Raw genomic sequence first — 212339 nt, 5'->3', positions numbered from 1 at the left:
GATTTCAGCTGACTCAACAAAATCCCCAATTAAAATTACAGGGTAGAGTTATTTCATACCAGGAAGAAGAGATATTTCTTAATTTACTTTTCAAAAAGTGTTGACACAGTAGTTGCATGTCTGTCAGAACTCATGAAAGAGCACATTAAACACAATCAAATGTGAACAAAAATTCCAGCTCATTTCTCAATCAAATTGAGTAATGTTATTACAATTTCAGCTTGTTAGGTGCATAACAAAATAAATATAAGTATTATAATATTACTAAATCTGTCAAACCTGATTTTACTTGATTTTTTTTTTTTTTTAGCAATTCAAAACTGAGTTTATAATTGACCATTTAATATAGTCGATAATAAAAGACAAATGTAAATAATTACCAAATGAATACAATGTATGAAAAAATTTCTTTTATTTAAAACAGAATCCTAATGTAAATAAATAATGCAAGTATTGGAGCCTGTATATATATATATATATATATATATATATATATATATTATGTTGGCTCAAGGACATGCAAGTATACTAGCTACAATGAAAGACAGAAAGCAGATATGTAAAGTTGTATGGAGTAACACTTAAAATCAAGGTCTTAAACTTGATGCACCACTTTAATATAGTAATGTGCATATTTAAAGGGAACTAGCACCCAACAGTATTTTACTTCAGGATTCAACTTACAATAAATGGAATATTCTTTTATTTTAATAACATTACACACTTACTTAATAGTTATGCATAATTGCATAATGTTGTTATTACTATTAATATGTCATACTTACTATGGTAATCAAAGATTGTAATAATTATAATGATTTTATTATTAATGTGTAAATACAAAACATAAGGAATATAGGAATGTGTAGGAATCATACAAAATTTGTATGGTATTTTTGTTATAATGTATTCTAATAAACAAATACATAAATAAATATGATAAGTGGTAAGTTTACCATCTATGGCGAGTGATATATACATCACTTGCATTTGAATTTACATATAAATGTATACTAGGCCCAGCCAATGTACGAGCTTGTGATGTCACGAGCAGACTGCGTATTACTACTCGGCCTGAAACATTAACTCCGCTTATCAAATCGAAGTATTACTTATTATCATATTGTACGTGGTAATAACTAACATCTTTACATTTACTAATTATAAACAATACATAATTAATTCTTTTATAACCTTGTACTAAATTATTAATTTTTAATAATAAACAAAAGCTTACTTGAATTTTCTTCATGCATCTAATTCAAACTTCTAGCAAGTTCATCATCCTCGCTAAATGAATCACTGTCACTGTCATTTTCACTTTTACTATCAGAGTCTACACATATAATATAATGTTCTGTAATTTCATCTATCAGTGCTTCCAATTTTTGATAATTTTTTTTACTTTTTCACAATAGGGTTTCCAGTCATCTTAATTCATGGAATTAATTTTCTCTGTAGTTAATTTTTCAACATTTGTGAAAGAAAATGTTGTCTTATGACTCACCACATATCTTTTTATGGCTGACCATACCATCTCAATCAGATTCAAATCAGGATGGTATGGTGAGACTCTAAGAACACAATGCCCATGTGTTTTTTCAAAAGATCATCCAAGTGATATTTTTGTACTTTAGTTTTATGTAACTTTACTAATTCATATAACTGTGGTTTCAGCATTTTTGAATTATACGGATTATGGGTTTTCTTCAGCCAATCGGTCAAATCTTTTCTTCTGGAGTTAGAATTTGGCATTTTATCAATACCTGTATTGTGATAAGGAGCATTATCAACAATTACTACTGACATTGGTGGAAGATTTGGAATCAATTTTTCACACGCCTATTTCATGAAATTGTCTGTATTCATGTTGTCATGGTAGTCACCACTTTTCAAACTGGCTTTCCAAATTAATAATGCATTCAGAATAAAAAAACCAATTTCTCCTGCAGCATGAATTACTATTAAAGTCACTTTTATTAATCGTTACATGAAGTCCCTCAACAACACCATCAGACCATGACTTTGTCAAACAATGGGAACGGAACTTAAAACATACGTTTCATCCAAATAAACAATTGTAGTATTATTTTTGTCTGTCAAATATTCAATTCTCTTCCACCTGATATCGGATTTCTGAATTAAAAGTTTTCTGTTATTTTAAGTTTTACACCACTTGAAACCTAACTCTTTCAAAATAATATCTAAAGTTGATTCACTGCCTTAAAAATCAATAGATGACTGAAGTTTCTTGCCTTATTTTTTTTTTAATATATAACTCATTCTTCTTTGAATGAAATTCATTAACTGTTCTTTTAACTACACTTAAATCAAAACTGTCCAGTCCACTGACAGGTTTAGAACATTGTTTATTCTTTTTCAGCATGCTGAAAGAACACGATTGCAATGTTGATTGAAGAATTATGTCTTTTTCACTTCTGAGATTTTGAACCTGTGTTCTTGATATCCCACAAGCAGCAGCAGCAGTTCTTTCTTCACATTTTTGAATGCCAATTGTATGTTTGTCGTCAGTTAATTTACCTAATTTTAGAGCTTCGTTTTTTATAAAAATCATAAACATTATTGATAATTTCACATGCTTAACTCCTAAGTTTTTTTTTAACTACGGATTTAAATTCTACTATAACAAACCGCACTAACAGACAAACAAAATAAAATAAGAATAATATAGTACAAAAAATTTGGAAAAACAATGAGTAATTATAAAATAATGAGACTGCACAAAAATGCTATGCGAATACCTTCACTAAACACGACACAAACTGGACTAAAGTTTATTTCTTTATACAACATTGTGTACTACGAATGACAGATCTAAATATAATCGTGACGAAAGACATCATTTCTGACTGCATGTATAAATTTTTATAGGCCTCTACATAATTTGAATACTAGATCGTTGGTACCGGTGTTCTTTGGGGGTGGGGTTTCATTTAACGACCCATCTCAGGAATGGTCGAACTTAGACTGTACAAGACTACACTTCATTTACACTCATACATATTACCCTCATTCTTCCTCTGAAGTAATACCTGAACGGTAATTCCCAGAGGCTAAACAGGAAAAATAAAAAAATGGCCTGTCCATAACACCAATCAAAGCATTAGTCATTAGTTAAGGAATAGTTATTGTTTAAAATATTGAGTCATTAAGCACTTTTATACATGTAATCAACTCAAGTGGAAAGAATTAAACAACAACATTGTGTGTTATGGCACCCGTATTGTTTGTAAGTCGAAAAATTAAATAAATACAACATTTACGCACAAAAATAATGTTTTGGAAAATAATAATATAATGAGATATCAACACGTAATATAAGAGACATCAGCACGTCACAAGCTCATAGATTTGCTGGACAACTATAAATCCATTCACGTATTCAACCTGAGAAATACTGGATAAAGAAGTAGATAAGGAAAAATTGTAAAAATTAACAATAAAAATCAACCTCTTACTAACTAAACTTAGTATGCTTCATTTAATATTTTATTCAATCTTCAAGTTATTCTGTTAAATATTCTGCTGTATATTCTTATGCATATCAAAATAATTATGATAAATGAATATTCTGATGAGTATTTTGTCAAAAACGATAAAACGTTTGATATCAATATAGTTTTTTTAATGAAACTTTTTATATGTATATGATTGTTATTTGAAAACGAATTCATCTCCATTATATTTTTAGTTTTATTATTAAGAGTACAATTTTTAGTGGTACTGTAAAAAATATTTATATTCTACCAACTGATTATGGCTACATTTGATAAAATAATTTTTAGATCAATTTAGTTAAGCATAAATTATTAAAATTAAATAATAAAACTTTTTTTATATATTATATTTATAGTTATTATTTAACTAAAAAATAATTTTCTCATTAGTTTCTTTAATAAAAATGTTTTGAGTGTAGAGGAATAACTCTTTATTTATTACATTGCATAAAGACAAATAGAGCAAACAATAATGCAGCCATTCAAGTTTCCATGCTGACTGAAAAAGTTGTAAAGAACAAGTATTTAAATCTTATATATATATATATATATATATATAAATGAATGTTTGTTGTTTGTTTGTCCTGTATGAGTTCCTATACCACTCATCCAATTGCGTTGAAACTTTGGTGAGTTGTGCACGCACCTGCGAAGGTTTCTGAATTAGTTTGGACCCGCTAGGTGGCACTGGCATCAAGATATTTTGAAAAATTGTATTTATGGTCTGACTGGGCTCATATTCAGAATATGTGTTACATGGAAAGAAATACCTCGGCTAAAAATGGACCCTCTAGATGGTGATGGGGTTAAGATATTTGGAAAAATTGCATGTATGGTCTGATTTAGCTCATATTCAGAATATATATTAGTTATGTGAAAAGAAATATTTTTTTGAAAAAGGAAAATAGGGAGAAAGGGAAAAAAGAAAGATAGGTAAAAGGAAAAGGTTAAATTTTGTGAAGTTCCGTAATGTTCAGTTTGTGTATATATATATATATACACAAATCTAGCAATGGTGAAGCAATGCCGGATCAGCTAGTATCTAACAATTAAAAGTTACTTCAATAGACTGTTACATATAAAGACTAAAGTTACATAAAACTTCCCAATAATATAAAACTGAAAGTATGTCCGAGACATCATTGAAGAAATTTTTACCTGAAAAAGTGTTCTATTCCATGGATGAATTCCTTTCCTAACATAACTTGGATAATACCATCTGAAATATAAAATCTCAGTGATATGGTGTAATATTTGCATTACTGCATATTAATTTTAAGTTTTTCAAATGTTTCTTTGAAGTCTTTAGAATTTTCTTTACAAAAATAGTCAATTGATCACTAAAATATTCTTGTTAACTTATTATGTTACAAGCAGTTATGCATATATTTGTATCAGTATATTTAAAATCATGTACATGTGTACATGTTAAAATTATAAAAAATTGTAAAATAATAAGCAATAGGTGTGGATGCACGTGTTTTTTTTTTTACAATTAAGTTGCACCAAGGATGTTTAATGCTGCGGTGGAGTTCCTGAATCACACAAATTGTGTAGACCTTCATGTTTATGATCGGGAAACTTAATCATATCAACCCAGTGTCTCAACCGGTCTCCTTTTGATTTACAGCTAATTTCCAAGCATCCTGTAAATGGAAGACAAATATAAACTTATAGTTAAAAACAAATCACTTTTAAGTACAGTTAAGGTTGCTGGCATTCACTTGTAAACACAAATGCAGAGAGTATAACTTTATCTAGTTCATCATCCAATCAGTTTATTAATATTTCTATAGATTTCAAAGGTCCATAGTGTTTTCTAACACAAGTTTTCAGCAACAGTACACATAACAGCAATGGTGGAGGGTTAGATCTCTGAGAAAATTTGTTTTATATAAGCAAAAAGATTCTTTTGTAATATTTTGACTATCTTCTGCAATACAATCTATTATGCATTGATTTCTCTGTTTCTATAGTTGTAACAAATAAACAATAGTTAGAAAACACTACAGAATTAGTATTTTTACCAGTGTTTATAGAATAAAAACAACTTTTGACTACAAAAAGGTAAAAAATATTATTTTAGGTAATCCCAATTGGAAACATAGGAGTCCATAGCAGTCTTTCATCTTTCACATCAATGAATATTATTCTTCAATGTTCTTTAAAAGGAATCTTGTGAGTTTCCCTAGTAACAAAGAACACCTCCAGTGAACAGTAGAAGCTACAGGTACAGTTTAATATCATTTCCAAGACATTCAAGATACATCACCTAAATTTATGCTTTATTAAAGATGATAACAATGAATTGTGTAATGTCAAATATTTTGAAAATATTAGCTGCAAGTGGAAACAATGAATTTTTTCAGATTTCTAGACCTGACAATATACAAAACATTTTTTATAACAAAGTGGACATGGGAAACAATATTTTTATCATACCTTTGGGTTTGGAAATAGATGTTCTACATAACTACAGTGTGTACAATGAAAATAAAAGCTTGTGTTAGAGAAGGTTAGGACTGCATTACTACCAAACCCAAAAAAATTTATACTCATGTAATAGGAAAACAATAATAATCGTTATACTTTTATTTATGAACGTCTAATTTACCGTTTACATGTTTTATTAGTTATAATTCATTATTATATAATTAATATTAATAATTCAATAAATAAAGATTGCAAAAACAAGAAATTTAATTTAGGTGTATTTTTAAACTAAAAAATAACTAGTGCTTGATTGTATGTTATATCCTTAATTACACTAAATCAGATGTAAAATTATTATTATTGTACAATGTTTATAACTTTATTATTTACAATTTTCAATTTTTTTTTTTTTAATTATTATTTTCATTGTTCATTTTACTACTATTATTATTAACACTTACTTGAAATTTGCATTATATGTCCAATTCCTGTGCAAGTTCACCTCTGTCTTCATAGGAATAGTCACTTTCACTACCACTGTCTAGATGTATGATAAATTTATCCGTCATTTCATTGATTAGCAGTTTCATCTTCTTATACTCAGTTTCAGCTTTTTTTACCTGTTTGCAATATGGTTTTAACATTGCTTTATTAAATGGAACATTGTTCTTTTCTAACCAATTAATCTTGCCACGTTTCCTATTATTTGAATTTGGAGGCTTCTCTAGAAGTGAGTAGTATACATTATCGATAACAACCACTGACTAGGGGGAGAAGACAGGATTAATTTTTCAGATGCCCACTTCATGATATTGTTGTTAATGTTGTGATAGTCACCTCTTTTTGAACTCATTTTACATTAACAGCATTCGAAATGAACCCCATTTCTCCTCCAGCGTGGATTATGATTAACCAATCACCTTTATTAATTGGTACTTTTACTCCTCCTCTACAAATTTGTCAGTAAATGAAACATTAAAATATACAATTTGCCCGAATTAAAAAAAATCAAAGAATTTTCTTTTCTGAAATTGGTAGTTTTTCTTAAATATTCTATCCTCTTCCACCAGTTATCTTCTATCTCAATCAAAAGTTTCATATTATTATCAGTTCTACACTACTTAAAACCCTAACTCTTTCAAGATAGCTGCTAGTATAGTTCAACCTTTAAATTGAGTACTCTTTTGTGAGTACTCAATTTTGTGAAGTTCTCCACATAATTTATTTAATGTACACAGTTCATTTTGTTTTATATGAAAACTCGTTAACTGTTTGTCTTACAGTGCCTTGATCAAAATGGTCTAATCCATTAAAATGATTTAATTGGATTTAATGATTTAATGGATTTAATCTAATCCATTTAAATGTCATAAAATGATTTAAATTCTGCTGTTGCCAAACAAAATTCACAACCCAAATGAGCAGAGGGACAAAAATTAAAATAAAAAACAGAGCTCAAAATAAGAAAAATCAAAATGAGTTGTTTTATTTTGAATTTTTTAATGTTATTTATTATGGTTAATTTTGTAGTTTTTGAATTTGTTGTTTCTTTCACCATACAAAAATCTTGAATAATATACACATTCATTAATAAACGCAAAAAATTTACTAATACGTCACATATTACAGAAGGAAACAATTATACCATTTGTGCTGGTTCACACCAACAACTGGACTAAATCAGTTTATAGAAAATGAAAAGAAAACATTAGTACTGACTATTAGTCAACAATGTGATACAAAAATTACATAACTATTCTATGAATACGAATAAAATGACTAAGGTATTAATAAATTATTATAATTTGTAGAGTATAGGCCAAAACTTTAATGATGATGTTTATAGTAATAAACATCATCAATAATAATAAGTGCATATAATTATAAATTAAATAAAATATTTTAATAACCTTTAATCATATAAAGTAGTTACTCATTTCACAACTCACGTGGTGGAGAGAGTATAATAATCTATTAATTCAAGCGTAAACTACTTGTTTTTGTATATATACAGTACATATTTATAAGCATGCTAAATATTTTTAAAGAAATTATTGTCTGAAATGAAATAAAATAATAACAACTTTAATTGTGTGAAGAATTTTTGCTATTTATGAAAGTTAAGCACGCTGTATTACAGAATACTCAGTTTCTGAATGAGCGTAATGTTATGAGAAAAAGTAATAATATAATGCCCAGCACAGATAATGTCTGCCTCGTGCAAGCAAGCTTTTATTTCCTTTGTACGAACAATACACACTCTATGCTGTATTTGTAGTTTGGTGTTTACATCTTTCTTTCAACAACATACTTGACAAAAGAATTTTTTAGAATTACAAATTTAACATATATTTTTTGAAAATACAAAAATTTCTGAAATCACGTTTACTTTATATATATGCTGTACAAATAATTGTACTAAACTTTTTATTTGTAAGTAGAGTTATCTGACTAAAAATTTCAGTTATACAGATATCTTGACATACATATTTTGTGTTAGCAAACCCTAGAATGAAACTTACTTAAAGTATAAAAAAATTAATTAAAAGTATAATATATTAAGATAAAATTTCAACAGCAGTCACTAATACAGTGTTCAAAAAGTAAACCATTCCCTGGTCTTGCATTAGTATAATACATAGCATCAACTTTATAATAATTATTAAAAATGATCCCCATGAACATCCAGACATACTGAACAAAGTATGTCTAGATTCACATTTGAGAATCCTCTCAAAGTCTCTCAAGTTGTTCATGTGGCATGTTTTTGGTGAAATCACAAATAGCAGTTTGAAGTTCCTGGAGGCTGTGGGGGTTTCCTCAATAAACATTACTTTTTGCATAACCCCAGAATTAAAAATCCGGTAGAATTAACTATAGAGAACAAGGTGGTCACAAGCCCTTGAATGATTTTTTCTCAAAAACCAAATTCAGTGACTTCTTGGCTGAATGCAGAGTTGCACCATCTTGTTGAATCCAAGCAATATTAATTTCATCCATAGTTAGCTTTCTCATGAAATGGTAGTGATTTCACAATAACAAGCTGAATTTATTGTTTCTATGAAGAATATTGACCCAACTGTTCTGAATGTTACAATCCACATCCCAATCTTCTGGTTCATGTACGACATGCAGGTTGTTGGCAGGCCACAAAACATGAATTCTGTACTATGTGCCCATACCCTACTAAATGGAACCTGCCTCATCAGTATAGAAAATATAGTCCAAAATACCATCAGAATTGCTAAACACTGTTGAAACCATTCACAGCATTGAATTCGCTTTCCACAGTCTGTGGCCAATAACTTTTGAACTGCACTTACTTTATTTGGTAAGAGACTAAGCTGCTTTATGCACATTTGTAACAACAATGTTTTTCTGTTGTGTCAACTTTCACATGGACTTGTTTGGACCACTTCATAAACAGCTGATATGCCTTAAAGATTTTTTTCATTAAGAATGATGATCTACTACTTCCCTCATAATCCTTTATTGCTCCCGTCTCCCTAAATTTCTTAATTAGCACTTTTACACTGTCAGTTACCTAGAAATCTAATAGAAAACTGGTCTTTCACTTCTGTGTTTACTCACCATGATCACAGAAGACATTTTCAACAAGAAATATTGAATATTTTAAAGTTAACATCCTTTAGACTGCATACAGAAAACACCACCTCAATTGTTCAAAGGTGATGAACACCCACTGAATAACACCTTCTCATCTCATGATCACCACCTGACTGACTTGCAGAAGCAAACTGCACACAATGCAGGCTTACCAACCTTTGCAGAAAACATTACTTACAGCACACGAAATAGAACCCTCAACATATAAAACTTTGTTTACATATGTGTATAGTTGTTTTACAAACACACTGCACAACAGTAAAGTAATGAGGATGTATTTTCAATTTATACACAATAATCTAAATCAAAACACTCACCAAGATAATCATTACTTTTCCCATAATCTTTGTCCCAGACTGTGAGTGTAAGTGTTTGGAGAGGCAAATCTGTCATTTTTGTTTCAAATGCAAACTCTTCATTAAATAATGGATTCAAATTTTTCCTCTTCACTGATGTCTTGAACTTTCGATTAAGTGGATCAGGTTTCAGGGATCTAAAAATCATTAAATAAACTAAATACACTTATAACTCACCATTAAATTTGTCTCACAAATGCACACATATCCATACATGTAAAAGTTCACATACATTCACACAAAGTAACTAATTACACTGAAACTTAACTAATTCATGCATACATATAATTCACACAAAAAATTCAATCTACTTTTTAACAGTAGAGTTTGAATTTTAGAATAAACACAACATATCATTATTTGTACATCACACATAAAATTTTTGTGACGGTTTTAAAATACTCTAAATAAAATTTATCTTTGTTTATTACGCTGTGATCCTTTTTATCATATCATACTATGACAGAATCCTGGGCCATAAAAATGGTTGACTGATTAACACAAATAAAATAAAGTGATCAAGATAAACGTTTATATAACAAATAATGTTTTCTTTATTATATAAAATTTTGCCATAAAGAATGATGCTTAGTTTTTCTTTCATCTTCTAAAGCAGTGTGTATATATATATATATATTCTTGTTATTATATATTCTTCATTTGGTAAAATTGCATTTCTGTTACTGCAACATTTGAATAAAAACAAAAAAAAAAAACAATAATTTTTTACAACCAGATATTATGTGCTGAGCCTTACAAAAGACTATCACATATACCGTAACAGATTTAATATAGTTACAGTTTTGGAGATGGTGACAGCCTCATTGCAGAGCAATCCTTGCATTGCACAAAAAAAGTTTTTGTATTTATAATGGTTTTCTGATAATATACAGTACAAGTGTCACATGAATTTGTCAATATTTTACAATATGCAGAAGTCATGCTCTACTAAATTCATGCAATTTTTTGTAGAAAAGACATTGTACTTTAATGTGGGGTTTTAGTGCTGATTTGAACTTGATGATTGTGGTTTGAAAATAACGTAGAATTAAACAAAATGGTTAATATTAATGAAAAACTGTAACAAACTAAATTATTTGGTCTTCTACACTTATATTGAAAATCCAAAAGATTTTTTTTTTTTTTAATTTTTAGGCTTTTTACAGTTGCAGTGTTTTGACATAAGTAAGAAGCTTTATTTAAATGTTAAATATGGTAGAGTTTTTCATTAAAATTGTTTTGAATAATTTTCACAATTGATAATCATGAACAAAAAACATTATCAAATAGCATTATCAATCAAACTAATATAGCTAATAGAATTTAAGATTATGTTTTAACTGTTAGATGTAAAATTATGAGAAATCACATTTATAAAGTGGTATTTCATTAAGAGGATGAATTATTTATTTATAATAACCATATCAAATTATTTTATTATCCATAACAGATTAGAATGGTAACTATATAAAATAATTATTAAATTAAAAACAAATAAAATCTTAGACATGTAGAAATTTGTATACTTGTCTACATTTTTTTCATTCATGCATACATAACTACTGTCAGTGATTATCATTGTTATACTTTGATTCTAATAGAAGTTACTGCTGCTTCTTCAAATTAAGAAGACATGGAATGCAGTAAAAAAAGTGCCAAAACACACAAGCCAAATCCAAAGCACTTTTGACCACATTTTAAACATGAGTTTCTTAATTAAAAACAGCAATGGAATACTCTCTAACAGAATCATGAATATTAGTCACAAACAAATGAAAACTATCTGTCTGTAGTTGAAAATGTTTAAATATGATTAAAAAATTTGTTATAGCTGAAAGTCTATTTCCCGTTTTTAAAAAATAATCATTTTGTTTAATAAACAATTAACTTAAAATAATTAAACATTCTCATTATTATAGCATTAAATTTATTCTCAATGAACAAACACATTTCACTTTGGTGTGCCAATATTTTCAATGATCTACTCTATGAGAAAAATTTGGTTTAATACAGCTATAAAATGGGAGTAACACAGACAACAGGGGGAAGGTCAAAGGTCAAAAAAGAAGGAGGAGCTTTCAAACCATATGCATAGAGTACATGAAATAAAAAATGATGTATGATTTCAATTGTATTTGGTCATTAAGGTCTTGTTGCGCTGTGGAAAGGTGTGTATGTGTATTTTAACATCTGTTTTAATACAGTAAGTTTTTTCCTTTTACATGCTATATGTAAAATTTTAATATGTAAAAATTATGTAAAATTAGTGTCTTTGTTTGGGGCTACAGTAGTACAGATGTGTTGCATAGTTTCCTTATGTTGAATTGCCTACTGAAATACTTTTGTGTGCTCTTTGAAACATATAAAATCACTTGCATACATATTTGCTATTTGCTCAGTATAAAAGCTGGGGTGATTATTGTAAATGATCTTACAAACTTTAGTAAAATTGTCTTTCTTTGAGTCAGGTATGTTTTAATATAGAACCTTTTTTAAGTTTATTGTTGATTTTAAGAGCAATTTGTAGTTCAGCTTTCTGAAGATCAAAACTGTATTGTAATTTCAGATTATAATGTAAAAATGTTACATAATATTTTAGGTTACTTCTCTGGGTATCTGGGTTTTTTTACAGGAGCTTGTCTTTGATCATGGGATAATAGCAGTTTAGCTGATGAAAACTTCCTTTTCTTTCTGTCTTAATTTAATAAACATATTATACCAACTGAATCCAGTTGAGAAGAAGTCCCGTATAACATACTATAATTAAATGATTTAATAACTGTATTTAACAAAACAAGAATAACAATAAATTCTTTTTTACAACCGAGGTAAAATTGTCTAATTATTAGATCAGAGTAAGAATTAAATAAGTGAGAGTAAATTAATATATATATATATATATATATATATTTCAACTGGAAATGAATCTGTTCTTATCGTAGCATTAACAGTGAAGTATAAACAGTTCTCACTCCACACATAGTGAATATACAAGGGTTATTTTTTTTTAAGGTCTGATCGATCGCGACATAAAAACCCGTGCAAAAATCGGATGAACCTTTCAAAACATTGTTTTGTGAACCATCACAAAACAATGAGAATGGACGCCTTCCTAAGGTTTCTCCAGCGCACCACAATGAAGGAGAAGATTTTTTGAAGAAAATTGTTACAGGAGACAAGACATGGGTCTATTTCGAAACTGAAGAAACAAAAGAACAATCCAAACAGTGGATGCATTCTCATTCTCCCAGTAAACCAAAGAAGTTCAAGCGAACCTTCTCCAACAGAAAGTGTATAGCTACTGTGTCCTGGGACCGGAATGGAGTTCTCTTGGTGGAATTCATGGAACGTGACACGACCATCACTGCAGCCTCATACTGTGTGACTCTTCAACGTCTACGAAGGGCAATTCAGAATAAGCGGAGAGGAATGTTGTCATCAGGCATTGTCTTTCTCCATGACAATGCTCGGCCGCACACTGCAGCTGTAACAAAGAAGCTCCTGCAGCGTTTTCATTGGGAAGTGTTTGATCACCCACCATACAGCCCGGATTTGGCTCCATCCAATTTTCATCTCTCTGCTCACATGAAACGCTGGCTTGGAGGGCCTGGGCACAGACATCGAGCTGCAGACCAGCGTAGAAACATGGCTGAAAACACAGGCAGCTCCGTTCTATGACGAGGTATGGGAAAGTTGGTACCACGCTACGACAAATGTCTAAATCGGGGTGGCGACTATGTAGAGAAATTAGCGTAACTATGTAAGTACTTATTACAAATAAAAAATTTTTTATTTTCACTGTGGTTTTAATTTCGTGACTGATCGAACCTTGAAAAAAAATAACCCTCGTATTACATATAAGGCAATAAAGATGCCACACAAAAATTATCAACTGAACTTCACAAGCACACCTCAGCAAATATATCATTTAACAATAATTGTTTTCCTCTTGAAAAACCTTAGAATTCAATTATTGAAGAAACCACCTGACTTTCTTGCTACCAATTAGCATCGAAGCACGAACAGAAAAGCATCAGTATGACAAAAAGCTGAAAATCAGTTACATTTTATATATTAGTACACTTATTTCAAAGTAAAACTGCTCACAATTTAACAAATGGATCTGAAAAGCCGTTATTATCCATCGGTGGGAGATTAGCACAGCGTATAATACCAACCAACAGAGCTTTTCTACGTGTTGAGTAGCAAAGAGTAATTAAAATTTGCCCATGAGACCAACCTTCCTCACCCCAAACTAGTTCTTCACTTTCAACCTGAAGTGACAAAATAAATATGTTATTACAGAGAAAATGTTTACCATAATATGATAGAGCATCAACTATCCAAAATAATCAGAACATAAAAGTTTTGAATATTTTTCATATTATATCCTGTTTTTAAAGATTGCAAAGATTAATGGTATGATACTTCATAATATTAAGAATAATAAATTTATAGAATTCTTTTAATCATAATAAACATGAAATAGATAAAAAATTAATCTGAAATAAAATAACTCACATAAATATAGTTTGAAAAAAGACACTTATTTCCCTGTTTTATATGTTTTTTTCTTTTTAAGGTAGCTAGAAGTAGTTTTAAGGTAGTTAAGAATTCCTAACTCACATGAGTCATATGATTCATAAAACCAACTTCAACTGGGATTCAAACCACACTAAAGTTGTCTTAAATGATTCAATGATACAGAAAAAAGTAAAACATGAATTAGACTTAAATTAGAGTTATTTACAGATTTATTTAAGTTCAAATCTAATGGGGAAAAAAAATATCTGATGACATGTTTTTAATATTATTAAGAATAAAATTATGTTCAGAATAATTTTCATTAAGTTTTATTTAACTTTGTAATATTTTATTAATCAACTCCCAACTATATATGAGTTTCAGTTTAGCTTATTTCTTCAAAAAGGAATATATAATTAAAAAATAATTAATTAAAACTAATTCTGTCATTAGGAAAATATTGTCTTTTAAGATTTCATCATACTTTTATTTTAGAAGTATATGAATTAGAAATATCTAGCTTTACACAATTGACTTTTTTGTACACTTAATCTCTCAGATAATACCTACAATTTTAAAATATTATTTTAAAATAATAAACCATGCAAAATGTAATAATTACAGAGTTTTTAAAAGTCACTTCATAATCTTTTAAGTGACTCTTTCACCATTAAGATGGCTGGATGGGCAACAGACCAGTAGTTTTAATGCCTTAAAAAAACTTATAATAGCAATAATTATCATTACCAACTTTTATACATAAAAACATAAGAGATGTCTTTTTATTAATGGTCAATATGTTAACTGAATTCCTCAAAATTTGAAGGTTCTGAATGCAATGAACACATCTTAGTGAAACGTACTGCATGACAAGGATAGAGTTATCGAAAATATAATAAAAGTTATATTAAAAAAAAAAACATTCTCATAGATCATCGAAGTTAGAAAATAAGTACAGTACACAGTATAGCCGTTAATGTTCTCAAAAAATGAAAGTACGCTTAACAGTTGTAATTTATATTGCTCACATTATATATTGTAATCCCTCATTATTCACAGATCTACAACTTGTAGTGTCAGTTATTTATATTTTAAATTGTTGCTGAAAAAAGATAAAACAACTGAAAATATGTTTTCCATAGTTTTTCTTTTCTGTAACATTACACCAATAAAAATAATAAAAAATGACTGCAGATAATAGTCATGTATTTATTTTGTTTATATTTTGTGTTGGTTGATATTTACAGAATTTCAAATCTCAGAATGGTGACCAAAAAAAGATTTGGATAAATTATTAACTAAATTCTTTTGCAAATGAAAAGGCTAACAAAATCGACAACAATGATGAATATAGCCTAATAATTAATGAAAGAAATTTCATTTTTAACAAAGAAGTTGTCTGATAAAGTTTTTTTTAGTTAATCTATCCACAAAATGAAGATTAAAATTATTAGAAAGAGCTTGAACTGATAATATATAAACTATGAAACAAAATTTAAAAATTGTTGATCAGCACACAATAGGTAAACTAGGTTAAAACTCATTCTTTGGTGTAGGCTTAAATAGTTTATTTTTCATGATATAACAGCTAAATCAAACATATATTTATTTGTTAAACACTGACATAAATATCTGAACATTAATGATACTGCTGCAGAAATAAAATTAACAAAAAAATTTCACTTACTATTTTAAGTATGTACGATAGTTTTTAGTGTTTATTAAAACACTGTTTAATAGTATAACAAAATAAGTTAGAGAATGTTACATGACTACTATAAGAGCTTTATGTTCGCAAATAAAATAATTTTGAATTATATCAAACAGATTTACATCTATTTTCCTTACAACTAAACATACAATATTTTTAAAGAATAATTCCCTTTTTTTCATAAAACTGACATGTTACTATTCGTGATATACTTCTAGAATGTATTTCAAAAAAATAAGGAATTGTGAGGATTACTGTGTAATAAGACAAGATTTTAAAAATAATTTAGGAAAAAATTTAGTATTATCTATATCACTGATGATTTAAGAAGTTGGATCCCTGCTTCATTAAATGGAAAAACTCTCTCTCTATCTCATTAGATACCATTTTACTAGTTCTCAATTGTTTTAACATGTAATTCATAATCTTGCTTATAGGGCCTTCTCTATAAAAATTAAAATTTTGATTAATTTTTTGATTTAGTCCCAACTGAAAAAAGTAAAATTAAAATTCTAAGAAAAAAGGTGTTTCATTCTATTTTTAACTGGAAAAAGGTGACCTAAACAAGATATTTTTAGGAATTCATAACTGAAATTTGATCAAAATCTGTCAAAGTATTGGAAGGGAAAGCTTAACAAGTTTAATCTGATAGATTTTCAGCTATTTGGTCAAGCAAATTCATATCACTTCTCCCACTGGACTGAAACCAGTTACTACTAGGTTACAATAATCCATACATGCAACCACACTACAACACACCACAAACGAACAATCAAAAATTTCATTTATTAAACCAATACATCTGAACTATGTAATTATGTAAAAACTATACATTCATTTTTCAATCAAATCTAAAGCAAGTTACAGAGGGTAAGTCTCTGTAATTAAACGGGTGCTAGATTCTTTTTGCGGATATTTACAGTCACTGGTTTCTAAGTTGTGAGAAGAGGATTGCTATCTGACTGTCTTGAATTAGCAAATTGTGTTAATCGGATACTATATGTGATTAACTCCTAAACCATGAACTTCAAGAAGCTGGAAAAAATTAAACATAATCATAAAACATTATGACTAAATTCAAGTATGTCGGCGTGATATGTTTCCCTCTTTCCATTAGGCCTATTGAAAAATGTAATTCCATGTGAAAAACCTCAATGACCTTGGGACAACCTCCAAAAGGAACCTCATCTTTCTTTTTCCTGTTTAGCTTCCGGTAATTACCTTTAGGATAATACTTCAGAGGATGAATGAGGATGACATGTATGAGTGTAAATGAAGTGTAGTCTTGTACAGTCTCAGTTCAACCATTCCTGAGATGTGTGGTTAATTGAAACCCAACCACTAAAGAACACTGGTATCCACGATCTAGTAAAAATAACTAGTAAAAAATAACATGGTCCGTGTAAAAATAACTGACTTTACTAGGACTTGAACGCTGGAACTCTCAACTTCCAAATCAGCTGTTTTGGGAAGACGCATTCACTAGTACACCAAGCCGGTGGGTTACCAAAAGGGACCTCAAGGTCACTGTTGGATATCCCCCTCCTATCCACATAACTTCTGTAAATTTTTTTGTTTGCTCTTTCCCATAGTTTGCGAGATAAATAAACTGGAATATAAATATTCCAAGAATATGGTATGACCTTCAGAAACGTATAACTTGTATAAGACTATTTCCGTATACACTATCACCTGTATAACACTATCTCTGATGGTTAGTCATATAACTTTCAAAAACGTTCCAAGGTCATATGTGTGACCACATATTCCAATGTAAAATTTACTGCTCTTTTCATTGGTGGGATCAAAAATAAGTCATTCCATCTGAAAAAATTATGTTAACCTTGAAATAAGGTCAAAGTCAAGGTGACCATGAGTTGTCCCCCTTCAATCTGAGTAACTTTTGTTTTGGTAATTTTTTTTTTTTTATTGTATGTAGTTCACAAGAAAATTGTTTGAAGCGATTAAAATGAAACACTGTATTTGACAGTAAACCACTAACTACTAAAAAATCACTTGCTTCAATACTATTGTAATAAAATGCAAGAAATGATTCAAATTAAATCCACTTGTCCCACAAATCTTAGGAGTGTATTGCCTTTGAACATTATAGACTTAAGGACTGGAATAAAAAAGGCCATTGAATACAGGAAAAAGCAAATATACCAGTGGATTATGAAGTGATAAACTGAATAGCATACTTCATATGTTTGGAAGCCATGAAGAATGTGAGAAATGTTTTTGTAATGGGCCTAAAGAAGAGAAAAAGAACTACATAGCCAACATAAAAATACAGCTTTCTTAATCACATTCTTTATTTTGTAAAGTTAACAAAATGTTAGTTTAGAAAAGCAAAAATTTAATTGAAAATGTTGGTTACAATGTGGACAAATCATGTAATGCTGCTACAGCAAAAGAAAGTGAAGGAAAGAGAATTAATTACACAATTAACAAGGACAGTATTACACATTTATCAGTTGTCCTTATAAAAATAATTTCAGTTTGTGCATTGCATAAATATGTTTGCAATACTAGTTCAAGTATCTACAGCAAAGCATCTTCTTTCGTTTTCTGTTTAGCCTCCGGAACCACCATAAGGTATTACTTTAGAGGATAATATGTAAATGAAGTATAGTCTTGTTCAGTCTCAGGTCGACCATTCCTGAGATGTTTGGTTAATTAAAACCCAACCACCAAAGAACATCAGTACCTACAATCTAGTATTCAAATTCATATAAAAGTAACTGCCTTTACTGGACTAGAACCTTACAACTCTTGACTTTGAAATCAGCTGATTTGCAATGACGAGTTCGCCATTAGACCAACCCAGTGCATTCAGCAAATCATCTGAAATAAAGCAAGTGATAAAGAGCACAAAGTGAAATCCCCAGAAAAAAATTTATGATTAGGGCAGAATAGATTAATAATCTCATTTTATTTATGTAATTTTACTGATATATCAGTTTACAATTTTGTAATTTTTGTTTTTTTTTATAATAACTACTTTGTGTCTTGCAAAATGAAAAAAAAATCTCCTATGATCTTTGTTTTATGAGTTATTATATAATTTTCATAAAACAATAAGTTGTGATTCTCAATAAACCAATTTTTTATGAGATTTTATAGATTTGGAATTGACATTGCATGTAATTTTTTAATTAAATATTAATTAATAATAATTCAAATATAATATTAATTAAATAATGCTCAGTTAATATTTTTCCTAATTTCTGTCAAGGTTTAATGAGGGGAGAGATGTCGAATCAGTTTATCCAGAAAGGAGATGCAAAATTGAAAAATGTTGAGAATCACTGCACAGGTTTATCACTGTTTTTAGATGTAAGGCTCTGACTAGATATTTATAAACAATTTTGGTATAAACAATTATTTTTAACTAATGCACACATCTGTCAACATTTCAGTGACAACATTCATGCATTAATATTCTGCTAACCCCTTTCAATAACTGAAACACAATGAATAATTTCATATAACCAGTATGAAAGCACACACAATTGTGGTTGATTTTAGTGAAATCCATTGCAACTAATTGTAACCATTTTTCATGTAGTTTGAAACTCAGCCATAAAAAAAGTTACTCATTGAGTAGTAATGCTAGAGTCAATAAAATACGAGTATTTTGGAGTTCAACATTCCTTTAACGATCATGAAATTAAAAATCAATCCATCAATCCACATAACACATACACTGGCAGAAAAAGCTTCAACTTTTGTACTCTTTTTTGCTGAGGACAACAAAAAGGTAAAAAGTATATGAAGTTTTTGGAATTACAGAACAAAAATGTTTTGCATTCCACTCAATCATTAATATGTAAAAAGATCTATTAACTGATTTGTCATGCAATTTTGTCTTCAACATATGGAGATAATGATAATGAAAGGAGATGTTACCTTCAGGCTCACCATCAGGTCCTTAGAGGTGAAAGCTTGACAGTACTGTCACATTTTAATAGAAATGTTAAGAGTATAACAACAAAAAATAATTCTGCAAATTAAATTCTGCAAAACATATATTAAGATGATGAATGTTGTAATTTAAATGAAATAACTAAAAAAAAAATAATTTATTTTTCTCACTGGATAATGTTTTTCTAAATAGAAGCAGAGATGTCTGGGAACATCAGGTTTCAATCTATCCAATGAAAAGCGAGTCTCTCCCATAAAGTCATGGCCATACTTATCATCATCTGAAATACCAATTATTAAATAATATAAAAATACCATTAATCACTTATGCATTTGGTATACAAATATCATAACAAGCAATGTGATAATCTCAACTAATAGAATTTTTAATCCTTACACAGTTCAAATGATCACATGGTTAATCAGATACAAGCAAACCTGTAAAAGAAAAATTTTAACAGGAAAAAAAGGATCAAATTTAACATTTCAACACTTATAAGATAATTATATTTACTAGTATTTTTAGTTAAAAATAATAACTTGTTTTGGTATTTTTACATTCAATAATGTTTTTTTTTTCAGATTGTTTTTATGCCTTCATAAGTGGTGTTCACCAATTTTGATTACTAGAAAACTGAACTGATTGTAATTTTAGATTGTTTTTGAATACCTATTCAGGTATTAGGTCACTGTCTACTACTACTCTACATTCAGGTGTTTAATACAAATTAGAATTCACATTTATACAAGAGGGAATTACCCTATTACATTAATGTAAAATTAATATTCCTAAGGAAGAAATTAATACTATCTTATATTATATTTTCTTAAATTTCAACAAGAATAAGTTCCAGCCACCGATAAAAAGCTGTTTGTAACAACAAATATTGCTTATGCAATAGCTTTACTTATTCATTAAGTATTTATAAGCCAGTTTTTCAATTGTCAGTTTTTTCTTATTGAAGACTGTAAGTAATGGCAGCTACACTGCTAAAATTCACAGTAAATTCTATGAAGTTTTTGAGCCTGCCGTATTAATGAAGAAATAGTGGGTGATGAATTTATTGAAGGTTGTATAAATTTTCATAATAGAAAGAGAAGTGGTAAGCCTAATATTTTAATGCATGATCTTTTTCAAAAATTAAATACAAAAGTTTAAGAAAACATCTGCTTCACAATTAATATTCTGGCCGTGGAATTTTCGAACATGTTACAGTATAGTGATTGAATTGTTGTAAACTGTGCACAACATGAAGTCTCAATCTTTATTAATGCACAAAAAATCAAAGGACATTAGATATTGTCCATTGAAGGATATATATGCTTAGAACCACTATGCAAAGAGGTGATGAATTTTTACACATATTATGACTGGTTATAAAATACGGATTTCACTTGAGGCAAGAAAACTGTAGTAATCACCAAGTTTTATATTTAGCAAATTCAAGCTAGTGCCATGACTCCAAAAACAAAAAGGTTATGTAGCTATTTTAACTTCTTATTAGCTATTTTTTTTATTTATTTTTTTTTTTCTGAAGAAAAGCTCCCTATATGAATCATGAGACCTTGCCATTGGTGAGGGGGCTTGGTGCTCAGTGATACACAATAGCTGGACTGAAGGTGCAACCATACTGGAGAGGTATCTGTTGAGCGCCAGACTAAGGAATAATTCCTGAAAGAGGGCAGCAGCTCTTTCAGTAGTTGTTAAGGGCATATCAGGACGACTTAAATGGCCATATCAATATCACTCAATCCTGTGAGTACTGCGCAGCTGAGAGCAATGGAAAACTACAGCTGCTTTTTTTCCAAGAAAATGTAGCTCTCTGCATTTTCATATAAAAATGATGGAGGTGCCTTCCTTGGTAAAATATTCCAGAGGTAAACTAGTCCCCTGTTCGGATCTCCGGGTGGGGACTACTAAGGAAGGGGTCACCAGAAAATTAAAAAATAACATTCTACAAGTCGGAGTGTGCAATGTTAGAAGTCTAAAAAACGTTGGTTGGTTAGAAAATTTAAAGAGGGAAATGGATAGGATAAATGTAGATGTAGTAGGAATTAGCGAGGTTCGGTGGGAAGAGGAAAACGACTTTTGGTCAGGTGATTTTAGAATAATTAACTCAAATTCAAATAATGGGCAGGCAGAAGTAGGTTTAGTAATGAATAAGAAGACAGGGAAGAGAGTAGAGTATTTCAAAATGCATAGCAATAGAATCATTATAGTAAGGATAAAGTCGAAACCTAAACCGACAACAATTGTTAACGTCTATATGCCTACAAGCACCCATGATGATAATGAGGTATAGTGTGTATACAAAGAAATTGAGGAAGCAATTAAACACATAAAAGGAGATGAAAATTTAATAATAGTTGGAGATTGGAATGCAAGCTTTGGAAAAGGCAAGGAAGGGAATATGGGCTGGGGAAAAGGAATGAAAGAGGGGACAGACTTATAGAGTTTTGCACGAAGTATAATTTAGTAATTGCCAACATCCAGTTTAAAAATCATAATAGAGGAATATACACATGGAAAAAGCCTAGTGATACTGCAAGGTATCAGATAGATTATATCATGGTTAAGCAAAGATTTAGAAATCAACTAGTTGGCTGCAAAACTTACCCTGGAACAGACATTGATAGCGACCATAATTTAGTGTTAATGAAATTTAGATTGGGGTTTAAAAACCTGAAGAAAAGGTATCAGATGAATTGGTGGAATTTAGAGAAGCTTGAGGAAAAGGAAGTAAAGAAGATTTTTGAGGAGGACATCGCAAGAGGTCTGAGTAAAAAAGATAAGGTAGAAAATGTAAAAGAATGGAAAAATGTTAAAAAGTAAATTCTTAAATCAGCTGAAGCGAACTTAGGTGGAACAAAGAGAACTGGTAGAAAACCTTGGATTTCAGATATACTGCAGCTGATGGATGAACGTAGAAAATATAAGAATGCTAGTGATGAAGAAAGTAAAAGGAAATATCAACAATTAAGAAATGCTATAAATAGGAAGTGCAAACTAGCAAAAGAAGAGTGGATTAAAGAAAAGTGTTCAGAAGTAGAAAGAGAAATGAACATTGGTAAAATAGATGGAGCATACATGAAAGTTAAGGAAAATTTTGGGGTACATAAATTAAAATCTAAGAATGTGTTAAACAAAGATGGTACACCGATATATAATACGAAAGGCAAAGTTGATAGGTGGGTGGAATATATTGAAGAATTATATGGAGGAAATGAATTACAAAATGGTTTTATAGAGGAAGAAGAGGAAGTCGAAGAGGATGAAAGGGGAAAAATCTGAGATCTGAATTTAAGAGAGCGTTAAAATATTTGAATGGCAGAAAGACTCATGGAATAAACAGAATACCTGTAGAATTACTGCGCAGTGCAGATGAGGAAGTGATTGATAGATTTACAAACTGGTGTGTAATATTTATGAAAAAGGGGAAGTTCCGTCAGACTTCAAAAAGAGTGTTATAGTTATGATACCAAAGAAAGCAGAAGCAGATAAATGTGAAGAATACAGAACAATTAGCTTAACTAGTCACGCATCAAAAATCTTAACTAGAATTCTGTACAGAAGAATTGCGGGCAGAGTGGAAGAAGTGTTAGGAGAAGACCAGTTTGGTTTCAGGAAAAGTATAGGGACAAGGGAAACAATTTTAGGCCTCAGATTAATAGTAGAAGGAAGAATAAAGAAAAATAAACTATTACACTTGGCATTTATACACCTAGAAAAGGCATTTGATAACGTAGACTGGAATAAAATGTTCAGCATTTTAAAAAAATTAGAGTTCAAATACAGAGATGGAAGAACAATTGCTAACATACATACAGGAACCAAACTGCAACAGTAATAATTGAAGAACATAAGAAATAAGCAGTAAAAAGAAAGGGAATCAGACAAGGATGTCCCTATCCCCGTTACTTTTTAATCTTTACATAGAACTAGCAGTTAATGATGTTAAAGAAGAATTTAGATCCAGAGTAACAGTACAAGGTGAAAAGATAAAGATGCTATGATTTGCTGGTGATATAGTAATTCTAGCTGAGAGTAAAATGGATTTAGAAGGAACAATGAACGGCATGGATGAAGTCCTACGCAAGAACTATCGCATGAAAATAAACAAATACAAAACAAAAGTAATGAAATGTAGTATAAATAATGAAGATGGATTCAATGATGAATGTAAATTAGGAAGAGAAAAGTTTATGGAGGTAGAAGAATTTTGTTATTTGGGAAGTAGAATTGCTAAAGATGGACAAAGCAGAAACGTTACAAAATGCCGAATAGCACAGGCAAAACGAGCCTTCAGTCAGAAATATAATTTGTTTATATCAAAAATTAATTTAGACGTCAGGAAAACACTTTTGAAAGTATGTGTTTAGAGCGTAGCTTTATATGGAAGTGAAACTTGGATGATTGGAGTACCTGAGAAGTAAAGATTAGAAGCTTTTGAAATGTGGTGCTATAGGAGAACGTTAAAAATCAGATGGGTGGATAGTGACAAATGAAGAGGTGTTGCGGCAAATAGATGAAGAAAGAAGCATTTGAAAAAATATAGTTAAAAGAAGAGACAGATTTATAGGCCATATATTAAGGCATCCTGGAATATTCGCTTTAATATTGGAAGGACAGGTAGAAGGAAAAAATTGTGTAGGCAGGCAATGCTTGGAGTATGTAAAACAAACTGTTAGGGATGTAGGATGTAGGGGGTATACTGAAATGAAACGACTAGCATTAGATGGGGAATCTTGCAGAGCTGCATCAAACCAGTCAAATGACTGAAGACTAAAAATAATGACGTAAAACCTTTACAATAAGCTTTGTTTTATGATTCTGTAGATTCCATCATTATATTTGCCCCATGAAGACATCCTACCTTAACCAAATACCATGTATGGTATAACTACATCACAAAAATAAATTTATTCTTTGTGTATTGGAGTGGTGCTGACAGCTGATACTAGCCACCCTGTGCTGGAGGTTGATAGTTTGGGTGTAGCTGAAGCAGTTATATCTTAACACTAATGGCTCATTAATATCACTCCCAACTAATATTCTGCTGTTCGGTTCTTAACAACACATCCTGGTCTGGTAATCCATGGATGTAAAAAGCTACAAGTACACTCACTCACCAGATAAGTAGGAGGTGAAGCTGCCTACATACTGCAAATCAGGAAAGCTGCGCTATATATCTGTAGACTTCCAGATATATCATCAGTCAATCAGACCAAGAACAGAGATAACAATGATTTGGTTATAGAATACATATAAAATTATAAGCATTCCTCATATCACTCTTTTCAAGAATGAATTATTCTTTTCAAGGTCACTTTTTTATTTTATTAGGTTTTTAAACTTTAAATTTAATCTTCTTCATGACCTTGTAAAGCCAAAAACAATAGTCAAAATGGAAGTCAAAAACAAAACTGTGGTGTAGCATTAGATTCATTACAATCATTGTCTCATTCACAACATTACTTCCTGCACTGTTGGAAGGTTCAGGAATTCCAGTGGGAACATTTTGATTTCTCTACATACACTCACTCTTAATATATTTTAACTAATTTTTAGACACCAAGCGCACAACAGTGGGTGTTTCTTAGTAACCAGTAGCATCCTAAAAATGCGGAAGCTAAAAACAAATTAAACCTGTTTATTTTAAAATGCATCGGATTTATTTCACATACAATCATCTATAACATGTGTTCAGATTGTATGACAGTTTGCATTTGTTCATAGCAACAGTAGAAGAATATTCATAACAGTGATTTTAAATATTTTAAGCAGGGGATACATACTTTATAATATAAAAACACCAACAGATGAACTTTGCAGTTATGTTTCAAAAATGAAATTTACAAACAGAACTATATTAAAATGTTTTACATAAACAACAAAGAAATATATACAATCTCTTATTTATTCATCTACTTAAACCCTGTACAACTGAAAAGAACACACAATCAACTGACCCAAAACAAGTATATGTATAGCACAGTTCCTCAGATCTGTTTCCGTCACACCATAGAATGTTAAAGTCTCATTGAATTCTGGATTTCTAGTCTTATGTACTGTTCGGGTCCTTAAACGATGAGACTAGAAAAAAAGAAATTAGAAAGGTAAGATAAACATCAAGGATTACTTTTCTCTAGGATAATTATTTTTATTATTTAAAATAATTACTTATTTATAGATAATTAGTGTAATGTCACAGAAGTATAAATAAATGCCACATAAATAATGAACTGATTCCTTAAGTTATTTTAACACTCTAGCATCACTTTCTAAGTCACGCTGACTCAGGTTCTTTGTTTCAATAACTACACTTGAATAAATATTTCAAACTGAATATTATATTAATTCAAAAAAAATTGACAGACTTCATTACTTGAGAGATTTATTCAAGTAATATTTCTGAGAGTTCTGTGTATTTCATTTTTACTGTTAGCCCACATCTCAACACAGTATTGGAGTGGCATAGATAAGTAGCACTAGCCTATTACAGAAGTTTGATATTTGGTAACTGGTCCAACCCAGTTATATTTTAATTCTTACAATTTCTTGATACTGTCCTTAAGCCACAGTTCTGTTATTCTTACTGACCAAATAAGAGATAGATAATATACAAGTGTCCCAAAGTTTGTTTTACCAAACAGAAATTATTTCAATTAAATTTAAATGAATAAAATATTATCTGCTTTCATGATTAGTGTCAGTATTGAACATTTTTTTCTTATTTTAAAAAGTATTTAACTCGCCACAGAACTGTTTATAAACAATTTTATCTATTACTCATAATTTAAAAGAATTCTACAGCAGTCCCACAAAGCATGAAATACCTGTAGAGAGTGAAATGTGCTAAAAATGAAATGTTGATGTAGTGATGAAAAGTACTTCAGGGGGGGGGGGCGATAGAAGGCCTACAGAAAATTGGTGGCATTCAGGCAGTCTAGGAAGCCAATGGCTGATTAAAAAAAAGGCAAAAATGATGTTTTCCTGATTTTTCAAACTAAGATGTAAAATAGAATGTAAGTTTCAACTTAGAAATAAAATATGCCACATTTAAAAACAATAATTGCAGTTGCTGTTTTTAAGAACGCATCTCAAAAACAGCAATTGCAATTATTATTTTTAACAGATGGTACGTTTAAAAATTTTCGGGGTGCTAGAAAATTTTTGATTTTTAATGTGGGTGGTGGGTGAAAAAGTTTGAAAATCAATAATTTTGTGAGTAACGAATGTCAGATCTAATAACATGATCAACATGTTTATATGATTATAAAATAATCTTACCTTTACTCCTACAGGAAGAATGTTCAATTTGCAAAAAGGATCAGCCAGTCCATTAATATCCATTGGTTTCAAATTCTAAATAAGAGAAATAAACAATTAATTATTTTGTTTTTTAGTTAGCAATACTAACAATGAATGAATTTAAAACCATAAGAAATTCTTACTGAAAAATTATAAAATTTCTACCAAAATATAACAAATTATTACATAAGTCTGTGTTTTAATAAATTCTAACATAAGTCTGTGTGGGTTTTTGACACTGCTTCTCTTTTGATTCAAAGAAAAGTTCTTTTTGACCCACCAGAACGTACAGTTTGGTGAGCACATCATAACCATGACATTTTACTGAACTTCTAACTAATTAAAAAATTCCTGCTTCTAATACTAACAAAATCTAATAGAAATTACCAAATTCCCAATTTTTCTTATTGCCCATGCTTTTCTACTTAAACCTCCTTAATATCAACAATGAATACTGCAGGAACTATAAGACTACATGCTATATTTTTTCAAATGATTTTTAAATTATTGCTTACCTTAGCACGATGTAATGACACATGAATAGAACTTGCGACTGTATCATACACTAAGGTAAGCTCGATGGTTCCAAGACTGCCTGCAAGTGAAATGTTATATAAGTTATAAACACATATAATTTGTTTCAATCCAGAACTGATTAGTTATTACCTTGATTATCTTTTTGAAAGCTGATTTTGTCTACCACAGAAACTCAAGCGGAAAACATTTTTGAAAGTATATGTTTGGAGCGTAGCTTTATATGAAAGTGAAACTTGGACGATCGGAGTACCTGAGAAGAAAAGATTAGAAGCTTTTGAAATGTGGTGCTACAGGAGAATATTAAAAATCATATGGGTGGATAAAGTGACAAATGAAGAGGTGTTGCAGCAAATTGATGAAGAAAGAAGCATTTGGAAAAATATAATTAAAAGAAGAAACAAACTTATAGGTCACATATTAAGGCATCCTGGAGTTAATATTGGAGGGACAGGTAGAAGGGAAAGATTGTGCAGACAGGCAACATTTGGAATATGTAAAACAGATTGTTAGGGATGTAGGATGTAGGATGTAGGGGGTATACCGAAATGAAACGACTAGCATTAGATGGGGAATCTTGGAGAGATGCATCAAGCCAGTCAAATGACTGAAGACAAAAAAGATTTTAAAAACAATTTCACAAAATTCAGGACTATGTATTAAGCCAAAAAAGTTTTATTAAAAAAAAATTTATCATATTAACCTTCTTAACCTTCTATCCCTTGCCTTTCCCACTATGTCCAGTCCATCATAAAGTTCCCTTATTTCTTGGTAGTGCTTAAAACCCCCACGTATCTCCCTCTCCAGTTGATCCAAATAAACTTCTCAGAATTTGGTTTTTGAATGTTATGAGCTTTTTCTCTACACCTTTATTTAAATTCCATGTTTTGGCTCCATATAATAAGATTAATCTGATAACTCTTCTGTATATTTTTTGTTTTGCTCTACATGAATGCAGTTTTGATGACATCGTTTTGTTTCTGTCATACAGGCTTCTATTTTCTGCATTTAACTGGTTCTGAATTTCATTTTCTTCCAAGTTCTGTAAGCTGATTACTGTTCCCAAATATCTGAATGTTCCTACTTGCTCAAATTTGTGGTCTAGGACTGAGATTCCAAGAATCATTAATCAAACTAAAATGTACCAATTTTTTCTTACCATTGATTTTCAGCCCAACAACCTGTATTTCTCTAATTAGTACTTTTGTTATTTCTTCTATTTTCTTTCTACTATCTGCAAGTATCACTACATCAACTGCAAAAGCAAGCACAACTATTTTGGAACTTATTTTTTTCCAAGATTAATCTTCTGGATTTCTTTAAGCGCAATATTGAAAACAGCGGTGAGGAGTCATCTCCCTCTCTTACTCCCATGTTTACTTCAAAGGTTGGTGAATATTCAATTCCACTTTTACTTTACACTTGGCATCACTCACTTAAAGCTGCTGGCTTGATTAGCTTTCTTGGTATTCCAAAGCCATCCACTTTTTTCCCATATTCTATCTCTCTAGTGGCTGTCATAAGCTTTATAGAAATTGACAAACATGCCATAGTATCCTTTCCCAATACTTGCCTATGGCTTCTTTCAGAATGAATATTTGGTCTGTTGTAGATCTTTCTTTTTGAAATCCAGCCTGATGATCTTCTATAATATTTTCTGTATGGATTTCAAGTCTTCCTTAAATTATTCTTGACAAAATTTTATATGTTGTGTTGAGAAGTGATAACCCCAATAGTTGTTAGAGTCCCGCTTGTCCCTTTTTTGAGCAGAGGTACAATTATGGCCTTTTTCCATTCTCTGGATGTCTCCTCCTTTTCCCAGGCTTGTAGTATCAGCATATGTATTGTGTTGATAACCCTTTCCCTCCAGCCTTCAAAGTTTCTGCACTAAAACCATCTTCTCCTGGAGCCTTGTTATTTTTCATTCTTTAACTGTTTCTTCTATTTCTTCCAAACTTGGTTCTTCTACTTTTTGTTGGACATGCTGGTACACCTGAGCCTGCTGTCCTGCTACAGCATCAGATTTTACATTCAACAGATGCTGAAAGTAATTTCTGCACACTTCCAGAACATGAGATTTCTGTATGACAATCTGCCCATTTTCTTAACACCACTACTTGTTAGGTATGAACCCCTTTCTAAAAAATCTTACATTTCTGTAGAACTTGTTTGGGTTTTCTGCATAATCTGCTTCTGCTCTTTCCAACAGACTATCTACATACTGCCTTTTTTTTTTCTCCCTGAGAATTTTGGTTACCTCAATGCTCAGCTGGTTATACTGTTCTCTACTTTCTTCAGAATTTTCTTTTGACAGTCTCCTTTCTTTTATCTAGTCAGGTTAGCAAATGAAGCGAGCATATGTTAAGTTTGGTTAGATTATATTTATAATTTTATTTATTTATTTTCTTATTTCAATAGAGCATTTCGTGCTGCCATCTAAGAACTAACTACAGCGGTAGATTACATTAATACCTATTACATTAGTACCGTTATTTTTTTACAAGGTGGGTTGTTGGCCCAACACTCAACCTCCACCTGTAGGACCGAGGTATCTCTCTTTGGCCTATCACACTTGACCTACCCAGCACGAGTGACTCTACCAGGAGTGTAAGCTCCAGCCAGTATAGCTCTCAGGATCCTGTAGGCACATATGACCCCTCATTGTGACAAGATGGAGATACCATTGAGGAGGTATGATCATTAAATACCAAAGCAAAATAATTTATATATATACATACAATAATATAAAAATTTACTAAAATTGTTTATTACACATGTAAACACACAATCACATTCATTATTTCTATTAACAAATCATAATACCATCAGCATTAGCTTGTGTATCAATAAGATCTTCAACACCATCTTCATTAACACTTGCTGCAGTGCGATGGCCACTTAATGAACTTCCAGATAAAGATCCTCTATCTGATTCAGAGTACCAATCACGAGATGCTGCCAAAGAAAACTGTGAATCCCGCCAGCTGTGTAAATGAAAAGAATGTCTTTGAAATAAAAATCAAATTATGAACACATACAATATAATTTACAAAGATTTGACGAAGTCTAATAGAAATGTAGTTCTAGATAAAGTTTTTAGTATTTTGGAGGTCATACATGATAAAAATTACAAATGAAATTTTAAGTAATAATGACTACTTTCAAAAGAAATATTGTATTACTAACAAAGCCCCAATAAATACATGAAATGTTCAAATTCATGCCTAACATAACACAATCTCCTACTAATTTTAATGTTTTAGCTTTATGCTAACTAATTTTCAAACATCATAAAGTTATCTTTTTCTTCTCATGTGATGAACAAAAGTAATCAGCAGCAGTAATGATATGGAAACTTGCAACAGATTACTTATAGCTTGAATACTCCATACAAACATGTAGTGGTCACAATCTTTTTTAAACTACTTCAATCAAATAAAAAAAGATTCCCAGTTTCATCATTATATGTCAACATTTTAATAATAATTAAATAATTTATTTCAATAATAATAATTTTAATGTTTTGAGATCGGCTAGATCAAACAAGCAAAAAATTTTATAAATATTTTTAAACTTATCTACAAGTTTTAGCCATAATATTTTTGCCAAGGTTCATCTAGATTATTAAGATTTCATGAAAAAATAAAAATTACTGACCCAATAATTCAACATATAACCACAAGTATCCTAAAAATGGCAAAACCAGTTTTAATGAGACTTTCTGTGAATTGCAGAATGGGAAAACTTAATGATTAAACAACTGAGATGTTCAATGACACGGTATATGACAGTGAACCTAAATATAACAGGAATTGCATTGTGGCAGGTAAGGTCGTTTTCATGCTTCTGCCACTGTAAATGTATTTTATGTAATGGGGAGTACATTGAAAGTGACTGAATTTTCAAAATGTAAAAATAAATATACAATTTTTAAAAAACAATTCCCATTATTTTTTGGCACCCCCTCATATACACTGGCATTTAGTAAGGATTTTTGAACAAAAGCCTACACTAAACATAGCTTAGGCACTAACGCTTTTCTCTGCTTACAAAATCTAACTGTAAACATAAACGCCACGTAAATTAAGTGTTAAGAGTTAGCAATGGTCTAAGTATAATTGTAAATTAAAATTTAAAAAGAAGGTTTAATAATGTTCTGTATTATGATCTCTGCATTATTGAAACAATCATAACTATCAAAATACTTTTCCTATTATTAAAAATAGTTTTTCTTATATATTTTCAGTATATCATATCATACCTATATAGGATGTTTGGGTACTGAAGCAAAAGATCATTATCTGTAGATTGCAGCTGCATATCACCATTGAAATTTCGAAGATGTTGATAGGAACTACCAGATTCTGAACTTTGTCTACGTAAACAAGAATTTAAACTTCCCATTTCTGAGCCTTCATTCATATCCCACTTGCTTATTCTACTACAGAGAGAAAGCTTTCCTGGAATAGACGAAATTATTAGCTTTAAATAAATATACAAGAATACTGGATAAAAAGATTAACAAAAAACAAAGCTTCTAAATATGATAAAAGAATAGCACAAACATATGGAACAGCTATGATCAGGACAAAACATACCTCAGTACAGAAATACAAAAGAATATATTGATATTAGTACATATATATATATATTTATTTATTATTGCAGACGGCAATTGCTGACGTTCACGGTGCATTCCGTCCTTTTATATGGGGCTGAAGTGTGGGCCCAGGCATCACCTGGAGTCGAAAGAAACCAGAAGCGGCTCGCGCAGGTGCAACGCACCCCAACCTTGCGAGTTGCTTCCGCTTATTGGACGGTTTCCGAGCCTATATTTACAGTACTTTGCAGTACTGGTGGTCGCCGGCGTCATACCCATTGCTCTTTTGGCAAGGGAGCACCAGGCGACCTACAGGTGGCGACGGGCAGGCGAAGACTGGGAGACCATCACCAACGAGGAACGAGCTCGCACGTTTCTCGCATGGCAAGAGACCTGGGACCATGAGAAAAGAGGACAATGGACCGCAAGGCTTATCCCTCTGGTCAGACCGGGGACGGCGCGGCAGCATGGAGAGGTGGAGTACTACATAACCTAGTTTTTAACGTATCACGGGTTCTTCCGCACTTACCTCCATGCCGTAGGGAAAGCGCCGTCCCTCGACTGCCTTTATTGCCCCGGTGTACGGGACGACGCCGAGTACACCTTTTTCAAAAGTGCTTGGTGGGCGGCAGGTCGAGGGACACTAGAGACAGATCTCGGAGCACTGAGCCCCCATGACGTGATTGTGATGATGCTCCATAACCTGAGCAGCTGGGATAGTATGGCCTGATTCTTCGGCAGCATTCTCAGGACCAAGAAGGGTGACCTGAATAGTCCTGAAAATTAGGTAGTGGCTTCTCAGGGTGGTATAGTTGGACTCAGCCGGAAGTAATGTGTTAAACAGTTCCGGGTTGAGTCCTGGTAGAAAGAGGGGTGGTTTTAGTCGGTAGCCTGCTGATGGTAATTGGATGATACCATTAGTGGGAGCCCAAAACTCCATGCATAAATGCATTTCTACCTCCCTCCACAAAAAAAAATTATTATTTTATTATTTAAACAAAATTTTTAAAGTTTTAATAACAAGCCAACTTTATTTATACCTAAAAAACTTTTTAATTTTTACCAATTGCTATAGTGGCCAAACTCAGTAAGATTACTTCTATTGTTCTGTACTGCAATTATTTTTTGTGGTTTTCTCATTTTATAGTAGCCCTAGTCTGCAGTAAAATTTAATTCTAGATATGAAATTTAATAGTGCTAATCTTGTACTGGTATTGTTTGTCTATAAACTTTTATAGTTACAAGCATATAATTATTCAGCATAAAAACTTAATCAATATGTAAAAAAAATCACACTATACTTGTATCTAAAAGATAGATCAAAATAAGGTATAAATTTGAAAAAAAATATATTACCAAATAGGGAAGGTCAAGTTTTTTTTATACATTTATAATATTGTATTTATAGAAAAATGTATAAAAGTACTCAATAAGATTTATTAAACACAATGTCAATGCCTTTGTACTGAGAATATTCTTTTACCTATCATCATTCTAGGAATTCCATTATTCAGGTAGGGGTGGACCCTGACTCATAAACAGGTATATAGAATTAAGTGTGTGATGGACAGTGTCCACTATGTACCCAGAAAATACATTAATTCAAATATAATTTTTTTCATTTACCAGCTTTATCATCATCACTATGAATCATCATGCTTGTCGAATCACTAACAGAAATCACATCTGATGAACCTGTGCCAACAATTTTCCTGTCACTACTGATAAGTCTTGAACTCCCACTAAAAATAACAAAACTTAACATAATATCAAGTAAAGTATATTATATTACAATATAATATAACAATGACATAATGCAAACTAAAAAATTTAATTTAAAACTGGAACCACTTATTGAATGACAAAAAGTTATATTTAACCTAGATGAAAATAAAGTTGTGTTATATTGTAAATTCTAGAAACAGTTCAGTACATTTTCAATAATTATATTCATATATAAACAGATTTATAAATGTAAATTAATTACAAAAATGACACTCATGTATTTTGATAACAAATTTATATAATTGTTCATTAATAAAATTAGAAGAAAATCATATTTAAGAGCTGAGATAAAGATGCCTTACTACAGTAAGACCCTAACCCCTCCATTTCTGACAAATATGTTTTCTTAAATGGGGGTTTCAAAACAAGCAAAATTTTAAATGAAAATTTTCAAGCAAGATTTGGAAATGTCCAGATATATGGCTAAACATGAGGTCTGGTAAATATAGAAAAAGGTTGAAGATAAAGAAAATTTTTCTGCTTTATAGAAAAATATAATTTACTTTTTTTTAAACAAACATTTACTTTCCAACAGATAAAAACACAAATTCATAATACAAAAATATAATTCTCAGCAGAGCTACACATAGGGATTAATATCCCTATGATATTAAAATGAGTAGTGTTTATTTGTTAAAAAAAGATTACTGAAAATAAATATTGAAGTCAACAGAATATACTGAAATAATTAATTAGCACAAATTTATTCATCTGACCATAGAATAATTCTATGTTTTACTGTAGCATCAATTTATCTGCATCATTATTATTATAACTACTTTTTAAATCTTCAGTGTTTTTTTTCAAAAAATGTCTGTATTCAAAATTAAGGTATTCATTTGGATTCCATTATGCTCATACACTCTTCAGGTTAGCATACTTTTCTTTCAGACATAGATCCTTGCTGTTGTAAATAATCTGGGGTTCAATAGTCTTATAACCATGAACAAGTTTCACAAAAACATTTGGAATTACTACCAAAATTTATGTGGGCGAGTAGTTACCAACACTGCACAAAAAATATTCTTCTTTGGTTACAGAACAAGAGCAGTCTTTTACGATTTTGAGGACATACCCATGTTCAGACTGAGACTAAAACCTACCAAAGCAGAAGTGTGCAATGAGCTCACCTTCACTTTGTATAAAGATAAACAAAATCTCATCTTGTCCCACTGAACAGCTGATTACCATTTATTAATAAAATAGCCTGCTACACATTTTTAACATAAATCAATAGCTATCAACTAGCTCACCAAAAACAATTTTAGTTTCTAATCATCAATTCTTCAGTGGACTGATTTATTAACTAGAAAATTCTTCAGATCAGTGGCTTCCTAAAATAATAACATTTATTTTAAATGTTTATTGAAATAATTTATTTCTCAAAGTTAAGAAAACTTGAGCTGGACAAATTTCACTACCAGTATTCTTAAATTGCATAGAGCATTTCTTTTTGTCTTTAGGATAGTTAATTAATGTTTTATTATTGAAAGTGTGTATAATAACGTTTGATTTAGTTTCAGAACTGTCTTGAATGCATTATTAACAGCAACATACTTTCCTAATCAGACACTTTACCTCATTGTACAAAATATTAATTATCGTCACTCATGGTTTATTTATAATCCAGTTTAGACACAACCACTCATAAATATTTTATTCATTATCTTATTGGCAACTTTCAAATTCTTTTAGAAAGTACAACCTTCATTTCAAAACAGGTTGCAGCTTTATGAATTTATGTATGAGTTTGCTGCTTTCTTCCTATGTTTATTATAGTCAATCTGATCCCTCAGTTAGAAGACAATGAATGATCACCATTACTGCAAGTATGTGTAATACACACACGCTCAATCAGTTAGAAAAGCTAGTAGAATAATTATATAAAAACCAATAAATATAATTCTACATTGACCAGGATTCACCGATAACCTTATATGAGTTCATATGATAATATTTTTGAATGCCAAGTGTGGTTTTTGCATTGTAACAACATACTGGATCATAAGCAGTTTTTAAAATTTTATGTTATCACTAGTACATCCAGGAAAATTTTTTTATTATATACTTAACTATCTTTGTATAAAAATCAGATTTAAGAAACTTTTATCTAAAATTCTGGCTCAATTTCATCAATTTGGAATTCCTAGATCAGTTATCATAAATAAAGAGGTCAACATCATTTGACCCCAATCCATATGGTTAAAAATCAGTCAAAATTTCACAACTAGATTAAATATGATGTACAGGATGGTGAAGGTGACAAGACTCAAATTAAGTATAAGATTTAAGCTGTGTGATTGATAGTTTTATTGTCTGACTTAAGAACAATACTGAGCAGTGAGATGGAGCAAACTGGGGTCAGGCAACTTAGCAGTAGAAAGTGGGATTTTTAAACCAAAGTTTTGCAGTATGACTGTCTTAAAAAGAAAGGTAGGATTTGTAATCATCAGACACAGAAAAATGCTGTTTTCAATAATCTGTGTTGAGTTATATTTTCATGCTGCAGAAGAACTTTGTGTTGCATTGGTATTGTTTGGCCTCCATCTAAGAGTGTTGGAACATCCCAGTACTGACCAACATAGTCTTAAACCCTCTGTCTGGTTATAGTATCATAAAAAAATGGACTTTGATCTATATATATGTAATTTTGTTCTGAAGAGACAGATCACAAAAAATCAGTAGGCTTGAGTAAAGTAATATTTTTATTAATTTATACTCAATGTGTATGTTGTTATTTATTTATTCACAATCACAACTATAGGTTAACATCCAATTATACCTACGTTTGAGATCCAATGTATTTTGGTTTTGGTTTTTTGAACTTCATAGCATTTGAAAAATAAGTTTGAATTTTTTTTTTTTGGATAAGTTATACTGGAGTTACTATATGTAAACTCATTCATTTTGTTTAATGATTATCTTTCTAAAAATAAATTTCTTTTAGGTGGTTTAATTTTGGTGAAAGAATGCACAAATGTAATGTTGCAAATAAAAATTATCAGGACATTATGGTTGAATAATAATCCTGGGAATAATTTTGTTAGCATGATCCGGTTTAATTAAACATACATGTTTTTCAAACTGAGATGCTGTATCGTTATTATGAGATCTTCTGAACATAGTTGCAATAAAATAATCTTTATTCAAAGTTACAGTAATTCATTAATGGACTCTAAAACAGAAGGAACAGTAGAAGGTTCATTATGATACCTTCTATTTGAACCTAATAACATAAAGGACAGAATTTTACTCCACTTTCAACCATAGAAATCAGCTTGAATTATTTCTGAGGTATAGATCATTTCTCTCTAAAGAAGGATTAAAATAATTTAAGTGAACTTAATTGAATTAACTCATCATGCTCAGTGATTAATGACAGAACTAACATGTGTAAAATTACAGGTAGCGTAAGCTTGTTTGATTGAAGCATTACAAACTTATTTATGTAGTAAGTACATTATTTCTGTTAGTGATATACATTTGTAATACAGTTTTTTAAGGTCAGTTTGTTTTTTACGTTCAGAAATATTGTTAAACTGTTTCTTTTATTTCAGATTTATTGTGTACGCAACTTTTATACAACGTATCATTTTTCAAAGTCATTTCTATAGATCATAAGTAAATAAATGGAGACAAGTTTAGAACACAATTTTTTTCCCAGCTTATCAAATCACACATTGAAAAATATAACAAGTTGTACATGGGTGATTCCTATAATAACATAATAATTTATAGTACTTCTAGTACAGGAAAACATATTTGAAAATCAAAATTTTGTAACATAACGCAATCGTACATGTATGAACAAGAATATGAAATCAAGGAAAAGCAGTCTGCTGTATTGCCTGCCATCTGCTCATTACAGCCCTTAAGAAAAGGTAAAGTTGAGTTTTCGCCTTTTTTTACAGACAAAAAAAATCCCAGAGAGCGCTGTTAAATATTAATGGAGAGAGAAAGTAGTCTCACAAATTTGCTGTTTCCCCTCATGTTTAAAATAACATGCTGAATTTATCACTTATTTATGATATATTTAGTTAAATTATAAAATAATATCTTTTGTAATTTGTTAATATAAATGAAAAAAACACATTAAAAGTACAAAAATAAACAGAAATAATTATCATTTTACCCGTCTTATTGATAATCAATTCAGACAAGTGGAAGCATATGTCTAGGTGTTTAAAAAGTGAGTCATGATCTTTACTCATGATATTTAGTCATTTTTTCTTGGATGTTTGTTATTCAAGAATCATAGCTCATTTTCTATGACAGACTGGTTTTCAAAAGTGAAAAAATTCATTGCTGACAAAACAACTTATCTTATGTGTATATATTCAAGCACTTCTATTATTTAACAGTATTTTTTTATAACTGTGCAGAGAGTTCAGTGCTTTTAGCTAAATCAGTACATTGTTTTATTTCCAGCAATTAAGTGACTCATCAAATCTTTACACATACAAATAAAAAAGTATTTTCTTAAGTAAAACAATAAAGCTGACAATCACACAGTTTAAATCTTATACTTAATTTGAATCTTGTCACTTTCACTATCCTGTACAATATATTTAATCTAGTTGTGAAATTTGGACTGATTTTTAACCATATGGTTGGATCAAATGATGTTGACCTGTTTATTCATGATAACTAATCTAGGAATTCCAAATTGATGAAATTAAGCAAGAATTTTGGATAAAAAGTTTAACTTTTAGAGTTAGTCCCACTAGAGTCAGTCAGTCTCTCTCCGACCATCGTCTCTCTCAGTCTCTCTCTGATCATCGTCTCTCTCTGACCATCATTCGAAGAATCATTAGTGCGTCTTACAATTGATTTTTATACAAAGATAGTTAAGTATATAATAAAGATTTTTTTCCTGAATGTACTGTTGATAACATAAATAAAATTTTGAAAGCTGCTTGATGATCCAGCATGTTACAATGCAAAAAGTACTTGGCATTCAAAAATATTATCATATGAACTCATATAAGGTTACTTATTGGTGAATCCCCTGGTCAATGTACAATTATATTTACTGGTTTTTATATAATTATTTCATTAGCTTTTATAACTGATTAAACATATGTATGTATTACACATACTTACAGTAATGGTGATCACTCTTCTAATTGAAGGATCACGTTAATTATAATCAATCTGTGAAACCACTTTGTAAAAGTGATTTTTGAGGAAGGAGTAAATTTTATAAAAAGCTGACTCCTCTCTTCAGCATCATCACACATAATTCTTTGACATCTGACATATTATTTTAAAATATGTACAAGGCACAAAGTAGATACATTTATTAGTGTTCATGAGTAAACAAATATTCTTAATTATAAGTGATTACAATGTAGACATTATTACAGTGAAGTTGTCTCACCTTGAGACAAAAAATAAAATTATATGAAATGTAATTTCACTAGTTTATTCAATTAGAATTTTTTTTACAATGTTTAAAGAAGCCCAATTTATAGTATGTGAGAATGTATGTTGTATTATTTTTGTATGCAATCTGTCTGTTGTGTCTGTGAATGCAGCATTGACTTTATATATTCATTAATAATTTCATCTTTCCCACTAAAATACGTCATGTAAATGGCTGAAGTTGTAATAAATAAATAAAAGAGTAACATACTGTGAACGATTTAAAAATCCATCTCCAACAAACAAAATTGAAGTACTGAATGAAATCTTTTTCACAAAAAGATGAGGCTTATTCTCATCTACGTGTATATACAGATTTAAAAAACTCTTTCAACGAATACTGAAAATCCACCCATTGTTTACCAACAATCCTGCTGCATTCCAAGAAAGATAGTATTTGAAAAGGGATTTCACGATGTTCAATCATGGGGCCCATATTTAGAGAAAATGTTATAAATGTATAAAATTACTCTGAAAATTCAATATTCATTTACTGGCAAACTCAAAATGAATGAAATAATGAATGGCTATCTTCAACAAAATAGTACTATCTGAAGATGTGTTTGGTGATCACAAAATCAGATTCTACTGTCCCCTGACTTTTCTTCTGAAGAGCAGCAAAAGGAACTGCATATAAAGACCAGTCAAAAAATATAAAACACCCATCAACTCCTCTCACATTGCCCCATTACACAGAAGACATTGATGTGTTCAACAGCAAGTCCAGAACTGAATTATGCCTCGAACATAAGAAGTAACACTTTCAGCACTCAATGTAAAAGTAAATTTTCCTTTAGTATTGTTTTATTTTAAAATAATATCACTAAAAAAAATGTAACGGTATATTCTTTCTGTATATGCTAATTTATTATATTATTTTAGATGACTTTTCAATATAATGTATGTATAATACAAAGTATGTTGTATATTTTGTGTTGTTCAATAAATTCATATCTGATTTTTTCATGCTTCCAATTGACAAATTGTGCTAAAATTTACAAATGTACTGTTCATAAGAAATTATAATTTCATTAAGTGATTTTTCTCAGAAGAAAGAGTCTGGTTTCAGAGTCTCATAACCATTTTTTAAAGATCTGGCAGTTTTCCAGTAAATTTGGTTGCTATCACTGGATTTAATTTTATATACTCATATATAAACACATGAGTAATTTATTTGTTTTATTTATTAGGTGTAGTAACAAGAAATTTATGACTGAATTATATTTATATACAAATAAGTAATTATTTTTATTATTTTGTACATATATGTATGTTTCTCGAGAAAAGCTTTTGAAACTATCTTGTCCACTTCTTTCTTCAGTGGTGTTGCAGGTAGTGTGCTGTTGTTAATGGACATTAACAATATTTTTAAATGTGTAGGAACTCATTAAGTATTTAGTGTGACAGTATATTTTATTTATGATGTATATATTTGTTTTACAACCTGTTTTTGACAAGTTTGGAGTGGTTTTTTTTTTATTTCATTCAATTCAAGCATTTAAATTCATGCCTTTTACATGCTACATGTGCAATATGCATACCATGTTAATATCTTTATATGTGTATCCAGATTTTATGAAATAAACTTGTACAGATTTATTCATTTGTGTCTAGTTCTAGTATATCTTCTTTGCATCTGTATGTGAATGTGTACTCAATTTGCCCAATTTAATATTTAATATGAAGCTTAATGTGTGTACTACTAGTTCATTACTTTGTAATGAGTTTTGTTAGTTATACAATTTTGAATATTTTTTTGTAGTTTTAAAAGTGACAAAGTATGCTTTTTTTCTAAAGAATGTTGATAATTTTATAAGAATATTGGTTGATTAGAGGTGAAATTACATATATTTTATGTATAGATGTGTTTCAGTTTTTTATTTACATTTTATATAACATGATATTTATAAATATGGTATATAGAAATTCATGTGTAAAAATGTTTTGTATTTCACTGAGTTCTTCATCATAGTTATCAGCTGACATGGATGTATATTATAGGTGATTATATATATATATATATATATACACATGTTAAAAAATATATAATGTTAATAAAGTTGCGTTCTTGTGTCATGCAGTATGATATTAGATGTGTTTTAGGTAAGCATATTACCTGTGGTAAGGTTTTCTATAAATTTTGAAATAGTGTATATCGTCTACTCGTACTCTGGATGTGGTAGCATGTGAAACTTAGTAACTATTGTATTCATATTCAGCAGAAAACTGTAATTTGGAGTGTATTTATTGATAAATGTGAGGAATCCATGACATTGCCTTATCTGCAACACCAATGATAAAGAAACTATACAGCAACACTGGAAAGATCTACCAGAACCATACTTCATGTATTTAGTTTTTATGTTTGCTGTATTTATTTATTTGATTTTGTGTTTATTTTATTTTAATGTTTACATGTAATTTATTTTTTATAGTATCTTGTTCATAATCTTTCCTTTAATCTGACAACAATCAGTAACAAATATTTTTGCTAAGTGGGATACCTAATGAAAATAAAGCCAACAATTTATTTAACAATCACTTTTATCAGCCATGTTTCATAATATTCATCATTAATAGATATAATGGAAAATACACAGCTGTATTTTATATACCATTACACTCGGATTAAAAACAACAAAATTATTCTGAAGTATAAAACCATCGCAAAGCTCAACTGGGTTATTCACAAAAAATAATATATAAATAAAATGCAAACTAAACATATTATTTTTCAAAATAATACAATCTCAAATCTCTTTCACATATACTCATTCATACACTACGCAAATCCAATACAATCAAACATACTCAAAGGCAAATAAGAAATTCCTTATTGTAAAAAAACAATCTAAAATTTACATTTCTTAATTCTATCACATATCAATTTACTTCATGACAGGGTAACACATAGAATTAGTAATTACCTTCCTGTGTGGAAGTATTGATAGGTCAATGTCAGACCAGACCAGTTAAATTTTAACACTATCAGCTTCTCTCAATATTTTCTCCTGTTCACTATTCCGTTTTCTGTTCTAATAAATTATACATCCTGGTCTGGCAAGCTAGCGATGTGAAAAGCTACAGACAACAACCAGGGATATAAAAAGCATATACACTCACTACACAAACAACAAAATCACTCTAAAACAACAGAACTTTATGGACTCCAATAGAACAAAGTAAACGAAATATTCAGACACTTCCAGGCTATTACTCAAATAAATTAGTCAGTTTACTGTAATATTTGGCTATTTCCATTTAAAGGTACCATCATCATGATAATGCATTCACCAGTAAACTAAATAATAAGTGTAAAGAAGTATAAATTCATGTAATAAATGAATTTATAACACTTCATATAATTTATCACTAATTATCAACTGCAATAGGCCTTTTCATTTTTTTTTCAAACAACATAACAATAAATGAACAAAACAATTTAAAGAAAAATGATTTATTTTATATTGCAATATTATACAACTCACCATCAAAATTAATATGACAATTCATGTTTCAAAAGATCCTTGTTTTAAACAATGAACAAACTGATTTAGTTTTACTGAAATATTAACAATCATTTTAAAATATAATTATTAGTTCTTTGCATAAACAAGATAACATATTACCATTCAAATTACTGGACAATTCAATCATTTAACAAAACAAAATTAAACTGTAAATAAAATAAAATTTTAATATCAATTAAAATGAACTATTTAGTGATAAAGCACAAAAAAAGGTAAAGTAGGATATACATCAATCAATACGACACAGTATCATCTGACATCTGATATCAGTATCATCTAAGATCTTATTGAAATTCAAATGCCAAATTTCAAACAATAATTTAAATGTATCCATTATGTGAAAGTATGAAATCAGTATGATCACGAGAATAAATAATGACTGCAATATGAAAGTAAGAATTTTGTGGTAACTTTAATAGACTATAAAACTCATATCTGATTTAACCCATGTGGGAATTTAAAGAAGGTTGAGGAGAACAACATAAAATGATTATTTTAAAGTCACATGCAGAAGAAATAGGAGATAGCATGGAATAATAGTGACACAATCTCAATGTTAAAATGGTACCTAGAAATGGCATGAACAATTTCTTAGTCAAGTTAATGTGTTAAGATAACTAAATCCAGTTTTCAAGTTATATTAAGATGTTATTTTTAGAATGAAAAGAGTACTTAATATAACTTTAATTAAGCAACCAACTGGACTGATTACATAGATAACTGAATCTAATTTTTGGATCAGCCACATCATTTTGAGACGTGAATGGGAGAGGGATTAAGTTGACCAGAAAAAAAGCTTCACTGAGAATTAGATTTCAACAGATTTTATTATAAAACTATTAAGAACAAAAACATTATGATTAATAAAAATTAAATTTTATTAAATTATTATGATTAATTAAATTTTTTAAAAATAACCTTCTAAGGACATGCCTCGATTTATTTGATTGGAAAATTCTCATTTATTTGAATTTATTATATAACCATTCATAATTTAAACATATAAAGTACCTAGAAAATTTAATATGACAAACGTATTGATGTACGTACAAGATTAATCCCTGCACTTTTTAGTTATCCTTACTTTTGTAACATTAATGTATGTTAACACATTCTTTTACAGTTTTGTTATATACATTCATAATAATAATTATGTTGTGCTTCAAATAAGTTTATAACTGGAATAGTATTACCTAACACCATTTAGGGATAAACATCGAAGAATTTTTTTGGTGTTTATGAGGTGAAAAATTGGTGATTAATATGGATGGGCATGAATAATCAAAACTACAGTAAAAACTTCATAGAGAATTAAGAGGGCCGGCCTCCATGTTACGAGTGGTAGCATCTCAGTCTTTCATCCAGAGGTCCCGGGTTCAAATCCCAGCCATGCATGGCATTTTTACACACTATAAATCATCCATCTCATCCTCTGAAGCAATACCTAACGGTGGACCCAGAGGTTAAAAAAAAGAGAATTAAGAGGAAAAGGAAAACTGATGTTGTGGATTCTGTCTATACTTAACATCATGCCTGCTTAACACATACAGCAAGACAATTTGATGAGATACTACACTGATAAAGAAGTAGAGAAAAAAGAGACAGAAAAATATTGTTTGATGAAGAGGAGGGTGAGGATGGCTTCCGAATGGAAAAATATAAATTCACGTTGTGGAGTTTCAGAACAATATATTTCTCTATCTAAGTCAACTACAGAGAGAAGAGTTACAGAAAAACATTTCAATAGCTGATGTACTATTTTTTATGTTTTTACTTTCAACGGAACCAATAATGTAACTTGGTTTTGAAAAATTTAAATACACAGTTTGCTGGGATAAGTCCAGTTATAGATAAGTGTAATCTGTTAGTCACAATCTGCGTGTTTTCTACAAAATGAGAAACTGTCAGAGTTTTGTAGAGGTGAAACTTGAAAAGCATACATACTGATAACTGATGGATAACAGAGGTTGGAGTGAATGCTTCCCTTATGACCTTAATGAATTAAAAATCTCATAGCAATCTCTCATTTTGGGAACCTTCTGCTATATTTATTAGATACAATCAGCTGTTCTACAAAATCATTGCCAACATTGGCTCACATTCTACTAATAATTTCATACATTCATGATAAAATACTGGATGTATGTCATATTATTTTTATCACCATAAACTATGTAATTTGCACTTAAAATATGTTTCTGTAATTATGCAATTAAATATTTTGACTTTACAACTGTACCCTGCAGTACATTAAAACTAATATAAATTACACCAATAAAAAACACTTAACACATTTAGAATTATGAAACAGAAATCAGTCCACTGATGTCTATTTAAAAAAAACCATAACTTTTGATTAATTTAATAGTTCTATAAGGTACATTTTTCTAGAACCTCTAAGTACAATCTTTTTGCAGGTATAAATCTGCCATGATACCAGAAGCTGATCATTTACATAAAATAATGCATTAATATATTTACTATCAACCTCATATATTATTGTGAATTACAATGTTCAATATAGTACTCAATAAATATGCTACTACACTACTGTGTTAAGGTATACAAGTATACAAATTTCTTAAAAATTAGCATTTATTTTCTTAATTGGACTAGGATTAAGATGTCAATGACATAATTTTATAGAAAAATAATATGTATCATAATTTATTATAATAAGCGTCATTTATCACATTACACACACGTTAATATTAGAATATCTGTGAGCTAAGCCAGAACACAGTCGGTTCAATCATTAAATTGAAATTTTCAAATTCTAAAAAAAATTTAAGTAGAAACAATATCTTCTTAGTTCAAACAATATCTACACCACCAGTTTGTATCATTAATCATTTTACAATTCTAGGAAATAACAAAAAATATAATTTCAGTTATTACCCTGATGTTGAACACAATCATATTATGATAGGAACAAGCTATTAAAAAATCTCACTCTGGGTCATTTCAAAAGGTATACATATACAATTTTTTAAATAAATGCCCAATATTGTAATTAGAACACACCACAGGCAGTAGAAAGAAATTTTATTTTAATTAATAAAACAAGATTGTAATTTACACACGAACCCTAATATTGATTTAGCAACCAATTTAGGCTCCCTCCAAGTTTTAGAACTAGTATTGTGGAAGTTATTAGAAAAATATGCTTTGCAAATATGCTACCAAGTTTAAAATAAGAATGGAAATGTTACAGTTTAAATACCGGAATCCCTTGGAATAAGTTAATTTAGTGTAGAACTGTAATAATTATAAATTTATAGAAACAGTTATCAGACAGGTAGATTAATATTATGAAGAGTTATGGTAAGCAGTATAACATAGAGTCTTCTGCAAAAGCTTATGGAGCATCTTATCCACAACTCATATGTGATCAAAAATTATGCTGATGGTTTATCAAAGGAGGAATTCTTGGGATCTGCCTGGAAAAAAGTTAGAGATGCAAAATGTGACAGTAAGAATGAAATTACATTCCAAATGTTATCTATCAAAACATAAGAAAAACAGTTCTAAAAAATAATAGAAATAATAGTGAGAACAAAAATATTTTATCTATATTAGTGATTCTATTGATCAAAGTCTAATAAAGCCCACTTCTCTGATAACAATTTAATCTATAGCATCGGATTAAAAATAATAAAACCAGAATCATCTAATTTTAGTATCTATGTCAAATTTTATTGCTACTTAATTTTAATCTAATTTATTTATTTACTACTGCACTAGTTCAGTTACAATAAACACACATTTTTAGTTGCACATAATATAATATAGTAAAATAATTAATTACTGCTTTCATCTTCCTTTTAGTTATTAGATTCACCACTGGTCCCAGTGGTTAACTGTATCTTGTATTCTACAGTAATTTAACAAAACTTATCAGACATTAATTATACTGTTAATAAACCAAATCACCAAACAGAAATCAGTAAATAATTACTATTGATAATATAGGTTACTTTATAATACATTCAATTCATAAATAATGTTTAATTACTGCGTTCCATCGGTTTTTAAAGAAATAATTTTTATTAATCTTATATGACTTTATTTATTCTGTATCTCATTTTATCTCAAATTATAGTAAAGCTTCATTTGTTCAATCTTCTCTCATTTTTGTTTGCATTGCTAAACACAAATATAAATATACAAATAATGAAATTTTTTTATAAAATTCACATAAATTTAATAAAAAAATATAATCTTTTATGAATTAAAAGAAAAAAAACCTGTTTTTTTTAGCAGAGAATTTTTCAGCTTAGAAATTACTAACAAAAGGACTATTTTTATATGTATATAATTAGTTACAGATAAAATATGTATACATAATAATGGAAGTCATAAACAAAATAGAATTTAAAGCCAATTAGAAATAAGATTTTTACACAAATAAAATAAAAATTTTATTAAATGAGTAAAGTAATAAGTACAATTCTGATCCTAAAATGGTATTAGTAGGTGTTGGAAACAACGGAAAAATCTCTTTTCTAAGCAGAATTGAACAGAACTCATTGGTACTACCATAAAATAATTTTTAATCAGACGTATTAATTGCAGTCACTATCAAATAGTGAACATTGGATACAATAAAAGTAAAATATATTGATTAAAACTGAAATTAATTATTACGATTTAACACAAACAGAATGGTTTATGAACAATAATATGTTTTATTTTTACATTTATAAATGTGATAAATTATCGAAACGATCACCTAATTGCAGATGATATTTAATAGAATGATAAATATTTATTTCTATCTTAAAAACTTTTTATTTTAAAATTAGAATAAATTGCAGTTTCCAATATGTAAAATAATTAAGTTTTTTCAATCAAGAGTAATTGTGACATTGTAATAGTTTTCACGCAAAATGGATATTAGTTCATTTGGTGTAGGAGAAGCTGGCAGTTTTTACTCATTTGAATTCACCTATACAAACAGCTAATGAGTACCTTTCTCCAGATCAGTATTAATCTATTTTACATTGAAACAAACGTATCTTGATGTGAAAATACCAAACAGTTTTAGGATCTATTCCCTGACCAATATGAGACTTTCTAGGAATATACTGATAGTAAGATATCAAGGGTTTTTTTTTAATAAGGTAATTGGTATACAATCACAAATAGATATATTGAAATGTACTACTAAGTATTTATTTTTATTATGTCTCGTTATTTAGAAGTATTAAAAATATTTTAGCAAAAAAAAAATTATTTGTACTGTATAAACTGGTGTAATAAAATCTACAAAAACTGTAACACCAAACAAAATTAAAAATAATTCTAAATGGTTATTTTCACAAAAAATATTTTTCTTACAACAAATAATATAAAGCCAAACAAACTTTTTTTGATATTTTTTCAGTGTGATATATTATACAAAGGTGAAATTAACACTTTTATTCATGTAAGGTAATCCAAAATAAACTTCATTGTACTCTAATGGTGATAAAATGGTTTGAGCTTCAGCAATCCAAATAGTATGACAATCAACAAAAAGTGAAGAATGTAAAATGAATAGCGTTAATTTAAATGACTTTCAACATAGACTAAAATGGGAATTGCATGGATTCTCAACCATGTTACAACAAAAAACCTAAAAACAGTTAATAACTGGCACTACATTACATATTTATCAACTTTGGGTAACCACTCACTGCAAACAATCTTATGCTTACTGAATTCTGAAGTTTTAAATCCCATCTGATAGCTGTGATTGTTTTAAAAACAACTTACTTTCTAAATACATTGAGACCTACTTCCAAAAAAAATGTTTGTTACTAATATGCAGCTCCTATGACACTGATGATAACAGCACCAGTCAAATAATGTTGAGTAACGTCTCTAACATTTAATCGTTTAATATACTTGATCTGCTTATTTGTTAAGTAGTTTTTTAATTCAAATCTATTTATTTTTTTTTTTTATTTTTTTATTTAATACTGTTTGAGTATGTTATATCGTGTTCATGAATTTTATGTGCTTTGTGAAAAATCTGCAGGTTTTGGTTAAAATACTTACTTAGAAAATGATTTTGCTGTGTGTAGGAAAAAAATCAAAGACATACACATACCATATAAACCTACCCTTGCATCCTCCAACATAACCAATCTTCATTCTAACATACTTGTAAAAGAAACAATCAACACATGATAAGAAAACACGCACAACAGTTACTTCAATAACCATTCAGCGTAACTCCATTTTTTGTAGAAAATCACACAATTAAAACACAAAACTGAAATTGTAATCTTAATAGCAGAACTATTTCACATAAAAATTATGAACACTACACTCAGCCGAGTCTATTAATGGGCTTATCATTTTCTGGAATCCTAGCTGAAACATTATATCAATAGTTTTTAAATTAAACACGTACTGCACAATGAAAAACAAACACATAAAATATTTTACTGACACATTATGTTCCTGATATGAAACTTCTGTACGAAGACAACAAAAAAGAAATGTAAGATTCCTCTTTTAATTAATCAATAAATAAACTGTAATCACCAAATTAATATAGATCTAATTAATCATGAAATTATATTCTGTGTTGTGTTCACAGTAAAATATGAATACAACAATCCATTCAACTTCCTTGAACTCCAAAATATACAACAAGCACTAATTTCTAATAGAAACTTCACTACAACTGAGACTAATCTATAACACATCAAATCACTCCAGAATATTAAAAACAAAACATGCACTTTTTTGTATATACATTGGATGGCCAAATATACTCACCATTATCAACAGATAACTGTGATAAAAAACTTAACACAAATATCTATAATATGTTAATGGTTACACATCCACACTTGTAAGCAAAATATTACATAAAATACAGAACATTAAAAACATGAGTTACAGAAAATGCTTGTAGACAATCTAATAAATACTAACAAATGAAATAATTCAGAAATATGCAAATTAGACTGCAATGACTGCATAAAATACTAGTATAGTATACTAAGTATACTTTACTTTATGGATACAAATTCACCCACAGATATAAAGAACACAACTATCCCTAAATATAACAGAATCAACCTTTACAAATCACCTTATGAAAGCAGAACACACACAAAAATTTATTAATATAAAATAAAATTTGTATTCATAGATTACAAAGACAATGAGATCATTCAAAATATTAAATTTGTATAAAGCAAAATATAAAAAGAAGTACAAAACAGATCAAGTATCCTATTTGACCGTACATTAAACGGGTTTCCAAACCACTCAAGATAGACATCATTAACAACACCTCAACCTGCAACACTACTGATTAAGGAGCTGCATAATAACTCTTAAAGTTCTGGAAGCATATTCTCAGGCATTAAAGCATGATTCTTTTAACTGCATTTTGCCATGTTACAAAAAAGCTTTTAGGTTGTAAGTATTGTCTTTAGTTATAGATAATTTTTTTAATTCCCTTCTTTTTAGAAACTAATCATTTCTTATCATAGTCTTTAAATTTGGTATATAACATGAGATTAATCATAATATTTTACTGATTTCTATCGTTTTTAAACTAATAAATAAAAAGAATTATTATTTATTGCAAGTAAATATAGAACATGAGACCATTAGAAAAAATTACATGTTAAAAATAATGCAAGTTTAAATTAAAAACACAAAGACACAGTGGTGAATCGTAGTAAAGCCCAACTCATTTATATTACCAAATTATCTGGATCAGTTTCCTGTTTCTGAATACAGGTTTTTCATTTTGTTTAAATTGATTGAAAAAATTAATAGCATTTTCTCTTTTCTTATAATGATAAAAACTGATGAAGTAATTTAAAGGGGAAGACGTATTTTTATTCAGCAACAACCACATTAAATTACTGAATGTTCATTATTGTATGTGTACATAAAGTTAACAATAATGATAGATAAATGGATTTTACAAATGAATCCTATAAGATGATGACAACAAAGATACTAACTTATTTAAAGAAATACCAGACAACATATTAACTGAATTAATGACTATTAAATATTTATTTATCTATACTTTACAATCCATAAATATATTTAACTAAAAAAGAAAAAAATTAGGAAATTTTAAAAATAATCAAATTCATACACAATAATTTTACTATACTTTTTTAGTTACTAGTTTTGTTTTACTTTTATTAATCTTAGAGAACAAATTATTTTAAATTAATATATTCATGTTTCACTTTTTCTGTTTGCTTTAATATATGCCATTCATGACAATTAATAACAACAAACAGATCAAAAGAACACATGTTTAACCTACAATTTAGAATAGTTCTTTTTAAGTCAACATTCATTAAACACAAAACAGTTGATAAAAGTACCTTTTACCAATCCATAAATACAAACAATAGTTGAATTATTGCTTAAAAATTTGAACAATGTTGGGTAACTAAACTATAATTAATGATATTTCTAAAATTTAATCTGATCACTTTCAGTTCCATATATGATGATAAATAGGTTAATACTGCACATATCTGCAGTGCATACATATACACACTACATCACTCACTAAAATTAATTATAAAATATAACATGAACAATAACAATATTTCAACGATAAACAGGTAGTAATTTCAGATAAATATTTGAGCAATAGGATACTGCCTTTTGAGTCGGCCACCAATGTTGCTGCTTACAAACTAGTCACCTCCTTTATAAGGATACTTAGCTACATTTTGCTTGAGCTTCTATCAAAAATCAATTAATTATTATCAGCCTGATCTCCTACCTACATAACATGACTCATTTACATTTCATTTTTTAAAAAAAAACTATTAAAATGGTTTTTATATTTACATCTTTGTTGTATTACAACAATTAATCTTTGTTGTATTTTTCATTGATGTGAATACTATCTGATCTTTACATAACTAAATGCAACTTGAAATCCATGTTGCTTGAAAGATAGTTACTAAAATCTCAGGAGAAAAGATATTCCCTGAGAAAGGAACTGTATAAAATAAAGCTAAGAATTCAACATAATAAATGTTTTATAAATATTATTTTATACATTAGTGTTCGTCAAAACCTACATTTTTATGTAAATTTAATTTTCCTTTTATAACATTACATTTATAGGAAAACTATTATATTATATTTCATGTGTGTATATATATATATATATATATATAAATAACTTAACTTTATTTTTAGTGGAACCAACTCTTATGGTCTTCAGCTACCAAATCTCAAAGCATACAATCAGCTAATCAAAAGGAAACCGTTTTCTACATTGTAAATTTAATGATTTGCAAATAAAAAAATACAATTTATTAAGCATGTTTCATTTTTGTTGGGAAATAGCTGTACTTCACCATTCCTTCAAGTTCTATAATGTTACATCCAGAAATGCTATCCCATCACGTTTTAAGGGAAACAGAAACATTTTTACAATCCTCTTTCATTAATTTTTGCATCATTTTATAAAATAAAATTTGTTATGAAAATAAAATTAATGGTTTTTTAAGAGGCATCAACCTCTATGATCATTAATCATGAGAGAAATTTCAACAGCATGGAGAGAATCTGCATATAGTATTCTTCAAGTTCAGTAACCTACAGGAACTGGTTTATTAAATCTGATCTCAACTATTGGCATATAATTCTCACTTCATAAGCTTCAATCTCCAGGATCACCATTGAGTGAGATGGAGCTTCAACCTCCTTTGAGATCTTTCAGGTGTTGTGGGACCATCAGTTTTTAAGGATATAGTTTACCATCTTAGTCAGCATCTAAGATAGTACTATTAACAATCTTCTTGGAACATTCACCTATTTAAGTTATAGTATATAATTAGATCATCCTTTTCACTATCCACCTGAACAACAACAGATTTAGAACTCAATTGCAGAATAACTGATTTATTATTGAATAATTTAATTAATTACAGTTTGAGACTACTTTCCTTAAATTGAATCAGCATTAGCCAGCCTTAATATTTCTTCTTTCCGATGGGGAGGCCATAACAAAAGAAATAATAGTCAAGTCCACCATACATTGTATAGCTACAATGGATTATTTTTTAAAGTATATAAACATTAAATATAAGGGCAACAGTTTTAATTAATTCCATAATACAGATATAATCAATATTTTAAAAATCATTTCTAAGTAGATTTTCAATGATATAAACACATAACAAGTCTATGAAAACGTACAGTTATGAACACATCCTGTTTAATATCTTATTTAACTCATACAAATAGATTAAAAACACATTCATTTATACTTAATTTCATATATGTATATTACTTCTTGAAACTACCATTTCTTCTTTCAGTTTTTATAAGTATATTAGCATTACTTTTATTACACATTTTTATACACTATATAAATATTTTTTTCTTATAAATATTTTAGAAATATTAAAATTTCACAATATCAAAATTATCTAAAGTTGAGAAAAATATTTGTTTAAAAAATCTTTGGGTAAAATACAAATGAGATAGCTCAATAATTATGCAAACATTTTATATTGAATTTAAAAACAACACAACAATAATGCGTTGAAGATGAAAAATAATGCATTATAATGTATGAGTACTCAATGCTAAAATGTATAAAAATACAATGCATTATTTATTAAAAGCTAACAATATTCACTTCTACTTAAAACCAAACAATACCTAGTAAAACGCCATTAATCCAGACCCAGTTAATCTGTATTTAGCTTAATCCAGAAATCCTACTACGAGAAAATAATATAAAAATACACACCCTTTTTTATCATAGGTTTTTTGAGAGTATAAGTAAGTGTTACTCTCAAAAAAAATACAACCACCCCAAATCAAGAAAAGTACTAGGAAACAATACATCTTCACCACTTACTCCAAAAGTACCTGGTCTATTCAAATTTCCTATTTACTATTTAACTTCGTTACATAAATGTAGAAGACTATAATGTTCAACTAAAAAAATATTTCATAGTTGAAAGCTATTTATACTTTGAAGTTAGCAATCCAAAACCAAAAATAACTCCTCCTTCTAAGAATCATGGATCTTTTTTTTTGTAAATAACTTTACAAAAAATATTAACTTTTAAAAATGCTTAGAACTTACTTGCTTTGATGTGTACATGGCTGAGATTGATAAAAAAATTATACCTGTACTTTCTAAGGATACTCATTCCTCTTCATGAATGAAGGTAGTTCATTCCTCTTCCCTCTTAATATAATGTAAAAAACTTGTATGGGGAAATACTGAAGAGATAGGATATTCTTACCCCTCAGAATGGAAACTACTCAGAAAGAAATCATCACAGAATACAAGAATCATAATATTCTTCTGGCCAGATCATATAACTTCTAAAGTATAAATAAGAATGATAAGCTAGATAAACTAAACTCAAAATGGAAAGGTCAATTATAATATAGGAATTATGGATGTAAAGTAGATAAAAAGGAAAATTTTTGGTCCAGAGTTTATAGAGTAACTGACATAAATCAAACAATAAAAATGAGAAGTAGAATAACAATGAATAAGAAACTAGAATTAGTATGCCCTTTTAGTCTAGAAATAAAATAGAACTGTCAGAAAAATATTTTAGTTAAATAAGATTTACAAGCCCAAAACAATAGTAATTTCGCAGGTTTGAAACCAATTTTATCAATCGGAAGGCAGTAAAAAAAACATCTGAAGAAACAGATAATTCAGTCAAGCATGTAAAAAATCTTTAAAATCTAATTATAGTGGGAATTGGAATGTTATAATAGGAAAAGCAAGGGAAGGGATAACAATCACTGCTTACAGTCTTCATTAAAGAAACAAAACTGGTACTACAATTTCAGTTTTTATATACAGAATATAAACTAAAAATTGTCTTCACTACATTTAAAAATCATAAAGAAACTAGTACTGAAAGACAATAAATAATGGAAAACATAAGATAGACCACATAATGGTTAGACAGATATTTGAAGATAAAATAGTAAATATTGATTATTAACATGTCCAGAAGTACATATGAAATCTCACCAAAATTCAGTAATGACAGAATGTATGTTGAATTTCAGAAAATAACTAAAAGATAAACTGGGAAGGGAACAAAGAGGTGAGGTACAAATATTAGAAGAGAATGATGTGAAACTAACATTTTAACAAATCATAGGGATACATCTACCAAAAAATAATTACAACAATAGATGCGGAAATAATGAATGAACACTTTTGATAAAATATTAGCAATTAAGACAGGAGAGGAGACATCAGATAGAAAGATAATGGTCGGTAGAATTCCATGGTAGTGAGAGTTATATCAGAACTGATGAGTAAACAAAAATATGAAAACACAATAGATGATGAACACAAAAAACTATATCTATTTATAAAATAAAATGAATAGGAAATGTAAAGCAGCAAAGGAAAATTGGTTAAAGAAGAGGGTTAATAAGAAAAAAAATATTATTACAAAAAAAAATAAGAAAAAAGTATTATTACAGAAAACATTGATATACCACTCCACAGACTGCCATGGCAAAAGTGATATTACCTTTGCCTTTCATCTGGAAGGTTCTGGGTTCTAATCTTAGTCAGGAGTGGCATTTTTCATATGCTACAAATATTTCATACCATATTCCCATACACAAGCCTTGAGCTTATGCAGTGAATCTGACAAAGAAAAGAAATAATAAAATAGCATTTTGGCAAAAAAGTCAAAATGAATAATTATCAGTGAATCAAATAGAAAACCACTGAGAGAAATATAAATAATACGCAGCAGGAGGAGTATATAAAATGGCAATACAGAGAAGAAGAATCCAATAAAGCTCTAGAAGAGGAAAACCTCATGATGATTTCAAAGGAAATTTCATTACAATCTGAATTTTACAAAGTTATAAAAAAAATTTAAACAAGACAGGTAAGGAACTGGTAATGTAACATCTTAATTACAGTGCTGTGTAAGTAAAGTAGTACTGAACAAGTAATAAGATGTCTTTTTGAGCACTAAAAGACTGCAGAGTTCTGTTATGTATTTGATATTTTATAATTTAATTTCTAGAAGTATAATGTATATTGTATAATGATTTTAACATACAAAATATTTTTTTTATGTTCTTTTATTTGATGAACATGGGGTAGTATCTATTTTCTTGGACAATTATTAGATAGTACTGAGTTTATCTTTGAATTGTTATTTAGTCACAGAGAACGGTGATGAAGCAGTACGTTAAAAGAATAAGAAGGTAAATCTGTATTATGATTTGATGAGCCGTGTATGATAGCAATTGTGGTTGAAGGTTTTTGTAAATTTATATCTATTTAATTTTTATTTTTAATTAGCTGATTAACATATATTACGATAATATGTACACTGAACATATTAGCATTATTCTAATATATATTGCATATTATATTACTGCCTTAAATAAACATTTACTTATATTTTCTTTTTATTTTATTCTAATAACTGCCAATTCAGAAAAACCAAACTCCATTAGATCAGTGTAAATGCTTCCCATTCTTTACCTTATTGTGTTCACAGATCTTAAAAAATAAAAAACTATTAATAATAGATCTAATCCATCTAAGTATAGTTTAGTTTTAGTATAAGCCACTAACTTTTATTTTAAAGTACAAATGTACCATCAGTTAGTGTACTGTTTGCATTGTAACATAGCCCAGACTACACCATTGCCAGCACGGAGTCATGGTTGAGAAGTAATGTTATGTAGAAAACGTTTACACATTTCTAGTACAATACCAAAGCTGTAAATACTTGTTTTTACAAGTGCTGAAGGTTCAATCACTTGCATGATGTAATCATGCCTATCATCCAGCATCATAATAACCTTTGTTCAGCACATAAGCATGATTACATCATGCTTATCATGTGCTGAACAATGTGCTGAAGGTTGCATTATATTAATGGCTTCTGTGTTCTACTTGAATAATTATCTGTAATGCATACTTTAAACCAAGCAATATTGCTTCTTATTATAAATAACTTTTTTTTAAATTTCATATGAAACTTTACTGTAGAATATTTTTATTTTTATAAATTTTCATTATTCTCATTTTTAGTCCAGATTAATGAGGTTCTACTGATTTATCTTAACTTTAGAAATACTTACATATACAAAATGCATTTAATGTAATATGTGCAGAGGAATTTACTCTGTGATTAATATTAGACCTACTATTAACAAAAAATAAATTTTACCAGAAAAATATAAACTATAAAATCAACATTTTGCAATAACTTTAAATCTATAAGTAAACAACTTGATTCTCTAAAATTTTATATTTTCATTCAATTACACAAATTTATTTAACTACTACTGAAAATAAACATGTTCTAATTGTTGACTTCATTATCATTCACATGCTAATCTCATGCACAATTCATTAAATAAAAACAAAATTTTTATGGTAGAATAAGAACATAAAAAAAGAAATCAGATACACACACAGGCTAAATTGATTAATATTGGTAACACCATGGCTGATTGGATCTGATGAACTGCAATATAAAATAACACAAATAATGGAAAGATGAGTAATAGTGAAGAATAGGCGTCATGCACACAAATAATGGGTGTATAAAAAAGATCATGTAATATTTTGGTGAGGAATCCTCATATAAATATAAGGAAGATAAGTTCATTTAAACAAAGGTCTGTAAATAGTTTGTTTTCTCTCAGTTTGTTTCTGTTTAATTAAATAAAAATATAAAATAAAATAAAAATATGGTTAAAAAATAAAAATATGGAAATTTTATGTTCATAAATTTTACAATTGTCATTGTGTTAATTCTTATGTTATAAATATAAAAAACAAAATTTGTTTTAAAAAACTTATATTTTCTTGTGAACTAACTGAATTTCTGAAATTCAAAATGGAAAATATAATTCAGTCATAAGGAATAAAATGTCCTCATTTATTAACTAGAAAAGAAGTTTGGATTCCTGAAAATAAATTAATGAAACCAGAAATTAATTTAAAAGTTAATATTACTTTAGCTTATACTGAACAATTGTTAGAAATGTAAAGTTACTTCTAATCGACACTAGAATGTAGGACAGATGAAGTAAAGGGGATATCAAAGGCAGACTGACACAGCAGTAGGAATTGTGTAATAAAATACACAGTTTAATAATAAATCAGAGATTTAAAATATTTTAAAAAATGATTAGATATAGTTTATTTCTTATGACAGCAAAACAGAGCAATAGAATGCTGCCAAAATCATGAACAGAGACTTCTTAAGTACGATTTGTAGGAGAATGTAGAAACCATAGACAAAGCTAGGAGGTGGGTGCAGCACATGCACTGGGCGCTGTGTGTAGGGGTGCCAAAGGCTCATCATTATTATGAATATAAAAAATAAATGAATATAATAAAAAAATTTTTAAAAAAACAGATTAAATTCAAATATATGAACAGAAAATAATCGTAATAATACGTAAAAATATCAGATTTTTTTATTTTATTACTCAACTCTCTTTCTAACTTCACTATGTTGTATATTCATGTTTGTGTAAAGTGTTTGTTATGCATACACATATAGAGTTTTGGTAGGAATCTCTGAGTCCTTTGCTCTGAGTGAAGCAGGGGAGATTGCTCTGAGTGAACTACTGTTTGTAAGACTAATTAGTTGATAAAGTATAGAGATTTTAAGATAAAAGTTCTGTCAGAATCTTGTAAAGAAGTATAAAGTTTAGTTGGCTATATATATATATATATATATATATATATATATATATATATATATATATTAAGGCATCCAGGCCAGTATTTAAGTTGTATGAAGAATTAAGAGAGTAAAGAAACAATAAATGAAGATAATGGTTAAAATATTTGAAAAGGTGATTAAAAGATATAGAATATCTTTTAATCTGTGACTAAAAGAGTGGCACAGACTAGAAACATATGGAGAAGCACATAATAAATCTAGTCAAGTGATACAACTAAAAATACAGTGTCTATTTGCAAGCCTATTCAGAAACCAGTATCTGCAATGGAAATGCATTATTTTTCTATGAAAAATCAATTTTAATACACTTTACATCTGATAAAATACAGCATTTTCCATATAACTTTATCTTGGAATGATACTGCATCACAAATGTTAAAACACAAGTTCTAAAGAAGTTTATACTATCACTAAAAGACAAAGATATATAATTTCACCTTTTTTTAGACAGAACAATAAATAATAAAAAACAATGTTTTTACATAAGAGTCTGTAAACATTTTCAATCATCCTGAATAATCAATCTTTAAATTTTTTGTACACTAAAAAATTATAACAGGAATTCTAAATGCATGTTACAACAAGTAATTTAACTTATTACAGAAATAAAAGAAAACAAAATGGTACATGAATAGGAAATAATTGTACCTGCAAATAAGAAACAGCTTGTTCTTAGCTATTATAGTTTTGTCTGGAATAATTACCATAATTAATAATACACCATTAATTCCTTAAATTGTTCAATTTATTGCAAATATCTGCAGTTTTCATTAATATGTCTGCTTTGACAAGCAGCTTTAACTGACAATTGCAGCTGTCTTGAGAACCTGATATTTTTTTCACAAACACTATGTTGCAAACTCAAGGATAAGTAATAAATAGTAAATACTATTAGTTTCATTTGTATACTTGATGGAAAAACAACCATAGTACTTTAAAATATATCATTATTACCTAGTCTGATTATATATGAGGGTGTTTCATCAGTACAGCCGCAACTAGCCACCGGTAAACATGAAAGTGAATTTTGCCTTCTGCCCACTTTTCTATCAGTCAGTTTTTCTCTTTCCTTCCTTCAATTCACATCACATAATGGCATATCTTATTTTGATGAAACTTACTGATTGAAGATCTACGTTAGTTGAAACTCTGCATGTTTCACTCAGAAGATTGTATAGACACATCCTTTCTTTTTGGTAACAAGGCATGACCCAGGTAAAGATGGGTACAGCTTTTTTTATATAAGCAGCGCTTTGTTAGTGTGTTCATAATAAAGAAAGTTCATTAAAATGTGCAAAAAAACATCAGTCTATACAAATAAAAATTGAGTTTGAATCAAGAAAAAGCAATGAAGGATTATACAAGAACTAAAGGTTTATACTTTCATAATTGCAAAAATTAGAAGAAATTAAAAGATAAAAAAACAATACTGTGAACATGCATGTGTGCAAGCACGTGCACATACACACACACACACACATACATTAATCAGTGACACAAAAACAATTCTGATTGATTTAGTAACAGAATGCAAATAAAATTATATGCAATTAGAAATTTAGAAGAATCACTTTTTAAAGTGATCTTAAAGACATGACATGTGACATCAAGACAATACAAAAAAGTGGTAGTTACTGTGAATCTCCAAATTCTCACTAACCACTAAAAACTGAGGTCAGTTATAGCCATATTATTTTTATTTTATTGTTTTAAATATTGTTTTTTGTTCTTAAACAACCAACTTTGTTTTTAAAAAAAATAAATAATAATAAAAAATGAAACTCACAATGTTTCAACCTTGGACCACACCTAAACCACTTTACACTAGAACATTAAATTTGTGCTAGTGAATAAAATTTTTCTGTGAAATGAGTTCACTTAGAAATGTTATGAATAACATAAGAATAGTAAAACAAACTCTCTGGAGAGCATTCAAAAAGTATTTGAAAGAGCAATTAATTAATTGGACATAAGTATTTTACTGGCATGCAAGATTCAAAACCAGTTGAAGATTAGTTAATGACAGCCACCACTGGAAACCCATTTGGAGATTCATTATAACTACAAAATTCAGTAATCCATCCATGTGAATTCACATTTGACCATTAAGAATACCTATACAGAGCTCTAAATCAAACACTGGATAAATAAAAGGATTCTATCTGAAGAATTAGATATATATCACAGAAAAGACTGAATCTCTTTCCACACTTCTGATCACTAACCAAATTTAATAATCCATTTGCCATAGATCTCACACTCCACACTCCTTACTTACCAGATTTGCCCACCAGCACCCTTTTTTTTTTTAAAAAATGAAGATTAAACTGAAAAGGTATCACTTCAACACCAATAAGACATTCACAAGAAATAACAAGTTTTTGTTATGGTATTTCATTATTAAATGCATTTCCAAAATATCCTCCAGCAATGGAAAAAGCAATTGGACTAGATATTGTTGCACAAAGCTATCAGGCTAATATATTCAACTTATTTCAAAGTCGAGAGTTTCAAAGTTCAAATCCTAGTAAAGGCAGTTACTTTTATACGGATATGAATACTAGAGCGTGAATACTGGTGTTCTTTGGTGGTTGAGTTTCAATTAACCACACATCTCAGAAATGGTCAAGCTGAGACTGTACAAGACTACACTTCACTTATACTCACACATATCATCCTCATTCATCCTCTGAAGTAATACCTGACAGTGATTCTCAAAAGCTAAACAGGAAAAAAAAGAAAAAAGTATATTCCTGCACAAAAAAACTGCTTCAAGGTTTTGGCTATATTGTGGTGTTTTTTATTCTTAAATATTTTGACAACAGTCCTGAATATTTTGGTTATAATTCAGATTAAACAATTCAAATCAAATTTGATTTAAAATATATATATATATATAACTAATTATGAATGTAAGTAAACTTTTTTTTGTTACATGCTTGTTTTTGGTTTTAGATCATAAACTATGTCAATAAAAATATTAGAGGTTTATTACTACTTAAGATATTTTTAGTACCACTTATATTAAAACAAGAATATGTGGATACCTTGCACATTAGTAATATCAAATAAAAGAGAACAAAATTTGAGATGTCTCATAACAATTTAAAGTGATTAAGTATTCTGAATAAACATAAATGAATCAGTGATTAGAAAAAAGACAAATAGTTTGAAAGTCTATTTTATAATGTAGAAGGATTCTGAAAACTAGACTATGGCAGCTGTTGCTGATACTACTACAGTAATACTATTACTGCTACTGCTACTAGTCATAATATTGTTCTTTAGTTTTCTGTACACTGTACTCAAGTCACTAACATGCAAATAAATTAAAAATACACTTTAATATTTAATTAAACTAAAGAAATCAACTTACATCAGTACAGCTAAAAAAAATTACAAAAAATCTGACTGATTAATTTCTTAATGACAAATCAAACCAAATTAAACTTAAAATATGTTTTTAATTATGTAAAAACATTTTTAGTTGTGGTATAATCATCTTCATCGACAATAATAAAATTCTGTCAGGTATAAATCTGATTCAGTTATCTTGTATAATATTCTCTGTTGACCATCATGAACAAGAAAATTGTAAAAAATTACAACCTAATCTTAAATAATACGTTGCACATATAAGGCCTATTATAACAAATAGATTAAATTTTATTAATCTACTTTGTAATGTTGACTACAATTTTATGTTTTTTATTGAAGCACTTTCATAATGCACACTCCTACTTCAGTAACCATATTAATTACGTGATTTTTTATTTTAAAAAACATTAAAAGTTATTACATTAAAAATAAAGAATAAACTGTGTTGTTTTTCAGGCAACTTTAATTTGAAATTAATTACTAGTTATCGGATTACCCTGCTACAAATGCAATAATTTATTTTCTCTATGTTATATATATTAAACAAACTTGAGCTGAAAACCAATTTCCAGCCATGTGGATTTTCTACTAGAAGGATGGTGCTGACTATTTTTTCCATATTCTGCTCAGAATAACTCAAATATATGTCATCAAGCATCATTGGATCTCAAACTTGAATCTCCTGGATCTCAAACTTGAATCTCCTCTGAGAATTTCTCAAAAAGATTCTCATTTATTGCTTGAGGAAATTTCCAAGGTTATTAGTTACAGGAAAATCACTTTGAAGGTCTGTCAATGCTTGATGACATATTCGCGAGTAAATTAAAAAAAAAATGGCCTGATCCTTCCAGTAGAACATCTGGATGGACTGGTAATAGATTTTGAACATGCATTTTACCTGCGATAGGAAAGGAAAGAGAAAAACAAGGGGATTGGTGATGAGACGTGTAAATGGAATAGGTTTTTAGCCATTTTTTTTTTAAATATATAACAATACTTTGTAATAATAATAATAATACTGTGGAGCAGAAAGAGGCCACTACTTAATTAATTATATGATTTCTTTGAGTAAATTACCGTATCAAAATTTAACTGTTCATTAATTATAATATTATTAGTATTTTTTATTAATGTATGAAATATGAATTTAGTGAACAAGATATGAATTTATTAATAATTTCTAAAACTGCTTTTTTTATTTTTGAAAAGATGTGTTTACTTCTTTTAATTTGATTTGCATAGATTGATTTTTGTCTACCTTTTCTGTAAGCCAGCATGAGTTTTTGAGATCATTTATTTAAAACTTCTGTCTGTCAATTATATAAAGTGGTTTTCTTCTTTTTTATTACATTTTATTTTATACATAATTTCATGTTACTGTGGTTAGTTTTATTTTATTAATCATTTTAAATACTTTTATACTACTTGTAATATATGCTAATTATCAAATAAAACATTAATAAAAAGTAATAAAAATTGTTTTTTGCATTATTTTAGAAGTGTCTTTATTATAATGTCTTTATTGTTTATAATTTATTTTATTTTTCTGTTTTTTTAATTTATATCTTTTATATTATAAACATTTATAGCTATTTACTTCATTATGTCAAATTCTTTATTCAGTTAATTGTAACCATTATATAACTCAAAGCTCTGTTTATCATGGCGCTGTAAATTGATCATTTTTGGCAACAAGGAGAACTGGTTTGAAGTTTATTGTTATATTTGAAACTATTGACTTCCCATAAACTCTCAGTTTTGCTTTTTTCATTTTCTTTTTTTTTTGACATTGACTTCCAAGAAATTTATTTTGTCACTACTTTTCAATTTTAACATACAACTATTATTACTTTTCATTGTATTTTTACCAGAAATTTGCATTCATATTTATCATGAAAATTTTATATATTATATTCACATTTCAAATTCTTAGCAAATAAAATAAAATAAGCGGTTACGAGTAAAAGAGTATGTATGAATTTTATAGTAAATATATTGCTTAATAAATTGTTTTAGTCAGTTTTGGTGTTTTATTAGATTTAGTTTACAGTGCATTTGCCATACAACCTCCAGTTTTTAGTGGTTGATAGTGATTTTTAATTGCAGATGTGTTACTATAGGGTTAAACTAATTTAAGTAATTGTTAAATTATATGACTGATAGTGAAATTATTTTTTTTTTTTTACAGGTGTAGTAGGGAACAATGAACAGAACGATTAGAGTAGAGAAAATGAGCGAACCAAACAGAAAAAAATTAATATAAAATTCAATGCGTGTTCTTCAGAGTGACCCTAGGACAGATCAACTTGACTTAAAATATAAATAACAGTAACACAGGTCAAACAAATTAAGGAATTTGAAAGTTGTTTGTAACCTGATAACTGATTTTTGTGTTATTTTGTGCGCTGATTTCAAATATGGCTACTGTTATTTTCTATCACGTAAGAATTTTTCACAATACTAATAAAAGAATATGGAAAAAAGACATACTGTATACATATTCCTCATGGAAAATTTTCATTTACAAAAAAGTAATAGGACTTAAAGAAAGGATTTTTGTATGTTTTCTTACCTCTATGAAGACTTGTATTGCCTTTTTCTTTTCCTTTCGACAATTTTCAGGCCATTTTTTCTTGTAGTTAGCTTGCGGATCGTCTCTATGGATGCGGCAGTAGTCTGTAATCATGTTCACATTCCACCTTCCCTGATATCTGCATTCCATTTTCTTTATATGATAAATTATACTTTATACTGTCCAGAAAGTAACTTACGTTTTGAAATAAAAAAATCAACCAAATAAAAAAAAGAAATTTTATTATATACATTTGAAAGGTACAATCTTAAACTATTTTTCTACATAGTCGCCTTTAAACTGAGGTACTTATAACGATGCACAAGCTTTTCAATTCTTTCTCTGTAGAAACCTGCCGCCTTAGATTTTTGGCACCCATCTTGCACAAAAATTGTGGTAACCAAGCTTCCCCGATACAATTTCATGCAATAGACTTTGTGAAATTTGGGGGAAATGAGACAAGAGTTCTGTAATTGTAATGCAGTGATTTTCAAGAATTTTATCATTGATTTTCATTGTCAATTCATCAGTCATAAGGCTTGACCGACCACTGTGGTCCTCACATGAACAATGGTGTGGCCATTTTTAAACTTAATGCACCACTGCCTCACTCCACCTTCACTCATTATTCCATCTGCATACACCTCATACAATTGCCAATGAATTTCAATTGGTTTGAGGTTTTTTGCCAGTAAAAACCTAATCACTGAACACACCTCACAACTCTGGGATTTTCTATTGAAGCACACATTTCAATAATTCACAGCGAACAAAGTAGAAAAATCACAGTCCACATGCTACAACAGCTTGATGCATACTGAGTGTAGAAATATTTTGATGCCAAGATGGTGGCTCTATCCCCACCCATCTCCACGCTAGGCACAAGTGTAAGTTACTTTCTGGACCACCCTCGTATCTTGGTAAAATCTTTCACCCTATCTTCACTTACAGCAGTAAGATTTTCGGGGAAATAATCAATATGAGAATGCAGAAAATGTACCTTCAAGCTCTTCAAACCACCCAAGTCTTGGAATTTCATTAGCATGTTTTTCACTATATACTTAAAATTTGGGTCCTTATTGTTCCCAAGAAATTTCTTTATTCCAGCTGTCCCATTCACACAAGAAACAGGAATATTTGGTGTATCCTCCCTGTTGCCTAAGAAGCATAGAAATTACTTTTAGGTCACCAGATATTACCCAATCATGATCGCAATATTTCAGTTTAGACAGAACTAATTCTAAATTCTCATAGCATTCTTTTAGATACACAGAGTATCCTACCAGCACTGAAGCATATTTGTTGCCATTATGAAGAATAACAGCTTTGAGGCTTCTTCTGGATGGGTCAATAAACAGCCTCCATTCATTCACAACATACCTTATGTTCAACTGCTCCATTACACTAGGAATACTGTTACAATAAATTAATCTTCCATCTTCATTAAAGTACAGAATAAAAATGTTTTCTCTGTTTCTCTACCATGAGAAAGAAGTGCAAGGGGCCAGTAAGTTTTTTTCTTTTAATCTAGATCCTAAAAGCTCTGCTGAAATTTTAGGAAGATCTTAAATCTCTGACAAAGTCATTCAGTTCATGCTGTGAAAGAAGTTGTGGTTTGAAAACTACCAGAAATAAAATCATTATCAGTGTCATCATCCTGTGACTCTGTTTCGAAGTTGTTCAGTATACCTTCTAGTTTTTCTGGAACTGAAGGTGCAGGTACACCAGGGCTGTGAGGTACAGGTAGTATTGCCAAATAACAACTTGGATACACAATTTCTTTCTTATTTTTTACATTGAACCCTTGTACATTATAAGAACAAAAGTAGTAATCATCACTGTGATTTTGTGGTTCTCTCTAGATTACTAGTACTCCAAACTGAAAAAAAACTTTTTCTTACCTTTTGTCCATTTGAGTAGCTCTTTCACACAAGTAGAGCAAACTGTATGAGGGACCCACATTTTATCTTAGTCACCAACTTTTACCCCAAAATAGTACAATTTTTTAACAAAGTCTGTAATATTTCTTTGCTCTTTCTTCAGCACAAACTCCCCACAAATGTAACAGAAGTTATTAAATAAATTAACACATTCCCTTGAAGCCATTTTGAAATATAAAAACACAAGGACAGCAGAAATAAAATAACTTCAAAAAATGAAAGAAAACTAAAACAGTACAGAAGGTTTAGAAAACTATTTAACACTAGCAAAGCCTTTCAGACAATGTTCTAATTGCAACTGATTTATTTTTATTTTAGTAGAGTGAAGGGAAGTAGGAATGAGTGAGTCATCACCTTAGCTAATAGCTTGATAAAAAATACTCATGAAGTCACTCTAATTGATCATATTACATCATCTTATTAGTCACTCATCTTACTGTACCAAACCAAAATTATGAATACTAACTTACTTGTATTCATTCCATATAAACAAAATAAAAATAAAGTATCAAAAAAATTAACATAGGCCTAATTTTTTATTTAACAAATTTTATAAATAAAATATATTGATTACCAATTTTGAGAATATTAAACAAAAAATGATTTAGTGATGGAATTTTTTTAACTATTTCTTCTGAAACCAGCTAAGAAAAATTTTTAAGAATCAGTTATTAGTTTTCAAACAACTTCTCCATTGTTGACCTGTGTAATCAATTACCCAGTTTTGCTGTATTTATAAGGAATATTGTCAACTGACCACATTCCTTTCTTTCTTTATTGAAATAATACTTTGCATATTCTGCATGTATTCAGAGTAGAACAAGAATGGAACATGAGCCTGCATTTTTGTATATTTCACAATAGGTTATATTTAATATTTTGATAAATTCAATTTTCAATCTTTCTAAACTATTTTTATTATTATAATAATTAAATTGTAATTCAACCATAATTAACAATATTTTCTGTATTTTCTTTTATTAAAACTTTTATTTAAAAAGATAGTAAACTAAGCAGAAAAATACTTCTAATTAAGTATAAAATTAGGTTAGGTTTTAATAGAATACTTTATCCAAAACCCTTATATGATACTATCACATATGCTACATACTGTAGTAGGAGAGCCTAGTTCTGAGAACGTTGTAGGGTGTAACATTGCTACAATCCTAGATACTTCAGAATTATTTGAGGTTAAATAAACATAATTAGAAAAACTTTTATATCTAACTCTCTTCATGTTTAACATGTCATCAAATTAATATCAGAGGGATCTAGTATCATTCATTTATAATTACAGTTGATTATAGATTATAAAGCAAAGCAAGAAGTCTATTGATCTTAATCAAAAAATGAATTAGGTAACTGCTGTAAAATATATATGACAGTAAAAGGCTTCAAAATAAGTTTAATATATCGTTTTACAGAAAAATGATGGCAAAGATATCAAAGATGCTACTGCCATGAAAATAAGTTACAACTTGAAGGCATCTTCTTGAGTAAAATAGTTCCCTTATTGAACAACCTGGCAGGGATTACTCACTGGAAAATATGTGATCTGTGAAAATATTTATAGAATAATAAAAGTTTCAAAAATTGGAGACATGTATGTGATAAATATGTATGTTGAAATTAGAATAATCATATAAACATAAAGTAATATGAAAGTGTTTCCTCCAAATGACAATATTTCTTATAACCTGATAATTCTGTAACACTTATAACATCTCAGGAAGTAACATTCTGGAAATTGAAGGATGTAAATTAAGAATAAAATGCCTCATTTAATAGACCTGTTCCCATTGGGAATTAAATTTAATGAACAGTGCAGTTTCACTTTATGATGTTGTTATTTATTAATGACCAATTACCATAAAAGTTTATTCCATTAAAAAAAAATAATAATAGTAATAGTAAATCAGTTTGAACATACAAATACATCCGTGATCAGTTCATTTGAATAAACATGTTTTATTTTATAAATGTGATCGAAAATCAAGAGAATAAAATTGTAATTACCCTATCAGTAGATATTAATTTTTTTTCTAATGATTTCATTACCTAAGCTGAAAAAGATGAAATAACTATTCATCTGCTTTGTCAAAATATAATGCATAAATTTTAAACAGTACTTTTAGTGAATGAACATAATCTACTAAAATTATAACCTGAAAAATAAAATTGAAAACAAATAAATAAAAACATCAAAACTAATATAGAGACTTAAAGGTAATAAAAACATTCCTACTTATTTTGCCTATTTATCATTTGCAACAACTGGAATGTCATTTTGAATGCTTCACATCAAGTAATGCACTAAAATGTTATACTCATTAGATGTAAAAAGTTAACAGTTGGAATTTCATAAATATAACTACTATAATCTTTAAGGAATCATGTGACCTACATTTATAATTCAAAAATAGTTTTTTATTTTATAAATATACTTTTAACATAAGAGTAAATGTATGAAGGGCATGGTAGGGAAGAAGGGTACTAAAGAAGCTGGTAAAGATAGAAAAGGTTTTTATAACTGAATTGCTGAATACTCGTAGAACATGAATACAAGAGGAAAGGAAAACAAAATACACTATTATCAGTGAGAAAAGAAACCACATGACACAGTATAACTTTAACTTTATATAGAAATAAATTTATGAGAGGGTTATCAACTTTAAATACCTGGGAGTCATAATTGATGAAAAACATAGAATAGAAAAAGAAATAAAATACAGAATCTCAAATGATAACAAAGGATTTTATTCATTAAATATCATTCTGAGTCAAAGATCATTCTAGACACTCCAAAATTAAAACAAAGAGAACTAGCATAAAACCAGTTCTAAAGTACAGATATGAAACATCAACAGTTTAAAAAGAAATAATCCAAAAAACGAAAGATTTGAAAACAGAGAGCTGAGGAAGATTTTCAGACAAGTCAGGTTGAAAAGGCTGGATGATGGAAAATAACAAAAACATAGACATAAGTGAGTAAAAAGGGACTTTCCAATATCCAAATGGTTGAATAAAGTTCTGCAATGGAAAGATCATCAAGTAAAAGCCAATGAGAATAATTATATTATAAAAGCCTATGAATTGGAAAATGAAGAAAGATAAGAGTAGACCAAAATGTGATTGGTGGGATACAAATGTATTTCTTGAAACTGACACTTGAGGTAGAGACTGAGATGTATCAGTTAGTGACAGAGAAGAATGGTAGAGGCTGATTAAAAAATCAAGGGTAGTCAAGGTCTATGACAACTACAGATTAAGTTAAGCACTATCAAAAAATAAATTTATCACTTGTGCAAAACTTCTCCTCTCATCTCAATTATTACCTTATAATAAGAAAAAAAAATTACATTAAAAAGTAAATAAATAATAAATTTTAAAAAACCCACACTAAGTAATTTCATTGCATAATCTTAATTAAACTTCACTTAGCATAAGAACAATGCTATATATCTGTAGCACTGAATAATAGTGAAGTCCATTGTCATTATTTATTCGAAACTCTCAACAAAAAACCAGAACACCTAAAATATTCAACAAAAGGAAAGTAACACAAGGTTCCTCAGAAACCATGTCGAGTACATTGTAAAAATAATAATAGCAAGCATGGAATTTATTGTCTTGTTTATGTTAAGGCTATATACATACAACCATGTTTGGATTATTACCATCAGTTGCTAGAGATTTTTCTTTGGTCTGAATAAAGTAATAATTGAAACAGATAATTTTTTCTCCTAAGTAAACAAATTTGTGAATGCAAATGTTTAATATTGTCTAACAAATTTGATGGTTTTAATGCTGAAATGAAAGTAAAAAAATGAATAATCAATGAAATTACTGCTTTCAGCTACAAGCTGAGTGGGATAACGACACACAAAACTAAAAAATGTACTAATAGATTATATCACTCAAATACTCATAGTAACTTATATTTCAAGTAGACTCAGTACTTTGAAAGAACTACAAATGATTTAGTGAAATCTAATCAAAATAAGATAAAAACAGCAATAAAATCACTCTCTACAGCAAACAGAACAACAAAACTTTATGACCTTTTCTATTTTTAATATAAACAAAATACATAAACATTCAATTGCTAATCTTTCTACTTAGCATGCAATCATGCAATCACACAGGTAGAGAGAAAGAAAAAAGATAAACAACAGATTTTCTTTCTATTCGTATCATCTATAATTAAACCAAGACTGTGAATATAACAAATTTTCACGTTTGAGAAAATGAAATAAAAATTTTAGAATAAGCAATTATCAGTTCAGGCTTGAGAAATATGGTCTTCTCTTTAAAACTTAATCTAGGTTGTACACATATTTTACATTCATATTTCATACCCATGCATTCATGCACATTAAACACGATATTTTTTATTTAACACCGATTAAAAAATATTTATGGAGTCGTATGTATTTTATAGGTGCATTTATATATAAATATTTTAGAATGCAGTTAATAATGAATAAATATATTTAATCTCAGTGACAATAACTTTTCTGCACTCCGATCACCTACAACAAAAATAATAAAAAGAAAGAAGAAACTTGCTCCAAGTAGTATTAGTGTCTTGAGGCTGGTCTTCTGATCCAAATTTTCTAAAAACAATAATAAAAAATGTTTAATGGAAAAAAGTTAACATAGTAATTCTTTAAAAGTTAACACATTAATTTAGAAAATAATATTAAGTTACAGGAACAGTATTAGAAACAGAAACAGAGGTGGTGGTAGAGATAAAAGAAGAAGAAGAAGAAATAACAATAGAAGTAACAAAAGTAACATTACTAAAACTAGAAGTGGAAGTTATTCAACATTATTTTCAAGCGTAAGACATTTTTTACTGATATCAAAATAAAATCTTAGTGTTTAACTGACTGTAACTGAGCTATCATCAACTTAATTTTAAAAAACAGAATCTCTCACAAAACTACAGAAATAATATATAGTAGAAATGCATCCAAACAATGAATGTAATTATTCAAACTTTTCATATGTGAGCTAATTCTATGCCAAAACTGATGTAAATACAAACTCAACAGAAAATGAGGATGAAGTGAAAGAACATTATAAAAGTATAAGAGATCTTAAAAATGCATATTTCTATTTCTGCTCAGTACGTAATTACTACAATAATTTTCCAAAAATACAGAAATTATTTTAATCACTCTATAATGTGTATAATAAAATGTCCAGCGTATATCAACTTCAGGATCACATTGAAAATGAATAATTTAAACTGCTGAAAAATTAGCCCTAAATTACAGACAAAATTAGAAATTTATCTGTAGTTCAATCTGAGAAATAAATTAGGATCTACTAACTTGATATCAAGTTGCAAAGTTACATGTCAACAATTTATAAAAAGTAAGTTGCAGTGGTAAAACAAATTATAGTGATACAGTTTAATTATAGTTAAAAAGATAGCTAATTCTTGTTATTTCAATAACTCCATTCTAACTCTTTTAGTTTTACCAACTTTAATCAAGTTAGCCATCAATTAAAAGCCATAATTTATTTAATAAATTGAACTGTGATAGAATTTTTACTCTTATGAACAGTTAATTTTCCAACAGCTTAACTTATATAAATAAACTTTTGAAGTAGTCCAACCAACATGACATATGGAAATTTTCAACTAGTTTCAATAAACAGATTGAATGAAAAATGGTTTAGCTACAAAAACCAAACAAAAAAAATCAAACTTTATTTTTAAAAAAAAGAATAAAAAACTGTCAATAGAAGCTATAATTTTGAAGTCACACAAGAATTAAGATATTAAAAAGGAATTGTGAGAAATAAAATGGATCACTCAAAATACATTTAAATTAATAAAAAGTTAACTCATATTCTAAAATAACACTTGCAGAAACATTAAAATCTCTTTCATTACTGTTAACACACAGCAATACTCAGGTTCAATGGATGGCTTGTCATATGGTATCAGGGATCAGGGTTCTTCCATACAATTTCAGCATCATTATAAAATCTGATTATTAATTCTTCATATTCAATTAGTTTATTTCAAAATCAAATGATCTTTAATCCAATCAGTAGGTCAACATGTTTAATTGTTCAAATAAATATCATTCAAGCAATTTCAATCTCACTGCTAAAAATCTGATCTGTCTCATCATTCTGAAAATCATCAGCCACGTCTATCTTCTTTGTAGAGAAACATCTTCTGAAGTAATAAGCCATATTTTACAAAAAAAATTACATACACATTTCCCAAGAGGTGTTCATAACAGATGAACGAATCTTATTGACAAACACAATACTAAACATTAACAGAAAATTTGCAATTAAAATTATTTTTAGCTATTCTAAAGAATTTTTAAAACACTACTGACAATAATTATTCTACGGTCTATGCATTCTACTTCTAGAAAATGTGCCTCATCAGTAAATACAATGGAATTTGACTTGTGATGATTTCCTTAAATCTAGTAACAGAAGTTTTAATTGCAGCATAAGATTTCTTGGTTGTAAATAATGAACCTTTTTGTAAGTGGAAGGAATATTGAATTTTTTAATGAAATTCTCATACTGCAGTGGGGTCAGACCAGTATTGCATGACAGTCCTGTAGTATTAAGCTTAAGGTTGAATGAGATTAAATTTTGTTTCTTCTTCAATGATTTGTTGTACTGATCATTCAGCAGAATATGAAGTGATGGTAATGAACCATTTATATAAAAATATTGAAATATTAAAGCAAATATTCAGTGTTCAGTATCCTTATATTAATAATCTGTTTTATTCAAGATAAACAGCTAATGTATTTCCATTATGAATACCACAAACAGAAATTATGTCTTCATTTTCTTCATTAGAAAACAGAAACGACATTTTAAGACTGTGATATACCAAATACTTCTACTCAGTACATTTACATAATAATTTCTCCTACTAACTGGAAACAGTGTATAAATAATCTTCTTCATTCCCTTTCTTGTTTTTCACAAAAAAAGGTATATAAATCTGCTGCTGTGCATTATTTTCCAGTATTTCTCATGGCTGTGATGCAAGCAAATCATGTGAGATACAAGTGACAGTTTCTCTGAGAGTATTGATGTTTATCAGTTTATTTAGTCAGTCCTTGTGTTGAACTAGATAAAGGTGTCTCTTTTAGGAATAAATTTGTCAGTGAAGAAGGCAATGGGAGACCGCCGAATATGAAATTCTTGAGAATGACAATCCCATTTCCAGGAGTCTAGGGTTATTCATTAAGACTCCCAACAACTATTACAGTTATAGTGAGTGACTAACATAATAAAAATATTATTCAGATACAGCATGTTACTTAATTGTTGACTGTTAATTAATAAATTATGGCCTAAAAGTAAAATTTAAATTTAGTTATAGATTTGTTAGTAATTCACACTCTTACTTTTTATTAAAAAGTAATACTGCAATTACTTTTTTAATTAAAGGCTGCTATTAAAATTGAGTTATTTATCTTTTTATAATTTTTAATTTATTTCAAGTGATGTATTTAATTTCTCAACATTTCTTGATGTTATTTACACTCATAATTTACTATATTAATAATTTTTGATCTTCCTTTTCAACTGTAAATTAACTTTTTTTTCACTTTAATAAGTATTTTCTTCAGTTTATACATAAAAAAAAGAAATGGCAATTTTATTCTCTTACATAATTTACAGGAAAAACTTCTATTGTTATTTTGGGAAATTTTATTGTCATTGCGTAATAAACATGAAACAAATTTTTCAGTTTCTTTTTTTCAACAAATTTTAATATATTTTTCAAAGAAATGTTTGCATTGTGTTCTGAACAATCTTAAAATTTTCCATTTATGGTACATACATGGAATTTTCCATTAAATAGCTAGAAATAGTAGTTTTGCACAAAATTAACTAACAAATGTAAAATTTTAATTACAGATTATGCTTTTACATTAAAATTTGAAATAAATCATAGATAGTACATGTGTTGGATTAAATTATTACAAGAATATTGCTATTCTGGTCACCAGCATATGACATAATTATAAAATTTAAAGAGCTTTAATTTGAGCTGTAAAATATAAAAATTAATAGAAAGATTGTTATGATAGCATAAAAGCTGGACACCGCAATGCTTATTTATCAGCTTAACAGCCTTTAGTATATTTTCTTTTGCTCATGGAAACAAGATGCTAAAAACCAGTATATATAGATGGAAATAATACGTATTTATATATCAACTAATTTGGGTAACACAACTTTTCTTTCACATTTTTTTTCAGAATTTTTTACTTCTTAACATGCATATCAAATTTCATCCTGGCAGTACCAGAATAGCCCAAAATTCCTCTATTGTCATACTTAACCCTGTAAATAAAACAAATTGTTTCTGGACCTACGTTTACATGATATTTTTTTCTCCTATAGAATGCATTTCTAAAATGTTTCTGTTACTTGTGTGAACGATTCAAATTTACATAAATAAAAGTCACAATTATAAATGCTACAAATTTAAAAACTTGTGAACCATTTAATGTGATCTGTTTTACCTTGTTAAACACAATTTTTATTACCATTAGCTATAAAAAGAGGTGGTTGCACCAGGTTATCCTTATATACTTGTATGGGGTTTACAACCTCTGATTCAGGGGGATAATTTTAAGCAAAAAAACCAGCCAGAAACATACATGCATGAAAATATGTGACAAAGAAGAGTGCAAGGAAATGAAGATTACCAGACTCAGCCTTATTTATACTTTTTATGTAATTTTATAAATTATTCACTCCTTATAATTTAGCATAATGTTTTAATTGATTTCAACTCTAAATAATCCACAAATAACTTAAGTATGGTTCTCCTTTAATGAACTCCACAGATCAACTTACATATTTTGTACAAATTAGCTACATAAACACTAAATATTTGGTGACTAAGTCACGTGCTCAGACAACTATCCCAGAACTAGCCCAGAATAACACATTCATGTACCATGATTTTGTATCTAGTAATAATAATAATCTCAAAATTCTGCACTCTGAGAATATTTTAATGCATTTTCAAAAAAAAACAAATTGTACTACAATTCAATACATGCTATAGAATTAGTTTTACTTATAATTTGTTCAGAAGAATGTTTTTTGTAATAACTTAGCTGTTTCATATAAAGCTGCAACAAATCTTTCTGTTCAATTTCTTTTTTGCTTAAGCATCAAGATGTTGAACTGATTTTAAAATAGCTACTAATATAAATTAATTTTAACCCTAGAGTGGCAAGATATTTTGATAACCTAATATGATTATTTTGATTATTCATGTATTTTATTTGATGCAGTAACTTTCATTTAACTTATTCCAAATTAATTTATACAGTTTTTTATTCTAGCTAATTTTATGTTTTTTTTGTTTTTTTTTTTTTAAATTGATATGGTGTATGGGTTTTCTACATATTTATATAATTTTAATAAATACAATTAATGTTACAATCATTCTATTTTACTTAACACACAAATAACAATATTTTATCAGAACTTCATTTATAAAAACAAAAATTATAAAAAAATGTTTAAGCGTAAGAATAATGTATTTGTTTATTTAAATTATGCATTATAAAATACAACTGATACATAAAACATATGTAAAGTTCAGTAAAAGTAAACTAACCAAAAAATATAAAACATCGGTAAAAGACGTTGTACAATTACACAAATTCATCATTCACAAATTTGCTTATTATTCTTAATGACATACAAGAAGAAAATTATCAATAAAGCTTAACCATCAAGAAATTTTTTTTCAACACATAGGCCAGATAGACAAGACAGATATAAATCTATCTATATTCGTGCATTGACTGGATAAAAATTATGTATAATGAAATAATAATAAATAAATGCTGAAATTTATGACTTACATTGAAAAGTGAAAATTAATACCTCATTTTAAATAACTCAAAAGATAAATATTTTGATAAAATATAAAGCAAATAATTATAAATTAAAAATAATTATATATGTTCATTGACTAAAAAATAAATAATGTTATTAGCATAAAATATTCATTGTCCATCTCATTTCAACATATCTTCACGTTTCACATCCCCCAAACACCAAAACCACCATCAGTTCAAAAGTTTATATATACATTTATATATATATATATTTCACTTTCTTATGGACACGATAACTGCCATAATTTTGCACCAATCACTTTCAAATTGATACATAAAATATAACAACCCAAAATCTCGGTCGAGTTCATTAATGGACAAAATCAGATCGTGGGGGTGGAAATGAGGGGACTTTTTCAAAAAAACAAAATATCACTATAACTTTCTTATTAAGTAAAATATTGAATTTGTTTAAAGTTCCTACTTTAAATCTTTATTCTTTGGATAAGTCCTAAAATGTATCTGAGTAAAGTTTTATGGTATCATCAACCATTGGCCCAGGGGGTGGAAAAAATTGGTTTTCGAAGACAAAAAAATCATACCTCTCTTAATAGGCACAGTATCAAATCATTTTAAAGTGGTCGTTAGTCCTCTAAACACTACCTAAAACTTTTGTCTGAAACAATTTTTGATATGACCAACCCTTACGGCAAGGGATGACCAAAATGTTGCTGGAATTGTAAGAAGATGGGGCTTGTCATATGCTAAACATGTGAAATTTTTTTCACGTGCAACCACTGTCATATTGAGTAAATTTTAAGTTTTTCTTAACTTTAAGGTGGAAATCTTTTTTATCCCCTTCTTAGCAACAGTAAAATCTACCTACACCTTCCAGCGTGCCGAAAGGGATTTTTTTTAACAGTATCAATTCTTTCCCTATGTTCTGTATTGTAACAATGAAGAAAGTAAAAGGAAACACATTATTTCTAAAAATTAAAAATGTAAAATTTCAGAATAAGCCACTGAATCTTACACACAAATGTAACAATCTATCAATTTAGAACTGTACTTTATAAAAAAAAATGTGAAATTGAAATATTACCTTAAAAAGAATTCAAATGTAAAACAAAAAATCTTATTCTTTTAACATTTCTTGTTAAAAAAGTAACTTAAATATAACTTCTTTTTGTAACTAAAAGTAAGTTACAAAAATAGCTTACTTTTAGTTACCAAAAGTAACTTTTGTAACTTAAAAGTAAGTTACTTTTGTTGTACAAAATGTGGTCATAGTATACAGCTGTACATTGAATTTTAAGAAACTTGCAGCTATTTATTCTTTAAGTTATATTTAAATAATATGAGTATAGTTATTAAATTGTAAAATATTTCCAAAAATATTTTTATAAGAAGGTAAGTAGTTTAACTTTATAGAGAGTGATTAGGTCACAAAATAATCACTTCCCATCACATTAGTAGTTTTTCTTTAATTAAAAAAAAGAAGATTTTCTGAAATCCACCTTTTTCATTATGAAAATTCATAAAAAGTTACTCAGATTAAGTTTTAAAAATGTTTTATAAAGGAACAGTAGAAATAAGAAATAAAAAAGGTCTTAAACCCATCAGAATTACCACTGCTGCCTTTTATGTTATCCTAAATTGAAATTTATCAAAATAAAAAAAACTGAAGCACTACATTTTCAATGATTTCTTTATGAAATATTATTGCAGAACAGTTTCTTGTATTTTACTCACTCATTTTACATTTTACAAGAAAAATGCATAGTTTGCCATTTTTTTAGTTCCAGCAGTTACAAAACCTAATACACACATACAGATCATATACATTCATTATATATTGTAACTAGACTGCTACAACAGACCTGAGTAACAGATTCCTGCCAATTAAGAAGAAAGTAGTAGAAAATATAATAATGGGAGGAATCCAGAAAGGTGCTAAAAGAAACCCTTTTAGTAAAGGTAACAGGTCTGTTTAACAATCATCTTTTGTAATACTGCCCACTGACACACAATAAACAAATGTTTATACTGTGAGAAGAGTTACTGGACCAAGGTTTGGAATGCATGGGAACGAAAGGCTCGGTCAATTGTTCTCATGCTTCGAGTTGGGTCCAGTCCAACAGGTAAAGAGGCTAGGAGTATAAATACTCTGGGGAAGACCAGTTAAAAATCAGTTCCATGAGGAGTGTGATGTGAGTCTGCAGATGTGAGTCTGTGAAATGAAAGTCTGCAATGTGAGTTCTGCGAATCAGTCCATGAGACGTCAATCAGCAAGAGTATTCTGCAAGGACATCAGTGAAGGAGCAAATTTTAAAGTGAACTAAGTCAGCACGATTAAGTTAATGTCACAAGTAATGGTTTGGTGAGTTACTGTAAAACTACAAGTGAAAGAGATAATGTTCTAAATCTCATGCATAAACTGTTAGGGTAGTTTTATTTGTGAACAAAAGTATTTGTAGTAAAAGAACTTTATACTTGTCTTATCTATTGTACTACTGTTGTTAATGTAAGACTAGTGCTTAAAAGTGTTAAGACTAGCAGTCATGACATTTGTCAATGGGACTGAATTCTGGTTTTCATTATTTATCTACTGTGAATAAGTTCTGATGATTAATTTAAATTCTATTTTGTATGTAATCTCTGTTTATTATTATTATAGACATTTAATATTATTGTTTACTGTTGCCATTATTCTAACTATTATTGTGAAATGGTTTTTAATTACCTGTTATTATTATTACTATTTATTCTGATTGTGATTACTATATTTTTTTTTACCAGTTGTTTATGATTGTCGTTTACAATTATTATTACTACTGTCGTTATTAATGATTTGTCTTGTTTTACTTATGTTTTTAAACCAATAAATTGTAATTATGTAAACATTTTCATTTGTCAATCTCTCAATATCCTGATCGAGCCGTGAACATGCAGCAATATGTATATATATATATATATTTTTTTTTTTTTTTAATGTTGTGTTCTCCATCAACAAAAACATTATTACTAAACTTTATTACTTTCTTAATTTTTTTTTTTTTTTTACAGTTAATTTATTTCCAAGAACCTTATCTTTTTTCATCTATTTCAAGGGTTGAGAAATCCTAGTTGAGAAATATTTTTTATTCTTTGGGTTTTAGATTCTGTCAATTTTCAAGTTCTAGATATCCATTAATTCACATCACCCAAAAACTTTAAGTAATCCAGTGTGCTTCAGACATCAGTCCAATAATGGAAAATATTTTCTAGGAAAGTATAATTCATAAAAGTAGGAAATATTATTCTCATTCGTTTATTAAGTAATTTTTTTTTTTTTAAAAAGATCACTGAAGAATGTTTATATAACATTTTATATTAATTAAATATAACATTTTAAAAATTGATCTGATAATACTTTCAATTAATTTTAGAGCTATCTTTATAAAAAATAAATAAATAAAAAAACAAAGAATAAATGACAATAAAATAAACTAAATACATATTTAATAATTTGGTTAAAATATCATTATGATCTGGAGATATCTTGTTTTGGTTATTCATGTAATGGAGGATTGTGATTCATATAATGTGAACATTTATTATTAAAAATTGGAGAATTTTTTAAATATTATTCCAAATTATAATTTAACATTATTAACCTTTCCATGAATTTATCTCTTAATAATCAAAATTTAGGCTAAATATTTAAATTAAATTATGCTATTGTTTTATTTAACTATTAATTATTCTTATCTGAATATTAACCAATTCCTAAAAATTATTTCTAAAAATAATATAAAAATAATATATAATGTCTATATATATAAATATATATATATATATATATATAGACATTATATTATATAATATATATATTATATATATATATATTATATACATATTATGTATATATTATATTATATACATATTATGCATATTATTATATACATATTATATTATATACATATTATGTATATATTATATACATATATATATATATATATATATATATATATATATATATATATATATATATATATAGACATATATATATATATATAGACATTATATTCGTAATTTAAAGTGTATTTTCTACAGAATTGTATTTTACAAAATTTTATTTTTATTAAAACTACACAATACTAGTTAAAATTTTATTATTTTAATTTGGAAATAGATCGTTTTCATACAATTACATCATCAATTTATCCCCTGACTTATATCACCCCTGGTGTACCAACAACAAATAATTTCAGCTGTCTTTACCTAAATGTGAAAATGAGTCATCAATAATAAGCAAAAACTCTATCAATATATAACTGTAAAATAAATATCTTTAAATGTATGAAACTGATATAACCCTACAGACATTATTTCCATTTATGAATTATCCATGATGAAATGAAGTAGCATGGTAAATTTAATAAGCAGAGTTCATAAATTAATTTCAATTCTGTCCTTATAAAGATCATTTTATAATTTAATGATAGTTCTAAAAGATCTTATAATTTTTTTATCACTTTTGTTTTAAATCAAACTAATTCTTGAATAAATTAGAACATAATCCTTTTAATTTGTATCGACAACATGTCCAAAAACTTTGAAATTATAAGGCGATAATATAAAAAACTCCCACAAAAAATTTATTAAAAAAAAAAAAATATATAAATTTAAAAATAATAAAGTAGAATAAAATGTACTCATTGTATATATTGTTTTTAAAGAGTCCATTCATTTAAAAATGAAGAAACAGAAACAAAAATTTCACAATTAACATCCTGCAAATTTTCATGAATGGCAAATTTTTACATCCTGATGATGACATATATCACTTCACCTACAAAAAAAAATAAAACAAATTTAAGTATAAATAATATTTTAATAATAAGATTAAAAAAAAAAGTTAAAATAAAAATAAAAAACAAAAAATAAATAAAATAAACGATCATAACACAAAAACATGTAGCATTCGGAACAAAAATAAAATTTCAGTTTAAAATAAAAACATATGTTCTGAAAGTTTTGTTTCTGATAAAATAGACAGCAATCATAATTCTTTGCCTGTAAATTTTTTTACATTATTTGTAAAACATACAATGAAAATTTCTCAAAAGTTTTCCATAAAACTAAACAAATATCATATGAAAGATATGTACATAACCCATGTTTTCTCATGAACATGTAATTAAGGTGACATTGAATTAAAATAATGTTGTTTACCAATTACTGAGTCTGAGGATAGATATAAATACCTTTTTTTGATCCATCTTTCTAAGATTTCTTTTTCAAACTGTGAACATTATATATAATAATTCCATAAATGTGTAGTAAAGTAGCATCAATAATTCTTTTTTTCAAACTCACATTATATATGTTAGGCGATTTAATAATCTTACCCCAACATGCTAGATTGATTCAAAACAAGACCATGCTACATCTAGTATCTTTTTTCCTTTTTTATATCAATGGTCCCTCGACATTTTGTACTTCTCTGTTCCTTTCTGGCATATGCTGATTTTTTTAATGATAACATATTTATTATTTAATCTATGTCAACCTTTGTCTTCCATTAAAATTTTTATCTTCATTGCTTTCTTTCATTAATTAACTCTGGGTACCTATTAAATGTGACTTAAAAGCTTAGTTTTTATTTTAAGCTATTTTTTAATTTATTTTGTCTCAAATCCTCTTTATTTTAAACTATATCAACTGACATAATTTTCAGTATTTTTCTTTAAACCACATTTCAAAACTAATTATCAATGTCTAAAATATAACAAAGAGTATGATCTGGCCTTGCCCGGCATAGTTCTTCATAATCCACTGGCATTTAGTGTAAAGATTCAAGCAATCAAGAAAATTTGAAACTGCACAAAAAGAACAGAAAAGAGAATGGGTGATATTAATGGAACAAAGAATCTGCAGATGTACTTACATACAGATTTATCACCCCAGTCCTAGTAAGGAAATAGCTGCCACCTCACCAACTACCAGATGGTAGAGGTGTCATAGTGGAGGTACTACAATAGCTGACCAAATCCCATGGTAGCTTTCTAAGAAAGAAAATATCAAGCCTCATAGAATGGATAGGGTTCAATCAACCTACAGACAAAGAGCCCCTCAGGAAACTAAAGCATTTCATTATCTTATCTAGGACCAACCATTTCTATTTTTCCACATTTTTAAGAGTATAAGTACCAACTCATAAAGTGAATTCTACTTCTGGCATATAGATTCTAATACGAGGGACAATCAGAAAGTAAGTTACACCCCCTCTATGAAACAAACACATATTTATAGGACAATTTTTTTTTTTTATTGAACAAAAAACTACATATTTTTATCTATTTTTTGACATAATAACCAAGTTTTTCTCAATACTTTTTATACCATGTGACAAGTTTTTTAATTCCACTAGTATAAAAATTTTGTCCAATCACTTACGGACTGCTTCCTTCAGTTCATCATCATTAGCGAAATGCTCTCCTCCCAGATCTCACTTGAGAGGACCAAACAGGTGGTAGCTGCAGGGTACTAGGTCAGGGCTGCAAGGTGGATGAGACCACACTTCCCACTTGAATTTTTGCGTAACTCCTTTGTTACATGAGCTGAATGAGGAGCAGCGTTGTCGTGAAGAAAAACGACCCCATCACTCAATCTTCCGGCTTTACGATCTTTAATGGCTTTACACAATTTTTTTAGTCTCACAGTAAGATACGGCATTGATTTTTGCTCCTCGGGGCATAAATTCACTGTAAACAACTCCCTCAGAATCGAAAAAGATTGTCAGCATAACTTTTTGAACAAGTGAGGATGTTTTCACTTTTTTTGGCGAATTTTTCCGTCTCCATTCATGTGATGCTCGTTTAGTCTCAGAAGTGTAAAGAAGCACCTAGCTCTTATCCCCTGTAACGATTTGTTTCAAAAATTTGTGGAGCAGTCATGGAATAACATTGAAGAAAAGAAAGAGCAGATGCAAATCGTTGATCCTTGTGGTTGTTGGTCCACAGATGTGGCACCCATCATGCACACATCCTACGGTAACCAAGCTGATCGTGAATAATCTCAAACACACTACCGTAACTAATGTCAAGTTCACTTGTAATCTCTCTAATTTTAATGCGCTGGTTACTCAAGATCATTTCATTCACGCGTTCCCCGTTACCTGTCAGTTGAAGGACGCCCAGCACGCAGTTCATCAGTCACATTCGTTCTTCCGTTTCTGAGCATTTGGCAACATTTGTGATCATGGGGCGTGACATTGCATTCTCACCGTATACCTCAACAATTTGGCGATGAATTTTACAATTGTAATTTTTTGCTTACAAAAATAGGACTACTAAACACACTTCTATGCTAGAAGAAACCTCTAGATAACACGCCATATTGCCAATGACACTACACACATACTGAATGTCGCACAGAATTGCTGCTGGAGGAGTGTCAAGCAACAAAACCAGAGCTGCCACCAGAAGACATTAATATATTCCTTTCAGTTCAAGAACACGGCAAGGGTGTAACTTATTTTTTTATCCACTCTTGTATTTACCAAAATATCAGTTAAATGATTAAAAGTTACTCACAAGAAGTTTTCACTACGTTATGTTCTGGTTTTGCAAATTATTATTTTATGAAGTATTTTTTATTTAAAAAAATTAATTTAATCCCACTATTCACTTGATAACTAATGATTAAATTCTGTAATGAATAATTAACAAATTAAATTAGTAATGGATTAAATCGCATATTTAGATATTCTACTTAATGGTGCTTATACCCTGTTTATTTATCCAGAAATAATTAATAGTAAAAAAAAATTAACTACTCAACTAGATATATGAAAATGCACTTCCAATTTTTTTTTAATTATTTACTAAGAGACATTTATTTGTAATTTTATAATTAATAATAATTTTGTATTTTCTTATATCGATCTAAATAGTATTTTTTAAATTGACTGAATTTAGTACCGTACTCATACCAGGAAAAGTTAATATGGAAAAAACTAAATTTTAAAATAAAAAACATTATGTAAAAAATCCTAATTATACAAATGATGTGTGCAGGAATATGCATATGTATGCATGCACACACACACACACTTTGTTTATTATGAATTTAAAACAATAAAATGGAGCAACATCAAAACCAAAACCTAACCAGTATCCCAACTGAACACTGAATCTTTAAAATCAAAATTAGCCCAAATTCCAACTTTCAAAATAATTATTTAATAAAAAAACTTAAAGGAAATAAAATAACCAAAATTAAACTTTTTTAACAATAAAACAATAATAACATCTCAAAAGAGGTATTCCAACAGATCATGAGACCTTAAAAAGCAAAATTAGCCCTGAATTTCATATTTTCTTATAAAATAAATGAACCTTCCATAGATAGATCATAAATGATAATTAAAATGATCATCATAATGCAAATTACAATAGCAGGATACCTCTGTATATATCATTCAAAATAAAATGTGAAATTTAAGGAAACTTACACATTGTGGACCTACAAAAAAAAATATGAACTAGAAAAGAAAATCAAAATTGAAGCAGATTATACAATATAACAAATAATCATGTATAATAGCCAGTTTTTCCAGTATTCTCTCTGCTCTCAAACCACATCAAAAAATAAATATCACAATATCTTAAAGAATTGAAGTTTGATAACAACAAAATATAGCTTGTGATTTTTCAGTGGAGGTCGCAAAAGATTGAGATTTTTCAAAATTTATATTCTTTTAAGCTGAACTTAATTTGTAACATTGACAAAATTTCACTTATAAATATGATTTTATCTACACTAAAGAAGAAGAAATACATAAACTAACCACTAAAAATATAAATAGGGAAATATTAAACATTTGATAAAAATTTATATTTTTGAATATAAACTTCAGTTCTCAGTTCTAATCAGTTCTCAACTTATGCTCAGTTAAAAAAATCAAATACACAGGTTAAATAGGTAACGAAATCTGTTGAAAATAGTAATATCTTTCCCCAAGTAGGTTACAAAGGAGATGTTATTTAAGAAACAAGATATATTTTTCAGAGCTTGATCTTAACAAACATTACGATTTAAACAATAATAAGCTAAGGATGTAAGATATACAGAACTAGGATCAGTATCAGAGTGCTCAACTTCCTGCAAACATCCTACAAAATAAAATTTAAAAGAGCATTTTTAATCATTTTTTTAAATTTTCTATCTCGAAGGAATCATACAAACTCTCAATATACTTGGTTCTTTTCTCTCTTTTAACTACAAAAAATAAATATGACAACTACAGACATCTTAGCAAAAAAAAATTCTGAATTAATATTCCTAGGTTCCAACATAAAAAAAAAAAATCTCAAGATGAAGAACTATAGTCACAATATCAAAATCCAAAAGCCATAAAATCTTAGTAAAACATATTTTAGATAAACAGAAATAAACTTCAAGTCTGAGGATAATTCAAATAATTTTTTTAAAAACTATCTTGTACAGTAAAAAAAAAAGTTATCATATACAAAACCATATTAAAATTAATCACTGTTATTAGGGAATTTTTGAGTTCAAGGAAAAGAAACTTTCTAAACCTAATTTACACTGAGAGTCAAGCAAGAGAAAGGGATAACAATAACATAAGAGATTTCAGAGTTGATTCTGTAGTGTGGCTGTAGTAAGAATCACAAGGATGATGGAATCAGATGCGTTAAGATTACACACAACTAATATTTCTCTGTATGCTAAAAGCCGTGATGAATCTCTATCAAGATTCATTCTTATTCAAAAATGTATGGTTACTTCAAAGAAAAAATGACTGATTATTATTTTACGGCCTTACTTTTTGCTTTGGAGGAAACTTTCCTAGTATTTTATTTAAAAATAAGTAATATACGATGTTCCCGTCCAAGAAAAGTCAATATAAAATAAAATAAAATCTTTGCTGCTGTACTGTTCTGTGTTCATATTCTTAACAACCTTGACACAAATGCTAACGTACTTTCTTATAAAATTGTTCAGTACTATAATATGGACTTCTTCAGATAATTAGAGTAAAAACCAGTCAATTATTTCCATTTAAAAACATTGGCTTTAATCCTGCAGTCTGTCTGTGAGGTGATATTAATATACATGAAATTCTTACTGAAAAAATAACTTAAGTTTTTAAGTTTGTGTTAACATTTACAGTTTATAGATTAGCAATTAATTTTGATTTACTTAAGCAACATTAGGTAAATGTTTTTATTAATTATGTAAACTAATATTAAGTAAAATAACTCGGTTAAAGTCTAAAAAAATAAAGATATTCAATTGTGTTCTTTAGTACTACATTGAATAAAAAAACTATCTAGGTTTTACTTTACCATTCTTTCTTTAAAAAAATATTATAAGTATTATTATACAATAACTACAAAGTAATATGTCTACACTTTATTAACAGTATATTTTATTCATTAAATAAAAAATAAACAATTTTCTTTCATTTGAAAAGTATTTAAATAACTTTTGGGGACATTCAATAACTTCAGAAATTTTCTGAAACGCATGCACAGATTATCAATTATAAGTCAATTGCATTATATCAAGACTGAAATTCTCAATACTACAAAAATTTATATCTGTAGTTCATAGATTAAATATTATGAAAAAAAATAAACAATAAATAAATAATCAAATAATGTTACGAATTACCAAAATTGTATTATTTAAAAAAATTTATGATCAATGCTAATAATTTGAAAGTGCTTTTAACTTGAAAGGGTAAATCATACTCGGGTTACGTGTTGCAGATTGTTTAATAAAATACATAGGATTTCCTAGCATCTGAAGATTCACGTATTCACAGGTCTTGGAACAGTATCACTCATGGATATCAGCAGACCAAGCTGTTGTAACATTCTTATAAACACAAACACTAATGGTTAAATAAAAATATATTTAATGCAAAATCTAGCTTTAAATCTTAAACAAAATATTACATTACACTTTAAAATATGATGAAAATATTCTAGTAAAATAAATGTTCAAGAAAATAATAACCCTGTTCATTCTGTAACCTCAGAAGCTGCAAGTTCTTTTTTGTATACCACTGAAATTTATATACCGATAGAAAAATGTAAATTATAAGCATCATATCAATGAAAATAAGCACATAAATACATTTATGTAGGTACTGTGTTCAGTAATTAAAAATGTATATTGCATTCATCATAAGACTGAGCCTAAAATAAACAAAGCAAAGAAATATAGCAAAATAACATGTACTTTCTGTACTAACAAAAATTTTACATATAACATAAAACTAAGAAATGTAAAATCACTTACCTTATTTTGCAATCATATATATATATATATATATATATATATATATATATATATATATATATATATATAATTATGTATATAGTATAATGATAAATGTGACATAAAGTATACAAAATTTTACATTGTAAAACACTTGACGCAACATAATAACACAATAGAAAAAAATAAATACACTATAAAAACAGAAATTAAAAGCAGTAAAAATACGATATGAGTGAATTAACTTATAAACCGATACAAAACAATTTTTATGTTATGAAACATCAATTCATGGAGCATTTTCCTAAATTTCGACCCAGATTATGCAATGTCAAATTTAATCTATCAATAACAATGTTTACATTGATATCTGTACTCTTTTCTATTCCAATAAAATGACTACATAAAGTGCCTGCACAAATTGGAGATACAAAGACCCCAGCTGCTGGTGAGAAATTAAAAGAATATTACTACTCGTCAAAGTTTAGAAAGTGTATTGCATAGAAGTTCAATCTAGGATGTTTGAAGTATTATTGGCTCTGCTAATAGTACAGTAGAAGGGATAGTGTACCGCAATAAGATGTAGATAGCATGAAGTCAGTCACTGATTCAGTAATTTATCCCCACCCTGTGCATCAGCTGAGTTTGTTAGACTTTGAAAATACAAACAGTGAGATTCCAGAGTTACCATTGTCCCTAGAACTTTGTAAGAACATACAAATAAAATATATATTCATCATCCATGAAGTATGCAACATCTATGATAGTATAAGTGCATATCGGTATACATGTATAACTTGGCTGCAAGTTCGTCAACTCATTCCCTCTCCCACACGTTCTCTTCTTTCCTACTCCATTTGGTGCCACTTCAGTGTGTGAACTAGCGACTGTATCACTGCCTTCTCAAGTATCAATCCTTTTTTAAAATATATGAAGTATAGTTCATATATTTTTTACGTTCCTCTATAATACGACTTTCATAATTATGGCAATTAATTGACAAAATGTTAGCTGAACTCTACTACTTTCTTTACATCCTAGTTTAAATATTTTATTACAAACTAATACATCCTTTATCTGACACCAAATCAATTTTATTAGACTTATACACAATGATGTGGAGACAGATTATGTGGAGACAGACTTCTATTTTATTTCAGTTATCAATTTAAATTGTTATACATACTTAAACAAATTCTACCTTTCTATTACTTCTGTCAGATTTAATATCTTTTAAACTAGCCAAGTAATTACTTTCTTTTTTTTTAAATTGATATTTGATTAGTTATTTTTTTCTAATGAAACAAACGTATGTTTATTTGTACTTATTACTGTAGTATTATTAATAAAATAATGGAACTCTGCCTACATCTCTTTGTCCTAAGTCATTATGTACATGCCTTCATAAAAAGGAAGTAATAATCAATAAAAAAGTAATTAATATTAAAGAAAAAATAGAAAAACGTAACAAAATAAAATGAAATATTATTTATTTCCTTCAACCATTCATCAATAACCACTTTCAGCGATATTCATCATATAACAAAAATAACATTTTTCAAACAATATTTTTGCCAGAAGTCATTTGAAAACCATTAATATTTGGCACTATGATGAGGAACATTATTCATGATTATCTCCCAGTTTAGCAGTTTTGCTCTGATTTTTAAAAATATTAATGCGGTATATATTATATACCGCAAAAAGATTGGAATAGCGGGCCTGAGTAATGGATTCTTACCAATTAATATGAAAGTTATTAATGGGAGAATTCAGAAAGGAACAAAAAGGAAAACTCTTTTTATAAAGAATAGGTCCGTTTTACAATGGTCTTTTGTTATACTGCCCGCTAACACACAATGAACATCTGTTGTACGGTGAGAAGAGACTAGGCTTGGAAGTTATGGGAAGAAAGCCTCCGTCGACTCTTCTCAGTCGTCGACTTGGGTCCGATCCTACAGGTAAAAAGGCTAACAGTATAAATAGCCCAGTAAGACCAGATAAAAGTCAGTTTGGCGGAAATCCGCGAACCAGTCTGCGAGGCGTTACGACTTTGGTCCCGCAAGGGCAGTTCTGCGAGGAGAGTCTGCGAGTTGTGTGGAGATGTGCGAGTTCGGCAGAGAGTTTTGCGAAACAGTCTGCGAGGCGTTACGGCGTCGATCCCGCAAAGGCAGTTCAGCGAGAAGAGGCTGCGAGTTGTGTGAGTTCGGCGGAGTTCCGCGAGATGTACGATGACGATCCAGCGTGGAGAGTCACAGGTGTGAGTCTGCGAGACGTCAGTCAAGCGAGGAGAGTATCCAGTTTGATACGATTAAGGTGACGCCACGAGTAATTCAGTAACCAAGAAAGTACTATTGGTGAGTTACAGTAAAATTAGAAATGTATAAGTGAAATAAATAATGCAATAGACTTCATTCATAAACTGTTAAGATAGACAACAAAAGGGATTTGTTAGTGAATTTTATAAGATTGTTTGTTAATGTAAGACTAGTGGTTAAATAAGTCTGAATATTAGTTCTCTGTTTATATACCTGGAATAAATTCCGAACGATTATTTATTTTAAACTCCCTCGTGTGTAATCTGTATTTATTACTTACTATCCGTACTTACTATCTGTATTAATTACTTACATTCTATCATTATTTGATGTGTTGCTATTAACATGTAATGATTTTGATTGTTGTCTTTGTTGATTACGTTATGTACTTTTGTCTGTTTTTATGTCATGCTTACTGTTTTCATTATGTTTTGTTTGATGTCATGTAATTATCTTTTATCACTATATCCTGACTATTATTGTGGTTGTAATTACTGTATTAATATTTGTGTTCATTAATTGTTTTATTATTGTCACTTATTACTCTTATTACTATCACTTATTACCGTTATTGTATTTATCACCATTGTTATTATTATTAATTTCTCTGGTTGTAATTTGAACATTTTAAATCAATAAACATAATTACATAAACATTACAAATCGTCAACAACCTCTCAATATCCTGATCGAGCAGCGCAGAACTACACCGCACCACGCGACAAAATGTTTTCCTAAATATATAACATATTTTTTCCTAAATTCCCAACAATTCATTTTATTTATGCTAAATCTTGAAATAACTGAAAAATGAAGTTTCATTGAAGAACAAAGTTGTCAGTGTTCAATATGTTTTCCGTGTAAAAACATTTCACCTGGTGTTTCACATTATTAATTTTTTAAATATTATGGCTATCACAAACACAAGTAAGAACGTTTCAGGTTACATTACAAAAAAAAAAAAAAATTGTTAAAAATTAATAATTAAAATGATTTTTATGACACAAATAATTATAATGGCTCTTCTTTCAAGTTAATAAATTTTCAGCTAAAAAAATAAAAACATTTTTTGATTGTTTTTTTCCAAATAGTTATTTAGCTTATTGATTAGTTATATTTCATAAAAATCTTTAATAAGTTTGTGATTAAATTTTAACACTTTTTATAATAAATAAATTATTGTTGGCCTACTTTAGACATAAACTGTTCCACATTTATCCAAGTTTGACCCAGTTCATATCAAAGAAAGTTTTTGTTTAGAAAGTTTTTTTTTTTTTATCAACCTGAAAGGTGGTCATTAATCACACTAGAATGAATACATTTTTTCTATTTGTTTACATAAGAGGAAATATTGTATAATCATTTAATATTTATTTTTTTATAATATTTCTTTAAAATAGGTTCACTTTTTTTTTATTATTATTAAGTCGCCAACATTACAATACATTATGCATGATGTATGGAATGGGAGAGGAACGACACCATGCACCTTCATATAGATATAATATGTAGAACAACTTCATCATGCTTTTAATGTGCGAGAGATTCTATCAGATTGATACATATTTTAGTATGACTTCAAATAAAGCAAAATTCATAGAATATAACGGTATGCTATTGGTTAATATGTGGAGTAGAAGAGAAGTTTGTCACATAATGAGTAAACAGTTCATAAAGACATGGTATATAATCATATTTCATGTCCACAGTTCATACAAATCCTATATTTAACATAAATATTATGCCACAAGACACAAATATCACAGAAATCATCGCACAAATTCATATATTTACTGCATTCTTAAGAGCACTACAGTACTGTAAACAACATACAAATGTGTGCTATGACATAGTACACATTTGTTAAGTGACTTTTTTTTTGAAAAAAATTTAAGTCCACAATTAGAAAGCTTGTTGCCTATATTTATTATGTATAAATATTATAATTAAATACCTATTAATTTTCTTGTTTTTTTACAGTTGACAGTTGTGCATACTCTTGAATTAAAATGAACATTGTCAAAAGTAGCCGTGCTACATTTCTGCACATTATGGATTAACATGTGAATTTGTTAACATTGGATATGGTATGGGCACTTTGTGCACCTATAACATCCATATAGATTTGATTCCTCAAGTTCCTTCACAAACATTACTCTTGTAAAGGATTTTCAGAATTAAATCTATCATGAATAAATCCTCTGTATAAAGGTAAACACTTAATTGAAAAGGAAATCTTATCAATTTCTTTATTTGCAAAATGAAATGAAAACATAAATGAATAAATACAAAATTTTCCATGAATATGACTCCCCCCTTCCGCCAAAACTTACCTACCTTTTATCAAAAATGTACCAGTACATGCACTGCAATAACTAGAATCAAACTGAAAAAGATTGTAACAGAGAAAAACAGCAGGACCTTCACAAAATGAGCCGATAAAAACCAAGTTAACTATTGAGAAGATGAAGGGGGACATTTTAATGTTGTCATGTTTGATTTTCAAGCCATTTTAATCGTCCCTTACACTGGTAACGATAAATTACTTTTTAGGATTAAGATGAATGTTTACAGTTTCACTATTTTTTAAAGTCAAAAAAAGTAAACACCATTGTTACGCGTGGTACAAATATAAGAGTAAGAAAAATACGAGGTATTTTTACTTCGTATTAAGTAAAGACCGCTGGAAAATTTCTCTCCTTAAGGTTGGCGAACCTGTGTCATTCATGGCCACTCTGGTAATGTACACACTGCGCTGTTGTCTGTAAGCTGTCGCGTTGTAGTATCTTTGCTTACGTGTGAGTTATTACGTTATAAAATGAATAGGAAAATCGATGTTGCCGCCGACTCTGAAATACGTGAATCATACGTTTTTTAAACCATCAAAATGTTAAGCCGGCTTAAATTCATAGACAGTTGGTTGCTGTGTACAGTGATAATGTAATGAACGAAAGAAACGTTCGAAAATGGTGTGAAAAGTTAGAAATATCAGAATTAATGTGCATAAAGAAGAACATTCGTGGAGGCCCTCGATAATAACCGACGACTTGTTGAAATGTGTCGATGATGAAATCAGAAAAGATCGTCGCTCAACGATTTCCGACCTGGTTCTTCTTTTTTTGATATTACAAGAGCTGTTATCGGTCGCTGATCATGACCATTTAGGCTTCAGAAAGGTTTATGCACGTCAGATGCCGCACGTCTTAACAGAACGTCACAAAAAAATCCGAATGGGATCTGCTTTGGAATTTTTTATGCACTACACAGAAAAAAGTGATGAGTTCCAACCTTTTCAGATCATTAGCAATTAAAATGGCTCTGTGCGGCGACAGTTTTAAAACGCTGTTACAAAATCATTTTACATGGGATCTAAGTCGGTTATTTGTTTTTATATTCACAAAGGAATCAGTTTTATTATACAATTTGAACTATTTTTATACGATGTAAAATGTTTTATTTAGACTAGAAAGAATATGACCATTTTTTTCTCAGAAATGTGCTTGTGTGTGTGTGTGACTAGTGTATTATAATTGCTATGAGGGTTACGGATTTATTTATTATTTAAAAAAATAGCTTATTATATTAGCAACATAACGATGTATTGAAACACATAATAAATTATGTTATACGGCACACACACAAAAAAAGGAATTTGTGGTCATAAATGTGTCACTTTTATTTGAGGTCTAATAAATCTTTTCTGACAAAAGATATCGGCAAATATGAAATACATAACGATTCGTAATGAATAACAGTATACAGTAAAAATGGTTTTTTGTCAATCTGAATAGCCTTTTAAGTGGTGGGGATTTTTATAAAACCTAGTTTCTGAAACATATGTTACTTTATTGTGTGAGAACGAGTGCACGCAACTATTACATGCGTACAACGCATATGCGACTTTTTTCACATATTGGGCGTTTTTTAAATTTGTGATTTTTTTTTATTTGTCGTAATTTCTTTTTTTCTTATCGAGACAATGAATGACGAACAGATTAGGTTTGCTCTTGACGAAGGACTTTCAGATTATGACGAAAATGACAGTGACGACCTTGAGGGCTTGACATCAAAAATACTGAAATTAGGGGTATCGATTTTTCGGAACCGCATCTCCTGAATTTTAGTAGCGACGATGATGATCCAGGTCATTCGAGTAGCGATACTGACACGGAACAGAAAATAAATGTAGCCGGTTCAGTTCTACATCCACCTGCTGAAGGAAACGGTAATCTATTTCATGAAATCCATTATCGTTCTCCAGTGAAGTTGGATGTTGAAATGCAACCAGCTGTTGAGTTTCCTCTCCAAGATGAGGAACTTGACACGGCGGAGTTACAAGAAAATCCAACTGACCGGGCCCAAAATGACGAAACAGTTACAGATGACGAAGGTTACGAGTTGGAAGGTCGTCTGCCGGTTCTTGGAAATCCCTGGTTAGTTTGTACTGATATGTGTAAATATGACACACTAAACCGTTTGCCTTTTACGGGTCCGGAACCAGGTGCATTTGTAAAGAATCCCGACCTTTTGGCTAAATCCGCTCCTCGTAAGAGAGGTCGGCCTAAGAAGCGTCGTAGGAATTTACAGAATGTGCCTGAATATATTCCTGATCCCCGTATTCATGGGCAGACGCTGTTTGCCGTATTTATGTTGTTTTTTGGGGCTATCCTTGAAAAAGTAACATCACAAACTAATTTGTATTTTCAAACCCGTAGACCTGATAGACCATTACCTAAGGACAGAATTCAAGGTGACGTTAGTCTTGATCAGATGAAACGTTTCTTTGCAATCATCCTGGAAATGGGTCATATTGTAAGACACACTTTACAAGAATACTGGTCAACTGACGAGGTTTACCATATCGCTTGGGAATACATTACCGAGAACTGTCTTTCTTCATATTTTGAAGTATTTACACTTCACTAAACAGGATCCACCAATAGAATCAGAAATGCAAACTGGTAACTATGACCGTCTCTGGAGAGTACGCGAAATATTTGAAATTGCACGTCAGAAATCTCGTGAACTCTGTAATCCACGACAACAAATCGTAGTTGATGAGGTTTTATGCGCCTACAAGGATAGTCTTGTTTCGGCAGTATATACCTAGTAAACGAAAGCGCTTTGGGATAAAGGTTTACAGACTTTGCGATAATTCTGGGTACACATTCGATATGAGTGTATATCTCGGGAGACAACGAGAGGAACTAAATGTAAACGAAACAATTACTGAACGTACAGTTATCAATCTAATTGCAGGTTATGAAAATTGTGGATATCATTTGTATATGGACAATTTTTTTTCATCCCTGCAATTATATCGACGACTGAAAGATGTGGGAATTCTAGCTTGTGGAACAGCTCGATCCAATCGTGCTGCTATGCCAGCTGAATTCACACGAAACAGACGTAAACAATTAGGTTTGACCAGACACCGGTTAGCCTGTCGTACGACACTGGATGGAATATCTTGTATTCTATTCAATGACAAGCGAATGGTAACATTTCTGTCTTCTATTCATGGGCCTGCTGAAGAGCATAAATACAGTGCAACAATTCGCGGTACAGAAAATGTCGTGAGACCTGTAATGATTGTAGACTACAATAATTACATGGGGGCTGTTGATCTATCTGATCGTCTGTCTTCAAGCTATTACTTACACAGGCGCATGACAAAATGGACGAAAAAACTTTTTTTCCACATTTTTTATATGCTCCTTGTCAATGCTTATACGGCTTACAAGTCAGTCAAAAAGATGGAGAAGAACCAATCCTTCAGATGGTTTCGAAATGAGGTTTTGAAAGGGCTTGTTTCATCATCTCCTACGGGATTTTCTACACGAGGATCTTGTGTAAGAAATCGTGAATTGTTACGTCTTGAAAGTTGTGAAGCAAGACATTTTCCTAAACGTGAGGGAACAAACAGTTTTAGACAATGTTGTGTGCTCGGCAAACGGCATTCGCGTAAGATCAGTCTGGAGGTGTGTGGCTTGTGAGGTACCACTCTGCATAGACGGATGCTTTCTCGTGTATCACACACGCCAAAATATCACCAACTAGGGGTAAATGCTTTTTATTTATAAACTTATTACTTCATTTTATTTATTATTTGTCATCTATTTCATTCTTTTGTTTTTTGGGGGAATCTCCCATATAGCGATTATTTTATGTGTTGGGGTAAAAACTAGTGCGCGCTCGTAATTTCTTATTTTATATATTATATATATATAATATATATTACGATTTTATATACATAGTAACATAAAAAATACCTGTTGTTTGTACCGAATAGCTTGTAATTACTGGGGTAATTATTATGCGTTTCATGAACTCTATTACCCCCCCCCCTCTCCGGCGTGTAACAGCAATACTCTCTTGTAAAAAAATTTTTTCACGTAATAAATGCTCTTAGGAAGTCTTATAATTTTTAAAATAAATTTTACATTATATGTAACGCTAAGAAAAAATAAATAACTATAAAAATTTCTTGTAACTGATATGCTAATTAATCTGTGATTTATGACACGGGTTTTTCATCATATTTTGACCAACTTTCAACCGATTTGCTTGAAAGTATTTTTTTTTAATCAGCAAACTATGTTTCATAAACACAAATAAAAAATAAAATTTCGCTAATAAAAAACGCGGTAGAAATGCGCAAAAAAAATCTGCAATTAAATTATCGTAATTTTTGTACGGTTTCAATTTTTTTGTTGTTACAGGCATAAAAAATATCCAATCGTAAGGTTTTTTTTGTCAGAATCTGTTAAATCTCGTTTTTATATACTGTAATTTTTGGAAATTTTTTTCACATATTTTCGCGGAGCGCTAAGAAGCGCGGAGCATTGTGATGGGAGAAGGTTAATTCGATTGTTACCGGCGATGAAACGTGGATTTCATATTACACGCCAGAGAAAACGACAGTCAATTGAATGGCATCATCCTCAATCACCAACCAAAGTTCAAGCCACATCCACTTAGACGCAAACTGATGGCCACAGTCTTTTGGGACCGGTTTGACGTACTGCTGATTGATTTCATGCCACGTGGAACGACTATAAATGCCTAAGCCTACTGCGAAACTACGTAAATTACAGCACGCCATTCGAAACTGGCGACGTGGGCGGCTGACCGACGGCGTCGTCCTGCTGCACGATAATGCACGTCCACATGTTGCGGGTCCGACACATGATTTACTGAGAGCATCTGGATGGAAAATTTTCTATCACCTACCATATAGTCCGGACTTATCTCCTGATTACCATTTGTTTGGGAAATTGAAAGAATTTTTGAGCGGTAAACAATTTGCGGATGACGATGAACTCAAAAATGCTGTTAATCAGTGGCTAAATGGACTGGCGGCAGAAGAATACGACGAGGGTATACTGAAGCTGGTGTATCGCTACAATAAATATCTTAATTCATATGGCGATTATATAGAAAAGTAGTTAGTGTAAGGTATGTACCTAAGAGAAAAAAAATATTTACAAAGATTTCAGAATAGATTTTTTTACAATGACTGTCTTTACTTTACAGATAACCTCTCATAGCTCTGAAATTAGCTCCTGTCTTTTGAGCTACTTGAAGCAACAGTGTTATATAATGTTATAAATAATGTTTCATTATGTCTGAAACATATATAGTGTTATATATGTTTCAACTTTCTCGTATATTTATAGCTGCCAAAACAGGAATAAAAGATAGCAGCTATGCCAAATGCAGTAATAACAAATAAAATTTAAAGCTTGTTGATTTAAAATGTATGGAATATGGGTTTTCATTTTTGTAAGCAGATTATACATGCTCGTATAGAATTAGCTATAAAAACATAACCAAATTTCTATAAGATAGGAACTGCTTTTATATGTTGCAAGAACAAACCAGAGTGTATGAGGTAAAAGTAATTAAATATAACAATTTTTTTTTATTCAGAGAAATTGTCAAAAGATATTTTCTTAAATACTTACTTTGATACCAATAAGAGAAGGTAAGTTGGCTCAAAATGGAAAATGACTCAATTTTACAAAGTAATGCCATTTATTACTAAATATAAACATAACTTGTATGATAATTGGTTCATGAAAATAAATATATACATAGTTGAGATTTTTATAGTTGAGCATTTTTTTTTAACAAAAATGCTCAACTATATTGGCAGTGTCTGAACATTTTATGCTCCAACATTTAATGGTGGAGCATAAAATAATTCTTGATGAATACAAACAGTTCTATGATGAACAAAGGCTGATGTGAATTTTCAGCTATGATTCAGATGATAATTTATTTGTTTAAACAGAATTAATACACTGGTCTCATTAAATTCATATACTTTATTCTGTATCTGCTCCAAAGGTTTGTTTGTTACACCAAATATTTTTATATTTTGGATAGAGACTTATTATTTGTGGCAGTTGACAGTAATTTACTGGGTACAGATTACAGATATTTTTTGTTAAGTTCTTTTTTCATAATGTCAACCCATTTTCTTTTTCTTCAGGCAATTCATTTAGAATCTCTGAATTAACATTAAATTTGTTCACAACAGTTTACATTTTTATTTAATTTACATGATTATAATACAATTGTGTTAATTGTTGTTAGTTTAATTATTTTTGTTTGAATAAAACAAGTTAAGTTTCAGTTAAAAATTTTATTTTTAACTGAAAATTTTTAACTGAAGATATTTAAAAGTAATAAAATTTGTAATTATTCCTAAATATCTTCATTGTTTGTTTTTTAACGGACTGAGTTTTTGTTAAGTAGATGATTTTTTATTGTCTATATTTGCCTTGTTTTAAATTTAAGATAATTTTTCATTTGAAAATAATATTTTCTAATAACAAAAAGTTATACATTAAAAAAGAGAATTATTTGAAGGTATTGAAAACTAATAAAATGGTATCTAACAAGAAAGAGGAAGGAGAGAGAGGGTGCTCATTTTTGCTTGCTTTAAACCCAGAATCCAACTTTTCCTTAAACATTTCAGCTATTTATTTTATCAGTCATGTTTGATGACTCAGCATAGTAACTTTGTCTAGATTAGGACCAGTTTTACGATGAACCCTGTGTGATGAACATTTATTCATTCGCTAACAAACATTTATAAATTAAGAATACTTATTAACAGTGATTAAATATTCAGTTATAAACACAACAGCACAAAACTTGCCAAAATCACTATTAGTTTTACCAAAATAAATGTTTCTGATTTTTTATAAATAGAGAAGAATGCATATTATAAAACACAACTTTTTTAAATCCATATCAGAATGCAGGAACTATTTAATCATAAGAAGTAAATCTTTTTTATATACATATTTTTAAGAGTAAACTGAATTAATTATAAATTACACCAATTAAAGTGCGTAAAAAATATTGAATAATTTTAAAATTACTTCATTGATATCATCATCTAAAAAAATATGAGGTTTTTTCATACTGATATTCTCAAAAATTGAAAAAATGTTATAAATTAAATATTTAATTAAATAGTTATTTAATGCTATTAAAAAAGATCTCTTAAATATAATAAAAAGAAAGTTTTTTTAATGAATAATATCTTACCTTGTTTCTACTGTCCTAGAATTTAATCGTATTCTTGGTCTAACCTCATCATCTGAACTGCTTTCTTCATCTCGTGCCTGTGGTTCTACAACAACAGAGCATAAAGTTAATTTACATGCACAGTGGTACAACATAATAAAATACACTTTACACAACACCTAATTAGAAGCACTTATAATCTTTTCATTATTCTTGTCCATCTTCAAACACTTAAGACAGCAATAATCAAAATTTGCCCTCATAAGGTTATATTTCTTGTGAAAAAGATATCCTGCAATGATCACCATCTGCATACATAAAAATGGGTCTTACAAGAAACACTGCCTGCTTCAAAAAACATTTTTTTTAAATTTCCAAGCCAGTTGTGTGGATTGAACGAACATAGTACGCTGGAATGTAAGAATCCCAACATATTAAATTTTAACAGACCAAAATTTTTCCAGATGCCAGCATACTGCTTGGTAATTTACTAGAGTGCAGACAGACCAATCACCTCAGATACTCTCGCTGCTTCAATCAACAGTTTATTTATATACATTCACCAATCAATTAAAGGCAAAAACTCATCGTTTTTAAAGCAAACATAGTTTTGATTTCTTTAAAGAGCTACTGTGAAATAAGCTTTGTGATGAAAACACATAAAATAAAAATTATACGTTTTAGTGAAATGAAAAAATAACATGAGTACCAGAAAACTAAAACACATTTATGCGTTCATAAGGTTGCAGATAAATATAAATCTAACTAATTATTGCATATAAATAAACAAATTCATAGATATAAACATTTAATTCATACTTTAAACCGACAAGCATTAAACCAAAAAATAATCTGATTTTAATTTTTACAACCTACAAACCAAGAGAAATATAAATAGCATAAACTCAAATTAATAAAAGACTCAAGATAAATGGATAACTAAGACAGAAATACATATAAGAATGAAAAAGATAATTACACTGATCACATTATTGTAACTGAATTTACTAATGAACATAAAGCATGATATATTCAATGCATTTAATGAACAAACAATCTTTCTTTCAAAATGGAGAAATCAACTGGGTTAGTAATTATTAATTAGATGCATATTTAAATAATGGGTCAAACTCTTGAATTTTAATAAACATTATTAATACGGCAAATTTATCTGTTGAACTGACTGTTTAGAAAATTAAATTTGTTTATATGAATAACATTACTATTATACTTTTCACAGCAGATGAGTTCTGGAGACAGAACTTATCATCCAGTCAGTTTATTGCTGCCAAAATCATTTACATGCACTATTATCAATACCGGTACTTACTTCCACTTAGTCCAACTTGGTCTGTGTCTATGATCATTTTTTTTAAATTCTTTTACTCAAAAGATGTTTTTTTAGAGTAAAAGACATTTTTCTTTCATAATTTCTATCAATTTTAAGTTTTACTGGTCAAACTTCAGTGAAAAATATGGTCCAAGTTCTACGATTATGTTATCATTACTTCATGAGATTCAGGGTAGTTTTTTTTACTAATTAATAACAGCTACATTTAAATATGAAATATATTTAATACTAACTGCTCATTTTGACTGTCAAACAATCAGTAGTAATAAAGAAATCAGTAAAAGTAAATTTAAAAATAAAAAATTAACAATAAGTAATAATGTGTATAATAATGATATATAATCGAGTATACAATGATTAATTTGACCATCATTGGCAGCAAAAAGTCATCAATTTATAATCTTTGCAGGAAATACTAATATGCTATGAATATTTAACTGTATTTTAATGTACAAGTATTACTTTTTTTTTTTTTTAATGTTTTTGTAACAACTGAATTTTGCTTTTATAATCAACTGTTTTGTTATCATCATTTGACTACACAATGATGAAATACATATCTGATCCTTGTCCAAGGTAGTAATTATAAAAATATTTAATCAATAAAAGGCAGATAGATAAATAAACTAGCTAGATAATTATTATTAAATTCATCCTATGAATAGTAAAGTTAACTCTATAACACTCATAATTTCTGTCAGGTTATTCTATTATTTTGACTCACTTGAATTGGAAGCTCTTGACCAATTGTTGTTCTTCAAACCTGGTCGTCTGTTAACAGCATATTTATTTTCCAACGCTGTATTCTTTGGAGGAAGAACATATTTTGGAAGACCCTAAATCATAAAAACAAATCATATAACTGCTAAATTATAAAACCATAAAAGAGGTTACACTTCAACTTTTTTTGGAGCTAAGAGCTAGGTTCAGGTAAAATGAAAAAAAAATCAAATTCTTAATATAAAGAATTTATATTAATTAAGAATATAAAGAATTTAATATATTAAAATATTTATTTTAATATAAAGAATTTATATTTTATTAAGAATTTAATTAGCTATTGTCAGTTCCTCAAAAGTATGAACTGTTCTTACAAACGTTTTCTACATGTCTTACATAGCACTATATCTTATTAAATATCAGAAAGTAACGACAAAAGTTTTATAATAAATTATATTAAATATGTGTTAATTTCATTAACATTTATTTTTGTAAAAGATACATTTAAATTTGTAAATATTCAGCCCAACCTGGCAGATGATAATCCTTAGGTCACCAGATCAGCATAAGAAGTACAGTAATAATTTTCATTTTTTGAATTGATTATTCTTCAAAATGTTCTTAACGTTAAATTCATTTTAAACAACTTCTCAATTATTTATATATAATGGATTATAAAATTATTTTAAAGCTTCGGCATGAGAATATGGATAGAATGTCTGACCTTGTGCAAAATTATAAACAGGATCAGAAATAAAATCCAAGAAACATTCTGAATGAAAACCTAAGATATTACCATTCCATCTTTGTGGCCAGTAAACTTTTACTTAGAAAGATATTTACTTATGAATATGGAAGTGGAATATACTTACTTATAATTTGAAAGTGGAATATAAATATTTTTATAATTATAAATATTATGATCTACCCATTATCTAATTAAGCATGATGGGGAGGGGCTTAACAAAATCTTACCTCAACGTAAGAGTGATGAGAAGACCTTACCTATGTAAGGTTCCTGGTAGAAATGTGGTGTACATTATCCATCTTTCATTGGTAAAAATTGAATCAAAATAAAGTAATATTTAAACAATTTCATAGTGAGTATAAAATTTTAAAATGAAAACAGCTTAAAATGTCAAAGTAGCAAGTAGCAACAAACTTATTTAAAAACAGTTTCATATGGTTTAATTTTTATCAACTGAAGTGGATAGAATATTCAGTCTCTATCATTAATGAACAGTTTAATATGCAACAAAAAGAAGCAGTCAAAATATGCTGTTAAAATTATTATATTAAAAAAGTAAATAAAAAAGAAGGTATATTTGCATTTAAAAATACTTCTTTGATATCTGTGGGTTCTCCATTTGAAAGGTTTAAAAATAACTAACATACTAATATTACAAATCAGGAAAATGGTCTGTTTAAAATTGATTTTTCATTCTTAAGAAAATTATTGCCAATAAACTGTCACATATAATTTTCCTATTTATTAAATAAGATTTTCCTATTTTATTAAAGAAAAATAAACAAAATAAATAATTTTTGCTGTACCCCACTGCACTGACAGAAGGAATCTAGAACAATGAAGCATCTGATTTCCCCATTACCTGTTAAATGCCTGAAAGCAAAGGTTTGACATTAGATACCTGTAAACAGATTAAAAAGAGAACAAAGGAATAAGTTAATGATCCTCATCAAGGACACAGATGAATAAATTTTTTGTAGATATTTTTGCATTTGTTTTAATATCTTACGATTATTCGTTTTTAAATTATCATCAAAGCCATTTTTTCTCATTCACTTTTAATAAAACTTGAGAATCAACACTGAAATTTTTTACTAGACAAAACAATTTTTTTCATTACTGAATCTATAAGAGATTAATAAAAGGTTGTATTTTTCATCTGCCATCTCATATAAACTGATCAAGCTTTATAGACTGTTATAGTGGTATAACACAGTTAATTAAAAAATAATATACAATTTAATCTGCCCAAATCATCCTGAGGAAATTCCCATTATCAACAGGACTTAACAATTTTTACACTGTAGTTAGATGGTATAACCATAACAGTTTTAGGTGACCTAACTTGAGTCATCACTAGGCATTGGTGAAAATAATGTTGCCATTTTAAGTATAACAAACTCATATAACAAAATCTCATACCACGCTCATTAAATAAAGTGAGAATTAAGGTGGTCTTCCATTGCCTTCTTTACTGAGCCACACAGCTGTGTATCAGCAAACCAAACCCATTGAAATGCAGGTGTTATTTAGCCCTTTTACAAGGAACACCTTTGTTCTGAACATCATTAATCTCAGAAAAAGTAACTCCGACTAATGCCACTTTTACTTCAGGTGCTTTATATATTACATCAGAGTCATAATCCAACAAACTTTATATTATCAACAAGTAATAAGCATTTAGTATTCTTAATATTCATAGACAGATCATTAAAAAAAAAATAGTGGTCCTAAACTGCTGTAGAACTCCAGAAAATAAATAAAATAGATAAGGAGAACAATCTCTCAAGCAGCAACTGAAAAAAGATTGTATTTCTTAACCCAAATGAGTTTAATTTATGCAGTAAAATACTGTAAATGGCTGAATCTTTTTGTTCTTGAAACAAACAAATACAACACCTGTATTTCTTAAAGCTTGTATTAAGATAACCTAGAAAAGACCATAGGAGACAATCCACAAAGCTTCACTGAGTAACTGCCTGCTAACATACACTGTTTTTTTCTAACTTAAATTGCAGACAGAACTGCAAATGTGACGGCTGGCCCAGTCAGATAGTAACAACCCAGGGATAGCAAGAACAATGATATAAAGAGGGGGATAGGGGAGCTCTACAAAGTGACTACGTATAACTACTTTTTAATGAAAGAAAATACAAATTTTTGACTAACAGATAGTAGTAATACATCATTTAAATATATGACAGCACCACTCTGTATTAAACTATTTCCAGATTCATTGATGTAAATGAGATTTGAGATGAAGCCTAATGATGTATTATAAGATGTTTGGTTTCAACATAAGAAACTCTGAAATTTGTGTTAATTCATTTTTAACATCTGTGATGTCCACAACGTTTACTGATAAGTAAAATTCAAACTGCTTTGACGTATATCATTAAATCCAGCTGCTTTTAATTGTTCTCATCCATTATATCAAAATTTATGAAGTCGAATACTTCAGTGAGATCCAGAAGTACAAAAACTAATCTTTCTCCATCATGTAACCATTTAACTATCTCTCCTGTAAAAGATAATGATGCTGTCCCAGTAGATTTTCTTTTTTGAACTGTGCTGCCCATTCACTCGGATATAGTTTATTATTTATAATAATTGTAGTTTATTATTCATAAAATATTGCTTAATCATACCTTAAAAAACCATGCTCCAGATTTTTTCCACATTTCTCTAGTTTCTGCACAAATTTTACACCGCCATACTGTTTCCTTTTTTGTTGATGAAAATGTTTCTACACCACATTTTTGACATACAGCCTGTCAAGAAAACAATAAAATAAGTATCAGAATAATTCAAAATAAGTATCCTGCTTCTACCTAATAAATCCTAAAGTTACTAAAATTAGCCTAAAATAAATATATATACAAAATTTAGATAAAATATAACAATAAACTAACAGTATTCAAAACATTGTCCAGTATCTACTGACATTTCATACATACCACCACACAATATGAGTAATATTGTTCTATGAATGTAGTGAAAATTGTAATAAAAATTGTAAATATTAATTACAAATTTTAATGCTAAAAAAAGTGAAGAGAAGAAATAATCTACGATACTTAATATATACCAAGTTAACATTTTAACATAACAAATCTAAAAACATTTTAATAAGTTTATTGTCAGCCAGTTTTTTATAAATGAAAAATCCCTTTCTAACTGAAAAGCCAGACAAAGTACTGTATGATTTATCACTAGGCTAACTGTATGTTTTTTCTTTTTTTTCACTTTTTTTTTACTGTATGATTTATCACTAGGCTAACGGTATGTTTTTTCTTTTTTTTCACTTTTATTAAATATGTACTCACAGTAGCTCTCAGGAAGAATTATTTTATTGATTTATAATGGTTTTCAATACTTAATATCCTCTTAATGGATTTCAAATGGAGTCTTATCCATTTAATCCAATTAAAGATATTCACTAATGTCATAAAACATATTTTTGCCAATATGAGATCACTAGTTGAAATCTTAATGAAACCTAAACTTAAAAAGTAAGTTTTAATTTACAATCTATACTTCAATGTTTGTGAGAACAAAAAAAAATCGATTGGGCTCACACATTCTAAAGTAAGACATTTTTAAACACAATTTATTATATAAATACATTTATTTTATAAAAAGTAATACTATGTTAAATGTATAAGAAGGTTTGAAAAAATTGCAATTAGTATTTTAAATCCAATTTGTAATACAATAAAACAAAAAAGAAACATGTCAAGTTGCTAATTGGATGTTACATCAAGATATGCACTAAATAATCATGCATTAAAGTGTTCTACTGAATGTAGTAAAAATATATATTTATAATGTACAGATTATACACTCAACAGAAAGGGTACATTAATTAATTTGTTCCTTTAAACTCTCTCTTCCAGTCTTTTTTATGAATATAACATACGTTAAGTGGGACCTGTCAAAGTTCCTTTCTCTGACAGCAATGATGTGCAATTGTGGTGAAGATAGTGAATATGTTGTTTGTAGGGCTGAATATCACCACCTGCATTTCAGTGGGCTTAATATGATAATACGCAACAGTACATTCAGGTCTTCAAAGAAGGCAACAACAAGCCATTTAACTTTCCCTAGCACATCTGATGCAGTATTCTGGTAATTCTTAAGAACAAGTATACTGTTTCTTTGGAATGACTTGCTTCACATACCAAGTTATCACAACTTTTACAGTAATGATACTTAACAAACATTACAATATACTTAAAAATAATAAATTACAAATCAAAGAATAAACATAAGGCAAACTTATTTTATGCTTTATATAACTGCAGTAATTTTTAACTTTTCAGCAATCTCTAAAGATGTAAATCTTTATAATGTAAAAATGATAAAACCAGTCAAATTACTATTTGAATGCAATTATTGAATATATCCATATGGAAACAAGGCATTTAAAATATTCTACCATATAAAACCCTGTCTAAATCTCATGTCTAATTCTAAACCTAAAATAATATACTGCTTTATGATTTAATAGGAAGACAAGAAATTTTTCAATGGAATTCTTGAAAAGTGTTTCAATTAAAAACTGTTTTAGCCTTTTTACAAAAATTTTTCTATCATCACAAGTAACAAAATTGTAATCTCTCCATGAATTTTAGCTTCACATAAGATGGCTTACATTCAGGTATTATTGTTGTTTGAATCTCTAAAACCTACTTACTCCTAAAAACATTCTAGTGAATTCACTTGTTCACAAAGTGTGCTCATGGCAGTCAATAAGTTAAATAAACAATGGAAAAATATTTCAATCACACAGAACCAAAAATTAATAAACTACTGATGACTTCTAACACATAAGATTTACTTATAAAGATATATACAGTACGATCATTTTATTGTGCACATCATGATACTATACACTATAATTCCACTATGGACTATAATAAAGAGATACTCACACTTCACTTGATTCATGGAATGTAGTTATGCACGACTGGTAATGTCTTACAGCAAGTGTTGGAAATGTCCACCTTTTTCCTGAAAGCAAGTCTGAACCCTTTGCAATATATCTTTTGACACCCTTCACAGGACATCGGGGCTAATGGAGTTTATCTCTCCAGTAATGGCTCATTCCAGGTATTTTAGAGTGCATGGGTTTGCTCTATATACATGTTCCTTCAAAAAACCACAGAGAAAGAAGTCTGGTGATAAGTCAGAAGAACAAGGGGGTTACAGATCTTTTGAGATCATGCGATCAATAAACATTTCTTCCAAAAATTCAATGTTTTTGGATGTATGGCATGTTGCCCCATCTTTTTGCAGGTAACAGTAACATTCATCAGGCTGGAGATGACAAATTTCAAAATTATGTCCTGGTATGCCGGTCTGTTAAGGATTTCATAAAAAAAAAATCAGGCTCACTATTCATCGTCAAAAAATCACACACCAATACCAATACCTACTCAGGTAGGTATTGGTATACATATATTTAATTAATATATGTATTAATTGGTATATTGTATATACCAATACCTACTGTGTGCAGCTGTGATTCATGTAAAATGTGTGGATTTTGTATTGACCAATATCTGTTGTTCTGACTATCGATGTAACCACTAAAGTGAAAATTGCCTCATCACTAAAAATCACATTATCCAGTATCCCCATCCTATTAAATGATGTTCGCAATAAAATGATCGCACTGTATAAGCCTACAAATAAGCAATAACTATCAGTTACCTAAGTCTAATAACAGCACATAAAAATACAGTATATATGTTTTATCAGTAAAACAAAACAATTTTAAAACAAGATAGATTGAATATAAATGATATTTAAACTATTATGTAAAACATTTAAGGGAAAAAATATAATTTGTTGAGAAGATAAAAAAAAGTCAAAAAAATCTTAGGAATAAATAATAAAAAGAGCTTATATATAAAATATGAAAGAAAAACAGTGATAGGCATGTTTGTTAACAGGGAGAGGGTAACATCTAATGAATTAACAAATAAATGTTTTAAATGATAAATTATTAAGAACTGCTGCTGAAATCAGCAGAGAATAATGTAGAGCAGTATTTTGAGTGAAAAGTGGTACAACAGTTCATTTAAAGGTAGCAAGTGCTTCTCAACTCCTGCAAAAAGCACAATTCCACTCCTGAAAAATTCTTTCCAAAAATGTTATATCAAACACTACTAATAACATAAATATTTTTAAAAATGTAACATTATAGCTAAATTTTTAATAGTTCTGATAATTTATAGGAAGTTTGATTATTCTGTAAATCCTAATTACATAAAACTCCTGATAATGAATTTATAAAAAAGAAAATTCTGGAAGGAAACATTTCTCTAAAGAACTGTTCATTTAAAATAAACTTATCTTTTCCCCATTTACTCTTCAGTCCAGTGTAAGAAAAAATTATTCATTAACATATTAAGTACTTTTCTGGCTAATTATAAAAACTATAATCTGGTCTAGGAAAGGTCCCAGACTAAACTAATAGGATTCAACTACAATAACTGTATGATATTAACACATATGCAGGTAAAAATATACAAATGGAAATGATGTAAAATGATTGAAAGCAAGTAATTTCTGAAGCTTTTTCTTGGAAATAAAAAAATGCATTTAAATTAATAATACAAGAGTATAATGTTATCTTTTTCTAGCTCACCTTGTTACAGTCGTGGCAGAGTAAACCATGTGAACCCAGAACACTGAAATTATCACCACATAGTTTACACTGGTTAATTCCTGTACCAACAACTTTGCGTTTCATGATGTCAAGTCTTTCCACCAATCGTCTAAAAAAGGTTTATTAATAATTTTGTGCTCAATAAAAAAAAATTAAATAAAGAAAAGATGGATAATTTTTATAAATTTCTAAATAAAATGTTTAATTACTGCAAAAATTGCTTTTAAATCAATAAAACAAATTTGTTTAATACTTTATTCAATTAAACAGTTGAATTTAATTAAATAAAATATTAAGAAAATTTATTTTATTGATTTAAAAGCAAATTTTGCAGTATTTAAAAATTTTATTTAGAAATTTATAATAAATTATAAATTGGCAGACAGTCGCACACAATTCATGTGCACACACACACACACACACACACATACAAGCACATCTACAGGTACTGAGCAACAAGAAAACTTTTTAACAGTTTCATAAACTTATTAGTTATAATTACATAAGTTCTTGTTTTCTGTATGGACACCAGTTCAATGCTTCTCTAATTTAGAGTACAATCTATTATTTCTATTGTAAATGTTTTAGAAAAGTGAATGATATATATACTGATATATAATGTATTTTAATTAATTTCATCCTTTTACTACCATACAGAGACAAAGTTGATCATTTTACATTCATAGTGTTTGTAACAGCAAACAAATTAAATTATTCTCTACTTACAACCGAATGTTTCCTTCACAAAATATAATAATTAGATCCTTAACTAAAGCATACAAGAAGGAATTTATAAGATAGCATAGGAACTACACACGATCTCTGTCCTCTAAAAGTTAACATGCATATAGCCAAGCAGAAAGAGTACTTACAGTGGAGGTGTGAATTTAGTTATTTAAAATACGCTCGCATGACCAAAGGTTACAGTACATAAAATTGAAAGGGACCCAGAAGATAAATGGGTACAAGATTACATCAAATATTATAAAACAACAATATATTTCCATTTAAAAAAATGTGTTGAATATGTTTACATATTGTACATATTTTATATACGGTATTATAGGCATTTATGTGTCATGTCATTCATCACAAGAAAAGCCTAATACATGTTTAGTGTTCAATATCCTAGAAAATTAACTAACAAAATTGAGAAATATTCAAAAAATTACTGCACATAAACCTTATAGCACATTTTTAGTATAACGTGTCTAAACACATACAGAAAGAACTACATAAAAAAATCCAGCCATAAAAAAAATCTGAAATTTTGATATAGATTCTAAACCTGCTTTCTTAAAATTACATAGTTTGTCCATTCATTGTGCCAAATTTTACATTTTTAGAAAAAATTTGTTTTTTTCCAGTTACTCGTATATAGTAAAGATTTAGGGCTAAAACAACTACAGTTTTTGGTATGTACAACCTATTTTCTTTAGTCTAGATCTTAACTTTCAAGAAAAGTTTTTTAAAAATCAGTTTTACAACATATCTTTTCTGACAGATTATAATACCCAAAATAAAGGTTCTAATACTTGGGAATTTTCTTTACAAAGTTTACAACCTGTGTATTATATTAACTTGGCTACTGTTTAGGTTGGGCTATGATGAGCAAAATAAAATTTGTTATGAATTTATTAGATAAAGTCTGTTAAGTACACTAGTCTACAGCTCTAGTAGGCCCTCTTGAACTTCATAATTCAGTCAGATAATATATGCTTTAGGAATATCCTACCTTTTATCACTGAACACGTATCATTCCATAGCTACCTTTGTATCATGGTTTACTCAGGGGATGATAGGGTTATCAATTCTCAGAGACTCTAAAACATATCATACTACATTTCAAGACCTTTGAGAGAAATAAATCATTTCCGTGTATTTGAATCTTGTCTTTCTTGGAGTTGTTGATTCCAGGCCTAACTGTGAAGGTTTTGGAACTCATTGTTAAACATTGCAACTACTGGGAGTCATAAATATTTCCTGGCTGAATGGTAGCTTTTTCTCAGATAAACTTTTGTAGATTTAAAAAAATAATAATTATTCATTAATGGAAATAATACTAATAATATTTCTTTAAATTTTTTTATAATAAGAACAACTTATAAAATAAACTGCAACCATTTTTATAATAAAATAAACAACAGAACTATAATAAGTTCTACTAAAGATAGTTATATATTTTTTTATATATATATATATAAACACAGAAGCTTTAAAAAAACTGTTTCTTTTTTTTTAATATAATGTAAAATTTAATAACTTATGAGACATAAAAATCTATAGTTCTAATAATTAAGACAGTGGTTCCCAAACTTCTCCGAGTCGCAGTACCCTTTTTCAATTAAAATTTTTCCATGGCACCCTACCCTAAGTAAAAGTTTGACTACTCGTAAGTAAGAGATAAAAATAAATAAAACTCGTCTATCTTCATTAATTTTTTTTACTTTATTAACATTAAATTAATAATTATAAATGTCTTGGTTCAATTAATTATGAAGCTATTACAATATTTCATGGCACCCCTTTGAAGAGGCTGCAGCTCCCCAGGGCACCACGGCACACATTTTGGGAATCACTGCATTAAGAGATTAATTTTTTTATGAATTCATTAAGTCTGAGGAACCAATGACTGTGTAATTCTCAGCACAGAAAGATCCGCATGTATTGCCAGTAAGATATCTTTAACATTTAAAATTAATAGTGTTTAAAACCACACCAGATTAATATAATAATTTTATAAACAAGTAAAACTATTTTTAAAAATAGTATTCAATCTTATTCAGTACAATAAAATCAAAAAATACACATTTCAACGACGTGACAAAATCTTACCCAACACGCTGTTGTTCCAATGTTTCTAAATCCTCGGCTCTTTTTATAACTTCTTTTATGATTTTTTGTTCCTCCTCATCCAAAGTTGGAACATCTTGTTTACAGGAATTAAGATCTTGTGTCTTGACGGACCAACCAACAGAAACTCTAAAAAACAAAAATACATGGTTTTTATACAACAAAAGCTTGTATATATTTCAAAGAAATTACATAATATACTTCAACTAATTTAACTTCCATTCTGAGTCGAATGAATCTGTTGCCATACAATAAATGTATACATTTCATCTAAATTTAAATTTCAGTAATGAAAATATTTTTTAAATGAATCAGTACCTTTTTTCAAAAGAAATGGTTTTGCTTATGTACATATATTAATTTATATAAATCTTGTACAAATGCTAAACTCGTCATCGGCTCAGTCACTAATCCCAGATAGATACAAACCTGAAATTTGATTAACTCCTAAGGAATTAAATTAGATAGGGATGCAGAGGCTAAAACAACAAGAAACTAAAAATCTGGTCAGCATCTGTGTATTATGAAGTAAAGTGACACTAGAAGCAATTATTTTTTCAATCATCTGTCAGGACCTGAAAATGATTATGAAAAAGCTCTCATTGATTCTCATTGACTTGCTAGTATTCCTAATTTTTTTTATAGATAGAAAGCTGCAAATTGGTAATTATACCAAGCAGATTACTTAGGATATATAAAAAATATTACTTTGATAAATAACCTCTAAAATAAAACTAAAAAGAAACTAAATAGGATTGTGAGACTTGAAGAACTGGAAACTTAAAACCTGACCGGTAAAGTTTATTTGCAAACTCAGTCTTAATAGAATCTGAAACTTTGATCTGAGCAAAAAGAAGATACTACTCAGAACTGTTCTTATGCAAACATTCCAGTTATTTGTAGATTTGTCATTAACTAATGAGGCAAGGAATTTTGTTTTCTAGGAACCTTTTAATAAGAGCAGTGCACTGTAAGATTACACCTACAAGAAACATTATTGGAATAATTACATGTTGAAACAAACATAAGCAAATTAATTAAGACATACACTTTTCTGGGATAGCTAACAGACACCAACCTCCGATTTGTCATTAACTAAATTTTTTAAATTAAAAATTGTAATTAAATTTACCTAGCTCGAAGGGCTAGCATCCGGTCATTCGGACAAACCCACTTATGTTTAACAGATTGATTTCCAAGGTCTACCATGATTTCTGTAGCAATATTTTTTCAAACGGTTAGTATGTAGTATTCTCATTCATTCTTATAACCTGAAACACATAAATCATGAATCAACACCATATTTCATTCTCAGTCTTCAGTTCTTAAAACTTTACTATTTTTATTTTACTTTAGATAAATAAAAATAATTTAAGCAAATCAGAACATTATCACACCAGGATTGGTAGGTGTGCAATGTTGCACTACAGATAACAAAAAGAAACCGTTCCTCCTGTATTTACCTGGAAGGATCGAGGAATAATACGAGTGGTTAAACGAATTGTAGGGTAAAACATTAATCAAAGTAGTATCACAAAATACAAAATTATATTAAATAGATAGCAATGCAACTATGTGAATACATCAAAATGATAAACCTGATAAAAAATAAAATAAAAGATAGTAGTTAATTGAAAAATATTTTGTGTAGTTATTCAAGTACTCATTAAAGTAATACGCAGAATACCCAGCTTTATCTAATTAGTATTATTTAAAAAAATCATTAAAAAAGTAATATTGTTATTGTAAATGACAATTTTTTATTCTAATTTCAAGTAAAGTTTTAAAAAAAATAACCACTTTTAAAAAAAATCTTTTGTTTGACTGAAACAGCTAATGGTAAACTACCCACACAATTTACTATCTTACATCTATCAACAAAACTAACTGCAATGCCTTTATATCTTTACTTGAAATTAGTTAGTTACAACCCATCCAGTGAATGAATTTTTTTGAAGAGCTAACTCAGTATTTTCCAATCCGGTTAAGTAATTACCTTCAAATGAAAATTCACGTACCAATGTATCAATTGCGAAGAATAAACCAAGGAATAATCTGATATGAGATCATTAACAACTACTAAACAGATCCAAGGACTACAACATTATCAAGTAGAACCTATTGTTCTACATTTTTGAGCAAGACTTTTTTTTTTTTTTTTTGTCTTCAGTCATTTGACTGGTTTGATGCAGCTCTCCAAGATTCCCTATCTAGTGCTAGTCGTTTCATTTCAGTATACCCTCTACATCCTACATCCCCAACAATTTGTTTTACATACTCCAAACGTGGCCTGCTTACACAATTTTTCCCTTCTACCTGTCCTTCCAATATTAAAGCGACTATTCCAGGATGCCTTAGTATATGCCCTATAAGTCTGTCTCTTCTTTTAACTATATTTTTCAAAATGCTACTTTCTTCATCTATTTGCCGCAATACCTCTTCATTTGTCACTTTATCCACCCATCTGATTTTTAACATTCTCCTATAGCACCACATTTCAAAAGCTTCTAATCTTTTCTTCTCAGATACTCCGATTGTCCAAGTTTCACTTCCATATAAAGCAACACTCCAAACATACACTTTCAAAAACCTTTTCCTGACATTTAAATTCATTTTTGATGTAAACAAATTATATTTCTTACTGAAGGCTCGTTTAGCTTGTGCTATTCGGCATTTTATATCGCTCCTGCTTCGTCCATCTTTTGTAATTTTACTTCCCAAATAACAAAATTCTTCTACATCCATAATCTTTTCTCCTCCTATTTTCACATTCAGTGGTCCATCTTTGTTATTTCTACTACATTTCATTACTTTTGTTTTGTTCTTGTTTATTTTCATGCGATAGTTTTTGCGTAGGACTTCATCTATGCCGTTCATTGTTTCTTCTAAATCCTTTTTACTCTCGGCTAGAATTACTATATCATCATCAAATCGTAGCATCTTTATCTTTTCACCTTGTACTGTTACTCCGAATCTAAATTGTTCTTTAACATCATTAACTGCTAGTTCCATGTAAAGATTAAAAAGTAACGGCGATAGGGAACATCCTTGTCGGACTCCCTTTCTTATTAGGGCTTCTTTCTTATGTTCTTCAATTGTTATTGTTGCTGTTTGGTTCCTGTACATGTTAGCAATTGTTCTTCTATCTCTGTATTTGAACCCTAATTTTTTTAAAATGCTGAACATTTTATTCCAGTCTACGTTATCGAAAGCCTTTTCTAGGTCTATAAACGCCAAGTATGTTGGTTTGTTTTTCTTTAATCTTCCTTCTACTATTAATCTGAGGCCTAAAATTGCTTCCCTTGTCCCTATACTTTTCCTGAAACCAAATTGGTCTTCTCCTAACACTTCTTCCACTCTCCTCTTAATTCTTCTGTATAAAATTCTAGTTAAGATTTTTGATGCATGACTAGTTAAACTAATTGTTCTGTATTCTTCACATTTATCAGCCCCTGCTTTCTTTGGTATCATAACTATAACACTTTTTTTGAAGTCTGATGGAAATTCCCCATTTTCATAAATATTACACACCAGTTTGTATAATCTATCAATCGCTTCCTCACCTGCACTGCGCAGTAATTCTACAGGTATTCCGTCAATTCCAGGAGCCTTTCTGCCATTTAAATCTTTTAATGCTCTCTTAAATTCAGATCTCAGTATTGTTTCTCCCATTTCATCCTCCTCAACTTCCTCTTCTTCCTCTATAACACCATTTTCTAATTCATTTCCTCCGTATAACTCTTCAATATATTCCACCCATCTATCGACTTTACCTTTCGTATTATATATTGGTGTACCACCTTTGTTTAACACATTATTAGATTTTAATTTATGTACCCCAAAATTTTCCTTAACTTTCCTGTATGCTCCGTCTATTTTACCAATGTTCATTTCTCTTTCTACTTCTGAAAACTTTTCTTTAATCCACTCTTCTTTTGCTAGTTTGCACTTCCTATTTATAGCATTTCTTAATTGTTGATATTTCCTTTTACTTTCTTCATCACTAGCATTCTTATATTTTCTACGTTCATCCATCAGCTGCAATATATCTGAAATCCAAGGTTTTCTACCAGTTCTCTTTGTTCCACCTAAGTTCGCTTCAGCTGATTTAAGAATTTCCTTTTTAACATTTTTCCATTCTTTTACATTTTCTACCTTATCTTTTTTACTCAGACCTCTTGCGATGTCCTCCTCAAAAATCTTCTTTACCTCCTCTTCCTCAAGCTTCTCTAAATTCCACCGATTCATCTGACACCTTTTCTTCAGGTTTTTAAACCCCAATCTACATTTCATTATCACCAAATTATGGTCGCTATCAATGTCTGCTCCAGGGTAAGTTTTGCAGTCAACGAGTTGATTTCTAAATCTTTGCTTAACCATGATATAATCTATCTGATACCTTGCAGTATCGCCTGGCTTTTTCCAAGTGTATATTCTTCTATTATGATTTTTAAATTGGGTGTTGGCAATTACTAAATTATACTTCGTGCAAAACTCTATAAGTCGGTCCCCTCTTTCATTCCTTTTGCCCAGCCCGTATTCACCCACTATATTTCCTTCCTTGCCTTCTCCAATGTTTGCATTCCAATCTCCAACTATTATTAAATTTTCATCTCCTTTTACGTTTTTAATTGCTTCATCAATCTCTTCGTATACACACTCTACCTCATCATCATCATGGGCGCTTGTAGGCATATAGACGTTAACAATCGTTGTCGGTTTAGGTTTTGATTTTATCCTTATTACAATGATTCTATCGCTATGCGTTTTGAAATACTCCACTCTCCTCCCTATCTTCTTGTTCATCACGAAACCTACTCCTGCCTGCCCATTATTTGACGCTGAGTTAATTACTCTAAAATCACCTGACCAAAAGTCGCCTTCCTCTTCCCACCGAACCTCACTAATTCCTACTATATCCACATTTGTCCTACCCATTTCCTTTTTTAAATTTTCTAGCCTACCAACCTTTTTTAAGCTTCTAACATTCCACGCTCCGACTCGTAGAATGTTATTTTTTAATTTTCTGGTGACCCCTTCCTTAGTAGTCCCCACCCGGAGATCCGAACGGGGGACTATTTTACCTCCGGAATATTTTACCAAGGAAGGCGCCTCCATTATTGCTATGTGAAAATGCAGAGAGCCACATTTTCTTGGAAAAAAAGCAGCTGTAGTTTTCCATTGCTTTCAGCTGCGCAGTACTCAGAGGACTGAGTGATGTTGATACGGCCGTTTAAGTCGTCCTGACTCACGCCCCTAACAACTACTGAAAGAGCTGCTGCCCTCTTTCAGGAATCATTCCTTAGTCTGGCTCTCAACAGATACCTCTCCGATATGGTTGCACCTTCGGTCCAGCTACTCTGTATCCCTGAGCACTCAAGCCCCCTCACCAACGGCAAGGTCTCATGATTCATAGAGGAGGGAGCAAGACCTAATTAATAAAAATTTAATTTAATCGTAATCACATCAGATATGTTATAAAAATTTAATGACTCACTGAACATAAATGAGATTGCTTTGAAACCTAAAGAGCAGTTAATCATTACGATGAGTTAAAATGTGACACGATAGCATACTAGGTAAGGTAATTACGAACGTAACTGTAACGGTGGAACTGTTGTAAAAGGCTGACTGCTATTCGAATGAACACCGCAGCTGGCTGTTGTCACACCAGAAAAACGTAAAAGTGTAAATAAGATAATGAATAAACTGTTTCGTTTTCTGACAAATGGACAAGTATTTAAAAACATTGAATATTGTTAATAATTCCGGCCGCAAGGAGAAAAAGCTCTCACACTAACGGTTTAGGAAATGTCGTAAGATAGATTAATAGGAAAATGGTCAAAACATGTACTTAATGCCAATACACATACCATTTCCTGCCTCGACTTCCTGGATGGCCACTAGAAATCACGTTTCAAACTACTAAAAAAACCTTAACAAAGCCCAACTGTATAAAACCCAAGCTTTATACAGGACTGTAGGCGTAGTCTGCACATTAATCGTGGTGAGACTATTCCATTATAATAGGCGTTCTCATGTTTCTCAAAACGGCAGAACAATTTCAAAAGTTTCAGTAGGAGATATTGGATCATCCACCGTGCAGTCGGAATCTGGCGCCTTCGGCTCTCATCTTTTGCTAAAGTTAAAGGAATTTTTGAGCGGAAAACTCAAGTAGAGAGATGATGACTTCCACCAAATCGTCATAAATTGTTTAAACTAACAGTCGGCAGAATCTTCAACGAAGGGATCGTCAAGCTCGTTTCCCGATATTAAAAGTGCTTGGATATCAACGGTATGAAATATTTTCATTGTAAAAACAAGGATTTTAAGTAACGATAAATAATTACATAGTTATTGAGAAAATAATAACGATACAAGTGTATGAGAAAACCATTCGTATTAGAAAATTACTATTGTATGAAATGATCGTATATACAGCCTATTTTACATTTTTCTAATCGATTTAAAAAATGCTCAAGCTGATTGATGGCGGATTGTGTCCTTGAACTTACTGAAAATGCTTAGCGCGGTAAATCCCAGTATTATTGAATTATACATAAAATTTTAATTTATCCATAACTTATTTATCTTTACTTTTCTTAACGTTGCTACCATTTAGTTGCACCGAGAGACAGACGATAACTGAAGTTTTTCGGCCACATTTTTACTAACTTAATCTTACGCTTGAACCTTTGACACGTTGGTTCGATATATAAGAAAAATGTATAAGATCATTTTTTTAAGATAAATTATTCCAATCATTTAATTCTCGAACTCGACGACAATGAATCTTTATTTTAGGATCGATCGTTCTAAGGGGTCTACCAAAAGCCATTATGATGTTAGTTTACCATCTCGATCGACTTAATTGAAGCGTGCAATAAATTCACCTAACAATTACCGATTAGCGAATATGCGACAGAAGAGTTAAAAACGCCCTTGCTTCTCTTCAACACTATACATCGAATAACTTATTTTACTTGATACAATAAAAATTAATGATAAGGCGTTTGAACCTTATAAATGAAATATAATTAGGTATAATAATAATTTATTTCTAAAATGAAAGTATCAAAGACAGTTCTATTAGAAATCCTTCTTTCCTCATACAGAACACAAAAGAAGCATTAAATGCTATTATAAAAAATATATTATCTTTTATCTTACTTTTCTTCTCAAGAAGAAAAGAAAAATATCATTACGAAATACAAAACTCATTATAATTTCTTTAAACGATGGTAAAAAATAATAATAATTGCAAAATTTACTTATATAATAATACTACTACTAGAGAAAACGTACTATTACTTAAAATACAGAAAAATAAAATAACGTACCACTTTTTGATCAAATAAATTATAATATAATACTTTATAAATAATTTAAATATACTAACACCTTTACGAGATATATTTATAAAAAAAGAGGGGGGAAATAATAAAATTAAGAGTAATTGAGGTAAAAAATTATAACTAATAATTTTTAAAAATAAGCAATCAGAGAAGTTATACATTGTTACAGGAAAAGAACACATTCTTTTTAAATTTACAAGTTATATTTTAAACAAATATTATAGGCAAAAAGAGAGCTATAATAATGAAAAACCCTATGATAAAAAATTAAAAAAATACTATAATAATAATTACCCTACAAATCATAATCTGTTAAACAAAAAGAATAATAAATTTCACAATAGGACACCAATCTTTAATCAATTGTAAACACTTTATTTATAAAAATAAGTAAAAAATATCACTATATTAATAACAAAAAGTAAAAGCGTTTTGGATCTAGCTTTATGATTCAAATTTTGCTGGTATATTTCATGTGCTATATATCTTTTCCGATGAATTCAAAGCTCGATAACCTCATACTAACGATAAAAAATTAATATTATCTAATTTTGGCCCCACAATCATTTTTTGTTGACATATGCATTTTCAATCTATTACTAAAATTAAAAAACACGACTACCAAAAAAAATCTGTTTAGTATAATTTTGTTTATATATATATATATATATATATATATATATATATATATATATATATATAACCTAAGGTAAAGTAAGGATTTCAACGCGAGTTCATACATTTAAATCGCTTCAGCCGTTGAGCTGCTACAATGGAACAAACGTAGATACATACATACACCTTTAATACATTACACACCTTTTTGGGCTATCGTGTAATAGATTATAATTAGGGAATAACCCGTTTGAATTTTGAAAATCGGAAGATCTCTTGCGAAGATATAACATTTCCCAATAACCGTGATCTATTAGATCGAGAATACATGATGCATGCAAAAGTTAGGCGTCAACCTAGTAACAAATACCCCGTTTGAATTTTGAAAATCAGACGATTGTTTGCAGAGATATTATAAGAGCACCTCATTACACTTCCCAAAGCAACACCTCAAGGGCACTCCGTTTGTAACCAGTTGATGGTGGTGATGATTGGTCTAGCTTAGCATGAGGTGTTTGCATCACCTCATCACTCTAGCCTCAAGCGCAGTCCCCACGGGAAGCCCATTATTATTAAACGGAGATCTTTATTAAACAGAAATTTGTTTAATTTATTTAATATTATTTTATTTTATTTAATTCTATTATTTTTGTAATGTTATACATTAGATTGATTCGAATCATTCAGTTCAAACCCAGCTCACACAGTGACGGAGGCTCACAGTTCACAGTGTATTAATCAAATTCATTAAAGATTGTGTTCAACCAGCAAATCTCCACTACTACACATATATATATATATATTGTTACCACATATATGCTTAATTTAATATCGGCGGGCGATAACGGTAGCAACGATGTGAGCGGGGCGCACCGTATACGGACGCGTTGATACAAGCATCACTCCCATCGCGCAGTTTTCCCACCATAGCGGCGCTGCAGCCCACCACTCTCAGGCACCAATAAAAGAGATTTCACCACGAGAGTGAACGCAATTCATCGTCGACCACCACCTGGAGAAGACCAAGAAGAACAAGATGATGATGGAAGAAGACGGAAGAAGTTCCCTGGCCAGCTCAACGTGGGACCTCCCGGCGGATGCCAACATCCCCGCCGGAGCAGCAGGCCTGGCCGGCCCGCCGAGGGAGTCGCTGGATGCGGACGCTACCTTCCCGCTCCAGCTCCAGCTCCAGCTCGTCGGGCTTCAATCACTGTGGCCGACGGACTCAGCCGTAGGAGCCGGCCCAGCGTGGGATCGCTCGGGGAGAACCGCCTCAGCCGCGCCGTTGAAGGATGACCGACGCCAACCCGACACTGCGGTGCTCTGGGGGCCACTACTGCAACACTGTAGTGGGGACCCAACTGCCGCTGAGAGAAAAACTCGATCGGGAGCCGCAACTCCCCGACCTTGCCGGAGACCAGCTTCCGGACCCAACAGCTCTTCTCAGAGCTAACGCAAAATACGGACCTTTTCAGGGCAACCAAGAAGTTAGTAAGTGCCACGTGCCGTCGAAGCCATTCCGCGACAATATATATATATATATATATATATATATATATATATATATATATATATACTTATATAGCTTATGATGCTCCCGGAAACGTATTCCAACGCGGGGTCATATATCTAAATCGGTTCAGCCGTTGAGCTGCTACGGTGAAACAAACATACATATATACATACACTCTAAATACATTACATTCTTTTTTTTGCAGTCGTGTAAAAACTAAAGAAAAGGGTACCCTTTTTTCAAATTATTTTATTGAATTTAGGCCTCAGAGAAAATGTTTAAAAACGCACAAAAAATACATAAAAATATCCATTATTTACCCGATATCAAATCAGATATCCGATATCGATATCAAATTCTTGTCATTGTCCTCAGAAAATTAAGCGTCTGTATATTTTCAATAATTGGCCAATTTTCAAGTACTACCTGTTTCAATTAGTAATGTTTATATTTACAAATTAGTATTCTTTTTGATTAGCTTAATAAATAAAGATGTACATTACTTAAAAACAACCATTATTAAGATTTGTATGAAGAGACGTTTGAAAATAAAAATGTGATTAAACTATGATTAAAATTATATCTTACACCGGAGCAGGCGAAGTACAGAAACTCTCGTAACAAAATGATTAGCTGGCGTCTTGTCCTAGATCACAATACCTACTATTCGCATTTTTTATTGTCTTACCAAAACGATCATAACTGTATTTTAATTTAAAAACCTAATAATAATTTATTATTTAAATAGCTATTGTTTCACAAGAGCGTAAAGTAAATTCTGTAAAAAGAGGGTACAGTAAGTTAAAGTTTTATAAGCATAGTCCATTTTTTGATAGTAGTTCAGCATTTTTGTCTTTTTTTTTACTTCACCTTAGGGTTGATCTGCTTTAATATGAACAGAGCCCTAAGGGAAACTCAAGGGGAATTATTCACCCCTGCACTTCTCCTACCCACGTACAGATGATCTTGACCGACATCGTGCGACACCGCGTGCCAAGTCCGTTCGGTTTGCAGCATAGTCCCCGTGATGTTATCTGAGATAAGCACGCCGAATTCCATCCAGCGTGCTTCACATGCTGAGGAACCGATCGAACACGAACATGCTGCGGTAGTCTCCTACCTGCAGTAATCGCATTCTGCAGAGTCTCAACGCCCGCGCGCAAAGGTACATCTTAAAACACCTGTGACGAGTAAGGAACGGATCATCCCACCGGGTTGGTCTAGTGGTAAACGCGTTTCCTACATCAGCTGATTTGGAAGTCGAGAGTTCCAGCGTTCAAGTCCTAGTAAAGACAGTTACTTTTATACGGATTTGAATACTCGATCGTGGATACCGGTGTTCTTCGGTGGTTGGGTTTCAATTAACCACACATCTCAGGAATGGTCGAACTGAGACTGTGCAATAATTTACAATCATACATATCATCCTCTGAAGTAATACCTGAATGGTAATTCCCTGAGGCTAAACAGCAAAAAGAAAGGAAAAATAAGGAACGGATCAAAACCAAGCTCCCTGAGTTTGCAGTCCAGCCATCTGGAAGTCCATCTGCCCTTCTTCGTCAGTACTTTGCCTTCGGTGTTGGTGAGTGGGTGCAGTGGTTGTATATAGGATGGGGAGGGCATTGAACCGATATAAGGTAATAATTCAGCCTTATATTACTTTACAACGTTTGGCAGTGACGTGTCTCTGGCACTTTGACTGGAATTATTATTCTTCAGTGTTACAACAAAAAATAATTTTTAATACTAAATCAAAATATCTCAACCTAAATCGATAATTTTTTTAGGCAGAGGAATAGCGAAATAAGAAGCCAAAATAAATGAATCGTTATGAATGTATTTATAAACAAATCTAATGAAAATCCTGGAATCATAAGTTCAGAAATTCTCGCGTGGCTAATCTTCGTGGAGTAACAGTTCACAATACAGTAAGGAAATTATTGACAGAGGAAAAACGATTTTTAGAAAACGGAAAATTCATTACGCAGGCAAAAATCGTTTAAAAATAAACAAAAAAGGAAACATTGATAATTTGTAGAAATGTGCGCTGAGGAAAATAATAAAAAAAACCCACCGTATACTGCCAACTTTAAAAATTTATTAAGTGGTTTGAAGCTACAGCATCCGGAATTGAAATTTAATTTTAGCCAGGAAACAACGCAAACCTTTAAGGAACATAAAACCGAAAACAACAGAAAATTTTGATGGAAAAACATGATACGAATCGCATATTTGGACAGAATTCGAAACTACATGAAAGAGATATATAATATTATTTTAAAGAAACCATTCATTCAAAGCATGTGAAGAGGTATGGGTGGATAAACAAATCGATCAACGGTTACAAGTAAAAGATTTCGAGAGAATTAATTGATTAAAAGTCAGCTGGTCAGAAGTCTTAATGGAAATTCAGTTTTGGTAGTATATAATTCTTCTTATCATATAAAAAATGCACCCTACCTAAAAATTCGAATAGTAAAAAGGAAATATTTCAGACATGGCTAAGAGAAAGGAATACTTCATACTCTTAAACCACTTTCAAAAAATCTGAACTTTACGAGTCGGTGAAAATGGACAAATTACGGTGTGAGAAATATTATTTCGATCAGATATTGGAAGGCAAGAAGGCCATAAAATACTAAGATCTCCCTATTATTCCGAGCTAGACCCGATAGAATTAATTTGTGAAAACATAAGATAAAATGGTCGACCAGAAATTTACAGGAATGGACACCGAATTTTGTAAAAACATTTATCACCTTTAAAGTATAAGATACGCATTCAGAAGCGTACAGGACTATAGTCATCCAATCAGAGAGGGTGATAATTTAAAATGACGGTGACAGTAGTGATGAATAACCTGTATCATCTGAAAGCGAAATTGAGGAATCAGATGAAATGAATGGATTGAGCCATTCTAATAGATTGTTTACACATTTTACTTTTAAAATATTTAACATATATACTTATTGTAAATAGCTGAGTTGAGGCTAAATATTTTGTATCAAATGTGTATTATTTTTATTAAATTTTGTATTAATAAAAAAACGTAAATATATAAATAAAAATAAAATACACAACACAAAATAAAAGTGAATAACTAAATAAAAATTTTAAGAAATAAAAATATACATACAGGTCACGTCAAAGAAGTGAAAAAATGTAAAAGCTTGGTTAGCCATTTGACGTTTGGGCGAGGGCGCTGAACTTGATAATATAGGAGTGTTTATAATAAGAACTCCTTGGTTCCAAAAAATCGTAATGAAATAATGGAATCGGTTAAAAGAATCCTGTTTTCATATTTATGTTCGTTATATTACAAGTTTTTCATTCCAAATATTTGTCGTTGTTGGCACCTCTGTGTGACCTTCACTGCATATCCGGTCGGTAGTCTCACTCTCAATCTTGACGTTACCGCAGCAGAAAGCTCAGTACGTGATTTGGTTTATTGATTTTCACAGTTCAGCGTAATTATCGTAGTGAATATGGCGGCGCTACGCGTGAATAAAACAATAGTTCAGTGATTTAATCGGTTTAAGGAAACAGACACTCCCTTAAAGGGAAGGTCACCAAGTAGGCCGTCCGTATCTGAACAGAATGTGAAATGGATCCGAGCGTCTTGTACGCGTAGCCCGAAAGAGTCATTAGCAAGGCGCAGCGCGCAGTATAGAGTTAGGAGTGCCTAAATCTACAGTGTAAAAAGTTACGGGTAAGAGGCTTAGACTACTTGCGTATAAGAAACAAGTTTTACATCGAATCAAACCCGATGACAAAGTGCAAAGATTGGAGTTTTCATGTTTAACATTGATAAAAATGAGGACTACCTGAAAAATGTCATGTTTTCAGATGAGGCGACATTCTACATTAGCGGATCAATAAATCGACACGAGTACAGGATTTGGGGATCAAAGTCATCGCATGAAATTATCAAATATCAGCGTGACTCTCCCAAAGTCACTTTTCAATGTGAAAAGTCACTTTTCTATTAAGTTCTTTTCAATTTTTGGTGCGTATTGATGAATAACCGTATTGTGGGCCCGTTCATTTTTGTAGAAAGCACAATTAACGAGGATATTTTCTGTGATCTGCACGAAATTTGTCTTTCTACAGATTGACAATATTGAAGAAGAAAAAAGATTAATTTTCTATCAGCTAGACGGCGCTCCACCGCAATACAGTAACAGTATCCGTGCTGCGTTAAACATTCTGTTTCAAAACAGATGAATTGCAAGAGAAGGGCCAATCGCATGACCACCAAGGAGCCCAGATACGACCTCACTAAATTTCTTTTTGCGGGGGCATGTGAAAAACATTGTTTATTCGGAGAAAATCCGTGACATCAACCACCTACGGCAGAGGATTGTTGCCATAGTAGCATCCATTACAACCGACAGGCTGGCGAGTACGTGGGAAGAGCTGGATTACCGTCTGGAGTGTGCAGGGCAACGATCGGTGTACATATGGAAGTGCATTAAACACCAAAATAAACTTCAGAATATATACTTATGTAAGTAATATAATGCTGTTTAAAATATAATGCTGTTTAAATAATACTTTAAACCGAGGAGTTCTTTTATAAACACTCTGTATTGTCAGTCATTTAATGCCGTTTAGTTAACATGGAACGGTGATCAGTATCTATCGTGTTTTCTGTTACATCGTTTTATAAAAATAGTGACTCCGCGATAACTGTACGAAGGTCATTTCGCAATCGATTCAATAATCGCCGTCATGGGCGGGTACAGTCTGTTCATGGGATTGACTTACATAGGAACGTTTGAGAAACCTGGGCCACATTAAATCTGCAGCATAAAGTGTTAGAGAACATTGCTAGAGTATGAACTGCCATATCACGCAGCCCAAAACGTTCTGCGAATAAACGTGCACTAGTACTAAATAACAGTATACCTTCGATCCGTCGAATCTTACATAAGAACTTAAGTTTTCACTTCTATAAAATTCAAATTGTTCAGGAACTAAACCGCTGATTTGGTTGCTCGCATCAATATTTGTAAAAAAATGTTGCAGCATTTGGATTGTGATGAAAACTTAATCCATCATTTGTTTGTCCGATTAAGCTCATTTTCACCTGAACGGCTACTTTAAGCAGAGTACTACTAAAGGGCTAAAAACCACTTTAATTAAAATGAGAAATCGTTCCGTAATCCGAAGGTCTCAGTGTGGTGTATACTTTCGTCATCTGACATTATCGGACCAATATTTTTTTATGAGGATCGAGGGAACGCTAAAACCATTACTGCCGCGTGTTACACAAGCATGGTCACAACATTTTTAAGAAAAGAATTAATTCGATTTCCATAAACTTCGTGGTTCCAGCAAGACTGTGCTATAAGTCATACTGCTCGTGTGTCTATTACTTATTTTAAGAGGACTCTTTTCGAACCATTTCATATCCAAAAATGGGAACGTTGTTTGGACGGCTGGATTTTCTTATTTGTCCGCATGCAAATTTTTTTCTTTGGGTGTACATCGAGCGACCGAAAACGTTAACGGAACTAAAATTAGAAATTCAAGAAGAAATTTTACGCGTTTCACCGGCCATATTACGGCGAACAATGGGAAATTTTCTATTAAGACTACAAGAGTGCATAGATCGTATGATTCCCACCGTCAAGCGTTTTTTTTTTTTTTTGCTTTTGTTTTAAATGCTATGCCTTAATTAACAGAAAACTGTAGAAAAAGTCATGTTAAAATAAAAACTTAAATAAATAGATTTTTAATTTTTTCACCTTACTGACGTACTCTGTAAACAAAAGAATGCAATAGAATAATTAAATTGAAATAACATTTCAAAATTATCATAGAAAGATACGAAACCACATGTCACGAGACAGGCTTTTGCTGCCTATAAGAAACCTTATTTTCCTTAGTTTTTCTTCAATCTTTTGAATAAATTGTCCGTAAAGAAATGAAATTGCATATGCTACAGAAAACTGATTAGAAATAAATTAAAACCAATCTCCATTTTTTTATCGTAATTATGAAACTAGTTAAGCTTCAAACGCATCGGTAAACACATAGCGTAACAAATATGTTATTTATCATCGTAAATGCGGGAAGAGGGGCTTAGTAATCGATAACTTCTGTTACAATAATCGTCAGCCTGACGCAGTTATAGAGAAGGACAAGAAGGGAATATACTGTCATAGACCTCATCGTAGAACACAACAGATATGACGTTATAATTTTAGATAAGAAAGTTTAGATGGCGGGCGTATCAGGTTGACGAGGCGATCCCAATAACTGCTAACTTCGTAAAAAGCATGTAGAAAAGTCCGCTAAGAACCAACTGCTTAAAGAAATACAAAATAAATTTGGGAATGTTGTAAGGTTTACTTAGTTCCTGACGTCTTGCTGGAGACTACTAAATCGAAATAACAAGTAAATTTTCTACTTTCGCGTATAGGAACAAATTCCTGAAAACGAAGCTTAAGAAAATGTAAAAACTGAAGAAAGAAAAATAGTTTTACAATAATAATAATAATACATGCTACCAGTATTTTAATCGTTTTGCGCTACGGGTTTTTAGGACACAACAAATTTTTCTTAAAAAAAAAAGAAGATATATAAACTAATAGCTGCGGAGAACGTTTCCAATAACCTAAACTGTTTACAGTTAACTAACCGTATTCATCGTGCTATAAATTACAATTCCATAAAAGTTTACATAGAAGCGCCACAACTCGACACGTAAAATCCTTTCTTAAAGAAATGGTGCTGACGATTAGAATTTCAAAGATTAATATATCTCCTTTGAACTGTAGTCATGTATTTTCTGATAAAGGGTTTTCTTTAAATACTACAATTTTTTTTTTAAATAGAAAAAATTTCAGAAACCCATTTTCCAGATAATTAGATAAACAGAAGGGATCTTTAATAAGATAAAATTAGCTCACATCCTTTCTTCATTAAAATACAGGATTATCATAAAAGAATGGTGCGGTTTCAGTAATTCATAGGAAGATTGTAGGGAAATTTCTAGATGTTGTATTGGTATCCCTGAAAGCCTCCAACCCAAAAGTTTATCAGCAGTTGTAATCACAACGTCAGTTCTTATATTGTTATTGCGGTGAGTTACTATGTTCTCGGATAAAGACAAAGCAAAGTGTGTTTTATTGATGGCTGAATTAAAATCCGTAATTTTAGTTCAACGTGCGTTTCGACGTGAATTCGGAAGATATCCGCCACATAAAAATAACGTAACACGTTGGTTCAAACGATTCAAAGAAACCGGATCGGTTAAGAAACAGAAATCAACCGGCAGACCAAGTGTACCAGACGAAACGGTTGAACTAATTAGACAATCGGCAATTAGAAGTCCTGGGAAGTCCATCCCCCGTCGAAGCGTCGAATTAGGTATTCCAAAATCAACAGTTTACAAAGTTTTACTTTTTTTTTTTTCTTTTCCTGTTTAGCCTCCGGTAACTACCGTTTAGATAGTACTTCAGAGGATGAATGAGGATGATATGTATGAGTGTGAATGAAGTGTAGTCTTGTACATTCTCAGTTCGACCATACCTGAGATGTGTGGTTAATTGAAACCCAACCACCAAAGAACACCGGTATCCACGATCTAGTATTCAAGTCCGTGTAAAAATAGCTGGCTTTACTAGGACTTGAACGCTGTAACTCTCGACTTCCAAATCAGCTGATTTGGAAAGACGCGTTAACCACTAGACCAACCCGGTAGCTTAAAAAACTGAAATTACACGCTTATAAAATCCAGATACTGCAGAAATTGAAACCCGATGATGGTGTAAAATGTTACAATTTCGCTGTTGAAATGTCGGGCAGAATAAGTGAAAACGAATCATTTTTAGACGATATAATTTTTACAGACGAAGATACATTCCATGTAAATAGATGTCTTAACAGACACAATTCACGAATATGGGGCTCTGAAAACCCACACGCAATTATCGAGAAACAACGCGATTCGCCTAAAGTTAATGTTTGGTGTGGTAGGATGAAAAATCGTGTAATAGGGCCTTTCTTCTTTGCTGAAAAAACAATTAATGGAGTTGCGTATCTTGACATGTTAACCGATTATTGCTTTCCTCAGCCGGATGAACTCAAAAACATTCATCGATTTCATTTCCAACAAGATGGTGCTCCCCCCGCACTTCAATGCATCGGTCACGGACGCTTTGAACGAAAAATTTGGAGATCGATGGATAGGCCGGCAAGGACCCGTACTTTGGTCTCCAAGGAGTCCAGACTTGACACCTTGCGATTTTTTCTTGTGGAGGTACATCAAAAGCGTTGTTTATACAGAAAATATTCGCGACCTAAACCGCTTAAAAAACAGGATTAATGAAGCAATGACAACCATTAACGAAGAAATGTTAACTAATGTTTGGAGAGATGTTTAGTATCGTTTGGACATTTGTCGAGCGACTGAGGGCGCACATATTGAAATTTATTAATTATGTAAAAAAATGTTTGAGACGACAAATTTGAAAAAGAAAAAACATAAACTGTAAGTAATTCTGTTTTAATTTAAACCATGTTTAAAACCGCACCATTCTTTTATGATAACCCTGTACAATGCATGAAGCCAATTCATGAAAAAGAAAATATAGATAGTTAATTAAACAATCTATCTTTTTTTTAAATAATAATCATAAAATGATGGTTAGTTATCATTTTTTTCACTATTTTCAAAAAAAAATACAATAATTCTAACAAAAATAATAAATTTAGAACTTTCTAGTAACCACATTTTTCAAAGGTAACTCCATGAAACTGCGTTGACCGTTATCCTGCCCGGCTAGAAGGTGACCTCATCAAGAGTAGATTCGGCCATAAACGAAACCGTTAACTATCACTTTTGAATCGTCCATTAATAATACACTGGAACTGAACGGGATAATCTGATGGAGTATTTTCAATCCATTATCTCATTTAAATTCAATAGAATTCATCGACGAGTATTATAATATAAATATTTTTAAAAAAATTTCAGAAATAAGCAATTTATTTTTTTTGTAATTTCAGTCTACAGCCTACTTTCTTGTATTTTTAATGACAAGATGATCATAATTATTTTTTGAAAGCTTATTTTTTTTTAATTTATTATTTCTTATTTTGTAAAGAAAAACTATTATACACAGTCAAGTTAAAAATACGCGTCGTTGTTATTTAAGGGATAAATTTCACAACCCTAGTTTATGAGCTGAGAAGACGAAAAGTATCTCGATATCGAACGAGCTGTTCGACAGCTGGTGCTATTAATAACGATAGTAAAGACAGCCCCCATGACGTAATCAAAGTTACGGGAATTACTAAAGCAAGTCTATAACTGTACACAAGAAAGCTTTTGTATCATAAGGTAAAATTCATGATAAATTTTGTTCCCCTGAGAGTTACAAAATACAAGGTATAAAACTATATATTATATAAATATATGATAAGATACACGTTGTAAAAAGAAATTACGGAGTTTTTTTTACTCATTGACTGTCGCCTAATATTTAATACCGATTTCAAAAATAAACTTCTTAAAAAATATTTCTGATTTTAAAAAATGTTCTTAATTTGTTTTTTTAATTATAAAATTCAGAAACAGTAAGTACACGTAAATTTCTTATGACTTCATTATTTATTTCATTTTATTCAGAAATCTATACAAATATACACAATCTTATTTAAAACGACTATTTAAAAATAAGCATTTTTAAAATTAAGCAGAATTTGTTTACGATCAGACTTAGGCTTTATTTGATTTTTTAAAATTGTTATTAGTATAATTACTGCTGCTGCAAAAGTATTTATTTTCCAAACTGTTAATGTACTTTACGCTGCGATAGTTAAACATTACTTATTCGACGAAGTTCAGAAAGCGTAAAGATGCACAATAATTCTACCTTGGGTATCTGAGGTAGCGTTGGGACTGCTAATAATACAGTGAAGGGAATAGTGTACGACACCAGGACGTCATAGGTATCAAGAAGAAATCCAATCTCCATCCTGCGGGTTAACTGAATTTTCTAAACCGTGGCGAGTAATAGCTCGGTTGAGTTGTGGCTTACGTTAACTTTAACTATGACCGTCCTAGATATATTTTTTTTTTTTACGTGGGTGACGTTTGAAGCTAGGTATTACTGTAGGCACTTCACTTGGCGTATGGAGAGATAGTGCGTACAGACCGGTTCAATAGTTAGTAGACCTTTCCCTTCATCGGTAAGGTGGTTGTCATATTAATAATTATTATAATGTTTTAAACTGAAACACCTACAGTTAATATTTTGTTATTAATAATATTTATCTTATTTTATCGGAAAACGTTGTAGGATTGCGCCTTATACTGTATTTAGTCCCGTGCAATTCTGAAATATCTCTGATATAACTTCTAATAAAAACATTTAAAAAGATAGCTTAACACCAGACAAATATCAGAACTCCTCTACTCCACTAACAGCTTCAGCATTAGTATCCGGATCTCTGCCATAGATGCTGCTGTCATCCGTATCGTTTTCGTTATTTTCGTCTAAATATATTATAAATGATTCCACTGAGTTTTCTGAAATAGCTAGTTAGGTTTTATATTTACCTTCATATTGTAAGCAATTATGAATTTTTGGTCCAATTTTTTTTTTTTCAGGCCCAATAGAACTAAATTTACCCGTATAAAATTAACAACGTCTACGTGTATGAAAGTTACGTTGTGCTTTCTAACCCGGTTTTTTTACATCTGTCTGCATCAGTTCAACTGGATTTAGTTCGGGGTGATAGGGAAGCAGTGTTACAACATCACGGTGTTTTTCTTTTACAATTTAGTCAACGGATTTCTCGCAGCGCTTTTTGTTTTCCTTGATAATATTATACAACTTCACTTTCAAGGCATTTTGAGGTACTGGAATTTTATTAAACTGAAGTTGTGTACCATAATTTCCTTTCTAGCATTTGAATTAGGAGCTTTATTAACTTTTACATTGTGGTAAGGCGCGTTGTCTATCACAAATACAGTTTTCAGGTAGTTTAGGAACTAATTTATTCTGAAATAAGTAATTTATTTCTGAGAAGTCAGTGTAGTTAATATCACGGTGGTAATCTCCTGTTGTACTATTTGATTTCCACATCGGCAGACAATCCGGTATAAATCACATTATTCCTCCTGCATTCAAAATTATTGTTCTATCTCCTTTACTAATAGGTTTCTTCAAACATTCTGTCGTATTAAATTTTCCAACCCATAGTTTTTTTTTGTTTTTTTTTGGAAATAATTACTATGGATGTACGTCTCATCTACAAAAACTATCGGTCGATCAGAAAAGCGGATCGACCGATAGTTTTTGAAAAAAAAATTTCTGAATTCAGAAAAGCGGAATTCAGAAATTTTTTGTAAATATAAATCTTTGTTACCGAAAATCAAACCTTTCAACCCTATTCGGACTTCTTAGACGGAATTCCAGTCGATTAAAACCCTACTGCTTTAAGAATCCGACGTAATGATTGGCTTGAATCGTGAAACACATTATCCTTTCATTTTTTGAGTATTTTATTAACAGAAGGTAAAAATCTTTCTGAAATGTAAAAATGGTTGATTGTATTACGGATAACATGGATATCAAAATCATCAAGTCCTGTGACACGTTTCGGCCGTTGAGAAGTTTTTCTTGATGTTGAAAAAGAACCTGCTGCAATTTTTTTTATTCATTTTTTAAGCGAGTGGCACGCCTATTCGAGATACCAGTGGCTTCACTAACATGTTCTATCATTTTCTTATGGTCAATTATGAAGTCACTTTTCTCTGCTTCCTCTGTCACGAACTTTACGACATTACTCACAATTTCACGGGATTGGCTACGGAATAGTTTAGTAACCCCAATTTTTGATATTTTAAATTTAGCTTTCCGACTAAGCTATTTAAATATAATATCGAGCAATATTAATTCACAAAAAAATACACAGCTACAAACGGGATACAAGAAATTAACTGTTATAACCTTACTCAAACGGTATAAAGTGAAAAGGTGAACAAATGCTAGCAAATTTCTGAAGCTGACAGTAGTTTAGAACAAGCTGAACCGATTCGTAAGAATAGCAATATTGATTTTAATATGCGTACATTTGAATAAACAGGAATAGGGAACATCTCAACAACGACTAATTGTTATTTCTAAGTTTTAATTATCACGAAAATTGTTGTTTCTGTTATATTTTATTATTGTATCTTTAATATATTTACGGCAATGAAAAAAAGAATCAAAACAAACATGACACAGTTAGTCATTTTACGTGAACGAATAAACAAGCTATTATAGTTACGATGAAGCGTAACTAGTTGCTATTTGAAACGACTATAGACGACAGGCTGAGGAGAAGGGGAATAGGGACTACACTAGACGAACCATACGCTAAGTTGAATGTCTACGACTGTAGTTTGACAAGCTAGATTGAAAATTTTATTTGATTCTAGACATTATATCAAGGTGACAAATACCCAGGATGAAAATTTGTATCCTTAATTTAGTAAGAAAATATAAATCGATTTTAAAAATCCATATAGTTTTTGAAGTCTAAATTTTATTTTCTGAATAATAAAAGTGTAAAATTCAATTTTCTCTTTCAGTTAGTACTTTAAAGACTTACAAATAAGTTTTTTTTTACCCTCCAGGACCACCGTTAGGTATTGTTTCAGAGGATGAGATAAATTAAAATGTTTGTAGCTCGTAAGAACACCACGCCTGACCGGGATTCGAACCCCAGACCTCCGGATGAAAGGCCGAAACACTACCACTCACGCCACGGAGACCGGCCACACAAATAGACTTGAGAGGCCACTTCGAACGTACAGTTATCTACAGAAAAGAAACAATTATAAAAATAAGAAAAGGATATTTAAGTAAGGATATTTTACTAGACACCCTGGAATAGATTTAAAAAGAACTCGTCATTTTTGTGAAAAGATTATTCATTGCGTTTAATTATAAACAAATATTCAAATTAGTTTCATCGCTTGATTTTCAAAAATATATTAAGTTTATACGTTATAAATTGATTTATTTCACTCCATAAAAATTTTTGCGTAAAACTGAAAAATAATGCCTAAAAAAAGAAACCCAGAGTTGCTGCTCCTAAAATTAATGTTTAATAACTTTAATAAGTTATATTATTTAACATCTTAACAATCAGCCGATTTTAATTTATCCAGATAATCTTAAATTTAAGCGTGATGGTAAGAATTTAACTTTTTTAGTTTCAAAATAAAAGATGACATTTTAATGTCATTTCAATTTTATCTTGTTTTTACTACACAATATTGACAAAGAACTTTTAAGGCTGATTCTTTTACCCGAAACTCACTCCTTTTAAGATGTTAAGGATAAATAATTGCCACTTACGGTTTTTTCACACCTTGAAAGGTCGCATTTAAGTTAAAATAAAATATTTCAGCCTTCTAGCTTCTCGTAAAATATTTAAAAAAGAACTTTTTTATAATAAAAAATTATTGTAATTTTGAAAACCGTATTAAAATAAATTTTACTTTTAATTATAACCCAAGATGTTGAGCTGTATTATAAATTTTCATACGTTTTATAATAATGGAGATGAACAAACTCTTAATTCTGAAACATTTCACAATAAACTAGAAAGTCCGTTTGTGTTAAAAGTGAGTATAAAAAAACTCCCTTACGTTGCTGAATCGACAACTATTTTGCTGTACCGCTATTCTTTGTCAAGAATTTTAGATACAATTATTTCTATGATCATAATATCATTTACAAGGTATGTAATGCCTAATGCTTAATTACGTTCTAATTTACAAAATTCAGAAAAAAGGACTCAAAATTTAAAAAAAATAAAAATAAACAGTCATGTTGGTAGGCCAAATCGTATATAAACCTACGATGTTTGTAAAAAAAATCTACATTACGTAAAAAAAAAAAACCAATCGTGTTTTGTTGTTCACCTTTGCGCTTATGTAAACAGGAGTCAACTATGGCATCCATAACTAAGTTGACCTAAAAAGCATTAATGTATAACCTTTGCCGCAGCAATTATTTCACATGTAGCGAAAGCGAATCATTTTAGCCTTATTTCCTTTAATATATTATTTAGTTGGCACATTTTGTATATATACGTACCAGGTTGATCAAAAAGCAACCGGCCGCCTTATTTTTTTGCGGTAATTAGTTTTATGGCGGGAGGGAGTGGTTTGTGGAATGTGACCTTGATTCGTATTGATTGCGGATGATTCACTGTTTTGCCGCCGTTGCAGCCAGTCATCGCTTAGCACCCGTTCAAGTAAAACGTAAGTAGTGCCTATCGCATTTTCGTTGACGTTCAAAATAACTGAACGGTTGAGCAGAGAACCTGCATTAGATTTTGTTAGAGACTTAGTGACACGCAAGTAAAGACAATACGGAAGATTCAAACAGCTTTTGGTGATCGGTCTATAGGTGTTACACAAATTAAAGAGTGGTATCGCCGTTTCGAGGATGGCCGAACGTCTGTCGAAAGTGACGAACGCTCTGGCAGACCTTCACCGCAAAAAAAGAATCGAGCATTTCGACAAATGGTCATGCGTGATCGTCGAATAATACATAACTGTTCTTCATCGGACACACGGTTCTTTCAAAGCGGATCGGAGTTTCGCATTCGATGGTTTGGAGGACACTTAAGCAAAACAAGTTTTATCCTAATCGTAAATAGCCAGTTACATATACACCCGTGAGACGGTCCGCATTGCTCGAGTACTGCAACTTGTGGTGTAAAAAACCAACAACTCTTTAAATATGTTTAGTTTACCGACGAGGCGAATTTCACTTAACATGGCGTCAAAAATTTAGGCAATAAGCATACATGGACAGAAGTAAATCCTCATAAAACGGTGCAAGGCAATTTTCAACACCGATTTAGCGGCAATGTATGGTACGGCCTTCTTCATAATCAGCTGTTTGGACCGTTCATATTTCCTGGCAGCTTTAATGCTGAGGTCTAGTTGTACTTTCTTCAAGATGAATTGCCGCAGCTGCTAAAAATGTTCCTCTAGCGCTGAGACGCAAAATATACTTCCAGCACGATATTATTTATTTATAAATTAATATTATATACTTATTTTTTATTAAATTTTTCAAACTTAATTTTGTAGTAGATGTTGTTGAGTATATGTACTTTAAATTTCATTCAATCCGTTCTTAAGATACAATTTTATATTGAAAAAAAAAACACAAAATGGCAGAGCGAGGGAAAATCAGATAGCTCATTTTATTCACATGAACGTTTTTGTTTATTTTGATGTCCTGAATCTATTTCTTAAGTTGGATAACTAAGAATGTCCTAGGAGAGCATCGTGTATATAATATTTTATTAGTCTAGCTAACGATGTACATTAAACTAGTCAAGATTTTGAACTGTTTTATACACGTCAAATCGAATTTTTATTAAATATAAATATAAATTTTTTTTTAAGATCAAACACATACTCGGATATATTCTACGAGTAACACGACTGCACATTGCACTAAAAGAAAAACTATTTTTCCAAAAAAAAAAGATATGAAATTGTTAAAAAGAACTGGCAAAGTATCGGGATTTTTAAATGAAAATTTAATTATATATTGATATTATGAAAAAGATAAAACACTGCAATACAAAAAAAACTCACAAAAAATTACATTTTAATTCTTTTTAACGCATTTTTTAAGTTTTTAATTTATTTCAAACATCGAAAGCGCTAAGCAGGTGGATATAAACCTGCGTGAGTAAAGAAATAAAGTTTTCAATAATTTCATATTTGTTTAATCGTGGAGTAATAGGTGTTAAATAAAAAGTAATAAACACACACATTTATGTAATATATATATATATATATATATATATATATATATATATATATATATATATATAAGAACACGTAATTCATAGTCAACGCTAGTCAAAAACTACTGAAGGTAAATTTACGAAAATTTGTATACTCTGTTCTTACAATATACGTAAATGCACATTAAGAAAGGATTTTTAAAAATTCCTCCTTTAAAGGATTAAAATGCAGTAAAAATTAAATTTTTATTTTTTAGTAACAAATATAGATATCAACTTGATTTTTGAGTGAGTAATTTTCGAGGTTTTTTTTTTAATTCCAAGTTTAAAGGGTTAAAAGTGAGTTTTGGATCTTTTTTGAAACCCGCTATTTTTTTTTATTTCTCGATAACAGATGAAGATATCAACTGAATTTTTGGTGTGTTTAATCTTTATGTGAATATCTAACAACCAGTTCCTAGATTTTTTTCCTCGATTCGACCTTAAAAAGGGTGAAGAAAGGTAAAAATTTTTTGAACAAAATTGCAAATTTTCCAGATTTCCGACTGTACTAAACGAGATATTCAGTAGATTTGGACTTGTAAAATATTTTTCAAATAAATATCTAAAAACAATTTGGGTTTCGTTTAATTTTCGATTTTTTAAGGTGTGCGATGGTGTACGGGGCGGCGGCTCGAACAACACAAACACTGCTATTGTTACTCTATGTGGGACGCGACTGGCTATACCTGTCTCCAACTAAACAAAAATCATAAAATAAAATAACAATTTGATCATAACGTGAAATTTAAATAATCCTATATCACGAGCGAAGCCGCCACTGGGATGCTAGTAATTTTATAAATTTATTAGTATTCCAGTTCCGAGTTTCCGACGTACATTTGCAAATACAAGAAATTATAATAAATAATACACCATAAGATCCTTAATTTAAATCATAAGTAAAATTAAAATTTTATATTAAGTGCACATTTAAAGTAATTAAATACACAAAAGGTTTGAGCAAACCACGATCACTCTCGTAGCCCGCTTTCAACATCTATTGTCTCCTGAATATGAATAAAAAAGAATACAAAAAAAAACAATAAATTATTCAACAAAAAAAATCGCATTTCAAATTAAATTGGATAAATAAAACCAATTCATATCACCTAACATTGGTAGACTAGATTTAAAACAGAATGCCGACCTACTTCAGTAAACAGGCAAATATTAATAACAAAGTAACTCGCAAAATAAATATAATTCCACTGATTACTGATTATTACTGATTATAGCAGTCATAACATTTTTAACATCCGTTCGATTTAAATAAATAAAATGAATACGAAATATTATCTAAACAACAAATATACACGATCAAACTGCTCGGTGTATTTTATAAAAAGCTTACAATATACTTCTATAAATAAGTAAAACTTTCCGAAAAGAATTATTAATAATATAACTTTCATTAGAATCTTCTAATGAAAGGAAAATGAAATCGATAAAAGCTGTCGTACTTGAATAATAATATACAAAACACCTAATTCGTATTATAAATAAATTAATTTTTTACTTATCTCTTAGTAAAACAGTTACAAAAGTTGCAGTTTATCTTTTTTCAACAAATAAAATCGATACGAAACGTTGCAAATAAGGCAAGCATCATGTGATCAGTAATTGATAGGTTCGTTTTACAGAAATCTATTATAACTTTTACAAGGCAAAATTTATCAGATTAATATTCTAAACATAATTACAGTTTCACTAATTACTAATTACTTAAAAAAAAATTATAACGTTTTCAACTCTGTTTCAATAAACAGAATCTATACATTTTGTATAAATTGTAGACATCACTTGACCGTAGCTCGTTTGAAGCGGTTTATAGAAAGTCTTCAATCGTAATTTAAAATTCATTCCGTATTATTAAAATCTTCAAATGATGAGCTGGAAAATCATAAGCGATTTAGTAAACTGAAAAATTCTAAAGTTTTATTTTAAGAACATATTTAAAACATTCAGTTACCTGGGTGTGAGCGATTATCCTATCACCCTTTTCGATTTGTTGCGCTATTTATAATAATAATAATAACTAGTGGCCCATCGTTGCTTCACAGCGTTGTTATTACAAAATAATGTTATATATTTTTTTTTAAATCGATTAAAAACCTATTCCATTTACAACACGTCTAAACTCCAACCCCCTTGTTTTTTCTCTCTTCTTTCCTACCACAGGTAAAATGCGTACCCAAAACCTATTTTCAGTTCGTGTGGGCGTTCTACTGGATGGATCAAGCTGATTTTTTTTCTCCTCGGAATGGTCCGAAAATGTCATCAAGCATTGTCAGACCTTCAAAGTGATTTTTCTGTGAGTAATAACCTTGGAAAATTCCTCAGTTAAGGAATAAATGAGGATTTTTTGAGGATTTCTTAGAAGAGAGTAAAGTTTGATGACATATCTTTTAGTCATTCCTAGAGAATAAAAACAAAAATCATCCCGAATCGTCCAATAGAACACCCACACGGACTAGAAGTAAGTGTTCAGCCCAATTTATTTAATATATATGTATAATGCATACATACGCAATTATCATAATATTCTTCTGTTAACCGATTCTTTTGTATTCCCGTTTAACAACATTAACGAATCCAGTCCACAATGTAGTCTTCCTCAAATAGAGGATAAACAAAAACCTTTTTTCAACGATTATTAACATCAAATCCATCCGATAGCAATATTTCCACTTTAACCAGACTCTAAGAGGCCCGGTACAGTTTTTTTGGAGCATTTTTATAAAGATCCTCTTTTCCACAACTTCAACTGCTTTTCACAGATTTTTAATCCGTACAATATCATAAGCTTTATAAAGGTCAACATATATCGTATGGAACCCGCTAATATAAGCGAAGGACTTTTCCAGAATTGTTTTACACAAGAAATATTTCCTGTACAGGAACAACCCGATGCAAAACTATTCTGTACCTACAAGTCGTTGAAGAACTCTGATATGCTGTTTTAAGATACAAGCAATAGAGGCGGATTATTTCCAAAAAACTCTATACCTAAATACTTAGCGTAGTCGAGCGAGTAAGCATATCAAATCACTGCGAAGGAGAGAATATGAACTGATCCCTTCATTCCCTTTATTATGAGCCAAACAGGTCGGCTACCGTTTACATTTACGCATGCGAATGCTGCAACGACCTACAATCCTTTGTAAACTAAATACAACGCATTCAGTTACGCACAGTTCCCTATCTACAAAAAAAAATCGATAATAAGTTACTGTTCTCTTCAACATCGCTCGGCAGAGTCGACAAAAATTTCAGTTTTTATTAAAATGATCTACCTTTATGCTCAGTATCCAAACAATAATTTCAAACAAATAAAAAAACCAGTAAACTTTAAAATACGGTCCAAAATAGGCAAAAGAAATCAACCTTTAATCTGTCTTGATTATTTAATGATATAAAAAAGCGTTCTTTTGATGTAGACCGCTTTAAGAGAAGTAAGAACAATTATCCGGCATTATCAGTAACCGTATTTGTTGCGGTTACAAGAATTTTTTTGCAGTTCTACTAGTTTTTCTAGTGGCAGAAATAACAGGTCGAATGAAATTTCGCCAAAAGTTTTCATCTTCCTCTTTACGATACCGATTACCGATTACATTCTTTCCATATAAAATTTACGATTCCTTAATTTCATATCCAATTAAACAATTTTTTCCCCTACATAAAATTCCTTCATTATTATCGATATAAACTTTCTCTAGTTATATATGCAATGAATTCGCATCAGTAATTATGTTATATAAATTTATTTTCCACAGAACGTAATTATCATAATAATAGAAACCGAATCAAATTCTGAAAACCCCGAGTATAAGTCGACACGACATATAAATTGGAATTCATTTTGATATGGGTTTTGGCTGATTAATGAGAGAACTGGCATATATAAATCGAATATAAACCGTTACGATGATTATGTTCTAGCGATTATATTTGTTGTTAAATTTAGGTTCGCACCAGAGCAACAGCAAGTTCGATTAACTACATACGTACACATCATCCTGAGAGTGTGTAATCATTATTAATGTATATTTCCTAAACCGACACGGTAATCTACGGTTGATAAATTTATAAATTCTATAAATTTATAAATTTATATTTTTGTTTATAAATCATTAATGCGCTTTGTTTTTAATGACTATTTTTTTAAAAAAAAAAAAAAAAAACTATTTCTTAAGTTAAATGTAACGTCATAAATTTTTCAAAAAAATAAAAATAATATGAGGCTATTATGCTACTGAAAAACTTCTTTGTAATTGTCAGAAAAATAAAAATTATATTTTTTAATATAATTTTACGGTACAAGATGTGCTGTACGACCAGACAAAGTGTACATACTTGAACTATAATACCGTACAACCAAATTATTAAAAGAAAGCAGATTGGAAAAAATACTTAATACGGCAAGATTCGTCGTTCTTAACACATCCTTAGTCAGGCTGTGAGAATGTTGTATTATGTTACGCGAGACTACATCCGGTAACCTAGCTTTTTACAAATACGCTGTTTACAGAAAACGTTTAGTTACATAACATTATACAAAGAATTTCACACTTAGGGTATTTACTATTGAGACAGTTACTGAAACTGAATTACTTCTCGATTCTGCAAATGCAAAATTAAAAAAAAATCTCTTACACCCGTTGTGCTATTCGTTTTTACGCACTGAAATAGTCGATAGATAATCCTCAATCTCAGAAAACTACCGATAAAAACATCACGAACATATGTTTAAGTTGTACGTAATATTACAAATGACAAATATATCGCTAATCTCACTACTATATAAAGTGACACGACAGCTTTTTCGTTTGTTCCCGATAATCGCATAAAGGACGAAACAAATCATGACGAAATTAACTGTAGCTTTCTTATGAACCCCGGAATGTTTACCGCAGTTCAAACCTCACTGACATCGCTATTATATAAAGCATAGATAAAATAAAAAAATAAAAATAAATAACCTAGAACTTATTTTACTAAATTTAATGTTATGTCGATATCGATTGTCATTGTTTATATCGATAATTGTCTATGTCAACATCGACTTCTACAGACTTTTATTATGTGTTTTAATAAATTTAATGACATTGTCTAATCTGGCGGCGACCCGCGAGAACTCATCCTCCTCACGCAAGTTAAATAGTGCTCTATAAATTCTTATATGCTGGTCTAAGAAGTTCGATCAGGGTAAGCCATACACATAATTGGTTTTATAGATTTGAGTTTCAATTTTGTATAAATATTTTCATAACGCCTAGATCGGCGAGATCACATATAGGAAGTACAATTTCTAGGACTATTAAAATTTATGATCGTAGACAACGTGAATCTACGCAAAAGCGTTCTCAAAGATCTGAAAAGCAATTTATATGTTTGTCGCCAAATCGAGTTCAATCTTCTACAAATGTGTTACGTCTCAAACCATCTTTTGATTACCACCCTGAAATTGAGTATCTGAATTTGAAAGAATTCAAATAGATACTTGATTAAAATGTATAACTATTGCAATGCCCTAAAAAATGGAACTATTAAACTCCTGGATTTTGCTGTGCTGGATGCAAAGTAGTTCTTGAATAATTTCAATATCCTTCTGATTTCGTTAAAAATTTAATTTTGGAAACAGATGTTTTATTTAAACATTTTTTTAGATATTCTAGTACAAAACCCTGTTTCACATGACGTCATTTGGAGCAAAAGATATAAGAGAAGAGAAGTTGTGAATAGCGATAACTCTGAGACTGAAAGCTCACAGGTATTACTAAAAAATTTTCAACGTATAATAACATATTAATAAAAATTTTTGAAAATTTTCAACTAAAAATTATTATTTTTTTTTTTATTAAAAAATATTCATATTACTAATTTTCTAGGTTACATATAAACATGGCGCTACCGAAGCCCCGGATAGAATGCTAGTTATGAGATAAAAATGAAGATAATGAGGAACAAATATTAAGGGGAATAATAACATAAAAAAGTTACAGAATTTGTTGTTTAGATAATAAATATTACAAAACGTGGACGAATAAAAGTAAAGATAAAAAAGCAGACTGGCACAAGCAAGGAAAACGTTTATATAGAAAAGAATTTCGTTAATATCAAATATAGATGTAATAATTTTAAAGATTTGTGTGGATTGTATCGCTTTATATAGTGAAATATGGATCATACATAAAGCAGAAAGGAAAATGATAGAAAAATAGTGTTACAAAAGCACTCTGAAAATGAGGTAAGTCGACAAGTATGAACAAACAGGTCTTAAAACGAATAGATGAGTAAAACACTTGTAGCAAAATCTTGTAAAGAAAGACGAATTAGGTTGATGGATCGTGTTTTAAACTTTTATACTTAGTTAATTTAGTAATAAGGAGATGTGTCGAAGTGACAAACTGTAGAGGAAAACAAAGATTAAAATTTATGAGTCAGCTAAGGATGTAGGGCTTAGTAAATATGTTGAGATTAAAACACCAGCAGAGAATAAAGAGGAATGAAGAATAACATCAAAGCAGTTAAATGAATGATAACTCGAAAAGAATATATATATATAGCTAAATAATTCATTCTATTAACTTTTTTACAAAAACCAGATATAATTGTATTTATAATTTTTTAATTAATAAATTAAAATTAGATTCTTTTGAAATAAAGACTGGGAAAGTCAATGGAGGAAAAGAGGAAAAGAAAATGTTTAACAAAGATCCTAAAACTTAAGAAGGTAAATCGAACTGGTTTAATGAAACGGAAGAATAACTAAAATAATTAGACAAAAAGGAAGAGGAACTGTATGATAAACAGATTAGAAAAACTGAACATTTTAATTTAAATTCCTACGTATAAATCAACCCCATGATATCTTAATTATATTTTAGGATATAAAACTTCACTTATACATCGGGATATAAAGCGATTAAAATCAAAAGCGATGTATAATTTAATTACAATAATGTTGTAAATATCTTTCAATTTAACTTAAAATGAAATACAAGAATTAATTTACAATTCTAGGAAAACTCCCACGAAAAGTTTGCGATAAAGTAAAAAATATACACATTAAAAAAGAAAAGTCTTCGTTCATCAAGAGAATGTAATTAAGGAATTTAAATAGATCTTCCTTTCAGGACGACAGTATCAACATCAAAATAATTAATACACTCGAATCAGTTGTAGATCAGATTAATATCGTGTTACTGAAATGAGAAGCTTTCCTCTGAATAATTAGAAAGTTAGCGCCTGCATCAAAACCGAGATTCTAGTTGGTTTAATGAACTAATTAAATCTAACTAATAAAATCCCACTTCGTTTCCAGTTTTAAAAAAGAAAAGAGAAATTTTTATTTCTATTCATAAAACAATGTTATTCAAACGTAAAATGTAATTAAGTTACCTTTCGTTCGGTTTCACGTGAACATGAAATACAAATTCTAATAAACGAAACTAAAATCTAATTTAATTATAACTGTGTTGCTTTTATACCGGGTATGTATTTTCCAGGAAGTCTATCGAGTTTATTTAAAATTTATTTTTCAATCGACGTCATATTAAAATGTTGTGCAGATGGTATTGCACGAAGCTTTTATTTAAATCTGAATTTCCAACGTTATTCTAAAAATGTCAAAACAAATTCATTACGTACTGCACAACATATTATCAAACGTAATACCTCGAGGAATCATCCCTATCTACAAGATATTAGGAATAACAGATCGACATTATTTTATAACGGAAAGGCGCAAATTTTTCTTCTCTGCAAGACCAAACCTACAAAATCTTTGCTAGTATATTAATGAACTGTAAGTCTCTTTTTTAAATTACTACAATTTACCAAAAACAACCACAAAATTAAAAGTAAAACTTTTTACCAGGTATTTTTACCCCCAATTTGTTTTTGGGGAGGCACCCCCCCGTGTGGGATATCGCTGAACGCGGAATTGTCCGCTGACCCCAAATCAAGGACATGAGACGTCGAGGCTCGTTACCTGTAGAAGATACAGCCTCTCAAGGGGCTGGAACCTCGAGGGGAAGTACAGGAAGGAGAGAGATCCCGACAGAAGACGTAGAGGGAATGGATATTGGGGTTACAAGCCAGGACAAGACAAAATGGAAACAAATAGAAGGACGAGGGGCTAAAAGAGCAATCTTCAGAAGAAGGAGGCTCCCCTCGCACTACAAGAGGTCACCTATAAATTAGGTAGTGCATTATTACAATTGAGACAATGGACCGGCAAAGCGAGCGTGACCGCTATCAAGGCACATGAAAGGGAACTGAGCGACATATATAGAGAATTACAGAGACTGAGTGAAGAGACTCCGGATACGACTACCCAAGGCACACAGACAGAAGGTCAGTACAGAAATGAGATGTCTGACATACTCGATGTCGATCTGTCTGATGAGCAGTTAATTAACAGACTGTCTTCACGATGGTCGTCATGGGTGATGAACCGTCTAACCCAACTAAATGCTCCAAAAATAGGGGAGGACAGTTGTCATTTTGTTGACTTAAATGGACTGAGGCCTAGCAGCCACTACGCTGGGGCTACACCAGGTGCTATGGTTCTACAGGATTCAACAATTCTTGAGGACGGAAAAATAACAACGTGCGGTACCAAATACACGGTTATATTTGATTCCAGCAATGGGTAAAAGGCCATGGCAGCCCACGTAATGAAAGCTCTAAGAAGAGTAGTGGGAAAATCAGAGTCGGCAGTCTTTGTGGTGCCCAACGGCCCATCGGGTTTTATAATTAAGGAAATTGTGATATACCTCATGAGAAAAGGGAAGACCCTACCGAGAATGGTTCTCCCCAATTTAAGTGAGCATGGAAGAGCGAGATCTAGATCTGCCTCGAATAGAAGAGGAACTCCGCCGGTTACTGAGAGTAAGACTGTCGTAGTACAGGCGCTGGGAAAAACATACGCGGATCTCTTAAAAACAGTGAAAGACAAAGTCAAGGCTGAGGAAGCAGGGGATATCTTATCCATCAGGAAATGCCGAGACCAACAAATAGAGGTCAGAATTAGCGGATCACAGAAAGCAGTGAGTTTTCCTCTCTGCTCAAAAATAGGGCTGAAGAACTTCAAGTTGACATTAGAACCAAAGGCGACCGTAGAACAGTGGTGCATGTCAAGGACCTGCTGTACGATACTACAGAAAGAGAAATCAAGGAGGCGATCGAAAAAGTACTTTGAGTTGGTGAAGGTTTTGAAATCACATGCATAAGAGAGGCATATGGCAATACAAAAAATGCCACTGTGGTCACTAACCAAAGAAACGCTACTAACCTCATTGCATCAAGGCTGAGGGTTGGCTGGGTGTGCTGTAGAGCATACATACGCACAGAAGTCGAGAAATGCTATCGTTGCTGGAATACAGGCATGGCAGGAGAGAATGTAGAGGTCCGGACCGTTCAGAATTATGTTTCAATTGCGGCAGACCGGGACACGTAATTAAAGATTGCAAAGAAGCAACGAGATGCCTTGACTTGCTATTAGCAGTTCACATAGAACTGCTAATACAAGTTGTAACAAAAATCATGTGTAAGATATTTTTAATCAATAATAATAGGAGCAGGCTATCGGTGGATCTGTCGGTAGAGATGGCCACAAGAGGCAATTTCAATTTTCTAGTGGCCACGGAACCCAACATGTGCTCGGTGGCCATGGGTCAATGGTTGCCCGACAGAAACGGGGACGTGGCCATTAGGAGAATTGAAGGCAACGTGGATCATAGTTTACACCATAGAGAAGATGGCATTGTAGCCATAGAACTAAATGATATAATAATTATAGGAATATATATCAGCCCGAATTGCGACATGGAGTTTTTTCAGCAGAAATTACTTAGCTTAGCATAGGACATGAATCGATCTTAGACTTAGTTTTAGTTGATGGCAGGTTGAATATTAATACAATTGATTTCGCAGTCCTCAATGAGGAAATCGGCAGAGACCATAAGGTCATTTCAGTCACTATTGGAGATCACCCTACAAGAACAAGACAGATACACATCAACCACCGATTGACCGACTTCCAGATCCACCGCGTAATCAGAAACGCGGCAAATAAAATCATGAACTGCGCACAAATAGACTCGGTGATATTTCAAGACATCATCAAGGAAGAAATGGCCAAGATACCGCAAAACAACAATAGACACCTTCCGGTATACTGGTGGTCACCGGAAATAGAAGACCAAAGGAAGATAATGCAACGGTGTAAAAGAATTGCACAACGTTTACGAAACGGCATGTGGCGGCATGCGGTGGTGGCATGCGGCGTTTACGAAGCGGTTAGAAACGGCATGATAGAGGAAGGCAATCTAGCTGTAGAAAACTACAGACAAGCCAGAAAGAAATTGAACTTTCTTATAAAGCAAGCGAAAAGAAGTAAATGGCTGGAACTGTGCCATGAACTTAATGCTGACCCCTGGGGCAAGGCATTTAAAACCATCACTAAACGTCTGGGAAGGCATGTGCCGAAGTTGAGTAATTAAACGTCGGCACAACTAGTAAGAGCATTATTCTCCAGAGCGGAAAATCCTAACAGATCAGTGATTGGTTGCGAAGGCGGCAGGTTTACTCAGCAAGAGGTAATGGAGGCTATCGGCAAATTGAAGAATAAAAAAAGCCCAGGGCCTGATGGCATAACAGCTGCCATCATTAAAGGTCTTGCAAAAATAATACCCTGGTAAATGGTGAACATTGCCAGCTTTGGCCTACAAAACAGGTGTTTTCCTGAATGCTGGAAGGCAGCCAGGACGGTCTTTCTCCCCAAGGCAGGACCAGCCAATGAAACAGGAGGGTATAGACCAATTACGCTAATAAACAATATGGGGAAGGTCTTAGAAAGACTTATTGAAACCAGGCTTAGGAAAGAAATTGAGGAGAGGCAATGCTTACACCCAGAACAGTACGGGGTTAGGAGAGGATGCTCTACTATAAATGCTATTGAAAGAGTTAAAAACTGGGCTTTAACAACTAGAAGTGGATCCTGGAGAGTCAGGAAAATTTCCCTCATGATTATGCTCGATATCAAAAACGCTTTCGGCACAGTACCGTGGATAGCTATAATAGAGGCCCTACAAAATATGCATATAAGTGACTATCTGATTAATCAGACTAATCATTACCACCATCTTAGGTTTATCGAAGTTAAAACGCTTGAAGGTAAAGCTATATATCAGGTGTTTGGAGGCGTTCCTCAGGGATCCGTGCTTGGATCTACCCTGTGGAACGTCTTCTATGACGGGATTTTTAGATTAAGTTACCCGGAAGGGGTATCAGTGGTCGGCTATGCGGACGACATAGCGGTTCTAGTGGAAGATAGAAATGTAGATATCGTAGAGGACAAAGCCAATCGAGCGCTATGTCTAATTGACAAGTGGCTGGAAAGAAATCGTTGCAGATTTCCCTTAGGAAATCTTGTTGCATGGTTCTTGCTGGTAGAAGACCCATCAGAAACATAAATATAAACATCAGAGGAGAAAGAGTCATCGAAGTCAACGAAGCAAAATACCTTGGTATTCTGCTAGACAAATCTTAAAATTTAGTACACATGTCGATATTATTTGCAACAGGGTTACCCCCACCATTAAGCCTTGAGGGAGCTTTTCAAAATCATGGCACAACTAAGATGGAAATCAGGAGTCTGATAACGGCGGCCACCTCATGCGGCCCCGGTATGGGGAAATGCAATAAATACACAGAGAAATAAAACTAAACTAAAAAGTGTTCATAGACTCGCTCTGCTTAGGGTGGCTGCAGGCTACAGAACAGTATCTTATGATGCGTTGTGTATAATAACAGAAGTTCCCCCTATAGATTTGCAAATTAGAGAGAGGACATTAAGAGCCACGGGACTTCCCAGAGGCGAGACCATAGAGCTAATACAGCAAGAGTGGCAGAGTGCGTGGGCGCACTCAAGAGTTGGGGATTGGACGAGAAGGCTAATCCCCAACATAAATACATGGGTTGGTAAGAGACTGGGTGACGTGAAATTCTATAGCATGCAACTATTGACAGGCCATGGTTGTTTTGGTCAATATTTATTCAGAATTGGGAAGAGGGCCACCCCACTATGCGTTTATTGTCAGGAGATCGACAATGTAGAACCACCATCTTCGCATGTCCCAGATGGGCTGATAATAGAAGGGAAATTTTAATTAATAGACTGACCCCTGACAATTTAATTAATTGGATGGTGTATAGTCAGGAAAATTGGGACTGGTTCAAGAAGTTCGCGGGGGAAATTCTCAGTATTAAAGAAGACGAAGACAGAAGACGGGGGTCGTAGTTAAAGTAGGGAAGGGAGGACAGTCCCTCCGTGGAGGGCCCCCATGCTGAGGTGTGCGGGTTCCTGAGAAGGGAGGGAACTCCTGGGGAACTGTGGGGTAAAGTTAAGACCGAGTCCCGGCCGGCGGTGTCGGCCCTGCGGGTGCCTTGGTGCTTAGTGGGGTCGGTGCCGCCGGTTTGAGGCATGGCAAAAGATAAAGACCGAGACCCGGTTCCCTGGCGAGGGGCTGAGGGACGGCGTTGCCGGACCTTGGCCATGAGGTGGGGGATTAGAGGCATGGCAAATGGAAAATAAAATATCCGAGACCGGGGAGGCTAACCTGCCGTGCCGGACGTGCTGCCGGTGGGTGGGGAACGCCTCCTTTGAGTATATGGACACTCTCCCCGACTGCGTATACTTAAATGGATATCCGGTCGGGGGAGAAGGGGAAAAAAAAGAGTTTACAGAGTTTTATACAAAAGTCTTTTATAATTTTAACAACGTTTACCATTACAAAACAAAAGTAAACTTTTACATTTTCAGTAAATTATAATAAAGAATTAAGAACGACGGCAGAAAAGTATAATAATTTAATAGACGTTTTTGTCATAAATTCAGTTTTAACAAGTTGTCGATGACCAACTTAAAAACTGGTACATAATTGAAACGTGTCTAGCAATATCACAAACATATTCACAAAATTGCAAAATCAATTAAGTACTTACAATCGTGTAAAAATTTAAAGTATTTTTATTTTAAAAATATTTCTATAAAAAGATTACTTTTGCAGATGAAAAGTATAGCTTACTTGCAATACAAGAATTTTCGAATCTTCAACATATATTTTTATAAAGGGTCTTTCATTTTCAGCGCAAAAAAAGTAAAATTGCAATAAAAAAATATGTATAACATCAACCACTTTTTTTTTTTAACAATATCATTACAATATGTTCGAAAAACAATATATCGAATATATAGTCTCCACGTCTGCTTGACGTAGCCAGGTCTATCAACAAAATTTCGCCAGACTCTTTCACACAAATCAGCTTGAATTCCACTAATAACGCGTCGGATCAAGTCATCAATCGTTCATGGTTTGTTTCTATAGACTTGCGACTTAACATAATCCCAGAGAAAAAGTATAAATCAAATCACACGAACTCGGTGGGCAATTGACATTACCATTTCATGAAATTATGGAATTACTAAACTTTTGACGAAATAACTGAATTTTTTCAGCAGCTGTGTATCATGTGGCACCATCCTGTTGAAATCACATCTCATTCAAATCAAAACTTTCCAAATTTGCAAGTACTGCTTGAATAGCGTTCACCATTTACTGTAACAGCATCTTCTGCTCACTTTCGAAAAATAATGCCCCGATGATGCCACCGCCAGCCCATAATCTATACCAAACAGTAATTAATTTTCTTTTTTTTCAGATTTAATGGTCGCTGTTGAATTATTTATGGACTGGAATCACCCCAGATACGGAAATTTTGCTTGTTTACAAAACCATCAAACCAAAAATGAACATCATCTGAAAAGATTATTTGTTTATGAAAATTTGTATCAACTTCAAGCTGCTCTAGAGTCCAATCAGCAAAACGTCTACGCAAAGAGCGGTCCCGTGGCTTTAATTCTTAAGTTAGTTGAATATTATATAGTTGTAAACCTAGATCTTGAAACGATATTCGCCATGTTGTTGAAGAAAGGACCATTTCTTGTGGATGATATGAAACCGATAGGTTTGGATTTTTACGAAAACTTGCACTCAGCAATATTACCTTGACTCTTTGTATTTATTTTGAGAATTGGTATTTCAACATGAAGTAGCCAAACGATGAATTGTATTTTTGTTTGGTCGATTATGCAACAATAAATATTGTGAAATATACGATATATTTCACAATATATCGTATTGCGATTTGTGATGTTGTTAATTCAGCAAATATACGTATAACCGATTCAATATTTTGATAATAAATTTTTCTGATTTGTAAACGTTGTTGAGGCGTTCCATGATGATTTGTTATAAACTAGTGAAGACGAATGACGCTTGAAAGATTTTTTAAAAAATCAACGTCGCCATCACAAACTGTCAATTTTTTGGGCTCAATTTGAAAGACCCCTTACTTTACAAAATTAACGAACAAACCGCATTTTCAAAATATACAGAAAACGGAATGGACACTAAGATAAGTAAACCAGTCTCAGAATAAAATGTGTAATTTAAAAATTAAATGATGCCGAAATCGCATACAATACCAAAACTTTCTAAAGAACCAAAACTTTGTTTAATAATAATCACTTCTATCAAAATAAGTAAAAAATTAATCCGAAAAAGAAAATTTAAAGAAACTTCTAAATAAAATAAAATCTAAATTCTAAAATAAAATCTAATACTATATTAATGTTTTAAATGAAAATTATCTTGAGAAAAAAAAACAATTTGAACACGCTTTTTTTTAATTAATGAAAAAATTACAAAAAAGTTCTGAAATTTCACTATTTGGAAATTGTTGAATTAAAGTATAAATTGTTTGGAAAAATTGTCTAGTACAATCAAGAAGTTCGTTCGAACTTCGCCGGTAAGAGTCCGCAGAACTGGACGGCACGGCGAAGTCAACGAACTATGTTTACAGTTCTGAACGTGAGCTAACCTAAAAGTGAAATGAAAATTGGAAAAAAATTAAAAAATAAGATAATAAATTTGTAATAAAGAATACTTTCAAAAATTACCTCGAATTTTGTTAGACAAAGTTTTTTTCTTCCATTTGATGAACCACGGGACTCAAATATGTCACTTTTTCTTAACAAAAAGTTAAGAAAAAAGTCGGTTTACGAATGGCGCCGCTGAGTAGCAGTACTTGATAGCATACAAAATCTTGATTGATAATGTACTTGAAATAATAAAATTTAAAAGAAACTATACTACAGCTTGATTTAATAGTAAATATTCTTATATAAATGAAAGTACTGAAGATGAAACAATTTTTTTAATTACCATCACTTCATTAAAAAATGTAAAAGTATTAGTTTACAAGAGATTATAGGTGCTAATAAAACACAAAAAATACGAACAGTAGGAAAGTGCTGTAAATGTGGCAACATAAAACAGAAATAAATTCGATTGGTAAATTTGTATTCTACAATTAGAACTATTAGAACTAATTGATGGAGAAATAAAAAAAAAAACGTTCATTTAATAACAATATAAAACGTGTGTCCACGGATACGATAAAAATCGAGGGTTGCACTTACAAAGTAATAAGTACACGGAAGTATACGGATCTTCGATTCGTATAGTTCATTAATTATAAAACTATTAAGTTTTATTAGAAAAGGAAAAACATGGTATGAAGTGAATTTTTTTGTTGATATGAATATCAACAAAAAAAAATTGGCCGAGAAATTAAAAAAAATGTATATTTGTTTTTTCTAGAAAGGCAATAAGTTTTAATAATAAATTCATAAGATAACAATCAGTAATTCATAAAAAAAATAATAAAAGAATAATCTAACAAAACGCACTGATGTCAAAAAAATTACGATGAGATTGTAAACCATACGGTAAGTCTTGCAAATAACATTTCATCCGCTGAAAATTTTAAAAAAATGGTGCTGATATTCAAAAAGGTTAAGAGACTACATCTCTATTATCAAAATCTCTTATTAACTTAGAATTTTGTTTAAAAAGAATACATGTTGAATATATGTAATAGACAATGGGTATACAATAATAGATAATAAACAATGTTTCAGTGTTCCATACAATAAGCAAAAAATATAAAAATTTGTTACAAAACTCTTACTCCTATTTCATTTATTAATCAACAAATAATCATAATATTTTTACTGTAAATGTGATATGTATTACATATAAATGAAATCGGGCCGGTAAGAGTTTTGTAACAAATTTTCTAACTTTTGCTTATTATATGGAACGCTTAAACATTGTTTATTATCTATTATTGTATATCTATTATCAATTACATATATTTAACATATATATTTTTTTAACAAAATTCTAAATTATTAACAGATTTTGATAATAGAAACGTAGTGTCTTACCTTTTTTGATAACAGTATCGTTTTCTTAAAAACAGTTTTATTTATATTACAGAAATATTGTTTTTTGAGCGGAAGAAATGATATTTGCGAGATTCTTACCGTACGGTTTACCATTTCATTGAAATTTTTTTGTATTATATTTAAAGATGCACTAAAAAAATAAAAATAATTTCACTTTCATATTAAATCAAGAATAAATGTTTATAATAAATTATTTGATTAAATTCAAATAACATTTTACATTGAAAATGATGATATATAAATCTGATTTTTATTCACGGTAGTGAATGGACTTTTATGTGTACATTTATTTATTCTACAACTAGCAGACCCGTCGCGGCTTCGCCCGCGCTATATGGTTACTTGCGTTTCCAGTCAAGGCTCGCTTCACTAGCCCTTCCCGTCTAACCGGGGGCTCTGCACCCTGGACTCTTCTACATTCATTAAACTCAAAAAAAACTATAACTCATAAAAAATTAAAATCATTAAAAACCGTATAAATAAATAACCTAAGACTTCTTTCACTAAATTTAATGTAGTTGTATATATCAAGAGATATCGTCTATATCGATTGTCATTGTCTATGTGTAGATCGTTGTCTATGTCAATATATCGACTTCCTCAGACAGTTATTATGATTTAATTTTTCTAAATATCTCAACCCCAGCCCCACTTAGCGGGTCCATTTTTCCGAAAAATATTTACTTTCACGTAGCTAATATATATATTCTGAATATGAGCCAAATCGAACCATAAATACAATTTTTCGAAATATCTCGAACCCCGCGTCACCTAGCGGGTCCAAACTAATTCAGAAACCTTCACGAGCGTGCGCACAAAAACTCACGAAAGTTTCATCGCAATCGGATGAATGATATAGGAACGCATACGGGACAAACAAAGAAACATTCATTTTTACATATATATTAGATATAAGATTTATATCTAAATATATATGATGCACTATATATATATATAATGATGCATATTGAATGGATTTATTAACGAAATTCCTTCACGTTTTATATCACGAATAATAAAACCGTAGGGCGCTCTTAAATGTTGTTAAGAGGCAGGGTTATTTAAACGAGGAACTTTAAACTAAAAGTCCTTCGGACTGCTGCACACAGCTCCTAGCAGCTCACTCGGCTCCATCCACGCTAAAAGCAAAGCTTTACTTTACGTTGTCTCCGACAAGATCAGTCTTCTGCCAGCCGTCAATGAATCAATAATACGTTAATACAATATCGGTATATATAATGTTATTACAAGTTAAAATATTATAATTAATTTATAACAACGTTACATATATGAAGCATAAGTTTGAATATTATAATAAAAATAATCTGGGATATAATCAAAACAGACTTTTATTTATTTCAATGAACCGGCGAATAAAGTAGTAATTAGAATAATTTAAACCCAATCCAGGTATTACACCAAGGCGGTAAATTACTCGACATTGTATTACATAGCAAATACAGTTCAATCATTTTATCCCGCACTACGTGCATTACTTGAACAGTCCCCGAGGAAACTTTTGCATAAATTATCATCGGAGACAGGAATATCGTTCGATGCACAAAAGACCACAAAGAAGCTAGGTCTACATGCATACTGAATACAATGCGTAGAATAACTGAAACCCCCAGGCACTGTTAAAAGAATAAGGTACTGCCAGTGGTTTATCAACCAGGTAGAAAATAACGGAATAGGCATACTGGATAATGTGTTTTCAGTGATGAGGCGTGTTTTCACCTTAGCGGTTACATCGATAGTCAGAAAAACAGATATTGGTCGACACAAAATCTACACATCTTACCATGAATCGCCGATGTACTCACAGAAGGTTTGGTGTGCGTTTTCTCGATGACGAGTAATGGGTCCGATTTTTTTTACGAAACCCTAATGACATACCAGGATATAATTGTGGAATTTGTTGCCCTTCTTCAGCCTGATGAACGTTATTGTTACCTTGTTACTTTACCCCGCCTTGTAACAAAGCGGGGTAACGTGCCATATATCGAAAAACACCGTGGAAGAAATGTTTGGTGATCGCATGATCTCAAAAGGTTTGCGGCCCCCTCGTTCCCCTGACTTATAGTCACTAGACTTCTTTCTCTGGAGTTTTTTGAAAGGAAGTGTATATCGAGCATACCCACATACTCCACAAGACCCGAAGCGAGCCATTACTGCAGAGATAGATTCCATTAGCCCTGATGTCCTACAAAGAGTGTCAAGAAGTAAAGTGCGAAGGGTTCGGACCTGCCTTCAGGAAAACAGTGGATATTTCCAACACTTGCTGTAAGACATTACCGGTTGTGCATAACTACATTCCGTGAATCAAATAAAATGGGTATATCTCTGTAATATATTCGATAATGACATTACAGGGTATAGTATCATGATGTGCAAGATAAAATGATCGCACTGTATAATGTACAAATATGTATCATATACAAGAATATAACGTACAAGCATGTGTGCAAACATTTAGCCTCCTAGCTCATCTGAAAGTAGGTTAAATATTGCTGACAAAATTCTGACCATCCCGCCGTGCGACGCAGTGCACAGAGTAACTTAAATGAAAGCGTATATCACAAATACCGATCGATGAGTGCGATAGTAAAAACAATGCAGCCTGCTAAATAATTATCTAAAAACATCATAATTTAAATTCACTTTTCCCTGCTGAAGAACGGATTCTTTAAATTTTCATTTTGCAGATGTATGATCTAAATAAGCTAGAACAATTCCACATAAAACACAAAATAAAATAGGAAATTAATAACAATATTTACGTAGAACCGATAACTGAAAATAAATAAACAGTTATTAAGTACAGATATAGCTAGCCGTCCAGATAATAATTCTGTAACAATAGTTAAAAGGTAACTACAACCTTAAAGCTACATTTTTAATTTCTGTATAAAACAATGTGTTCATCCTAAAAAATTGTTAAAAATGGCTACGATAGCCCCGATTTATAAAAATAAAGAAAAGCAATTACCGACCCATATCTTTGTTACCCATTTTTAATTAAATTTCCAAAATATGTCTTTGCGATAGACTTTATTCTTTTGTAATAAATACCCGATGCTTTTGAATTCTCAATTTTTTTTTTTAAACAAAATTAAATATAGAAAATGTTATTTTTAAATTAACCTCTAAAATCGATTACAAAACAGTATCAGTGTTCCTATATTTAAAAAAGCGTTCGACGTTAGTCGTTCCCACTATTTTAATGGATGATTTATAAAAAAAAATTAGAGGAATCGCTTGGAAATTATTTAACTTTTATTTAGATGAAAGATATTGTAATATAAAAGTTAAAACAAGGTATTAAAACGGGAAATAATAACCTTCGGTACACCATAGGGATACTCTATTTAAGTCTATTATTATTAAATATTTATATAAACAACATTACAAATTTACAACGTATATATTTTGCGGACGGTACAGTATTAGTTGTTAAAGCAGTCAAGGACGTATATTCTAATACTAATAATGATTTAAACGATATTGAAGATTTGCCGCAAGCCAACAAATTGTCGTGAAATATAAATAAACCAGAATTTATAAATTTTTCTGTACATTAAAACGAATTTTAATAAATATCTTCGATTACGAACTCGTCATGATTGTGCTTTCCAAACAATTAATTCTGTAGACTCCTAAACTATTTTGGATGTACTAAAGACAAAAATTTTCTCTTAAATTGCGTGTAGATAAGGTAATTAAAAGCATAAACCTACATAAAACTATAAATGTAGCAAAGGAGGAAGCAAGTGTTTAAAAAATGTCATTGTATTCTGCTTTTCTACAATCTTATCTATTGTGTATGATATTAAAAAATGGGAAACGCAAAATTGATCGCAATTGTTACAGTTGCACTAAGGTGTTGTTATAAAATATAAAATTGATAAAAAATGTCAGTAGATAAATTATATCTATACAGCAAGGAAGATAAGAGAAAATGTTTAGAGGGAAACTTATCGGAAAATTATTTACATAATATGATCTAATTGAATACGTTTTTGTTAAATTCAGTCAAACGCATGTTGAAAAAATTATAATAATTATTATTATTATTATTTATAATTTGCTCCAAAGGTATATACGGAGAGAATATTCGCATTGTTAAATTAGTATCATATTTTAATTAAAAAATTATTCCTGTTTTTTTCCTGTATTACTAACAATAAGTACATCCATCAATAAATCAATTTATAAAACTCTTTCTAGTAACTTCTTTCTTTGTACATGCACCACGCTGTTAACTTTAAAAACATGCAACGTTTCCTAAATTTTGTGAAAACATATAGATAACTCTTTAATTCACTCTCACTTCCAGGCTAATAATGGTGAGACGTGCGTAAATAAATTTGACAAACTTAGCAAACTTCAAGCATCTGCTTTCGGTTGGCTGTTGGTTTTGTAAGGAATTAAAATAATAGTCAATTTTTTTGTCAGTTATATTCGACTTTTTTCTAAAATACAACACAGAATGCAGATTGTCTTTTAGTTCCTTGTTGGTTTTTCGACTTGAAGGCCTTGACAATTAAATCATCATCTTCATGCTCGGTAACCGTTAAGTATCATATGTAATAAAAAAAATTACGTAAATTTCGCATCACCATTTAACTGTCCGGTCCTGATTTTCTCTTAAGGTCATCAAATGCTGTACTTTATTTTTTTCAGAATATATTATGGTTGTACATTTCCCTTTAGTAATTTGTTCGGTGTATCGACAATACTTTTACTTAAGAATATATTTTTACTTCCCTGCTACAACAGCTCTAGAGTTATGCTACAAACCGGAAAGTACGGTAATCATTCAAAAAATTGGGTATGGGACTTTTGAATTTCTCGATGTTTCATAACCCAGGGATCCCAAAAAAAAAAAAAAGGAGGCGTTATGTCCGTACGTACTAATGTACGTACTCAGTATATGCGTGCATTCTTATTTTAGCATTTCTTTTTTAAATTTGCCCCAAAAATCGAAAAAAACTATCTTTGTTTTTATTGCATATATTTCAACCGAATTTTTTTCCGAATGTCTCCCTAGGCGTAGTAGTAGTGGTGCAAGTGACCCCAAACTACTACTTTGGGGGTAATACTGTGAGTGGGGAGCCGATAAAATTTTTTGAATTTTTTTTTGGTTTATTTTCATGTATTATTATTTTTCCAATATATAAGAATAAATAACCAGTGCCAGGAAAATATTACAGTTTTTTCACAATATTTCATATTTCCGCTAGGATTATCGTAATTAATTCGAGTGTTACTTTCTGCCCTTCCTAGTATTGTCATTCTGTGACAACGTAACTTTGTAGTTAACGAGTTTCGGAGTACTTCCATTCTCAAAACTACTTTAGCACTTCTAGGAGTACTAAGAGCAGAAAATAACACTCAAATCAAGTATTACAACTTTCAACTTACTTTTATATAACCCGACTGAACCCAATAGTAATTATCAAACAAAATAATTAAAAATCGAAAATATATTAAACAATTTAATTTCGCTACTAGCTACGTTATAGTCGTCGTGTACCGTGCCCAAAATTTCAGCAATTTCATTCGATATTTTAAACTTTTCAACCGACACCGAGATTTCTTCTAATGTAGAATATGAAATAAACAGATGCTTTTGGAAAAATGGAAAATGATCAATATTATTCATTGTAGCAACTCGCGACCCCCTTACTTAGAGTCCTTTCTTCATAATTATTAGACTTAAGTCGAAATAAATTTTCTAATAAAATACATAATTTTGCCTAGAATTAAAGATAGCTTTTTGAACTGGAACAACGTACTCGTCTACAAGTACAACTTTTTTTTAAAAAATGAAGATGTAATAGCTCGGATAAAAACGTCACACGTTCTAATAAATCATCTTCAGTTAAATTACTGCGAACAATTTTATAAGCATTAAGAATTTAACTGTAAATTATTAAGTTACTGCTGTTCAATAGATATTCATACCGTACAAACGCCATAGATATCACTGCCTTAAAACTGTTTACAAAACTACCGAAAGAAGTACCTTGTACCCTGTTTATAATCTTGAAATATGACCGAGTTTTCCCAAAATATTTACTTAAAAAATTATTACACACACACACACACACACACACACACACACACACACACACACACACACACACACACACACACACACACACACACACACACACACACACACACACACACACACACACAAATTCGTTGTCTAACTTTTACGTACTTTTCTGAAAAAATGTTATAATTGTCGGTTTCGTATTTTTGAATCTGAGTTTCATTTCGAAACACCTGCAATACGCAAAACTTCTTTGATGTGTTCATATTCAATGATTTCCAGAAACGCTGAGCCTTGTAACCAAGACGCCAGTAGCCTACGTTCGAAGAAATTGTTTTAGCATGATTATTTTATAGACGAAATAAGGTGATTTTAAAATTCTTGTAAAATCAGATGAGCAGGTATTGCACAAAAGTTCTTAACGTCGATCTGTTATTCACAGTAACTTGTAGATAAAGATGATTCCTCGAGATATTACATATCTCTCTGTCTTACGTTCACCATACCGGAAAACCTCGCGGCTTCGCGAGAAGTTCCAGTTTTCCTCAAACATTCTGGAACATCTGTGAGACCGTCTACGCAAACATGTATAAATGCTGCATCTCGTTCAATTCCAACCAGTCTCAGTCGAGTCGATACTTCTATTGCTATCGAATCTATCGTGAATGAGTATGTTATAATTTACGTGTTAGTTTCAATTCATGGTATTAAATATTCACGGCAGTAGATTTATAGAAAATCATAAATAAATTTTTAAGTGGGCATAAGCGAGCATTAGAGGATAGTGAAGCATCAACAAGTGCGCAGACGAGCGTGGTTCCGAAAATAAAATCAAGAAAATATTCTCAAGAATATAAATTTTGGGTTTACCAGTACTGAAGTAAATGAAAAAGAAAGGCTCCTGTGGGTCATTTGCTAAAAGCTTTTGGCAGCAGACAGCATGAAACCTAATAAACGATATTTGGAAATGCTTCATAGTGAGTACGTTAACAAACCCCGAAAATTCTTTTAATTAAATTTAAAATCATATGAAAAGCAAACATCATTTTTCAAAGCAGCTTTGTCTGTGAATGAAAAAGCTTTACTTGGATCTTGCAACGTTTCATATAAAATAGCTAGATGTAAAAAGCCTCACACAATTGGTGAAGAGCTTATTTTGCCAGCTGCAATTGAGATTGTAGAAATTATTTTTGGAGATAATTTTGCCAAAGTATTGCAGTCCATTCCTCTATCAAATGATACTGTTGCCTGTCGAATTGGTGATATAGCTGAAGATGTACACCAACAGCTTTTCGGGAAGTTGCGTGGCAAATTGTTTTCAATTCAGCTTGATGAGGCAACAGATAGCAATAAATATGCTCATTTCATTGCCTATGTTCGATTCTGTGATGGAATCAACGGTAGAAGAACTACTTTTCTGCAAACCAATAGAACTCAAAGCGATAGCACTCAAATTATTTGCTATCTTAAACGATTTTAACGAGGCAAATATAGAGTGGAAAATTGTGTCGGAATATGCACCGATGGTGCTCGTTCAATGTCTGGAAGAATCCAAAGCACTTGTGAAACAAAAATCTCCACAGTGTGTCTGGACACATTGTACGATCCACAGAGAAGATCTCCGGCTTCCAAAGAAATGAGTCCTGGTCTGAATATTGTGCTAATGACGGTTGTAACCGTAGTAAATTACATAAAGATGAGACCCCTAAAATCAAGAAGCTTTTCTGTACTTTGTACAGACATGGGCGCAGTACATTCAGCGTTACTATTTTATTGCGAGGTAAGATGGTTATCATGTGGGAAATTTTTGCAATGTGTTTATGAATTAAGAGATGAAATCGCCATTTTTCTAGAAGAGGAAAACCGACCGGAAGCCAAGAAGTTTCGAGATGTTTATTAATGATGGGATTGAACCACTTGGTCGACATACTCGAGAAATTAATACCTTGAATCTTCAACTCTAAGGAGCAAATACACATATATTGGATACGAGTGATTAAATTAATGGTTCTTTTAAATTTAAATTTTCTTCAGAAAATTGGAATTGTGAGGCAGAAATTTAAAGCGAAAAATCTTGTAATGCTTGCAAATGTGAATGAATGTGTAAAAACTTACAAGACTGAAGAACAACTTGTGAAAGTTGTTTTTGTAACCATTGAAGATCATTTAGCCATGCTGGCAAAGAATTTTCAAAAGTATTTTCTTGCTAACGACAACTAGGTAGCAAGTTACGAGTGGGTTAGGATCCGTTTCAAAATACTCGCGAAGGGCTCTTAACTGCCGAAGAAGAAATCTTCATAGACTTCACGGCAAGTGGCGAAATCAACAGACAATTTAGTAATAAGTCACTGTGAAATTTGGGCAGGAGTAAATGAGTTTTCTGCACTAAAAACAAGAGCATTTCGTATACTATCACCATTTTCAACACCATACCTTTGCGAAATCGGATTTTCTGAAGTGGTTGCTTTGAAGACAAACTATAGATCTCAGCTAAATATAGAAAAAGAATACACGAGTGTCTATCTCTAATATTAAACCTTCCTTCGAAAAATTTTGCTCTGCTAGATAGGCCCAAGGGAGGGGCGAATAATTATTAAATTAACTAGTTTTTTAATTTAGTATTGATAAGTTAATTATTAACTACATTGTGCAGTATTGATACCATCCTATTTATAAGTGTGTAATGTAAATGCGTATTTTATTATTCATTACGTCAGAATGTCTTTTGTTTTGCATTCCTTTCAGTAAATTAATAGATTTGTTTAATAATATTTTCTTTACGATATCATGGCGAACCCCATTTAATGTTATCACGCCTCCCACCAAGGGAAGTGCGCCCCATAGGTTGAGAACACCCTCTTAACAGAAATTCCTGGAAAACACACACACGGTATAAGATCAATATAGTAATAATTAAACTAGGCAGTAGTTCATATCATATTATATTATTCTATATTTATACCATCTTATTAAAATTCTATTTTAATTAAAACACCTGTATACGGAAATTTATTAATATCGTTTATTACAATTATCATTCAAAAATAGGTATAGCCACGCAAAATTATAAATTTTACAGATTTTAACTATGTTTTCCCTAATTTTTTTTCAAGCGTAATTTATTTAAAACTAAGCGTGATAGAAAAATTGTGTTTAAAGATCTGTAATGTATGCAAAAAAGGGAATTAAAGAAATTATATCACACTTAAAACATTAAAAAAAAAAGAATTTTTTTGTCTATCAGTGTAATTTAAAATATCTTTATAAATAACCCGACAACTAGATTTTAAAGAATTTGTTATTTTTTCTATTATTCTCCAAAATTGATAGAACTAACTTTTTTTACGAAATAATTTAATTATTTTTGTTTTAAAACACCTTTTAATGGATTTTTTATTTGTAAATTTCCGAAAGGTGATATAGATTGTTGCTTTTAATCTTGTCTTTCCCGTATTTTTTCTGGATTAGCGAATATTTAAAATCGTCTCATTTATACTTAAAAGGTTTACCTCTTACAGACCTATTATAAGATTCACAAAATTGTTTCTTATAAAATAATTCTTCATTTTTAATTTTCGCATTCGGAATAATTCACAATTTTTCAAAATTAAATGTTACCGAAAATTTTTAATGGATAAAATACATCAGTTTACAAATTAAATCTTTATGTTTAATTTATATTTTGTACATCGATAATTAAAATTCAATATTTTGGGGAAAACCTATTTAAAGTTCTTCGGGTATGAAATTCTTTTGCAAATCCACCCTGATTGAATATTTCACATTAATTCTATTTTCGGTGGCTACAGCATTATTTTTGACGTTCTTTACTATGTACAGCCCAACTGGCTAGTCTAGTGGTTAACTTGCCGACGCAGATCAGTTATTCAACAGCTGATTTTCGAATTCGAAGGTTCTGAGGTTCAAATCACATTAAAAGTCAGTTGCTTTTATACGGATTTGAATATTATGCAGTGGATTCCGGTGTACATTGATGGTTGGGGTTCAATCAGCCACACGTCTAAGGAATGGTCGGCCTGAATCTGTACAAGACTACACCTTATTTACATATCATCCCCATATACGAGTATATATCATATATATATATATATATATATATATATATATATATAGATATAGATATCTCATCCCCATCTCATTGGGCCGTGGGAGAGGGGATTGCTTGTTATTCATTAGTTGAACAGACTGCAACGTACACATTAAGAAAATAAAATAAAAATGTATACATATAAAAATTATATTTAATATGTATAACATTTTTTTACAACTATCAATTTATCAAAAATCTTTTCGAATATGGCGTTTTTTCGTTAGATTGAGTCAGTTAAAATATTTTAAAGGAATTTTTTTTCAATAATTTAGTAGTACAGAATGACGAAGTAGAAAATTTAACTATCTGCCACATCGTGGCATATCATGAGTACTAAAGAAAGAAACTATAGAATACGTCAAAAATATAAATAAAAAATGTGATTTACAGATATATTCTGGAAGATGGTATTCATACACTTCATCGGAAACATTATAAAACAGAAATTGAAAGAGACCACTTCTTAAAGCATTTAGAGAAAATGTAGAAGAATTAAATAGTTAAGTATGCTTTGAAAAATTGATAAAACTTTTCAAAATAAAATAATAACCTATCGATGGTCTTTTGATTACCAAACCCTTTTTTAATGGTTAAAGAAAATATATAGGTTCGTTTATTAAGTTTTATTTTAAAAGACAAAATTTTTCAAAATTTTTATTACACTAACCTTTTAGAATGAATAGATAAAAGTGTTTTTAATTTTTTTTCAATTAATTTTTTTTTCAATTATTTTTTGGCAATTTTTTAAATTAAAATTAACATTAACTTTTTGATTATTGAAAAATTATTGAGTTAATTTTCTAAGAAATATTATTTATTGATTTTGAGTTAATTTACTATATATCAATTCTATTATTTTAAATTAATATTTTTTTTCTAAAATCGATTATACAAAGAATTTGAGTTAATTTACTCTGTAGTAACGATTATTGAAAGATTTTAAGTTCACGTTCTCTATAAGATCGATTATTCAATGATTTTGAGTTCATTTTCTCTTTAAAGTCGATTATTTAAAGATTTAAAATTTGTCATTTTATTTTTAAATAAACGCGCGCGCGCGCGCGGGTGTGTGTGTGTGTGTGTGTGTGTGTGTGTGTGTGTGTGTGTGTGTGTGTGTTCAGGCGCGTGCTTCATGTTATCGATTTCAACCTTTTGATATTCTGTTTTAGATAACTAAATATAAAATATTCCAAGAAAAGTATATTGAAGAAATCATCAAATTGTAAGTGGAAATTTAATATTTTCGCGTTTATTTATTTCAACCTTCCTAGAATGTTAAAGCTTTTCATAAGCAAATCAAAATAGATATTTAAGCCTCCCAGGGATGTTAAGTTTTGAATTAACTTTAGGAGCCTGAAAAAATAAATATATTTTTAATTATTTAGTGATTCTTATTATAACTATTTTATAATCACAAATTATCTATATATTAAAAAAAAGTTTGTGAACAGACTAAAAAAATGTAGTTTTTCTGCAATTACTACGTCGGGATCTTAAAACATCAGGCTACAGATAACCATCGTGGTTATGCGAGAAGTTTTAAGAGAAAATAACTTTTCTTATACTCAAAGCCTTGCCTCAATGCCATTCAGATAGAGATATCTAAGCAATAATTGAAATAATTTGTACGGGTCTTAAAACACTTATCACGTCAAGCAATCAAATGAGCCCAAATTGATCAACCAAAACCTAAAAATGATTTTGAGGGAACATACACATTTCCTCACTATTAAAAATACACTCAAACCGCCGTATCTCAGCAATTAATTAAGATACAGAATTCGTTTGGGTCGTAAAACATCCACCGCGTCATTCAAATGTCCCACTTTCTTTTAAATGAAGACAATTTCCTATACGATTAGCATTTTGCATGAACATTAACAAAGCGTAAGGACAAACTTTGGACCTAGTAGGAAACTATCTACCTGAACCGGTTTTAGCCATGGACAATTGTGCTTTGCCCTATTCCGCGTAAAATCTTTAAAAAATGTGAAGGGGAGATGAAACGTAAGGGTTGACGAACAGTTAATGTTGTCTGGAAGGAATCTTATGAACCAAAAATTATCTATTATAACTTAAATTAATTTACTTACTGATTCTACGGAGCAGTATGTAACTTTTTAATTTAATTTCTTTTTTAGTTTTAATTATAAATTATTATTTTTAGTCGTTATTTTAAATTTATAATAAATAAAAAGTTCAGAACCGCTGTCATACGGTAATGTATCGGTAAAAACCAATATATTCTAGTAAAGATTGTATTTCATATGCGGAGCCGAACGCCTTTTTAAATACAAATTTTAGTTTTGTAACTAACATTTCACAAATCTTAAAATTTTAATCTATTTTCAAAATACCATAGTCAGATTTTCAATTAAACGACGTTATTCTTTCCATGAAATATCTATTATAAAACTGTGTATGTATATTATAAAAAAATCGTATTGAACGATGTAAAAAATAATTTAATCGGATCTACGTAGATTAAAAAACATTTTAAATAGAAAAGTATGTAAAATTTCATTATTTTATCTCTATCCGTTTTTATATTCTGAACGATTAAATTTAACAAGTGCCAAAAACTATTAATAACCGCAACTGATGTTTTAACCTTAATACTGATGTTTTGTTAGGAGCTGGTTTATCTGGGTACTTATGGCGAAACAAATCTTGCACTGCAACCGCTGATTTCGTACTGAAGTACGACTCAACAATGAAAACACGTTCATCTAGCGAAAACACCATCTTGTCTCTGGCAATACACTGAACGTTATGATTGCATTGTTGTTACTATCGGTAGTGTTCTACTGCGTCGCCGCGATGTTCAGATGTTGGACGAGACCATTTCAGTAACGAGTAAGGGAGTAAGCTTGACTTTTGAAATTTATGGATGAGTGATTGATGGGTTGCGTTTTATATGGGACACTCTATAGATGTAGTGTATAGAAATTGCAGTCCTCACCCAGTCTTCTCGATCAACAATTTCGATCAGATTCACGGAGCTGATGGTCAGACAATTAAAAATATAACAAACCGGTTTAGAAAAAACACGAAAAAAATAAGCAGGCTACTCAATCGTTGAGAGACACATTATTTTGCTATTTATTATTTTCTAATTAAAACAGGCCCGTGGCGAGTGAATTTTTGTAATTTCTTTCAAGTTCTTGCGCGAATTAATTTATTAAATATTCTTTCTCTGCATCTGAAGCAAAGAGTTCTGCTTTAAAGAAGTTTGAGAGAAGCAAATAATATTCAGTTTCTTTGTATATCAATTTTTTTACTGATTCGGGGCAAACAATTTTTTTTTAGGGATACCTTCACATTGTGTTTTCGGGGGTTTGTATTATTTACCTTTTTTTATATCATTTTGTTTTTTTTTATAACGAAATTCACTAACACTTTTACAATGAAATTGTTTTTTTTGGTGGTTGTGATAATAATTCACGGGTAATCACACTGAAAAATGTTTCTTATTAAAAGTAAAATACAGATAAATTACTGTTAGAATATACATAAACATGAAATACAGAATGAGGTGAACATAAGAATGGTCGTGTCTTACTAAAAACGAACGGTAACTAAACACTGAAAATTCAACATTTTTAAAGATTTTGGCAAATGCAATAAAATAAAATAAAATGTTTTCACATCTTTTAAATAGTATAAATTATTTATTTTTCTCTCTGGTCTGTTTCCGAAACTCATTAGGCTCTCTGGTTCCATTGGGCCGTACCAACCGTTACGGTTTTGATTGTACTAATTGGATGATCTAATGAGTGTTTATCAAGAAAAATTAAAATAGAAAAAGCTCTACAACTGTTATGTTGCACCTTTAAATGTCCCAATTAAGTCCTTTAAAGATGGTTACACGAGGACGTAAAAAAAAATTAAAAACGAAAACATTTTAATTCGAATTTTTGGTGTTCCATTTGTTTGTAACAAACTTATACAAACGTGTTTTCTATTTTTATGAAATTTTGCAACAATATTCCTTATTACTAGGCGAAATGACATACGTGTACGATTTTCCATTTTAAAATACCGGCTGCTATTTTTCTTAGTAAGTGGTGTAGGAAAGATGTGATGGAAAGAAATTCATCTAGCTATAGTTGCACAGACTGAACATGTCTCGCACACAATTTACAGTCTACCTACCAGTTCCTTCGCGTTAGATAGTTTACTAATTACGTTTTACCATTTTTAAACGAAACGTTTTTCTCTGAACCGTTCTCCTACTGTATAACGGTTTTTTATAACATTTTTTTTTATTCTTTATTTTCTGTTTCCCCCTAGGAAGGACCTTTATTTAAAAGAGAAAAACATATATGTAAAGAACATAGTGAAAATACCTCCTAGACAATCGTCAGTCAGTGATTTTAGTAGAAATAATGCTTAGAGTATTATTTATATAGAAAGATTATTTCTGGCAGTGGTTAAACTTTTCAAAAATAATTATAGTCAAAATTCGTTTTTTACTTTAATTTTCACGTTTTAATTTAATTTGTTGTAGGTCTCAATGTGTTAAATTCAATACAAAATGAGCGAGGTCTACTTTATATAGAACTATTATATCTTTATATTTTTCTAAGTGTAGATATAAACTGCAATAACGATAAATAATAATCGTAATAGTTCCAAAAAACATATATTTTTCGGTAAACGCTATTAGAATACCATTATCATTTTTATTATAAGAATAAAATATGTAGATAGGGATGAACGTATTTTTACTTCCAAACAGATTTATTTTAGTCGGATTTTCACAATTCATGAAATACCATTTCAACTGAAATAATTGATAATATTAATAATAGCTACAGTTCGTAACAATTAGAATTAGTAAACGGAGCCATGGGTGTAAAGCTACACTCCATACGTCCCAAGTAATTATGTACCGTCAATCATGCAGATATTGAGTTTCAGGAAGTATATAATTAGAAAATTATACTATGAAACAGTATACTTTGATCTATGAAACAGTATATCAAAATTATGGATATATGTTGAATGCAGATACGTCTTTTGAATGAACTGAAATCAATGCGGCCATATAGAGTATAATAATGTATTCATGCCAGAATATACTCCGATAACAGGACACAAGAACACAATTTTATCAGAAGTAAATTAATTACATTTTTGTATTTATAACATTTAAATGAGATTACCTTAATTTAAAACTAAAATAGTCATTTATTTCAGACATCGAATAAGACTGCTAGTCTAACATTATTTATTTTAAAACGTTTTACATTTTGAATAAAACGTTTCCCGAAACACGGTAATAAAGTGAATGCTCTCCAATACTGCCGACATTTTTTCAAGGTAGGTATAATATTCCAAATCACTCTGAATTCTCAAACCAGGAATGCAGCAGACTACAATTACAACCACTGCACGAACACGGAATGAAGCTGCTTACTACCAACCTCGATTCAACAAAGCTGCTCTGGATATTTCCATATCAACCAACACTTCCAATACGTAGTCGTTCATTCAGTTAATATCGTTTGCTTTTTTCGGACTTTACTACACCTTTACCCTTTTAGGCTAAATAAAAAATAAAAACTTTATTAAGATCAACTAAAATTCAATTTCGAATTTTCAAAAGACCTACATGTATTAAAACTATCGAAAAATATTATGGTTTATGGAAATGACATTCCATATGTTGGAATCCGTCCGTAGGTACGGAGATCCCTTTTTAACTTTTTACAAACGACCACTAAATGGCGCTGTTGAGATATAACATTAATATTGTTCTAAAATTTGACTTTTTTATTGTTACAACAGCAGCAGCGCAGAGATCGGCCGAGTAGTTTGTTTTCAGTGAGCGTTTAAAAAAACATTTTTATGAAAAAATGGAAATTTCACGTAAAAGTTTTCGTCGGATAATTTTTTAGGATTTTAGTAACCTAACTCAACAACAATGACTCGAATCGTTTCGTTCAACTTTTGGTAATGAATTACCATCAGAAAATACTATTTACAATCGTTTTGCAAAATTTCGTCGTGGTCGTGCTTCCGTCAGCGATGAATTTCGTGAAGGTCGACTAAAATCGGTTGCTGTTTCAAAAAACATCGTTCCTGTGCGCAACGTTATCGAAGAGGATCGGCATGTGACTTACCGTGAGGTAGAGGTATCCTTAGGCATACCGAAGACTACGGTAAACTCGATTTTTCATGAAAATTTAGCTGCGAAAAAGTCTGTTCGATGGATTCCGCATTATTTGACCGAAGCTCAAAAACAGGCTCGTGTCAATCGGCGTGAGGAAATGCTCAAAATATTCGAGCGAGGAAATACAAAATCCGTATACAACATCTTAACAGGAGACTAAACTTGGATATATTCGTACGAGCCGGAAATTAAGCAACAATCAACCGTTTGGGTGTTCCAAGGTGAACCGAATCCAAGAAAAGTGGTTCGTTCGCAAAGCACTTCCAAGAAAATGATCGCTTGTTTCTTCGGTTATACTGGACATGTAGCAAATATTGCTTTAGAGGATCGAAAAACAGTTAATGCTGACTGATATACAACAATTTTTTTACCAGAATTCATCATTGAAATCAGGAAAAACAACCGAAAACCTCACATCATTCTTCAACAAGATGATGCCACCTCTTACACAGCACGTCAGACAATTTATTATTATTTGACGTAGAAAAACAGTGAATTAATGTCTTATCGCCCGTATTCACCTGATTTATTGCCTAACGACTTCTTTTTGTTCCCGAATATCAAACAAAAAACGCGTGGAAGCGATTTTCGTCACCTCAGGTGTTGAATCCTTCCAAAACCATGGCTTTGAAGTACCAACTTCAGGGCGGAAAAAATGTTTCGAGAATTTATTTGAACGCATGCAAAAGTGTATAAATCTTAAAGACGAATATTTTGACAAACAATAAAATGATTTGTACCAAACAATTTTTTTTCTTTCATTGTTTTTGTAAAAACTTAAAAGGCGGCCCTTGTATTTACCGCATCTAGAAGCTAAATCATTGAATTTATTCCGTAAAGTTAATCGTTAACATATGATACAATAATAAATTTGTAGTTAAATTTAAGAAAGACCATGCGAATGAACTAGAAAATAGAATTATTCAATCAAATACGGAAAAAGTAATTTTCTTACGGCAATAGTCGGAAATATTGGAGAAAAAAAAATTTGTTTCGGATTTTTGTTCTCGTATTTTTTCACCTTTCCATTCTGAAAGACAAAGAAAAAATCTAAGATATGAAAATAAAGTAGGATAAGAACATTAAATGATTATCCCCTCCCTTACATTTTGTTCATGGGAGGGGATATTTTTTTAATTGGTTGAAGTCTCGTCCTATCTTGCGATAAATTTTTATTTTATCAATCCTAAATAACGCTATTATAAATACTCGTTTTATAGTATTTTTTAAGCATTGTATATTTATTAATTAATATTTTTAATTATTTCTTCTTCCATTTATATAACTTTTTTATGTATTACTTCTTTAGTATATACTGATGATTATTGTTAAACAATCAAAATGTCCATCTGGTTTTAGGTTTTAAATCAATTTTTTTTTAAATTATTTTAAGTTTTCTTGTTTTCCAATTTATTTCACAACCGTTCAGCGTAACCCTTTTTTTTATTAAACCAGATAGGTTAAAGTAAAATATTAATGAACCTTTTCTACCGTAGTGAAACAATGAGTTAAATTCACCGATTAAAAGAAGTTCTCAGAGAAAAAATGTCAATATATTGAGGTTTTTTTATTTAATTAGTTGTAAATCTTCTATTATACCGAAAACGTAAACTGCATATAAACAGAAACTAATTAAATTCAATTTAACAGTTATTCCAACTTTTCCAAAATTTTATTTCTTCTAATATAGAATAATTTCACGTTCTTGAAATCAAAATGAAGATCCTAAGTACGATTCAAGAGCACACTGGTCAGTAAAATTTGAGAAAAGTACGTTGGCTTACGAAAATATCGTTTAGCAAGACAAATTCTGTACGGGAGCCTTTCCATGAGAAGCTCAACTACTAGAACCACAACAATTCTAATAAGTTAGAGTTACATTTTAGTGAAACTGTTTTATTCTTAAGATTTCTTGGTGAAAATCCGCAAGACATGCTAACCAACCTATAAGAATCGAAACTCCTATCGGCTTGAGAAACATTCATTAAATGAGTTTACGTCAAATCCACTCGATCCGGTCATTCTTTTTATGAAAAAATAAGATACAATCAAGCGTGGATGCACGAATGAACGAGCAAATGATCACGGAGGAAAAAAGGATATTTCAACTTTAAAATACTTAATACATTTTTTATTTTGTTATATGATTTATTATATTAAAAACTATTTATTTAAATTAAATTCATATGGATTAGACAAAATTTATCGATAAAAGTATATAGTATATTGTTTTCATTGGTTTAACTTACGTTATTTCGTTATGACACATTTGTTTTCACAAGAACAAAGAACGAAGTACATCATAACCAATGTATTAGTTTGTGTTTTCCAGCGGGTGGTAATATAAACAGAAATGGTATCCGCTAGTGAATGGGTTGAAAAATATTTCCCGCTGATAGACTCGTTAACGATTGACATTTTGTAGGTTTATTAAAAGCGCAAACTTGTTTTTCTAGAAAGCAAAAATACATTTCGTAAAAGTTCTTTATCTTTATTCTATAATAGGATTATTCACTCCACAGATGGATTGTATACGAAAGAAATTTTAATTTACTGTGGAATCCGTATATTTATTGCGTGTATATACACTAATATATTCATGTACATACTTACATAAAGATCCATACTTTTCTAGAGTACTTACGGAGCAGATACTCAAAATTATCACGATATCTGTGTTGTAGATAAGTTTGAAACTGATTAATTTAAAACTTCTATAGTTAAAAAGTTACGCTGTCCAAAGGAGCCACAATAGTTAGGAGATCTATAGTAACAATAATCGGAAACACAAAAAATGACCGAAGGTAAATCGTTTGCGCATTTTGTCCCAGGTAGTCCAAATACGAGTAACACGGGTAATCGGCAGGGGATTATCTCAACAGTTAATTCTTAGACAAACTGCCCCATATTCTTCTCCTCTGTAACAGAGATAGTTTCAAAACTGGTATTATTGTAACATCAAACATTAAAGCTACCAATTTGAAAAAAAAATCCCCGCTTTATTAACAAATTAGATAAATTTATCATTCTTCATTAGTCCGGAAATTCTAGGGGCTACCAAAATGAGATTTTAACCCGTTCTCATACTGAACTGAAATATACTAAAATTAAATTTAAGAAAAAGCCTCCACGTATATAGGTTAGATCAGTAGGGATTTGAAAAAAACAGAGGAAAAATAATGAGGACGTAAGGACGAAGATAGTACTGTGAGAAGTGCGCGAATTACAAACACCTAGAATTCTTGATCCTAGGATTCAATCTTCCTAGGATTCTTGATCCTCTCACCCTATGATAAATCTTGTCCTCTCACCCTATTATAAATCTCCATTAAAGTGGTAAAATTGCATATGAGCAATTCACGCCGTGATCATAACGGCTGTACATATCACCCCTGTTGGCCATGAAGATAACTAGGTCTGACCTACGCCCGTTGAACCCAAGCCGGAAAAGAAAAGAACCAAGGAATAAGGAATTGCGTACAACCTTTCCTCTACACCATCTTCACAAAGTGGGCGCATACACCGGCCACAATTTCGCGGAAGATCAGAAAATGTTTTAACCAAATTAATTTTTTCATTTTTGCAAAGCCAACAATAGATTAAAGAATTTTTTTGGCCAACATAAATATACGTTGTGACGAAATTGTTTTCCTCCAGAAATAAAAGAGATACCTAAAACCGGTTCAGGCTTCATAAAATAATACCTCATCCCACCATTCAGAGTTTGATTCAGATTTTGTTTATTACAAAATTAATTGTTATTAATTAACTGATTAACATGAGAAAATATCGAACTGACCTAAACCCTATTCATCTAGACTCACACTGATACTAAAGAAGACCTAATTAACGCAATAATTAATTGTAAGTCAGTTTTAAAATAATTAAAAATAGCCGAGGAATTAATATTACGATTAACTAGATTTATTAGTTAACTAGATTCTAGATTTATTAGTCTCGGGTTCGATTCCTGACAAGATTCTTATATTTTTTCGCTAATCACTTCATCTCACTTATTAAAATAATGTAAATATAACCGAAGTCGTAATACTAAAGTTAAAAAATTTAAAAAACCTTTAATTGTACTTTTTTTACTTTTCACTGCTCGATATCGTACTATAAGAATCAAAACATCTTTCTAGGAGTAAAAAATAAACGTAATAAAATAGAATTATATTTTCCTGGGCGTTACATAACTACGTAAAATAATGAAGTATTTTTAAACGTCAGAACATGGCCCTTCCCTTCCCGGATCTTATTATTTCTCAACCTTTTGAGGTCCCCCGAGTCCGAAAATTTGTAATGATAGTTAAAAAAAAATTCCGTACACATTTATGCACGTATGCATAAATGTTAACCTCTAATAGGCTTTACATCTCAGGAACGGTTCAACCAACAAACACGAGACTTGGTGACGTAGGTTAGTTGTTAGGGAGATTGATAGAATGTATTTTGGGATAAAAAATTGGATGAGTGGGTGGGCTTTAAAGAGCTATACGTTGAAAGGGATTAGGGATTTACTGGAACCTTTTTTTTTAACTTAACAAAAATAATATAATCCAAAATGCCACAGGAATTAATACCATTAAAAAATATATAAAAGCAACCCATACCTAAAACATTTTATCAATTATTCTAAAGTTAACCATTTTAACTATCGATTTCACATATTATCTACCTAAATGTGGCATTATTAGAATAAAAATAGTTTTAACCACCATGACAAAAGTGAAAGTAAAATATTTTTTTTTAAATTAATCTTTGGTTGGAATAGCTCAAAACATTGTTGTGTTAGATGTTTTAATTACGTTTCATTATAGCTAAAGACAGAATATCTGAATAAGGATTTAAAACATAATTTTAAAGAGCTTTTTTTATTAATTTTCTTTTAGAATAAAATAAGTTTTCCCTGCTGAATTCGAACCACTGATAAATACCGTTTCACAATAGAAAGAGATACATTATTTTTTTATGCTGTATGATCTAGTCTTTCTTACGTCTAGTTCAAGAGGCCATCAAGTAAAAAACTGCTTTCTATGAGAAAACCGATTTTCATTATTCATGTAAATCTCCGCGATCGCCAGAATCAGTCACTTGTAGGGTAAATATCGTCTGCATTTGAGTTAGTTTGGTATCCTTATATGTATCAATATAATGAGCCACTAAGGAGAACAATGAGGAATAACTTCACTTCTTCTTTTCTCTAGTAAGCCTGGTATAATATGCTTATTATTCTTGATATCGGCTATGTAATATTCGGGAATGATTTGTAACTCTTATCAGCTCGGTAGCTTACAACTATTACGGTTACAGTACTTACAAGAAAATATACAGGGACATAAGAAAAACAATATTAATAAACTTTTTAACCGGGATAAAAGTTAAATTCGCTAAAAATTCACCAACACTGTTGAAAGCTTCTATTATTTATGAAGATTATTTCCAAAATAAAGTGACAGAATTTCAGAATCAATAAATAATTACAGTTTTTTAAAGTAATATTACAGTGTAATAAAAATTACAAGTTAACTTCTAATGAAAACAACAAACTGAACTCAATACTTTAGGACGGTTAAATCCAAACCAGAAATACAAACGGGTGTTTGAAAAAGAATGCAACCCCTTGTTTGACGGCGTGAATTTATTACAAAAATATTAATGTTAATAGAATACTTATGCAGCAGTGTTTAAATTACCTTTAATAACTTTACAATAGATGTTCAAAATGATTTCCTGTGATCCCGATGCAGGTTCGTAAACGTTTCATAATATTTGCAACCACTTTTCGTAACGTTTGCTCAGTAATGTTTGAAATCTCACTTTCAATGTTAGTCTTCAATTCGTCAAGCGTATGAAGATTGTTTTTAAAAATTACAATTTTTAAATACCCCCAAAGGAAAAAGTCTGCCGGTGTAAGATCTGGGAATCTTGTAGGCCACAACCCTTTTGATATCAAACGATGGCCAAAAGATTTCCGTAACATATCCAGCGTTTCATTAGAGGTATGACACGTTGCGTTATCTTGCTGGAATCAACATTCTCGTTCGTGTAAATCTAACACGGCAAGAAACCGTTCGATTAAGTTGAGATAAAGTTGTGATAATCTACAGATTCGTCAAAAAATAAAGGCCCTATTACACGACGCCGGGAGATCGCACATCAAACACCGATTTTACATGCGTGTAATAGTCGTTCATGAAACGCATGAGGATTTTTAGCTCTCCACATTCGGCAGTATTGGGTGTTAATGTAGCCATCTGAGTGAAATCATGCCTTGTCACTGAAATGAACATGATCCAAAATTACAATATAGTTGTCATCAACAAGAGAACGAAACCGACAACAATACTGAAAACGTTTTGCATGGTCTACTTCTTTCAGTTCTTGAATGGACCGATGCGATAAGCATGTAATTGTAATTTTTTAGTAGCCCTGAAAGCTGTAAATAGTGAAAGCCCAGCCTGTGAAAATAACTTTCTGAGCGATTTTCTGGGTGACCGAGTCAATCGTTCTTTCACATTCTCCAGAACTTCTACTGTTAAGAGTGATGCTTGACCTGCGCTTCTCCGATCGTGTACACTCCCAGTCTCACGAAATTTATTAATCAAGCGCGATATTGTCGACTTATTAGGAGCTGAAGAATTGGGAAATTTTATCCGAAACTCGTCTTTCACTCGTTCGTAAGATTTATATACGCAATAAGTCTCAATAATAAACACACATTCGTCCTTGGAAAACGATATAGTTAATACAATAGAGACGAATTTATACTGGTATAGTACTAGTGAGTGCATAAGAAGGATATTTCAACTGTCAAGCTGCTAACCTTGAGTACAGTGTTGCCAACTGACATGTAGGAAAAACTAAAATTTACCCTGATTTCTACCTTCTTAATACTGAGGTTGCGTCCTTTTTGAGACACCCGTAAGATAACAATGTAATGTTTTTCTGTAATTATGCGTATGATGTATAATGCCAGTTGAATCTCATTCTCTGTTTGTAGTAATTATAAACCTTAATAATAATAATAACTACTAGCAATAATAATAGTAACTGTACACATCATTTAACGGAAATATTTTCATGCTTTGTTATTTTATGTGTGTCGCGTAAAATATGTTTATCTTGTAAAACAAATTTAAACCCGTAAGTTATTAATAAAATATAAAAAATTGCGTTAAATTAAACAAGTAATAAAAAAAGAATGTTTTAAGTAATAATAAACAGAAATCTGAAGAAAAAATTTATTTTCATGTGAATCGGTCTGAAGTAGTATAACTACTTAATAGTTTCGGTAACTAGCAATCTATATTTAAGCGGAAAAAAATTTGGTCAGAGCACGTGCACTTGTACTAAATGTTGCGTGTCCCTCCGGTTAAGAATCGTCATTCCGTGCAACGTGCGTATGATGTAAACTGCATACATTAGTTGTTGAGCGGCGCATGATACAATAATGTATTTTTATTGTCTGTTTAATGCAATTTGGCCTGTGTACTGTTTCTAAATATAGTTCCAGTTTTTCTAACTTTTCTTTGTTTTATTCAAATGATCTTATACCATTCTCTTCAGAATTAAATTTTCTACAAGTTTTTTTTAAACATTTTATATGTTTACTACCCATTCAATAAAGTTATTGAACGTCAAACAAAAAACAGTGTTTTTTACCCCAATTTATTGGTTTTCACCCCCGATTTCTCAAACGCTACTGCAGGTACAGTTTCAGGATCTGTTTTATTCGATTTTTCAGGTCAAAAATCATAAGAAATTACTAATTTTTCCCCTGAGTTTAGATCTTAAAAATTTCAGTACGATCTCATTTCAACGGCGTAACTGAAATCCGAGCAAAATCTTTCACTAGCCGTAACTCGCAAACGAAGCATTTTAGGACATATGTTTATATAAACTTTATGCATTATTTTCACGAGTAGAGTAGATTATGAAAGTCCCTGGAGAACTTCGTTATATACCCGTGTAATTTATATGCTCTGAATAACATAAATTTAGAAATGATTTTACAACCGACACAAAAAAATTAATATAATCTCACATACCCGAAACGGTAAAACCATTTTATAAGTAGATTATTGTATAAAATTCCGTCGGAGAATATTTTGATACACGTTGTAAAATGTTACTGTTACATATTTCTTTAGTATTTTCTGTTGTGCACCTTGCACACTGTCTTTTTTTTTATTTCACGCTCATTTATAAAAAATTATAACGTAATATTTAAATCGTCATATTAAACGATGGAATAATACAATGGATAAATACTTCTGTAAAACTGTTACCTTTGTTGGCCTGTACGGTTTATAGATAAGATAGTGAAGTGGTATTGTCTACTGGTAAGCAACGTTAATTCCTCGTTCTTCCGTCTACAAAAATTAATGTGCCTGCATAATAATGCTTACTCAAAGTATTATTTAGGTTAGTTTTAGTCAGTTAAGTGTGTAGAATATGTTAAATTTGTAACGTAGTTTTTTAAAGAACTTTACGGGTTACTTTTCTCCGTACGGCAAGTATGCATTTAGACGACCTAATTACAAAATGGCAAGTGAAATTTTGTATTTTATTAAACTATTTGTATTATTCTACTATTGTATGTTTCTTTAGGGAATTAAGGTGATGGTTAGTTCCCTTATAAAATTCGCTGTAAACCAGTTGTTACGGGTAATACGACTATATGAGCTAAAGGGTGTCCTGCTTTATTATAAACTCGCAATGTTCGAGTGGAAAAGCCAGCGAGTTGTGGAAAAAACGACAATTCATAAGTAATACATAAAAAAAAAGAATAGGAGTGCATACTGAAAAGACGCCAGTTTTTGGGTTTGAGACGAATATTTTATTACATAATAACTTAATTGAAATTATTGTTAAATTTCAAATTAAAATACTTGCAATATAATAAAATAATACGGCAAGCCTATTACATTTTGGTTGAAACCTAAAATTTCAGATAAAATGCGAAAAAGTTACATTATAGTTAAAAGAGAGCCACTGTAATTGCATCGCAACAAGACAACCCGTGTTAATCCCTTTCTAGAATAGTGTTCCATACGGTAGCCAAAATCCAACTCAACGTAGATAAGCGCGCAGTTACCGAATAACATGACGTCATCCCGTATGGTGACTTTTTTATTTCATTTGATTACACATCGCCGTTTAATAAGATATCGTATGACATACCGCTAAATAAATACTATTATGCGTTGTACAATTGTTTTAGAGTTAGGTTGCATATATTATAATGCGGTAAAATTCAATGTAAGGCACAAAAATCACAATATAAGTAACATCAAACAATATATATATATATATATATATATATATATATATATACGCGAGATATAAAGGTGTATCGCGAAGTTTTCCCGGGATTTTCATAACCTATTCAACTACTGAAGATAAAGAAAAATTTCATATAAACATATGTTTACGCTTCGTTTACGAGTTACGGCTAGTGAAAGATTTCGCTCGGATATCAGCTACCTCGGTGAAATGAGGTCATACTGAAAGTTTTAGAACGTTAATTAAGGGGCAGAATTAGTGAGTTTCTTATGGTTTTTTGACCTGAAAAATCGATAAAATAGGTTCCAGATCAATCAAATAAATTGGGGTAAAAAACCCCTGTTTTTTTATATTTAACGTACAATAACTTTGTTAAATTGGTAATAAGTACATAAAATCTTTAAAAAAACATGTACAGAATTTAATTCTGAACAAAATGGTGTAAGATAAGTTGAATAAAACAAAGAAAAGTAAGGAAAATTGAAATTTAATTTAGAACCACTACACTAGACCAAAGTGCATTCATTATACGTACCGGTTTATAATAAATGTTTAAAAACATACGGTTCTGGGACCTACTTTATTTAATTTTTCAGGTCAAAAACCATAAAAAATCACTAATTCTGCTCCATAATAAACGTCCTAAAAATTTCAGTACACTCTTTTCACTAAGGGGTAACTGAAATCCTAGCAAAATTTTTCACTAGCCGTAACTCGCAAACGAAGCAATTTAGGATATACGTTTATATGAACTTTTTCCATTATTTTCACGAGTAGAATAGGATGAAAGTCCCGGAAGAATTTCGTGATAAACCCTCTGTTTGTTAAACTTTCGTATAGCATTTTTATTTTACGTGATCTTAATAATTCGATCTGGATGATAAATTATTTCTGCATTGCCTGAACTGCTCAAAAAAATATTTCTTGTCCAATTCTGAATGATGTGATGAAAAACCTTAGTATCGAACAGACAGAAAAGGTTTCTCGATGAGTTAGACACATCCAGATAACTTTTCACTCTATGCTTTGATTTATGCGTTTCAGTTAATAGAAGTCGATGCTTACAGTTAAACTAATATAAACCTTGTTTTTGACGAAGATGTGAAGTGAGATCTTTATCATTATTTTTAATAAACAGCTTTTTTATCATCTATGCTTACTTTAAGAGATGTTCAATAAAATCTATGGGAAAATAGCGGTTAGCAAATTGAGAAAAAATCAATAAAATTCTCAAGAATATATTATCGACAAAAGAGTGATATAACAGATGCATCCAATCTTCTGCGGTCAAGAAAAAGGGATTAATTTTGATTATTTATTTCTTATCGTAATATTGGTTATCGATAAAACATTTAACGACGTCATTATTTTTATAAGGATCTCATTCATGCGTTAAAATTGCATAGAATTATTTATTATTAATGCGCCATTTGAGTCGCTCAAGAAATACTATTATACCGCTTTATTTATAATTATCTTTACCAAGAGAATTATAGAAAACAATTTAAATCAAAATACCATAATTAGTACATTACATATATATTTTTATTTACAAAAAGTTAAAACGAGAAGGGATGATTTCCTTAAATGAATTTGAAGAGAATTATAGAATTAAAAAGTTATACCGAATAATGAATTAATGTATAACTTTATCAATTAAACCTAAAGATTAATATATTATTCTTTAGCTCTACAAATCTAGGTAAAGATATTTTTTCTTCACCTCTAACTACTTTACTGATTGAAATCGGAAAAAATTTTAAATAAAAATGGACATTATATGGTAGATGAAACACTGTTTAATCAGTTAAAGTAACTAAGACAGCGTATAAGTAATTTTCTCTTCAAACTACCTCATTTTGAATTAACCTACTTTATAACTTTATCGGTGTTTAATTATAACAGATTGGAAACGTTGAAATACAAAGTATGAAACAAATTAATTAAAGTTTATATGATTTAAGAAAGGGATCTACATTTAAAAGGAAAGGGATGCTGAGATGCCAGATCACTCAATGTAGGAGAGCGAGACAGAAAGAGAGACAGCTAATTAGAGTGTTATCTAGTCGATGAACTGACAGGTCTTCTTTTGTTTTGTAATATTCTTTATATATACAATACAACAGTAACGCAGTAAAATGTGTTGGTCGTCCTACAAGACTGCAGACTTTTTATGTTGTTCTAGAAATGCTAAATGATAGCGCTATCCTTGTAGTACCATCATAACTTTCCTGACAACTGACAGAAACCAATATCCTTTTCACCTTCATTATATTCAGTCATAAACCTACGTCATTCTTGCTGAATGTTAGATAAATTTATAATTGCAATTATTTTAGCTTCCCCTTATTTCAGAAATGAAAACACATATAAAGGTAGTATTATCCTTCTACATTTTACATTCGATTAAACAATTGAAATCGCGCAACGATAGATTTTGTAGAAAAGCTCCTTTAGTATATATACTAAACTTACTAACTAACCTATATATACTAACTTTACAAAGTTCATTCCTTCTAACTTTTTTTTATTTTTACTTTCCCGGGTACAGCTCTATCGGGGGCTACCAGATATTTTGCCTCATTGACTTGCATAATTGGCTCTCCTCTGATATTCAAATGTATACTTCTAATAGGTCTTCTGCCGGAAAGGGCAATACAACTGGACTTCCCTGGATCTATCTGTAGTTGGCTTCTTTGTAACCATTCATCTATAATTCCTAATGCCAGATTGGCTTTGCGTTTTAAGTTATCTACATCCCTATCCTCAACGAGGATTGCTATGTCATCAGCATAGCCAATTGCAGAAACTCCTTCAGGATAATTCAGTCTGAAGACTGCGTCATAAAAAATGTTCCACAAGGTTGGGCCCAGCACAGAACCTTGAGGAACGCCACCAAACATCAGGAAAACTGCCTTACCTTCCAAAGTTTTGATCTCAAGAAACCTTTGATGTAGATAGTGATTAACTTGATTTATTAGATATTCGCTTATTCGCATCTCATGCAATGCATCAGTTATAGATGACCAGGGGACTGATCCGAACGCGTTCCTAATGTCCAGCATTATCACTAGGGGGATTTTCCTGGTCCTCCAGGTACCGCTTCTGCTATTTAAAGCTCAATTTTTAACTTTCTCTAAGGCATTTATGGTAGATCGGCCTTTTCTGAATCCATATTGTTGTGGATGTAGACAGCCCTTTTCCTCAAGCTCTGCCCTAAGCCTGCCTTCTATCAGCCTCTCAACCACCTTTCCCATATTATTAATAAGAGTAATCGGCCTATATCCATTATTTACCCCCGCCTTGGGTATAAAAACCGTCCTGGCTGCTGGAAAGCAGCCAGGAAAATTACAGTTTTGTAGACCATAACTAGCCAGATCCACAATTTCCCAGGGTATTATTCCTGCTATAGTCTTGATGATGGCCGCAGGTATGCCATCCGGCCCTGGACTTTTCCGGTTTTTCAACTTTTTAATGGCCTCCATTACCTCTTGTTCTGTGAATCTGCCACCTTCACAAAAAATTGTTTCCCTATTCAGATTTTCAGGTCTAGGGAAAAGAATCCTAACTTGTCGTTCCGCTTCCTCCTTACTCAACGTTGGCACCTGTCTACCTAGCCTTTTGGTAATTATCTTAAAAGCTTTCCCCCAAGGGTCAGTGTCAAGTTCGTTACAGAGCTCTTGCCATTTATTCCTCTTAGATTGCTTAATGAGAAAGTTAAGCTTTTTCCTGGCCTGTCTATAGTCTTGGGCAGCACGTCGACTTTCTTCATCGTTACTATTCCTTGCTCGCAACCTCTGAGCAGTTCTTTTGTGATGCTGCATGATTTTCCTTTGGTCTTCGATTTTTCTGGTCCACCAGTACACCGGATGATATCTATTACCGGAGTGCGGTATGTTAGAAATTTCCTCTTTGAATATTTCTTGAAATTTCTCCGGTTCTATGTTTTCACAGTTCCTAATCCTATTTGCCACATTATTTTATACCCGGTGTATCTGGAAATCCGTTAATCTAGAGATAATATTATCCTGCCTTACCCGCCTTGGACAATCTCTGATGTTAACCAATACGGCCTTGTGATCACTACCAGTTTCTTCGGTAAGGACAGCAAACTCGACGTTATCTGCTCTAAACCTACTATCCACAATTACCAGGTCTATTGTTGATTGGTGACCTCTTGCGCTGTATGTAGGAGCCCCATCATTTATACAGCACGCACCCGTAACCTCCAACAAGTCCTCGAGAATTCTACCTCTAGCATTTGTAGAATTGGCACCCGCTACAGTAGTTTTACAATTAAAATCTCCAAGCACTACCACTCTTTTCCGCGATCTGGTCATGATCTGCTGTAGGTTAAATATCTGGTTTTGAAAAAACTCTATAGTGCAATTGGGGCTGATGTATGTACCCACAATAATCGTGTCATTTAATTCAATAGCTATTATTCCGTCTTCTCTGCTGTACAAGTTATAATCCACTCTATCGAGTATTCTTCTGATGGCCACAGCCCCATTCCTGTCGGGTATCCATTGACCTCTGGCAGCCGAATACACATTAAGCTCCGTAGACACCAGAAAGTCGACATTGTATATTGTGGCTATTTCCAGCGTCAGGTCTCCTGATAGTAGGCTTCTATTATTATTACTTAATAATATTTTAATCATTATGTTTATTGCAGCTCATACTCCCGGTTCTGTGTTCTGTACTTCTGCAATCGAGACACTTCATTGCTTGCCTACAGTCATTGATGAAATGCCCCATATTACCACAGTTGAAACATAAGTTGGTGCGGTCAGGGCCCCTGCATTCTCTTCTACCGTGCCCCATGCTCCAGCACCGGTAACATTTTTCGTTTTCGATGCGGATATATGCCCTACAGCAAACCCAGCCTACTCTCAGTCTTGCTGTTATTAACTTTGTTGCGCTGCCTTGAGTAGTAATTACTGTAGCATTTTTTGTACTACCGTATGCGTCTCTCATAGATGTTATTTGAAATCTCTCACCCGTTCCTAGGACCTTCTCAATTGCCTCTTTTAGTTCACCTTCCGTAGTATTTCCAAGCATGTCCTTAATGTGTACAACTGTTCTACGGTCTCCCTTGTTACGTATATCGACCTGAAGATCCCCTGCTCTATCCTTCAGCATTGCAGAAAACTCCCCTGCCTTTTGTACTCCACTTACCCTAACTTCTAGCTGTTCATCTCTACCCTTTCTTATAGAAAGAATTTCTCCAGCCTCCTCTACTTTAACTTTCTCTTTCATAGTTTTTAATAGATCAGGGTATGTTTTCCCTTGTGCTTGTACAACAATGGTTTTACTCTCGGCGACCGGTGGGGTTTCTCGCCTTACAGACGCCGATCTGGAGCTTGGTCTCGCATTGTCACTTGGAGTGGGGAGGACCATCCTTGGTAAGGTCTTCCCCTTCCTTAAAATATATATTACTATTTTCCTAATCAAAATGCCCGGAGGGCCATTTGGTATCACGAAAACTGAGTCTTCAGTTTACCCACTACTCTTCTTAGTGCCTTAAGTACGTGTGACGCCATTTCCTTATCCCCGCAACTGGTGTCATAGATGACTGTGTATCTTGTACCATTAGTTGTGACCTTACTGCCTTCGAGTATCGTTGATTCCTGAAGAAACATTGCACCAGGCGTTGCTCCTGCATATAGGCTGTTTGGTCTTATGCCATTCAAGTCTACAAAGTGACAACTACCCTCTCCAGGTTTTGCTGCGTTAACCTGAGTGATCCTGTTCATCACCCACCTTGACCATCTGGAGGGCAGTCTCTCTATCAATTGCTCGTCTGATAGATCAACATTCAAAATGTCCGACATCTCGCTGTTATAATGACCTTCAGTCTGACTGGTCTGATTACTTGTCTCCGCTTTCTCTTCACACAGTCTTAGTAAGTCTTCATATATTTCTTTAAGTTCCCTTTCATGGGCTTTGATTGCAGTTTGACTCCCCTTGCCAGTCATGTGTCTCAGTTGTGTGATTGCATTACCTAATTTGTAGGTAATTTCCTCAAGAGTAGGAGGGGTTTCTTCCTCCTCCGAAGAACCCGCTCTAGGTCTTTTGGCTACTCTGCCCTCGGTTTCCCTCCATTTACTCTTTTCCTGGGTGCTCACCGTAGTATCCATACCTTCAGTGTCCACTGTGCCATCCTCTCTCCTTCCAGTTGCTCCCTTCGAGGGTCCAGCCCCTTGTAAGGCTGTATCCTCAGATGGGAGGGAGCTACGACGTCGCATGTCTCGAAATTGTACTTAGAGGACAATTCCGCATCCGTTGATACCCCCCAAAAAAAAAAAATAAATAAAAAAATAAATATATATAAATGATAGCTTGATAAACTAAGCTACATCAGTCTATCTTATCAAGAGATAACAACAACCGAAATTAATTAAATTAATTCCAATATCAAAAGTTTATCACTTGAAGAATAATAAACAATATTATCAGTCGATGCCAGTTACAATTGTCTATGCCATCCACTACAGATAAGCTACACACGAATTGAAAACAACTCAAGGTACACCACTACTAACTCACACTAACCACTGCGACCAGCAGTCAACTATGAACCTTATTTCCAATAGCAATAAGGCTACTCAGATAAAAAAATTCAATAAAAAGGTCAGTCCGCAACCAAAAATCACCAAATTATATTAAAACACTTCCGAAAATTTTCCACCGTCGATTCCCAATTCCAAAAATCAGATATAAAACCGTTGATCCGAAAAAAAAACAGTATAAGACAGAGCGCACAACAATACGTCCGATCGCAACACAAGCTTCCACTCGACTCACTTGATACTCATTAATGAAACGTTTCCGAACTTATGTTTATATGAACTTTCTTCTTTATTTTGATTAATAAAACATATCCTTGAAAGACGGTTACATACTTCATGAAGCACAAGACCGGTATAACGGACCTGAGTAACGGATTCCTGCCAATTAAGAAGAAATTAGTAGAAATAATAATAATGAAAGAAATCCGGAAGAAGACTAAAAGGAATCCTTTTTCTAAGACTAAAAGGTCCGTTTAACAATCGTTCTTTGTAATACTGCCCGTTGACACACCTACTACAGATGTTGTTCCACGAGAAGAAATACCAAACCAGGTAGGAATGTACAGGAAAACGTCTCTGAAGATCATTTTCACGCTTCAACTTGGGTCTAGTTCTGCAGGAAAAGAGAATAGGAGTATAAACTCTCCAGGGAAGACGAGTTGAGTTCAGTTTTGATGAAGCGAGTATTACGCGAAGAGTTTTAAGCAAGGAGTTATTATGCGAGTCGGTGCAGGAGCGAATATCTAGTGCGTACAAGTTCGACGCGATTAAGGTAACGTCACAAGCAATCCAGTGTGTACAGTGGATGAATGTAGGAAACTGTTTGGTGAGTTACTGTCAGACAATTAGTGAAAGGGATAAAGTATTCAATTTATTTATAAACTATAGGGTAGTTTTATTTGTTAAAAAGGAAAGCTGTATTTGCAGTTAAAGAACTTTAGACTATTTTCTCTTCGTGGTAATACAATACCATTTGTTATAGGTGTAAATATTAGCAGTCATTATAATGTCTTTTGTCAACTGAACTGAATTCTGGTTTTTACTACGTGTAAATAAATCCTGACTGCTTTAAATTTTATTTTGCATGTAATCATTGTTTATTATTATTATTGTAATTGTGATTACTATCATTAATATTATTTGTTTATTATTGTAGTATATTATTATTATTATTATTACTGTTGTCATTATTTTTATTAGTATTGATTTATCTTATTTTACTTTTCTTCCGAAACTAATAAATTGTAATTATATAAACATTCTTAAATTGTCAACCTCTCAATATCCTGATCGAGCCGCGAACACACAATATATATATATATATATATATATATATATATATATATATATATATATATACACACCTATACCCTACATATAAGGATATGCATAGCAATATAAGAAGAAATAGTAAAATACATATAAAGGTATAGAATTTTTAATACGACGATTTCTTAAGATTTAGTTATATATTTTAATTTTCTTTTTTCCAGACTCTATTTTATTTATAAATTGAAACGAATGGAATGAAGTTTTAATAGTATCGTATTTATTTTATTTAAAATACATCTGTTGCATTCTTAAGAAATCATCGTTGTATTTAAACTTTTATACAAAGGACTAATCTTTCTATCTGAACAGACTCACCATTACACTACAAACAGATGTATAGAAAACTCCATGTTTAACATTTGATAAAGAAACAGAACACGACGGCAGGTAACACAGTAATGCATGCGTAATGGATCAAAGGATTTATATTGGAAACGCTCTTTCAGTAATACTGCACTGCATTTAGGTATGCAGTCGCGCGTATTCAATAATCACCCCGTCATAATGATGGTTTTCTGGAAGGATTATTCATGATTGTAGTCTAATTTTTTATTACTCTCCGAAAGGTTTTATAATTGTTTATTTTTTACATCTTATTTCATTAGACTCCAGTTCGAAACAAACTATCCCTTATGTTACGATAAAAGTATTAAAGTTTGTTATAAACTCGTTTCTTAGTATTTCGTCGAAGTAAAAACATAATAGTGAAAAAGATAATGTTAACGCCATTCTCGTAGAGTGTAAGCACAATTATAGGAATGATGCTTCAGCTTCGGGTCGAGTTGCGGGTTCAAATTAACGATTTTCATTTCTCCCGGTAAGGGAACATCCAGTGAAAAGAATAATAGGACAGTTCCACGTCTATCTTCACTGAAAAAAGAAACGAGTTTTAGGAATTTGGACGATTTAAAAGTTTTGCTAAATCAAGATTTTAATCACAGATGATTTGGTGCGCGAAGTTGACGCAAAAATTCGTGATGACCAGCGATTCACGATTTCCGCTGTCACTGATATTCCCACAAGTTTCAAGGTCAGTGTTTAACAAAATCGTTTCTGAAATCTTGCAGTTTACAACAAAACTGTGCTCGCGATGGGTTCCCAGGCTGCTTTCTGAAGAACACCAATCGGATCTTTTGGATGGAAGCAAATGGACCACCCACCGTACAGCCCGGACCATGCGCCGAGCGATTACCAGCTGTTCCGCTAGCTTTCTCGGCGGTCCGCGGTTTGACGCCGATGAAGAAGTGAAAACAACGGTTGAAGACCGGTCGTCTTTACAGGCGGCTGATTTCTACGATGCGGGCATAAACAATTTAGTTAAACGCTATGAAAAATGTTTAAAGAAACAAGGTAACTGTGTAGAAAAGTAGTATAAATTGTGAAGAGTGAAATAAAAATAGGTTTTTGACAATATCTTTACTGGTTTTGTTTGTATTAAAAAACGGACCTTACTTAAAAAATAACCCCCTTCTTTCAGAGATTTTGACAGTCGAAAGGGAGTATCAACTTCGGAAAACGCCTATTTTTTAATCGTCCAAACAATTCACATACGATTTCGTATGATTTTGGTCTACGAATTGAAAAATAAACAAATCTTATTCCTCTATCTTTACCCCAAAATTTTCCATTTACAGTTAATGCATTATTACATTTATTCTAATAAAATTCAATTTTATAAAATGTTTTTATTTTTATTTTTTACCAAAAAAAAGACAATTTTACTTATTTTCTAATTACATCATTTATACGCTAAAAATTGTGTTTTACTTTTTACTTCGTATTAATTGATTATATTTTGAAGTAATGGAAAAAAAAAACAGAATTTAAAAACAGGAAGGATTCTTCAAAACTGATACTCCAATAATTAGACTGACGAGCTGTTAAGTGATAAAAATTAAAAATACATTGACATAAATAAAACATCTAAAAAAAAGAATAAGATACTTATTTTATCAACGTATAATAACCGATTCCCGATAACAGGTTACTTTTTCGAATATGACAGGTATCCTATGAAATGCTCCGTATCATTTTTCTCCACTCAACCGTATTCATTTTGTTTCCCTTCTTTACATACTACAACAATAAAGTATTAACAATATATACCCCAACTCTTCCCACCGCCGTAGCTACTTTCCTATCTTTTGCGCTCTTCTCTCGATCGGTTTGGTTAATGTTGAAGTAAACTTAAGTGGTTATACTTTAACTCTTTTTCGAACAAACTAGATGAAAACAAAGCTTATAAATAAAAAAGCTGGAGTGACTTTCTCAGCTAGTCATCATGATTACCGAAATAAGATTTAAGCATCGAAATTCCTAAATTTCTAATAAAAGATTTCTTACTCTTATGGGGAAAATTTAGGAAAAAATTATTTATAAAGAAGTGATCCCTAGCAAAAGAAATTAATTTAAAAGAAGATTTTTAAAAAATATTGAAAAAATAAAGTACACATTTTATGAGAGCAATGAAAAAATTGCTTCTCATTTTGGGTCCGAAACACAATACAGGTGTCAAAGCTATTTTAATTTTAATAGCCCTTTAAGTGATTAAAAAAATATAAAAAAGTTTGATAATAAAAATTAAGAGTTAACAATCAAAAAAACAGAATATAAATTTTTTAGTGATGGGGAATAAATTTTACGAGAAATTTTTCTAAAGATATTCTTATACAATTTAAGCTTAAAAGAGATTTTTCAAAAGACTTTTCTCTTTTTCAGATCCGGGGTCTATAATTAAAAAAATTGCACACAATTTTTGATAGCTCTATATATGAAGTATAAACTTTCATAAAATGTTTGAAAAATATTTAAACCAAAGGGAGATAGAGTAAAAGAACAAAAAAACATGTATTTAAATGTTAAGAGTTAGAGATTGATTCTTTGAAAAGATTTTTTTGATTATTTATGTATGCATTGTAGGTAACAAATTTACTTTTAATAGTTTTTCTGAAAAGCCTCTGAAGAATATCAAACTTTGTTTTTCTCGATATCCCCCACCCCTTAACAAATTTTGAAAAAATGAAAATGATCAATGCTCCATATACAGAAACATTTGAACCAAATTTGAAGAAAATAGATTCAGTTAATCCTGTGATGTAAGGCCAAAAGCAGTAAAACACACGTAGTACGCACTAACAAAATTTGTTTTTTTGGTCTGGATCGACTAGTTGGATTCTGAAACGTAAAAATTTGCAAAAAACCTGATACCCCATTTTTACATGATCACCATACTTTCCCCTTTAATATAGTTAAATTCAACGGGGGGGGGGGGGATAATGAAAATGTTAAAATAATTCAATCTGATTGAAACAATGAATGATAAGGAAACATTTTTAATTGAAAATGTTAACACATCTTCAAATCAGCAAAGGGCTTCATTTAGCCCGAGCGCAAACCAAGAGAAAGTATTTTTACACGTTAAACAACCATACTGCGTTTATTTAGCACGATATTCTTGACGTTACATATTCAAATAACTGCGTAACTTTTAAATAATATAGTAAACAAAACACATACAGATTATTAATTATTCTTAAACTTTTATTATGCAGCGTTCAAAAAGTAAATTGTTGATATTATCGTAGATATTTAAAAAATTGGGCTTAATAAATATTTCCACTTCGTGTGGGCGTTCTATTGGACGGAACAGGCTGATTTTTTTTATTCTGCTCAAAATGACCCACAGACATGTTATCAAGCGTCATCGGCCCCAAACTTTGGTTCTCCTATGAGACTTTTTTCAAAAAAATCCTCGTTTATTACTTAAATGAAAACTTTTCCGAGGTTATTATTCACAGGAAAATCACTTTAAAGGTCTATCAATGCTTGATGACATATCTGCGGGCCATTCCGAGCAGAATAAAAAAAAATCAGCCCGATCCATCCATATAGAAGGACCATACATCCATCCGGTCCAAACACCTGGACGAACTAGAAATAGGTTTTAAACACGCATTTTACCTGTGGTAGGAAGGAAAGAGAAAAATATAGAGGTTGGTGGTGAGACGTATTGTAAATGGAATACATTTTTTAGCCGATTTCTTTAAATGTACAACATTACTTTGTAATAACGCTGAGGATCAGCAACAGCAATGGGCCACTAGTCTGTGAAAAATTTGTTTGATTAAAATCAATTTATTAAATATAAAGCAGTATACATATTTTAACAGTATAGCACGTATCATCGGTTCGAAAAATATAACAATACTGATACTGTCAACGTGGCAAAATTTGTAAAGGCCGTTTCATAAATACTATTTTTTTTTTCAACGGTTGTCTAAAAGAAATACTACTGGACGATTTACAACAGTATCGATCTGAATTCTTGCTTTTTACATAACGGCAAGACCAATTATCGTTGTATATAAAAGCAAAATTCAACCTAACGTCCTCACAAACCGTTAATAAAATTCGGTCCGATGAAAATGGAAAAAATCAAACGCATAAAACGAACTTAATTGTTGCATAACAGTAAACTACGGGTATAAATCAAGCGGTACAGAGGTTTTTACCACTTTTATTGCCATAAGTACAACTAAGTAAAGAAATTTTGTACATTATTACTTTTTTAAATTTCAGATATTTTTTATTAATTAAGATCAACTTAAAAATTTTTTTATACTAAGTGTTTCCCACGATTCCGTTCTTAAAAAGAGACAATAAATTATTTTAATTCCGATTTTTTTCATAGTTACACCTACAATGCTAAAGCTTAAGTATAACATAGTTTTCTAACATATGTGTCTGTAATAAAACAGACAGAAGAAACAATTGTTACACACATCGGCAGTTCACAAGTAAATAAAACGAAGGGAAATTGTTACACGTACGATGTTTTAATTGATAATTCTCTAGACCGGTGTGATTTCAAAAGCAAGTGCTATAGCTTCCTTGGGACCATTATATAGAGGATCAAAAGAAGAAATAGATTACAACTGGACCGATACTATATTTGTAGTAAAGCTACTAGAAATTCTACCATCTTCAATTTTGATATCTTTATTAAAAAGATCAACTATTAATACCTAATTATAAAATAAAATATTACCACAAATGCAACATTAATATATACAGAAAAATTATGACCCCGTAATACTAAAATGAGGTACTTCATATTTGTGAAACTGTGTATGCAGAGTGATTGAGGAGGACAAGGAAATAATTTGGAAACTGATTCTAGAAATTTAAATAAGGAAAAAAGGCCGTAAAAACGTATGTTCGAAAATCCTTTGATATTGAGTTACAGCTTGCGAAAAATTTGTCCGGATTTCAGTCCCTCAGTCAAATGTGTTCATACTGAAATTTTTAAGGCGTTATATAAGGGGTAAACATGATAGTTTCTCGTGTTTTTTGACCTGAAAAATAGAATAAAACAGGTCTCAGAACTTTACCTCCCGTAGTTTTCATAATATCAAACGAGAACAGAAATATTCGGTGATGAAAAACACGTTTTGTTTACGTTTGAAGTGCATTAACTTGTTAAATGACTAATAAATGCGTAAATTTTATTATCAAATCTTGTAGAGAATTTAATTCTAAGAAAATTTATTTGATAAAAGTCTATCAAAAACAAAAAAAATTAACCTTTTTTATTAAAAACAAAAAGTAACAAAACTTATATAAAAAATGTTATGAATTTAAAACAAATTAAAAATAGTTGTTTTTAGTAGAATAAATTTAGACCTTTGAAAGGTTAGGTTTGCAACACTAACTGTATTCTTCGAAATTAATTTGAATTTACTCATTGCCGTCATAGAATTGTGGTTACGTGTTAATAATAAACGTCAGGCGGTTTAGTTGTTTTTGATATAATTTTCATTGCGTTTAATTATTTTTTGAGAATCAAGTTATGTAGTGTTTTTGTGTTGTACTTTTAACTAAACTTTCATTTTCCAATTTTAATCTAAAATTAAAAATGTGAAATTGCATTTTGAATTCTTTGTTTTGAAAATGCCGAGTCGTCTGCACTTGCACAGAATATGTTGGTATGTATTTATGGCTTTTGCGATGGAAGTGCTCCAGCTGCGGTGTAAGAATAACGACGTAGATATCCTGGACGAGTAGTTCCAAATCGTAAAGTATTTTGTAGAATTTTTAATAATCTTCGTGAAAATTGTACACTTTCCAGCGTTAATGTTTCATCTGAACATCAGCCGATACGTGGTGACGAAAGGGAAAAGATTCTTTAGGTGGTACAGCTTAGTCCTACAACGAGCACGCCAAGAATTTCTGAACGGCTCAACATTCCACAAAGTACAGTATGGAGGATAATATATGCTCACGGACTGCGTCCTTATCGTATTCAGAAAGTTCACCACCTCCAACTTGGTGACCATTTCAGACGACTGCAGTTTTGTGAATGGGTTAATAATAAGTACCACTTAATTCCGTTTGTACTATATCCGGACGAAGCTACTTTTACCCGTAATGGCACAAAAACACACGGAATTCACGTCGGTGATCTGACGAAAACCCACATGCTTGAATCAAATTTCTATTAATGATTATCGGTGATTGTTTCGTGTGGCACGATCAACAAGCAATTAATACCCCCTTTCATAGTAGAACAACGTGTCACGGGGAGAAATTACCTACAATCTTTTAAAAATGAATTTCTTACAGTGCTTGAAAATCTCTCACTGGCAAAACGAATTAAAATGTACCATCAACTTAAGCCCTGACGCGCTTCCCTCACCCTTCCCATCTAGCCATGGGGCTCTGCTCCCTGGACTCCCCTATGTTCATTAAACTCATGCTTGTAAGCATAATAATGATAAATAAAGATTAAACCCCGTTCAATTTATAAAAGTATCAGTGTACTATACATCTCTTCAGAGCAACAGTTTAATCATAACAGGACCCGCTAATTGGTTTTTAGATTTTCCATCACGGCTTCGCTCACGAAATACATAATCAGTATTACGAACATAAATTACCATTACAAAGTTGTCAAATCTCATAGAGATTGAATCAATAGCGTTATCATAAAACGAAAAAATGTAAAAAACAATTTACGTTTCATTACTCCTTAAGATATTAAAATTCAAAAAACCCGAAAACGGGTTTTAAATGTTTATCCGAAGAGTACTTATAAGCCAAATCGAGTGAATATCTCGTTTAAAGTAATCGGAAATGGGAAAATCTGTAATCATCGTTCGAAATGGTTTTTACCTTTCTTCACCTCTTTCAAGGTTTATTAGCAAAAATTCTAGAAAGTGGTTTTTAGATATTCATATAAAGATTAGACACATCAAAAATCAAGTTGACATCTTCATTTGTTACCGAGAAATTCAATATATAATAAATTTCGATGTTACTCCATTTTAATCATTTAAATTCAGAATTACAAAAAAAAGATTTTCTTAGTCTGTACTTATACCACAAGAAGAGCGTGTATACAGATTTTCATCAATTTATCTTTAGTATTTTTTTCTGCGAGTTGATTATGAATAAGTCATGACATATTTTTATACAATAAGATCGGAAAGTTGCTGTGCACTGGAGTTATGGAAGTATAATGACGATACCTTCTGAATTATTACTTAGTATTTTTATTTCATTATTTTATAGAAACGGATTACAATAACTGGAATAGATAATAAAAGGTGTTGAAAATGACCTCCCCCAACATCAGTACAACACTGCACACGTTTCAATTTGTTTTCAAACACTTTAACCAGCTGATGTACTGAAATGTCTCGTACATATGCAGTTACTGAGGTTTTTAGTTCGTCAATCTTGCGTGGTCTGTGGCAATATACTGCTTGTTTCGTTTCGTCCCATTGAAAGTAATCGGGAAGTCAGATGGGGGTGATCGTGCAAGCCACAAACTCCTCTAAATAATTCGTTCACCAAAAACATTTCGTAAAAGTCATTGACCTGTTAGCTGTGTGCACTGTGGCGCCATCTTGTTGGAACCAACCGTGATTGATTTCCAATTCAGTTCACAAACTAATGACGTTTTGTTAAAACCGCACAATAACGATCACTATTAAATGTATTTTCAAAAAAGAATTGACCCACAATGCGCGTTCCACTCACACCGACCCAGACTCCAATTTTCGCTTTGTGTAATTCATGGGGGTTAGTTGTCGACCACAGTCGTGTATTTTGCGAATTAATATACCCTCCCCGATGAAATCACGCTTCATCTGTAAAAAAAACGTAATGTGGAGGATATCTACACAATTTTGGTCAGTAAAACGTTTAAACCGTTGACAATAATTTAATCTTTTGGCATGATTGTAGGTTTCAGTTCTTGAGCAGTCATTATTTTGTAGGGAAAGAGTTCCAGTCCTTTTCTTTCAGTTTTATGTGTGGTAGCACGTCCAATATATTGCTGCTGTACAAACTTACGCGTTGACTTTAATGGAATTTCGCCCATAGCATCCAAAATATCAAGCATCTTCGGTTTGTTCAGTTTAGGTGGTCTTCCACTCCGATCAGCGTTTTCAACAGAGCCTGTTGCCCAAAACGTTTCGATAGAAGTTCGAACTGCATTGGGGTGAGGAACAGGAGTATCTGGAAACATTTTAGAAAACTTGTGTTTCACTAAAACAGTATACTTGTCACCTTCACCAAACAAGTGTTCAACAAGGAAAATGCATTCCACTACCGAAAGAAACATTTCGTTAGTATTGACTCCAATAAACGAAACAACTCGAAACCGAAACGAAGCACATTCAATCACTACTCAACAACTGGCGTCTTGGTTTATTACTGAGCAACGCCCAACGAACTCAAAGGCCAACCAACGTAACGCCGAAAGAACAGAATGCCCACATGACTCATACTGCACAGCGACTTTCCGAACATACTGTGTGTGTGTGTGTGTGTCTATCTCTCTCTATCTATATATATATATGTGTGTGTGTGTGTGTGTATTAATTTAAAACAAACATTATTTTCTATTATTAGTAATAATAGTATTACTAGTTTTGTTTGTTGTTATAAAAGTATATTTAAATTATTTCTGAAAATAGTAGGTACTAGTTTTAGTTCGTAAATTCGTTGTCGTTAACTCGTTGAAAATGTAAATTTTGTTTTTTCAATAAAACAATTTTCCGTAAAAATGTATTAGTGTCTTAATTCAATTACATGTAATTTTCTGGTTAACATAATTCTTTTATAATTCTGTTTTTTTTTTTTTTAATTTTAAGTTTTTTTTAACTTAGGGGGCGGTATATTTGGGTTTGACTACGGCGGCAGAAACTCTAGGGCTGGCTCTGTACATATGTGTGTGTGTGTGTGTGTATATATATATATATATATAATTATTATTATTATTAGAAAAAAGAACAGTTTCGAAAGTGTACTCTGTATTGGTTATGAGAAAAGAGCAATAGGGCACTTTTAAAATACATTATCAAATTAAACGACAGGTAAAATTAATTTTTCGGAGCCAACAAAAGGGAAAAGGGCAAAATAATACAACTAATATTAATATAATTAATATTATCATAAAATTACATCACACCCCAATAAAAAATTAAGTGGAAAACAATTAATAAATAATACCGGTTGCAAATATTTAACAAAAAAATACTTTATTTCTAAATTTAAATTATACTTATTTATCTAACGAATAAAGAACGTCCCCTAGGGGCGCAAAATCAGATCTACTATATTAACTAACGTGTTTTATTTTTCTTATTTAAATACCCTTAAAATTACGAATTTAATAAAAACATTTACTCAGTTATTTTATAAATTATCTTATTGTAACGATGATTAAAAAAAAGTTCAATCTTTTCTATTAATCTTATCATAAAGTATCTTGATGCTTTAAAGCTTCAAAGGGAAATTCTCTTAGAAGCTTAAAGAACTTAAAATAACGTAAACCAAAACATCGACAGTTATCTCACCGACCCACCGGGTTGATTTATTGGTGAACGCGTCTTCGCAAAATCAGCATATTTTGATTTCGAGAGTTTCAAAGTTCAAATCCTAGTAAAGGCAGTTACTTTTATACGGATTTGAATACTAGATCGTGGATACCGGTGTTCTTTGGTGGTGGGCTTTCAATTAACCACACATCTCAGAAACGGTTGACCCGAGACTACACTTCATTTACACTCATACATATCATCTTCATTCATCCTCTGAAGTAATACCTAACGGTAATTCCCGGAGGCTAAACGGGAAAAAGTTATCTCACCGCACGCATGGTTACTTAAATATATTTTTGTTTTAAAAGTTGTGTGTTTTTTTAAGGAAATGCAAAAGAAAATACACGATTTAAGGAAAACTGTAACAGTATGATTATTATATACCTCTTCATATTTACCTTAAAAAAAAAGAAAAGTTAAATTTGTGAATAGACATCTAAAATTAAATTGATCCAAAATTTTTTCCTAACAAAATCTATCACTATGCAAGGCGGCCTAGAACTAATTTCTGATCCTATATTACATAAGAAAATAAATAACCCTAACCTTAAATCTACAGAATTAAATCATATATTACATAAAACTGTACAGAAATCCGATACAGGTGAAGATAGCATAACACCTGTGGCATGCGCCAATCAGTATGAATTCCTTCATGTCAATATCTGCAATCGTATAAACTGTATCAAAATCTTTAATAAAAAAAGTTGACAACAAAGTTGCAGTACCCTTCTGGCATTGGTAACTTATTATTACACAGTTGAAAAATAATTATACATGAAAAGAGATACCAAAGATCTCCTTTTTTTATGTAGGTAATTTATTATTAAGTTTTATTGTAAAATTATCATTATATGTTTAAAGCAAGAAAGTTTTAAAAATTCCAGAAATCGATATCCTTGTTTTTTCTTTCCAACTTCCAAAATCAACTTTCGAGATTTTTAAAATTTTTTTAAATATTTATTATGTTGACGAACGGGACTAAAAAAGGTACAACCAATAAAGAGTTTCCGAAGATTTCTTTTTTGTTAGTAAGGGGTGAATTATGATCGTAATGCTATTACATTGATAAACATAATTTTTGCTTCCTAACATGTGATACATGATTTTAATTTGTTTTGATGTTGAAAACGAATATGAACTCAGAATCTTTCTGTCACCCACCATTTTTGAAAAATTTATAAATTTTAATTAAAGGAGTTTTTGCATTTTTCAACGTATAGTTAGCATTTTAAGCTCCTATATTGTATTTATCAGCTCATTTTTTATTGTTTAACTTTTTAAGTTTAAATAACAAACTTTAAATAACATTAAAGGTTTAAATAAACCAAAAAGGTTTTGAAAAAAAAATGATACCTTTAAACTTTAAATGGCTCCTCCACCCTCTGTATTGCACCCCAAATTATTTTCTTGGGGATCGCTTGCACTACTACTATGCCTAAGAAGACATAAGAAAAATTAGGTTAAAAAACATACGATAAATAAAAAGAGCTTTTTTTCGATTTTTGGGGGAGGAATTTTGGGGAAATTTTTTTTCTTTGAGAATGGTAAGATAAGAATGCTCCCATGAACTGAGCTTTATATAAAGCGGAGTTATGTATTCAAATTTTTTTAAAAATAAATCCCCAAACAACCCCCCCCCCCACACTCACTGGAGATATTAACTCAAAAATTTTATCAACAAATTTTCCTGTATACACGAGTCTGTGCAGCTAGAAAATTTCATCATAATCGGGTTAGCCAGTCAAATGTTATTAAGCTTCAAACTCGCCAACACACGTACATACACGTACATATACGTACGTACGAACATTACCCCACTAATTTTTGTTTTTTTATTTTTGGGATTCCCGGGTCACGAAACGTTGAGAAATTCAAAAAAACCATATTCAATTTTTTGACTGATTACCATACTTTTATTCTTGCAGCATAGCTCTAGAGCTAAGAAAACAGGAAAGAAAGAAATTTGGTATATTTACATATCATCCACGTTACAATAACAAAAATTACAATACAAAAGTTTCTCGTAATGCGACGTTTTTACGTCAGCCCGGATAGTGAGAAAGAAACATTCTTGTTACACCAATCGCATAAATGTAGATACATGTTTAATACTTCAAGTAACTTTTGTGCAAAATTAGTAATACATACATAACATTTCACAGTTTTCTGGTAGCTGGTTCACTAGAATCATACTTATACCAAAAATCATCGGTTTTTAAACAGAATTTTCGTAGACTTTCCAAATTAATCTATCCTTAAAAATTATTACCTTAGACACAATTTATATTTTATGATCCTGATTTATGCTAAAGGCATACTTACACAAATTTTTTCATTCAATATTAACGCATTTTAAGATCATTTTATAAAACTTACTTATACATAGTTAATAAATACTAATACATACTTTCTTATACAATATTAACGCACTTTAAGACCATTTTATAAAACTAGGGAAAATTAGAATCGGAAATTTTTAATGAAAAATTAAAACTCGAAAAATTTAATTATAAAAAAAAAGATTAAAATAGAGATTTTAAGGCATAAAGGAATCTTAGCTAAAAAAGGTTAACAGTTTACAGGTTGATTCTGCGCCCTTCATTTTCCTTCTTCTAAGACAAACTATATAGTTTTTTTTTCTTCTGACTCGCAACATTTCCCTCTTATACAATAGTCATCTATACTTGTAATATTGCATCTGCAATATTACAAGTATATTATTATCTTTTAAATCATAAATCGTGAAATATCCAACAACAGAGTTATTGGATATTTTTAATTAAATTTCCACAGTATATGTGAGAGTCTTCCTCCTTTTACGATATTTATTTATGAAGGAAAACTATACTTTTAACTAAAGTGATATAAGAAAATTATTACTACGTAAAAACAATGGGCAGGTTAAAAACGTACTTAAAATTCCTGATTTAAGTTAATTTTATTTAATTTAAGAAATAAAAGCAGGTTAGTGCTGATACCATGGACGGACAACCCGTACGTGTAATATAGAGAAATCATAACAATTTATTGAGGGAATTCTAAAGCTGACTGTATTTTAATGCGCTATTACTTGACAAATGGGATCTTTTACTTTATACTACGGTGGTGCGTAGAGCCACTTCTCAAAAACTTTTTCTATGCACCTTTACACCGTCCATTAAAATATGTTTCCGCAAAAAAAAGAAATATACATATATAATGAAAGCAATTAAAATTTTAATGTGACCGGCTAATACATTTCAGCCAGTCGCATTTAACCAGCAAGATATTAACGATAAATAAAAACTATATATATATCAATAATATATTACTAAAATATGTATTACTAACTATGTCTACATATATAACTTATTATCTATATGTATTAGAAACAACAAATTTTAATAATTTATAAAAACATTAAACCTACTTTTAGCACAACTAAACTAGAATGCACTGTACGTAGAGGAACTTTTTATTTTCGTATTTTATTTATACTTGTACATTGACTCTAATAATCCATGTCCGATGATATGCAAAAACATAAAACAGTAACCAAGTACAGAGTATTCGGTGAATTTTGCAATGTACAAGATATTTTACAAATCATTTTTTTCAAGCGCAGTACAAGAAATGAAAGAAAAACGTTCAAGATAATTTTTCCCCATCCTTAATATAAATCATAACATAACACGTCAAGACAGAATTTAAAACTGCCATTTAAAAAATTCGCTACCTAAAAGAAAAAAAAACAATAAATTAAAAAAGATAAGTCCGTGAAGGGTTTCAATTGTTACTCAAAGATTTTTAAAACGCTTCCAAAAAATGTAAAATCATTTACCATTTCCAAAATTACAAATCGTGCTAATGATATTGAGAAACACCATAAACATTTTCACAATGTAATAAATAGAAAATACAAACTCTTTAAAGCCTCTTCGTTTGCAGCTAGTGAGACTCCAAATATATTAATTTTGTATGTGTATTGGTAAAGTATACTACACAAACACCTTTCATTAGAAATCATGCTTCACAATTTCTAAATTAAAAAAAATATATCGAGTACTACCTGAAAACAAGAAAATTGTCCATTTGTAGCAAGTCGCGCGTATGGTAAATAATTTTATTAACATGTATCTAGGAGAAGCGTTCAGTTAAAGTTTTTGTTAAACAGATGGAAAAATAATTTTATTTGTCACCATACGGATTTAAACAGACAGTATATTATATTTAATACTTTAATTAAACTATTAAATATAACTAGTAAATTAAATATAATTTAATTTATTAGTTACATCATAACATTATTACCGTTAAATTTATTCCCTTGTACATGTGCATAGGTAGCTTAGTTGTTTTTATTTTTTCCTTATCTCTACTAAAATAATAATTTATTATGTTGGGTGTAATTAACGAGTAAATAGAACATTAGTAAATTTATTTCGTAATATTTTAACGCAAGTATTTAGCGACTTAAACAATTTTTTTTTTTTAAATTAGTCGTCGCATATTAGATTAAAACCGATACGTTTGACGTTTTCACAAAATATATGTGTTTTATGTTTAGAGCTTATCGTTACTGTAACACATTTTACACTCTATTGAACGAGATAAAACAGAAAGTAATGAAAGGAACATGACAGATGTCAAGCGAATGCGTACGGAAGTTACATCTAATGAATAACTGCTGTCAGTTAGTTATCAGCATAGTGTTATACTGTGGGTGAGATAAGAAAAACCTGTCTAACCTATAATCTTAATTATAAGGGATTAACAATACATGCACGCTCGTTTATTTTATAATAATTTAACTTTACGTATTACTTACATGTAAAAGTACACGACAACTTCGTCTCTTATTTGTCACGTTTTGGCCGAAACGTCTGCGTTGATACGACGATGTATGTATACACGCCGATCACAAGAACAGCCTGTTGCTTCCCATGGCGTATATAACATAGAGATAGGAGGTACATAACGGATTTAAGAGGGGGATCGCCGTGCGCAAAATATATGCGCAGAACCAACCCGCTTTGACGCCCTTCTACTCGCTTATCTACGTCAACGTTACAGAATTTCAAAACCGGGTCGATATCTGACTTGTCCGTTCGACTCACGGCAATAGAATTACTGTTACTGAGATACGGCCGTCCACCCCCTCGACACGCTCTTCATTGAATATAAAGTTACACTCCAAATCATAATTAGGGCTCAACTCATCGTAACAATCGTGTTTATTCATCGTTTATTACTGAAAATATTCTATAGTGTGATAAGCGCATGAAATATAGAAAAAAATGCGATTATAATACTAAAAATTATAAATTGAAGCGATCCTAAAAATGTGCGCTATATTTTATAATAATAATAAAAACAATCTAATAAATATAATTAAAATTCAGTAAATCGAGACGCAAATGTAAACATTCAAAACGTGGTAAAACTATTCGAACTACAAATCCCAAATCATCCTTATAATACGACCTCAAAACAAATTAAAAAGTCATAGTGTTATGATGAGTTCAATGTTTTATAATTTCCTTGATAAAAGCTGATGAAATCATAGTTCGTATTTCTCACTGAAATCAAAAGTACATAAAAAATATAAAATTAAAGCTTGGACTGGAGGTTAGCATTGTTCCTAATAATCAAATGTTCTTTGATAGTATGTACACGAGGTTCAAATCCAGTAACTTTTTATTGAATCCGAATATCTATCTTTCTAGGTTTTTCATTGGACCGTTATCAAATGAGGTTTTCACAAGGGCTAGTAGGCATCAGAAGACACTTCTGAACTGCAGGTGAGCTTATTATGACCAGATACAACACAGGATAATATCTGAAAAAGTTAATTTCCTCAGGACCTCTCTCCATAAATATATTTATCCTACTAGTAACTAAATAATAAATAAATTTGAATGTATTCTTTGTAGGGTCTAAGGACTTGCATAAGGATTTTTTTTTATGTTAATGAAATATACATGTGATTATATAGGATTAAAGATCGTCGAGTTTGAACTTCGGACTATTATCAAACATGGAACAGGCTTCATAACTGCTAGTATTGTCTAACTATAAAGCAAAAGCCAACTCATGCATTTCTCTGATATTTTTCATCGAAACTGTAGGCTACAACCTTACTAGCATTAGGGTGATAACTTCCAAACCAGCTGTTAAGCTGAAACAGTAATTTCCAACCTGGTGTGCCTCCAGAGACATTGAGACATTCGGGAAGATGAAAAAATAATAGATAAAAAATAATGACAAAAAAATTACTGCCTAAAGGAATACAGTTTTGTTAACAATACTGATATATGAAGAGGTAAAATTTGTTTCTTCTTTTATTTGTTCTGATTTTCCTTACTGTTTAAAAGATTGCCTATTCTAGAATATTACAGGTCATATACTAATTATGTCATCCAACACGTCTCTTAATTTCACTACTTTTGATAACGTGAATCCCTTGGACGCTCTCAAAATATCCAAAAATATCCAAAATTGACATACTGGGCTATTCAAACTGTTCTTTCTTAAAGTGTTATCTATCTTCAGGAATAGGTAAAAAGCTCATAATAGTGTTGAAGAGAGAGCCAAACATAAGTAGATATACATTTATTTTTTTATTTTTTTTTTTTATTGAGGGAATTCCCTTTTCCCCTATACTCTCAGTTAAAAAAAAATATTGAAATAGCAATAGTCAAACAGTTAGTTTTTTAAAAGGTCTTCCGATTCTGAAACCCAATAAAAAAAACAACTTTTCGTAGAGTTACGCTCCATTGAACCTCAGGCAAACTATATTCCTTAGCTTCTGCAAAAAAAAATTAATTATCATATCATCACATTTAGCTCTCTGTTTTTGAAACCCAGTGAAAACCCATTTATATTACAGAACTCAGGGCCTCTTGAATCCCCAACCAAACTTACAAAGTTACTAACCATCCCCCTGTACACCTTTCATTATACAGGATGGATAACAACCACAAAACTAGGGATCCTGCCAAATGCAATCCTGCTACACTACCCCACATCCTAGCAACAAAGTGGCTTTCAGAGAACAAACTGAAAAGGAGTCACATCAGGAGACTGTTGAAAATATTGCAACTCTGAACTTACACTCCTCACACTTCAAACAATCTATGATATAGAAGGATCGGAATGCAATCCTACATTCCATCCATTTTAATAATATGAATATCATTTTAAAATATGCAACCACCACTTCATAACAATAATCCTACAGCAAAAGACAAGAGCCAGACTCTACAATAGAGGTAACAGATTCCCCAAATCCCCGAGCAGAAGACATCCGTAATCTTCCCCCCCCCCCCAAACAAAGATTGATTATTGCAATATTTAAATATGTTCACTTTTAAGGGCAAATAAAAACACATAATGTTGTAGAAAAGATTCCATACCTTTCCTCCACAGGGTCTGACGTTTCCCTTCCATTCTAACTTAATAATTAAAAGGTAGTGGTATTCAAACTGTTATTTCAATAAAACCCTTCTCATCCAGGTCATGTAAAAATTTTGTAATTTCATAGTGTTTATGCCCCTCCTTGTCCCCGCAGGCACCATAACCCACCTGGTCCTTTTAAAATTACAGAAATTGATGTTTTGCAATATTGTTTTTCTAAATGCGTTCTACTTTCAGGGAAAAGTAAAACCTCAATAATTTTAAAGATGTTAATGATTGCTTTCTAACACTAAATCCAATCAATTAATGAAAATTTAAATATTTGGCATTTGAAACAATCCTTTAAAAAATGTCTAATTCTAAAGGCCAATTAATAATTTGGAGGTATCAATTATTTTTATATGCATTGTATATCCATTTACTCAAGTGCACAAGCCTCCTTTATTAATAAGTAATAAATTAATGTGATATTTAATTATTGAAAAATAATTTATTTTCATCTTCCAATTTGTTTATTTTTTTAAAATCCATCTTACCTTTAAGTACAAGTAAAAACCCAATGCTCAAAGAGGTTGAGGACCCCTTGTCACCACAGGCCCCCAAGTTGCCTTTTAATCAACAAATTTGTTACATTGTAACCACTTTTAACACAGTCTGCTGCTTCTGAAGGTAAGTAAAAAAAACTCAAGAGTCATTCTGCAGTTCATTCCAGGTTGTATAGCGAACATTATTACTACTGCAAAGAGCAGTTGTAACTAGCACCTCAAGTGCTCTACACAAACCACAGCCATAAGCAATACTGGAATAGATCCTGCAAAGCAAAATATTTCCAGTTACAGCACATAAATTTGAAACAGCATTAACTATATTAACCACAAACACTTTAATATTTAGAATGACATAAAAGAGCAAGGCATAAAAATTTACTACAAGGGATATGCAAATAAAGCAACACTGAAAATACTGTTATTATTTTATACTTTTAGTTACATTACACCGATATTCTGATCAATATCTTCAAAAGATTTTTTAGATGTGGTTATGGAATTGTAATTTGTTAAAAAAATTAAAACTGTTTAAAATTATAAACTTTTTAAACAATAAATTAAACAAAACTAAATAAATGCATTATTTTAACAAGATATATCAAAATTATTATGGTAACTCTTGCAGCCTTCTTCAGTAACTGACACTGCTGTTCCCACCCTGGCATCAGTTGAGTTTATTGCTAGAATATTTTTTACTGTTTTGGTTACACAGACACATACTTAGAAGATGGCCAAAAAGTGCTGAATTTAAATTAATTGCTTCTGCTCATTTAGTACATTGCTGTTGTTTGTTGAAAATTTTAAACTATTTCATGAAGTTTTAAATTTGTAAATTATTTTCCTCTGAGTTAGTTTATAAATGTTAAAGTAGTAAATTTTTGTTTCAGTTATGTTTGCTTTTATTTATTTTAGGAGTATGCTATTATATCTATTTATGTTTGCTACAAATTCACAGTCTTGAGTCCTTTAATTTACCCTTCAGATGAGGTTGATAATCTGTAGATCAAAACTCAAAAAGTAGATAGCTTATATAATAAGGTTTTATGATTTAAGGTGTTGTGAATGAGAAAGAATGTCAGTCATTGGTGGTTTTTGGTAGATTTGAATAGTGTGTCTTTGTCGGCTGCTTTTTGTGATACTGAAATCAAAAACATTTCTTATTTTATTGTGTCTATTCAGCTGTAAATTCTTATTTTGGGTGAACTTTTAGTAGGTTATTTTTTTCAGATTATCTTGTGCTACCTTATTATATAAAGATGGTGTCATCAACATATCTTTGGCATGTTTTTTGTAGATGTGTAAGTAGGTTTGTGTGGTATGTTGTAGGTGTTTTTGGTCTATGTGCTGCTGAAAGATTTGTTACAATAATGGAAATGGAAAGTCCATAAGGGGTCATAAAGTAGTATACAATATTACCTTAGAAATTTAATTTAATTTTGTAATATTGTTTAATGTTCATTATTTCTGAAATGAGATCTTCTGGTATCTGTTATGTTTTAGTTTGTTTTTAAGAATAAAGAATGCTTCTGTTACTAGAATATATACAGGCTTGTAAATCAAAGCAGACTGTTGATGAGTTGTGGGGTACATTGATATTCTTTATTTTCTTTATAAAGTAATCGCTGTTAAAGTGTTAGTATTTTTATTTAAGTTTTTCTTGATAACCTTGTCCATGTACAAGGCAAGCTGGTGGGTCAAATCCGAGCAAACTATACCTAATATATGTAAACATTTGTTAAACAAATGAAGCCCCCCACCCATCACACCTTTCCAAAATTACATCCAATATTCCTTTACCAAAATGTCTCTACCAAATCCTAAAATGATTTGTTTAATCTGAGCATGATAAATGATAATTTAAATGTAAACAGAATAAATTATTAATAAAAGGCAACAGAAACCAACAGAAAAGTAAAGGAAGCTAATGGAAACTTCAGGTCATTACATACTGGAACAGAAAGTTATGTAATGAATCAATATTTCTAAATATAAGTGAAAATTATCCTCTAACACAACAAAAAAATAATATCTAGCAAACAAATAAAAAAAATTTGTAATATTCTGTGGAATGCAGAAGAACTAATAGAGAATGAAAAAAATTACCAGATTTTGCTTCTTAAATCTTCTCCAATTAAAATGAATAAAGTACCATACATACTCACAAAGACATTTTGTAGAGAATCTCCTTGAATTGAACAAATAATATTTGATTCTACAAAGATGGAACTATTTTCTCTTTACTTATGATTACAGCCCTAAGAAACGTTGCAAATATAAAAGTACCTACAAAGTAGCCAATCTGCCCTAGTCTATTTTACTAATAAATCAAGCTCCTGAAATAATTTTAGTAACCGAGTTGTATAAATAAATGACTGCTCTGTAGTTTTATTTCCTATCATGCCATTAACATTATTTTCCTTTTTGCTATGTTTACTTTCAAACCTTATAAATACTGTAAAAATGCACACACATATATATATATATATATATATATATATATATATATATATTATATAATTTTATATATAATTAATTATATAATATTTTATTATATTAAAATATTATAATTATATATTATTATAATATATGATATAATAAAAAATATAAATATATATATATTTATTTATTACAGAAATACAATGCAATCGTAAATTTTTTAGTACTGGAATGTTTGATTTTCTATCATAGCAGACTGCAAAAATATGCTCATAGCCACAGGCAACTGGCTGCATGACAGTGTTATAAAAAATTCACATTCATTTCAATGTTTACATTGATAAAAAGGAAAACTTATCTTTTTCATGTTAAATGTTTAACTTTTTTCGTGAATTAGATTTTTAATGACTTATTTTGTCACAGTTTGCCTACAGATATACAAAAGCAAAAACAATTTTCATGCAGTCTTTGTATGAAAACAGTGTAACAACATATATTTATAACACAGAACATAAAATGCATATTGAGAAAAATATAACACAACAACTCATTATAATGAATAAGTCAACATTTTATTAAGTTTTTATAATTATAATTTAGTTTACTTTTTTTTTCTCTAAATTTTTTAATAACATATCAATAAAAATAAAAGTGAAGTGAGGGTTGGGAATCAAACCAAACAATTGTAATATCCACAAGGATATTTAATATGTGAACATTCATTGCACAGATTCATCACATACCACTTAAAGAAGTGATAATATTTTCCATTAAGAAATATGATAACAATAAATACTTAACGTTAAAATAAAATATGGGCTAGATTTTTAGTTAAAACAAATTTAATGTGAAAGAACAATTTTTATTTCTTCCAAAAAGCAGTACCAGAATGGTGTTCCAGCACCAGTGCACCCCTGCACCCTGTTTCTCTAGCCTTCTGAATTTCTAACAATCAAAATTACACTCCTACATTCTAGCTTAAATTTTTCTTTTAGTTTGCCCTATGTATCCTAAATCACCATTATTGTCCTTACAAGTCAAATTATATTTTCCACAATTTTAACTATTATTAATTCTACAAAAATGAAAGTGTAATTATTCTATTACATATTTTGTTGAATAATATACGTTAACTTAACCACTTGTTTCATTTTAGTTCTTAAATTACTTAACCATCACATCCATAAAAAATCTAACAAATTTGTTTGATAGAATACATATTAATGATAAAACAAGGACTTTGAGAATTTTCCTGAGCTGGTGAGTACTGAATTTTTTCTAAGTTCCACAGTGTTACTGATTTGGCAGGGGAATATTTTCCTTATAACTTCCCATACCCCCAATCCCAAATTCCTCTTGGATCTATGCAATCCACACCCAACCGCATCTTATAGCCCCCCCAAATTTTGACCCCTCCTCCAAATACGACCGCGGATTTGGAGGAATATATTTTACCTCCCCACAAACCCCCGATCACCTGGACCACCACAAAAAAAAATATTGAGTGAGGGCTCAGATTGTCAGGCATTTCGTCCTCTTTCATTATCTGGTTAACTCCCCTTCCTAGGATGGCTGAGCCTCCTGAGGAAATGGAATTTGAGGCTTCCGTTAGAAGATCAAAGAAAACGGCAACATCACCCATCATTATGTCGTCAACTAGTACCACTGATCTGCCTAAGGTTGGTGTGCCTGATGAGGGGCATGAGGAAAAGCCTAAAAAATGAAGAGGAGTGCCTAGTAGTGATTCAGGCGAGGAGGTTGCGTCTGAGATTGAAACATTAATTGAGGAGATAAAAAGACTTCAGAATTTGTGTAAAAGTCATCCCACGACTAAGAAGACTATTACTCTGTTGGTGAACAAAATCCTTAACCTTGCCAAGGATGTTAAGGAAGTCATTGAGCATTTGAAGGCGAAGAAATATATTTGACAAATATACACAAATGGTGAGAACTGATCTGGATACACTGCTGGGCATTTTAAAGTCCAGGATCATTGAAGAGTTTAAACAAGTGCTTACTAGGAGATGGCCTAATCAGGTCTATGAAAGGGTCTCGAAGGAGAAAGAGCTACCTGATGAAGAGGATCCCCAACCCAAGGTATATATCCTGGACTTTACTGGAGATAAACAGACCTTAGCGACTTATGTTTGTGGGGTCTGCCCTGGGGGCGAGGCTGAAGCTCAACAAGAGTGCTTTAGCCCCTGGTTCTGTCATTCACAGCGTGGGTTCTATAGAGATACTAGGTGAAGAACTCACTGCAGCTGGCGATACCTTTGTTTTAGCAGTGGGCGGTGAAGGAGAAGACATCATGGACAGTCTTCTGCTGGGTCTTAATAAGATTTATACTGTGGAGAATCGCCCCTCCCAATAAAGCCCATCAGGGCTAGGAACAGGAGGAGTGGTGTGGTGACTGGAAGCATCACAAGGCGGGTGTCTACCCCTACGGGGTTGGGATGTGGAGAATCGCCCACTGGTTTTCTCTACAACTAATAGGAAACTAGGGGCAGTCATTAAGAAGACATTGGAGTATTTAGCCAGATGACGGTTGATTGACTGCATGCTGTACCTCACCAGAGAACCAGATAAGTCTGCTAGACACGATCAACCTAGAGCTATCACTGTGGTTGTATGACAGAAAGCATCTACTTATGCTGATTTATTACGCAAGGTTAAAACTTCTGTTGCGGATGCTATGGCTAAGAGTATACTCTCAGTATGCCAAGGACAGGATGAAGGTATTGGAAGTCCAGCTGGTTGAAGGATACAAGGAGACTGCCAGCCTTAAGGAAAAGAATACTGCTCAGACTCCTGACGTCAAGTTCATTGATAAAGGACTCTCAACCAGGAGGGTGATAGTACACATAAAAGATTTGGATGCTGAGGCGACCAAAGAGGAATTACTGCTGGCCGTGAATAAGACATTGGGTGGTGACTCTACTGCGTGGGTTGCCTCACCGAGACCTGCCTTTGGCAGGACCCAGCATGCAACAGTGATATTGTCACGTGCTGAAGCAGCCAAATTGACTGCTGGTTGCCGTATCTTGGTGGGCTGGCAGTCCTGCCGAGTTGATTTGTGGAAGCCTGCTACCCATTGCTACCGATGCTGGAAGGGTGGCCACATTGCCTCCCCGTGCAAAGGGCCTGACAGGAGTAATAAATGCTACAATTGCGGTGGTCAGAGTCATCAAAGAGCAAACTGCTCTGCGCCCTCCAGATGAGTTGCTTGTGTGGTCGATCACTGGATTGGGATCAGGGACTGCTGGCACTCTTACAAATGAAAATAATGAAGATTAACGCCAACAGGAGTACCATAGCTCATGATATCATTTGGAGGTCATTGCTAGACCAAGATGTTGATTACCTTATGGTTGCTGAACCCCATCTGAGAAGAGTAGCTGCGCTACCATGGATAATGGACATAGATGTAGAAGCGACAATTCTCAATGTGTCGGGCAGCTATGCGACATCCCATATTACTAGATGTAATGGTTTTGTGATGGTAGAACTTGTGGACTTAAGCCTAGTCTCAGGCTACATCTCCTCGAATTCTGGAAATGAAAGGTTTCAGCAATTTATTGATGACTTAGAGTTATGTATATGCAGTTCCATGAAACCTGTGGTACTTACTGGAGTTTATAACTCTGAATGTCAAAAGTTAGCCATATGAGATCTACTTCATGAGGCTAGATAGTTGCTGCGAGAAATGCAAATTAATGTTGCTGGGATCAGTATTCCCACATTGGGATGCGTTAAGTATCTCGGCATATGGTTGAAGAGGAGCCAAAACTACAATGTCCACCTTTAGCAGACCTTGGGCACGTGCTGAGACAGTTGCTGATAATCTCAGTAAGCTTATGCATAACCACAGAGGCCCTCGTGCCTCTAGACAATGTATAATACTGACGATGGCTTCTTCAATCATATTTTATGCCATCCCTGCATGGGTAGAGGCTCTTGAAAAAAAAAATGAATGTAGATATAATATCCTCACTTCAAAAACGTGCTGCGTTGAACATTGTGGCCGCATACCACATAGTTTCACGAAATGCTACATAGATCATCTCCGGGATTCCACCAGTGCAGCTGCATGCATTGATACTCTAGCGGGTTTACCTTGGTATGACTAAGACAGAGGCTAAGGACTTACTTCTGGCTGAGTGGCAGGAGGCCTGGAACATCTAACCTACTGGTGGATGGACATATAAATTAATTCTGAGAATAGATGTATGGATGCAGATGACTGGGTGAGGTAGGTTTCTATATTATGCAGCTCCTTTCTGGACATAGCAAGTTTGAAGCCTACCTGCATCGATTTGGCAGGAGAACATTTCCTTTATGCAGGTACTGCAATCTTGAAGATACTGCTGAGCACACCATCTACCAATGCCAGTGATGGGACGTGGTCAAACAAGATCTTGGATTAAGTTGGCTTTCTCCGGAAGAAAAAGTTCCATACATGTTGACAGGAAGAGTGGAATGGGACAAGGTAGTACACCAGTACATCTAGCAACAAGTATCCTGAAAACTGAAGCAAGAGAAGCTAGAGAAT

At 30.8% G+C, this 212339-nt stretch overlaps 1 protein-coding gene across 1 annotated transcript; it reads right to left on the bottom strand.

The window, feature by feature from the left end:
- Positions 1-5033: 5033 nt before the first annotated feature.
- On the bottom strand, positions 5034-202342 carry Rph (Rabphilin). The gene is made up of 17 exons (XM_075361688.1): positions 202219-202342; positions 113414-113552; positions 112264-112410; positions 109408-109537; positions 105401-105523; positions 102009-102120; positions 99955-100039; positions 34169-34284; positions 32204-32402; positions 30766-30926; positions 27924-28003; positions 27388-27462; positions 26067-26190; positions 20268-20377; positions 14042-14208; positions 9896-10071; positions 5034-5164 (listed from the first exon to the last, which is right to left on the bottom strand). The coding sequence occupies exons 2-17, from the start codon at positions 113488-113490 to the stop codon at positions 5034-5036; spliced, it is 2013 nt and encodes a 670-aa protein (XP_075217803.1). The 5' UTR covers positions 113491-113552; positions 202219-202342.
- Between the last annotated feature and the right edge of the window lie 9997 nt (positions 202343-212339).

Source organism: Lycorma delicatula, chromosome 4 (genome assembly GCF_047948215.1).
Source record: "Lycorma delicatula isolate Av1 chromosome 4, ASM4794821v1, whole genome shotgun sequence".
NCBI classification, from domain to species: domain Eukaryota; kingdom Metazoa; phylum Arthropoda; class Insecta; order Hemiptera; family Fulgoridae; genus Lycorma; species Lycorma delicatula.
The sequence above is the reverse complement of the archived record's forward strand: the minus strand, read 5'-3'. Positions and strand labels throughout refer to the sequence as shown.

Excerpts from the sequence above, each read along its gene's own strand:
- Rph (XM_075361688.1), bottom strand. The coding sequence starts at position 113,490 with ATGGTAGACCTTGGAAATCAATCTGTTAAACATAAGTGGGTTTGTCCG. Across the intron at positions 32,403-34,168 it reads TAGTGATGATGATAAAGCTG|GAAAGCTTTCTCTCTGTAGT; the intron begins GTAAATGAAAAA and ends CGTCTATTCCAG. Across the intron at positions 20,378-26,066 it reads TATACATATACTTGTTTTGG|ATGATGATAAGTATGGCCAT; the intron begins GTCAGTTGATTG and ends TTGGTATTTCAG.